Genomic DNA, 281,962 nt, shown 5'->3' on the forward strand with positions numbered 1-281,962 from the left:
AACTCTCCACCCCAAATCAACAGAATATACATTCTTCTCAGCACCACATCGCACTTACTCCAAAATTGACCACATAGTTGGAAGTAAAGCACTCCTCAGCAAATGTAAAAGGGTAGAAATTATAACAAACTGTCTTTCAGACCACAGTGCAATCAAACTAGAACTCAGGATTAATAAACTCACTCAAAACTGCTCAACTACATGGAAACTGAACAACCTGCTCCTGAATGACAACTGGGTATGTAATGAAATGAAGGCAGAAATAAAGATGTTCTTCGAAACCAATGAGAACAAAGACACAACATACCAGAATGTCTCGGACACATTTAAAGCAGTGGGTAGAGGGAAATTTATAGCACTAAATGCCCACAAGAGAAAGCAAGAAAGATCTAAAATTGACACCCTAACATCACAATTAAAAGAACTAGAGAAGCAAGAGCAAACTCATTCAAAAGCTAGCAGAAGGCAAGAAATAACAAAGATCAGAGCAGACATGAAGGAGATAGAGACAAGAAAAACCCTTCAAAAAATCAATGAAACCAGGAGCTGGGTTTCCTGAAAAGATCAACAAAATTGATAGACTGCTAGCAAGACTAATAAAGAAGAAAAGAGAGAAGAATCAAATAGATGCAATAAAAAATGATAAAGGGGATATCACCACTGACCCCACAGAAATACAAACTACCATCAGAGAATACTATAAATACCTCTATGCAAATAAACTAGAAAATCTAGAAGAAATGGATAAATTCCTGGACACATAGACCCTCCCAAGGCTAAACCAGGAAGAAGTTGAATCTCTGAATAGACCAATAACAGGCTCTGAAATTGAGGCAATAATTAATAGCTTACCCACAAAAAGAGTCCAGGACCAGATGGATTCACAGCCGAATTCTACCAGAGGTACAAGGAGGAGCTGGTACCATTCCTTCTGAAACTATTCCAATCAATAAAAAAAAGAGGGAGTCCTCCCTAACCCATTTTATGAGGCCAGCATCATCCTGATACCAAAGCCTGGCAGAAACACAACAGAAAAAGAGAATTTTAGACCAATATCCCTGATGAACATCGATGCAAAAATCCTCAATAAAATACTGGGAAATCGAATCCAGTAGCACATCAAAAAGCTTATCCAACATGATCAAGTGGGCTTCATCCCTGGGATGCAAGGCTGGTTCAACATACAAAAATCAGTAAACATAATCCAGCATGTAAACAGAACCCAAGACAAAAACCACATGATGATCTCAATAGATGCAGAAAAGGCCTTCAACAAAATTCAACAGTGTTTCATGCTAAAAACTCTCAATAAATTAGGTATTGATGGGACATATCTCAAAATAATAAGAGCTATTCATGACAAACCCACAGCCAATATCATACTGAATGGGCAAAAACTGGAAGCATTCCCTTTGAAAACGGACACAAGACAGTGATGCCCTCTCTCACCACTCCTATTCAACATAGTGTTGGAAGTTCTGACCAGGGCAATCAGGCAGGAGAAAGAAATAAAGGGTATTCAATTAGGAAAAGAGGACGTCAAATTTTCCCTGTTTGCAGGTGACATGATTGTATATCCAGAAAACCCCATCGTCTCAGCCCAAATTCTCCTTAAGCTGATAAGCAACTTCAGCAAAGTCTCAGGATACAAAATCAATGTGCAAAAATCACAAGCATTCTTATACACCAATAACAGACAAACAGAGAGCCAAATTATGAGTGAACTCACATTAACAATTGCTACAAAGAGAATAAAATACCTAGGAATCCAAATTACAAGGGATGTAAAGGACCTCTTCAAGGAGAACTACAAACCACTGCTCAACAAAATAAAAGAGAACACAAACAAATGGAAGAACTTTCCATACTCATGGATAGGAAGAATCAATATGGTGAAAACGGCCATACTGCCCAAGGTAATTCATAGATTCAATGCCATCCCCATCAAGCTGCTAATGAGTTTCTTCACAGAATTGGAAAAAACTACTTTAAAGTTCATATGGAACCAAAAAAGAGCCTGAATTGCCAAGTCAATCCTAAGCCAAAAGAACAAAGCTGGAAGCATCATGCTACCTGACCTCAAACTACACTACAAGGCTACAATAACCAATACAGCATGATACTGGTACCAAAACAGAGATATAGACCAATGGAACAGAACAGAGCCCTCAGAAATAATACCACACATCTACAACTATCTGAGCTTTGACAAACCTGACAAAAACAAGAAATGGGGAAAGGATTCCCTATTTAACAAATGGTGCTGGGAAAACTGGCTAGCCATATGTAGAAAGCTGAAACTGGATCCCTTCCTTACACCTTATACAAAAATTAATTCAAGATGGACTAAAGACTTAAATGTTAGACCTAAAACCATAAAAAACCCTAGAAGAAAACCTAGGCAATACCATTCAGGACATAGGCATGGGCAAGGACTTCATGTCTAAAACACCAAAAGCAATGGCAACAAAAGCCAAAATTGACAATGAGATCTAATTAAACTAAAGAGCTTCTGCACAGCAAAAGAAACTACCATCAGAGTGAACAGGCAACCTACAGAATGGGAGAAAATTTTTGCAATCTACTCATCTGACAAAGGGCTAATAACCAGAATCTACAAAGAACTCAAACAAATTTACAAGAAAAAAACAACCCCATCAAAAAGTGGGCAGACACTTCTCAAAAGAAGACATTTATGCAGGCAACAGACACATGAAAAAATGCTCAGCATCACTGGCCATCAGAGAAATGCAAATCAAAACCACAACGAGATATCACCTCATACCACTTAGAATAGCAATCATTAAAAAGTCAGGAAACAACAGGTGAGGGAGAGGATGTGGAGAAATAGGAACACTTTTACACTGTTGGTGGGACTGTAAACTAGTTCAACCATTGTGGAAGACAGTGTGGCAATTCCTCAGGGATCTAGAACTAGAAATACCATTTGACCCAGCCATCCCATTACTGGGTATATACCCAAAGGAATATAAATCTTGCTATAAAGGCCGGGCGCGGTGGCTCACGCCTGTAATCCCAGCACTTTGGGAGGCCGAGGCGGGCGGATCATGAGGTCAGGAGATCGAGACCACGGTGAAACCCCGTCTCTACTAAAAATACAAAAAATTAGCCGGGCGCAGTGGCGGGCACCTGTAGTCCCAGCTACTCGGGAGGCTGAGGCAGGAGAATGGCGTGAACCCGGAAGGCGGAGCTTGCAGTGAGCGGAGATCGCGCCACAGCACTCCCGCCTGGGTGACAGAACGAGACTCCGTCTCAAAAAAAGAAAAAAAAAAAAAATCTTGCTATAAAGACACATGCACACATATGTTTATTGTGGCACTATTCACAGTAGCAAAGACTTGGAACCAACCCAAATGTCCAACAATTATAGACTGGATTAAGAAAATGTGGCACATATACACCATGGAATACTATGCAGCCATAAAAAATGATGAGTTCATGTCCTTTGTAGGGACATAGATGAAGCTGGAAACCATCATTCTCAGCAAACTATCACAAGGACAAAAAACCAAACACCACATGTTCTCCCTCATAGATGGGAATTGAACAATGAGAACACTTGGACACAGGAAGGGGAACACAGGAAGGGTGGGGAGAGGGGGGAGGGATAGCATTAGGAGATATACCTAATGTAAATGATGAGTTAATGGGTGCTGCACACCAACATGGCACATGTATACATGTGTAACAAACCTGCACGTTGTGCACATGTATCCTAGAACTTAAAGTATAATAAAAATATATATATAAAAGAAAAAATAATAAAAACTCTCAATAAAGTAGGTATTGAAGGAACATACCTCAAAATAGTAAGAGTCATCTATGACAAACCCACAGCCAACATCATATTTAATGGGCAAAAGCTGGAAGCATTGCCCTTGAAAACCAGCACAAGACAAGAATGCCCTCTCTCACAATTCCTATTCAACATAGTATTGGAAGTCCTGGCCACAGCAATCAGGCAAGAGAAAGAAATAAAAGGCATCCATATAGGAAAAGAGGAAATCTAACTATCTCTGCTTGCAGACAACATGATTCTATATCTAGAAAACCCCTAGTCTCTGCCCAAAACCTCCGTAAGCTGGTAAACAATTTTAGCAAAGTTTCAGGATACAAAATCAATGTACAAAAATTACTAGCATTCCTATACAACAACAACAGCCAAGCCAAGAGCCAAATCATGAATTCAATTCCATTCACAATTGGTGCAGAAAGAATAAAATACCTAGGAATACAGCTAACCAGGGAGGTGAAGGATCTCTACATTGAGAATTACATAACACTGCTCAAAGAAATCAGAGATTACACAAACAAATGGAAAAACATTCCAAACTCATGTATAGAAAGAATCAATATTGTTAAATGCCATACTGCTCAAAGCAATTTACAAATTCAATTCCATTCCTATGAAACTACCAATGACATTCTTCACAGAACTAGAAAAAACTATTTTAACATCCATGTGAAACCAAAAAACAGTCCAAATAGTCAAGGTAATCCTAAGCAAAAAGAATAAAGCTGGAGGCATTATGCTACCTAACTTCAAACTATACTACAGGGCTATAGTAACCCAAACAGTATGGTACTGGTACAAAAATAGGCATATAGACCAATGGAACAGAATGGAGGGCCCAGAAATAAGGCCGTACACCTACAACCATCTGATCTTTGACAAAGCTGACAAAAAATAAGCAGCAGGGGAAGGACTTGCTATTCAATAAATGGTGCTGGTATAACTGGCTAGCCACATGCAGAAGATTGAAATGGGACCTCTTTCTTATACCATATACACCAAATACTCAAGATGGATTAAAAAATGTAAAACCCAAAACTATAAAAACCCTGGAAGACAGCATAGGCAATACCATTCTGGACATAGGAATTGGCAAAGATTTCATGACAAAAATGCCAAAAGCAATCACAAAAAGGCAAAAATTGACAAACTGGATCTAATTAAACTTAAGAGCTTCTTCACAGCAAAAGAAACTATCAACAGAGTAAACAGACAACCTACAGAATGGGAGAAAATCTTTGCAAAATATGCATTTGGCAAAGATCGAATATCGAGTATCTATAAGGAACTTAAGCAATTTACAAAAAAAAAAAACTGCATTAAAAAGTGGCCAAAGAACATGAACCAACACTTTTCAAAAGAACACATACATGTGCCAATAAGCATATGAAAAAAGTTCAATATCACTGATCATTAGAGAAATGCAAATCAAAACCACAATGAGATACCTTCTCACGTCAGTCAGAATGGCTATTATTAAGAAGTCAAAAAAAAATAACAAATGCTGGTGAGGTTGCAGAGAAAAGGGAACACTTAAACACTTTTGATGAGAGTGTAAATTAGTTAAAACATTTGATGAGACATTCTCAGTAAACTATCGCAAGAACAAAAAACCAAACACCGCATATTCTCACTCATAGGTGGGAATTGAACAATGAGATCACATGGACACAGGAAGGGGAATATCCCACTCTGGGGACTGTGGTGGGGTCGGGGGAGGGGGGAGGGATAGCATTGGGAGATATACCTAATGCTAGATGACACGTTAGTGGGTGCAGCGCACCAGCATGGCACATGTATACATATGTAACTAACCTGCACAATGTGCACATGTACCCTAAAACTTAGAGTATAATAAAAAAAATAAAAATAAAAAATAAAAAAAAAGAAAACATTTGATGAGAGTGTAAAATTAGTAAAAACATTGTGGAAAGCAGTGTGGCAATTCCTCAAAGGGCTGAAAACAGAACTACCATTCAACCCAGCAATCCCATTACTGGATATATACTCAAAGGAATATAAATCATTCTACCATAAAGACACATGCATGCAATGTTCATCGCAGCACTATTCACAATAGCGAAGACATGGAATCAACCTACCTGCCCATCAATAGTAGACTAAAGAAAATACAGTACATATACACGATGGAATACTATGCAGTCACGAAAAGGAACAAGACAATGTCCTTTGCAGGAACATGGATTATGCTGGAGGACATTATCCTTAGCAAACTAACACAGGAACAAAAAACCAAATACCACATATTCTCACTTATACATGGGAGTCAAATGATGAGAACATATGAACACAGAGAGGAGAAAAACAGACACTAGGGCCTACTTGAGGGTGGAGGGTGGGAAGCAGAGGAGGATCAGGAAAAAAATATATTGATTACTAGGCTTAGTACCCAGGTGATGAAATAATCCATATAACAAACTCCCATGACACAAGTTTACCTACAAAACAAAACTGCACATGTACCCCAGAACCTAAAATGAAAGTTTACTTTAAAGTTTTGTTTATGATATGAATGTGGCACCAGTTTAGTTCTGAATCTTCCCACTTCTTCTGGAGTCCAACAAGAACAACAAGGAGAGTGAAGAAGGAAAATCTCACACAATACACTTCAATGTAACTAGGACACAAAGGAAACCTGAATACTTAAAATTGTAGGTAAGTGTTTCAAAGAAGAGCCAAACAGCAAACCTATGCTGAAACAGCAAGCCCACCTTCAGGGGTGGCCCAGGTGAGAGCAGTAAGCATAGAGGAAGCAGAAGGGCACATAGATCTGGGAAATCTCTGCAAATATTCCCTTCCAGAAGGGTTCCTGCTGGGATAAACTCCAAATGAACCAAAGATTTGAATATAAAAAATGAAACCATGCAAGCTCTAGATAATAATACAAATTTCTTTATAAACCTGGAGTGGGGAAGATCTTCCTATGACTCAAAATCCAGAAGCCTTAAAATAAAAGTTTAACAATTATATTACACGAAATTTTTATAAAAGTTCAAAAGCAATGTGAAGAAACTCCTGATATATTGGAATGAATATTTATAACTTACATTGCAGACAAAGAGCTAATCTCCCAAATACATAAAAAGGTGTAGAAACATTAGAAGAAAAAGTCTTAACCCAACCCAAAAGAAAACACAGAACTTGAACAGATGGTTCACTGAAAAGAAATATTAAGCACATGAAAGGAAGTTCAATCTTACCGAAATAAAGAAATTCGAAGAAAGACCACATTGATCTACTATTGTCACCTACCAGAGTGGTGCAGAGAAAAAAGAGTTTGAGAATACACTTTGTTGTCAAGGCTGTGGATAAATAGGGCCTCTCATACTTTACTGGGGGTTGTCACAATGGAACAATGCCTAAGGGGTCAGGTGAAGAGGAATCTGGCAAGTTTATAAATGCATTTGCCTTTACACAGGCAATCCTACTTGTGGGACACCTACACATGTATGGAACAACATATGAACAAGGTTATTTATTGAGACACTGCATGTAGCTGCAAAATCCTGGAAAGAATCCCAGTGTTCACACAAAGGTTTCTATACTCTGCAGTTGAACATAAAGTTTGAAAGAGGTGCACACAATCAGCTCTCTTGAGCCAATGAGAGCTGGCTGCAGCCTTCCACTGAATATGAGTCTAATATAGGAATAAAACTACGTAATTGTTATTGATATGTATAAAATTGGGCATAACCCAAGACTGAATATATGGAGATTCACACCTGCTCCTCAGTACAAAATCTTAATATCATAAAACTGCTAGTTATTTAATATAATTAATTATAAATGAATATAAAATTCTAACTCCCATCGAAAATCTTATGTTTTTATTCAACAAAATGATTTTATGCTATTTTAAAGAATAAATATGGGCGAGGCCAAGATGGCTGACTAGAAACAGCAGCGTTCAGAGGCTCCCATTGAAAAAAAAAATCATAATAAGCGTGTGAATCCTTCACCAGCAACCAAGGTATCCAGATTCTCTTATCAAAATTGACTAGGAGGCTGGCATGACCCACAAAGAGGAGGAAGAACAATGTGGTGCGGTGGACCACCTGAGAGCCACACAGCGCGGGGGAGCCCACTCGCCCAGCAAAGGGAGGCAGTGAGTGAGCATGCTACCCAGCCAGGGAAACTGTGCTTTTTCCACAAAACTGTGCAACCCATGGATCGGAAGATCCCACTCATGAAACCATACCCCTGGGCCTAGCATCCCAACCCCAGAACATGTAGACTCTTAACACCCTCTCAGCTGGAATCCGCTTAAGTCTACCAAACTCCCAGGGGAAGGGGCAACCACCACCGCAGCTGCTGCTACCTGCTGTCTAAGCCATTTGAGGTCCTTGGGGAAGGGGCAACCACCACCGCAGCTGCTGCTACCTGCTGTCTAAGCCATTTGAGGTCCTTGGGGAAGGGGCAGTAGCCAGCACTGGGACTTGCAACTGCCTAACACACTAAGCTCCCTGGCAGGGGAAGAGGAGCACCCATCTCTATAGCCCAGGCTGTGCTTTTTCCCTGCTGGAGCCAGGGAGGGTGGACAGCTTGGTCCCAAGACTTCTCCCCAACAACCCAATACACTGGCTGTGGCAGTCTGTGGCCGGGTGCCTCTTCAGGCCTGACCCTGACCCATCCTTCCTCACTGGGTGGGGCTTCCCTGCAGGAACTCCAATAACTCCAGCCAGAGGCTCAGGGACAGAACCGGATCTCCCTGGTACTGAGCCCCTATGGGGGAAGGGTGGCCACAACCTCTGCAGACCAGCAGACTTAGCCTTTCCTCCTGGCAGTTCTGAGGAATCCGAGCAGCCCAGACGAGTGGGTTTCCCTTCAGTGAGGCACACCCCCTCCACAAAGAAAGTTCTTCACTAAAGAGGTCCTATTCCCCATGCCACCCAACAGGGGTTGTCAGACGCCCCGTACAAGAGCAATCCTATTGGCATCAGGTTGGTCCCCTCAAGGTCAAAGTTCCCAGAAGAAGGAGCAGGCACCCATCTTTGCTGTTCTCCAGCCTCCTTGAGTGATATTCCAGGTGCAGAAGCAAATCAGATGAATAGGGCCTGAAGTGAGCCCCCGACAAACTGCAGCAGCCCTACAGAAGAGGGACCTAATCATTGAAAGAAAAACAAACAAGCAGAAAGCAACAACAACAGCATCATCAACAACAACAAAAAGGCCCCCACAAAAACCCCATCCAAGTTTCAGCAGCCTCAAAGACAGAAACTAGACAAACTCATGAAGATGAGAAAGAATCAATGGAAAAATGCTGAAAACCCAAAAGGCCAGAGTGCCTCTTCTCCTCAGAATGATCACAATGTCTCTCCATCAAGGGCACAGAACAGCATGGAGGATCAGATGGACAAATTGACAGAAGTAGGCTTCAAAAGATGGGTAATAAAAAAACCCATTGAGCTAAAGGAGCATGTTCTAAACCAATGCAAAGAAGCTGAGAACTTTGATAAAAGGTTAGAGGAATTGCTAACTAGAAAAACCAGTTTAGAGAGGAACATAACTGACCTGATGGACCTGAAAAACACAGCACAAGAACTCTGTGAAGCATATACAAGTATCAATAGCCAAATTGACCAAGTGGAAGAAAGAATATCAGAGTTTGAAGACCACCTTGCTGAAATAAGGCATGAAGACAAGACCAGAGAAAATAGAATGAAAAGGAATGAGCAAAGCCTCCAAGAAATATAGGACTTCATAAAAAGACTGAACCTGCAATTGATTGGAGTACCAGAAGGAGACCGGGAAATGGAAACAAGCTGGAAAACACTCTTCAGGATATTATCCAGGAGAACTTCCCCAACCTAGCAAGACAGGCCAACAAGCAAATTCAGGAAATACAGAGAACACCATTAAGATACTCCACAAGAAAATCAATCCCAAGACACAAAATCATCAGATTCTCCAAGGTCGAAATGAAGGAAAAACTGTTAGGGGCAGCCAGAGAGAAAAGCCAGGTCACCTACAAAGGGAGGCCTATCAGACTAACAGCAGACCTCTCAGCAGAAACTCTACAAGCCAAAAGAGATTGGGGGCCAATATTAAACATTCTTAAAGAAAAAAATTTCAACCCCAAATTTCATATCCAGCCAAATTAAGCTTCATAAGTGAGGGAGAAATAAAATCCAGACAAGCAAATGCTAAGGGATTTCATTACCACAAGGCCTTCCCTGAAAGAAGCGCTAAATATGGAAAGGAAAAGGCAGTACCAGCCACTGCAAAAACACACGAAAATATAAAGACCAATGACACTATGAAGAAACTGCATCAGCTAGTGTGCAAAATAACCAAACAGCAGCATGATGACAGGATCAAATTCACACATAACAATACTAACACTAAAGGTAAATGGGCTAAAGGCCCAATTGAAAGACACAGACTGGCAAATTGGATAAAGAGTCAAGACCTATCCGTGTACTGTATTCAGAAGACCCATCTCAAGTGCAAGGACACATATAGGCTCAAAATAAAGGGATGGAGGAAAATTTACCAAGAAAATGGAAAGCAAAAAAAAGCGGGGGTTGCAATCCTAGTCTCTGACAAAACAGACTTCAAACCAACAAAGATCAAAAAAAAACAAAGAAGGGCATTACATAATGGTAAAGGGAACAATTTAACAAGAAGAGCTAATTATTCTAAATTATTCTAAATATATATGCACCCAATACAGGAGCACCCAGATTCATAAAACAAGTACTTAGAGACCTTCAAAGAGACTTAGACTCACACACAATAATAGTGGAAGAATTTAACACCCCACTGACTGATCAATGAGACAGAAAATTAACAAGGATATTCAGGACTTGAACTCAGCTCTGGATCAAGTGGACCTAGTAGACGTCTAGAGAACTCTGTACCTCAAATCAACAGAATATACATTTTTCTCAGTGCCACATGCCACTTATTCTAAAATTGACCACATAATTGGAAGTAAAACACTCCTCAGCAAATGCAAAATAAATGAAATCATAATGAACAGTCTCTCAGACCACAGTACAACCAAATTAGAACTCAGGATTAAAAAACTCACTCGAAACCACACAATTACATGGAAATTGAACAACTTGCTCCTGAATGACTCCTGGGTAATTAATGAAATTAAGGCAGAAATAAATAAGTTCTTTGAAACCAATGAGAACAAAGACACAACATACCAGAATCTCTGGAACACAGCTAAAGCAGGGTTAAGAAGGAAATTTATAGTACTAAATTCCCACATCAGACAGCTTGAAAGATCTCAAAATAATACTCTAACATCACAACTAAAAGAACTAGAGAGGCAAGAACAAATTAATCCAAAAGCTAGCAGAAGACAAGAAATAACTAAGATCAGACAAGAATTGATGGAGATAGAGACACGAAAATCCCTCCAAAAAATCAATGAATTTAGAAGATGGTTTTTCAAAAAAATTAAGAAAATAGATAGACCACTAGCTAGACTAATCTAGACTAATAAAGAAGAAAAGACAGAAGCATCAAATAGACAAAATAAAAATTGATAAAGGGGATATCACCACTGACCCCACAGAAATACAAACTACCATCAGACAATACTATAAACACCTCTATGCAAATAAACTAGAAAATCTAAAAGAAATTGGTAAATCCCTGGATGCATACACCCTCCCAATTCAAAACCAAGAAGAAGTTGAATCTCTAAATAGACCAATAACAAGTTCTGAAATTGATGCAGTAATTAGTAGCCTAACAACAAAAAAAATCCAGGACTAGAATAGATTCACAGCTGAATTCTAACAGAAATACTGAGAGAAGCTGGTACCATTCCTTCTGAAACTATTCCAAACAACTGAAAAGGAGGGGCTCCTCCCTCATTTTATGAATCCAGCATCATTCTGATACCAAAACCGGGAAGAGAAACAACAAAAAAAGTAAACTTCAGGTAAAATATCCTGAGCATCTATGCAAAAATCCTCCATAAAATACTGGCAAACTGAATCCAGCAGCACATAAAAACATTTATCCACCACGATCAAGTCAGCTTCATCCCTGGGATGCAAGGCTGGCTCAACAAACACAAATCAATAAACATAATCCATCACATAAACAGAACCAATGACAAAAACCACATGATTATCTCAATAGATGCAGAAAAGGACTTTGATAAAATGAAACATCTCTTCATGTTAAAAACTCTAAATAAACTAGGTATTGATGGAACATATCTCAAAATAATAAGAGCTATTTATGACAAACCCACAGCCAATATCATATTGAATGGGCAAAAGCTGGAAGCATTCCCTTTGAAAACCGGTACAAAACAAGGATACCCTCTCTCACCACTCCTATTCAACATAGTATTGGAAGTTCTATCAGGGCAATTGGGCAAGAGAAAGAAATAAAGCATATTCAAATAGGAAGCGAGGAAGTCAAATTGTCTCTGTTTGCAGACAACATGATTGTATATTTAGAAAACCCCATCATCTCAGCCCAAAAACTTCTTAAACTCATAAGCAATTTCACCAAAGTCTCAGGATACAAAATCAATGTGCAATAATCACAAGCATTCCTTTGCACCAACAATAGACAAGCAGAGAGCCAAATCATAAATGAAATCCCATTCGTAATTGCTACAAAGAGAATAAAATACCTAGGAATACAGCTAATAAGGGATATGAAGGATCTCTTCAAGGAGAACTACAAACCGCTGCCGAAGGAAATATGAGAGGAAGAAAACAAATGGAAAAACATTCCATCTTCATGGATAGGAAGAATCACTATCATGAAAATGGCCATACTGCCCAAAGTAATTCATAGATTCAATGCTATTCCCATCAAACTACCATTGACCTTCTTTACGGAAGTAGGAAAAAAACTATTTTAAATTTCATATGGAATCAAAGAAGACCCCATATAGCCAAGACAATCCTAAGCAAAGAGAACAAAGCTGGAGGCATCATGCTACCTGACTTTAAACTATACTATAAGGCTACAGTAACCAAAGCAGCATGGTACTGGTACCAAAATGGACACATAGAAGAAAGGAGCAGAACAGAGACCTCAGCAATAACACCACACATTTACAACCATCTAATCTTCGATAAACCTGACAAAAACAAGCAGTAGGGAAAGGATTCCCTGTTTAATAACTGGTGCTGGGAAAACTGGCTAGCCATATGCAGGAAACTGATACTGGACCCCTTCTTTATACCTTGAGAAATTAACTCAAGATATATTAAAGGCTTAAATATAAAACCCAAAACCATAAAAACCCTAGAAGAAAACCTAGGCAGTACCATTCAGGACATAGGCATGGGCAAAGACTTCATGACAAAAATGCCAAAAGCAATTGCAACGAAAGCCAAAATTGACAAATGGGACCTAATTAAACTGAAGACTTTCTGCACAGCAAAAGAAACTACCATCAGAGTGAACAGGCAACCTACAGAACGGGAGAAAATTTTTGCAATCTACCCATCTGACAAAGGCCTAATATACAGAATAAACAATGAACTTAAATTTACAAGAAAAAAGCAAACAATCCCATCAAAAAGTGGGCAAAGGATATGAACAGACACTTCTCAAAAGAAGACACTTATGCAACCAACAAATATATGAAAAAAAAGCTCAACATCACTGATCATCAGAGGAATGCAAATCAAAACCACGATGAGACACCACCTCACGCAGTCAGAATGGTGATTATTAAAAAGTCAAGAAACAATAGATGCTGGTGAGGCTGTGGAGAAATAAGAAGACTTTTACGCTGTTGGTGGGAGTGTAAATTAGTTCAACCATTGTGGAAGACAGTAAGGTGATTCCTCAAAGATCTAGAACCAGAAATACCATTTGACCCAGCAATCCCATTACTGGGTATATACCCAAAGGAATATAAATCATTCTACTATAAGGATACATACACACATATGTTTATTACAGCATTATTAACAATACCAAAGACATAGAACCAACCCAAATGCCCATCAATGATTGACTGGATAAAGAAAATGTGGTACATATACACCATGGAACACTATGTAGCCATAAAATGGAATGAATGAGATTATGTCCTTTGCAGGGACATGGATGAAGCTGGAAGCCATCATCCTCAGCAAACTAACAAAGGAACAGAAAACCAAACACCACATGTTCTCGCTTGTAAGTGGGAGTCGAACAATGAGAACACATGGACACAGAGAGGGGAACAATACACACTGCAGCCTGTTGGTGGGTTGGGGGTGAGGGGAGGGACCTTAAAGGATGAGTCAATAAGTGCAGCAAACCACCATGGCACACATATACCTATGTAACAAACCTGCACGTTCTGCACATGTATCCCGTTTTTTTTTTAGACAAAATTAAAAAAAAGAAAATGATGTTTTGGTATTCCATTCTGTTTTTAGAAAACTTTTAAGTATGTTTCGAACAGCTTGAGCATGTGATTCTACTGTTTTTGAGAATATATTTTATAAAATCTAAATATAGATAAAATATTTCTTATGAAAATTAGTTTCTAAATTAAGATGTGCTGTCAGTGCAAAATACTCACCAGATTTTGAGGATGTTGTATGATAAAAAAAAATGTGAACTGTCTTATTGGTAATTTTTTATATTGATTAGATGTTGAAATGGTTGTATTTGTATATATTGGGTTAAATAAAATACATTATGAACATTAAGAAAAAGAATAATAAAAAAGAATAATCAATGAAAATTATCAAAAATACTTTTTAAAGCATACAGAAAGGTGACTTATTCTAGCAGATATTAAAAATTACTACAAAGTCACTGTGGCTAAAATGATATTAACATAAAATGAGATAAATAGATCAATGGAATAGAGTACAAAATGTACAAAATTTAGTAGAAGATCTAATTATATACAAGATCTTATTTGATAAAGGTGGCATTTCAGTGGCGGGAAAGATGATTTAATAAATGCTGTTGACAGAATTAGCTTTTCATTTAATGTTTCTTATTGCAAAATATAACATACATACAGAATAATGCATAAAGTATATAGGTACAGAGTAGGAAATAATTATGGAGTGAACACGCACATATCACCACCCATGTCAAGAAGCTGGACGTTGCCCATCTTCCCATCCTGTTATGTTTCTCTTGGATGACAATCTCCTCCCTCTCCCCAAAAGGTAACTCTTAGCCTGACTTAGATGTTAATCAATTTCTTGCTTTTTAAACATAATTTTTCCATACACATATGCATCTCTAAACATTGTGAGATATCAGTTTCCATCTTTTTGAAACTTAGTAAGTCACACTGTATGTATTTTTTGCTTCTTTCACTTAAAATTATATTTGTGAGATTGCCCCATGATGCTTTGTGAAACTATGGTTCATTCATTTTTCTAAAGTCAGGTTTATTGAGGTATAATTTACATTTAAAAACTCACCTTTTTAAAAAGGATGCATAATTCTATGTGTTTTGACAAACATATGCAATCATGTATCCATCACCACAATCCAGATATAGAATATTTCTGTTACCCCAAAAAGTTTCTGTGTGCCCATTTGTAAGTCCCTTCTCCTACCTTCAGACCCTAGTAACCGCTAACCTGGTATCTGCCCTTACAGCTTTGCTTTTTCTAGAATCTTATATAAATAGAATTGCACAGAACATAGGACTTTGTTTGACTACTTTCACTTAGCATAACGCTTTTGGAATTCATTCGTGTTGCGTCTCTCAACAGTTCACTCATTTTTATTGCTAGTAACATTGGTTTGTATGGACACATCCCCGTGTGTTTGTGCAGTTCTGTCTATGCAGTGTGTTTATACCAGTGGATATCTGGGTTTCTTTCAGGTTTTGCTGATTATAAATAAAGCTGCAACAAATATTTGTATACAGGTCTTCATGTTTTCATTTCTCTTGGATAAATATACAGGAGTAGATAACTAGGTCACATAGTAAATGTACATTTGAATTTTATAAGGAACTGTCAAACTGTCTCCCAAAGAGCCTATGCCTTTTCCATTCCCATCAACAGTGTATGCTTAGTATCCTGAAAACTAGGTATTGCTGGCTATTTTTTATTTTTTTGTTTTTTTAAAACATGTTTAATAATAAATTTTAATAAAATATATTCAAAATATTATTTCAAAATATAACAGAATTTAAAAATTATCGATGTAATACTTTTTTTGAGATTGGCTCTTGCTCTGTCACTCAGGCTGGAGTGCAGTGGAGCAATCACAGATGACTGAAGCCTTGACCTCCTAGGCTCAAGCTATCCTCCTACCTCAGCCTCCTGAGCAGGTGTGCACCACCAGGGCCTGCTAATTTTTGTATTTTTTGTAGTGACAGGGTCTCACTATATTGCCCAGGCTGGTCTAAAACTCCTGTGTTCAAATGATCTTCCCGTCTTGGCCCCCCAAAGTGCTGGGATTACAGACTTGAGCCACCATGTCCAGCCTATATTTTGTTTTTTGTACTAATTGTTTGAAAATTATTGTGTATTTTATACTTATAGCTCAACTTAGCTCAACACATTCCCAGTGCTCAATAGCCACATGTGGCTAGTGGCTATCCTATCAGATAGTGAAGGTCTAGACATTACTAAATTACTTGCCTAAGTTTTGCTACCAATATATGAGCATTCCAATTATACATCTTTATCAACAGTTGGTATGTCAGATATTTTCAGTTTTTTGCTGGCTATTTTGAAAATTTCAGTTTAGTCATTCTAATAAGTGCCTAGAGGCATCTCATCATGTGTTTTTAAATTATTCATTCTTTCATTTACAGCAATATTCACTGTTTTTGGTGTACAGTTATTTGAGTTTTGGCAAATTCATATATTCTTTTATTATTATTATTATTATTATTATTATATTTTAAGTTCTGGGTTACATGTGCAGAACGTGCAGTTTTGTTACATAAGTATACACGTGCCCTGGTAGTTTGCTGCACCCATCAACTCATCACCTACATTAGGTATTTCTCCTAATGTTATCCCTCCCCTAGCCACCCAACCCCCAACAGGCCCTGGTGTGTGATATTCCCCTCCCTGTGTCCACATGATCTCCTTGTTCAACTCCCACTTACGAGTGAGAACATGCGGTGTTTGACTTTCTGATCTTGTGATAGTTTGCTGAGAATGATGGTTTCCAGCTTCATCCATCTCCCTGCAAAGCACATGAACTCATCCTTTTTTAAGGCTGCGTAGTATATTCCATAGTATATATGTGCCACATTTTTTAATCCAGTCTATCACTGATGGACATTGGGGTTGGTTCCAAGTCTTTGCTATTGTGAATAGTGCCTCAATAAACATACATGTGCATGTGTCTTTATTGTAGAATGATTTATAATCCTTTGGGTATATATCCAGTAATGGGATTACTGGGCCAAATGGTTATTTCCAGTTCTAGATCCTTGAGGAATCGCCACACTGTCTTCCACAATGGTTGAACTAATTTACACTCCCACCAACAGTGTAAAAGCATTCCTATTTTTCCACAACCTCTCCAGCATCTGTTGTTTCCTGACTTTTTAATGATCGCCATTCTAACTGGCATGAGATGGTATCTCATTGTGGTTTCGATTTGCATTTCTCTAATGACCACTGATGATGAGCAGTTTTTCATATATTTGTTGGCTGTAAAAATGTCTTCTTTTGAGAAGTGTCTGTTCATATCCTTTGCCCACTTTTTGATGGGGTTGTTTGCTTTTTTCTTGTAAATTTGTTTAAGTTATTTGTAGATTCTGGATATTAGCCCTTTGTCTGATGGATGGATTGCAAAAATTTTCTCCCATTCTGTAGGTTGCCTGTTCACTCTGATGATAGTTTCTTTTGCTGTGCAGAAGCTCTTTAATTTAATCAGATCCTGTTTGTTAATTTTGGCTTTTGTTGCCATTGCTTTTGGTGTTTTAGACATGAAGTGTTTGTCCACGCCTATGTCCTGAATGGTACTGCCCAGGTTTTCTTCTAGGATTTTTATGGTTTTAGGTCTTATGTTTAAGTCTTTAATCCATCTTGAGTTGATTTTCGTAAAAGGTGTAAGGAAGGGGTCCAGTTTCTAGGATTTTTATGGTTTTAGGTCTTATGTTTAAGTCTTTAATCCATCTTGAGTTGATTTTTGTAAAAGGCGTAAGGAAGGGGTCCAGTTTCAGTTTTCTGCTTATGGCTAGCCAGTTTTCCCAGCACCACTTATTAAAAGGGAATCTTTTCCCCATTGCTTGTGTGCATCAGGTTTGTCAAAGATCAGATGGTTGTAGCTGTGTGGAGTTATTTCTGATGCCTCTGTTCTGTTCCATTGGTCTATATATCTGTTTTGGTACCAGTACCATGCTGTTTTGGTTACTGTAGCCTTGTAGTATAGTTTGAAATCAGGTAGCGTGATGCCTCCAGTTTTGTTCTTCTTGCCCAGGATTGTCTTGGCTATGCGGCCTCTTTTCTGGTTCCAAATGAAGTTTAAAGTAGTTTTTTCCAATTCTGTGAAGAAAATTCATATATTCTTGTAACCACCACATGAAGATACACAATAGTTCAATCATCAAAAACATTCCTTTGCACTGTCCCTTTGTTTTCAACCCTTCTCTCCATCCCAAGTTCTGATCTGTTTTCTGTCTTTATAATTTTACCTTTTCCAGAATCTCACTGTGGATTTAATTAGCATATCCCTAATGAGCGATGCTATTGAGCATATTGTCTTTGTGAAGTAATTATTCAAACATTTCACCTATTCTTTAAAAGATTGGTTTTTTATTATCAATTTATAAGGTTTTTTTATATTCTGGATCTAAATCCTTCATCAGATATGTGTTTCACAAATATTTTCTCTCAGTCAGTGGCTTTTTATTTTGTTAACATTGTCTTTTGAATAGCATATGTTTTAATTTTGATGAAATCTAATTTATTGAATTTTTCTCTTATGATTCCTACTTTTTGTGTCCTATCTAAAAATTATTTGCCTAAACAAAGATCACAAAGAATTTCTCCTATATTTTCTTAGAAGTGGTATAGTTTTTGGTTTTACATTTAGGACTATAATTTAAGTATTATATATGGTGTGAAGTACAGGCTGAATTTTATGTTTTTACAAATGGATATTCAATTGTTCCAGCACTATTTGTTGGAAAACATTTCTTGATTTCATTGAGTCATCTTGGCCCCTTTGTTAAAAATCTATTGTGCTGTTTTTCCAACTGGGAGAAGGCAGAGATCTGCAAGCCAGGAAGAGGGCCCTCATCAGGAACAGAAGTGGCCCGCACTTGATCTTAGACTTCCCAGCCTCCAGAATGGGGAGAAATAAATGTCTCTTGTTTAAGCCACCCAGTCTCTGGCATTTTGTTATAGCAACCCAAGGTGACTAAAACAAATTTTGGTACCGAGAAGTGAAGTACAGCTATAACAAGTTCCTAAAAATGTGGAAGTGGCTTTGGAACTGAGTAATGAGTAGAGGCTGAAAAAAAATCCAAGGGTCCACACAAATGTATGTATACTCTGCAGTTGAACATAAAGCTTGGAAGAGGTGTGCACAATAAGCTTTCTTGAGCCCAAAATGGAAAGCTCATGTCAGCATAAAGAGCTCATCTTCTCCCTAAAAGCAGGCTCTAACTGGAGACCCGGTGATAATCAGAGTCTGCTTGAGCAGTGAAGACCCTTAAGGCAGTTATGTAGACAGATCAAATGGCCTCTCCCTCGTCGGGTACCAAAGGTCCCTTAACCAGTTAAACTAAGAGGGGGAGTATTTATAAGGAACTGCGGTATCTCTAAGGTAGATAGTACAGCCTGGCTTCATTAGGAATAAAACTGAAAAGCCTCAGGATCCCAAGCTCTGCCTCTACCATCTCTCTCCCAACCCTAGTGTCTCTACTTCTCATTTAATATCCCTTTTTCATCTTTCTCTTTCTTTCTGCTGAGTCATTTTTACTAATTAAGCATGCTCCTGACCAAACACAATCACCTCAAGGCTACTGAATTTTATATCCACAACTGAAGGGGTCAGTTGAGACTATCTAGAATCACCATCCAAATTTGCAGGAGCCAAATTCCAATGAGATGAACTTGGATCAGAGGTCCTATCTTGGTGCAATGAACTCTGGCCAAGCCCAGGCTTGTGAGTGGGTGAAACAGATTCTCAGAGAAGGGGATTTGCAAATGCTAAGACATTCTAAACAGTGGCTTTCACAAATGGCCCTAACGGATGTATGCTGATGCAGCCATTTCACAGTAAAAATTGTCTCTATCATTTGGCTACAATTTTTCTCCCACAGATGGGACTGGAATGAGAACACCTACTTTTGTTTCGGTGGTATTCTTTTTTCTCCACTCTTGTAGCTGATCACCGAATTGACACATTTAATGATCATTAATAAATAAACACACTGAACCAGGTTTAGTGTGACCTCAGAACCTACTCGTCTTTCTGGTTACCTTGCATATCTTTGTTCTTGTTCATCATATGTTAACTTTCCAATTTAACTCTCAGAGAGTGTTATTATTTCCATCACTTTCAAGTTTTGTGGAGAACCAACTATAGAACCAAGTCATTAACATTTTATTTTTTCAAATTAGTTTGTCGTGCATATAAATCTTAAAGAAGGGTCAGAGATTTTGGAGGAAGAGTCACAAAATGGTTAAGAAATATGAATACAGTTAACCTGAAAAACTCAGAACAGAGTTTTAGATATGTAATCCACGTTATCTTTAGAAGGTGAAAAACTGAGCAAAAAGATAAGACCGAAAATGGAAAACTCACTTTAAATAATCATGATAACCCATATGCTATCTGTGTTGCACATTCATGTATGTGATATATAGAAATAGATATGGAAACCACATTGGAATTGGAGGTAGAGATAGACATGGACATCACAGAGAACAGGCTCAGAAAGAGTGGGAGCCACTGCGTATGGGTACCTTCACAGCACCTAGACCACTCCACTTGGGGTAACTTGACAACTACAACAGCTACATTTCACAACAGAGCATTTGCCAGTCTGGAAAGAGCTAAAAACCCACTAAAACTCCTGCCTTGGTTTCTCATACTCTATCAGAGCCAACAGATTCATGCCCTCATTCAAGTGAAAGATAAAAGACAAGGCCTTTTCCTTGTCAGAGAATTAAATGGTAAATACAAGTGTTTAACTCTTCTTCAACCTAAAATGGGGGAGAAGGGGAGAAAAACTATTTTGTCCATAGACAAACAGGGAAGACATGGAGAAACTTCAAGATTTGGGAGCATTAAAAGTGATGCAAAGCCCATTTAATGGACACCCCCGGAGCTTTTTTTCCCCCAAGCACCGCAATTGATTGCCACGAGATTATGATGCCATTAAAATTCACTCTGCCCATAAACTAATGCTGCGGAAAATGCTGACGTTTATAGCAGTTCCTACAAGGGACATATTTCAGTGTGAAAGTAAGTCCTAATGTAAGAACTTTATCTCAGTAAAGCAACATCTAGGATGGGGGGAAGGAGGAGGAGGAAGAGAGGCTGTCCAGAGTGCTGTGAGTTTTATTTCTCTCAATAATGGGTGTATAGATGCTAAATTTCGAAGACTTTTTAAAATAAATCTATTGCCCTTTGACAAAATCAATCCAAACCCCATAAACCAAGAAGTCATCCACTTGATATTAATGAGCCCACATTTGCATTTATTTGTCTCTTACACTAGACAAACCATTAATTTCATGTTTATGTTTCCTTTGAAGTCTGAATGCTCATAGATAGATGGCCTCATCGAATCTCCTGCTGGTACATTAATATTTCGCTATAAATGATAAATTTTATCATTTTCCACAACACCCCTTTTTACTTTAAGAAAGCTGTGAAAATACAAGCAATAAGTCTTAAGGTCTGAAAGCACAGCTTTTTTTTTAATACTCTTCAGCAGAGATCATTAAAATAGTGATATCTTTAACATCAAGATACCTTTGATGGCCTCTAGGACTTAGAAACCAACATGATATATATCTCATCAACTCATCAACCTTTCTTGGGTAAAAGATGGTTCATTTGGCTAGGGCTGGCGTGCAGGTCCACTCTTGACCAAGACTCAGTGCCTAAAGTTTTTACAGAATTTATCTGACAATATTTTCATTTCAAATATGAGCCTAATTTATTGGTATTCAAAGGAAAAGTATTTTCAAAAGATCGAGGCAGAAATGTCCACCACCAGCCTTGTGTTCTCACTTGGTAGGGCATAGGAATGGCAAAGTACCAAGTAGAGGGTCAAGGAGTTCTAGATTAAATGTGTTAAATATTAATAATATACAATGCATTAAGCCATAAAGATGCTCACAGTTTGGTTCTTCTATTTGATGATGATGATGATGATGGCAATTGATAAATATTTATTGAGCTCTTTCTGCATGTCAGACACTGAGCTATAGGCTCTGGAACCATCCTCTCAATAATTCTGGGAAGTAGTTGCAACTGTTATTCCCAGTTTATAGATGAGAGAACTGAAGCTAAAAAGGGTGTAAATAATGTGTCAAAGGTGTAACTGTTATTTAGAATGGTAGATCCATTTGCCTCTTTGCCACTGTGCTGTTACATTCAGATCCACCAAGATCTCCTAAGGATGGTTCTATAAATGCCTGAAACCTTTCATTTAGGTCTATACCATCCCTTTTAATTCTGCTGTCATAGTAGAGTTAAGAAAGAGACCCTAGAAAGGAATTTCCAGGTGATTAACTTTGGTGACATCACCTGTAGTCAGCCTGAATCAGGAGCATGGAAGGACTGGAGCATCTCTCAACCTTTGGTCTGGAGCATCTTATGGGCACATTCTCTCCCTTCTCCTGTCCTTCAAGCAGCCTCTTTTCCATTACTGGCAGCTCCACAAGTCCAGTCTCACCCACAGACTGTCACTCAGCTTTCTCAGATGTGTTCTGTTTCTCTTCCTCAACCCCATCACCTAAGTGTACTTACCCTTTGCTTATATGTATAAAGTTTTTACTATATTTCATATTTTGCTTTGATGTTTCATTAAAATTAATGTGTAGCTTTTTTATATATCTTATAAATATGCATTCACACCCTTTTTTTAGATTAATATTACACATTTCTTTTGAGGGAGGATGGGCAGGAATTCTATCCTTGACCAGAATCCCCATGTTCAAACTGATTCCATAAAAGAGACTATTTGCATTAGCTAAAAAGTCATCATAATAAAACATTTATAAATTATTATGATGCCAGGTATTTATATATTTTATTTAGCTTTTTTTTTTAACTTCTGAGCCAAATCTGTGATTCAGGACTGTAGTGAAATGTTTAACATGCAAATGTAAGCTTTGTTATTAAAATAATGGATTGACCAGAAATTAGAAGGTAGCTTATTAGTAAAGTGACCAAGAAATCCTTCTCTGTTTGGAAAAAGTGGTCGCAGGAATAAGTAGCTCAGTTACTGGTGGACTAGAATTACCCCTCCTGCATCATCCACGAGCAAGGAAATAAAAGAAAGCAGCCAACCTTCCTGGCCACAGAAAAGGCTACAAGAGCGAACTATGTTGTCTTTTTGTAACTAACTGGTGATTTGGGGTGAAGGAAAATCATCAACAGCAAGAAGGAACATTAAGAAGACTTGTTTAGGCATCAAGTACACATGGACACAACAAAGAGAACAATAGACACCATGGCCTACCTGATGGTGCAGAGTAGGAGAAGGGTAAGGACTGAAAAACTATCTATTGGGTGTTATGCAGATTACCTGGATGAGAGTTATCTGTACACCAACCCTCCACAACATGCAATCGGCCCATGTAACAAACCTGCACATGTACCCCTTGAACTTAAATAAAAGTTGGAAAGTAAAAAAAGAAAAATTATCCAATAATTTTAGAATGAATGGATTACAAAATACTTACAAATATTAGTTAAATAAAATTTCAAAACAAAGAAACAAGAATGAAAGTAAAATATTTCAAGAGGAGAAAGTAAAACAAAATCACTTAAGAGAAGAGACCACACTGGGAGATAAAATAAAGGAAAACAGATACTGCTAAAAGAAGTCACTCATATATGTCAATGGCAGGCTTTTAAAGTGAATACAAGGAAGAGGAATAAGTTTTTTAAAAATTAAAAGGATTACAGAGAAATTGAAAGCTATAGAAGACTCAAAACCCAAATCCATAAAAATCTATATTACTCATAAATACAACAAAGGAAATTATATAAAACATAATTGTATGATTTAATTCACTAAAGAAATATTAAAACATATGAAAATGAAAAAAAAGACTTGTTTAGGGGCTTTTGATGCCTATCTGATCTGCATTCACAGCACTTAACATGTGTCGAAGCTTACTTACTAGGTTGCAGGCACCCTTTTAAGTGCTTCACATTTGATTCCACAACTACCCCTTACACTATCATTATCCCCATTTCAAAGATAGGAAATGTAAAACCCTGGATGTAAAGCCCTGATGATAGCTAATTTGCCTAAGGTCACATAGCTACTGGAGAGAGAACTGGGATTCAAATCCAGGAGCCCGCTCTTCACTCCAACACTATATTGCTTACTTAATGGTTACAGATTAAGCCCAGAAAGGAAGCCTGTCTCAATACACTAGATATAGTTACTGTGATTATATATTTTAACAAATGGTCCTTTTATTAAAAAAAAAAAAGATATCTAAAGAGAAAACCATAATAATCTCTCAGGTAATTATGGCCACAGCCAAAACCAGTCTTTCTAAACCTAAAGACTCTCATAAAGGCCCTATCACATAACTTCTCCACTTCCCAGTAAAGCATTGAGGAGGAAACAACAGGCTTTTGAGTGCTGGACATTCTATCTTATACTTGAGAATTATACCCAAAATAACCTAGGACTCTGTATGGGTCCTAGGTTATTTTGGGTACAACTAGTTGGAGCAACTAAATTTTTTTAAATTGTTTTGTGATTTTCCTTCTGAGAAAGCAGCTACACTAAGACAAATTAGCTTGTCTGTGATCAGAATTAATCAGATTGGATCTAGAGTTCTTATTAATATAAGTCTAAGGCTTTGGCAAATCTCCTCAGGGACAATAAGGAGGATAGGGAACTCTGGTACTGACTAAACAGTCTTTACTTTAATTCCTCTTTTCGTTATGTCTTCATGTTTCTTCACTTTAGGGAAAAACTTATGCCATCTTTAATTTCCTTTAAGGAGAACCCTCAAGAAGATGACAGTACACCATGGGGCTGGAGAAGTTAAAAAATGTCCCTTAGAGAAGGCAGGATATGAACTAGGGCTTGAAAGAAGGGTGGAATAACCAGTGGCCTTATTTTTCCATTGAACTGACCCACTAATTGACTGTAACTATGCTACATGAAACTACCGCATCAAAATCCGGAAGATTTTGATCAAAATGTTAGTTAGACTAGTTCTCAAGGTCTTGTTGCAATGCTTGGCTCCAAATAGTGTTTTCTTGATGCTGGTTAGGTGACCATAGATCGTTTTGTCTGGTAAACTAAAAACTACCCTAACCAAGCCAACTTCCAGAAAAACACTAATTCAAAACATAACAGGGGGCTTTGTACTGCTGCCTGATTGAAAACAAACTAAAAGAAAACAAATTATGAGAGTAAACATTTTTAAATAAGCAATACAATTTGAAAAAATAAATGTAAATAAGCCTAATGGCATTGGCATTTCCACAAGTACTGATCCTAACACAAAGTCAATTTGTCTCCATAGCAGGGGAGTATCTCCAGAAGGAGACAGTAAGGATTTCTGGGCTTAGGTTCTCAACTGTAGAGGAGCAACTCCCTCGGCGGGGCCCTGCCCTGAGCCATTAACCACTCATTAGTGTGGATCCAGAAGCCCAGGCCCTTATTGCTCCTCACTCCTCGTGGGTTCCAGGCCTCAGATGGCCACCTGCCCTATGGTTTCCCTTACCTCATTAATAATATCATTAAAGAGATGCAACAATTGAGAGCGTCTTTAATTTTTTTTACCTCCATCCACTCTCTTCTTTTCCCACCAACCATTTCAGGTTCTCCATTGGATTTCCTGATTCTGGAAGCAAGGCTGAAATTCACTGTAGTCTATTCACTTTGGACAGAGAAATAAAGAAAAGAACAGGAAAACAAAATTTATTTTTTTTAAAAAAAGAAATGTTAACACACAAGGCTCAGTGGATACACAGCAAACAAAGTTCTTTTTGTCCTGTAACAATCACCTCGAGAAGTAGGTGCCATTGTGTTGGGCAAGGTTGCAGCACAGGGCCCACTGTGTGGGATGTGAGTGAGTGTGTCAGCGCCTCTGCTGCCAGAGCCTGTTCTGTCCTCAGAATGGCGCCCATTGTGCCCATGTTCCTAGAAGCACTCCAGCTCACCAATGGAAAACACTCGCTCCCACCTTCCCCCAACCTCTGCTTTGCCATCCAAATCTACTGTTTTGGATATAATGCAGACCTCCAGCATTCGGGGTCCTTCTGCCCTGTACTTCTGAAACAAAAGCTATTATACTGCACCATGAAAGCATGGACACAGAGAAATAAAGCAGCCCAGAAGACTAGCCTAAGAGGGGGAGTGTGAGCTCCATTTAAAGTTAAAAACCCAAGGAAAACAAAACACTTCCAATTAAAAATGGGTTTTCATGCCTTTGTGTATACACATATGTGTATTCATCAGAACATTTCATCCAAATGCTCATGACAAAAGCGAGTGACCTGTCCTTGCTTTCAGAAACCAAGAGAGGTGTAGCAGGAGAAGAGGAGCAGAAAAGAAGGAATTCTAACCTTGCTAAATAAAGCTTATTCTAATTAATGGGCTCCAACACAGAGCTGGGAAGGAGGAAGGGTGTCTTCTTACTAAGAAATGGCAGATAAGAAATACAATGTGTTTCATGCATCCACAGAAATGAAGGATGCAACCAGAACATTTGTTTACAGGGTCCACCCTTTTAGGAGAGAAGCAGCAGAAAGCAGGTGGAGTTTTGCTTTCATTGTGGGAAATTCAGTGCTCATCAAAAATGCTGAAGTCACTACCCGCGGCCAAGTGGCTGATGTGTTGGATTTGTCATCTAACTTTCTGAGAAGCTCAAGGAGTTTAGAAAACTTAGGTGTCAGGGAAAAAATGCTGAGCATAATCTTCAGGTTTTACAGTGACCCTGAGAAATTATGTGAGACTTACTCCGGCTTTGGGCATCACACATTCCACACACATGTCCCAGGTAGGTCAGATACGATATTTTCTTAAAGCTGTCCAGAGCGGAACATCTCATGACTTCCCCCAGTCACCCATTCTTGTACCAAATTCACCTCTATTGCTTTGCCCATGCTGTTCCCTCTGCCCAGAATCCCTTCCTTCCTCTCTTCATCTAACTCTTACTCAATTCTTCTCAACTTGGTTTTGACCAACACCATGCCCTCCAACTCCAAGACTGGATGAGGTGCACCTTCTCCCTTAGGCCTCTACCTTAGTCCTATCCGATGATTTATCAGGTTATAGAGAAAGTATTTCCTACTCCACTGGGAGCTTTCTGCCTCATTGCACCTCACAGCACTAATGACATATACCATATCTGACAAAATGCCTATGCTAGGTAAACATTTGACAAGTGAACAACTAATGACTGGAAATTCTTTCTTATTCCAGTTCTAAGTCTCTTTATGCTACCACTTAAGGTCAAGATCATCAATTCAATCTCTCTTCTTCCTCAGGACCAGAGTGTCCCCTTCCATAGGCTGAAGAATGAAGCAGACTCTGAGGGTTGTTCTTTAGTGGCCACAAGCTAGGCTTGTCTGCTGGAAGCAGGGTGCAAATGGAAGGTCTATGAGGACACCCAGGTCCAGGGACAGATCTGCTTTCTAATCACAAGAGCAAAGCCAGAGGTCACCCATCCTGCTGCAAGCAGAGGGCACTTAAATCCAGAAATAATTGAAATAGGGTCAGCTCAAAGGAGTGAGCACTGTAAACTGAGGCCAAGCCAGAGTTCAGAACTTGAGTGCCAGTCTAACTGGGATGAGGACCAAACTTTAGCAGGCAGTAGGTGAACAGCAAGAAGCATCAAGGAGATTACAGACCTAGGCATGGCAAATGGTATTTTTTTCAAGCACAAGAAATCCAACCCCTTGGACACAGGATAACATAAGGCTGGATTTAGAGCTGGGGGTTAAGTGTGAATATTCAAAAACATTAGAGAAGTGTGAGACAGGCTGCGCCATATATCATAATCTCACTTAGTCCTGTGCTTTCCAAGACAGTCACACACATTCAGGCCTTTGGGGGTTTGAGATACCCAAATATATCCTCTTCCTGAGCACGGAGCACACACAGGACACTACTTGAAAGGGAAGAAGTACTGATTTTACTAATCAGTACCCATAATCTCCCAACACAGGGCTTTCTGGCCAAAACTGGAGTGGGGAACATAGCTTGTGGCATGAGACCAAGGTGACATTTCCCACTTTCAACCAAAGACCCGGACCTTGGGACCCATAGTCCCAGATATTCCTGTAGTGATATCTAAGAGCCCAGAACAAGTTGTAATTTCATTTCCCAGGAAACTGTATGGATTCTTCTAGCCAGCCTCTAGCTTGACACCACAGGAGAAGGACAAAGTGAGTCAGTTGCACTTGGGCAGTTAGGAAGAAACAGCAGGCCTTGTTCTGCTATTGAAATACAGTCATTCTACCCCCCAGTAAAATGTGGCTTATTAAATATCAGTCCCCCATGAGGCAGTTGAAGCAGATAAGGGAGTACAACACGCCTTTGGCCAAGGCAGGAATAGAGAAGCTATTGTTTCATGTTCCAGGTTTAAGAACAAAGAATTACATAGACCTATATGTTTCCTCTAGCTTCATGATATAAGTATTTACATCCCATACAGTCAAGCCATTAAGCCAGCACCAGAATCATAAATGAAGCATCAACACCAAGATAAGGTATCTTAAATACCTTATTACCTTAAATACCTTATTCCAAGATAAGGAATCATAAATGAAGCATCAACACCAAGATTTTACGCATGGAAGGTGATAACACACAAAAATATGTGTGAGACATATGGAAAGATTTGGTTCTTTCCAAATCAACCTAGAAGGCTTGGACATGGAGATAGTGTGTTTAGAAGCTTTTAAAAGAACAATGTCAAAGCATGTCCACTTTGGAGAAGAGTTGAGTTGGAGCACTTCCACCACAGAGGTGCCTAAGAAGTGACAACTCAACGAAACAAGCAATTTTGTATCAAAACTACTTTGGCAGCCACAGCAGATTGTCTTCAGAATTACCAGATTGTCTTCAAGCATTAAAATTTTTTAATGTAAGTAGAACCTGAAGACAATTCTATCTTTCTACAAATTCCAGAAATAACTCATCTTCCTCCCAAACTGTTCTTCATCTTGAGTTTCCTAATGGTACCACCATTCACCAGTCACTCAAGTCAGAAATCTGGGAGATTACTCTTGCTCTCTCAACCTTCATATCCAACCCACAATCTACATCCTGTAGATTTCATCTTCTAAACACGTTGTCCATTTATTCTCTCCCCTCCATCTCCATTGGCAATGTGTGATCCCAGAGCCTCATCTCTCTCTTGCCTCTCCCTGCCACAGGTATTGTCCCTCACACTTACTCCCGATCCCTTCTTCACGCTCCATCTTAAGTGAACTTTCTTGAATGCAAGCCAGAGTCATTCCCTTGCTCATGTTTGGGTTGTTTGAGGGTTTTTGTTTGTTTGTTTTTGTTTTTTGGGGGGTTTTTTTGTTTGTTTTTTTGCTTGTTTGTTTGCTTTGTTTTCCCACAGCTTTCACCTTTCCTTCTGGTTTTAATGAGAAGTCCATATCAGAATCAATTAAGGAGCTTTTACAGACCTACTGAATAAAAGTTTCCAAGGGCTATAGGAGATAGTTTTTAATGGGGAAATGGATAGTTTACTATGGGGAGCAGACTGACGGCACATAGAAGAGTTGCTAAGCAGCCTGAGATGGAAGACTGTGCATTTTTAGTCTTATCTGCAGAGTTATAAAAACTCCTCCAACAGGGATCACCATTCTGTTGCTGGAGTTGAAATGGTAACAGATTACATGAATCTGCATACCATCATCAAACTAATCTCTAAATCATAGCACCAACTGTGCCACTTAATGATTCACTCGCTGTCCACCCAATTCAGCACCTTACACAGTATAACCTCAACCTGCTTTTCCATCTTTATCTCCTACACCAAATCCTCCAAACAATTAAATTCTTCCCTGCGTCCTGTAAAGTCCCTGATTCACACCTTTGCTCACAGTCTTCCAGCCTTCCAGCCATCTGAAGTTCCCCCCAACCCCCAGTCACATCACACCTGAAGTCCCTGGTGGGTGGCAGTGAAAGGGGGCTGCCCAATTAAAAAAAATAGGTCTCCCCTCTGTTTTCCTTCTTGCCAAGCTGTACAAGGACTTTAGTAAAATGTTGTTTGTGATTATATTATGCTTTGGGAGATAAAGAGGCCCATTGTGTGGGCTAATTATCGTGAACAAACATAGGAGCAAATGTAGCACGCTTTCACTGGGCATCAAGTACTTACATGAGAATACTTTCAGTGTCTTACCAAACTTACTAAGGAATATAAAGAAGTGGAGCCAATAAAATTTAGACTCCTGCTTCTCCTAGGTAGGCCTTAGGTACAAATCAGCCAATGAGAAATAGTCACCAGCTTCTGGAATAACTACCCTAAGGAGAAAAACACTGTAAAGAGACACAGTGGTTCACACTTGTAATCCCAGCACTTTGGGAGGCCAAGGTGTGTGGATCACATGAGGCCAGGAGTTCCAGACAAGCCTGGCCAACATGGTGAAACCCCATCTCTACTGAAAATACAAAAACTAGCTGGGCCTGGTGGTGCTGGCTTGCAATCCCAGCTATTCTAGTGGCTCTGAGGCAGGAGAATCGCTTGAACCTGAGAGGTGGAGGTTGCAGTGAGCAGAGATGTGACCACTGCACTCCAGCCTGGGCAACACAGCAATTGTCATCTCAAATAAATAAATAAATAGTAAAAAGAAACAAAAAAGAAATGAGCTACACTCCTGTAGTCCCAGCTACTCTGGAGGCTGAGGTGAAAGAATCACCTGCACCCAGCAGGCGGAGGCTGCAGTGGGCTATGATCGCGCCACTGCACTCCAGCTTGGGTGACACAGCAAGACCCTGTCTCAAAAGAAAGAAAAGAAAAAGAAAAGAAGAAAGAGAAAGAAAGGAAGAAAGAAAGAAAGAAAGAAGAAAGAAAGAAAGAAAGAAAGAAAGAAAGAAAGAAAGAAAAAGGAGGGAGGGAGGGAAGGAAGGAAGAAAGAAAAGGAAGAAAAGAAAGAAGGACGGAAGGAAAGAAAAGAAAGAAAGAGAAGGAAGGAAGGAAGGAAGGAAAGAAAGAAAGAAAGAAAGAAAGAAAGAAAGAAAGAAAGAAAGAAAGAAAGAAAGAAAAAAGAAAGGAAGGAAGGAAGAAAGGAAGGAAAAGAGAAAGAAAGAGACAGAAAGCAGGAAGGGAGAAAGGAAAGAAAAGAAAGAGAGAAAGAAAGAGGAGGGAGGGAGAGAGGGAGGGCGGAAGGAAGGAAAAGAGAGAAAGGAAAGAAGGAAAGCCTTGGTCCTGTAGTATCCTTTCATACTGCATCCTGCTAATCAGAAGATGTGCTAAAGTCTCTGAAGAGGCAGAGTCCAGCAGCTGTCTGAAGGGTCATCACCATCATGTCTGTCAATAGTTGCATTCATCCTGGACAAGACCCAGGAAGATTAGAGATGGTGCAGCTAAGCATCTTTGCCACTTTCTTTATTTGCTGCTCTAACAAAGAGGACTTATTTTGGTTTGGTTGGTTTAAAGTTTCTGATGTTAAGAGTGATTGATTAGACTGGGCCATGTAGGTGAGTTAAGGAGGATTAGGGTAACAGATTTCCTCAGCCCTTAACTCTTCTAGATAACCCCAGCAAATAGCTTCATTGACCCTACCTTCTCCTTCTTCCAGGGAGCTTAGCACTTGGACTACAGTATATAAGAGCTACAAACATGCTAATTCAGTCCCCTCGAATCTGCCTTTCCACACACAGTCTGGATGCTTCTTAGGATGAGACATATTTGAAAGCACATTTGAAGAATAATGTTTTCCAGTTAGGATATAGAATGACATCTGCACATCACACCTAACTGCCCAGAGTTATGGAGGCTTAACCAGTCCACAGCCATCTGCTCTGCCTTTCACTATACAAGGGGCAACTGAAGTAGAGGAATATGGGCAACAGGGAGAGACAGGAGCCAGTGCAAGCAGTCGGAAAAAGTAGTGTGTTCCTACAGTGACAGAGGAAAGCAGTGACAGAGGAAAGCACCTGAACAGAGGAGGACAGGGAAGGCTTCTCCAAGAAGCAGGTGCCTCAGCTGAGCTCTGACGGAGAGACTGGGTCTCCTGGGGACATGCCTTCAGCCCAGATATGGGCAAGATATGGCTGGGTGTACTTTTTTTAAAGTATCTTCATGTCTTCCAGAGTGAATTCCTGCTGCCAACAATAATTTTTTTTTTTTTTTTGAGACGGAGTTGCGCTCTGTCACTTTTTTTGTTTTTTTTTTTTTTTTGAGACAGATTCTCACTGTGTCACCCAGGCTGGAGTGCAGTTGTGCAATCTTGGCTCACTGCAACCTCTGCCTCCTGGGTTCAAGTGATTCTTCTGCCTCAGCCTCCCAAGTAGCTGGGATTATAGGTGCTTGCCACCACATCCAGCTAATTTTTGTATTTTTGGTAAAGACAAGGGTTCACAATGTTGGCCAGGCTGGTCTCGAACTCCTGACCTCAAGTGATCTGCCCGCCTCGCCTCTCAAAGTGTTGGGATTACAGGCATAAGCCACCACGTCCAGCCAACAATAAATTATTTAATTAGGACACATGAAGATTCTATGACCTAGAACTGGGACAGACGAGTGGCTCTATATCTTAATAAAGTGATATTATCTTATGCTACAATTAGCTCTACTCACTATTGGAATGTCCGTCTAAATACTATTCTTATCACATTAATTTCCTGCTCAAGAATTTATCAGGCTTTTTAACGTCCTTTGAAACTAACCTAACCCAACCCAACTTTCAATGCCATCTCCATGTGTAATGCCCAAAATATCTCCCAGTCTTATCCTTTGGCTTCAGCCAAACCTGTTGCCTGATCAGCTTTGGTACAAAAATTCTTATTTCCTCCTATTTACCCTTGATTGGTCTGTTCCCATTATTTGGACAGGAAAGGAGGATGGAGGTGGGAGTACAAAGGGAGTGGGGAGGGAGAAGGAGGAAAAGATAATAGAGAGGGAGGGAATATTAAGAAATAAAGAGAAAGGGAATAAGATGTTTGCACTGAGCTACCTGATTCCATCCAACTCCCCAGCATGTATTTTGTGCTCTTCCTCCACGCAGCCCTTTTCAAGGAGGCAAATCAATTGTTTGAAAAACTTTCAGTAAGTACTGAGTGTTTACCTTCAAGGTATTATTCTGCTTTGTGATTTCTAAAGTCATCTCTACCCTGCAGAAAATGATATAAAAAGAAGACAAGTTAATTTTTAGCCACAGATGCAGAGAACAAGACAAGTCTTCTTATGGAGTCCTGGTCCTCTACACAATTTTGAGTTCTTTGTGCATCAATGTTTCATTTTGCTCATCCTTAGTCCTCAGAGAAACTACACATGTTAATAAGTTATAAACTGAAGCAGAGATGCAGGACACTGGGTTTCAGCAAAGTTCTCACCCACGCAGTCATTTCTTTTTTTTTTTTGAGACAGAGTCTTAGTCTGTCACCCAGGCTGGAGTGCAGTGTCCCGATATCAGCTCACTGCAACCTCCACCTCCTGGGTTCAAGCCATTATCCTGCCTCAGCCTCCCCAGTAGCTGTGATTATAGGTGTGTACCACCATGCCCAGCTAATTTTTGTATTTTTAGTAGAGGTGGGGTTTCACCATGTTGGCCAGGCTGGTCTGGAACTCCTGACCTTGTGATCCACCCACCTCGGCCTCCCAAAGTGCTGGGATTACAGGCATGAGCCACTGCACTCGGCCCTCTTTTTTTTTTTAAAGACAAGGTCTTCCTCTGTCACCCAGACTACAGTGCAATATGTGATCATAGCTCACTGAAGCCTTGAACTCCTGGGCTTAAGTTATCCTCCTGCTTCAGCCTCCTAAGTAGCTCGGACTGTAAGCATGCACCACCATGCCTGGCAAATTTTCTTATTTTTACAGAGATAGGGTCTTACTATGTTGCCCAGGCTCCTCTCAAACTCCTGGGCTCAAGCAATCCTCCTGCCTTGGCCTCCCAAAGTGCTGAGATTACAAGCATGAGCCACTTTGCCTGGCCCAGTCATTTCTTAAATAAGTGCAAAACATTGGCCCTATATCGATAGCCATTCTTCTTTCCTTCTTAGATTTGGCATCCCCCCAAAATCCTGCCCCTGAAGCCTCCTCACATGTGTACATCTAATGACAAAGCACCAAATGAACCCATAAATAATTCAATCTAAAGCCAAAGACAATTCTGAATGATTTGCCTCAACAGAATTAACTGAATTTGTCAAATGCTCTGATGTTCTATAAGCATAATTGCACTTCATAATTTGTTGCCACACAGTCACTAGGAGACAGAAGTGCTGAATTAATTGTACCATTTTGTGACCTCTTGACTTTTTACATTAAGACCAAGTTTATTTCTCAACATGGGAAGATTCATTTATTTGTATAGAATAATTTCAATAATAAACCCAGAGCATAAGTGAGCGGTGTGCACAAACAGCCGCTGTCAAATGGCTTTGTGATCACACCATAGTTCAGCTTAAAGGCAATTTGTGTCAAATGCATTAATGGAGGATGTGATGAGTGTTTGATTTGTTTTGGCTTTGTGGCCAAATAGCATCATTTCTCAAGGATTTGGATATGTGTTTGTGACTAGGTGAAACTAGTAAGTCATGTTCACCTGGAGGGTCATTTATGGGGTCTGGATGCACTCTGGGAAGAGACAGGCTTTGCTGTGGACACATCTAGGAAGATCACTCATGCAGGGTGCTCCAGATCCCAAAGAGGCCATAGAGCATGTGCTGTTTTTGAGTCCACAGGGTTGTATTATTTTCCAAAAGCTAATAGTAATGTGATTTATTTTCATGTAAGTGAGGAGTAAGGAATGTAAAAAATTGAACAAATCTAAATCATTCATGGCCTCTTCTAAGTCAGAAAAATTAGTTTTTCAGATGCTGTCTACTGTTTAGTTTTTTTTTCCATTGATGATCTTGAGTATGAATGCTAGTTAATCCTAAGACATTACACTGTGATAAAATTTATGTTATTTCTACTTATAAATTCTATTTAGCTAGTTTGTTCCAATGAATTATTAATTAAAATGATATATAAGTAGTAATATGGCTTTAAAAGTGATTAAAATATACATTACCAAGAAATTAATCATTTGAAAATTACTATATCAGACGTTCTTAAGAAACTTGGGACAGATTCGCAATCAGTACAGTGTTCTTTCTTATTTCCCCTGAAAAATGGGAAAATTAAGCTAAATATCTGGTACACGGAAAAGATCTGACATTACCATTACCCAGAGGTTTCTGGGAATGGTAGGGCAGCATCCAGCAACAGCAGCCTGGAGGGTGGAGAACACACAAATATTTAGGGGGAGGACAGGATGCTGGCACCAGGGAGCCTCAGAATAAGCAGCAAGCCGTTAAATCTCAGGCTTGAAAAACGGTGCCTTTTGATGAGCCATGCTCTGACCGAGAAATATCTTTCCTCTTTTAAAATGTAGAGTTTCATGTCTGATGAGCAAATTTGCATGTATGTACTCAGAAGCCAGAAGGAAATATGGAAACACTCAATATACTACTAAACTTCTTTGATTACCACAGCTCTTCTTGAGATTTTTAAAGTGATATAGTCCAAACCTAGGATGAAGTTGTTTTTTCTGCCACCTGTATATAAATGTTTTATAAGGCAAATTAACAGTGCAAAAATTTCAGATAGAAATTTCATATTGAAATCATTGTTTTCTTCTTTTTTTAATTTTACTTTCTGTTCCAGGACACATGTGCAGAATATGCAGGTTTCTTACACAGGTATACATGTGCCATGGTGGTTTGCTGCACCTATCAACCCATCATCTAAGTTTTATGCCCTGCATACATTAGGTATTTGTCCTAATGTTCTCCCTTCCCTTGTCCCCCACCCCCGACAGGCCCCAGTATGTGTTCTTCCCCTCCCTGTGTCCATGTGTTCTGATTATTCAGCTCCCACTTATGAGTGAAAACATGTGGTGTTTGGTTTTCTGTTCCTGTGTTAGTTTGCTGAGGATGATGGCTTCCAGCTTCATCCATGTCCCTGCAAAGGACATGATCTCACCCTTTTTTATGACTGCATAGTATTCCATGGTATATATGTACCACATTTTCTTTATCCAGTCTATCACTGATGGGCATTTGGGTTGGTTCTATGTCTTTGCTATTGTAAATTGTGTTGAAATAAACATACATGTGCATGTGTCTTTATAGTAGAATTATTTATATTCCTTTGGGTATATACCCAGTAATGGAATTGCTGAGTCAAATGGTATTTCTGGTTCTAGATCCTTGAGGAATCCCCACACTGTCTTCCACAATGGTTGAACTAGTTTACATTCCCACCAACAGTGTAAAAGCATTTCTATTTCTCCACAGCCTCACCAGCATCTATTGTTTCTTGACTTTTTAATACTTGCAATTCTGACTGGTATGGGATGGTATCCCACTGCGGTTTTGATTTGCATTTCTCTAGTGATCAGTGATGATGAGCTTTTTTTCATGCTGCATAAATGTCTTTTTTAAAGAAGTTTCTGTTTATATCCTTTGCCCACTTTTTGATGGGGTTGTTTGGTGTTTTCTTCTTGTAAATTTGTTTAAGTTCCTTGTAGATTCTGGATATTAGACCTTTGTCAGATGGATAGATTGCAAAAATTTTCTCCCATTCTGTAGGTTGCTTATTCACTCTGATGATAGTTTCTTTTGCTGTGCAGAAGCTCTTCAGTTTAATTAGATCCCATTTGTCAATTTTGGTTTTTGTTGCAATTGCTTTTGGTATTCTAGTCATGAAGACTTTCCCCACGGTCTATGTCCTGAATGGTATTGCCTAGGTTTTCTTCTAGGGTTTTTATGGTTTGGGGTTTTACATTTAAGTCTTTAATCCATCTCAAGTTAATTTTTGTATAAGGTATAAGGAAAGGGCCCAGTTTCTGTTTTCTTCTTATGGCTAGCCAGTTTTCCCAGCACTATTTACTAAATAGGGAATCCTTTCTCCATTGCTTGTTTTTGTCAGGTTTGTCAAAGATCAAATGGTTGTAGATGTGTGGTGTTATTTCTGAGGTCTCCATTCTGTTCCATTGGTCTATATGTCTGTTTTGGTACCAGTACCAGGCTGTTTTTGTTACTGTAGCCTTGTAGTATAGTTTGAATTCAAGTAGCATGATGCCTCCAGCTTTGTTCTTTTTGCTTAGGATTGTCTTGGCTATATGGGCTCTTTTTTTGGTTCCATGTGAAACTTAAAGTAGTTTTTTTCTAAATCTGTGAAGAATGTCAATGGTAGTTTGATGAGAATAGCACTGAATCTATAAATTACTTTGGGCTGCATAAGTTTCAAAAACATCAGAAACAGTCATTTATATAAAAGCAGTGGTATGTTAAGTACATTTGCATGTTGCTAATCTGAAGGATAAACTCTCCAAAACAAGCACATATGTAGCCAAGAATCCAGAAGCAAACATGACAACAATCTTCCCATTCTTCAGCACTCAGATTAAACCCCACCTCCTCCGAGAAGCTGCACACCTTGCTCCCAGGGAGTTGTTGGCTCATGCAGACACAGTACTGGGCACTCATTTGGAGATGATGTTCATTTCTGAATCCCTCACCCCCACCCCCTTGATCTGAGAGCTCTCAGAGAGCAGGAACCATGTCTTTTATCTCTTTGTTGAAGCATGTCCTCCTGCCATGAAGAAGGAGCCAATAATTGCAAGAAGAGAAGAGGGGGGAGGAAGAGAAAGGGGAAAAGAGGATGAGGCAGGAGAAGATGGAGGAAATTAAATAAAGAAGGACAGAAAAATCTTCTAAAAGGAAAAGTAGAACCACCCCAGATTATCATTTTTTTATGACAACAAAGTACTACATTATGAAAAATTATGTGCTAATGTAAAGAGTGATAGAAGAGAGCAGAGACAACCAGCAAAAGACCTCTATGAAGCATGTGCTGTTTTCTCTGTGCTCCAGTAATTTAACACAGCAGCCCAGAGCCACTAGGGGCAAACAAACCATACGGGGACAAGACTGAGTAGTTGCTGGATATAAAATACAGGGTAAAGTGGGAGCTTGGTCAGAGATGAAAAGCATGGGAACCGAGTTATAATACTTAGATCTGGCATTCAAGGACTTGCTTAAGGAGGACTGGGGCCAGAATCCTAACTGGGGCCAAGTGAATGGCACCGGTCGACAGGCTTAAAGAAGGGCAGGAGCAACAAGACAAGGTCATTATATTTACTCTTACCTTCTATTAATCTTCAATTATTTCCATTTTTGCTCAACTAATTTTCTGGAAATATCAGTAAGGCCTAGAATGGTAATACAGCCAGTATATCTAAAGATGGGAGGCAAAGTGTCACCAGTTGGGTTCTCTAGAAGCAGACACTTGAGATGGAGTTTGAGTTTCCAAGATTTATTGGGATTCCAAGGGAGGACGTAGGATTGAACAGAGGGAGAAGTCAAACTGCAGCACATCCCTGACAAAACCTTAGCCAATGTGAAGGGGAGCTCTGGAGGAAATATTGTTGATCATAATTGTTCATGTCAGGTCAAAGTGGCCAAGCTTCTATACCCCTGTCTTGCTCTGTCACCATATGCAGCCTATCCTATAAAGGTATGACCTCAGAAAACTTGGCTCTCTATAGATGAGCCCAACCCTTCAGGAGTTGATGGCAGGAAGTTTATGCTGACCACCTCACAACTGAAAGGGAAACTGAGTGGTGCATCTCTGTATTATTCATAGTCCACCCTTTGCACTGCTCAAATCCACTTCTCATATGCATTTAGGGAACATCTATTCAAGGATTCTATTGGGTCTCTCTACTTAAATGGAAGTTCATTAGAGAGTCTCATGGGATGAATTGTGTCCACCCAAAATTCATATGTTGAAGCTTTAAACCCCAATACCTCAGAAAATAACCATATATTTCTAGATAAGTTCTTTAAAGAGGCAAGTAAGCTAAAATGAGGTATTTAGGGTTTATCCTAATCCAGTATGACTTGGGTTCCTTTTTTTTTTTGGTCAGAGTTTCACTCTTGTGGCCCAGGCTGGAGTGCAATGGTGCAATCTCAGCTCACTGCAACCTCTGCCTCCCAGGTTCAAGAGATTCTCCTGCCTCAGCCTCCTGAGTAGCTGGGATTAATTTGGACACAGACATGCATGTTCACAGAGGAAAGACTATATGAGAACACAGCAAGAAGGTGACAATCTGCAAACCAAGAAGAGAGACCTCAGAAAAAAGCAAACATACTGACACCTTGATCTGGGACCTCTAGCCTACAGAAAAGTAAGAAAATAAATTTCTATTGTTTAGGCACCCAGTCTGTGGGACAGTCATCCCTCCATATCTGCAGGTTCCATATCCCTGGTTCCACACCGTAGATTCAACCAATCACGAATCGAAGATATTTGGGGGAAAAAATAAAATATAAAATAACACAACTATTAAAAGTAATACAAATAAAAACAATACAACAACTATTTACATAGAATATACATTGTATTAGGTACTATAAGGAGTCTAGAGATGATTTAAAGTATACAAGAGAATGTGCATAGGTTATATGCAAATATTGCGCCATTTTATATAAGGAATTTGAGCATCCACAGATGTTGGTATCCTTGGTTCTTCCTAAAACTAATCTCCTGGGTTTGGTTTCAGGGATGACTGTATTTTGTTATGGCAGGCCAAGTAAACTAATATAGACGGAGATAGTAGGATGAACTACAGCCCTGCCACTGCGGTTGGTCTCAGGACCACAGTGGATCCTCACTGTCTCCCTCCTCCACTTTCTATTCTAGATTCTTCTCATCTTCAGCTAGCACCTCTGCAGGTTTCAGTGGCTTCCTCTGGTGGATTGACCAAGACACTCATGCTCAAGTCCCTCAAGCCACTGGTTACCATACCCTTCCCAGGTTGGGCTTACTCTTCCTGTTCACTTTCAGTCACAATTGGTCAAGGGAGCACCAAAAGGAACCCAAGTGAATCAGCTGAGTTTCATGTAATGTCCTCTCTGATTACGTTAGTAACAACAGGCTACATCCTCTTGGTAATCAGGAAGTCACCATGCCAAGACAGTAACTCTTTTTCTGTACTGCTGATCCCCAGACACAAGGATGCCAAAGTGCCCAAGCAGCAGCCATAATAGCACAATAGCTTAAAATTAAATGGGACCCTTACTATGCCCTCCAGTGAAAGTGGGTACTCTGGAAACTAGGGCTTCTGACCTTAGAGAGCCCAGAGTCTCAAGGACTTGAATCACAAAGTCCCTCAGTAGATCCTTGGGAGTGATGGTAAGTGGGGTCATTCCTGCTTCTATTTATTTGTTCAAAGACCCATGTGTTCTTCCTACTGGAGACATAGCAACCTATTTTAAAAGTCTTTGATTCCATGCATACACTGTGTCTTGAAGGATGGCACTCTGTCCTCAAAGGATATTACCTAATAGTTGGAGTTTGGCTATTTCTTCAGCAGGCTGCTCCAATGCTTTATCAGGCCGTCAGCACATGAATGGCCCAATATGTGAAATGATCAGTGTGTTCCTTGGTCATGGGCCCACTCCTGTACTTTCTTTGTTGTAAAATGGATCCCCTGGTGTGACACAGTATGCGGGGCTTGAGTCAGTGGATCAAAATCTATAGACCGTCAGGTAGTGGTGCAGCTTGAAGCTCTACAGACAGGAAAGCCAAACCTATACACAGAATAAGTGTTTGTTCCTGTGAAAAACAACCTCTGGCTCTTCCTGGAAGGAAGGAACCCAATGGCCTCAACAGCCTGCCTTCAAGTAGCTAGTTGGCCTCCTCAAGGGATGGTGCCTTCAGGAGCTCAGAATTAGTGTCTGTTGGTGGCAGGTTGATTTTATGTTGTGCAATAACTATATCAGTCTTGACAAATAGGAGTCCCTGCTGTCGGGCCAATAGGTAGTCTCCACCTTGGCCATCATGGCCAGTTTGTTCACGTGCTCATCATGCAGGTGGCCGATGACAGAGAATGGCTCTTTTCAATGGACTGGGTCATTTGGCTTACCTGGGTTGTTTAGTGCTTCCTCTATAGCAAACACTTTCTGGTGAGTGATAAAATGTGATACAAAGATCTTCACACTTTTGCCCACTCCCATATGTCCTTTTACATGCCCTTCTTCCAGATGTTCTTATTCGCAGTCTTCTAATATTTTCCTTACAGTCCCTTGACCTGCTGGTCAGGCCATTCGCCACTGCTCATGAGTGGTAGTCTTACCTTAGACACTTATCTTTCCATGAAAAGTGGATTCCAGGTCTACCACCCAAAACTATGGCCATTGGGAAAATATTCTGTCACCACTGTCTTTCAAGGCAACACATAAGAAAGGTTAAAGTGCAGCTACTATCCCTTTTAGCCTGTGTGCATCTACCATGCCAACCTCTTCATACACAAAGATCAAGATTTTTCTCCTATTTCAGCTGGTTGGACATGATCCTCCATACAGGTCACAGTTCTAGTAAAACAGTGACGGGTGTGCTGGGGGTCAGTTTGCTTGCATCCTCTCGTCCTACTCATTCTGGTCCCAGATATACAAGTTCCATGTTACAAAAAATTATCGTTGAGACCACCCGACCTATGGCCTGGTGGGTCCGACAGGGCACAATTCATGAGGAGCAGTTCCAGCCTTGTAGTCATATGGTGGCTCATGGTCAAGCAGTCTGTCTTTACCAGAGCTTAGTGGCACAACAGAAGTTGCTTTTTGAAAGACATATAATTTTCTGCTATAGATGACATAGCTTTGCTCCAGAAATCCAGGGGCTGTGTTATGATTCTCCTACTGGAGCTTGTCACAAACTCCACAGAGCATCTTTTCCTATCACCAATATCTCCATCTCCAACATCATAGGGTCTGCTGAACTGTCGAGCTGAAAGGTGCAGCGCCCTTTTCAGCTCTGGGGCCTATTAAATCTAGCAGTCTTTTATGCTACTCAGTGTATATACCAGATAAGTATCTCTTGATGTGGAATATCCTGCCTCTAAAACCTAAAGAGTCCCACCAGGTGTTGTGTTTACTTCTTTTTGGTAGATGATGCAGGACGCAATAATCTTTTTACTTTGAATGGGATATCCCAGCAATCCCCTAATCATTAGACTCCTAAGTATTTTACAGATGTGGCAAGCTGTTGGATCTTCACAGGGCTTATCTCCCATTTCTGGAGCACCTGTGTTTACCAAACACTCCAACTTGTTGTCCAGGCTGATCAGCACAATGCCACTGAAGTAATGGACCAATGTGATGCTCTGCAGAATGCTTAAAAGGTCTAGATCTCTTCGGGCCATATTATGACAGAGAGTGGGAGAGTTAGAAAAACCCTGGGGGGAAGCTATCAAGTATATTGTTGGGTTTTTCCATGTGAATACAAACTGTTTCTGGTCCTCATTTCTGGTTGGGATAGAAAAGAATACATTGGCCAAATTCCTGTTCCGCATCATGTACCTGAGGTCATATCCATTTTTTCTAACAAAGATACCAGATCTGACACAGGGGCTGCAATCAGGTCCATCACTTGGTTGAGCTGAAGATAGTCCATTGTCATCATCCAACATTCATCCAGTTTCTCCAGGGGCCAAACTAGTGAATTAATTTGAGGCATTATGGAGACCACCTCTCATGACCCTATTAGATCAGGAGTCGGCAAACTAAGGCCGAAAGACCAAATCCAGCCTGCCCCCTATTTATGTAACTAAAGCTTTACTGGAACACAGTGGCACCCATTCCTTTACACATTTTATGGCTATTTTTATGCTGCAGCAGCAAAGTTGGATAGTTGTGACAGAACATATGGCCCACAAAGTCTACATTATTTACTATCTGTCACTTTACAGAAAAAAGAATTTGCCAACTCCTGCTATAGTTCCTTAAAGGTGACACTTATCTCCACAATTCACCCTGGGATGCAATATTGATTTTGGTTTATGACTTGGCCATGGTATAATTGGATGATTTCAGAGATTTCCATGTGGCATTCTCTACTATGATACCTTTTACCCTTTCCTACCATGATAGCTCTTTCCCCAAAGACCAAAAACCCAATATTGAGGTTGTACAAACTGTCAAGTGTGTCAGTCACAATTATACATTCAGGAACTGAGTAAACGACTACTGAGTGAGTTCTCAGACCCAATGGATCCAATGTAAGATCCCACATGACCCTACTCTAACAGAGGGTCAACAATGACATTTTAGGTCTCTAGGTATCAATGTCAACTCAGAGCTGGTGTTCAAAAGTCCTCAAACTATCAGAGTATTTCTCTTTCCCCACATTCAATTACCTGAGAAAGTGGCCGAAATCCCTTTGAGGAAAGAATCATTATAGTAAAAAATTGCCATAGTGTTGTAAGGACCTTCCTCCCAGAAACCTGGCCACTGCATCAGTCAATAGACTAGAAGTCTACAAACTGGCTGGTGTCTGGAAACTAGGAAGTGAACATAACTTTTTATTGGAGCAATCACCTTCAGCCTTCTAATTATCCATCTTTGATTTATGCTGCTAGTACAAGCTAAGTAGTACCTTTGTCAGATGTCCATTCGTTTAACCTCTTAGGACACCATATTCAATTCACCATCTCCATAACCCTCTGTGGAGCACGTCCTCTTGGCTTCCACTCTAACCTTACTGGTTGTTGCAATGACTGTAATTCCCCCATATTTTGGAGACTAAGCACCTCAACCTGACTACAGCTCTTTTACGGTCCTATCATCCCCATTGCCATCAGTGAGTCAAATTTTATAACATCTTTTATCATCGGCTCCAGCCTATAGGGGATAGCTACCACTGAACATCTTAGTGATGCCAAAGGCCCTCTCACCAATGCATTTCTTTTTTTTTTTTTTTAACTTTTGTTTTAGGTTCAGGGATACATGTGCAGGTTTGTTATACAGGTAAATCGTGTGTTGCAAGGGGTTGGTGTACAGATTATTTCATCACCCAGGTTAAAAGCATAGTACTTGACTGGTAGTTTTTTAATCCTCACCCTCCTCCCACCCTCCACCCTCAGGTAGGCCCCTCACCAGCACATTTCTTTTGCTGTTCTTAAATGATGTGGCCTCATTTAAGAAGACCAAAAAGAATATGCTGGAACATAGCCATTTGGCTAGCCTTCCAGCTGTGCAAAGTATACCTATTCTAGCATGCCCACTTTCCTGAGCTGTTTAATCCCTTTATCCACCATCTGCCAACGCAATTCTGGCATTTAAACTTTTCTAAGCATAGTGCATTGCTTCTTTCATGCTTCCAGGAGCCATCCTAGTAGCAAATTCTTACTTAGTCAGGGGTCCTTGCCAGGATGTTAAATCCTGAATGTCAGGAGAGTACTTCCAAGTCAACAAAGTCTTCCCTATTCAATTTATGTTCTGGGCCCCCTGATCAAACACTCTCAGAATGTAGTCCCAGGATACATTGACTACATCTTGCAGCCTTTTAAAAGTAGAATATTTTTGCTTCCTTATCAGGACCAGCACATTCTCAGCTGGGATGTACTGAGACCAACCCTGCTTATAGGCCTAATCCCCAAGAGGGGAAGTAGGAGTGGATTCTGAGGGGGTGGTACCCACTGCCTTTTGGAGAAGAGGTGTCTGCATCCTCTTCCAGCACAGAGGAGTGCTAGCACTTACCAGAGAGTGTTCAGCCACTTTTGCAGCCTCAGAAGTTTCAAGGCAGTCTAGGAAGCCAAAATGCTTAGAAGCATTGCCCAGATGTCTTTATCTCATGTGTCAGAGTCCTAGGATTTCCTAATCAGGGCCCTAACTCCGGCATAACAGATCTGCTTTAAGTGGACATTTAACTTTCTTTGATATTCAGCCACTGAACCTATAAGGTTCTAAGCTTGATCCTTGGCTTCCTCTTGTTCTTCAAGCAAGACAAGGGGGCTTCTTTGTATATAACCAAGGAGACTCTTTGGCTTTCACACCTGCCTTTCAATTGCCTGCTACTTGTCCTGCACTGTTCATTATCTTAGTGTAGGCTATCACTGGCACTTAGCAATAGCTATCCAATACTGTTACCCTTAGAGCTCCTGTTTCTTCATACCTTTCAAACAGCCTGACACATCTTGTCTGCTAGTATATTCCTTTCCACTGTACAATACCCCCAATTCACCACTGTTTAACAGTTGGACCTCCATCTTATACCAGATGCTGTCTGTGATCACCCACCAACAGTGATAAGCTCCTCACTACAGACAGGTGGTGAATAATCCTACTCCAAAACGGTATCTCATTGCCGACACTCTTTAACCAGCCATTACTGGTACCAACCATTCCAGCTTGGGTTCTCTGGAAGCAGATGGGGAGACAAAATTTAAGGTGTAAGGTGCTCATTGGGGACCAATACCTTTGAAAGGAAGGGGTGAAAGCAGGATTAGCTTACAATGCAGGTCTGATTGGGCTGGAAATGTTGGGCCTTTATACTGCCACCTTGTTAAATCACTGGATGTTGGCTGTTAGGGAAGTTGTAACCTCAGCTATTTACAGCTGAGGCCAACCCTTGAAGGTACTCACAACTGACAGTCACCTGCTAACCACACTTCCTGGTACACCCAGAAAGCAAGTCCTTCATTGAAGAGGAATCTGGGTGGTTCATGCCCAGGTCTACTGCACAAAGATTTTCAGTTACTACTCGTCAATATCCATGTTCCCTTTTTTTCATAATACTAAAACCATAATTTTTACTTGAGCAGAGTAATCGCTAAGAATAAACACTATGTTTTCCAGCCTCCCTTGCAGGAGTCATGGCCATGTGGCCAAGCTCTAATCAATGAATTGTGGGCAGATGTTTCACATAACATTCCCAGGAACCTAATCTTCCTAAATAGATGACTGCTACTTATCCTTTATCCTTTTCTTCATCCCTTCCTCATTAATGACCAGAATGCAACATGATGTCAGAGTCTGCTATAGCCCTCCTGGGACATGAGGTGATTGTGCAAATAAGGCCACATGTGTGACCAACAGGATGGAGGTGGCCAGGTCTCTGAGGACTTTGTGAAGCAGAGCTACATACCTTCCCTTGATTCCCTGTCTCTGGACCCTCAAGAGACACAAATAAATTCTGTCTTATTTGGATCATTGCTATTTTGGGTCTCTGGGTTTTTGTTGTTGTTGTTGTTGTTGTTGTTGTTCTTTTTTTTTTTTTTAGATGAAGTCTCACTTTGTCACCCAGGCTGGAGTGCAGTGGTGTGATCTCGGCTCACTGCAACCTCTGCCTCCTGGGTTCAAATGATTCTCCTGCCTCAGCCTCCCAAGTAGCTGGGATTACAGGTGCCTGCCACCACACCCGGCTAATTTTTATATTTTTATTAGATACAGGGGTTTTCACCATGTTGGCAGGCTGATCTCAAACTTCTGACCTCAGGTGATCCGCCCACTTCAGCCCCCAAAGTGCCGGGATTACAGGCGTGAGCCACCACACCAGGCCTTGGGTCTCTGTTTTTTAATAGCCAGATCTAATTCTAATTGATACAGATGGATCCTGGCTAAGCATTTCCCAGGTGTAGGTTGCTCATAGGGAAAAATTGTCCACTTTGGAGGAGACTCAGCTATGTTATACAATGACTGTATTGGATCTCTAGCTAAAACGATATTGCCTTAAAATCATATTCTCATCATAGCACTAAGATGGTCAGAGCTTTGGCTGGGGCATTAACTTGAACCTTTCTTGAATGTCCAGGGATGCCAGCCTGGAATGTAGGTGTGGGTTCCTTTATCCCTGATCATTCTAGGCCTGTGATAACCTATAACTACTAGGATGACTCCCTACCAAGTCTCCCCTCCAGAAGCCACCTTTCGCTTGCAATGTCCTGGCTTTCAGATGCTGCTCTGGTAACAGCCTCTTCCCCTAGATTGTTAAGATTTTCTTCACCAGTGGTGGAGTCCCAGGATGTCCTTTCTAGGCACGCATGAGAATAAGCAAAATATTTAGTCTTCACTTTCTTTTTTCTCTTTTGTTTGTTTCTTTTTTTTTTCCTTTTTTGCCAGCGATATGACTATTTTTCATCTACTACAAATTCTTTAAGTTCTGATGCCTAAATTTGATTTTCTGTTTTACGGTAGCATTTGTAATTAAGTTTCAAACTTTGAATCAGCTTCCAGATGCAAACCTACCACTCATCTTTTGTGTGATCTTGAAAAAACAATTTGCCCTCCCTGAGACTCAGTTTCCTCATCTGTTAAATGAGTGCCAGTTTTAGCCGATCATCTGCAACTTACCTTTGCGGGGGCGGGGCGAAGGGGGGATTGTTTGTCCTATTGCATCCGTAAGTTGCTACTGCCCTCTAGTGGTCATAAGATGATTTGATTTCCTCCAAGAAAGTAGCCCCGGGGCCTGAAGGCTTCCTGGAAACATGAAATGCAATCTTCAGAACTCAACCATGTAACAGGCGAGCTGTATTGTCACATCCTATTAGGATGCCACAGGGAAGGGCAAACTAAGAAAAATGCAAACATTAGGTGAACTGTGGGATAAATGTCTAATTTAAAACAGAGAATAAATAAATCTCACAACTACCATCACAAACTTGGCAATACCTTAAAGGTGTCAGTGACATAAAATAAGCCAAAACTGGTAGGCAAACTCTATGTTCTTTGTAAGATTTCAGAATCCTCTCTGGTATATCTTAGCATGTACCAAGATTGGGAATCAGAACTAAAACAGCTTTCAACTTATCCTTGCTATACAGTGGCTCCTTTGTTGTCCATTTTCATAGCCCTAACCACCTTGCACATGGTCTAATATTTAGGAGACATTTAGTCAACTTTATGCAGAAGGAAAATAAATCCACACAGTTGCATATGTCAAATTGCTCATCCCATAGGGAGAATATTAACAGCTGATATTTAATAAGGACTTAACTCTGTGCCAAGCATTTAATATGCAATCACTCATTGAATTCTTATGACACTCCTATGAAATAGATGTAATGATTACCATAACCTCTTTACTATAAGGAAACTGCCCAGGCTCATAGCAGAATTGCATTCACTCCCCTCTTGAAGTCAGGCATCACCACGTGATTCCAGTGAGCCAATGAAGTGTGAGTGGAAGTGGCCTCGGTTCAGGCCCCCATGATAGCATTTAAGAGTTACATGACCTTGGGCACATTTCTTGACTTTTCTGCACCTCAATTTCTAACTGTGTGATTTTGAGCAACTTACTTAATCCTCTGTGCTTCTGTTTCTTCATCTGTAAGCTGAGAGAAGCACTGTCTCACCTGGGTTTGTGAGGATTCAGTGAGATAGTGTGTAAAGGAGTTGGCAAGTGTAGACAGTCAATAAATGCAGTAATGTTTTTATAAAATTATCAGGATTTTTTTTCTTTTTTTTTTTTTTTTGAGATGGAGTCTTGCTTTGTCACCCAGGCTGGAGTGCAGTGGCGCAGTCTCGGCTCACTGCAACCTCTGCCTCCCGGGTTCAAGTGATTCTTCTGCCTCAGCCTCCCGAGTAGCTGGGACTACAGGCGTGCAGCACCACACCTGGCTAGTTTTTGTATTTTTTTTAGTAGAGACAGAATTTCACCATATTGGCCAGGCTGGTCTTGAACTCCTGACCTTGTGATCCACCCACCTCAGCCTCCCAAAGTGCTGGGATTACAGGCATGAAACACTGTGCCCAGCCAAATTGTCAGGATTTTAAGAAAAGCTATGCATTTATATTAGGAATATTTTTGAAGTTGTTTAAAGGTGAAAGAAGGAATTTCTATGGCACAAATGAAGAACATGGGAAAGACCCAATGCAGAGCACGTACTTATGTTAAAACAAGTTGTCAGCATGTTCTTCCCAATTTGACAGGACTCTTGATAGCAGCTCAGCTACACCTTTGGAAACCCTGAGGGCACCAGCTTGGTTTATAGGCTGCTTACTGGGCTCTGCTGACTCACATATTCCCCTTGTCAATGCTGCATCTACTCTGAGCCTGGCACTGATGGCCAACAACAAGCCTGAGAAGCAGTGTCCCATCCAGAGGAGACACATGCATTTGTAGAAAGCATAGCTGGTGGAGAAGTAGAGATGGGACAGGGAATCAAGCAGCCTCTGATGAGAGGCACCACTGTCAGAGAGCTCCAACCTCACAGACATCCACACCAGGTCAGATGAAGAGGAATTCCTGGGCTGGCTTCCCACAGAAATGGGGGAGTAGCACTATCCCCAGGCATCCCCCAGCGCTGTGCCATCTGTCAGAACCACAGACACTTCCACCATCAAGGAGAGCTAGAAAGAGGGAATGTGGTAGTGCGAGTCAACATCCGCCAGGCACATGCCTGTTTATTCCTGACACTTTAAGGCAATGTTCTGCAGAAGTAGCTCCAGCCTGCTTGGTGCAGCCCAGCCCAGCAAGTGCACAAGTAGTGAAGCCAAAAGTCACTCAATTTTAATCCTACTTGACCCTGGGACTCAAGTTTCACTATGTGCTTATTAATGCTGGAGAAGTACCTCACTGGCATCTGAAGACAGAAGGAACAAAGTGGCAACAAAATACTCAATGTTAAAGCAAGCACATTGACCCACAGAGGTCTTTACATGCAGCTGAGCCATCATCCTCATCTTCAAAGAAGGTGATTAGGGATCTCACACTGGGCAACTTGCACCTAAAAGGGTCTACTGCTGGCAAAGGCTATCTAGATCAACTTCCTGCTGTGAAATTCAGATGGCAATGGCTATCTGCAGGCTAAATGAAGAGGAACCCTGACAAGCTGTGTGTCCCTAGGAGGGAGATGGGTCCAGAGGCTATTCCCCTGCCCAAAAGTGGGTTCTTGGATACAGTGCCCCAGGGCTCAGCTTAGGGCAAAACTTAGAGTTAACCTCAAAAATTGTTCCTGGAAATGACACTAATAATCATATCTTCTACTTAAAATCATTGTACTAGGCACTTTACATTACTTCATTTAATTCTCACTGCATTTAATATCTTCAGCTTCCACATATGAAAACTAAGGTTCTGAAACGTTAACTTGTCCGAAATCAAACAGCCAGTGAGTAGTAAAGAAATTCCAAATTATGTTCCTAGCCACAGTATCTGAAATTATGCCTGTGCTGGAAATATGGTAATGGGTCCAGGAAAGAAACTATCTTTCTCCAGTCAGACATCAGAAAGCACTGAAAGTCTCTAAGGAACATCCTTAGCTTGCAGAAATGCAAACAGAGCATTTTTCAGAGAAGTTTGGAAAATTAATAAGTAGAAACTTGAGGAAGGTCTTCTCTCATGCTTCATGACTGAGGGCTTTGGAGTGGGACTCAAGATGAATAACTATAGAAGTCCTAGCAGTCGTAGTAGCAGCTATCAGTGAGGGCCTATTTAGATGTCATGCCGAGCATTCTTCTAAGCCCTTTACACGTACTGACTATTTAATCCTGTCTACAACTCAGTGAGGGTGGTGCTATTATTATCCTTATGTTACAAATGAAGAAACTAAGGTACAGATCATTTAAAAACTTGTCCAGATCATACCACTGTGCTGGATTTCCTGGATTTAAACCCAGGTGGTCTGGCTCTGAAGCCTGCAAACACAACCACTACACTGCATGTTGACATGGAATAGCAGTAGAGACCTGACCAGAGTGCCAGGATAGCAAAGGGCAGTTTGGAAGACTCATGAGGAATGGCTAGTGACACTTCTGGTTCAGGAGAATTACACCCTCTGCATCAGTTTCCTATTGCTGCTGTAACAAATTACACCAACTTAGTGGCTTAAAACAATACTCAATTATCATCTTACAGTTCCTATAGGTCAATCACAGTGTGGATGAATAGGTGGTTTCAATAGCTCCAGCACAGTATGGATGAATATGTGGTTTCTATAGCTCCAGCACAGTGTGGATGAATAGGTGGTTTCTATAGCTCCAGCACAGTGTGGATGAATAGGTGGTTTCTATAGCTCCAGCACAGTGTGGATGAATAGGTGGTTTCTATAGGTCCAACACAGTGTGGATGAATAGATGGTTTCTATAGGTCCAACACAGTGTGAATGGATAGATGGTTTCTACAGGTCCAACACAGTGTGGATGAATTCTCTACTCAGGGTCTCACCAGTCTAAAATCAGGGGGCTCTGATTCTCATCTGGAGCTCGAGGTCCTCTTCCAAGCTCACTGATGTTAGCAGAATTCAGTCCCTAGTGGTTGTAGGACTGAAGTCCCCATTTCCTTGTCACAGGGCCACGTTCGCCTTCAAACAGCAATAGCATATGCAATTCTTTTCATGCTTCAAATATCTGGCTCTGATTTCTCCTGCCACATTTCTCTGACTTCCATTTTGGCCTTCCTCTTGTGCCACCAGCCAAAGAAAGTTCTCTGCTTTTAGGGACTCATATGATTAAATTAGACTCAATTAGATAATCCAGGATAATCTCCCCTATTTTAAGGTCCATTGATTGATAACCTTAATTATGTTTCACCCCATGGCATAACACCAGAGTCTGAAAGCCAGGGGCCAACATTCTGCTCACCACACCCTTCCATGCCTGGATTCCTGTGACTCTTAGCCCAGGGAACCCAGGTTGAGCCTTATTTGCTAATAACCATTTCCTTCTTGACTTTCTCCATGAAAACAAGGACAATGTTTGTCTTGTGCATCACTATATCCCTGCACCAACACAATGCCCAGCACATAGTAGATACTCAACAAACACCTTCTGGCTGAATGGCTGACTGATCCTAACAATCATCATCAGTAATCTACCAACTGTCATTTGCTTTTGGTGACTGAGAGAAAAAAAATAATTTACCTCCATACATCAACTTTTGCATCTTCTCCCTTTCCCATAGTAGAATGAACAGATTTATTTCTTCAAAAAAATCAAGCATTGGCAAGAAAGTAAAATTATACGAGTGGCTGGAATACCCTAAATCACTCCTGGTAAATCTTTCTCCATGAGTTAATTCACCAGGTTTTTCTTGAAATGGCTTGCCTGCCTGCATCTGCAGATGGCAAAAAATAAACCCAAAATAAGATGGTGGAGTTAATGCCAATATATTAAGCATCATAATACATGTAAGCAGATTACATTTACCAATTAAAGTATAAAGATTATAAGAATTTTTTAAAGATCAACCTAAAATAAAACCAAAAGAAAGATGAAAAATAAAGGAATCCAAAAAGATATGTCATACAAATATTAGCTCACGCCTGCAATCCCAGCACTTTGGGAGGTCGAGGCAGGCGAATCACGAGGTCAGGAGACCAGCCTGGCCAACATGGTGAAACCTCGTCTCTACTAAAAATACAAAACTAGCCAGGTGTGGTGACACGCACCTGTAATCCCAGCTACACAGGAGGCTGAGACAAGAGAATTACTTGAACCCGGGAGGCGGAGGTTGCAGTGAGCCGAGGTCATGCCACCGCACTCCAGCCCTAGCAACAGAGTGAGACTCCGTCTCAAAAAAAAAAAAAGGAAGAAAAAAAAAGAAAACTAAGCAAGTAATATTAATTGCATCAAAAATGATGTTTAAGTTTTTCTTTTTAAGTTCCAGGGTACATGTGTACTATGTGTAGGTTTGTTACATACGTAAATGTGTGCCATGCTGGTTTGCTGCACCTATCAACCCATCACCTAGGTATTAAGCCCAGCATACATTAGCTATTTTTCTAATGCTCTCCCTCTCCCCGCCCCAACAACAACAGGCCCCAGAGTATGTTGTTTCCCTCCTTGTGTCTGCGTGTTCTCATTGTTTAGCTCCAACTTATAAGTGAGAACATGTGGTGTTTGGTTTTCTGTTCCTGTGTTAGTTTGCTGAATATAATGGCTTCCGGCTCCACCCATGTCCCTGCAAAGGACATGATTTTGTTCCCTTTTATGGCTGCATAGTATTCCATGGTGTATATCTACCACATTTCCTTTATCCAGTGTATCATTGATGGGTATTTGGGTTGATTCCATGTCTTTGCTATTGTGAATAGTGCTGCAGTGAACATACGTGTGCACGTATCTTTATAATAGAATGACTTATATTCCTCTGGGTATATACCCAGCAACGGGATTGCCGGGTCAAATGGTATTTCTGGTTCCAGGTTTTTGAGGAATCGCCACTGCCTTCCACAATGGTTGAACTAATTTACATTCCCACCAACAGTATAAAAAACATTCCTATTTCTCTGCAACCTTGCCAGCATCTATAGTTTCTTGACTTTTTAATAATTGACATTCTGACTAACATAAGATGGTATCTCGTTGTGGTTTTGATTTGCATTTCTCTAATAATCACTGATGTTGAGCATTTTTTCATATGTTTGTCGGCTGCATAAATATCTTCTTTTGAGAAGTGTCTGTTTATGTCATTTGTCCACTTTTTAATGGGTTTTTTCTTATAAATTTGTTTAAATTTCTTGTAGACTCTGGATATTAGACCTTTGTCAGATGGTCAGATTGCAAAAATTTTCTCCCTTTCGATAGGTTGCCTGTTCACTCTGATGATAGTTTCTTTTGCTGTGCAGAAGCTCTTTAGTTTAATTAGATCCCATTTGTCAATTTTTGCTTTGGTCAATTGCTTTTGGTGTTTTTGTTATGAGATCTGTGCCTGTGTCTATGTCCTGAATGGTATTGCCTAGATTTTCTTCTAGGGTTTCTATAGTTTTGGGTTTTACATTTAAATCTTTAGTCCATCTTGAGTTAATTTTTGTATAAGGTGTAAGGAAGTGGTCCAGTTTCAATTTTCTGCATATGGCTAGCCAAGTATCCCAGCAGCATTTAATTAATAGGGAATCCTTTCCCTATTGCTTGTTTTTGTCAGGTTTATCAAAGATCAGATTGTCGTAGATATGCCATCTTATTTCTCAGCTCTCTATTCTTCTGTTCCATTGGCCTATATGTCTGTTTTGGTACCAGTATCATGCTGTTTTTGTTACTGTAGCCTTGTAGTATAGTTTGAAGTCAGGTAGTATGATGCCTCCAGCTTTATTCTTTTTGCTTAGGATTGCCTTGGCTATATAGGCCATTTTTTGATTCCACATGATTTTTTAGATAGTTTTTTTTTAATTCTGTGAAGAATGTCAATGGTAGTTTAATGGGAATAGCATTGAATCTATACATTACTTTAAGCAGTATAGCCATTTTCACGATATTGATTCTTCCTATCCAGGAACATTGAATGTTTTTCCATTTGTTTGCATCCCATCTGATTTCCTTGCGCAGTGGTTTGTAGTTCTCCTTGAAAAGTTTCTTTACTTCCCTGTACTCCTAGGTATTTTATTCTCTTTGTAACGATTATGAATGGGAGTTCATTTATAATTTAGTTCTATGCTTGTCTGTTGTTGGTGTATAGGAATATAGGTGTATATCTTGTGATTTTCGCACATTGATTTTGTATCATTCGACTTTGTTGAAATTGCTTATCAGTTTAAGAAGCTTTGGGGCTGAGACGATGGGGCTTTCTAGATATAGGATTGTGTCATCTGCAAACAAAGACAATTGACTTCCTCTCTTCCTCTTTGAATACCCTTTATTTCTTTCTCTTTCCTGATTGCCCTGGCCAGAACTTCCAATACTATGTTGAATAGGAGTGGTGAGAGAGGGCATCCTTGTCTTGTGCCAGTTTTCAAGGGGAATGCTTCCAGCTGTTGCCCATTCAGTATGATGTTGCCTGTAGTTTGTCATAAATGGCTTATTATTTTGAGGTATGTTGCTTCAATATCTAGTTTACTGAGAGTTTTAAACCTGAACAGATGTTGAATTTTATTGAAGGCCTTTACTGCTTCTATTGAGATAATCATGTGGTTTTTGTCTTTAGTTCTGTTTCTGTGATGAATCATATTAATTGATGTGTATATGTTGAACCAATCTTGCATCCTGAGGATGAAGCCAGCTTGATCATGGTGGATAAGCTTTTTGATGTGCTGGTCGATTCAGTTTGCCAGTATTTTATTGGGGATTTTTGCATTGATATTAATCAGGGATATTGGCCAGAAGTTTTCTTTTTTTGTTGTATCTCCACCAGGTTTTGGTATCAGGATGATGCTGGCCTCATAAAATGAGTTAGGGAGGAGTCCCTCCTTTTCAATTGTTTGAATAGTTTCAGAATAAATCGTATCAGCTCCTCTTTGTATCTCTGGTAGAATTCAGCTATAAATCAATCTGGCCCTGGGCTTTTTTTTGGTAGGTAGGCTATTTATTACTGCCTCAATTTCAGAACTCATTATTGGTCTATTCAGGGATTCAACAACTTCTTGTTTCAGTCTTGGGAGAGTGTATACATCCAGGAATTTATTCATTTCTTCTAGATTTTCTAGATTATTTGCATAGAAGTGTTTATAGTATTCTATGATGGTTGTTTGTATTTCTGTGGGTCAGTGATGATATCCCCTTTATCATTTCTAATTGTGTTTATTTGATTCTTTTCTCTTTTCTTCTTTATTAGTCTAACTACTGGTCTATCTATTTTATTAATTTTTTTCAAAAAACCAGCCCCTGGATTCATTGATTTTTTGAAGGGTTTTCATGTCTTTATCTCCTTCAGTTCTGCTCTGATCTTGGTTATTTCTTGTCCTCTGCTAGCTTTGGGGTTTGTTTGCTCTTCATTCTATAGTTCTTTTAGTTATGATGTCAGGATGTCGATTTGAGATCTTTCTAGTTTTTTGATGTGGGCATTTAGTGCTATAAATTTCCCTCTTAACACTGCTTTAGCTGCATTCCAGATATTCTGATACATTGTCTCTTTGTTCTCATTAGTTTCAAAGAACTTCTTGACTTCTGCCTTAATTTTATTATTTCCCAGGAGTTATTCAGGAGCAGGTTGCTCAATTTCCATGTGGTTGTGCGGTTTTGAGTGAGTTTCTTAATTTTGAGTTCTAATTTGATTGTGCTGTAATCTGAGAGACTGTTTGTTATTATTTCAGTTCTTCTGCATTTTCTGAGGAGTGTTTTACTTCAATTATATGATCAATTTCAGACTAAGTGCCATGTGACACCAAGAAGAATGTATATTATGTTGTTTTTCTGTGGAAAGTTCTGTAGATATCTATCAGGTCCACTTGGTCCAGAGCTGAGTTCATGTCCTGTATATCTTTGTTAATTTTCTGTCTCAATGATCTGTCTAATATTGACAGTGGGGTGTTAAAGTCTCCTACTATTATTGTGTGGGAGTCTAAGTTTCTTTGTAAGTCTCTAAGAATTTGCTTTATGAATCTGGGTGCTCCTGTATTGTGTGCATATATATTTAGGATAGCTAAATGCCCCAATTAAAAGACACAGAATGGTAGGCTGGATAAAGAGTCAAGACCCATCAATGTGCTGTATTCAACAGACCCATCTCATGTGCAAAGATACACACAGGCTCAAAATAAAGGGATGGAGGAAAATTTAGCAAGCAAATGGAAAACAGAAAAAAGCAGAGGTTGCAGTCCTAGTCTCTGACAAAACAGACTTTAAACCAACAAAGATCAAAAAAGACAAAGAAAGACATTCCATAATGGTAAAGGGTTCAATTCAACAAGATGTTTAAGACTAATAGAAACAAAAAGGAGCACAACATAATAATAAAAGGCATATTCAAACAACATCCATATATAGAGGGGGAAAAAAAAGAGAGAAACAGAGACATAAAGAGAATAAGAGCTGCAAATATGCACCCAACGACATGGGCTCTGAGGCAGATTTTGTTTTCCAAACCAGTAAGATGCAGCAGCAGTAATACTAGGAAACTTCCAAGGGGCAAGGTCAGAAGAAACCTTACAACCTCTGCCTTGGTCTCTTGGAATTCTTCCCCTCCAGATACACCCTCTGGGGTGCTCCTTCAGAAGGCAGCTGCCACGTTGTGAGAAGGCCAAGACCTTGGTGAGGGGGGTGGCGTGTGGAGGTGCCCTGGACATCAGATTCAGCCTTTGAATCTCTCCAGGTAAGGTCCTAGACATGCAAGACATGCAAGTGAAGAAGTCTCCAGATGGTTCCAGTGTCCACCCACTAAGAACACCTCTAGCAATTTGCATCTTCCCAACTGAAGCCCCACACACGGTGGAGCAGAAAGAAACCATTTCTGCTGTTCTCTGCTCAAATTCTTGACTCAGAATCCATGAGCGTAACAAAAGTGGTGGTTGTGTTATGCCACACAGATATGCTACCTAGATAACCAGAACAGACTTAAGAAATAAAATGAAAACCAACTACATAGGCTCAATAAGCATAAAAAGTTATGAAATTGCAAACAAAGTTAAAGAATCTACAATCACACCTGGAAATGTTAACACAGCTCTATCAAAAACAATAGATCGAGCAAATTAAAATATTATAAGAATAAAGAAAAACAAAATTAGCAAGTTGATCTAATCAATATAAAGAAGGATTTTGAACCCACAAAATAAATAATACATATTTTTTCACAGATTTAAATGCAACATTTCCTTTAAAAATTTTTTTTAACTTGGCATTGACCTTATATTAGATAACAAAGGAAGTCTCAAGTAATTTCAAAATCAATGCAATGAATTGATTTAAATAAATGATTATTTATAATTTATATTGTATTTATATATAATATATTATATATAATTATATATTATATTATATAATATAATATATAATTATATATTATATATTATATAATTATATAATATAATATATAATTATATATTATATAATTGATATTATATAATTTGTATTATAATTTATATTGTATTTATATTATAATTTATTTATATTAAATAAATAAATAATGATTTTAATAAAATAAAATCAATGCAATGAAGATAATTTTTGATATAATACAATTAAATCAGAAATGAACAATCAGTTGATAACATTTAAAATATATAATATTAAAATATGTAAAGTGCGCATATATACAAATGCATCACTAAATTTATTGTTTAAAGAGGAAATTCAAGACGGAAATGAAAAAACTGTTTAGAACTAAACAACAATAAAAGTACTACCTGGAAAACTAGTAGGATACAGCTGAATTACTACTGAGAGGTTAATTTAAAACCTTAGATGTATTTTTTTAATTACAGGAAAATTCAAATATACACAAAAGTAGAGAAGGGAGTCTGATGAGCCTTTATGTACCTATCATCCAGCTTCAACCATTATCAGCATTTGATCATCCTGGAATATTTCGAAGCAAAATATATCATACATTTCATCTATAAATACTTTAGTATATATCTCTAAAAGATATGCATCTCTCTTTTTTAACCAAACAGCAATTCTATCATTGCAACTAAAACAACTAAAAATAATTCCTTTATAATTTTTATACAGTTTGTTTGAATCAGGATTCCAAACAAGCTCTGGTTATTGTATTTGGCTTGTATGTCTTTTACGTATCCTTCAATCTATAGATTTTACTCCCTTTTGTTTTTGTTTTTTTTCTCCTTGCTAATTATTTGTTGAAAAAGCCTGCTGTTCCTCATGTGGAATTTCCCACGGTCTGGATTTTACTGGTTCCATCCCCATGGGGTCATTTAACATGTTCCTTGGTTTCCAGTGCTTCCTATACACTGTTATTTAGATGCTGAAATCTGATTCAATAAAGTTTTAAATTTTTGGCTAGAATATTTCATAGGTGGTAGCGTGTACTTCCCAAGGCATCAAATCAGGAGGCTTTAGCAGACATTAAGGATTATTGCCTACCTTCGTATATTCGTTGAGGACTGCAAAGGGATGGCATCCTAAACATACCATTCTTTGTTTATTAACTAAACTTATTCTAAAGAGAGCTTTCCCTCAACTACTTAGTTACTCCTAGGAAAAGTTTATCTAGGAAAAACAGGAAAAATACTGACAATTTCCCTTCGTAATGGGTTTCTCAATAATGAGTTAATACCCTAATATCAAAGATTACCAAGAGGGATATTTTTAGTATCATTATGGGCTCATGGATTTTAATATACATGATGTATTTCAATTCTCTGCAGATATTATTCTTTTTGATGGTCGTATTGTCCCATTTTTGGGCAGTGAGAATGAACCTCTTTAATTAGGCTTCAGAGTCCTATTGTTATGACCCTGGTAGTCTTTGATGGCTCCTTTGTTATCTATTGTGACAGATGTTCTGGGCTCATCTTGTATATTTTCTGCCCCCGATCTCGACTAAGCCATTCTTTAAGAAGTCCTAGCTTCTTTCAATGGGAATAATAGAGAGATGTACTTTTTAATTGACAGATTGGAAATAAATTAATTATGTGATCATTTCAAAAAGCTGGAAACAGAAATCTTTAGAAAAGAAATATAAGAAAACAGTAAAGGGCAGAAATTAAGAGCTAAAAGATGGTTCCTTGCAAAAACTAATAAAATGAGTTTAACAATAACAAAATAGATAAGCCTTTAACAAGACTGAGCAAGTGAAAAGGTAGAAATAAGCAATGTTGTTGGGGGGAAGGACAAAGCTACATCTACAGTAGAGATTAAAAATCATAAATTAATATTATAAATAAATTTATCCCAATACATTAGTAAATATATATATTAGAAAAGTTCCTAGGAAAAATCTAAAAAAAAAAACAAAACTGAAGAAAAATAAAAGCCTGAATAAAACAAAAAACCATGAAAGAAATTAAATTGGAAATCAAAAGACTCTTCCACACTTCCAAAGACCCAGAGCCAGGAGACTCTTTTAAATGTTAATGGGACCATTGCCTGTCCATTGTTATATCCCAGTGACTAGAAGAGGGCCTGGCACATAGTCAGCACTCAATAAATGTGCACCAAATAAATGATCTTGATCACACACAAACTGCTCCAAAGAATGGGAAAAGATGAAAAGATAAAAATCAACTCATGGAGGGGGTAAGCATACCCTTAGTGGTAAGACATGGAAGGAAAGAAGGGAGAGAGGAAGGCAGGGAGGGCAGAAATTACATGTCGATCTCATTTATAAAACTGGATGGAAAAATCTTAGGTAAAATATTATCAAACTGAATTCAACAGTTTATCATGACAATGTAGGGCATATCCCAGGAATGCAAGGCAAGTAATATAATATACCACAGCACGAGACTGAATAAGGACTATGTGGTCATCTCAATAACTACAGAGAAAGATCTGATGAAGGTCAATCTTTTCAGAATTAAAAATAACTTCTAGCAAATTAGAAAGAGAAAATAATTTACTTAACCTGAGACAGGCATTTATCAAAACCTAAAGCAAATAATGTACTTAATAATGAAACATTAGAGCTTGTCCCTTTAAAACAAGAACAAGGAAAAAATGCCCACATCATTGCTTCTATTCACTGTTTTATTGAATACAAGCAATTCATTTCTAATACACATATAGAAATTGAAAAGAAGAAACAAAATTGTCTTTATTTGCGAATAAGATAATTTAGCAAGCTCACTAGAAACAAAATTTATATACAAAAATCAACTGAAGTTCTATACAACAGTAATAATCAATTGAAAAAGATAATAGAGAAAAATCCCATTCACAGTACAAAAATGTAAAAATCTGTAAGGAGCCTTGTAATAAATAGATGTGCTTTGTGGGAAAATATATTAAATATTATTAAAGTACATGAAAGAAGATCTGAATAAATAGAGATACTCCAGATTCACAGACAGAATGACTTAATCTCATAAAGATGTCAAGTCTTGCCCAAAGTAACCTATAAGTTTAATGTTTTTCCAATCAATATTCAATCATTACCCCAACAGGGGTCTTATTTATGGATTGTGACAAGCTCATCCTTAAATTCACAGAGAAGAGTAAAAAAAAAAAAAAACAAGAAAATGGAGAACTGATGTGAAGAAAAGGAACACATGCATGGGTGGGGAAAGAAAGAACCACAGGGCGGGACTGGGGAGGGAGGTCCTTGTCCTACCATGTATCCAGTTTTCTACGAAGTCATTATCATTAAGGTAGAGTGGTATTGATGCTAAGACAGACAAGGAAATCCAGCTCTGCCACATCTTAGGTATGTAAGCAGGGACAAAATTCTTAGCCTCTCTGAACAACTTCTCTAATCCCATCTGAAAACTTAGCTTGTAAAACATCTACATTGTAGGTCTGTTATACAAACTATAAAATAACTGATATAAACTGGTCAGTTCAGTAGGAAATAGTAGAGATATTTTTTAAAGGCAGATATACATCTGAAAATCAAAAGTAGTGATTAAGCTATAACAAGCTTTCTCAAAAATATTAACAGGGATAAATGCACTTCCAAATATTTCAGCTTCTCCCAGTCATCAGGGACTTATTTGCTCTGCTGCCAGCCCTGCATGGCCTATATATTAAGGAAAAAACTCAGAGTCTCTTGACCCAGCTCCCAGCTTGCTGCTAGGTGTTGACTACCATTCTTGTTTCTCATGCTGGTCTGCTTCAAGTACAATTCCTCACTCTCCTCTGAATCCAGAGGTTCTCATAGGTTTCTTTGTCCTGAGCACTCCCTACCTACCCAAACACATAGAATTCAGTAGAAACCTGGGTCCTTTCCCCTGACCCTGGCTACAATTCACACAAGAAGGATAACACACAGCTCATCTGTCCTGTGGCTATGGGCCAATCAGATGCTCAAGGGATCTAACTTTAATAAGAAATATAATAGTAGAAGGTATTACATGAAATCTTCAACACTGGTCATAGGTAATTTGATTTGATTTGATTTTTTGCTTAGGTTTATTTCCCAAATTTTCTATTCTTCTACAGTTAACATATTGTATAAGCATAAAAGTTAAAGGTACTTTGGAGAAATAAACAGTAACAGGGGACATATTTTATTTACTTTTTAAAAAAGGAAAAATATATTGCCATAGTACATCTCTTCCTTGCAAGGAGGGGCCGTAAGTTTTGTCTGAGTTACTTGGACAGGGTCTGGTCCATAGTACAGACTCAAGATTTCATTACTGCCATCGCCTTCCATTTCCTTAGACAGAATTTTCCTTCCTTGTGCTATAATTGGGTCAGAGAAACCAGGACTTCATTACTAAGGAACAAGAATTATAAACTATTTCTTTTTAATTGTGCGATTCTAAAGCTCATTACATTGCCACATGCATTCCTTCAACAGCACAGAACAACACTGACATCATTAACTGAGAATAACCAGTTAAAATAAGAGTCCGAAGTTGGCCAGTATCAGGATAACAACTAACACCTTCCACTGCTTCTCTGAACCCAAGAATCGCTTTCACAACCCTGGTGCTCACTAAAGTTGGTGAGCAGAGCTCCATAAAATAGTCCTGATTGGAACCTCTAGACCCTAAAAATTCCCAGCTCTTTTCTCCACCACCACACACACAATTGTCATGTCTCCATGAGGGTCATAGTCCCAAGAATCTGCTCTGATTATGGGTGGCAGCGAGATAAAATAAGCCATGGTTTATGCATCATTCCTAACAATTCCTTTCTCTACTCCTCAAGAAAGAACATTGAAGACACATAAGACAGATTTACAAGGAAAACCCTGAAACTGCTCTAGTTTTTAAACAAATCAAATTGCTCGAAATGTCACACTTTCCTTACAGTAACTCATTACTGTAACAAGACCACAGCTGAGGTTGCTGCTCTAAATATTGGGCCTCAGGCAGCAGCTTTTCTAGTAACACTACCTTACGATGACAAGGACACCTTTCTCTTCTCAGTAGTCACAAATTTCTCGAGCCTCCCCAAGAAGAGCTTGGAACTGTCTCTCTCCTCCGCACCCATGGTGGTGGTGATGGTGGTGATCACTTCCAGCAGGCACTGCAAATTTTATTGCTTGTTAACTTTCATCACAATGTCTAAATTTAATATAACGAATTCCAAAGGCTGGAAATCAAAATCCTATCTGGATTGAGTTTAGGGTTTCCTGGCAAGAGGCAACAGGAATCTTTTAGTTCAGTGGCACTTTTAAAAAGAAGTTTAATTGAAGTCTGAAATGTTGCATAAATGGAAGATATAAGTTTTAATTGAAAAATAATTATAACCACTTAATCATTTTTAAATGAGGGCTGTAATTGCAGTCAGCACACAATAGCCACATACAGACACTGAGATTTCCGCAATAAAGCAGGGATGGTACAGCTTGATTTGCTAATAGCACTTCCACTTCTCCTCCCTTTTGTCTCAAAGATTAATTCAGGCAAGGGCTATTAGTGCTGTTAATTGGTTCTGCAATTTAGACCTTGCGCCTGTGAATGAATGACTGATGCAGTCGCTCAGCCAATAAATGGGAGCACTTCGTCAATGCTCCCCATTGTCCAGCAGGGCATCATCCCGGCCTCTCAGGCTTCCTCCCACCAGTCCTTGGGGACAAAAGGCCCAGCGTCTCTTCTAGGTCACAGCTTCAGCAGGACCCACGATAGGTGAAGATGCCTTTGAAATGAGGTTGACTTATTGAATCTAATGGATATTCAACTAGCGCTCATCCCTTCTTACCAGAAGGAAGATTTTTTTGAACCCTCCTCTCACTGTTACAAGGCTGTGAAGGAATAGGAGGCCCAGTTGTTTTGAAACTTGGCAAAAGGAAGCACCAACTGTAACATTAGCTTGAAGATAAATATACCCCAGAGCTCAGGGAGAAAACCTTCTTTAATTGCTGCAGTGCCTTCTTGGCATGGGCACTGCACCCCAGGGAGGCCTTGGAGAGTTATCAGACCCAATGGGGGACCATACCGATTGTGCCTCCCCCTGAGGACTTTCAAGATAATTGCATGCTGACACACCACCAAAGAGGCATCCTGATTGAAGACTCACACTCACCAGCGGTCATTTGCAAAGCCACATTGGATTTCACTATTCAAAAAAATTTCCATTGCTCCAAGAGAGAGCACTTCCTCTACAATAGCAGGCCCCTCACTCTCTGCCACAGATATTCAGATCAATGCTTTTCAGAATTAAGATATTTAGAATCAGTGGCCTACTTGCCATTTTAGGTCCCTGGAGAAGCCTCGGGCCAGGAATTGTGAAAGATGAGGGTATGGAAGGCCCCAAACAAAAGCATTGTGAAGGGATTGAAAAAGACCTCTGTGACCCACTTGACAATGAACGTGGACATCCCCTGAATTCTGTGCAGACTGTGTACTGGGGCTACATATTCATGCCTCTGCCCAGGCAGCAGCCATGTTCAGTTTGGATCCCATTCACAGAGTGATTCTTCTCTCTAAAATAAGAGTTTAAAATCTCTTCTTTTCATGCAAGAAAAACTGCACCATACAGAAAGAAGACCCAGTGTTCAGATGACAGCAAGAAGGAAAGCCACAGTGATGCAGGGCAGACAAGCTCCCAAATCGGGGCTTATTCCAGGAGGGTTCTTGGCTTTGCCCAAGAAAGAATTCAAGGGTGAGCCAGTGGTATCAGACAGCAACTTTTATTGAAGCAGTAGTGTAAGCAGCAGCAGAGGTACTCCTCATTGTGGAGCAGGGCTACCCTGCAGGCAGTGTGCCCAGAGTAGCAAACAGCTCAAAGGCAGTTCTGCGGTCATATTTACATCCACCTTTAATTTCATGCAAATTACGGGGCAGATATGCAGACATTTCTAAGCAAAGGGTGGTAACTTCTGGGTTGTCACATCATTGCCAGGGAAAGAGGCAGTAACTTCTGGGTGTTGCCATGGCAATGGTAAACTGACATGCCACACTGGTAGGCGTGTCTTATGGAAAGCTGTTTCTACCCTATCCCTGTTTTAGCTAGTCCTCAATTTGGCCCAGCATCCGAGTCCTGCCTCCTACCTGCCTCAACAGCACCAAGAAGCAGTTTCTATAGTAACAAGTTACCAAGTACTAATCTCCAACTACAAACTCAGATGTTTAAGAAAATAACTCTTCATTTAATAACTGAGGATTATTTTTACCTTAAGCCCTTTTCACTCAATGACAGAAACTGGGCCTTCTGCTCATGTTTTTCTGAAGGTTGAATCCAAGCTCAGGAGCTTATATGGTACTAAGACATCAAGGATGAATCATCTGTGGAGAATTTAAAAGCAGTGATTAAATTCACTCAAAGTTAGTCTGCTTTTCAAGATCATTTTGCAGCATTTCTATATACTGCCAATGATAAATACTCCTCTCCAAAATATCTTTTGTTGGTTTAATGTCTAAACAATTGCTGTGGTAAGTTTCAAATTAGTACATTGCTACTATTCCCCTTTTAATAAATATTTTCTACATAGAAGTTAATTCAGAAAGTTCCCTGCTGTCCAGTTGGTCCCAACACACTGGGTCTTAGCTACACACATTTGTTTCAAGAACAAGTTCCTAAGGGTTGAGAATAATTCATGTTTGCTTCAGGCACAGTTTACTATCTCCAGCTCCTGTGGTACTACATATTTCTGCATTTAATCAAAAGATTTGAAATAAGCAATGATAGCATGGTTACTGTAAAGACACAGAACATGTGTTACTTCAATTCTGTCATTCTATGAGACAGCCTGGAGTTTTTCTTCTGTTTAAATTGTAAAAGAGTGCAGACTGCAGTGTAATTTTTCCTTTAAAAAATCCTAGTGTATGTACAAAGCATTAGTTCATTACTTTTCTCCTTTCTCTATGGTAATATTTTTATTTTTTATTTACAGGCATGATTGTATAGAGAAGTTTAATAAAAGAAAATTTTAACTGTATTTCTTTTTTGGCCATTATTATGATTTGCTTCATTTTATGATTATTACTGAAGATAATGTGGTCGTATAGAGAGAGGAAATATTAACAATCCTGTTAAATTGTCAAATATACCCAGGTACACCACAGTTAGATGGGACATGTTGAGGTGTGGCTGTTTTTTGGTTACTCCGACTTAAAGGACCTTTGCCATCTAAGAATGATTGGGAAAGATATTGGGCCTACTTGGAGTGTAATCATCCACAAGCAAGGAAAAAAATACCCCAAGGCTGGGCGAGGGTGGACCCTGGGCAAGGAGAGCTGCCTTGGGCTTGCACCTTATGGATTCAGTTCCTTCACTGCATTTTGCAAAACATACCAGAAGGAAGGAAAAAACCTGAACTTTATTCTGATTATGCTGAACTGAAACATGAGGAAAAATGCAGAAAATGGGTGTCAATGGCAAATGGTGGGCTTAGTGTAAGGACATGCTGCTGAGACACACAGAGAAGGTCCCCAGAAACCTGGCCACTGCAAACAGACCAGGAATCGGCATTCCAGACATCACTTCAGGTGAAGATTTTCAGAAGCTCCTCAGTGAGAAGAATTAAAATTGATCAGATGTATATGTTTATTGTTAATTGTATGGTAAAACAGTAAGTTGTCTCACTAACAAACTTCTTTGTAGTTTTTATAAACATCCCCCAAAATTATATCAGATAAGACTTGGACTGCCTGACTTTGAGAGTCAATGAGTGGGTACCCACAGAGTGCCCAACTAGGTTAGCAGCACCACCTTCCACCCCCCACCAAAGTCCACGTTAACAAGCTTATTTCTCTCTGAGTGAGCTTCATGCTACACTCACACTCTTAAAAAAATGAAAACACTATAAAACCTGGAGTTATACAGAAGATAAGAATCAGAAAAGTACTCTAATCTAAAACAGTAATTGGAAGCATTAATTTTATATATAATTGGGGGGTAGAGACCTCTGCCCACCAATTTGACATTAATTTCACCAAAAGAAGATATTAAAACATAACCTTGTAATGGAATTATTAATCTGATTAAAACTTTCTTCACCAACATGAACAATAAAATGAAAAGAGAAGAAATTTAAACTGCCCACAAATGCAGAAAAAGGTGCTTATCATCAGACAATAATCCAAGAACTTATAGTTTAAACTAAGACATTACTTCCACCCATTCTCTCTTGAAAATAATAAAAATATTGATGATCTTCAGTTTTCAAGGATATGGAAATTTGTCATTAAGCATAGTTTGTTAGCAAGAGTGTTAGCTGATCTAACTTTTTGAAAGACTAATATATAAAAATTTTTAACATTCTTTTTTAAATGTTCATACAAAATATTTCACTTTGAGGAATATATCCTAAGAAAATAATGAAAGAAGTGGGGAAATATTAAGGGTTTAAGATATCAATATCATTATTCTTTATAAGAAAAAAACATTGGAAATGACTAAACATACATTAATACGGAATTAACTGAATAAAGAAGAATAGAGTTACATGATGGAAAATCTTTTTTTTTTAATTTTTTTTATTTCAATAGGTTGTTGGGAAACAAGTGGTGTTTGGTTACATGAATAAGTTCTTTAGTGGTGATTTCTGAGATTTTGGTGCATCCAACACCTGAGCAGTGCACACTGTACCCAATGTGTAGTCTTTTATCCTTTGCCACCCCTCACCCTTTCCCCCATGTCCCCAAAGTCCAAAGTATCATTCTTATGCCTTTGCATCCTCATAGCTTAGCTCCCACATATGCGTGAGAACATACAGTGTTTGGTTTTCCATTCCTGAGTTACTTCACCTAGAATAACAGTCTCTAATTTCATCCAGGTTTCTGCAAATGTCATTATTTCGTTCCTTTTTGTGGCTGAGTAGTATTCCATGGTATATATATATACCATATTTTCCTTATCCATTCGTTGAATCATGGGCATTTGGGCTGGTTCCATATTTTTGCAATTGCAAATTGTGCTGCTGTAAACATGTGTGTGCAAGTATCTTTTTCATATAATGACTTCTTTTCCTCTGGGTAGATACCCAGTAGTGGGATTGCTAGATAAAACAGTAGATCTACTTTAAGTTATTTAAGGAATCAAAAGTTTGAGGTAAATCTTGATGTAGTTGAATTTTAAAAATTCTGTGGTATATTAAGTAAAAGATAAAAAGTTTACAGAATACTGGGTGTGACCAATACCTTGAATAGACACTACTGTTGACATAATAAAAATACAGTTTTATTTTGGGTCTTTTATTGTCATTTTAAAATTTGTTCAGTGGGTGTACATTTCTTCTGCAACTAGATGAAAACTCCAGCAGGTCCATGATTTTTCTGCTCACTCTTAGTTAGTAGACAATCCTATGGTCATTTTAAGTTACGATTACTGTCTCAATGCAAAAATCAGAATGGTTGTCCATGATATTAATAAAAACTCCAAACCCAATTTAATGTTATTTATATATAAGACCTATTAACATATTAACCGTTTGCCTATTTGCCCCAGTTTGTCATTTGTCTTTTGGCTTTGTTTTTGATGTTTTGCTATATAGCAAACCTGTTTCAGGCCAGAAGCCTATAATGGAAAAGGAGGGTAGAGTTGTTGTTGTTTTAGACGGAGTCTTGCTCTGTCACCAGGCTGGAGTACAGTGGCACGATCTCAACTCACTGCAACCTCCTCCTCCTGGGTTCAAGCGATTCTCCTGCCTCGGCCTTTGGAGTAGCTGGGACTACAGGCATGTGCCACCAAGCCACACTAATTTTTTTTTTTTCTCTTGACCGCATGATCCGCCCATCTTGGCCTCCGAAAGTGCTGGGATTACAGGTGTGAGCCACTGCACCCGGCCAGTGGAGATTTTTTCTTTTTATTTATTTATTTATTTATTTTTAATTTTATTATTATTATACTTTAAGTTTTAGGGTACATGTACACAATGTGCAGGTTAGTTACATATGTATACATGTGCCATGCTGGTGTGCTGCACCCATTAATTCGTCATTTAGCATTAGGTATATCTCCTAAAGCTATCCCTCCCCCCTCCCCCCTCCCCCCACCCCACAACAGTCCCCAGAGTGTGATGTTCCCCTTCCTGTGTCCATGTGTTCTCATTGTTCAATTCCCACCTATGAGTGAGAATATGCGGTGTTTGGTTTTTTGTTCTTGCGATAGTTTACTGAGAATGATGATTTCCAATTTCATCTATGTCCCTACAAAGGACATGAACTCATCATTTTTTATGGCTGCATAGTATTCCATGGTGTATATGTGCCACATTTTCTTAATCTGGTCTATCATTGTTGGACATTTGGGTTGGTTCCAAGTCTTTGCTATTGTGAATAGTGCCGCAATAAACATACGTGTGCGTGTCTTTATAGCAGCATGATTTATAGTCCTTTGGGTATATACCCAGTAATGGGATGGCTGGGTCAAATGGTATTTCTAGTTCTAGATCCCTGAGGAATCGCCACACTGACTTCCACAATGGTTGAACTAGTTTACAGCCACACCAACAGTGTAAAAGTGTTCCTATTTCTCCACATCCTCTCCAGTACCTGTTGTTTCCTGACTTTTTAATGATTGCCATTCTAACTGGTGTGAGATGGTATCTCATTGTGGTTTTGTTTTGCATTTCTCTGATGTCCAGTGATGCTGAGCATTTTTTCATGTGTTTTTTGACTGCATAAATGTCTTCTTTTGAGAAGTGTCTGTTCAAGTCCTTCGCCCACTTTTTGATGGGGTTGTTTGTTTTTTTCTTGTAAATTTGTTTGAGTTCATTGTAGATTCTGGATATTAGCCCTTTGTCAGATGAGTAGGTTGCAAAAATTGTCTCCCATTTTGTAGGTTGCCTGTTCACTCTGATGGTAGTTTCTTTTGCTGTGCAGAAGCTCTTTAGTTTAATTAGATCCCATTTGTCAATTTTGGCTTTTGTTGCCATTGCTTTTGGTGTTTTAGACATGAAGTCCTTGCCCATGCCTATGTCCTGAATGGTAATGCCTAGGTTTTCTTCTAGGGTTTTTATGGTTTTAGGTCTAACGTTTAAGTCTTTAACCCATCTTGAATTATTTTTTGTATAAGGTGTAAGGAAGGGATCCAGTTTCGGCTTTCTGCATATGGCTAGCCAGTTTTCCCAGCACCACTTATTAAATAGGGAATCCTTTCCCCATTGCTTGTTACCATGATCAAGTGGGCTCCATCCCTGGGATACAAGGCTGGTTCAATATATGCAAATCAATAAATGTAATCCAGCATATAAACAGAACCAAGGACAAAAACCACATGATTATCTCAATAGATGCAGAAAAGGCCTTTGACAAAATTCAACAACCCTTCATGCTAAAAACTCTCAATAAATTAGGTATTCACGGGACTTATCTCAAAATAATAAGAGCTATCTATGACAAACCCACAGCCAATATCATACTGAACGGGCAAAAACTGGAAGCATTCCCTTTGAAAACTGGCACAAGACAGGGATGCCCTCTCTCACCACTCCTATTCAACATAGTGTTGGAAGTTCTGGCCAGGGCAATCAGACAGGAGAAGGAAATAAAGGGTATTCAATTAGGAAAAGAGGAAGTCAAATTGTCCCTGTTTGCAGATGACATGATTGTATATCTAGAAAACCCCATTGTCTCAGCCCAAAATCTCCTTAAGCTGATAAGCAACTTCAGTAAAGTCTCAGGATACAAAATCAATGTACAAAAATCACAAGCATTCTTATACACCAATAACAGACAAACAGAGAGCCAGATCATGAGTGAACTCCCATTCAAAATTGCTTCAAAGAGAATAAAATACCTAGGAATCCAACTTACAATGGACGTGAAGGACCTCTTCAAGGAGAACTACAAACCACTGCTCAATGAAATAAAAGAGGATACAAACAAATGGAAGAACATTCCATGCTCATGGGTAGGAAGAATCAATATCATGAAAATGGCCATACTGCCCAAGGTAATTTATAGATTCAATGCCATCCCCATCAAGCTACCAATGACTTTCTTCACAGAAATGGCAAAAACTACCTTAAAGTTCATATGGAACCAAAAAAGAGCCCGCATCGCCAAGTCAATCCTAAGCGAAAAGAACAAAGCTGGAGGCATCAACGCTACCTGACTTCAAACTATACTACAAGGCTACAGTAACCAAAACAGCATGGTACTGGCACCAAAACAGAGATATAGATCAATGGAACAGAACAGAGCCCTCAGAAATAATGCTGCATATCTACAACTATCTAATCTTTGACAAACCTGAGATTTTTTCTTTATTTTTCTCCACATAGAACTTGGAGTTATCCCCTTCCCTAAGCAACCCATCCCTTCCCACAAAACCCTGCAGGACTTTCACTAGTGAGGGGGCAGGAAAGGCATTATATGAACTGGTCCAATGGGAAACTCCTTGGGGATCAAAGAACTTAAATCAGAAACCAGGAGTGAAACAATAGGACACCAAAGACAAAATCTAACCTGAAGTCAGAGGGAAGCCAGTGAGGCTGTTGGTTTAGCAGCCTAGCTCTGATAAATCAGGGAGAGAAGAAGGGAGAACACGTCAAGTGGAGGACAGTGATGAACAGTTGTGGGTAGGTGAGAAAGAATGACCTGTGCAAGAAACAATCAGCAACACAGGGAATTAGGAAAGAGGGAGAAGATAGGGAAAGGGAAGACCAGGGCTACCCAGCCCTTCCTCTGCCAGGTGCCTTGTATATATTACCACTTCCTGAGCAGAGGGTCTTATTAGTCTCCTTTAATAAATATCGTAACTGAGGCTCAGAGAAACTGAGTGAACAACAAAACAAGAAGTTAAACCCAGGACCCTGAATTCCAAATCCCCTGTTCCTTCCACTTTCAATGGTTTCCAAACAATACCCTACAAAAGCAGTATCAGGCTGGCTGCTCAGAATCACCTGGAGAACTTCTTTAAAATTCATGGTTCATAATCCTGGCCTCATCCTAGTCCTACTGGATCAGAATCTGTGGGAGAGAGGATCAGGAAACAGGATTTATTCATAAGCTCCTTAGGGGGTCCTGTGTTGCAGCCAGGTTTGGGACTAATATTTTAGGGGTATCACATCACCTTCAACGTATTTGTAGGAGAGGGGGAAAATGAACTGTTATTTTCCGAGCACCTACTTTGCTTTACTTTATTACAAACACCTCCTGGGCATGGTTCTAAGCATATTATCACACATTGCACTTCCTCAACATGGTTGTGAGATTGGCATCATCTTCACGCTAGTGAGGAAGCTGAGGACAGTTGTGTGACGCCCTGAAAGACTTTAGCTAGTAAGGATCAGAGCTGGAATCCAGGCCTCAACCTGTTGGACTCCCGGTTCCTAGTCTTTGTACCTTCCCACACTAGTAAAGGGGGAAGACCTTATGATAGTGGGAGGAGGAGGAAGGGATCAAGATACTGCAGGTAATAGGGATAATTGTGGAACAGTGTAACAGAAAGATCCACAGGAGTGGCCCAGACTGTGGAAAATGTTGGCTGGGAAAGCGAGTGTGAGGGAAGCTGAGGAATGGGTCCAGGCGCGGGGCATGTAAACTCGCCTAGTATTTCCTGATCCCTGTCTAGTGAGACTTTAGGCGACGTCGAGAAGGCGCTTGTATTCCAAGGGGCTGGCTCCCTCTTGTGGCGGCTGCCGCTCATCACCAAATGCTGTGACCAGGTAGCCCTGCCAAGCGGTGGTGGCAATCTGGCTGCACATTGGAATCGCCTAGGAGCTTTTAAAACGTTCGCATTGCCCAGGCCCATGAAAGCCAAATACCTGGGATGATCTAGACCTGTGCTGTTCAATGCACTAGGCACTAGCCACATGCAGCTCTTTAGCACATGAGTTGTGGCTACTTCGAATTGAGATGATGGAAGTGTAAAATACACACTAAATTTCAAAGACTTAGTATAAGAAAAGAATATAGAATACCTCACTAACAATTTGATATTAATTATATGTGGAAATAATATTTTTAATAAATAGGATTAAATACATTATTTAATTTATCTGTTTTTACTTTTTAAAATACAGACACTAGAAAACAGAATTACACATGTGGCTCACATTTATGACTGGGATTACATATGTAAGATTGCCAGATGTAGCAAATAAAAATACTGGATGTTCAGTTATATTTGAATTCCAGATAAACTCAAGTAATTTTTTGGTATATTTAGTAAATTTTCAGTATAAATGTGTCTCATGCGATACCTGGGATATGCTTATACTAAAAGCAAAATTCATGGTTTATCTAAATTTCAAATTTAACTGGGTGTCCTGTGTTTTTTCTGGCCACCCTAATATGTCTACCAGACAGCACCAATTACACTCTTGATACTCAGAGTGTGGTCTGAGGACTAGCAGCATAGGTCTTAACTGGGAGCTTGTCAGAAATGCAGAATCACAGGCCTCACCTGTAGCCACCAAACTAGAACCTGCAGTTTAACAAAATTCTTAGGTGATTCATGTGGACACCAAGTTTAAGAAGCCCTGAGCTTGAGAGCCACTAGCTGAGTGGAGGCATACAGGAGAAGAAATATGGAGGTCTCCAGCACCCTTGGCCAAGGCAGACAGCCCTGAACTCCAAACCCTGAACCTAACCGCCTCTCTCCTCATCCCCACAATGCCCAGCACAAAAGGTTGGTTGAGTAAACAAATTATTTGTAAATGGGTAAGTGAATGAATGGATAAATAAATAGATGAGTGGGTGGCCAAATTGATGAATGTTTGAGATGGTGAATAAATTCAAGAGCAAATAGCCTGAATGGAGAAATTCCCAGTGAACTCTGGGAACTCTGGCCTACTCAAGGGCCAGCAGAAGGAAGCAGATGGCTCAGATGGAAAAGCAAGCCAAAAAGCTGTCCCTTCCCTGGCTCAGGACAAGACCATGAAAAGAAATGCACTCCTTCTGGCCCAAGATCCACCATCTGCAGCCCAGGTAAGGTAGATAGGAAGGACTTTCCTTCCCTACCTATGCCAGCTTACCTGGAACTCGTGGGACCTGAATGCATATCCCCTTGCTCACCCAGCCCTGGTCCACTCTGCCCCCTGGAGTGGCCTACTACCAACTTGTTCTCTCTCAAACCATCTGAAGTTGCAGGAAATGTTTTGGATTATCCTTAATTATATAAAATGGGTCAGATTTTAGTTAATAAATGATCATTTCTTTCTCGATTGTTATTTGCATTACAAATGTAGTACATGTTCCTGTAGAAAGAAAGCCCCACTACTATCCTTCTAGACATTTTATACATTTATCTATCTATACATAAATATTCTTGTATAAATGATATCACACCAAACATTATTTTATGAACTCCTTATTTACTAAACAGTACATCTTTCATATCATCCAAAGTATACACATCTATCTCTTATAAATGGCTGCGCATTATTTTTCTTTTTTTTATTTTTTATTTTAATTTATTTTTTTGGGTGGGGGAGACAGAGTCTCACTCTGTTGCCCAGGCTAGAACCTCCACCTTCTCAGGTTCAAGCGATTCTCCAGCCTCAGCCCTCGCGAGTAGCTGGGATTACAGGTACATGCTACCATGTCCGGCTAATTTTTGTATTTTTAGTAGAGATGGGGTTTCTCCACGTTGGCCAGGCTGGTCTCGAACTCCTGACCTCAGGTGACCTGCCCATCTTGGCCTCCCAATGTGCTGGGATTATAGATGTGAGCCACCGCGCCTGGCCAGGCTGCACATTATTTCATCATGTGGATGCACCATAATTTATTGAAAAAAAAAATCCCCTGTTGTTGGACATTTTGGTATATCTAAAGTTCATTCTTATTATAGGCAATGCTATTTGCTCCTGGCCACCTACCCCTCTTTTCCTAGTGAATATCTGCTCATCTTTCACATCTCAGCTCTATTTCCACTTTCTCAGAGAAGCTTTCCCTGAACTCCCCAGACTAGCGCAAACCACCCTATTATATGCTATAATAGCACCATGAGCCTCTCCCTTGTGCCTCTTATCACTGTTATAATTTCAGGTTTATAATTGTGATGTGATTAATGTCTCTCTCCCTATTATTCTATCAGCTCAATGAAAACAGGTTATAGGTGTTTTATTCACCATTGTATCCTCTGCACCTAGCACAGAGTCTGGCTCAAAGAAAGTTATTTATAAATAAATGATGGGAGAAAGGAAAGAAAAGAGGAAGGAAGGGAGAGAGGGAGGGAGGGAGTAAGGAGCAAATAGAGAGCAAATAGAAGGATGATTAAATGAGGAAATGTATAGTGGATTCTGAACTCCTCAACAGCTTCAGGAGGCAGATGGCTCAGAGAGAAAATAAATTGAATGAATGAATAAAAATGAATAGTCTGTATGAATTTTCTGTTTGCCTAAACTCTGGCTTAACCCCATCTATTTTCTCAGGGACTTCAGTGTCTCAATTATCCCTCTGTTTTCTGAATCTGTCTCTTCTCTCCTAGTTTCCCATCACCATTTATACACTCTAGCCATGCCTTCCCCCCTTCATCCCCAATTTTCCTTCAACCCCATGCTCCTTTCCACCGTTGTTTCTCCTTTCATGGACAAACTTACGGGAAGACACATCTTCTGTGCTTCTCTTCCCTTTCCGACATCCTATTCACTCCTCCACTCCCTATATTCTGGCTTTCTTCCTTATCACACTATTAAAATTATCCCCTGAAGAGTCACCAATGACCCCCTTGTCATTCAATCTACTGGACACCCCTCAGTCCTCCGCCTGCTTGACCTCTACCGGCATTCAACAGTGTCACACTCACTTCTCCTCCAAGCATTCTTTTATCTTGCCTTCCATGATCCCACATCCTCAATCTCCTCCCAATTCTCTGGTCAACACTTGCCAGTCTCTTTGCTGATGCCTCTTGCTCTGTCTGTCCTCTAAGTGTTGGTAGTATTCCTAAAGGTTCTGTCCTTGACTCTCCATGCTACAGATTCTGCAGTCTCTTCCTACATGATTTTGTTTCTCTAACAACCATCTTGTCTCTCTCAACATATGTCATTCATACGTTGATGACTCAGAAACCTACACCTCCAAATCCCTAAATCTAACTATTTATGAGACATTTCTATATGCACAGACCAAGATACCTCATAGTCATCCCATACCCAACTGAGCTCATCCTCCCCTTTCTCCAAACTCCAAAGTGGTTTTCCTTCTGCCATGTTTTTTTATTTCAATATAATCTACCACAATCCCCTCAGATACCACACCAGAAGTTAGACATCTTTCTTAACACCCTCTTCTCTCTTACTCTCCTCAACCACGGAAATCTATTGACCCTGCCAGCTCTGAGACATGTACTGCAGGCTGGTTCATTCAACAACATTCCAGTTACTTTCTAGCATTCCTTCCTGTACAAAGGTTGTAGATATCTCTTGCTTCTTTGTCACTGGGGGTATGTATATGATTAAGGTTCTTCTAATTAGATGAACATGCATGAGGCTTTTATCATAACTGCATTAGGCAGAGCATGGGGCATTCATGTTGCTGGTATGGATAGTAGCAGAGGCCATGTGGTTCTGGGTTTTGTAGTCACAGGCCAGCTTTTTGACCATGATGAAAGTATTTCTCTACCATCCCCATTAGAGTATTTTTCCAAAAGCTCAGACTAGTGTCTATTGGGTGAGCCTTCCTAAATTTTCTGTGAGCTACCTAATATCCTATAATAAATCTCTTCCTGATTAAATGTCCTGGAATAGATTCTGTTGTTTGCAACTAAGAACCCTGATCAATACAACCTTCTGAGTATATTTCAAATCCATCTACTTCTCTCCATTGGCATTGAGACTCCTGGAGTCAAGGACACTGTAAGTTCTTGCCTGGCCCATTCAGAGCCTTCTGGGTTTCCTGCTGTTAGTCAGTTTCCCACTAGTCCATTTCATCCTCCATATGCAACCAAAGTAACCTTCTAAGATGTAAATATGATCATGTCCCTTTTCTGGCTAAACCCTTCGTTGGCTTGCCATTACCCTTGGGATGAAGTCTAAAATCTTTAACAGGCCTACAAGAGCCTCCCTGGCCTACAAGAACTCCATGTCCTTGCTTTTGCCCAATTCCCTCACCCCTCTCACCATTGACCCCCACCTCACTCTGCTGCAGCCACTCCAACCTCCTTTAGCACCTGGCCTCATCAAACTCACCCTTCATTCTCAGCCTTTGCACCCACTGCTCTCTGGTTCTTCTCCCATTTTCTGGCTCACTTCCAATCATCTCTCAGGTTTCCATTAGATAGCACTTCATTCAAGAAGTTTCCACAACTACAAAGATTAAATAAAATTCTCTGGAGTACCACTCTGTACCTCACCTAATTCATGTTTTTGGTAATTTCTTTTTTTAATTTTGTGTTTTAATTTTTGTGGATACATGTATCTATATATAGTAGATATATATATTTATGGGGTAAATGAGATGTTTTGATACAGGCATGCAATATGTAATAATTACATCATGTAAAATGCAGTATCCATCCCCTCAAGTATTTATCCTTTGTGTTACCAACAATCCAATTGTGGCATTTCAGTTACTTTGTAATATACAATCAAGTTATTATTGACTGTAGTCACTCTGTTGTGCTATCAAATAGTAGGTATTATTCATTCTTTCTGAGTATTTTTTTTTGTATGCATTAACTATCCCCACCTCCCCACTCCCACCTTCCCACTACCCTTCCCAGGCTCTGGTAACCATATTTCTGCCCTCTATCTTCATGAATTCAATTGTTCTGATTTTTAGATCCCAGAAATAAATGAGAACATGTGATGCTTGTCTTTTTGTGCCTGGCTTATTTCACTTTGCATAATGACCTCGAGTTCCACCCATGTTGTTGCAAATGACAGGATTTCATTCTTTTTTATGGCTGGATACTACTCCATTGTGTATATGTACCCATTCATCTGCTGATGGACACTGAGATTGCTTCCAAATTTTGGCTATTGTGAACAGTGCTGCAACAAACATGGAAGTGCATATAACTCTTCGATATACTGATCTCCTGTCTTCTGGGTATATACCCAGCAGTAGAATTGCTGGATCATATGATACCTCTATTTTCAGTTTTTTGAGGAACCTCCAAACTGTTCTCCATAGTGGTTGTACTAACATACATTCCCACCAACAGTGTATGAGGGTTCCCTTTTCTCTACGTCCTAACTAGCATTTGTTATTACCTATCTTGCGAATATAAGCCATTTTAACTGGGGTGAGATGCTATCTCATTGTAGTTTTGATTTGTATTTCTGTGATGATTAGTGATGTTGAGCACCTTTTCATATGCCTGTTGCCATTTGTATGTCTTCTTTTGAGAAATGTCTACTGAAATCTTTTGCCTAGTTTTTTATCAGATTCTTAGATTTTTTTTTTCCTACAGAGTTGTTTGAGCTCCTTATATATTCTGGTTATTAATCCCTTGTCATATGGGTAGTTTGCAAATATTTTCTCCCATTCTGTGAGTTGTCTCTTCACTTTGTTGATTATTTGCTTTGCTGTGCAGAAGCTTTTTAACTTGATGTGATTTCATTGTCCATTTTTGCTTTGGTTGCCTGTGTTTGTGGGGTACTACTCAGGAAACTTTTGCCCAGACCAGTGTCCTGGAGATTTTCCCAATGTTTTCTTGTAGTAGTTTCATTGTTTGAGGTCTTAGATTTAAGTCCTTAATCCATTTTGATTTGATTTTTGTATATGGCAGGAGTCTAGTTCCCTTCTTCTGCATGTGGATATTCAATTTTCCCAGCACCATTTATTGAAAAGACTGTCTTTTCCCAAGTGAATGTTCTTGGCACCTTTGTTGAAAATGAGTTCACTGTAGGTGTGCGGATTTGTTTCTGGGTTCTTTATTCTGTTCCATTGGCCTATGTGTCTGTTTTTGTGCCGGTACTATGCTGTTTGGTTACTATAGCTCTATAGTATAATTTGAAGTAAGATAGTGTGATTCCACTGGTTTTGTTCTTTTTGCTTAGGATCATTTTTGCTATTCTGAGTCTTTTGTGATTCCAAATAAATTTTAGGATTTTTTTTTCTATTTCTGTGAAAAATGTCGTTGTTTGTTTGTTTGTTTGTTTGTTTGTTTTTTGAAATGGAGTCTCACTCTGTTGCCCTGGCTGGAGTGCAGTGGCATGTTCTTGCCTCACTGCAACCTCTACCTCCCGGGTTCAAGCGATTCTTCTGCCTCAGCCTCCCAAGTAGCTGGGATTACAGGTGCAAGCCACCACGCCTGGCTAATTTTTGTATTTTTAGTAGAGATAGGGTTTCACTCTCTTGGCCAGGCTGGTCTCGAACTCCTAACCTCAAGTGATCCACCTGTCTAAGCCTCCCAAAGTGCTGAGATTACAAGCATAAGCCACTGTGCCTGGCCTGTCATTGATATTTTGATCGGGGTTGCATTGAATCTGTAGATTGCTTTGCATAGTATAAACATTTTAACAATATTGATTCTTCCAATCCATGAACATGGAATATCTTTTTATTTTTTGGCATCTTCAATTTCTTTCATCAGTGTTTTATAGTTTTTATTATAGAGATCTTTCACTTCTTTGATTAAGTTAATTCCTAGGTATGTAATTTTATTTGTGGCTATTGTAAATTGGATTTTTTTTAAATTTCTTTTTCTGCGGCCACCACCACTAGGACTTTACTGGGTCAGACATGAAGCCAGCACAACACTGGGTCTCACCCAAGGCCTGCTGTAACCACTCCCTGCCTATGACCTATGTTGACTCAAGACCCTGGGGCTCTACAATCAGCAGGTGGCAAAGCCAGCCAGACTTGTATCCTTCCCTTCAGGGTGGTGAGTTCCTCCAGGCCCCAGGCATGTCCAGATGTGCTGTCTGGGAGCCAGTGACTAGAGTCAAAAACCTTAGAAGTCTACCTGATGTTCTATTATACTGCAGCTGAGCTGGCACTCAGACCACAAGATGCAGTCCTTCACATTCTCCCCTTCCCTTTCCAAAGGCAGAGGAACCTCACCCCATGGCCACTGCCACCACAGGCCCACAGGGAGTACTGCCAGACTACCATCAATGTTCTCTTAAGGCCCAAGGACTCTTCAGTCAGTTTGTGATGAATGCTTCCTGGCCTGGGACTCGCCCTTCAGGGTAGTGGGCTCCCCTCTGGCCCAGGACAGGTCCGGAAATGTCATCTAAGAACCAAGTCCTGGAATCAGGGCCCCCAAGAGCCTGCTTTGTGCTCTACCCACCTGTGGCCAAGCTGGCACTTAAGGTGCAAGACAAGATCCCCTTGCATTTCCCTCCACTTTTCTCAAGTGGAAGGAGTCTCACCCCATAGCCACCACATCTGGGAATTGTGCTGAGCCTCACCTGAAACCAGCAAGTCTCATGAGATTCAACCAAGGTCCTCAAGGTAGTACCTGGGCATTGCTCCTGGTTATACAGTGCCCAAAGGCTCTTCAGTTAGCAGGTGATGAATCCTGCCAGGACTGGGTCCTTCCCTTTAAGATAGCAGGTTTCTTTCTGGTCCAACATGTGTCCAGAAATGTCTGAGGACTAAGGCCTGAAAAGGGGGTCTCACAACTCTGTCCAGTGCCCTAAACTGCTGTGGCTGAGCTGGTATCCAAGATGCAAGACAGTCCTCCCCAAGCTTCCCTTTTCTCTCCTCAAGCAGAGGGTAAAAGTCTCTTTTGAAGCTGTGAGCTGCTCAGCCTGGATGAGGGGAAAAATGATGCCAGCATTCCCTTAGCTGCCCCAGCTGGTGTCTCAGGAGGTCATACCCCTGCAACCCCAGTCCACTGGCTCTGGGTGCAGTTCAGCACTCAGACTCACCCAGGAGTTCCAGTCTGTGGGGCCTAGACTGCCTTTCAAGTTTATTCAGAGACCTGGAGTACTTTAGCCCTTGGAGGCGAGGCTTGGAGGAACTCAAGTCTGGACTACAGGGATCAACAATTGTCCTCTGGCAAGGACTGGTTTAAATGCTCCCTCCATGGGTGGGTGTCAGCTGAGTTTGGTCCAGTTTTGTTTTCTGTTATCAAAGGGCAGCACTGAGTTCAATGCCTCACAAATACTGTAGTCTCACTTCCCTGGAGTCCAGAGACACTCTTCACACCACACTGCCACTGCTGGGGGATAGAGGAGGGGTAGCATTGGTGATTCAAGACTGTTTTTCCAGGGGTGGTTCCAAGATGGCCAAATAGGAACAGTTCCAGTCTACAGCTCCCAGCGTGAGTGATGCAGAAGACCAGTGATTTCTGCATTTCCAACTGAGGTACTTGGTTCATCTCACTGCGGCTTGTCAGACAGTGGGTGCAGTGCACCGAGTGTGAGCCGAAGCAGGGCGAGGCATCGCCTCACCCGGGAAGCACAGGGGGCCAGGGAATTCCCTTTCATAGCCAAGCAAAGCTGTGACAGATGGCACCTGGAAAATCGGGTCACTCCCACCCTAATACTGCACTTTTCCAATGGTCTTAGCAAATGGCACACCAGGAGATTATATCCCGTACATGGCTTGGAAGGTGCCACACCCACGGAGCCTCGTTCATTGCTAGCACAGCAGTCTGAGATCGAACTGCAAGGTGGCAGTGAGGCTGGGGGAGGGGTGCCCACCATTGCTGAGGCTTGAGTAGGTAAACAAAGCGGCCAAGAGCTCTAACTGGGTGGAGCTCACTGCAGCTCAAGGAGGCCTACCTGCCTCTGTAGACTCCACCTCTGGGGGCAGGGCATAGGCAAACAAAAGGCAGCAGAAACCTCTGCAGACTTAAATGTCCCTGTCTGACAGCTTTGAAGAGAGTAGTGGTTCTCCTAGCACAGAGTTTGAGATCTGAGAACAGACAGACTGCCTCCTCAAGTGGGTCCCTGTCCCCTGAGTAGCCAATGTGGGAGGCACCCCCCAGTAGGGGCAAACTGACACCTCACAAAGCCAGGTAACCCTCTGAGACGAAACCTCCAGAGGAACGATCAGACAGCAACATTTGCTGTTCAGCAATACTTGCTGTTCTGCAGCCTCCACTGCGGATACCCAGGCAAACAGGGTCTGGAGTGGACCTCCAGTAAACTCCAACAGACCTGCAGCTGAGGGTCCTGACTGTTAAAAGGACAACTAACAAACAGAAAGGACATCCACACCAAAACCCCATCTGTACGTCACCATCATCAAAGACCAAAGGTAGATAAAACCACAAAGCTGGGGAAAAAACAGAGCAGAGAAACTGAAAATTCTAAAAATCAGAGCGCCTCTCTTTCTCCAAAGGAAGACAGCTCCTCACCAGCAACGGAACAAAGCTGGACGGAGAATGATTTTGACGAGTTGAGAGAAGAAGGCTTCAGATGATCAAACTCCTCTGAGCTAAAGGAGAAAGTTCAAACCTATCGCAAAGAAGTTAAAAACCTTGAAAAAAAATTAGACGAATGGCTAACTAGAATAACCAATGCAGAGAAGTCCTTAAAGGGCCTGATGGAGCTGAAAACCATGGCATGAGAACTACATGACAAATGCACAAGCTTCAGTAGCTGATTCGATCAACTGGAAGAAAGGGTATCAGTGATTGAAGATCAAATGAATGAAATGAAGTGAGAAGAGAAGTTTAGAGAAAAAAGAATAAAAAGAAATGAACAAAGCCTCCAAGGAATGTGGGACTACATGAAAAGACCAAATCTACATCTGATTGGTGTACCTGAAAGTGACAAGGAGAATGGAACCAAGTTGGAAAACACTCTGCAGGATATTATCCAGGAGAACTTCCCCAACCTAGCAAGGCAGGCCAACATTCAAATTCAGGAAATACAGAGAACGCCACAAAGATACTCCTCGAGAGGAGCAACTCCAAGACACATAACTGTCAGATTCACCAAAGATGAAATGAAGAAAAAAGTGTTAAGGGCAGCCAGAGAGAAAGGTCGGGTTACCCACAAAGGGAAGCCCATCAGACTAACAGCTGATCTCTCAGCAGAAACTCTACAAGCCAGAAGAGAGTGGGGGCCAATATTCAACATTCTTAAAGAAAAGAATTTTCTATCCAGAATTTCATATCCAGCCAAACTAAGCTTCATAAGTGAAGGAGAAATAAAATCCTTTACAAACAAGCAAATGCTGAGAGATTTTGTCACCACCAGGCCTGCCCTACAAGAGCTCCTGAAGGAAGCACTAAACATGGAAAGGAACAACCAGTACCAGCCACTGCAAAAACATGCCAAATTGTAAAGACCACTGAGGCTAGGAAGAAACTGCATCAACTAACGAACAAAATAACCAGCTAACATCATAATGACAGATCAAATTCACACATAACAATATCAACCTTAAATGTAAATGGGCTAAATGCTCCAATTAAAAGACACAGACTAGCAAATTGGATAAACAGTCAAGACCCATCAGTGTGCTGTATTCAGGAAACCCATCTCACATGCAGAGACACACGTAAGCTCAAAATAAAGGGATGGAGGAAGATCTACCAAGCAAATGGAAAACAAAAAAAGGCAGGGGTTGCAATCCTAGTCTCTGATAAAACAGACTTTAAACCAACAAAGATCAAAAGAGACAAAGAAGGCCATGACATAATGATAAAGGGATCAATTCAACAAGAAGAGCTAACTATCCTGAATATATATACACCCAATACAGGAGCACCCAGATTCATAAAGCAAATCCTTAGTGACCTACAAAGAGACTTAGACTCCCACACAATAATAATGGGAGACTTTAACACCCCACTGTCAACATTAGACAGATCAATGAGAGAAAGTTAACAAGGATATTCAGGAATTGAACTCAGCTCTGCACCAAGTGGACCTAACAGACATCTACAGAACTCTCCATCCCAAATCAACAGAATATACATTCTTCTCAGCACCACACCGCACCTATTCCAAAATTGACCACGTAGTTGGAAGTAAAGCACTCCTCAGCAAATGTAAAAGGACAGAAATTGTAACAAACTGTCTCTCAGACCACAGTGCAATCAAACTAGAACTCAGGATTAAGAAACACACTCAAAACCACTCAACTACGTGGAAACTGAACAACCTGCTCCTGAATGACTACTGGGTACATAACAAAATGAAGGCACAGATAAAGATGTTCTTTGAAACCAACGAGAACAAAGACACAACATACCAGAATCTCTGGGACACATTTAAAGCAGTGGGTAGAGGGAAATTTATGGCACTAAATGGCCACAAGAGAAAGCAGTAAAGATCTAAAATTGACACCCTAACATCACAATTAAAAGAACTAGAAAAGCAAGAGCAAATACATTCAAAAGCTAGCAGAAGGCAAGAAATAACTAAGATCAGAGCAGAACTGAAGGAGATAGAGACACAAAAAAACCTTCAAAAAATCAATGAATCCAGGAGCTGGTTTTTTGAAAAGATCAACAAAATTGATAGACCGCTAGCAAGACTAATAAAGAAGAAAAGAGAGAAGAATCAAATAGATGTAATAAAAAATGATAAAGGGGGTATCACCACCAATCCCACAGAAATACAAATTACCATCAGAGAATACTATAAACACCTCTATGCAAATAAACTAGAAAATCTAGAAGAAATGGATACATTCCTCGACACATACACCCACCCAAGACTAAACCAGGAAGAAGTTGAATCTCTTAATAGACCAACAACAGGCTCTGAAATTGAGACAATAATTAATACCTTACCAACCAAAAAGAGTCCAGGACCAGAAGGATTCACAGCCGAATTCTACCAGAGGTACAACGAGGAGCTGGTACCATTCCTTCTGAAACTATTCCAATCAATAGAAAAAGAGGGAATCCTCCCTAACTCATTTTATGAGGCCAGCATCATCCTGATACCAAAGCCTGGCAGAGACACAACAAAAAAAGAGAATTTTAGACCAATATCCCTGATGAACATCATGCAAAAATCCTCAATAAAATACTGTCAAACCCAATCCAGCAGCACATCAAAAAGCCTATCCACCATGATCAAGTGGGCTTCATCCCTAGGATGCAAGGCTGGTTCAACATATGCAAATCAATAAACGTAATCCAGCATATAAACAGAACCAAAGACAAAAACCACATGATTAGCTCAATAGATGCAGAAAAGGCCTTCAACAAAATTCAACAGCTTCATGCTAAAAACTCTCAATAAATTAGGTATTGGTGGGACATATCTCAAAATAATAAGAGCTATTTATGACAAACCCACAGCCAATATCATACTGAATGGGCAAAACTGGAAGTATTCCCTTTGAAAACTGGCACAAGACAGAGATGCCCTCTCTCACCACTCCTATTCAACATGGTGTTGGAAGTTCTGGCCAGGGCAATCAGGCAGGAGAAAGAAATAAAGGGTATTCAATTAGGAAAAGAGGAAGTCAAATTGTCCCTGTTTGCAGATGACATGATTGTATATCTAGAAAACCCCATCGTCTCAGCCCAAAATCTCCTTAAGCTGATAAGCAACTTCAGCAAAGTCTCAGGATACAAAATCAATGTGCAAACATCACAAGCATTCTTATACACCAATAACAGAAAAACAGAGAGCCAAATCATGAGAAAACTCCCATTCACAATTGCTTCAAAGAGAATAAAATACCCAGGAATCCAACTTACAAGGGATGTGAAGGACCTCTTCAAGGGGAACTACAAACCACTGCTCAACGAAATAAAAGAGAACACAAACAAATGGAAGAACATTCCATGTTCATGGATAGGAAGAATCAATATTGTGAAAATGGCCATACTGCCCAAGGTAATTTATAGATTCAATGCCATCCCCATCAAGCTACCAATGACTTTCTTCATAGAATTGGAAAAAACTACTTTAAAGTTCATATGGAACCAAGTCAATCCTAAGCCAAAAGAACAAAGCTGGAGACATCACGCTACCTGACTTCAAACTATACAAGGCTACAGTAACAAAAACAGCATGCTACTGGTACCAAAACAGAGATGTAGACCAATGGAACAGAACAGAGCCCTCAGAAATAATACCACACATCTACAACTATCTGAGCTTTGACAAACCTGACAAAAACAAGAAATGGGGAAAGGATTCCCTATTTAACAAATGGTGCTGGGAAAACTGGCTAGCCATATGTAGAAAGCTGAACCTGGATCCCTTCCTTACACCTTATACAAAAATTAATTCAAGATGGATTAAAGACTTACATGTTAGACCTAAAACCATAAAAACCCTAGAAGAAAACCTAGGCAATACCATTCAGGACATAGGCATGGGCAAGGACTTCATGTCTAAAACACCAAAAGCAATGGCAACAAAAGCCAAAATTGACAAATGGGATCTCATTAAACTAAAGAGCTTCTGCACAGCAAAAGAAACTACCATCAGAGTGAACAGGCAACCTACAGAATGAGAGAAAATTTTTGTAATCTAATCATCTGACAAAGGGCTAATATCCAGAATCTACAAAGAACTCAGACAAATTTACAAGAAAAAAACAAACAACCCCATCAAAAAGTGGGCGAAGGATATGAACAGACACTTCTCAAAAGAAGACATTTATGCAGCCAACAGACACATGAAAAAATGCTCATCATCACTGGACATCAGAGAAATGCAAATCAAAACCACAATGAGATATCATCTCACACCAGTTAGAATGGCAATCATTAAAAAGTCAGGAAACAACAGGTACTGGAGAGGATGTGGAGAAATAGGAACACTTTTACACTGTTGGTGGGACTGTAAACTCGTTCAACCATTGTGGAAGACAGTGTGGCAATTCCTCAGGGATCTAGAACTAGAAATACCATTTGACCCAGCCGTCCCATTACTGGGTATATACCCAAAGGAACATAAATCATGCTGCTATAAAGACACATGCACACGTATGTTTATTGCGGCACTACTCACAATAGCAAAGACTTGGAACCAACCCAAATGCCCAACAATGATAGACTGGATTAAGAAAATATGGCACATATACACCATGGAATACTATGCAGCCATAAAAAATGATGAGTTCATGTCCTTTGTAGGGACATGGATGAATCTGGAAACCATCATTCTCAGCAAACTATCGCAAGGACAAAAAACCAGACACCATATGTTCTCACTCATAGGTGGGAATTGAACAATGAGGACACAGGAAGGGGAACATCACACACCGGGGCCTGTTGTGGGGTTGGGGGAGTGGGGAGGGATAGCATTAGGAGATATACCTAATGTAAATGATGAGTTAATGGGTGCAGCACACCAACATGGCACATGTATACATATGTAACAAACCTGCATGTTGTGCACCTGTACCCTAGAACTTAAAGTATAATAAAATATGTATATATATACATATATATGTATATATATACACACATATATGTATATATATATACACACGTATATATATATACACATATATATGTATATATATATACACGTGTGTATATATATATATATATACACATATATATATATATGTATATATAGACTGTTTTTCCTACCTGTTCAATGCCTCTTTCAGTGATATAAAGTTAAAACCAGGTACTGGGGTGTTTGCCTTCCTTTTGGTTCTTATGAAGGTCATTTTTTTGTGTAGATAGTTGTTAAACTGGTGTCCTTGTGGGGTGGGGAGAGGATCGGTGGAGACTTCTATTCCACCATCTTGCTCTGCTCCCTCTAATAATTTAATTGTCTGTTTCCTGCCTCTCAACTGTGGGCTTCCTGAGAGCCAATACCATGTCTGTATTTTTCTCCATTGAATCCCCACCACTTTGCAAAATTATTACAATGCTTACTAATCTTTTGAATAAGTGAATGTTTTAGTAAACATACTTCCATATAAATTGTACCTAATCTCTCAGTACCTCACTTTCTTTACCTGTAAAGTTGGAATATTTAGAATGCCCATCTCATAGGGTTGTTATGAAGATTCAATCGAGCTATGCCTCTGAAGTTCTTGAATAATGTCTGGTACGGTGTAAGTACTCAATAAATGTCAGCGGCCGTTATTATTATTTCTTCACATTTAGATGATCTGTGTGAATTTGCATTGTGTAAATTGAGGAAGAAGCTGGATGTGAGATCTGGGTACACATGGTATGTAACAGGGACAGGTGCAAGGAAGCAGGATCTCAGAGGCAGAGATGATGAGAACCAAGCTGCTCAGGAAACTGCAGAAATCTTGAGTGGGACTTTGGAGATCCATGAGCTATAGAATGAGTGATAGAACTATCTTATCTAGATCTTAAGAGGCCAAGTGCTCTGGGTAACCAAGTATGTACATAGACATGCATAGCCACATTCAGGAGAACAAGTCTTTCTTTAGGCATAGAGCAGTTTCATTTCAAACTGAGAAAAAAAAATTTTTATACTCCATTTACTTCTTCTTACCAAACAAATAAACATATTCTGCAGAGATACAACTCTGACTCAAGCATACACCAAAAAAAAAAAGAGAGAGAGAGAGTTCCTTACACATCAGTACACTTGGATTATAAGTATACAAACATCTACGTTATGGTTGGGTATAACAATGCATTTTCTCCCCAAATAGCAAGTGGGTATGTATTTTATATATGTGTAATTATAGTGTGTTAGTTACGGTGGTGCCCAGAACAAAATTCAGCTTATGCTGAAGGACTATTACAGCATATATCTCTAGTGAAATTAAAAATTGCTTACAACTTAAATGCTAGGTTTTTTTCTACTTCTTCCCATCAAGATTTCAAAAATCAAAGATTCTAATTTTTCAAAAAGTAAACACTGGTAAAAACCTAAATAAACAGTGGGAGAAAGGTTAAATAAATATGATACATCTACATGATAACATATTAAAATTTATGCTTGCAATGGGTTTTAATGAAGAAAATATTTTTGACAAATATAAAGTTAAATGAAAAAACATAATAAAATGTGTATGTGCAGTCTGATCCCAAATATGTAAAATGTATGTATTCAGGGAAAGAAGACAAGAGGTAAATAAAGACAAAATGTTAACAATAGTATCTCTTACAGGAATCTATGCTTTGTTGGCTTGAGGAATATTTTTCCTTTTATTTATTTATTATTAGAACTTGCTTTTTTAGAACAGTTTTACGTTCACAGCAAAACTGAGAGGAAGGTAGACATATTTTCCATATACACTGTGCTCCTATATCCTACACATTAAGAGCCTCTCCCATTATCAACATCCCCCACAGAGTGGTACATTTCTTGCTATTGACAAACCTTCATTGACACATCATTATCATCCACAGTGCATAGTTTACTTTAGGGTTTACTCTTGGTGTTGTGCACTCTATGAGTCTGGACACATGTATAATGACAAATGTGTAATATATCCACCATCATAGCATCATACAGTGGTTTCACTGCCCTAAAAACCCCCTGTGCTCCACCTATTCATCCCTCCTTTGGGTTTTTTTGTAAATTTTTTATTCTCTCACTTTTATATTACCGTTTATATTACTTTTGTGAAAATAAAAAAATAAACATAGTAACTTAAAGAAAACCTTTGTGAAAGAAAATGCAGGTTGGAGTCTTAGTTGTCCTCATGACTCAAAAACCCTTTGAGTAAGTTTTTAGCTCCCCTGAATAAAAGCACCTAAAGGTGAACCTGCAGTTGATGTGTTGAACATTGGGAGGTGGCAGGAAGGCGAGCAGGCCTACAGCTAGTCAAACAGAAACCAGCCCTCCCTACCTTGTTTGCTCTCTTGTCTCACCCTCCTCGTGATTCCTGAGAGCAGGAAACAGAGTCCGCTCCTGATACTGAAAGCAGCTTAGATAAAGCATGTGTGGTGGGTAAATGAAAACCTCTATGGCCATCAGCCCTAACACTTCCCACACGGGGGATTTCCTCCCATCTTAGTGTCATCACAAAGTTATTATACACATTAACTAGAGGTGATTTAATTTTATATTTTAAAAAAAAATTTTGAGACAGGGTCTTGCTCTATTGACCTGGCTGGAGTGCAGTGGTGCCATATTCACAGTTCATTGCAGCCTCGACCTCCTGGGCTCAAGTGATCCTCCCACCTCAGCCACCCAAGTAGCTAGAACTACAGGCACACGCCACCATGCCCAGCTATTTTTGTATTCTTTTGTAGAGATGGGGTTTTGGCATGTTGTCCAGGCTGGTCTCAAACTCCTGAGCTCAAGCAATTAGCTCACTTTGGCCACCCAAAAAGCTGGGATTACAGGTGTGAGCTACCGCGCCTGGCCTAAAAAAAAATGTCTATGTACCCTAAGAAGTCAGAGGGGAAATGCCTCCTCCATTCATGCATTTAAACACTTTGGTTTGGAAAACACAGTCCCTCTATGGGACCTTTACTACGAATGTTTTGAAGCACCACTGCCTGAAACTCAGGGGTTTTCTGGGACCTGGGACTTTCAGTCACATAACCAGGACAGTCCTGAGCAAATCAGGATGACTGGTCACCCTAGTGCTGTTATCAAGTGACTCAAAAAGCTAACACTGAGCCACAGTGCCCTGTGACCTATAAGCCTATCAGAATCAGTGCAAGATTCTCCCTTGAGATTTACGGGTTTCCCTCTTTCCAATCTCACGTAAGCCCTTCCCACACTGTACTCTGCAATTGAGCACAAGCCGTCAGTCATCACTGTATGACTATGGGGTGTACCTCATATGAACAATAGGTAAATCACAAGCCAGCCTCATGCTGCTCACTTAGCTGGGTCCACATAAGCCAGATCCACTCCAACCAGAGTTTCTAGCTCCCTTTCTCTCCATAAGCTCCACCTCAATGAGCACTCACCAGTTCTTTTAATCACCCTACTTATTCCCCCAGCCCCAAGCTACACATCCTTTCTTCTCTTCTTTTTGCTCCGTTTCAGCTTACTGCATTCTTTTTCCCTCTTTTCTCTTTGGTCCTAAGAAACTCATGCCACTCTCTCTTTGAGCCCCATGTCTGTGCCTTAGCCTCATGGCGCTATTCCTTTCCCCAAAGCCATCAGCCCTCCTACTTGCCAGTCTCCCTCTCTCAAGTTGCTCACACCTCATTTGGCCAACAATCTCTAAACAGGGAGTGTACACAGCCCAGGAAAATAATCCACAGGAAGATAATCTCAAAACTTCTATTTATAATCATTTTTGTATTGTCCTCATTTAATTTTCATGTCAGGGTATGTTTTATAATGTATCTAATACATAAAATATATTAGCACATATACAGTCATGTGTCACTTAACGATGGGGATACATTCTAAGAAATGCATCATTAGGTGACTTTGTTGTTGTGTGAACATCACAGAGTCAACTTACACAAACCTGTATGGTATAACCTACTACACACCTAGGCCATATGGTATAGCCTATTGCTCCTAGGCTACAAACCTGTACAGTATGTTACTGTAATGAATACTGTAATCAGTGTAACACAATGGTAAGTATTTATGTGTCTAAACATATCTAAACATAAAAAGGTACAGTAAAAATATGATATAAAAGATTTTTTTTAATGCTGCACCTGGATAGGGCATTTACCATGGATAGAGCTTACAGGACTGTAAGTTGCCCCGGGTGAGTTAGTGAATGAGTGGGAAGTGAATGTGAAGGCCTAGGACATTACTGTAGACCACTATAGACTTTACAAACACCATACACTTAGGCTACACTAGATTTATTTTTTCAAATTTTTTCTTCAATAATAAATTAATCTGAGCTTACTGTAACATTTTTACTTTATAAGCTTTTTAATTATTTTTAACTTTTGGACTCTTGTAATACTACTTAGGTTAAGACACAAACACATTTTGTACAGCTGCATAAATTTTTTTTTATATATTAATTTTTCCTTTTTTTTTACTTTTTAAACATTTAAAAAAAGAATTAAGACACACACGCATTAGCATAGGCCTACATAGGGTCAGAATAATCAATATCATTGTCTTTCACTTCCACATCTTGTCCCACTGGAAGGTCTTCAGGAGCAATAACACTCATGGAGCTGTCATTTCCTGTGATAACAATATAGCCTTCTGGAATTCCTCCTGAAGTACCTGCCTGGGGCTGTTTTACAGTGAACTATTTGTAGTAAGTAGAAGGAGTACACCCCAACAATAAAAAGCATAGTATAGTAAATATGTAAGAGTAGTAACATAGTCATTTATTTTCACTATCAAGTAGTATGTATTGTTTGTATATAATCGTTATGTGCTGTATACTCTTATATGACTGGCAGTGCAGTAGCTTTGTTTACACCAGTATCACCATAAACACGCAAGTAATGCATTATGCTATGATGTTATGATGGCTGCAATGTCACTAGGCAATAAAAGTTTTTCAGCTCTATTATTATCTCTAGGGCCTACCATCATAAGTGCAGTTCATCATTAACCAAAACGTTGTTATTCAATGCATGACTGTATACCATTTATAAATAATTACACATATCTGAGGACAAAAATTGTACCTTAATAATTTCCATAGCCCCAGCCCTTAGTGCATTACCTGACTCAACAATTGCTTTTTAGACAAATACATTCATGAATTAATCAAACGAATCTCATGCAATCAATCAATCAACCAATGTTCCTTAGTCCTTGTCCACAGAACATTCTAAATGAGCCACTTGTGAGTTCATAGTCATGGTCCTTAGGGACTTTTCATTGCTTTTCTTCTCTTCTGTCCCTGATGTGAATGACTTTTCACCAGACACCCTGTCCCCACTTCTACCCACCTCAGTTCCTGCACCCTCAGTCAGATCATCTGGAGTCCTCAAGATCTTCTCTCTTTGCCTGTCTACATATTCTCCCAAATTCAGCATCTTTCCTCAAGATCACCTGGACCTCAAAAGTCACACTTCTGGCCCCCCTATCCTGGCATTGCTCCTCCTCAACAAACTTATTAGCAAGCATCTCACCAGCTGAAGGTCAGCTACTAACCCTGCAACTCCAAGCATCTGCACCCATGCTGGTTCATGGACTATGTTGGTCCATGATGATGGTTTCCTTATGTGAAAAGAAATTAGATAAAAAATGAGGACAATGTTAAACATAGATACAAATGATATATATCATTTATATATTATATATATCATCATACATATATCATTTGTACCTATGTTTAACATAGGTACAAATATATATATTATAATATATATTTTATATATATCTTACCTGTTGAAGACTGTCCTTTATTCTGAGATTGTGGTTTTCTATCATTTCACATTAAAATATTATTTATCTTATAAATGATGTGATATGGTCATTAGTTATTGTCCTTACTTAACAAAATAATGATTTGCCAGTCCTCTTTGAGTCCTGGAATCCTTTATATAAAATTTACTCATTTATAAAATCCAAAAGTCTAGGGATTGCCAAACCACCAGCAAACAGACAATGTTTTGTTTGATTTGTTTTTAAGGTGGAGAGAGAAGTTGATTCCCAGGGTAAAATATAAATAATTCAGAAGAGGTTGCAGACGAAGCCTTCCTGATCATGCCTTAGCACATCTCTTTCCTACTGGCATATTTTAGAGATGTGAGAGCACATGAGGACCTGGGGCAATGAGCATCCATGAGGAGGAAAGTTCTCAGAAAAAGACAGACAGATGAGGGTCGGGGAGCCTGAAGATCATGTGTGGTGTCATCACACCCTTGCCAAAGGCTGATTCTGTCTTAGAATTCTTGTCCTAGAAAGGCCTCCTGTATCTCAGGGTACATCTTAACATAGACATGTGCTGGCAACTGGGAAAACATGGTATTATGGATAATGTTCATAGTTTTGTTGCATCTTGCTTTATGTCAATGGAAGCAATGTTTGAGTTTACCAACCAAAACCCTGCTTGGCAAACAAACAGATCTATTTCGTGTCTAGCCTGAGAAAATACATATTGTTTAAATTCTTTCCAAATATGCCTGAATTTATGAACTGCTTTTAGGTGTATTTTTTATCGAAAATCCATATGCTATTAGTCACTCAAACTGGGGCTCAAAAATATAGCAAGAACTAGGAAGCCAGTGAATAATACTGGGCATATTTTGGTTTGCCATGCTTTCTGGCTTTAGAATGGAACCTTGAGTCTGCAAATTGGGGAGGGTGCTTGAGCCATTTATACCTCCTGTCTACAGTCAAGGGAGTGATGTCTTGTTACTCCCACAAGCCAAACCAAGTGGAAATGAGTCACTACTTAGCTGAATGCTGTCCTTAGAACGCCCACCTTAGGCTGAAACTCGGAGTTCAATGGTCGTTTTTCTGAGTTATATCTGACCCATGAGCTTATGACAAGAACATTCCGAGTTTCCCCTCAAGAATCTGGGATGGGCATTTTTTTCTGGAAAGAGCAGGTGGGCTCTCTCTTCTGGAAAATTGAATTTTTTTTCAGAGCCCACACTTAGTGCTAGAGACCTCTGAACATAGTGGTATTTAGACTGTTATTTTTCAAACTGTTCCTATACTGTAGGTGAGAAATATTCTCTATGTGCCTGGGAATAAGATCAGTAAAATGGGGCAAATAAAATCCCTCAACACCGTTAGAGTTAGCACAGACACTTAGATTGTTTCTGCATCTTGGCTATTATAAACAGTGCTGCAATGAACATGAGTGCACAGATATCTCTTTGAGGTTCTGATTTCATTTCCTTTGCGTATATATCCAGAAGAGGGACTTCTGGATCTTATGGTAGCTCTATTTTTAATTTTTTTGAGGAAACTCCAGAATGGGTTTCCGGGATGGGTGTAACAATTTACATTCCCACCAACAGCGTACAATAATTTCATTTTCTCCACATCCTCGCCAACACTTACTATCTTTTATCTTTTTGACAATAGTCTTCCTAACAAATGTGAGGTGATATTTTATTATTGCTTTGATTTGAATATCCCTGATGATAATGATGTTGAGCACTTTTTCATATATCTGTTGTCAGTTTGTATGTCTTCTTTAGGAAAATGTCTATTCAGGTCATTTGCCCATTTTTTAAATCCAGTTGTTTTTTTATTTGCTATTAAGTTGTGTGAGTCCCTATATATCTTTTATATTAACCCCTTATCAGCTATACTGTCTGCAAATATTTTCCCCTAATCTAGGTTGTCTTTTCATTTTGTTAATTGTTTGCGTTGCTGTGCAGAAGCAAATGTAGTCCCACTTGGCTATTTTTAGCTTGATGTAGTCCCACTTGGCTATTTTTCCTACTGTCGCCTGAGCTTTTGGTGTCATATAAAAAGAAAATTATCAAGATGAAAGTCAACAAGCTTTTTCCTGATGTTTTCTTTAAGGAGTTTTATGGCTTCAGGCCCTACATTTAAGTCTTTAATCCAATTTGAACTTATTTTTGTATATGGTATAAGGTAAGGGCCCAATTCTATTCTTTTGTATGTGAATATCCAGTTATCCCAACACAATTTACTACCCTTTCTTTTTTGTGTATTTTTGATGCCCTTGTCAAAAATTAGTTGACTGTATATTGCTTGGAATTATTTCTGTCCTCCATATTTTGTTCCACTGGTCTATGTGTCTGTTTTTATGTCTGTACCATACTGTTTTGATTACTATAGTTTTGTAATATAATTTGAAGTCAGGAAGTGTGATGTCTCCAACTGTGTTCTTCTTCCTCAAGATTGCTTTGGCTCTTTAGGGTCTTTTGTGGTTTCATACAAATTTTAGAATATTTTTTCATTTCTGTGAAAAATGGCACTGGAGTTTGATAGGGGTTATGCTGAATCTGTGTATCACTTTGAGTAGTACGGACATTTTAACAATATTAATTCTTCCAATCCATGAACAAGAGACATCTTTCCATTTATTTGTGTCTTCGATTTCTTTCATTGATGTTTTAGAGTTTTCAGGCTACAGATCTCTCACCTCCTTGGTTAAATTTACTCCAAAATATTTTATTCTTTTTGATGCTATTACAAACGGTATTTTTTTTCTTGATTTCCTTTTTGGATAGATCATGATTGGTGTAAAAATGCACAACTAACTTTTGTGTTTCTTTTGTATCCTGCAACATTACTGAATTCATTTGTTAGTTTTAACAGGTTTTTTGTGGAGTCTTAAGGAGTTTATATATGGGATCATATTATCTGAAAACAGATCATTTTACCTCTTTCTTTCCAAATTGGATGTATTTTGCTTCTTTTCCTTGTCTGATTGCTCATGCTAATTCTTCCATTTTAAAATCAGGTTGTATTTTTTTTATTGCTGAGTTTTAAGAGTTCTTAGTATATTTTAGATAAGAATCTTGTACCAGATGTCTTTTGCAAATATTTTATCTCAGTCTGTGGCTTGTCTTCTCAATGTTTTGAGTTAGTAATTATTTTTATTATCAGTCTTTAAAGATATAATTCTATTCTTCTGGCTTCAGTTGTTGCAATTGATAAAATAGCTGCAATTCCTTTCTCTCAGGATTTTACAGATGTAATTAAAGTTACTAATCAGCTGACCTTAAAGGTTTTAAAGGTTTTTCTCTTTGACTTTGGTGTTTTTCAATACTACAATACATCCAGGTGTGAATTTGTTTTTATTTACCATTCTTGGAACTCATTTAACAACATTAACATGGAATTTATGCTTTTCATTCATTCTTGAAAATCCTTAGCCAATAACTCATCAAATATTTTTTTCATTCTATTTATTGTCTTCTTATACTCCTATTAGATGTGTGTTGGAATTTCTCATTCATTTTTCCATTCTCTTACTACTGTTTCATGTTTTCCACCTCTTTATTTCTCTGTCTACATTTTGCATAATTTTTTCAGTTCTATTTTTTACTTTATGAGTATTACCTTCAGCTGTGTTTAATCTGTTAATTATCTGTTTTTAGTTTTCTACTGCTGTCATAACAAATTTCCAGAAACTTAGCAGCTTCAAATAACACCCATTTATTATCTCACAGTTTCTATAAATCAGATGTCTAGCATGATATTGATTTTTGCATATGGTGTAAGATAAGGGCCCAATTAGTTTTGGGATATTCTGTTTAAGGAATTGCTGAGCTTCAATTAAGGTATTTGCCATGCCTGTGGTTCTTATATGGGACTTGGAGGGTTCTTCCAAACTCACTGTTGGTTGGAAGAATTCAGTTCTTTGCAGTTGCAGGGCTGAAGTTCCTGCTTCCCTGTCATGTGATCTCCTTTCATCTTCAAGGTAAAAATTGTGCATCAAATCCTTCTCATTCTTGAGATCTCTCTAACTTAACTTTCTGCTACATCTCTCCCACTCCATGTTCTACCTTTTTCTGCTGCTTTTTAGGGTTTATATGATTACATTGGGCTTTCCTGGATAATCTAAAATAATCTCTTTATATTAAGGTCAGCTGATTAGTAACTTTAATTACATCTGTAAAATCCTTTTTGCCATGTAATATATTATAGCCATGGGAGTAACACAAAGGCCAGAGATCACTGGGAAAGAGGGCAAAATTGTGCCTACCACACTATCCATTGAAGTTTTGTTTCATTATCTATATCCTTAATTTCTAGAAATTCTAGTGGGGAAGTTGTCAGATCTTCCTGTTCTTTTTTTATGGTGACTTTTATTTACTTATGGTTTTAGTTCCTTCTTTTATGATTTAACTGTATTATCTGATTCAAGAAGGGGTTTCTTGTAAGCATTAAAGTCTTATGATAGTATTCATAAGTAATGTGCCAGAGTCAGCTTGCAAGAGTTGATTCCATGCATCTCTTCCCATCTTTGCATTTAGTGACTTTACATTCACATTAGTAGATTGAAATCAGCCATGGTAGGAGAATTGGCAAAGACTACAAATCAGAGTAATTCTTTTTTTCTTTTTAGAGTTGGTTTACTAGTATACCACTGGGTTTACTAGTACACCACTGTTTATAGCAGATTTTGAATTTTGGGTTTTGAGCTCAAGTTTGACAGGACTTTAAATGTCGAAATCTTATGCAACCTGCATTGAGGGTTTTGCAGTTGCCTCTGCAAATCATTCTAGATGTGTTATCAGCCTGGAATCACCTTTTAAAGCTACTTTCTTAGTGTAGGAGCTCCAGGGCCATGATGTTCAGGGTACAAATTCAAACCCCAGTCACATTACAGAAAGAGGCTTTTGGTAATATAGTCTCAGAAGATTTTTTTCAATTTTTTTCACACATGGACCAGCTCAGGCAAAGCCTAACAAGCTTCCTTGTTTTCTCTCTGGGCCAGTGAACTGATTTTTCTAGTTCGTTTCTTCACTGTATGAATTTTTTAATAGATTATTGAGGGAATCTAAGACAATAGTTTTCAAATTATGTTCCCTGGATCCCTGTGGGATTCTAATAAGTGATCTTAGAGGCTACTTCATGGAGCAAGAGAAAAGTTTCTTCATCCCATAAATCAGAGTAGCATGCCCTTCCTCCTGCCCTCCCACTGCCACACAAGCATATACATGCACACACACATGAATGCACACACACACACACTTTTAATCTAAACGATATATTTGTCTTCCTGACAATATCATAGTCAAAGAAAGAGGTACCTCTTTTTTACAATTATGAACTAACATATTCCAAAATCTTAACTTTAGAAATGGAAAGACTAGAACACAGAGATGTTAGCCAACAACATATAATATAGCTCTGTGAGTTGGTGAAAAAAGTTGAGACTTGAGTCCAGGTTCAAAATAAGTAGGAATAATATTTGGACAAAAAAAAACCTTTAAGCCTTTTTGTAACTAGAGACACTTTGTGTGAGTAGGCTGCAGTTTAATTTCTGGATCAATGTGAAGAAACACAATGTGAGAGTGATCATCAATTGCTACAGCTTTCAATTATATTATCAGTCTGCCCTAGTAATATTTCCTAGTATTTTCTGAGTACAGTGCTCCATATGTAATGCTCAACATTTCACATGTATTTTCACATTTAATGTACAAAACAATCCAGAGAGATAAGCACTATTATTACCTCATTTTACATATGAAGATAATGTGGCTCAAAGAGGTTAAGTATTTAGCTGCTACCCATCCACAGCTAGTAAGCAATGGAGTGGGGCTTGAACCCAAGCTGTGTAGTTCCAGAGCCCAAAGCCCTTCTTGCTTCTTACCTCTGCTATCTTCCTTCCTGCATGGTTTCTCCATTGATTAAGGCAGTCAGGTGCCACAGAAGCTGCAAACAGTTTAACCACATTAACTAGTCAATTCTATCAAATAACTACTACAGCTGATTCTCATTAACCATGTGTACCATATTTTCAAATTTGCCTACTTGCTAAAACTTATTTTAACTCCAAAATCAATACTCATGGCACTGCTGCAGTCATAACAGCATGTGCCGAGGGTGAAAATTTTGCATTGCCCAAGTTGCATGTTCCCAGCTGAGGTCCAGTAACGTGAAAATCTTCCTTCTTTTTTCAGCTCTCATACGGTAAACAAGTGTCCTCTTTGAAGTATGTGTACCGCCACGTTTTTCACATTTTTGTGCTTTTTGTTGATTTCACTGTTTAAAATGGCCCCCAAGCATAGTACAGAAGCACTGATTACTGTTTAGAAGCACAGGCAGGCTGTGCTGTGCCTTATGGAGAAAATATGTGTGTTAGATAAGCTTCATTCAGGCATGAATTTCACTGCTGTTGGCTGTGAGTCCAATGCTAATGAACCAACAATTTATATTAAATAAGCTGTTTTTAAACAGAAATACACATACAGTAAGTTTATCTACTGATGATGAAAATGTTGTGACCAGAGGCTTGCAGGAGCCTGACCCTGTACTTCCCCTATGGGCAATGATTCAGTATTCACTAATTCGGTGTTCTTTGTGACTTTATAGAACGTAACTACCATGATTAACTAGAATCAACTATACCTTATTATGCCTCATAACCGGCCTTGCCTAAGTTTTTTAACTAAGGTGGCAGCATGTATCTCAGTCCCCAGGGCCACATGGATGAAGCCCTTGTATCTCCAAGTATTTTGTGGCTTAACTACTGGAAGCCCTGCCTGACCAATCTGCAGTGCCTTCCGGGCAACCACCTCTGCACTTGCTTTACCCTCTACAGAGGGGAGCCTGGTTAATCAGGAAAGAAACTCCCTCAAAAGGTAAACAGTGAGTAGAGTGTACATATGGTGGAAAACAAATGACTCTTGGTACCCTATTGTGGGAATTATCTCACTTCAATAGATAAAGGAGTAGGGCAAGCCCAGGTGGCACTGGTGAGTAACCGCCTCCATTACATGGTCCGTTCCTGACGTGTACACCAGCCTCTCAGAGAAAACTCCATCCCTACACTCGGTAGTCTCAGAATTGCGCTGTCCACTTGTCGTGTGGCTCTGTGTCGACACTGTGCGCCACCATGGCCGTGACTGCCTGTCAGGGCTTGGGGTTCGTGGTTTCACTGATTGGGATTGCGGGCATCATTGCTGCCACCTGCATGGACCAGTGGAGCACCCAAGACTTGTACAACAACCCCGTAACAGCTGTTTTCAACTACCAGGGGCTGTGGCGCTCCTGTGTCCGAGAGAGCTCTGGCTTCACCGAGTGCCGGGGCTACTTCACCCTGCTGGGGCTGCCAGGTAAGGGCCAGGTGTCTGGCTGGCTGGAGGGAGAGATTGGAGGTGGAGAGGAAACTGCAGGCTCTGTCTGGGCACCACGACAGGGACTGCTGGGGAGGGAGGAACTGCGATTCGTGTTTGACAGGGGCAACAGCCACCTGCACCAGGGTGGAATAGGAGGACGGGAACCTTAGGGAGAGGAAGTTTCTGGAGCTGTCTGAGCTCCTGTTCCCCTAACTGGATGGTGCCCAATTCTCCCAGAGGAACTTATTTTTTCAATAACTCCTATGTGAGCAATGGCATAGTCTCAATCACCCATAGGAACAGGACTCAGGAGGCCCAGACTTCGGCCACTTTGTTCCTTCGGCCCCGGGATTCCCCCTCACTGAGTTGGGGACTGCCTATCTCCTGAACAGATTCCATCTTCAGGCCTCCTTGTGCCTGAACTCAGCTTCCAGGGACACCTAAGTAAGCAACAGCAATAGAAATCGGGCAGAGGAAAAAGGCAGAGAAAAAGAACTAGGTGGCTGTGTTTCCCTGGGACGTCAGATGGGCCCCTGCACTGGGGCTCCAGGTTCCCGATCTCCAGAAAATATTGGTGACAAGGAACCAGACTCAGGGCGCTCTCTGCACAGGGGATTCTGCTGTGGCAAATGGGCGCTGCCATGCAGGGAAAGGTATTGCAGGCTGCCGTGCCCCCTTCTAGGGATTGGCATATTCAATACACAAGGATTGTGTTTATTTGCTTAGTAGATTGGTCATTTTAACTAGAAGAAAAATTCAAGTCACAAGAGTAGAGAATGTTAAAAATGTCTTTCACTCAGATAAGAGAGTAAGACAATGAATAAATTTGTCGTTTTTATTTTTGCTTGTTTCTTTCATAAATACATATTGAAGTCTTGAGAGGGGCATTGATCTAAGGGGGGCAATGTAAACAGGATCAGAAATGGAAAATATGGGGCTTTCTCCTCCAGGAATTTGCCATTTGACTGCAGGGTCAAGACTTAGACACACAAAAAAGGTAACAACAGAAGACTTGAATCATACGGTGATTTATTCTTTTATACATTCAACACTTATTTACGGAGAGCTTCCTATAACCTTGGGAATCTGTGGGCCTACCATTCCCAAAAATATAAAAGAGTGCACCAGGCTGGATATGACAATATGCCAAGTGAGGGAGACAGAGGGCCAGTGTGGCAGGAGAAGAGGGTGAAACTGCAAGACTCCATCAAGGTAGAAAAACCACAAGTGTCTTGTGAAAAGGAGTTAAGATTTGGAGATGGCAGCAATACAGAAAGGAAAAACAGCATGGGCAAAGCCATGAGGGTGCCACCGCCCAAGTCTTACTCAGGGGCAATGAGAGAATGACCTTGGCGGGAGAAGAAGGTTTATGTGGGGATGATTATGGAGAGCAATGGGTGCCAGGCTAAGGTGTTTGGAAGCCATTGAGAGGTTGGTTGTTTGGTTGGTTGGTTGGTTGGTTGGTTTGGGATTGTGGTATTTCAAGGATATTAATCTGGCAAGAAGATGCTAAAGAGATTGAATCAGTAGGACAGTCAAAGGCAAAGGCAGTAGAACCAAAGTGAGAAGGAGGGACTGGGTATAAACAGCGGAACGTGAGCCAGATGGGTGGGTAACTGGCAGCTGGTCAGTGAGGTCTCCCTCCACTAAGGACCAGAAGGAAGATGAACCTCTTCCACGTTCCCATGTCCTGCTGACCCCTCCTTAGCTCTTGGTCTAACCATTTGCCACTGAGATTCTCCCTCACTGCAGATACGAAGTGCCCAAAACCTGCCCAGTGGCTAGGACCTCGGTCCATGCAGTTACAGGCCATAGTGGGGAGAATCAGCCTATGGCTGACCTCATGCCACACACAGCACCTGCAGTGATATCTGAGGGCTTCATTCTGCTTCACAAAGGGAAAATAACAATGACAAATCATGCACTAGCACTTGAGTAGGCAACTGCCTTACAATATTTTGTATAATCTCTACAGCCACCTTGTTAGTTTGGTACTACAATTATCATTTTTGAGACAAGAAAACTGATTCTGAGTAACTTGCCCAAGGACACTTGCAGATGTAGCCAGAGCTAAAACCCTGTCCTGTCCGCACCTAAGCCCTGGCTTGCAGCCCTAATAGGGAGCCCTAAACACAAAGCAGAAATCTCTCCTGACCCAAGTAGAAATTCCCAGTGCAGAAGCACCTTCCTGTCCTCATCTCTTGCCTAAGTCTGATGCTGCAGGCCCATACAGAATTCTCCTTGAATGGGGTCCTGGACTAACAACAGCTGTCAATATCCCCCCATTCTTTTTTTTTTTTTTTCGCATTTTTAGTAGAGACAGGGTTTCACTGTGTTAGCCAGGATGGTCTCGATCTCCTGACCTCATGATCCGCCTGCCTTGGCCTCCCAAAGTGCTGGGATTACAGGTGTGAGCCACCGCGCCCGGCAACATTCCCCCATTCTTATGCTGGAGAGATAGGGAGATGGAGGCTCAGAGGAGCAAGGTGATTCGCCCAGGCTCAAAGATCTAAAAACGAACCAGATTGAATCTACCTGTTATGCCTTCTCTTAAAACGTGTGTGCGCATGTGTGTGTGTAAAATAAAACTCTTTGACTATTTAATAGATAGTTTATAGAAGTATTTTTCAAAGAGAATATAGATTATAGAAGCCCTTTTAAAAGAAAAAATTCTTGCATACCATCAAGGTTGATCTAAAGTATACTTACTTTAATGTTATTTTAATATATACAAGTATAACAATAGACTTCAATTCCTTATGCATATGTCTTATACAAGTACAAAAACCACATTTGCAAATGTAAGATACATAAAACTAAAAAACTAATAAGCCCAAATTTAAAATGTAACTGAGTGTGAGAGATAGTGTTCATTTTCATTTGGGGTGAAACAGGACAAAGAAACAACCTCAAACAAGTGGATTTTTTTTTTATTTCACCTGTTTTAGTGTTCAACCTTGATATTAATGACATAGATTCTCTATTCACATAGAACTGTTTTACAAAATAATATTAACTTTAAGGTAATCATGCCTCACACTTAGCCACCACCCTCTCAGCGAAGCATTCTCTGATGTCTGGGGTAGTGAGGTGTCTACGACTTGGTAGTTCTCTGCAGTGGTCTTCCTTGTTTAAGGAAAGATTGTATTGTGGTGCTCCTGAAATCCAGTTTGAATGGCTATCTTAACCCACTTATTTCTAGAATTAGACGGAAAAAAAAAGTTGTTTGGTGTGTATTTACTGCCAATAATTGTTGCAATCAGGTCTGACCAAAGACAGGCCTGTGAAATGCTTGCAGGTGATGCTAATGTACTGACCGCCAGCGTGCAGGCATTTGAGTTTGGAGTTCCCCCAATTCTGTTTTCTGTTTAATCTACATGACTCTGTTCATTAGCAGTTGAGGATGTCATTTGGCTGTCCTCTGGTGCAAATACGATCATAAACACCAACATAAACATAATCCATAAGTAGCCAGCCAAAGGATCTGGAACATTCTTGTTTTAATTTGTTTCTCATTTCCATTGAAATGAAAGTATGGAATTTTTAAATTTCCATTGAGAAGTTAACATACCCTGAGGATGGAAACACAGACACTTAGGCTCAGAGGGAAGAAGACAGACAAAACCAAATCTTCCAGAGAAACCCTAGGCATAGAACTGGTGGTCACCTTCCTGGGCAAAGTCATTTCACTAGGCCCATAACCAGTAGTCAACCTTTTCTGGGCTGATTGGGTTTAGACAAAGTCCCTTCTTGGAGAGATCAAGGAACAAAAAGCAAAGGTCTTTGGTCCTTTCACACACATGGAAATAATAAGGAAATAAACAACAACATAGAAATTGTGGCATTAGAAGAAATATTTATTCATTCAACAAACATTTATTGAACACCTACTATGTCCCAGACTGTCTGCACATAGGGAATATAGGTGTCAAAGGGCTCATAAATCTAGGAAGACAGACATACAGTAAACAGTCTCAACGTCAGCCCTATTGACATTGTGGGCCATATAATTCTTTTCTGTGGGAGCCTCTCCTGTATACTGTAGAACATTTAAAGGCATCTCTGGCCTCTACCCACCAGACAAGAGTAGCATCAATACCCACCCACACCAGTTATGGCAACCAAAAGTGGCTCCTTCCATTGCCAAATGTCCTCTAAGGGGCAAATCATCCCTGGTTAAGAACCACAGCAATAAATTTTAGTAAGTGTCATGTCTGGTACAGGGTGCAGACCATGAAGAAAGGGAAGGCTTCCAAAAGGAATGACAGCTGCACTGAGTTAATAACAACAGATATGAATTACCCAAGAAGATAAAGAGGCAAAGGGTTTTCCAGAAAGAGAGACCATCATCTTGGAAAATCACAGTGGCACGAGAGAATGTACTATGTTAAGAAAATTAAAAGGACTTAGTTCTGCTTATATGTGATATGGGCTAGGGCAGGTGGAGTGCACAGTACAATGAGATACGTTAAACGCTTAAGAATAATATGCTTAAATATTTGGCAAAATCAAAATGAAAGAAGTTTTACTAACAAATTGTTTAAAGATTTCGTGGAAATATATAATACAGGCTTCTAGATGGGGCTATTATTAAAATGTAAATTTGTCCCTAATTAATGTGTAATGATAATAATAATAGAATTTATTAAGACCTTGCTATGTGCCAGGCATTGTTTTGAGAAATTAACATATGCCTGCTCTGATTTAGTTGGAGAGACAGGAATAATAAAAAAATTTTTTAAAGAAATTAATATATGCCTGTATTAATATACATAACTTATATAATTATAAAAGTTTAGGCCCGGCACGGTGACTCACACCTATAATCCCAGCACTTTGGGAGGCCAAGGCAGGGGAATCATTTGAAGTCAGGAGTTCGAGACCAGCCTGACCAACATGGTGAAACCCTGTCTCTACTAAAAATACAAAAAAATTAGCCAGGTGTGGTGGTGCACGCCTGTAGTCCCAGCTACTCAGGAGGCTGAGGCAAGAGAATCACTTGAACCCTGGAGGTGGAGGTTGCAGTGGGCCAAGATTGCACCACTGCAACACAGTGAGACTCCATCTCAAAAAAAAAATTTTAGATAAATTACCTATACATATTTTAATCTTTGCAACTACCCTATGAAGTAAGTAGTAGTATTATCTCCATTTTATAGGTGAGGAAACAGGCACAAAGAGGTTAAAATATTTGCCTAATGGCACTGTGGTAGTAAATGGCAGGATGAAGATTCAGACCATACAGGCGTTCTTCAGAGCCTCAGCTCTTCTCCTTTACAAGAATTCTTATCAAAATACCGGCAAGAGTTTCCCCATGGGAACTTGACAAAGTGTCTAGGTATAAGAAGAAGCAGACAAAAAAAACGAAAGTTTTTTTTTTTAAGTATAATAAAGTGATGGGCTAACGCTGCCAGATATTCAACCAAATTTTAAAGCTTTGAAAGTTAAAAGTATGCTTTGGCATAAGGATGGACAAACAGATTAATGGAATAAAATCTAAAATCAGAAAGACATATATGTGAGTTGAATACAAGATAGAGGAGGTTTTACAAAGCAATGAAGAAAAAGGAAGTTTATTTAGTTAATGTTGCAGAAGTCATTGACTAGCTTTTTTTGAAGGAAAAAGTAATTACAGTATAACTAACAAATATACCAAAATAAATCCTAGATTAATTAAATATTTAAAAATATAAGATAATTTTAAATATTTTAAAATTATAAAATAATTCTAGAATAACTATCTCCTAAATGGAAATTATTCTCTAAGCATAGAAATAGTGGAAGAAAACACAAAGAAAAAGTAAATTTATTTGACTACATCATTCAACAAATATTTATTGAGCATACTTTATGTACCAGGCACCAGGAAGCACATAAAATAAAATACATTATATGTTTTTTTCTAAATCATGTATGGAATTTAAAAGCAAATAATCAATGGGAAAAGATGTTTTTAGTAATTACAGCAATGTATTAAAATCCTTAATAAATACATAGCTCAGATAAACTGATAGAAAAAGTGCTAAAATTCTAGTAAATCAATGAGGAAGGAATACAAACTGACAATTCAAGAAAAGAACAAAAATCAAATGCTTCATACAAACTTGTTGGGTTTTTTGTTTTTTTTCTTTTCTATTTTTGATGATGAATATTTTTTATTATTATTATACTTTAAGTTCTGGGATACATGTGCAGAACGTGCAGGTTTGTTACATAGGTATACATGTGCCATAGTGGTTTGCTGCACCCATTAACCATCTACATTAGGTATTTCTCCTAATGCTATCCCTCCCCGTGCCACCCACCCCCCTAACAGGCCCAGGTGTGTGATGTTCCCCTCCCTGTGCCCATATGTTCTCATTGTTCAACTCCCACTTACGAGTGAGAACATGAGGTGTTTGGTTTTCTGCTCCTGTGTTAGTTTGCTGAGAATGGTTGTTTCTAGCTTCATCCATGTCCCTGCAAAGGACATGAACTCATATTCGTTTTTTTCAAAAAGGCTCAAACTCAGTAATTAAAGAGATGCAAGTTAAAACAAGTAATCATATACATATATAACTTACCAAATTCACAATGTAGACTAGGATGTAAAGAGATAAGAACTTTCAAACACTGCTGTTAGGATAAAATTCATAGAAAGCAATATGGTTGTGTATAAAAAAAGATTTTTTAAAACTTCACAGTTTTTGACAACTTAATTTCACTCCTAGGAATCTATCCTAAAAGAGTCATCAGAAATGCTGACAAAGAGTTATATGTAAGATGTTCATCATAACATTGCCTTTTATTCAAAAAAATGGGGGAAGGTACAATCTAACTATATAAAAATAAGTGAATAATAGCACTTCTATATAATGAAATACTAACACACTCATATTAAATGATGTTTACAAGAGCTTTGGTGAAACTAATACAATTAAGTGAAAAGAGCAAAACATCAAACTATATTATCCTTTAATTATGTAAAAAAATACATACAGATAATTGATAAGAAGGAAGTATGCCAAATATTTTGTCTAGGGCTTAAAATTGTGAGCAATTTGTTCAAATTCTCTCCAAATTTTCTATTATGAACACCAAAAGGTGAAATTAAAAATTAGGGATATATGTGGTAATATTTTTGAAGAAAAAATTAATAGATGTGTCAATTATTTTTCTCACTAGTATATTCATTTTATTTCTTCCTAATTCCTAGCTATAATATTTTCTATTGTTATTTATGCCACCATTTTTGCCTAATTACCATAGACAGTGTTATAAAAAGTGGTGGAAATGTTTTCTCCAATGGCAGTAAAATAATATAAGCTCTTGGAAACTTACAACCTGAAATGACACTGCCAGGGCCGTATTTAAACCTGAATGCAGGGATGATTTCCCCTAGGAAGTCAGCAAAAATTCAGCTCCATTTTAAAGGTGATTAAACAAAGTTTACCAACCCCATTATTGTTAAACAGAATCAGACCTGGACTTATCTGGTAGAGATACATTGATATGTTTCAATAAAGCCTATTGCCATAAATGAGAAAGTCATATTTTCCTCTGCAGACCCCCATTCATTTTTTGGCAGATACGGCTAAAATAGTAGTCTGCTCAGAGCCCAGAAAACTTACCAGGAAGTGAAAAATCCTATCTTCCAGGTGTTTTAAAACACATCAGTATTTATTTCACACAGAAGAAGTGTGTAGATTTACAATTTCACTCCTCTCATTCAGTATTCTGCCTAGGTAGAGATAGTCTTAGTTTATCCTTTAAAATTAACTTTTTCTATTTTCAAAAAAGTGTCACTGTCACCATTTCAGCCAAGAAAGAAAATTTAATTCCTTATTATCTGAATAACATTTTTCCCTATTTTGAAACTCTGCATGAAAACATTTGCATAGGGAAACTGGGGGGGGAATTGCCATAGATGAAAAATAGATAACTTTAATCAACAATTTTTTTATTTTTCCATCTTCAATCTATGTTTTTGGTGGTATTCTAACACATGTATATGTATTGTCGGGGGAAGGTTAGACAAATGTCATAAATTGAACATCTGAAAATCAAACCAATAGAGCTTTTTAAGAATAAAAGGATACAATTTGACCTAGCAATCCCATTACTGGGTATATACCCAAAGGAATATAAACCATTCTACTATAAAAGCACATGCACACATATGTTTATTGCAGCACGATTTATAATAGCAGAGATGTGGAACCAACCCAAATGCCCATCAATGATAGACTGGATAAAATGTGGTACATATACACCATAGAATACTATGCAGCCATAAAAAGGAATGAGATCATATCCTTTGCAGGAACATGGATGAAGCTAGAAGCCATCATCCTCAGCAAACTAACACAGAAACAGAAAACTATACACCACATGTTCTCACTCATAAGTGGGAGCTGAACAATGAGAACACATGGACACAGGGAGGGGAACAACATATACTGGGGCCTGTCGGGGGTCGGGGGGGTGAGGGGAGGGAACCTAGATGATGGGTCAATAGGTGCAGCAAACCACCATGGCACATGTATACCTATGTAACAAACCTGCACGTTCTGCACATGTATCCTAGAACTTAAAGTAAAATAAATTTTTTAAATGAAATAAATTTTTAAAATGAGGATTAAAAAGCCTGCCTGTTGGTTGAAATAAAAGTAAGATAGACTCTGTCTATGGAAACAGTGGTAGAATCATTCCTGAATTATTCCAACAACAGTTTTCAACCTAATTGGTCAATCTATGCCCACCAGCAGAAACCAGTGTCACTTCTAACTGTTCCCTTCCCTCCTTTTAGAATTGGCCTTGTAACAACTCAAGGGACACACTGCCATCAACATTCCTTCACTGTAGATCATGTAACTGTTGCTTACCCTCTTATTTTAGGCTTTCTGGCTCATGCTTCACTAGAAACACTGATCACAGAACCTAAAGTAAGGTGTGCAGTGAAGGGGAGTGTTGCCTCCATTCAAATTAGAGGTAGTTCTTCCCTATTTGCTTTCTGTGTTTGCTGGGAATAATGCAGTGGGAGCAGAGGCTGGGTGCACCCAAGATAACAAAATGTCCAGACACAGAGGCTCGTTTCCTGGAGAACCTGTAAAGACCTATAAAGGTTAAAGATTGGAGTATGTATGTGGGGGGGGAGTGTGGGGGTGTGTGGGGGTGTGTGTGGGTGTGTGTGTATGTTTCAGGGCCTTGAGGTCCAGATTTTGGAGAGTGTCATTAAAATGTCTCCGGAGGGCTGGGCACAGTGGCTCACGCCTGCAATCCTGGCACTTTGGGAGGCCGAGGCAGGCAGATCATTTGAGGTCAGGAGTTCGAGGCCAGCCTGACCAACATGGTGAAACCCCATCTCTACTAAAATACAAAAATTAGCTGGGTGTGGTGGCAGGCGCCTGTAATCTCAGCTAGTCAGGAGGCTGAGGCAGGAGAATCGCTTGAACCCAGGAGGTGGAGGTTGCAGTGAGCCAAGATTGCGCCACTGCACTCCAGCCTGGGCGACAGAGTGAGACTCCCTCTCAAAATAAATAAATAAATAAATAAAAACAAAATATATCTGGAAGCCAGGCACAGTGAGTCACGCCTGTAATCCCAGCACTTTGGGAAGCCAAGATAAGCAGATCACTTGAGCTCAGGAATTCGAGCCCAGCGTAAGCAACATGGTGAAACCCTGTCTCTACTAAAAACATAAAAATTAGCCGGGTGTGGTGGTATGCATGTATAGTTCCAAATACTCTGGAGGCTGAGGCATGAGAATTGCTTGAACCCAGGAGGCAGAATTTGCAGTGACCCCGATGACAACACTGCACTCCAGTCTGGGCAACAGAGCAAGACTCCATCTCAAAAAATTTTTAAAAAGTCTCTGGATTCAGAGGCCAGACATACCTGGCCCCCATATCCGTCAACCAATTCTCTAGCAAAATTTAGTTGTATAGACAAAACATAACACCTGATGTCTTCAGCCAAGTCTCTCTACTGTGATTATACAATTCCTAATATTTTGACCAATTCTAGTGAAAACTTTTCTGCAAAATGTAGAAGATAGTGTATGAGATCTGAAAAGGCTCTGGAGTGTTCTAGTTTAGATCTCACATGTTGTGGATGAAGAACCTGTGACCTACAAGGGCTTAGGAGTTTGCCCCCAACCTGCCCAGCACACGACAAGTTAGGGGCAGCATCAGGAGCAGATCCTAAGCCTCTCCGTGACCAGGCCAAGGACTTCAGCCCAGCTAACCCTGGTCCCTCCTCTGGCCTTTGTGGGACCTCCTGTGTCAGCCACAGAGTCCTCATGTGGTTCTTGTGGCACGAGTGAAAGCATGACATGGAAATCAACGGGGTCCCTGGCTTCCTCTCATCCCAGTTCCAATGCTTATGGACCAAGAGCATAGATCTAGGATTTGGCTTCGTGTTCTCAAAAGTGGGGACAATTTTGCCTGCCCCTGCTGCTCCATATGGAAACAGAGAAAGAGCGCTGGACTGGAAGCTGAGGTGGGAGCCCCACCCCTGCCGTTTTTAGAGTATCTGTGGTTCCAGGCACTGGGACAAGTCCCTTAACTTATCTGTACTTTTCTTGACTCACCCCCAAAAAATGGGGATAATAGTGCCTGCCCTACCCATTTCTGTAAGATCAAAATGGAAAGATGTAAGTGAAAAAAGTCGTTCATGAGTTGTGAGGAGAAAATGTGAAAAGTCTGGTTTAAGACAGAGCACGGTGGGTGCTTCCCAGGGGCCATCTTAAGCGAGGTCAGCCAAAGTGGTCTGCAGTCACGTTCCCCGTGGTGGGGACACGTCAGCCTTTTCTCCAGATGGCGGCGCTCTCCGGAGGAGCCGGAGCTGGAGGGAGGCCGGTCTGGCCCGGAGCAGGGAGTCCTTCTGCTCCCTGGCACGGCTCTGCGCTGAACCCACCCGGCCTGCGGAGAGCAGACAAGTGCCTCTTGGGCCCGCTTCTCTAACAAATGTAAAAATAATGCCCTTGAACCAGGAGCGAAACTGAGCTATCTAAGGAAAACACTGTGAGCAAATACTGAGAGCCTAGGGAAACCATCTGATTAGAAGAGCTCCCCTCAGGAGCGCGTTAGCTTCACACCTTCGGCAGCAGGAGGGCGGCAGCTTCTCGCAGGCGGCAGGGCGGGCGGCCAGGATCATGTCCACCACCACATGCCAAGTGGTGGCGTTCCTCCTGTCCATCCTGGGGCTGGCCGGCTGCATCGCGGCCACCGGGATGGACATGTGGAGCACCCAGGACCTGTACGACAACCCCGTCACCTCCGTGTTCCAGTACGAAGGGCTCTGGAGGAGCTGCGTGAGGCAGAGTTCAGGCTTCACCGAATGCAGGCCCTATTTCACCATCCTGGGACTTCCAGGTAGGCACCGTGCACCCCGGGGTAGAGCCAGGTGAACCAGGTGAGCAGGGAAGGGGGCGTTTGCGTTAAGCCCCACTCCCACCTCTGGGTGAGGACCCTGGCAGCTCTGGCTCAGAATGAAAGGTGTGAATAAAAGGAGAAGCTGGCTCGTGTCTAATAGGGCAACAGTCATGCAGGAGAAAATGGGAGGGTTAATACTCAAGGCGAAGGAATCGCTAGTGAGGAGGCAGGCCTCAAGAAGAATGGGTCTATTGTAAGGGTATGTTCATGATACCTGGAATAAACTCGTGTTTCTCAAGGAGAAAATAAATTGTGTGCATTACTTGCATGTGGCTTGCTCCTGCCTGCACATACATGGGAGCAGGGAAGCAGGATGCTGAGTATTTTGTTATATCTGGAAAAGTTTATTGAGAGCTAATTTAATTTTCTTTCCATTTCAATTAAATTTTTCAAAGTTGGAGTCTCTGTGGGTGCCAAAAAGAATATTGCCATTAAATTATAAATATCCTTTTGCTGCATTTGTATTAAGAATATCTTGTATACTGTCCTAAAAATCAATGTATATCAAAATATAATTACAGAATTATAATTATATTATGTCAGAATATAAATATAATTATAAATGTGACATCCTTTCACCCCTAAAGATGAAATAAATTAAACCCCTGCTTTTAATATAGATAATTACTTCAAATATGCATCATAGCAACTTTGCATTCTGAATAATATGGGAGCTCTATTTGTATTTTTAAAATGCAAACAAGAAAATAATAGCTCTAGCTAATTAGTGGCTCTAAGGGGTGGCCAAGATGTGAGTGTGATGGAGAAAGGAGAACAATGTCTCTGAAACAAATACCTTTTATAAACAAGTAGATGGAAATAAATTTGCAAGAAATTGTGAAGAGGCTGTAGAGCCCTTGAAACTGAATTGAATTGTGAAAAGCAATTCAACTAATCCAAGTTCATTTTCAGAAAGAAATAGAAGATGGGTGTCAGAGTAGAAGAATTTGATTATTTATTCCATTTTTTGGAAGCCACTTATTGCAGGACCAACAGGATGACTGACTCCGGGGAAAGACCTGCTTAGGGAAGCAAGGGAGGTAGAACCTGGCCAAAAGAAAGAGAACCAGACTGAGGAGGGATTATGCTGTAGTGGGAGGGGAGAGGTGAGATGCAGGAAATGCCACACAGAGTGTTGAGTTGCTAGTTATGTCTAATTTTAACTATCATATAAAGAAAAAATATTGTCCTCATATTCAAAATTAAGGCATGATGTCTTATGACTTCATGTTCAATAACCTCTCCCCAGGGCCCCACTACATATTATCAATCTCTTGCTCACTGTGTATCACAGTCTCCATACATGGGGCTCCTGAATATTCCCACTCTCCTAAATGGGCAAACCCCATTGCGTCCACTGTGACTTGTCACTCCTATTCTGTCAACGGATCTTATCTCCATGACACCCTCTCAGAATAGCTCCACCTCTCCCCCTTGATGGAACAAGATTATCTTCCCTGCTTTCCTGCTAAGGTCAACCTCTCCTGCTAAGGTCAACCTCCCCAGCAGGGCTCTGAAGGCCTCATGCCACCTGTCTGGGATCATGCCCTGTTGGTCAGCCCCTCTCCTCCTTGCCTCTTTCATCTCTTCTCCTCACTTATGCATATGGCCTCCTTCCTGGGGAAATCTGTTGATCCTGATCATTGTCAAGTTCTGTCTCTCTCCTGGGTCACTGACAAACCAAATTAAAAGACTAAGTTTTTCCACTACCTCTCACCCTTAACCTTTCTCAGTCTGGTTTCTATCCTTCATCTCTATAGAATGTTTGCTTTTTTGACCATAGCAGAGGATGAAGGGGAGTATTTCAGTCACCAACTCCTAGTTCTCAGTTCTCATCTCCTTAGACATTTCAAAACCCAAACAACTTCCACGGTTCCCCATTCCCAGCTTAACTAGGTGCACACATAACAGCCTGACACCAAGCCTTCCTAACCCCTCACCTACCTTCCTTGGCAGTCTCTTACTCCCCCATCCTGTTTCTTCTGTCCTTTCAGTATACCTTGGACTTGGTCCTGGACATCCATTGCTCCTGCTCCCCTGAATTCCCCCCTCCACCACCCCAACTGTCCTCTCACAAATCTTCCTCCAAACCTCCTCAAGCCCCCAAATTGAATAAAGATTCCACAAGTCTCTGTACCAAACCCAGAGCATTCTCATAGCATTGAGCATATTCACCCCGCGTGACACTGCTCTCAAATCTGAGAAGCATTTATTGCATACCTACAAAGAGTACACAACACAAAACTGGCCTTGTCGGCACCGTAAATTCCAGCAGAGGGGACAGGCATGTGTGTGAATATCAAAGCAAAGGCAACACATGTCATGGGGCTTTGACACAAGTGTTTGGAGCCCAGGAAGAAAGTGGTTATTCAGTAGGAAGAGTCAGGAGGGGAGGAAATCAGGACAGTTTTGCTAAGGGAGTTCTGTTTGAGTCTGAACTTTAGCTTACTAACTTGGTTATTTGTACATTTGTGTCATTCAGCTTCTATGTGGTGTTTCCCTTCAGCTGGATAAGAATTATTTCCCCATTTCCCAGAAAAGCGCCTGGTAGAGTGAGTATTTAGCAAAGGATTGATAAACTAAGTTGAATTAAATAGTACGAATAGTTCATTTTAAGTGTTTATGCAAGCCATTGAACTAAAAACAGGTTAAGGTCTTCCCCAAAAAGGACAGTAAATCATTTTTGTACTATAAATTTTTTGTTATTATGGCTCCATATATAGAAAAGGACCTGGTCCTCCTCCTGCCTGGAACAGATTCATTTGTTCATCCAATCATGTATTTAACAAATATCTCTTGCATGCCTACTGTGTTGCAGAGACTAGAGTTCAGGAACTCTATTAGTCAGAGTAGTTAATGTCTGCTGCTGCAACAAACAAACCTAAACATCTCAATGGCTTGACACAACAAAAGTTTACTTCCTGCCCACATAAAGTCCACTGTGGGAAGAGCAGCCTCCTTGTAGCTACACTCTTCAAAGTTGCTGGGGCAAGAGAAGAAAGGCTTGAAGGAGGCACAACAGTTCTTAACTGCTTCAATCTGAAAGGAACACATGTCACTCACAGTGCGTTGGCCACAACTAGCCATATGGCCCCAGGAGCTGGGAGATGTAGGAGCACATAGCTATTGGGTGAGCACCTACTGTCTCTACCACAGGGAGCATTTGAGTAGTAACTTCCTGGGCTGCAACACATCAACCACACTAATTTCAGTTCTGCCAGACAGATAATTCCCTGAACATCAAATAGTCAAAACCAATGAGATTGCAAAAGAAGATATACCATTAATTTATATTTAAACAAATATGATAGAATTATATGTGTAAACTATCATCTGACACAAGATAATATATAGCGTGTAATTTCAGAGCTAGACATTTTGGTGGGGATGGCCTGGAATCAGGAAAGAGGAGGGGTTTAAGGTAAATTTCTGCAATGTAAAAATTCCCTAACATTTAATAACAGAGGAATGTAAATATGGCCATGGGGGTGGGGGCGGAAAGCACATTTTTTTCAAAAAGTAAGGAGGAAGAAAGGAACAGTGGGTGAGGGAGAGAGGGAGGGAAGGTGAGAAGGAAGAAAGTAGAGAGGAAGAGAGGGAGGAAGAGAGGTGGGAGAATTGGTGATGCTAGGTACTTTTATTCCGTGTCAGGCCAGACAAAGAGCTCTTAGAGAGAGAAGCCAGTTGCCACTCATGGAACCCTGAGATGTTTCAGACCCACGAAAGGAGAGGTCCTTGGCTCTCTGAGAAGGATTTTAGGGAAGCTGGAAGAAATGACTTTCCTCAAATCCCAGCTGGAGGACAGCAAATGTGAATGTCAGGGCCAGTAGCCATGCACTGAGGGCTCTTGGAAACTGTTGGTCACAACACCATCTATTGGTAAGCTCTGTCGGTGGTAAGATTGTGGCCAGAGGACTCTGATGTGCCCGTCTTGCATCTCCTACAAAACCCAGCATGGCACACAACAAGCATAGGGGGCTGGGGGAGGGGGAAGTCGGTGCTGCTCTGTGTCCTGTCTCCCAATTGTGCTGTGAAAAACCAAGCTGGACTGAACCACCATGGGAACTGGGGGATAGTTCCCAGCAGCCACCACAGAAGTATACCCCAGTTCTGCCTATCTGAGTTGAGGGAAGAGGATTTCACCAAAAGCCAGAAAAAAACACTTCTTGGGATTGAGTTTGCAGAAAAGGAGGTACTTGAAATCACTGAAAATCTGTGGCCTTCAAGAAGACTGTGGACTTAAAAGCAGACAGTCCTCATGCAGCAGGAGTGGCTACACTACAAATTGGCACCCCAAAATACAAATATCTATTTGATGACTTAGATAAGGAATGGGCAGGAGCTGGGAGTGGTGACTTACCCCTGTAATCCCATCACTTTGGGAGGCTGAGGTGGGAGGATTGCTTGAGGCCAGGAGTTCAAGACCAGCCTGGGCAACAAAATGAGATCCCATCTCTACAGTAACAAAATTTTTTAAAACTAGCTGGGCACAGTGGTGTATGCCAGTAATCCCAGCTACTCAGGAGGCTGTGGCAGGAAAATCACTGGAGCTGGAGTTAGAAGCTGCAGTGAACTGTGATCATGCCACTGCACTCCATCCTGGGCAACAAAGTGAAACTCCATCCATCTCTAAAAATAAAATATTTTTAAAAAAATATTTAAAGAGTGTAAGAATGGGCAGGAAGATTACCAGGAGGAAAAGGCTTGAAAGAAACTCAAAAGCTAAAGGCAACAATGCAAGGAGATAAAACAGCCCGAGATGACACCTGTGGGGCTCCTAAAGGAGCTGGAAGGAGTAACAACGAGCCAGGACCTAATGCCTAACTTCTCATCAGAAACAGCTGTGTAAAGTATTTTCTTGTGCTTAACGAGGAAACTGGGGAAGAGAGACCTGAAGCAGAGGAGCTGGATGAAATGCCTGGAGGGAGAAATGTAAGTTTGCAATGATTCTCCCAGAGAGTTTAATTTTGACCTAGAACCCAGAAAAGTATCACTCTTTAGCAGAGAAGTAAGCCTTAAAGTGTTTACAGAAAGGCAAAAAGCAGATACCTATAATACTTTAGTTAATAATCATAATTATCACTGGGTACAGTGGCTTGCACCTGTAATCCTAGAAATGCAGGAGGCTGAGACAGAAGGATCATCACTTGAACCCAGAAATTCAAAGCCACGGTGATCATGCCACTGCACTCCAGCGTGGGCAACAGAGCAAGATCTCACCTCAAAATATATACATAAATAAATAATTATAATAATCATTGCCAGTTATTAAATTCTTCCTAAGTGCAATCTCTGTTCTTGCAAAATCTCACTTAACTTTTCATTCGTCTGACAAAAATGTATCATCATGTCTCTTTGGAACTTACAGCTATAGAAGAATGTAATTCAATGCAACAAGTTGTATTGTATAAACTACAGATAGATTAATGAGGTAAATGGTGGTGGTAGCAGGACTGTATACTTGTATATTACCAGCTCTGTATAACTGATACCTCAAGATTCAATCTCATTGTATTCTACACAGTCAATACAGCATGCAGTACTCTGAGGACAGTGCCAGAAATAAAAATAACTACTATTTATTGAGCTGCATATTGGCTCTTCAGCTTAATCTTTACAAAAATCAGGAAAATATGTATTAGCTTTAGGTTTAAAAAGTTGAAAACTGAGGCTGGGGGTGAGGGAAGGACATGCCCAAGGCCTCGTGGATAGAAGATGGCAGAAACAGGAAGTGAACACAAGGCAAAGCTTCTAAGTCTGCATCCTTTTCCCCTGCCCAGACCCTGTTTCTAAAGGCAGGAATGGGCTGCCTTTAGAATTGAAGAGCTTGGTCTAGGCTTGAGCACAATAAGCGCAGAGGGTATATGGGGGTTGACCCATTTGTAACAATATAATCAATGATGTGAAATTAGGAGTATGAATTAAGTTTAAAGCATGGATGACCTGCATCCCATTCACACATGCCTTCCCTGGAAACAGTAGAAGGGATGAGCAAAGGGCCAAAAATGAGCAGAGTGGAGAGGGGGCAAAGATATGGCAAACTCATGTCCCTGGCTCCATCATGTCCCTGGCTTGACATCACAGTCAAGTAATGCTTTTTCTAAAGTGTTTGCAAACATTTGGGCTAAATTTGGTAAAGTGGTAAGCCTTACAGTTAGAGGGAAGTGAGCTGGAATCAAGGGCACAATTTGGCCACCTACATATCTGGACCTCACTTTCCCCATTTGTGAAATGCCTCACAGTAAGACATTTATATGAAAGTGCTGGGCCGGGCTTGGTGGCTCACTCCTGTAATCCCAGCACTTTGGGAGGCCAAGGCGGGTGAATCACCTAAGGTCAGGATTTCGAGACCAGCCTGACCAATATGGTGAAACCCTGTCTCTACTAAAAATATGAACAAATTAGTCAGGCATGGTGGCATGCGCCTCTAGTCCCAGCTACTAGGGAAGCTGAGACAGGAGAATTGCTTGAACCCAGGAGGCAGAGGTTGCAGTGAGCTGAGATCGCGCCACTGCACTCCAGCCTGGGTGATAGAGTGAGACTCTGTCTCAAAAAAAAAAAACAAAGAAAGAAAGTGCCCTGTGACCCATTTACAAGATCTAGCTCTTGGTATCACTAAATCATCACTGCTGTGTCTACATCACTCGGGGCTCTCAGTTAGGACATTTGTTCTTCTAGCCTTTTTTTCCTCCAAACTCAAAAACATTTTATGAATTCAAATATCCAAAGTAAAGATCACTTAAGGTTCTGTGTTCTCCCTTCCCATCCCCATCCTACCCGTGTTCTGAGCACCTCACTATATCCCAGCCCCTTTGCAGGCACTGAGGGTCTTGATTTTTTTTTATATGACTATCTACATTTTCCCCTTTCTGCTTCAGTGTGTAAAAACAACAGCCACTGGAGAGTTACAGAGTTTCCTATCAACCTATAAATCATATTTACAGACACAGGAATGAAGTTTTAAACCAAACCACATTTAACCAGAGAACAGTTTCACAAAACCTTCACAAAATCTAAATCAAAAATCCATAAGGGAAAAAAATGAGACTTCTCATAAGTATCATTTTTAAAGGAGCTTGTCTGTTTATTTCTCGCTATTGGCTGAATGGTTTCACTGGTTGCGAAACCAGTTTGTCTTTCCCCATTTTCTGGTAGAGGAAACCAGCCCTAGAAGGTGAAGTGATTATAAGTTAGTTATAAAGTTGGGGAGTCTATTGGTTTTCAGTCAAGCTGCTTTCCCTCTCTTCAAAAGAGAAAAATATTTCAGCATCAGCATGCCTCTTCAAATATGTAGACAAACATCTAAATGTTTACACGTTATTGTACATATGAAGAAGACACCACAGGGAGCTGAGAATGGGCCTACACAGCTCAAGAGAACCTGCAACTTAGGTAAATGAGGCTGCTTGCCCTGATTTCTCAATGAGAAAAGCTAGGAACCAGAATGCCTGCTCAGCTTGTGGCTGTAGTGGTCCCCATTTAGATGGCAGAGGCAGCTACCACAAAGCATCATGCCCTAGGATGGCCTAGTCAGTGGTGCAGCATCATTTCATGGTGGGGAGACACATCATCAGAGTTGTAGTTGCATCTCACCTTAGAGGATGTCTTAGATGGTTCCTGCTGCTATAAGAAGATTATCTTAGGTTGGGTAATGTATAAACAACAGAAATTTATTCTCACAGTTCTGGAGGCTGGGAAGTCCAAGATCAAGGTGTCAGCAGATTCCATCTGGTAAGGGTTCACGCTCTTCAAAGATAGTGCCTTTTGTTGTGTCCTTATATGGCAGAAGGGACAGAAGGGCAAAAGAGACAAACAGGCTCCCTCAAGGCCTTTTTTTTTTTTTTTTTTTGAGACGGAGTCTCGCTCTGTCGCCCAGGCTGGAGTGCAGTGGCGGGATCTCGGCTCACTGCAAGCTCCGCCTCCCGGGTTCACGCCATTCTCCTGCCTCAGCCTCCCAAGTAGCTGGGACTACAGGCGCCCGCCACTACGCCCGGCTAATTTTTTGTATTTTTAGTAGAGACGGGGTTTCACCGTTTTAGCCGGGATGGTCTCGATCTCCTGACCTCGTGATCCGCCCGCCTCGGCCTCCCAAAGTGCTGGGATTACAGGCGTGAGCCACCGCACCCGGCCCTCAAGGCCTTTTATAAGGCCTCAACGTCATTCCTGAGGGTACCTCCTACAGACTTCACCTCGTAGTAGTATTGCATTGGGGATTACGTTTCAACATATAAATTTTGGAGGGAAACACACATTCAAATCATAGCAGAGGTGAAGAGGAAGGTCAATGAGGATAGAAACCCACCTATGCTGCCTCTCCCATCAGCTAGCTCCCTGCTCATTGAGGGTCTTCTGTCCATTTTTCCTGATCTTCTCCACTACTTAGATGCTGCTAGATTCAGGCCTTTCTTTTCTTCTTTTCAAATTTTCTTCCCCTCTTGCCCATAGCAATTCACACACCTGGCTGTTTCAAATCCTCAACCATATTTTATCATTATGTGAGAGGATTCACATTTGTATACAGTTAGTACAAGTCAAAGCTTTGTGGAGTTGCCAAGGGATACGTTGTTTTTAGGGAAGGAGAGGAAACTGATATTTATTGAGCCTGGCTTAGGTTTATGCCAAGTAGCATCTGATCCTCACAGATCTATGCAAGAGATATCTTTGACTACCTCCAGAATTGAGGACTTGTTTTCACTGAGCTTAAATGACTTACCTAATAACACTCACCTGGTATCACATTGTTCTGTAGAATTTTACAAGGTACAAACGACCTCTGTGTCGATTCCCTGGAATCTCCAGAGAATCTAGCCTCTCCCATATTATTCTCAAGAGCATTTCCTCTGGGGTCTGGCCTCAGACTACCATCTTCTGAGCTCCCCGACTTTGGGCTCCTCCATTAGCCCTCTTATCTCCAGTCTAGGACCAAGCTATGCCTGAAGGTATGGCTCCTCCCATCCGCCTACTCCACCAGGGCCCCAGTCCAGGCCTTTGGCTGCTGGTGAACTGCTGTCCCATCATCCTCACTCCCACTTCCACTTAGTGATGCCAGCTCCTGAGAACCCTCTTTCAGTCCAACTCTCCACTCTGAGTACCTCTGCTGAGCCCTTCTTGAAAGCTGTTGTCTCACATTATTCCTTGAAATTTTGCTTTGAATAATTAAATGAAAATCTCTGGGGATGAGAACAAACATTAGTATTTCTTTAAAAGCTCCCCCAGAAGATGCTCAGGTGCAGCCTGTGTTGAAAAAAAACCACACCTAAGGGCACCTCACCTGTCAGTTCACAGCTACTTGGGGAATTAAGGTATTTTGCAACAGGAAGGGAACACTGAGTTCCTATTTTTCTGTTTGCTTCTTTCAGCCCTGAATCCTGCCCACCCTTCAGGTCTGATAACACTTCATTGTTCATTGGGAAGAATGCTGTAGTCACACCTTTGGTGCAGGGAATCAGGCTTTAGAGCCTGTTGACTCACCTGTTATCAGCTGATAAGCCTCTTGATCAGAATATCAAGTAAGAGACAGAATGGCTAAAAGAGAAACCTACCTGCTACTTGCTTTGTGGCAGTTTTCTCTGTTTACTTATCGATAGAGAAGATTAGGATCCCAGAGGGTAGGACCATGCAGGTGCAGGGGAAGGTGAGTTTACCACCATGAATCTCCGTGGTCATTACTAGACATAGGGGGTTTCTGGCAATGAGCAGTGGAGCCAATTTCCTCCCACTTACTGGCACCTGCTCCCATGACAGTTGCCAGTGGGACCAAGACTGTTGATCGTTGTTTGTAGAATTCTCTTCCCAGCAAAGAAGCAAAGTTAAAATCAGAAGTTTCTTTAGGAGAAGAGAATCAGAATCAAGTATATGGAGATCAATGGGATAGAACTAGAATAGGTGGACACTGTCATTCATACTTCAGACAGATATCTGGTGAGAAGGCTGCTAGGGCCTCTGCTCCTCAGATATTGCAGGAGGCACTTTAACAAGTTCTACATTATCTAACTCTCCTTTTTCAAAATTTCTCATTGATTGCCGATTCTTCTGGCATGAAAAATTGCTTTATGATACATACACACCTTAGAGTGAATATGCTGGCAGCTCCACTGATGTTAGCTGTTGTAGGAGAGGGAAATCTTCCCAAGGTGACTGGAGAGAGTTCTCTCCCAGGACTGCTGGAGGAGATGGGAATGCTGTCATCTTGAGAGTTACATTTATAAATAATCTACCAGGCCAGCTTATTCCCTAAGAAGATTTGGAGAATGTTTTCTTCCACATTCTTAGCATCCATTTCGGAGGATGATAGTTTATGGTTGAGTCTCCAAATTTGGAGGATACATTCTGTAAGAGTATACAGATCCTTGTACCTTGATGGAAGCCAGGACTTTACCTGTTTTTCCAGAATAAGGTGCCTCAAAACAATGTGCTGTGATGGAAAAGTAATGATTTTGAGGCAATTTTGGATTTGACTCCCAGCTCTGCCTCCTTTCCCTTGGTGTGTGTCCTTAGGCAAGTTACCTCACGTGAGTCTCCATTTCTTCAACCATAAAATGGGTGATAATTTTATTACTTACATTGTAGGGGTTTTTTCCCCATGGATTACATTTTTGAATGTCTGAAAATTCCTTACTAGCTTTCACTAAAAAGTAGCAACTGCCTATGAAAACTAGGGCTGGACAGAACTCTGTTTTGTTTACAGTTTCCTCTGAGCCCTTTGCCTACAGCCCTATAGGCAGATTCCCTCAGTATCTCCTTCAAAGAGAAAAAAAAAAAGTGTTAAGCATTTCTCCTGTTTTTTTTCCATTCCCAAATTTTAATTTTGCCTGGATGTTATTAACTGGTCTCACTGAGGGTAGGAATGACACCTCCTTTGAATGTACCCCACAAGCCCCTTCTAGTTAAAACTTGGCAAGGTCTCCATCTGCATTTCTAGCTGGCTTCTGACTTGCTCCCTTGGGTCTAGGTAACAGGAGGAGCCTCATTAGGGTTTTGTTTCTCCTTTTTAAAAAATTCCTTCCTGGAAAACTACCCACCAGGATGCTAAAGGTGGCTATCTCCAAGAGTTGGAATAACAGGTTATTGTTTTTCATTTCCTGTTTATGGTTTTCTATACATCCTGAAATTTTTATATTGAACAGTTATTGCTTATATAACTAGGGAAAAAAAATCAGCAATTTCCCAAAAAAGAAAAATTATGCCCTTTACCTCTTCTCTGACACCACACTGTGGAATGCGATGTCTTTGCAGCCATAAGACTTGGCATGAGAGGTCCCCTCACATCTGCAAGGGGCTTCAGCAGCACTCTGGTAATGGCTTCGAACCTGGAGGGGTGGAAACTCTCCAAAAACAATAAGACTTTAAAGGTTAGCATGTCTAGACACTGATGAAACCATCTTCCATAAGTTAGAACCACTTGATTTCAAGTAACAGAACCCCAACCTGAATTAGTTCAAACAGGTAGGGATTTAAAAATAATAATAATAACAATGGTGCTGGGATAGCACCTGAAACCTAAGGAAGGAATGTATGTGGACCATAGGAAAAGCTGGAGTCAGGAGCTCAAACACTGTCAGGGCTCTCTACCTCACTGTTGGGTTTCATCTGCTTGCCATTATACAGCAGCTCACCACCTGAAGGAAACCACGGACTCCCAAGGACAGCATCTTACACTTTCAGCCCCTGGAGAGAGACTGGCCTGATGCTCTCTGTGTCCAGCACAAACATTCTGTATAAGGGTCTCATCTGCCCAGTTTGACTCAGATGCCCATGCTGGATTAATTTGCCATGGTCAAGGGCACCAGGTGTAAAGTCTGGGCCTGAGAGATCAAGGTCAATATTACTACTCAAAGTAGGGCCTGTGTACCAAGCTGGCCCACAAACTATGTGTTACCCACCTGAAGAGTTCTGGTACCGAAATCAAGAATAAATATTTCTAAACATTTATAACAATTTGACATGCCTGTGACACTCAAGCAGGTGATTTTGTATTTTGTCAGGATGTCAATTTGTGACAGATTAGAAATTTAAATTTTTAAGTAGTTTGAAAAGCACTGATGTAAGACACAGCAACTCCTTCAGAAATCACGGACTTAAGAGGAAAAAAGGGGATATACTGGAGGGATAAAACAATTGGTGTCTAGCACATAAGCATCTCCACACAGTTTTGCAGTTCAGCTCCACCAGACCAACCACACTAGGGGCCTTGCCTTCTGGAACACATGAAGGACTAATTTGTCTTCCTTGTTAAATTAATTATACTTGTAATAGACATGCTTAGTGACTGTCATTCGCCACTTTGGCATAAGCTCCATGACAACAGAGACCATGTCTGACCTGTTGTTAACTACTGTCATCCCATGGCCAGTCAGGAGGGCTCAGTAAACAATTGTTGCTATGAGTCACTGCAATTTAAGGATGCACTAGAAACAACTTTGGATATATCTGGAGGTGAAGGCACTGCAGAAGAGTCCCTGTAGGGCCTATAGCTATGACTGATTCCTAGAAAGGAAACTGCTGATAAACTGTAGTCTAGATGAAAGGCCTAATATTGTTATATTGTTTTATATACATCTGAAACCTACAGCTCACCATAATCTTAGTAGTTCCTTCTGGAAAGGGACAAAATTGAGTATCCTTGGTATATCACTTAGCAACCTTGACTTCATCATATGCAATAAATGAATTCCGGGTTTCCTAAAGTGGACACAACTATGTGAAACTTTTAGCGCATATGGAAACACAAGAGAAGAAAAATATTTAGGTTAGAAGTCACAGCTATAAGCTCTATCAGTAATTTGAACTCTTACCTTAGGCAAACTATTTTCCCCTTTCCAACCCCCAGATTATCAAGCTTTAAAAATGAGGAAGCTGAAATAGATACAATCCAAGGGCCCCCCCAAGTTCCAACCATCCATAATTCTCTGATTCTGAAGACATCTGAGTGCATGTCCTTCATCAGTCAGAGAATTGTAAGCAATGTATTTTGTATTTCCCACAATTCCACATCCTTTGACAATGGCAAGGTTCACAGTTTATGGACTTTGCTGTCTCTCAGAGGTTTGGTGCAGGTTAGTTGTGGTTGCTTTGTTTTATTAAACCACAGCCTAATCAAGTGTGCTGAGTTGGTCTTATTTGTCTGCTTGTGTCTTGCCCCTTGTCCCACAGCCATGCTGCAGGCAGTGCGAGCCCTGATGATCGTAGGCATCGTCCTGGGTGCCATTGGCCTCCTGGTATCCATCTTTGCCCTGAAATGCATCCGCATTGGCAGCATGGAGGACTCTGCCAAAGCCAACATGACACTGACCTCCGGGATCATGTTCATTGTCTCAGGTAAACACAGAGCCTGGAGTTCCCACTTCTGCGAATGTCAAAGCAAAATTATTCTGGTAGAGAAAACATGACTCCTCCCTACTGCTGAATGTGGTTCAGAACTTTTCATACTGAGATTCATGATCTGAGTGTGGAGGTCCAATTGTGTATCATGAGTACTAAGGTCCTTCTTAGCTGCCACTCCAACCCCAATATAAGAGGTTCTTAGCTGGGTGCAGTGGTTCACATCTATAATGTCAGCACTTTGAGAGTCCAAGACAGGAGGATCACTTGAGTCCGGGAGTTCAAGACCAGCCTAGGCAGCATTGTGACACCCTATGTCGATTAAAAGAAAATTTTTTTATTAAAAAAAAAAAACTTAGTTAGCTTTTGAATCTTAACTTAAGCTGAAAAAAAAGAGGTTCTCAACCCTAAAAGAGTCATGTGACTTGATCCCTAAAAGGCATTTTCTTGGCGAGGCTTTAGAAAACGATTTTAAGGGAAGATACTTTGACATTACCAAAGAACCAGACTGAAAATATTTGGAATATTGAGCCTTGGTCCCAAGATGCATGAAAAATTTCTTTCTGTACACACACATATCCTTCCACAATTAGCGATATAAAACATTCTAAGCACCTATCACAATATTTAGCACATAGCAAGAATTCAATAATCAATGCTTGGTTATAGGGATACAATATTCTGCAGCCTACTCATCTAAACTCATCTAGGCATAAACTGCCTCAGAAACATTGTAATCCCTTGAAACTAACTCTGGAGTTTTCTTTTTCTTTGCCCACAGGTCTTTGTGCAATTGCTGGAGTGTCTGTGTTTGCCAACATGCTGGTGACTAACTTCTGGATGTCCACAGCTAACATGTACACCGGCATGGGTGGGATGGTGCAGACTGTTCAGACCAGGTAACCTCCTAATCTAGGTCTCGGCATTCACCATGATGAATATTGTTATAAGAATCTGATTAAACACATGCACCTAATGTGACTGTCAGTGCCTGAAATAGCAAAAATTATCAGAGACAACCATGCCATATCATAAATCAACAATCACCTGTAAATTCATAAACTTCATTTCAGTGAAATATCCTTGGTGATATGACTTGAGGCTGATCTGACATTTGCATTGAAATACAGTGACAGTTCATAGTATTTATCTAACACTCTTACATAAGCCCCATTGTGGTGGCAATGAAACAGGCACTATTAACCCAGGCAAGTAAATGAACATCAACTTACATCTACAGTCCATAACTGGAACCTGGCTAGGAACAGGGAAACGTTTGAATAGAAATTAGCAAGGTGAAGTATGGGTGAGAAAAGTGATGTTCCTTCCTGGTATAGCTGCCTCTTTCTCTCATTCATTAATTCATTTATTCTACAAATGTATTGATCACCTGCTGTAAGCCAAGACATGTTCAGAGTGCTGGAGATACAAAGTCCCCACTCTCACAGGGGGTACAGTCTGGCAGAGGGAGATGAAACCCCACTACGATTTGGTGTCTGAAGGAGAGTAGAACTTTTAAAAGATGGAAAAGCAATACCAACGCCCATATTCATTTAGTCACTTTAAAGGGATAGATCTCATAGCAAGAAGCTGGAGCAAATTCCTGAAAAAGAAAGATCTTGTTCTTGAGAAGAAATATAAATATTAGACCTCAGTGACCTGTCATCTCTGGATCATGCACTTGGCATTTTTCCAGCCACACCAACATGGGGTACAGACGGAGAGGGAGGGTGTGATAAATCCATTACCCTCTGGCTCCCTGGAACTCCAATCCCCATTCATTTTTCTGCTTTATTTCAAGAATGTAAAGGAAATGATCCCCAAAAACTTCCCTGATCCTACTCATGGTCTCTTAGTTACAGGTGCAACTTAGAAGTAGGTTGACCAACTCATTCCAGTCTGCCTGGGACTTTCCCAGTTTTAGCATTATGGGTTCCACATTCTGGGAAACCCCTCTATCATGGGCAAACAAGAATGATTGCTCACCCTACTTAGAAAAGCCCACCTTTCCCAGAGTATTTGGGTGCCTGGGGTCATTGCCCTTGCCCAGAGGAGCCATCTACCAGCCACTTTGCAGTTAGCACTAATGCCTGCCATCACTCTCTCACATCATCTCCCTAGCACCAGCTCCTGTCCCACAGGCAGGCAGCTTCAGTCCTGGAATTAAGACTATAGAATTCTGAAAGGCCTCCTGAACTTCTCCCTCCATGGATGGGCAGCTGTCTTTCCCTTTCTTTTGTCTTCTCATTTTCTCCACCCAGAAGTCTTACAAGACAGCCCAGCTGCCAAGAAAGACCTTGGCAGTAACCTTGATGGAGCTTTGGTTCCAGTGCCCCACTTGGTCCTGGGACCCCCCTCCTTCTCCTGTTCCCCGACTCTGTTATTGCCGTGTTGTATGTAACAGTGGCAGAGCCTAAGCCCCTGACTAGAGCTGCAAACTGCCTGCCCTCACACTGTACACAGTCTGCAAGGTGTTTTGTATAAAACATTTCATTTTATAATCTGAACCAATTACCAACTTCTAAAAATTAGAAGGGTTAGGCTGGGCGCGGTGGCTCACGCCTGTAATCCCAGCACTTTGGGAGGCCAAGGTGGGTGGATCACAAGGTCAGGAGTTCGAGACCAGCCTGGTCAATATGGTGAAACCCCATCTCTACTGAAAATACAAAATTAGCTGGGCGTGGTGGCAGGCGCCTGTAGTCCCAGCTACTTGGGAGACTGAGGCAGGAGAATCACTTGAACCTGGAAGGCAGAGGTTGCAGTGAGCCGAGATCGCACCACTGCACTCCAGCCTGGGTGACAGAGCAAGACTCCATCTCAAAAAAACAAACAAAAAAAAATTAGAAGGGTTAAGGGCTGGTTTTCTCAGAAACAGATCCTGAGAAGAGGATCCCAGTGCCAGAGTTCTTTAAGAAAAGGGAGATGGTTAGTGGGTGAAGGAAACAGGGACGGGAAGGAAGGGAAGCCAAGCACGGGCGTGATTTCAGGTGAAGCCCTGAACTCAGCCTGATCCTGAGGAGAGCTGTGCAGTGTGAATTATACGCCAGAGTTGTCTCAACTCCAAACTAAAGAGCTGAGCTTTCATACCTCGGTGCCAGTCAGTCCCTGGGGGCAGAGTGGCTTCAGTGGCTAAACCAAAGCCAGAATTCCAGAGGCAGCCACAGGGGCCAGCAGGTAAAGGAAAAGGAATACACAAGCTGGAGAAGAGACCCACAGAAACGGTTAAAGGGTAGAGCACCACTAGTGCCTACTACAAGGAGACTTCACCCCACACACACATACACATACTCTGCTTTTCCAGCTTTGTGTAAAAAATCAGAAGATCTGGCAGCATTACACTGGGCCCTCATTCTCATATGACCTCCATCTCTGCAGCTGAGAGGCAGCTGCCCTTTTGGCTAGGACTCACTCTGTCCAGTTTACCACAATCCCCACTATGCCCAAATAGCCCAACTCATGCTTATAGGGATTTTTCCCATATATTACAGTTGAAAAAATGAAATATGTTCTTCTATCTAGCTCACTTCACATTTAAGTTTCTTGCCTGTCCCAGGTAAGTATTTAGGTTTGCTAACCTTGACCCAGAGTGTCTAAGTTGAGGAAAAGGACTTTGTCCCTCATGCTCAGAAGATGCATTAACAATGAGAGTTTTGAAGGCAAAGTGACCTGAATTTGAATCCTGATGATATCGTGTCCTTCCTGGGTCATTGGAGAAGTTACTTAACCTTGCTGAGCCTCAATCTCTTCATCTGTAAAATGCAAGTGACAAATACTATCACAGTGGCTATTGGGAGAATTAAACAAGATAGTGGTAAAAAAGTGCTTATCACAATATCAGTAAGGGCTTAATAAATGGTAGCAATTGTTGTTATCATCATTAGCATTAAGCAATCACTCAACCATCCATAGGGGTATCAAGGACAGGGGCTCTGTCTGTGTCAGGGCCCATGGACCAGAGCTGTCAGCAGGAAATCACCTAGGGACCCCCTAGGAGAAGCCCCAGGAAAAGATCCGCTGTTCAGCTCCCAGCCACACTGGGTAGGATGAGGGGGCAGGGCTCTTCATGCCAAGGCAGAAGCCCTTAAACCAAATTTCTGTCTTTTTCCCAGTCCAAGGAAATAAAAATAGCCTACAGGTAAATGTTCTCCCAGAACTTTTTCAAGGACTGAGCTCAGTCAACTATACTTGATCATGAAGCTTACATTGTTTACTTTAATCCTGCTAAAGTGTGTGTGCTTTCTTTTTTTTTTTTTTCTTGAGACGAAGTCTCACTCTGTTGCCCAGGCTGGAGTGCAATGGCGCAATCTCGGCTCACTGCAACCTCCGCCTCCTGGGTTCAAGCAATTCTCCTGCCTCAACTTCCCAAGTTGCTGGGATTACAGGCACCTGCCACCACACCTGGCTAATTTTTGTATTTTTAGTAGAGACGGGGCTTCACCATGCTGGCCAGGCTGGTCTCAAACTCCCTACCTCAGGCAATCTGCCTGCCTCGGCCTCCCAAAGTGCTGGGATTATAGGCGTGAGCCACCACACCCAGCCAATGTGTGTGCTTTTAAAGCACATCTAAAGTATTGTATTTTCTTAGGTTGCAGAGGTTTGCACACATATTACTTGTCTTCCTATTGTTGGTATAACGTTCTTAGCTTGTGTCGTAGACTTTAAACATATTAGTAATTCACAGAGTTCTACAAACAGTCCCCATGCTCTTTGAGGAACACAAAGGGAAACTTCCAAGAGAAGGCACTCCTTTTCCATGCTGAGCTCTCCTTTTCTGCAGAACTCATGGAGCCGGAAATCAAGTTATCAGCTGGCATTAAAATACGCACTGACATCCTAATAGTTTTTGGTCACTTGAAGAAGGATACTGCTCTCCACCATCCAAAAATATCCATTTGGGATCACAATTATTTTTTTCTCAGGAGATTTTGTTCCCAATCCTGATCTGATGTAATTGAGTCCCATTGGAGGCAGCCCCCCTAGGCAAAGGGCACCAGCTTTGGAGTCAGACCACCCCAAGTTAGAATTCTCTTGTGAGCTGGAACAGAAGCACCACGAGCACAGGGTCTCTGTCTACCTTGTTCGCCCTGTGTCCCAGTACCAGGGCAGGGCTCTGCACATAGTAGGAGCTCAATAAAGACTTGTTGAACAAATAAGTAAAGACATCAATAAAAGAATGAATAGTCACTTCAACTTAGTTCCTTCTGAAGGTAATAGCTCTACCTGCATGGAGGGTTGTAAGGATTATTTGAGATAAGTTAAGATGACTACTCGTTGGCCCATACTGAGAACTCAAAGAACTAAAATTCCTTCAGAAATAATAACTTGAGATTGATTTTTTTTTTCAGAGTCTCGCTCTGTTGCCCAGGCTAGAGTGCAATGGCACAATCTCAGCTCATTGCAACCTCCACCTCTCAGGTTCAAGGAATTCTCGTGCCTTAGCCTCCTGAGTAGCTGGGATTACAGGCGTGCACCACCACACCCAGCTAATTTTTGTATTTTCAGTAGAGACAGGGTTTCACCATGTTGGCCAGGCTGCTCTTGAACTCCAGACCTCAGTTGAAACTTGGCCTCCCAAAGTGCTAGGATTACAGGCATGAACCACTGTACCCAGTCGAGATTGATTTTATATCTTTCAAATTTCTCTTGCCAAACCTTCAAGACACTTTCTTTTGCCAGTAGAGAGGGGAGGGAGATTTCTTGAGATGTGTCACAGAGATAAGATTTATAATTTTATGGTTGAGTGATGCTAGAATCCCCCTGCTGTTTTGCCCCCTAACTTTAGTCCCAATTCTACTCTCCAGGGTACCTGATCAGTTGGCTGTGACCCACAGGAATGTGTGTTCAGGGGCATGGTCAGGGATGGATGTGGAATCCAAAAGTGGGGACAGAAAGAACAGGCACAGCCAGGTGCAGTGGGTGGAGCCTGGAGAGTTGAGTCAACCATATTGACAGCCACCATCTCCCTACCCAGGTACACATTTGGTGCGGCTCTGTTCGTGGGCTGGGTCGCTGGAGGCCTCACACTAATTGGGGGTGTGATGATGTGCATCGCCTGCCGGGGCCTGGCACCAGAAGAAACCAAGTGAGTCTCCCTGTTCCGCTGCAACCAGACGTTTTATTTGTTCAGGGTCTATTTTAATGTATAACTTGCAGCCAAAAAAAAAATCAGTCTAGGTATATGGATGAACTTTATTTGACTTAAGGATTATCGAAGCTTCTCTTTTAGGGGGAACCTAAAGAACAGAATGGGAATATTTCAGCCTAGACTGATTTAAATGTGATCCTATTTGAAAGAAAAATCCATCCTTCTTTGTTCCTTCTGAGATTGTTTTGTAACTCCATGGTTCTCAACTAGGAGCAATTTCCCCCCCAGGGGATATCTGGCAACACGTGAAGACATTTTTAACTGTTACAATTTTGGGAGGGTGGGGGAAAGTGATACTGGCCTCTGGCGGGTAGAGGCCAGGGATGCTGCTGAACACCCTACAGTGCACAGAACTGTGCCACAGCAAAGAAGCATCTGTTCCAAAACGTCAACAGTGCTGCTGCTGAGAAACTCTGCTGTAACTTCCTAAATTGAACTGGTGTGGGGACAGCTGGATTCCAGTGTGGTTCTGCTACTGACCAGCCCTGTGACCTCCAGCAGGTTGTTTGCCCTCTCTGTGCCTCTATCACCTCATCCATGAAATGAGCAGCTTGAGGCAATGGGCTGAACGTAGGTACCCTCCAGCTCACAAATTCTATGATCCTTTGACGTAACAATGTTCCCCTGGACATTGTTTCTGGTTCAGCTGTATTTTTATTGATTGAAAGAGGGAACTCATTAGTTACCGAGGATTTGGGGATACCTCTCTCCACCATCCAAAAATGTCCATTTGGAATCACAATTATTTTATTCTCAGGAGATTTTGTTCTCGGCTCAGCAAAGCTCTAAAACAGTGCAAGAACTTCTGTTCCACTGCAGAGGCAGTAAAACCAGTGTACCAAAAACTAAGGTTACTAACTATCCTGGTTTGCCCCGGACTGATGGGTTTCCAGGGACACTGGACTTTCAGTGCCAAGACTGAGACAGTTTATGGTAAATAGGAGGTTGGTCCTACTAACAAAGACATCTACAATCATGGAATGTTTATTTTTCTTTCAGCTACAAAGCCGTTTCTTATCATGCCTCAGGCCACAGTGTTGCCTACAAGCCTGGAGGCTTCAAGGCCAGCACTGGCTTTGGGTCCAACACCAAAAACAAGAAGATATACGATGGAGGTGCCCGCACAGAGGACGAGGTACAATCTTATCCTTCCAAGCACGACTATGTGTAATGCTCTAAGACCTCTCAGCACGGGCGGAAGAAACTCCCGGAGAGCTCACCCAAAAAACAAGGAGATCCCATCTAGATTTCTTCTTGCTTTTGACTCACAGCTGGAAGTTAGAAAAGCCTCGATTTCATCTTTGGAGAGGCCAAATGGTCTTAGCCTCAGTCTCTGTCTCTAAATATTCCACCATAAAACAGCTGAGTTATTTATGAATTAGAGGCTATAGCTCACATTTTCAATCCTCTATTTCTTTTTTTAAATATAACTTTCTACTCTGATGAGAGAATGTGGTTTTAATCTCTCTCTCACATTTTGATGATTTAGACAGACTCCCCCTCTTCCTCCTAGTCAATAAACCCATTGATGATCTATTTCCCAGCTTATCCCCAAGAAAACTTTTGAAAGGAAAGAGTAGACCCAAAGATGTTATTTTCTGCTGTTTGAATTTTGTCTCCCCACCCCCAACTTGGCTAGTAATAAACACTTACTGAAGAAGAAGCAATAAGAGAAAGATATTTGTAATCTCTCCAGCCCATGATCTCGGTTTTCTTACACTGTGATCTTAAAAGTTACCAAACCAAAGTCATTTTCAGTTTGAGGCAACCAAACCTTTCTACTGCTGTTGACATCTTCTTATTACAGCAACACCATTCTAGGAGTTTCCTGAGCTCTCCACTGGAGTCCTCTTTCTGTCGCGGGTCAGAAATTGTCCCTAGATGAATGAGAAAATTATTTTTTTTAATTTAAGTCCTAAATATAGTTAAAATAAATAATGTTTTAGTAAAATGATACACTATCTCTGTGAAATAGCCTCACCCCTACATGTGGATAGAAGGAAATGAAAAAATAATTGCTTTGACATTGTCTATATGGTACTTTGTAAAGTCATGCTTAAGTACAAATTCCATGAAAAGCTCACTGATCCTAATTCTTTCCCTTTGAGGTCTCTATGGCTCTGATTGTACATGATAGTAAGTGTAAGCCATGTAAAAAGTAAATAATGTCTGGGCACAGTGGCTCACGCCTGTAATCCTAGCACTTTGGGAGGCTGAGGAGGAAGGATCACTTGAGCCCAGAAGTTCGAGACTAGCCTGGGCAACATGGAGAAGCCCTGTCTCTACAAAATACAGAGAGAAAAAATCAGCCAGTCATGGTGGCCTACACCTGTAGTCCCAGCATTCCGGGAGGCTGAGGTGGGAGGATCACTTGAGCCCAGGGAGGTTGGGGCTGCAGTGAGCCATGATCACACCACTGCACTCCAGCCAGGTGACATAGCGAGATCCTGTCTAAAAAAATAAAAAATAAATAATGGAACACAGCAAGTCCTAGGAAGTAGGTTAAAACTAATTCTTTAAAAAAAAAAAAAAGTTGAGCCTGAATTAAATGTAATGTTTCCAAGTGACAGGTATCCACATTTGCATGGTTACAAGCCACTGCCAGTTAGCAGTAGCACTTTCCTGGCACTGTGGTCGGTTTTGTTTTGTTTTGCTTTGTTTAGAGACGGGGTCTCACTTTCCAGGCTGGCCTCAAACTCCTGCACTCAAGCAATTCTTCTACCCTGGCCTCCCAAGTAGCTGGAATTACAGGTGTGCGCCATCACAACTAGCTGGTGGTCAGTTTTGTTACTCTGAGAGCTGTTCACTTCTCTGAATTCACCTAGAGTGGTTGGACCATCAGATGTTTGGGCAAAACTGAAAGCTCTTTGCAACCACACACCTTCCCTGAGCTTACATCACTGCCCTTTTGAGCAGAAAGTCTAAATTCCTTCCAAGACAGTAGAATTCCATCCCAGTACCAAAGCCAGATAGGCCCCCTAGGAAACTGAGGTAAGAGCAGTCTCTAAAAACTACCCACAGCAGCATTGGTGCAGGGGAACTTGGCCATTAGGTTATTATTTGAGAGGAAAGTCCTCACATCAATAGTACATATGAAAGTGACCTCCAAGGGGATTGGTGAATACTCATAAGGATCTTCAGGCTGAACAGACTATGTCTGGGGAAAGAACGGATTATGCCCCATTAAATAACAAGTTGTGTTCAAGAGTCAGAGCAGTGAGCTCAGAGGCCCTTCTCACTGAGACAGCAACATTTAAACCAAACCAGAGGAAGTATTTGTGGAACTCACTGCCTCAGTTTGGGTAAAGGATGAGCAGACAAGTCAACTAAAGAAAAAAGAAAAGCAAGGAGGAGGGTTGAGCAATCTAGAGCATGGAGTTTGTTAAGTGCTCTCTGGATTTGAGTTGAAGAGCATCCATTTGAGTTGAAGGCCACAGGGCACAATGAGCTCTCCCTTCTACCACCAGAAAGTCCCTGGTCAGGTCTCAGGTAGTGCGGTGTGGCTCAGCTGGGTTTTTAATTAGCGCATTCTCTATCCAACATTTAATTGTTTGAAAGCCTCCATATAGTTAGATTGTGCTTTGTAATTTTGTTGTTGTTGCTCTATCTTATTGTATATGCATTGAGTATTAACCTGAATGTTTTGTTACTTAAATATTAAAAACACTGTTATCCTACAGTTGAATAGCTTCTGCTCTTTTTTCATATGTTTTGGGAAGTGGAGGTGGGAAGTCCCAGCACCTCAACGCTGGATGCTTCTTCATGGGAGTTTTTCTGCTTTCAGAATCCATTTCTGCTCAACAGCAGCCTAGCTACCTAGAGCTAGGTGTCGTTCCAGACCAGTTTGTGGTTTCTGCAAGTTGGGAAGCCTTAATGAAGAGGAGTTCCCAGAGCAACCAGGCATGCAGCATGGGGTCCAAGGATCCAGTTTAGCCTGTCTGACCCTAAGCGCACAAGCCCGAAGTGTCTAATGTCATTGTCCTGTTTGTGGGCCAGTAAAACAAGAGAGCCAATGCCTGCCCTCTTGATGCTGCCAAGGTTGGGTTGACCAGCTCAATAAACTGAGGCTGTATCCAAGCTACAAAAGCAGCATAAGCTATATAGTCAGAACAACCCAACCTCAAATCCAGGTCATACTACTTTGCAGCTATGTTAGCTTGAACAAAGCCCTTAAACTTTCTGAGTCTCCATTTCCTTATCTGTAAAATAGGGATGATAAGAATAATGGAATAATACAAGTAAAGGACCCACTTAAGTGACAGTAAACCAAGCTTCACAACTTTAAGACAAAGAGGGCAATGCTTATGTAACTGGGGTATCTGAGGTCAGGGTTGGCTTCAGACACAGCTGAATCAAGGGTTATGATTAAGACTCTATTTTTCTCTGCCCATATCTCAGTTCTGCTGTCTTCTCTGTTGGTTTGCTTCTCAAGAAGATTGTGAGTTGTTGTGTTGGCTGCTTATATTTCTAGCCATAAAGCCATGTTTCAGCTATGGGAAACCTAGCCAAAGGGAGGCATCTCTTTCCTTCTATGCATAGGAGAAAAACCCTAACAAAATACATTAGATTATTTGAGTAATGTACCCATCCCTAAACCTCTTCCTATAGCCAGAGCAGTGGTATCTAGTTTGATGAAGCCTGGGTCCCCCAGTCAAAACATGGAGATTTGTCATATGCCATGAAGACTTGTATTCTGAGGAGCCGGGGTCCTTAGAAATCAGGTAAACTCATTGCTTTGCCTCATTTTTTTCTTCTTTTGGATGAAACTGAACTCCAGAGAAAGCTTCAGAGATATAACTTCTGAGCTTCTCTGACTAGTTACCAAACAGTATGTAGTACAGAAAGGAAGGATCTGAGAGATTACTCTGGTTCTCAAAGAAAGCTGATAATTAAAACCTAAAAATTAAAAAAAAAGACAAAAACAAAACACTTTACATTCAGTTTTAAACAAGTGAGATTACAAAAGTCATCAGTAGAAAACTGTCCTTGGTTATGTAATTTTGAGCTATTCAAATTTAAATTTTCTAAAATTTAGGGGCATTTTGAAGTCTCCTTGTACAAAGACAGAAATGGACTAACCAAGCCATGGAATACAGGCTCAAAATATGACTCAGCATTGTTACTCATAAAAATCCCTGGGAGTCCCCAGTTCTCTTACCTTTTACTTAGGTAGTATTCAGCCCTCTCCTGCCTCCACGGGACATTATCCAGGGTTGACTACTGCAACAGCCACAATTTTTGCCAAAATGCCTGATATCTCTGAGTTGATGTGTTCCACTGGAGAGAGCACTGGGCTTGGAATCAAAAACCTGGATTTCTGGTTCTGACTGCATTGCCAACCAATTATGTGACCTTCAGGATTGATTACAATGATTCACTAACATATTTTCATTATCTAACTTCTGTACTGAGTCCTCATAATAATCAGTACTGTGCCTAGTGCTTTATATACTTTAACCCTCCAACAACGCTGATCTCGCCCCACTAGTGGCCCAACACTCTAAATACTCAAGGATCACACACACACTCACGCTCATATATACACATTTACCACACAGTCGGTTCAATTTTCAGAGCCTCATCAGGGACCAACACTTCTTTGACTTTTCTAGCCTCAGAATGGCTTTTGAACAATTCCATTCCTTCAGCTAAAGTCAGGCTGATTTTTCATACTTCCCAACCCACAGCTAGAAAGGGAAGGGGGTATTCTCTTCATAATAGCCCAAATAAACGTGAAATGCGCATGTGAGGCCCTTAAGAGATGATGATAAGCAAAAAGTTTCTTGTGGTTTAATATTCACTATGTAAGATATTATAATATATTGTAGAGACAAAATGTCACTAAAATGCTTTAAATATGTCCAAATTCTATTCTGGAGTAAGGGTATTTAATTTAGATACCCCAAAATCATCTATCAGCGATGGTTTCTAGTATCCACACCACCACAATATTCAACACTAAATGCAGCTACTCCCTAATAACCAAATAAAATGAAATCTCAGTCACCCCTGCCACAGTGGGTAGCTAAAAGAAAGCATAGACTTCTTCTTCTTCAGAGAAACTTCAAGGAGTGGGTGGGTCCTACTTGCAGACCAAGGATCATACCAATTCCTTACATAGAAAACATTATATTTTGTCCTATCTTTTAACTTAGATTTTTAGGGTAACATAAAGGTAGAATTATATGTAATACGGAAGAAAGCTGGAAATATTTCTTCTTTAATCCAGCAATGCTCCTTCTTTAAATTTCTCCTAAGGAAATAATCATAAATACTTATGCTCAAAGGTATGTATCAATTGTTTAAAATAATGTAACTGGATCAACTTAAAAACCTAATGAGGGAAAGGTTTCTAATAGTCTTTATATATAAGTAAACTATTATATAGTCACTAACATTATTATATTTTTCTAACATTAATTCTATTAAACGGTGCATTGAAAAACACCCTGGTAAGAAATATATTCCAAAATATTTTAAGTAGTTGCTTTTGATTGGAGATATAATGATGATACTTTTTTCATTTGTACTTTACAGTAGTTTGCAAATTTTCTTCAATGAGAATAGCTTTATTTTATATCTAGAGAAAAAAAAACTAAAAACTGAAGAATTAAAAAATAGAAAACAACACCCAGACATGAAGTCCACAGGAGCAGATATAGCTCATTACCTGGAGACATGACCATCTCAGGCAGCTTGGAAGGAGGAAGTTATTAAGTCATGGCTGAGTAGAGTTCTCTGTTCACTCTGAACCAATAAATTAAAACGGTCATGAGCCCAGAAACTGATCTCACACTATTTTGCTTTAGCTTTTCTTCCCCTTTAGAGACTCTTTGGCAATTGGCAATCATTTCACCATTTACTCACCTCTGAAGACAGGAAAGCCGAGGCCCATACCTCTGTTGTGAACAAGGACCAGAAAGGAGAAATGACATGCTCAAGGCCTTTGCACAGGCATATCAGGGGAGCCAGAACAAAGACGAGAGTCCATACCAGGTTAGCCTCTTGCTTGCTCCACAAGAACACACAGACCTCATCTCCTCCCAACCACTGGCCTTCTCAGTATCCAACTCCTTTTCCTGACTAGAAGGGCCATCCAGAAAGAGCAGGATGGGCTTGCTTCAGGATGGGTGGCCTAATGTTGGCAGGTGGTCTGAGCCAACCAGATCCACCTGTGTGGGGAAATGTCCAGAACAGACCCTGAGTCCCCAGATATTTAACACCTGGAACTCATCAGACCTGCATCTGATAAGGAAGGGGCTCTGTATGAGCTATGCACAGAGCAGCCTATCTCTAAAGAAGACTTTTGGGTCCTTGATGAATTTTTCAAGGTTTCTAAAAGATAATCTCAACCATGTGTTATCACTGGATTCTACTCAGAGATGTTAGACATCAGGGAAAATTCAGCAGCTATTGTTTTTTAGTTGGACACAGCAAAGCTTCAGAAACCCAGTTACTTAGTCATTTTCTGTTTCTTATCACAGAATACCTGAAACTGGGTAATTTATAAAGAAATGAAATATATTTTTTACAATTCTGAAGGCTGGGAAGTCCAGGGTCAAGGGGCTGCATCTGGTGAGGCCCTTCTTGCTGATGGGGAGGGATCTCTGCAGAGTCCCAAAGGAGTTCAGGGCATCATGTGGTGAGGGAGCTAAATGTGCTAGCTCAAGTCTCTCTTCTTCTTCTTATAAAGCTACCAGTACCACTTCTGTGATAACCCACTAATCCATTAACTCACTGATCTCTTAATCTATGAATGGATTAATCTATTCATGAGAGTGAAGTTCTCATGACCCAATCACCTCTTAAAGGCCCCACTCCTCATTATTTCCACATTGGGAATTAGGTTTCAACATGAGTTTTGGAGGGGACAAACATTCAAACCATAATACCCAGGCTTACGTAAAAATGAAGAAAACAAAATAAACTTTTTCTCCTTGAAAAGACATTAGGAAAAAAGAGAAAAGCATTTATGGCAGAAAAAAATCTCTCTGAGCCATTAAAAAATACAGATGATTATTAATGTTAATATTGCTGTCATTATCATTATCATTATCGAGAATCTACAATGTCACAGACATAGTTTCAGGCCCTTTTCTTACACTATTTCCAACCCTCAAAATAGCCCCCATGAGACAGGTATTATTATCCCCAGCTCACAGGTGAAGAAACCAAGGCTCAGGGAGGCTAAGTATCTTGTCCAAGTAAGGTGACCAACCATCCCAGTTTGTCCAGGACTGTCCCAGGTTCAGCACTGAAAGTCCTGTGTTCCAGAAAACCACTCAGCCTGAACAAACCGGGACAGCTATGCCAAGTCTACATAGCTAATAAATAGAAAAGCGTGGATTCCAACCAGGTTTGTCTGACTCCACACCTCACTTTGTTTCCAATATGCCATAGAAAATCCCATTAAATGGGCAAAATAAATTCATAACTACATTTTTTTAAATGGAAGGAAGAAAAAAAGGGAGAGAGAGAGACAGAAAAGGAAGAAGAAAAACACAAATGAGAAAAATAAAGAAAGATAGGGAGAAACTCATATAAATCTAGTTTAAAGAAAAAAATATTTGCCAATGAAGCCAAGAAGCGTAATACTTAATTTATTGTAAATTTTTAATTTTTAACACTCAAATTTTAAATAATGCCCAATAAGAGCCTGTCTCTGTAACTAGTGCATAGACAGATGGCAGAGATGGGGGAGGACATTGGGCTACCCAGTACCTCAGCCTCTGCAAAGCTCTCAGTGGGTTCTGTGATGTATGTGCACTCTTAAGGGCTTCCAGGCTAAAGAGGACTCTGGTGTGATGCCACCCAGAAGGGAAAGGAAAGCCCCAGCACTCCCAAGGTGGACTGTCCGTAGGAGAAATACCTGTTCCCTCCAGTGGTGGCAGCTACACAAACATTACAAGGTTGGGTGTGGACCAGGGCTCACTTCATCCCAGCAGCCATCTTAGGCTAGAGCTTCCCCAGCAGCATCTGGGATCTGAGTCAGTTTCCATCAGCACTGAGAGGTTTCCCATTCCTTTCTCATCTCAAGTGGAACTAGATGTGACCTGCTCACTCTGGTTTCGAGTTTTTGACCAGTCCAAGCTTTCCCTGTTATCAAAGCTGCCGCCCTTAGCCCTTGTTGACAATGAAAAGCTTATTTATTTTGTTCGACAGGCCAACTTGAATTTCCCCAAAGAATGTTTTAAAAGGTAAAATATCAAACATATTAAGCATGTAGGACTTTGCCACCCATACTTATTGCCCAGAGGAGGGAGGTTGCCATGGCAATGCCTCTGGTAAGGAGGATGAAGTCTGGCTGAAGGGTGAATAAAGTATCACAGTGGGGCACAGGCTGCCCCACCAGGCAGCAAGCCCCTTATGATACTGGAAGTGTTTGCCCAAGTCTTAAGAATTAAGTCATAATTAAGAGAGAGAAAGAAAAACAAAAATGTCCAGCTGCAAAAAAAAAAAAAAAAAAAAAAAATGTTGAGGGGTGGAGGAGTCAGAATGTAGATAGAGATATTTTAAAAGTCAGCAGTGAATGAATGTGACTATGTCTTCCTATGACAGCTGGCAGAGCCCACCCACCAGTAGCTTTTGTGCAGACAGGCCACACCCCATCCATCTGCAGAAAGGTACAGCCAATGGAGCAGAGAGAACCCAATAAGGAATTCACTGGAGGGTTGGCATCAAATGACCTTCATGGCCTCTTTGGTAACACACCAAAACTCCACAGAAATTAACACAAAAACTAGGCAGGAGGAACTCAGCTTCCAGTATGGCTTAGTAAGCTCCCACCAGGCTAACCCTCCTGCAGATAACAAATATAAACTCTGTACAAAATACAAAAAGTAACTACTTGAAGCCACTAGAGGGTGAACAAAGACAGACATATTCTGAAGGGTAGCTGACATTTAAAAGAGAGGAAAGGTATAAAGCAAATTTCCGTTTTTGAGGCTTCTGGCCCAAGGACAAGCCAAAGTCAGGTGGCATGAAGTACCTAAAATCTGTTAGAAAATCTGCAGTTTTTCTGGCCTGAAGAACCATGAGACAGAGTTCAGGGCAACTATAGCCACTATAAGGTGAGCAAAGAGTCTTAGAAAAAAGAGACTCAGAGGGAGAAGATCCAAGTTTTCTATAAAAACCCCTCCCTGGGTCTCTAGTTAAATCCTAAGCCATGCAAGTATAGGGCTGACTACAAACAGCTGACTTAGGATCCAAAGCTGAATGGAGACTTGAGATGTCCCCAAGACACAAAGTTTGCTGTATGAGTAGAAGCAAATTAATTGTCTTCTCCAGCAAACAAAAAAAAAATCAATACTCTTTGGAAGACTATAATAGCATCTAGAGTCTCTGAAACATAATACTCACAATATCCAGGACGCAATCCAAAACTATCTGACATGTGCATGACGTGACCTATTTTTAAGAGAAAAGGTGATCAATGGAGACCTGACCCCAAGATAACCCAGATACTGGAATTAGCAGATGAGGATTTGTAAAGCAACTATTGTAACTATGCTCAAATACATAAAAGAAAATATGCTAATAATGACTAAAAAGACAAGAAATCTCACAGAGAAATAGAAACTATTCTTGAAAACAGAACTTCTGAAACTAAAAATACAAAATCTGAAATTTAAAAATGTATGAACTTAGCAAAGTGGAGATTACAGAGGAAATCATCAGTTAACTTGAAGATAGGTCATTAGAATTTATCCAAAAATAGAGAAAAAAAGTTTTAGCAAAAACAGAACCTCAGGTACTTGCAGGATAATATCAAAAGAGAAATAATTGAGGCCAGAAGACAGTGGTATTTTTAGGGGCTGACCGAAAAAAAAAATGTACAAATACACTTCAAGAATGAAGGCAAAATACAGTTTGCAGATAAAAGGAAACCATGAAGATTCATTGCCAGAAAATCTTCACTATAAAAAAAATGCTAAAAGAGTTCTTCAATCTGAGGGAAAATGATACTAGATGAAAACTAGGATCTGCAGGAAGACATAAAGAGCATCAGAAATAGACCTTGTTGAATAGGACACTGGATATCACTAGATGTAATGCAAGACTCAAAGCCTGAGAATTTGAGGCAGTCAGGCACTGCACCTCACCTTCCACCATCACAGCGGCTCTGGGCAGCTGTCAGCGTTCCTACTGCCTCACATAACTGGGAGTATGAATCCACCTGTAGAAACACATATTGCCGTATGTACAAAGAGGAAAGACAGTAGAATTAAGTAGGTAACAGCAATAGGTAAGTCTTGGCAGTCTCTAAACCCAATACTAAAGCAGGAAAATCTTAACTTTGTAAACTGAATTGAAAAAATACTTTTGAAAATGTTACTTTGTACATATTTAACGTAGAGGTGAAAAGTTTCAGGATGAGAATTCCCTCACAAGCGCCAGATCTCAAAGGCATCTCTCAGCGGGTCTCCAAATAAGCAAAGCCAGTACCAATGACAAAGAATTCATCAATGGTCATTCTCTGAATGTCTTGCCTCATACTAGGAGGTAATATCATCTAAAAAAAAAAGATGACTTTCACTTCATATTTCTCACCAACCTATCAGTTTGTTAGAGATTTGTTTTTATGTTTTGATCTTTTGATGTGTGGTAACATTGAATATTTTGTGTGATATGTGTGTCTCTTTGCTGTGTGTTTATGGATGAATTGAGTATTGGTAAGAATAAAGGAAATTTCATAATCCTTGGTTCTCAATCAGAATGAGCTAAAAAGTGAGAAATTTCTAGACTCCTGGAAGAATAACAGCAAAAAATATAATTTTATGCCCAGTACATCAAGTTGATTGACTTAAATATCTGCTAAAATAACTTTTTCACACTAGGATGGTAACAGGGAAACTGTGTGTATATATGAAAGTTGTAAAGAGATAAGATTTTAAAAGAAATGAAATTAAGACTACTCTGTTTGCATTTAATCACCTAAAACCTATTTTTTAAAAGGATTACAGAGTTATCAATTAGTCATCATCATTGATGGCAAATAGTTCAACTCTAGTCTCCCTTCAGGCATATTTTCCTCCAGGATGTGAAAGAAAAATCTTTTCCAAAGCAGCTGTCTTTAGGCCAGATTCTCCCAAGGAAATTATTATGGCCCCTGCAGTGGACAATTTAATCCCAGAGCAGCTAGTGAGGGTACGGTTTGCAGAGTAGGATGGGATAGACAATGAGTGTAAAGACACTGTTGTGAGATCCTGTAGCTGACTGCCCTTCAGTTCTTCTGCTCTGCCCTGATTCATGTTTCAATGGAATGGAAGCTCCAAAAACAGGCTGAACATGAGTCACCTCCACTTACGTGCAACCCCTTAACATTCTTTTTTTCTTCATAGAAGCTAGCTTTTCTTTCTGTGACAGTAGAACTGGCACTTCAGTTATTGTTCTCCAAATTGGGTTTCATACATTTAATATATTTTCAAGATTCAGTTGTATTCACTTAGTCAACAGATATGTATTAAATATCTATTTTACAAAAACATGAAGAAACTTTGCTATTAAAATATAACATCTATGAACCATGTAGCAAATTTTTTAAAAATTAAAGAAATAAAGGAAAAAAACTAGCCTGCAGTAGGTGAAACTGTTGAGTCCCATAGTAGGCACTCCTTATGGATGCATCCACACCCCAGGACATGCACGAGCTCCCCATACAAAAACACCTCTCACTAAAGATAAGCTCACTATCAAGAATTAGAAAGCATGTGGAAAAAAACCATGATGAGAAAACCACCCAATGTAATAACCAAGAGAAATCTCATTTCAATATCTATAGCTAATAGAAAAATCTAACAGAGACTGTAAAATAAGCATATGTAAAATGTCCAAAAAAATAAAGAATGGTGTGGTGGGGGGATGGAGGAACATGTGGGATTTTAAAATAAACAAAATAAAAATGCTGGAAATCTAAAATACAGTCACTCATACAAGAAACACTGATAAGTTAAACAGTGGACTAGACATAGCAATAGTGACTGAGGAGAGCAAGTCAAAGACCCAATACGAGAAGGAAAGAGATACGATGACTGAAAAGGTTTTGGAGACACAACACACAGGATGGGGAACTTCACAACATGCATTTAATTCAGGTTCCAAGAAAGGAGAATAGTCAGAATAAGGAGAGGAAATGTCTCTAGACTTGAAGACATACGTTCTAGTATTGAAAACACTCTGTCTCCTGAGAAGTATTAAACCATGCTTAGCTACACTCTAGTGAAAATGGAGAATATCAACAATAAAAAGAACATCTTAAAATAAGAAAAAAATATGTATTACATATCCATGGCAATGAGACTGACATCAGTACCAAAAAAATGACAGAAGACTTTGTAATCATTTCTTCGAAGATCAGAAGGAAAACAACTGTCAAGCTAGAATTTTACACCAAGCTAAATCATCATTCCAAAGTAAGGGCAAGATAAAGAGTAGCAACAGCAACTATGATCAAAGCCTTCATGGGACCAGCATAGAAAATACTGGAAATTCCAGCTGTCATCATGCTCCAAATGTGTAAGCCACTCAGGATTCTCCTAGCAAAAAGGGGTCAGACCTAAGGAACTGGATATCCTGTTGACCTTATTAGGTGGGGAATCCCATACAAATGTCACTGAGGATTCTATCCAGACACTCAAGAGCAGGTGGGCCTTGAATAGCAGTCATCATCTTAGTTTTAGTGTTATTTACCCATCTGAAATGGCTTCATTAGTTTGAGAACTGCAAAGATACATACACTGGGTGGGAAGAGGGCCCAGATTAAATGTAAGCTGTGCTCACCCTAAGATGCATACATCTATGAATACCCTGGTCAAGTATTTTCATATGCAAGGAACAGAAAACCCACTCCAAGATTCTGGCTGTCCCTGCCAAATGCTTACTCATCAACTAACAATGGTTGCCCCACCCAGATCCAATTCTGTGTGAACTTCTAATTCAAGCTTCTACTACTGCCTAAGCAGAGTCTATGTTTCTCTTAGTTTAAATTCTCTCGAGAGAAAATCTGATTGACCACTAGCCAATGAAATGTCTGCCGCCCCTCTCTGAAGAGAGATCCCCTCTCTCAAGAGTCCACCTCTGATCCAATCAGCTCTTTCCCTGTGGAGCAAGAACTGTTGGCTTGCCTACTCAACATCCATTCCACCATCACTATCACTTTTTTCTTATTAATATTGTAAATCAACCCCTCCCTCCTATGGCACTATCCTCGGCTCAAGGGGTATATTCTGATTTGCCTAAGTCATGGTGTCCCATTCCCCTTACAAGTGAGTGGTTTAGGGGATGGAGCACATGACCCAGTTTCTTTTCATTTTTTAAGTCTTTATTTTTTTAAAGCAGTTTAAGCTTACAGCAAAATTGAAAGGAAGGTACAGAGATTCCTCACATACACACAGGTGCATAGACTCTCCCATTTTCAACATCCCCCACAGAGTGGTACCTTTGTTACAACTGATGAACCTACATTGACACATCATTATCACCCAGAGTTGACAGGATTCGCTCTTGTTGCTATACATTCTATGGGTTTCAACAAATGTGTGATGACACATATCCACCATTGTAGTATCATACAGAGTGGCTTCATTGCCATAAAAATCTTCTATGTTCTACCTTTCCCCCAACCCCTGGCAACCACTGATCTTTTTACTGTCTCCGTAGTTTTGCCTTTTCCAGAATGTCATATAGGTGGGATCATACCGTATGTAGCCTTTTCAGACTAGCTACTTCCAGTTCGTAATATGCATTTACGATTTCTTCATGTCTTTTCTTGGCTTGATAACTCATTTCTCTTTAGTACTGAATAGCATTCCATTGTCTGGATGTACTACAATTATTTATCCATTCACCTACTGAAGGACATCTTGGTTGCTTCCAAGTTTTGGCAGCTAAGAACAAATCTGCTATAAACATCTGTGTGTGGGATTTTGTGTGGAGGTAAGTTTTCAGTTCCTTTGTGTAAATACCAAGGAGCATGATGGCTACATCATATGGCAAGATTATGGTGAGTTTTGTAAGAGCACATGACCCAGTTTTGACTAGTGGTTCAAAAAGGAAAGATTCCAGCATTTCTTCATTGAAGGGAAAACTTCTTCGCTTTTAATGAAGAGACAACAAAAGAGGCAGCTCCATCCTTGGAAACATACATACACACATGTGCACACCTTCTTCCTCCATCTAAGCATTCGCATGACTACATGTGATACACTGGAATACTGCAGCCCAAAGATGAACCAACATGGATGAAGGCAGAACAAAAGGAGCCTGGGGAAATAGAGCCAGAGCTCTACTTTATGTTCCTCACCTGACAACACCCCGCCTCTGAACTTTTCATAATGTGTGGTTTCTTTTTTTTTTTTTTTTTTTTGAGTCAGAGTCTCGCTCTGCCACCCAGGCCGGAGTGCAGTGGCGTGATCTCGGCTCACTGCAACCTCCACCTTCCGGGTTCAAGCCATTCTTCTGCCTCAGCTTCCCAAGCAGCTGGGAATACAGGCACATGCCACCACATGCAGCTAATTTTTGTATTTTTAGTAGAGACGGGGTTTCGCCATGTTGGCCAGGCTGCTCTCAAACTCCTGACCTCAGGTGATCCACTCACCTCGGCCTCCCAAAGTGCTGGGATTACAGGCATGAGCCACTGCGCCCGGCCTTATGTGTGGTAAGTTTCTTTATTGCTTAAGTCAATTTCAGTTGGGATTTACTATTACTTAAAGCCAATGCATCTGAATCAAAACATGGACACCCAGGCCAGGCCTCTATTAAAGATCATGTGTAGGTCCAACTCCCACAGAAATATCCACTGTATCATGTGGGTTTTGTGGACTTGGAAAACATAAGGAATGAGCAACGTCCTGGGAAGTCCCATCTCGTGAGAAGAAAAGTGAAAAAGAACAAGTTTGAGTAGGGATGAGGGATACTTCTATTGTCCTCTAAGCTAGTGTGCATAGATTCATGTCTGAGTTCCAGGGCATACACATTGCAAAAAGTAGTTTAAAAAATTTATATATATATGTGGCTATTTCACTAAAATCTCTGTGGTGTAGTGAAAGGTGCTAGTAGCTTTGGTGCCATGACCTGGCCATGTCAGGAGACCAAAGGAAGCTTCCTGAGGAGGGAGTTTTTGAATATCAGGTACTAAATGCACACAAAAGTGTTCCTTTTTGGAGCCAGGGACAACAAATTGTTTGATCTTAAATGCCAACTCAGGCCAATCCCAACTGACTATGCTGAGAAGGACTCAGGAATGGAAGATTATCATGATCAAGTGGCAATGCCTGTCATAGGACTGACTGGGAACCAGCAGTACACATGCCACATGTTTGCCCTCTTGAATTCCTTTCTGAGATGGACCCCGGCCAAACACTCCCTGCATCAGTGAAGACGCATTCACTCTAACACCCCATGTTACATATTCAAAAATCTTACATTTTATTTTCTCTACTCTTAAGCAAGGATATACATACAAAAGTGCACTGTCTCTAACCAATCTAATCGTTGTTGAATAATCCCCCAAACCCAGGAGCTGTTCTTGTCACATTTATTGTCCCTTGTGCTTCAGGGTACTTGACAATCCTCAACTACTGCTGTTCCTTGAAGAGCAACAGCACTCCACCTAGTAAATTTTACTTCAGAATGTTAGTACTATTGTTATTTTTAGCATTATTTTTGTCTGTCTGCCTCATCCTAAAGATTGTAACCATGAGTAGCTTTGACATGCTTCAAAACTTCTTTTGTTCTTCCAGGGAGCTTTTGGAGAGGGTCCCACTTCATGATGTCCGTATGAAACAAGGTCATGGAGAATCCTTTGAATTTACTTCCACAAATATTTCTTTGAGTACCTATTTTGTGCCAGGTGCCACAACATGTATAAAGATGAATAAGGAAGAAAAGAGAAGGATCATTTGTCGAGATTCTGGTCTGCTATGCAATGTGCTGATGCCATTCTGGGGACTTGGAAGCATTCATCTCATTCCATTCCCATAACTACCTCCCAAAGCATCTTTATCACAGTTACAGCTGAGGAAACTGAGGCTTGGGGAGGTTACCTGACTTGCCCAGTCATTCATCTAGTAGTTACTGGTGCTAGGATCTGAATCATGTCTGTCTGACTCAAAGCCCATGTTTCAATTCTCCTGACATGAGACCAATTGAGAAGTATGGTTCACAAGCTGGGGAGGGTGTCTTGGGAAATTTTGAGGCGGGGCACTTCCTAGCCCAGCGTGTGAAAGCAGGCCAGTTACTAACCTGTCTTAGCCTCAGCAGCCCAGTCAACAGAGGCCAATACCTACCTTGCAAGGTTGTTGTGAGGATTAAAGATAATGGGTAAAGCATCCAGCACACAGTATGTGGTCTATGAAGAATAGCTATGTTATTCAGAGCTACGTAAAAAATTACCATTTCTCAAAGAGGCAGGAGCTATTTTCTGATACAGTGAATTCTTGGAACTTGCAACGGGTGTGTATTATGAAATTTAGGATCTAAGCTAGCAAGACTTTGCTATACGGCTTTGAGAAGGTATATGGTTGTCGCAAAAATCTCAGGAGACTCTGCAAGATAAGAAAATCTCAAAGCAGAGGCAAGTTCAGAGACTTGCTTTCCTACTCCTGAATCTTCATTCAGCTGAGCTAATGGCCAGGAATGACAAGAGGACTCACCATTGTTTGAGCCTGCCTGTGAATTTGCATAAAATGTGATTTAAAACAAAAACATAACCAAGGATCTGGCCCCCAGGAATAGTCAAGGTATCTGCAGTGAGTAGAAGACTATTATTTATACTGCCTGGAATCCCACCACAAATCTTTACAGAAACGCACAAACTCACATTGGATCAGGCTTTTGTTGGTCTCCAGGGAATGCTGACTTTGTTTATTAATGCCACAACAAACGTGTCTCTGAATAAGGGAACTGACAGGACACCCGTCTCTGCATTGAAACCTGATTAAAAGCAAGTCCAGCCCCTTCTAGTCTCTCAGGAGTCTTCACAGTTTCTAAGCTGTCCTTTGTGAGTCAGTGATGTCGATGGCAGGAAAACTCCATCCTTGTTTCTTTGGGTGATAATCCACACATCACAGCATGAATACTCAAGCTCTCACACGAAGCAATGGTCTGCCTCCCAAATAGAAAGAAGGAGAGTTGCCTAAGTGGAAGGACTTGATAGGAGCTGAAAATGCAGCCCCATGACACCCAGTCCTCCTCTAATAAAGGTTTTTCCCTATCTCCTGTCACTGATGCTGCAAATTCTACTCTGGAGGCAGAGTGGCATCGGCAGGCAGCACTTCCTGAACCTTTCCATGAAAGGGACCCTTAAACACAGGGGAACTGTGGGGATAGTTGCACATTATGAATATACTGAAAACTACTGAATTGTATACCTTAACGTGCTGAAGTTATATTATATTAATTATATGTTAATAATGATAATAAATTTTTTAAAAATACATAGAGGAAATAGCCTATGTCCTTGCAAGGCCAGCAGGACCAGGACTCAAGTGGACAGCTCTAAGTATGAAGTATTGTGCATGTTGCATTCTGCTTCAAAATACATCTATATCTGTTGTAACTGTTTAAAGATAAAGTTATTTCCCAGTTAAAATGCTTAATTTTATCCCCTCAGATATTCAAATAAAATTGATACCCCAGGTGGACGTGCCTTAGATGGAGAACCCTGTGGCAGCACCACTCACTTGTGGCTTGAGAAACACAAAGGGGAGGTGGGCTTACCAGGGTGAGATCCCAAGGTGTGGATCCCAGAGTACGAATCCCACGATGTGCATCCTAGGGTATGGGTGCCTAAAATGGTGCTGAAGGTCTGACTTAGGGTGACTCTCACTCACATTTTTCACAGAATAAGTTCAGAACTCTGGGCTATCAAAAGCCCATTGTCACATGTGTGGACCCATGCATCCACTCTCACCCTTCCATGTTCTGTTCACAGTGCTGCCTCAGGTCTATGACATCCAATGGCAGCAGGCATCGTTCACCTTGTGCGTGCCCAACTCTGACTCCCAGGGCAGTCTCCCCACACCTCACGGGCTTCATGCCACATATGAAGCAGGCCTCTGGGGGTGGTCTCAGCCATAGCCTCCGAGAGCCTTCGAGACTGTTGCTCTGCAACACCAGTGGTCCCTTCCAACCAATGTCCTTTCTTGCCTCCAGCTGACATGGTGACATCATGCTCTCCAGCTTCAGTTTTAAGCCATGGTGGAAAATGTTTGGGCATGCCTTGCACAATGGACATATCTTGCTCTTCTCACTCCATCCACAGGCCTTTTGCCTAGCCGGCCTGCAGATGGCTGTGTGTGGAAGGCAGGGGTATGTCAACATTGAAAGAAATCACATTCTAGGAATGTGGGGGTTAAGGCCTAAAAAGTCAAAGAGAAGACATGATTGGTAGATGTGTCATGCTACATTTACATTATGAAATTTCAAATGGCAAATTTAACAAGACCAGAACATTATCATTCAGATTCTCTGCATACTCTGGGTAGGATTTGTATTTGGTCTCAACAACAAAGCACAGCAACAAGATTAGAGGGAGTTGCTGGAAGCCAACATCCACAGGAGGCTGACATGTGACTCAACATCGCAAGTAAGCAATGATGTCACCAGCATGACATGTGAAGCCCAAATGCACCTAGATCTACTAATCTGGGGGTCCTAGGTAAGGTGACGTTCCCTGCCGAAGGGCCCAGAGTGCCCCACATAGCAACAGAGCTGTCACCTGCACCCTCCGCGCTCATCCTCCCTGTGCTCTGTGATCTACTGCCCCCTGCAGACCTCCCTGGACACACCTCATCCCTCTCCTCTCTCAAGTCCAGACTACCATTTTCTGGCTTCTTCCAGGCCACCCTCAAACCACCATCTACGCCCACTGCAGATCTGCAAACACCCCCTGCCTCCGTCTCCCAGAACAGGGCTGCCTTCTCCTTCTAAGACCCAGTTCTGTCGCAGAGCTGTGTGGGCCCCTAATGATATAGCAGCGAACCCCATAATTCCTGAAGGGCTTTTTCAAAAGTCATTTTGTTTCTGCTATACATTAGCCACAAAAGAACTAATTCTAAAGCAAAAAAAAAAAAAAAAAAAGACAATTATGTGAAAAACGGCTCGGAACCATGAAATAGATGCTGATTATAAATATAGGCTTCAGGCATTATGAAATGAGGCAGCTCTAAATTTTCAAAGAACAAAGAAAAAGCAAGAGGATTTTCTAAATATCAAAAAGACTTTCAGGTTATAATTAGTAAATTGACTAACCTTTTTAAAGGTACAAGTAAATTTCTAAAGCCTGCAGCATTCATGGAATTATATATGCTGTAAGTCTAGGGGACTGACTCTGCCAGCCTCCTCACTTCACAGATGAGAAAACAAAAGGTTCCATGACTTTCCCAAGGTCATAAAACAAGTTTGTGGCTGCTAGAATTTTAATTGGAGCTCCTGTCCTCCATCTTCAGTTTCTTTCACCCATTCTACAATGGAAGCTACTTTCACAAATAGGCAACAACGTTCAGATTACTTGCATAAATATATGGAGATGGTGTTTGTGGAGGTGGTGGTAGTGATGGTGGTGGTGGTAAGAGGGTGGTAATAATGGTAATAGGGGTAGTAGAGGTGGTGGTAATAGCTGTGGTGGTGGAGGTGGAAGTGGTTGTGGTGGAGGTGGTGGTAGAGGTAGTGATGGTGGTAATGGAGTGATGGTAGTGATGGTGGTAGATGTGGAGGTGTTAGTGGTAGTGGTGGAGGTGGTTGTGGTAGTGGTGGTGGTTGTGGTGGTGGTAGAGGTAGTGATGGTGATAATGGAGTGATGGTAGTGATGGTGGTAGATGTGGAGGTGGAAGTGGTTGTGGTGGAGGTGGTGGTTGTGGTGGTGGTAGAGGTGGTGATGGTGGTAATGGAGTGATGGTAGTGATGGTGGTAGATGTGGAGGTGTTAGTGGTAGTGGTGGAGGTGGTTGTGGTAGTGGTGGTGGTTGTGGTGGTGGTAGAGGTAGTGATGGTGATAATGGAGTGATGGTAGTGATGGTGGTAGATGTGGAGGTGGAAGTGGTTGTGGTGGAGGTGGTGGTTGTGGTGGTGGTAGAGGTAGTGATGGTGGTAATGGAGTGATGGTAGTGATGGTGGTAGATGTGGAGGTGTTAGTGGTAGTGGTGGAGGTGGTGGTTGTGGTGGTGGTGGTGGTAGTGAAATGATGGTAGTGATGGTGGAGGTGGAGGTGGTAGTGGAGGTGATGGTGGTGGTAGAGGTGGTGATCGTGGTAATGGAGTGATGGTAGTGATGGTGGTGGTGGAGGTGGAGGTGGTAGTGGTGGAGGTGGTGGTTGTGGTGGTGGTAGAGGTGGTGATGGTGGTAGTGGAGTGATGGTAGTGATGGTGGTGGATGTGGAGGTGGAGGAGGTAGTGGTGGTGATGATGGTGGTGGAGGTGGAGGTGGTAGTGATGATGGCAGAGATAATGAAAATTGCAGTGGGGCCAGGCACAGTGGTGCACACCTATAATCCTAGCACCTTGGGAAGCTCAGATGGGAGGATTACTTGACCCCAGGAGTTCAAGACCAGCCTGGGCAACATAGGGAGACCCCCATCTCTATAAAAAATAAAAAGTTATCTGGATCTGTGGTCCCTGCTACTCAGGAGGCTGGGGCAGGAGGAGGATCTCTTGAGCCTGGGAGGTTGAGGCTGCAGTGAGCTGTGATTGCACTACCGCACTCTAGCCTGGGTAACAGAGCAAGACCCTGTTTCAAAAAAAAAAGGAAAGAAAAGAAAAGAAAGAAAGAAAATAAATAGTGGTGGTATGCATATGTGCTGGGAAGTTGAGGAGTGAGGAATAGTTCAAGGGCAGTTCAAGGGCATGTCAGCCAAAGCTCAGATTCAGTTAAGAGTGAATATATATAAGAAACTGGCAGAATGAGGAAAAGGATTCAGCCGGTATAGACAAATCAATTAGATGTATCCACAAACAAAATGACAGAAATGGTACAGCAGCTGAGGAAGCAACAGGGTCATAAGGACCTTTCAGTGTGGGATTGCCATGCATGCTGGATATTTCCAGGCTGCGGAAAAGCTCCTAATAGTGAGGCTCCTTGAGTGCAGGTACAGGTTGTGAAACCCATCAATATTTGTTGATTGCCTTTTCTGTGCAAGGACCTCAGCTGGGCCGTGGCAACACAAGGGTATGCAGGAAAGCAAGAGAGGCCATACCCTGTCCTGCTCCATTTTCTATCTTTAAATGTTGGGGGTTTTGTGTTTTGTTTTGTTTTTTAATCACGGGAGAGTTGCCTGGATGAATAAGACAATTCATCAAGTCCTGCCAAACCATGAGTGGTGGTGCAGGCTGGAGGAGCCCCACTTATTTCTTACAGTGAAGTTAGCCTGTCATTAAAAAGTGCCTGTGTAGCCATTCACTTTGTGGCCCACAGTGCCACCGTGTGGAAGGCACCTGTTGGCTGGACATGCACAAAATAAAACCGAAGCAGTGGCAGCTTTTAAACCAGCCCATCACCTTCACTCGGGGAACCCAAAGCACTCCCTCCATGTGACTATTATGCTCAATTTACCAAAGAAAAGGCCGTTGGATCTGTGGGTTCAATGAACCCTTAGTGATCAGCTATGTGGTCTAAGTTCTCACTGATCTCCTCTCTAAGATCCCTGATTGAGGTCAGAATCGCAGAATCAATGGGCACTTCTCTATTCTTTCATACCAATCATTTGATCCATTGCACTGATAGTTTATTGAGTACAAAATGCAGCTTCCTCTTCCACAAAAGCCTAACAATGGTCAGCTATTGCCAATGGAAGAACAATTCAGCTCATCCCATCTTTTCTGGATCAGGTCCTTATATTACCCCCGCCGCCCCCAAGCTTTACTTAAAGTCCTCTCTATCCCTTTGAAACATTTTTCTTTCTGGCTCCCTGCTTAGGTTAGCTCTTCTCGCTTGTCTTGTCATTAGGTGGAATAATACATGAAGACACTCCTGGCACAATTACTGCCTTGGAATTGGCCCAGTTCAGCTTATCAGATGATGAGTGTCTGCTATGGGCAGATGCAAGTGATATAAGCATCAGAGACACCTCCTTCCCAAAGAACTTAACACATGTTAGTGTCTCCACTGGCAGCTCTGTTTTCTGTCGACTATGCTAAACGTTGAGCCTGCATCTTTACATCCAGCAGGGAGATAGGCTTGCAACCTTTTGTAACAGACACAAGCATGAACACAGATGTAGAGAAGGCCACACAGGTGCAGGACAATTCCTTCCACATCCTTTCCACCTAAGCCTGGAGAGGACTTAGCGGACCTTCGCAGCTCCCCTCAGAAACTGGCAGTGAGGCCAAGCACGGTGGCTCACACCTGTAATCCCAGCACTTTGGGAGGCCGAGGCAGGTGGATCACCTGAAGTCAGGAGTTCGAGACCAGCCTGGCCAGCATGGTAAAACCCCATCTCTACTAAAAATACAAAAATTAACTGGGCATGGTGGCGCATGCCTGTAATCCTAGCTACTCAGGAGGCTGAGGCAGGAGAATCACTTGAACACAGGAGGCAGAAGTTGCAGTCAGCCGAGATCAGGCCACTGCACTCCAGCCTGTGCAACAGAGTGAGACTCCATCTCAAAAAAAAAAAAAAAAGAAAGAAAGAAAGAAAGAAGAAACTGGCAATGAGAGACACGGGGAAGAGAAGAAAAGTGCAGAATCACACTTGATGCTCTGTTGATTTTAGAGGTTACTTTACTTAGATTCCCTAAAAGCCTAGAATTTGGTTATAGCATGTGAGTCAGCTTATTATAAATATGTAATTCACTTTGGATTTTCTAAAGCTGAAAATGGTCTTCATCTTTATCTCAGTTACACACCACTACTAGGTTCCAGCCACAAGACCAGAGCATCTTCTACTTCCTAAATTGTGGGCTCAGGTTTTCAGGTGATAAAAACCTTTTTCAGGTTGTCACTATAAACCTATTATATATTTCCAATCAATGTTATCCCTATATGTATAAGTTCAGGACATTCTTCAGTTTACCTCAGAAAATATAGCTAATTAAATTTTCCCTTTTTATATTGAACCATGCAGTCATGGAAGGGAAGAGCTGGTATGGTCCAAAGACACAAACCAGTGCAGCAGCTCCCAAGTGCTAGGCTGTGGGCCAGAGCTGGTCCATTGCTAAATTTTCATTTGTCTAAGACAAAGTATGAGGCCAATTGTCCATTCTTGGAGAGTCTTATCTTCTTACTCTTCTGGTATTAAAGTGTCCTTTATAAAATGATGGTGATTGTTGCATACTTTATTTTATGTGCTGACTTGGCAAAATAAAAGTTAGCAACCTTGGATCAACTGCAAAACTTTTTGTTAACAGCCTATAGCACAATGCTACCTCACACTACCAGGGACTATACTCCTGCATTACAGAGAACTAGCCTAATGAGAATCCAGAACAGGAAGAATTGCGAGAAATGAGACTTTCTGCTTAGAAGTATTCAGAAGATGCCCACAACTAAGGTTCAAGACTCAACTTCAAAGAAGATTTCTAATTAGAATTCATGAAGGCACCTACCCATCAGAGCATTCCATGCGTTCATCCATATGTGGAGATTGGGATGGCCTCACAAGAATGTGATGTGATTTCAAATTTGAAAAATAGCCAATATAAAATTCTAAAAGAGAAAAATAATCAGAGTATCTGTGTCTTGCAAGATGGTAAAACATATGATAAAATTTCCATGACTAAGAATAGCTCACTGTTAGAACCAATAAATGGATTCAGCAAAGTTAAAGGATACAAAATCAACACACAAAAATCAGTTGCATTTCTATACATTAATAATGAACAATCTGAAAAAGAAATTAAGAAAACAATCCCACTTATAATAACATCAAAAAGAATAAGATAATAATACACCAAATCAAGCAAACAAAAGATTTGTACACTAAAAACTTCAAAACATTGCTGGAAAAAATTAAAGAAGACACCAATAAATGGAAACACATCATGTGATCATGGATTGAAAGACTTAGTATTGTTAAGATGTAAATACTACCCAAAATAATCTACAAATGTGATGCAATCTCTATCAAAATCCCAACATTTTTTGCAGGAATAGCAAAATCTATCCTAAAATTCATATGGAATCTCAAGGGACCCTGAATAGCCAAAACAATCTTGAAAAAGGAAAACAAAAGTGAAGGTCTCATGCTTCCTGATTTCAAAATTTATGACAAAGCTATAATAATCAAAATAGTGTAGTACTAGTATAAAGACAGACATGTAGACCCATGGAGTAGAATAGAGACCCCAGAAATAAAAATTGCATATATGGTCACATGATTTTCAACAAGGGTGTTAAGACCATTCAATGGGAAAAGGACAGTCTCTTCAACACATGGTGTTAGGAACACTTGATATCCATGTCCGGAATAGCGAAATTTGACCTCCCCCCTCCCCACCTTATAACATATACAAAATTTAACTGGATCAAAGACCTAAATATAAGACCTAAAGCTATAAAACTCTTGGAAGAAAAGATAGGGAGAAATATTCACAACATTGGATTTGGCAAGGATTTCTTGGAGATGACACCAAAACACAGGCAATAAAAGTAAAAATAGATAAACGTGACTACATAAAAATTGAAAATTCTGCATCAAAACACAAAATGAACAGAGTAAAAGGCAACCTATAAAATGAGAGAAAACCATTTGCAAATCATATCTAACCCCACAATATATAAAGCTCCTATAACTCAACAACAAAAAACCCAAATAACCCAATTTTAAAATAAGCAAAGGACTTGGATAAACATCTCTTCAAAGAAGATACACAAATGGCCAACAAGCATATAAAAAGATGCTCAACATCACAAATCATTAGGGAAATGCAAATCAAAACTGCAATGAGATATTATTTCACATCCATTAGGATGGCTGATATTTTTTTAAAAACAGAAAATAACAAGTGTCAGCAAAGATGGGGAGAAATAGGAACATTTGTGCATTGTCAGTGGGAAAATAAAATGGAAAACAGTATACAGGTTCCTGAAAAATAAAAAAATAGACTATATGATTACTATATGATCCAGTAATTCCACTCTGGGTATATATCCAAAAAAGTTAAAAATAGGATCCTGGAGAAATATTTGCACAGCTGTGTTTATAGCAGCACTGTTCACAATAGTCAAGATGTGGGAGCAACCCAAGTGTCAACAGACAAATGGATTCTTTAATGATATATATTCATACAATGGAATATTATTTAATCTTAAAAAGGAAATTGTGACACACACTGCAACATGGATAAACCTTGATGACATTATGCTAAGTGAAATAAGATAGTCACAAAAAGACAAATACTGTATGATACTACCATACATGGTACTTAGAGTAGTCAAAATCATAGAAATAGAAAGTAGAATGGTGGTTGCCTGCAACTGGGTGGGGGGAGATAGGGAATTGTTTAATGGGTATAAAGTTTCTGTTGGGGAAGACGAAAAATTCTGGAAATTGGTTGCACAAGAGTGTTCATATACTCAACACCACCGAACAATACAGTTAGAGGTGGTTAAGATGATAAATTTTATGGGTTATTTTACCACAATTAAAAATGAATTTTTAAAAACAAAACTGTGCAATACCAGAATAGTAACAGAATAGTCAGATTAATGAAATATACAGAAAGTCCAGGAATAGACTAACCACATACAATAATTTACATTTGATGAAGCAGGTATTTTTTAAGTGAAGAAAGGATGAATTGTCAAGTAATGCTGCTGAGATGACTGGCTAATTGTAAAAATAAAATAGATTCCTAACTTACTGCTAACACCCCTCAAAAAATCCGGATATATTAAATATTCAAAATTTTAAAACTTTTTAAACTAGTAAAAGAAAATATAGATGAACATGTAGAAGTCTTAGAATGGAAAAGACCTTCCTAATTATGACACCAAAAGCAGAAATTACAAAGTAAAACACTGATTAATTAGACAGCTACAACTTAAAATCTCTTTATAGCAAAGAACTCCATGAACATAATTAAAAGACAAATGATTGACTAGAAAGGAGAAAAAGTAACATATATAATAAAGGACTAATATTTTCAATATATTAAAAACTCTTAAGAGCAATAAGACACAAATTACACAATAAAAATGCAGTCTAAAAATCAAAAGTAAAATAAGGCATTCAGTAGCATAACCACAGAAAAGAACTACAAGTGACTTTATAACACAGTAATTTAACTGGACATTCCAAGTAGGATCTACCTTAAGGACAAAAACAACTCCAAAAAAGTTAATAATAAATTTTAAATTGTTTTCAGTATTCATACAATAAGCAATAGGGTGGGTATTGTTATGTCTAAGACTATGATTGTGATGTTAACAGCCAGGATTTTTGGTATGGAAGAAAAGCGATACACATGTTAGGTCAACGAGATAAAGTAAAACTTCTGTAGTCAGGAATTTGAATAGGGAATATCAACATGAACTCACAATATTTTTATTGTATTTCCTATCTCTGTGCACTGAAAGATCTTAGAAACAGTAAGTCCAGTAGTGATAGGCACTCCTAGCACCCAGATGTCTATAAATATAACTTGCTTCTAAAAGAAACCAGGATTCCCCCAGATAAATTACTAATTTTAGGTCTGGGACAAGAAAGGTATGCAATGAGCCTGGAAGGAAGCTATCGGACTACTAAGGTCATATCAAAATCATTCGAGAACCAAATTAAAGAGGCACCCCAAGACAGTACAATCTCAGCGTTAATAAGGATAATAGTACAAAGGATTTAAACAAATCAAATATATTTAAATCTATAAGGTTGTATGACACCTATTGAAGATACTAGGAAGCTCATTCATTATTCTGAAAAAAGAAAGACTTGAGCCTTTAGCTGCTTTACCTGTATGAATTGCACCTCAGAGCAACCAGACAGTTTGATGTGGAGAATTCCTCTTTACAGAAGTTTTCCAGCTAGTAAATGTCAAAGGAATAACAAACAGACTATTAAACTTTTAGAGATTTCTAATTAATAGATTGGGCTGGGCGCAGTGGCTCACACCTGTATTCCCAGCACTTTGGGATGCCGAGGAGGGCGAATCACAAGGTCAGGAGTTCAAGACCAGCCTGGCCAATATGGTGAAACCCCGTCTCTACTAAAAATACAAAAAATTAGCTGGGCATAGTGGTGGGCGCCTATAATCCCAGCTACTGGGGAGGCTGAGGCAGAAGAATCACTTGAACCCGGGAGGCGGAGGTTGCAGTGAGCCGAGATCGCACCACTGCACTCCAGCCCAGGTGACAGTGCAAGACTCTGTCTCAAAAAAAAAAAAAAAAAAAAGATGGATTTAGGCAATGGTCATCAATGTCTATCACCAATGCCATCACCAACATCACAAGAAAGGAGAAAAAGATATTCTGTGTCTCCTGATGGAGATGCACAAAACCACCAATGAAGAGTCCTGCCAAAACACAAAAAAGTAGTCAAAGCTGAACCTGATCAAGTATTTAGCTCTAACTACAAATTTACAGATAGTTCAGGAGAAAGAGGAATACATTAAATACCACCACAGTAATCAATCAGCAAAACCCAGACTGTGGGGAATTCCACAAGATGAACAATCTGATTTATTCAGCAACAGTAAAAATAATAAAAATCATGGGGAAGGAAAAGGGAAAGGAAGAGAGGAAAGGAGGGAAGAAGGGAAGACAGGAAAGAGGGAAAAATGAAAGAGGAATCTATAGGTTAAAAAAGACAAATATGTGTAGTAAAATAGAGGAATTGTAGACAGAGAATTGATATTTGATGACATTTAGAAAAAAAGTACTGATTTTTGTTGTAGTGTGATGGTGGTACAATGGTTATTTTTGAAAAGGAAGTATCTTTTAGAGACACATACAGAAATGTTTGTAGACATAATGATATTATTTGGGATAATATGTAATATTACATGTATATTACTTGGAATAATATGCAGTATCATATTAAAACATACAATATTATTTGGCGAAAGATATACAGGAAACAAGATTCTCTATGGGTTGGTAATTGTTAAAACTGAGTAATAGGAACACCAAGGTCATTACACAATTCTATTTTTATATATGCTTGAAATTTTTCATAATAAAGAGATAAAGAAAACAGCAACAAGAAAAGTGAACTACGGGCAACTCATAAAAGAAGAAATAGCAACAACCAACATGAAAAAGAAATAAAAAATAATTTTACTTTAGAAGAAATCTTAAAAATGCAAGTTTCTTAAAAGGTGAGGTTTCATTTTTCACGTATCACGTGGCCAAAACATTGAAAGATTAATGATATCCCTGGTAGCAAGGGAATGCAAAAACTAGCTTTCTTGTGTGCTCCAAACACTAGTAGACTAAATTGGCTCCAGTTTTCTGGAAAGCATTTGGCAATATGTAACAAAAGTACATGGGGAAAGGAGCTAGAGTGCCAGGGCCAGGCTGCCAAAGTCAGATTGCAGTCACACCACTCACTGGTGGCAGGACCCAAAACAAGTTTCTTAGCTGCTGTGTACCTCAATTCCTAGCCCATGAAATGCATGTACTATAATAGTGGCATCCATCTCAAGGGCTGCTGTGAGGCTAAATCATAATATTGGTACCAAACTTGGACCAGTGCCTGGCATATGGTGCTGGCTTTCATTATTATGTTGGCCCAGCAACCTCACTTCTAAGAATTTATTTTAAGGAAATCTTAATCAAGTGCACAAAGACACATATACACATTTTTTTAATCACTTCATGATTTATAAAATGCAAAAAGTAGAAATGTCTGGTTAAAAAAACTTTTGTAATCTTTGCCTGGAATACGAGGTGGCCATTATATATAACTGTCTTATATTTATACGTACTGACATGTACATGTGTACTGATATAAAGACATTTGTAATCTGTTTTCCAGGAGAAAATCAAGCTAGAGAAGAATATAGTTGAACCCTAGGAAGGAGTTTTTTTTTTCACCAGTGCATGTACATCTAGATGTTAACAATAATTGACTGAATTTGTGGGTTATATTCTTTTTGATTATCTGTATTTTCTAATTTTTCTGTATCAACCTTATCATTTGTCTAATTTTTAAATGATCTGTTACATACGTTCCACAGTTCTGGCAAATCTTGTGCTGGTTAATTTTAGTTCAATTTAATGAGAGCAAGAGATACCTGGACAGCTGTGAAGCATTACTTCTGAGTAGGTCTGAGAAGGTGCTTCCAGAAGAGATTAGCATTTGAATCAGTAAACTGAGTGAGGAAAATCTGCCCTCTCCCATTGTGGGGGACACCATCCAATCTGCTGCCAGCCTATATAGAAAGGCTTTCTCTCTGGAGTTGGGACACCCAGCTTCTGTCCTTGGATGTCAGAACTCCAGGTTCTCAGGCCCCAGGACCTGCACCAACAGTCCCAGGTTCTCCGGCTTTCGGATTTAGACTGAGCCACTCTACCAGCTTCCTTCATTCTCCAGTTTGCAGACAGCCTATGCCGTGATCACATCAGCTAATTCCCTTAATAAATCCCCTGTCATTTATTAGGGAAACTGGCTAATAAATACCCATAAGTATCTATCTATCCATATATCCTACTAGTTCTGTTTCTATTGAGACCTAATACAACTTACTAAAGAATTTTAAAATATATTTGAAAATGGGAAGGGGTGAACACAGCATAGAAACACCAAAGTAATACGTTAGTCAAACCCTCCAAAGTAGATAGAAAAACCCATTTGGAAACATATAACGTAATGATGAACATTCAAGAACAGAGACATTCTCATTGATAATCATCACCAGTGTGTGCACACAAGTCCAAACACATTTACTGTTTACATTTGCATTCCCCCAAAAGTGGAGCTAGAAACAAGGACTTGGGTGCAGATTAATTTACCTCAGAGGTGCTCATAAGAGAAAGAAGTAAGGGAGTGAGAAAAATGAAACAGAAAAGAGGAAGGCCGATGAACTATGCATTAATAATAGTAACTGCATACTAGTGAGAACTAGCACTCAATCCCACAAGGGACTCTGAGAAACTGTGCAGAATAAAACTCAGAGGTGCCCCACAGAAGCACAGGAAGCCTGGAGCAATTACTCATCAACTCCCATCCCATCAAGATTGTGGGCTGATCTGGTAGCATCAGCTCTCCAGCTCTCCTGAGCTTCCTCATTGAGCAGCTTCCTTTGTACGACAACACCCCCAGCCTGCCCCCTCCCCCAGCTACCCTACTCCACCACCAGACCCCTTTTGCTCCCTGCAGTGTGTTTCCTCCATCACCTTCCTACGAGAACTTCAAGGCCTCTCCAGGTGTCAGGACCACCCAAAGGTCAAAGGAAGTCTGGGTGAGTTGGAGGTGGTAATAGATGAAACAAGATTGACCTTGAGTTGAGCTGATAATATTTGAAGCCCAGTGATGAGCACATGGGTTCATCACACTATTCCCTTTACTCATATATGTGTTTGAAACTTTCCATAACAAAAAGTTAAAAATAGATCTTTGCTGTGTCAGGGATGGAGGTTCTTTGCTAGGTCTCCCTTTCAGGAAAAAAAAAAAAAAATGCCACTCAACCAGGAGAAATGAAATTGACTGACAGGTTCACTCCAAGGTTCACTCCAGCTTTCAAGTCAAGGTCTCATTCAGTCTGGGCCACCCCAGCCAATGGCCAAGTGCAGTGCAGGCATGAGAGCCTGGCCATTTCTGCACAATGGGGACTCCCAAGTGGGCAGTTCTTGCTCAGGAGCTCCCCACTGGGTCAGTGGAGACCTTGTCAACACATCAATGCCCTGAGTTCTCCTGGCTCCTCCAGCTTCCTTCTCTCTTTCTGTTCACAGTGGTCAGGTGTGCATTGCAGTCTGCGGCCTTTCCCCACTGGATCCTACCTCCACCTCCTTTTCTTTCCCAAGTGCAGCTCCTCAATAACTCCATCTTGGCAACCATGTCCCAAAAGACCTAAACTGACACAATTAAGATGCAGTTGCTTCCTTCCCTCCCAACCCCCTGAAAGCTCCAAAAATAATGAAATACATACCAGAGTTAAAAACATTGTACTATATTTAAATGTTTGCATATAATATATTAATGTTTTTCACACTAAAAATATACAATGGCTATGTATAAAACCTGATTTTGGAAATAATATCAAAAATTACACGTGTGGTCCTTTGGGGATACAAGGTCCAGCCAAGTGGCCATCCTCCCTTCCCACCCATGAGTAGGCCTGCCACATATCACAACCCTGGGAAACTCTCCAGGATCACCCAGGCTGGGATAGATGGCCTCTCATATGCTCCCCATAACACCCTGTTCTCTGTCACTAGATTACTACCTTGTGCTGGCACTGGCTGTAAACATTCTGCCCCAGCCTCTGCCTGCACCCTAACTCAGTAGTGAGAGGCTAGAGAGCCTGGCGCAGAGTAGGTAGGCACTCAGTAAATAATTTTGGATCAATCACTGAATGACTGACTGAGGCATATGTCCCCAAAAGGACCCCAGATAGGAACCATCTCCACAGTGTTCCTGCAGTTTTATAAAAGGCTTGGGAAAAGAGAGTTAGTGACTCTTTTCAGTCTTGGGGGGATGTGGAGGTAGAGGAAGAAAACTACCTGGAGGTTCTATTTTAACCCTTTCTCAAGCCTGGGGACCTAGGGGCTCCTAGTCAGGCACCTGTGGCCATCTACAGCAGGGCCCCTCACAGGTCAGGAGGGATGAGATCATATCCATTCCCTGCACTGCTTCTCTCCAAGAGGATGATCTCTTGGTTGTTTGTGAAGACAAGAGGCCCAGCAGCCTCTTCTGTTGAAGTGGACCTGAGCTGGCCCCAGCCAGGCTAACCCTCTAGCCAGCTAGCTTCTGGGGTGAATCACCAGGCAGGGACCCTGGGTTGGCCAGAGCTCTGTGGACCAGTGCCAAACTTCTCTGGGAGCTTTGAGCGAGACAAGGGCTTGGGTTTCTCTCTCTGGTCCAGGTCCAGAGGAAGATCTTCCAAGGAGGAGATCTCCAAGTCACTCTCATCTTCAGAAAGCTGCAGGGGGTAAAGGGGAGAAGAAAATGCATTTTGATAAGGGAGGAGGGTGGCTGAGAGCTAAGCACATTGCAGGATGGGAATGCAGAATGGAAATGGGGACAAATGCAGACTGGGAAGAAAGCAATAGGGAGATGCTACTCCTCCTGACTTCTCAAGTCTTCCTGCCTTTGAGAACCTGCTTTAGTGACCTGGGATCAGGGTGATTTCAAATACCCCTGAAATTCTACTAACCAAACCCAGGCAAGTGCCTTGGAAAGGCCTATGTGCAGAGAAGGTTGCTCTCATTTTCACTTCAACTTTGGGCAGATTTTTAACTCCCTCTTGGACAGAGCCAGAAGCCCAGAAACTCGACTGTTCCAAGTTCGCGAGCTGAATGCACTGTGGGCTAATGACCCGCCTCCTCTCAGACAGGTTCCCTCAGGTCTGGTAAACATCCTGACTGAAGGAGCATGAGAGGAGCTTGGGAGCAACAGGAGTCCTTCAGCCTGGAAGGGTCTGCACTGCAGCCAGCAGGACAGCTCAGAGTCAGCCAAGGGACCAGGCCACCCCCTGACCACAGCCACCTGCGTAGCAGCCCAGGCTTTCCCCTCTGGAGTCCTCAGTGCCCCTGCTGGCCACCTGGGCTTTGATACAAGCCATCCTATGCATCTTCTCCAGGAATGTAAGACCGACCAATCAGAACCCATGCAGGGTGCAGGGCAGCAAGCATGCTCTGAGCGGCGCCTCAATCTGTTTGGGGCTGTTGGTGCTCTTTCACAATTTGGAAAAAGGAACAAGTTTTTTCTTTTCAATCATTTGGATGCATTACTCACAAACATACAGGAGCTGTGTGGTAAACCAAACACACTGTGGTAAAGAGCAGGGAGTGCTATCAAAAACCAAAGAATGGTTGCCCACCACTTGAAATTTTAAAGCAATAGCACTGATTATCCCAGGATGCACCTTTTTGATACAGAAAGGTGAGAAAGGAGTGTGAAGTAAAGGGAGCTCTAAAGTTTTCTGCTTGAAAAATAACAGCAGTGTGCAAGTTGTTCCCTGATGGAGGAGAGACGGGCAGTGAGGAGGGTCTGATGATGCTGGGGAAGCCCAACATCTGAGCTCTAAGTCTGAAAATCTGATGGTGGCTACAGTCTGAGGCAAGGAGGCTCAGGTTTCTAAAACAGAGGTATCTAAATATTCCCATCTTGTGCTGTTACCTACTCTGATGTGCTATGCGAGGCCACTCCAGTACCACCCTTGGGGGAGTCCGCTCCACACACATATTGTGTTAGGGTCCATGGCAGAGTGAGGGACTGGGGAGGAGCCCACTGTGGGATGAGACCGGGCTGGAAGAGCAGCTGCTGCAGGATGCCAGACACAGAGTCAGCTCCGAAGCTCTCCGAGAGGCAGGAGATGGGACAATCAAAACTTACTGAGCATTGCTTATATAATGAACCAAAAGGCTTTTTAATGTTAACTTGGATACAAGTATTCCAAACTGGCCATCTCTCCATGTGCACAGGGGCAGAGGGAGGTCACCCACAATGTCCCACTAGGGCAAAGGATGACACTTGCTGGGCCCTCCCCAACCTTCACCCCAGGCCCCCCAAACTCAGAGCTGGTTCTGTAGAGAATTCCAGAGTAAACTCTAAGCATCCTACATCCTACCTGAGGCTTCCTTCCTGGTGTGGCAGCCCTCTGTGGCCCAGCATTGGGCATAAAAAACAGACTGACCCCTCCAGCAGGCTTCTTTGCTGGAGCTTCTAGCTGCTTCTCCAGGTTTTTGACCATCGACTGCACCAGTGTTCCTGGAAGGTGAAAAAGTGGCTGTGTCAGTGGGAGAAGCCTAGAAAATGAACATCTCAGTTTTGTGGCTCATGTCCAGGCTCCAGTGTGGATAGAGGGAATGAGCAGAAGGGCCAGGAGGAAGAAGGCTGAGCAACCACAAAAAAGGAGACAGAGAAGGCCAGGCCAACAGGTACCCAGTGAACAGAGGCTTGGCATATTCTGAAAATGTGACTGTGCAAACTTAATGACATGGCTAGTGACAGAGGCTTAGGAAGCTGTGCTTCCCTCTAATGAGAGGCTGAGGCAGGACCTCTGCTCAGTGTGGGGAATGAACTGTATCACTAACATGCAGTTAGTTCCTCAACATCTTTATACAGAGACAAGAAGAAATATCATAAAGATTAGCACAGGAGGACCACAGGCAAGAATGACTTTCTGCAAAGTCCATGCAGGAAGCAGGAGCTAAGCAGTGACAGAGATCATCAAATAGATCCCTGATGCCTGGCACACCAAGGTAATGTATGAACCTCAGGAATGACCAGGAAGCAGGAAGCTAACTACAGCCTTCTACGATTCAAATGAAATCAAGGTCTGAGCAGACTTTTGGAGCTACAACAGCCCTTGGCTCATTGATTCATTCAAGAAATGTTTGTTAAGGGCCTACGATGTAGCAGGCACTGTTTCCTTGCCCTCTCATTAATCACCTTGTCCAAATACCTCATTTTATAACAAAGGATCAGAAACCACCTGCACAAGGACAAGCAGGTAGTAAGTGGCAGAGCCAAGACTTTCTCTGAAGATTCCTAACACCCAGTCCCAAGACCTTGCCACCCTATTGCCCTTGCCTGGTGGGCATCGATACTTCTCCAAAGATCTGTTTCTGGTGAATTCTGATGGACTGGCAGGCTTGGCTTATGCTGTAAACATGGCCAAGTACTGCAGAGTCTATTAAGAGCAAGAAATTTGCAGACCGCAAGCCTAGCCTGACATCCCAGGGTTTCTACTTACTGACCTTGGAAAGACAAAACTCTAAATTCCATATTCTTTAACACAGCCTTGGCTAGAAAATACAACTGAAGCCAGAAGCTACAGGCCTCAGTTGGCAGTTTTATAGGAAAATCTTGAAAGAATGGGAGTAGACAGTTGTTTTGAAAAGAAGGAGGCTCAACTAGTCATTGCAACCTGTTAGATAGAAAATAATACGTTTAACGAATATTTTCATTCCACTTACCATGACAGTTAGCTCAGGTCTCTACAATGCCCTTTCCACCAACAAGTTGAATTTCTAAGTCTCTTGGCTGAAAAGGGCAAAGAGCTTTCCTGTATGATGAAACAGGCTGCATGGCCCAAAGGCAGCCTGCTATAAAGGTTGACTGTGGCTGCCTCCTCTGTCTCAAGCTTTGCTGGGAAGCCACATTTTTCACAATTGAGTTGTTGCAAAAAGTTATGTGTGTTACACTCTATGTGTTCTTGAAAACTATATTTGTCAAAATGTTCATGGTAGGAAACTGTTTTCCCTTCAAGTTGTAACTGAGGTTTACCTTGGAGGCTACTTTGACCACTGTGATATTTAACTCTATGACCACCAACTCTTGATCTGGTGCTAATGAACTCAAACAGCATTAAAGACTATGGGGATATTCTTAACATTGGGAACACAGCTAAAGGCAGCTCTTTCTGGGGGGAAAAATGGTTTACAAGTAAATAAATAAACAGTGACTCTAACACATTAACTTCAAAAACATCATACAGAATCTCAACTTGCCATGACATCGTTCTGTGGTCTTGGGCCAGTCATAATGTCTATGAGGCTTAGTTTCAACTTCTGTCACGATGTGTGTGGCTCAGCCTTCCCTCATCAGTGCTGTGAGGAGTAAATGAGGAGACTTGTGCGAAGAGATCCACACAGAGCTGAGCACGCGGTGAGCACCCAGCAACACCAACATAGAGGGGAGAGCCTTCTCTCACACGCCTCGAGCTTCCACAGAAGAAGGAACTTCTGCTCTACTCACCGAGATGGACAAGGATAGGAGAAACACCCTCCCAGTTTCTTCCCCACATACTACCCTCTCTCACAGAAGAAGCCAAGCAGAGGGGTGGGCCTACAACACACCCTGGGCCACGGCGCACCTGAAGGAGGGCCGCTGATCCAGAAGACAGTGCCAGCTCTTTCTCTCGGACCCTCCCCGCCCCTGTGGCTGGGGTTGGAGCCTGGCTGGAGTGTACCCTACAGCTGCCTGTTTAAGGGCCTGCACACTCAGGGTCTTCTTTGCAAACCCAGCCCTGCACACAAGTAAGATTGGGATCTGGATTTGGGGAGGCTGGAGGGGCCCCCACTTTGGCCTCAAGTGCGGGTTGTTCCTCTAATCCAGCCCTAACAGGAAGCCTATGCCTCAGGCATTCCTGGGCCCTGTCACCACTACTAGAGCGAGGCTTTGATCTCCCGTAGCTGGCCACAGTGTTTACTCTCTACTGGAAAGAACATGGAGGAGAAAAGGGGTGAATGGCTCCCTTCAACCTCCCACAGTTAACAATTTAATGACAAAACAAGGGGTAAAACTAAACCTTGCTCAAACTCTAGCTTTCTCCTGATATCTCTGCTATCCCACAAAAAAATATCTGAGGCGAAGGAGGACCATCCTTTCCAAGCCAAATAGAGAAAGAGATGTCAAATAAGAAAGCCTAAAGGAAGCTAAAGGGTGTTTCTGGAGCCTTGAGAAATCTGGGCTGGAGAAGGGCTACACCGGTGGTCCCAGCCCACTCACCCAAAGGTGCCAGCTCACCTGAGCCCTGGCCAGGGGGCTGGGCATTCTCCTCCGAGGTCTCTGTGTCAGACCAGTCCCAGTCATCCTTGGGCCGGGGCACCATCCTGGAAGGAACTTTTGGGGGCTGTAGAGACACACGCTGCACACGGTCTCCCTCTGAGTCCTCTTCAGAACTGAACGGGGGCGTGCTGCCACGAGGAGGAGAAGAAATGAGGGATGCATGGGCCAGAAAGAAAACTTCAAAAGCCAAACTTCACCACGCTTCAAGCTGGTTTGGTTTGCTCAGGGCCAGCCCTGCTCCCTCCCTCAGGCCCAGAAGACAGCCAGGAGACCCCTGGAGTGCAGCAGCCACACCAGTATCTCCCTTAGTAGAGCCCTGCCCATCTGAGGATCCAGCCCCTCTGGAGGGGGAACGGGTTTGGGGGAGGACATGGGTAAGGGGAGGGTGGGTTTGTCTTGGCTGGGAGCACAGGTTCTCAAGTCCAGAGCTCAGACTGGACCCCACCTGAGGCACCTTCTATTCACATGTGTCTGCCCCCCTCCTATCTGCAGAAGCCTGGAGGGAGCCCAGAACAGGACTGCCTGAATCCAGGAGCCACCACTGCAGGTGGGGTGAGAGGGCAGAGTCTGGGGCTCACCTCATCCCGGGCCCCGAGGAAGGAGGGGTGCTGGAGGGTCCATGCAGTCCGGGGCGTGGAGCGGGGGCGGACACCTGGGTCAGGCTGGAGCCATGGCTGCCATGGCTCTGACGAGTTGGTGGGGGTGGCTCTGCCGGTGTGGATGGCAAGGCCACCTGCAGGGTCCTGGTCTTTGGCTGGGCCTCTCTGGTGACCAGTGTGCTCTGCTGGCTTTTGACTGGAAACACAGAAAGGAATGATTTTTGGAGTACACCCATGCTGGATCTCAAGCCTAAGAGGAGGGAGAAAGTGGCTCCAACACCCTGGAAATGAACAATTACTCCCTCTCCGTGCTGTAATAACCACAGCAGATTTCATGACTGTTGCCAAATCAGGTGTTCTGCTGGCCAGATTCGAGGCTAGGACCACAGTTCCACAGTTTCATCAGAGACCAGGAGAGCAGCTGGGTGCTCCAGGGTCGTGTTGTCATTACTGAAGACCAGCAGGAGTCCGCGGGCCTGAAGAGGGGCTCAGTAGTCCTAGATGGACTTCACCAAGGCTGCTACCCTCTCCCCAACCCACGCTACAGCCGCTGCACTGCAGGCAGTCCTGCAGGAAGACCCCACTGCCACCAGAGGTCGCCGCAGGACTGCATGAACCATCAAGATCCACTCAAACCTCCTCCCAAATGCAGTCTGGGGCAAGGCAGTACCAAGGCAGGCAATTGGACACAGCCCCTCTGTTTTCCAAATTGCATCAAGACCTATAGCCACAAGAGCGGTCCCGGATCAGCAAGTTTTTATGGGAAGAGAAGAGAGAGAGTGCATCACAGGGAGTCAGACATGTGTGGATTGGGTCACAATGTAAAATGAGTTTCTTACAGTAATTCAAGATCAGAAAATGTTTGAAATACAGTTGACCCCGAAACAACGTGGGGTTGAACAGCCATGGGTCCACTTATACGTGGATTTTCTTCCGACTCTGCCACCCGTGAGACAGCAAGAGCAACCCCTCCTCTTCCTCCTCCTCTTCAGCCTACTCAACACAAAGATAACAAGGATGAAGTCCTTTATGATGATCCACTTCCCCTTAATGAATAGTAAACATATTTGCTCTTCCTTGTGATTTTCTTAATAACATGTTCTTTTCTCTAGCTTACTTTATTGTAATAATACAGCTTATAATTCATATAACATACAAAATGTGTGTTAATAGTCCATATTGTCGGTAAGACTTCTGGTCAACAGTAGGCTATGAGTAGTTAAGTTTTGGGGCAGTCAAAAGTTACACGCAAATTTTCAACTGCATGGGGGGTTTGCGCCCCTGACCCCTGCATTGTTCAAGGGCCAGCTATGCACTGCTCTCAGTGAATGTGTCTACTCAGAAGTGGAGCTTCCAGGAAAGAGTGAACTGAAGAGAAGGGGAAGACAAAGACAAGCCTGCTGGGGGAAAATAACAATAGCTTCCCATGACTGTGTACCAGATACTAAGAAAAGCACTTTACATACAACCACTTGGCCCCCGAGCATCTTCAGAGGCTATCATTTTCCCTACAGAGGCTTGCCCTCAGCTCCACGGAAGAAAGTGGTGAATACAAACCCAGGTTGTCTGTCTGCCCTAATCTTGGGCCCTCACCGCTACTTCCCACAGCCTTGCCCAGGCCACAGAAGAGGCAGGGTCCAAGCAGAAATGGGAGGTGAGCATTAAGACAGCACTTGTGGGACCCAGGAAAAGAATAAAGGTGCAGAGCTGGAAGGAAAGGTCTACAAAATGCCACAAAAACACAGCGCTCATCTCACAACTCAGTAACATCTCCAGAGAAGGCAGAACCCCAGGGCCAGGGAAAGGGAAGGCTGCGAAGGGGGCTCTCCCTCCTGGCTTTTTTACTACAGGAACAAAGGTGTGTGGGAGTGGGTGGGGCGTAGCACCTAGAAGGAGCAAGATACCTTTGCTTTCTCTTGGAAGCCAGCATTCCGAGGGTTTTTCCATTCATCCTCCCCAAGTCCCTGTCCCCTCCCTCCTCTGAGCTCCCACCACCCCCATGCTTGGCTCCATCACATCACCTGGTCCTGGCTGATTTCCCAGGTGAGGTGGAAGGCCCTGGCACAGAGTCAACCTCAGCAAGTACTGTACTAAATGAATGAGTGGGCAAATGAATGAATGAACATTTGACTGAATGAGCAAAAGGATATACGTTTAAATTGGAGCATAAAAGGCAGATTGGCAACCAGGACAAATACCCTTCTGTCTGAGATTTCTATGCAAGATAAAAACCGTCCTTTCCTTAGAGATTTTAAGGCCAGAAGTTTAAACTAAATATTATAGTTTCCCAGGTCATCAATACATTTTTTTACCATATTTTCATGCCAAAATGACAATGCTTTTAAGCACAAAATACCTGCTTGATACTTGTCCAAGTAATAATTTCCATGAGCTCACAGGATTGCTATGTTAGTCTTATTTTCTTCTAATTCACATGAGGAAAAATAAAAATAAGTTATAAAATGATTGGTTGATGTAGCAACTAAAATCATCTCTCATATCCTCAGAGATACGTGGGCCATACTCTGCAAAATTTTTTTGCATGAAGAGCTCAAATCGGTTCTTCCTGGACACAGGAGATACAGAACTGGCCTCCTTCTGGCCACATGTGTCCCTGACTGAGGAGACGAAGTAAAAGGAGCAGGACAGCACCTGCATGAGCAGACCAGACCCACTGAAGCCCTCCCCAGAGCCTCTCACCACAGCAGCCCAGACCCTCTTGGAACCCTCTGGAAACAGGGGGCTCTCAAACCTGGGAACACAAATACACTTGCTCCGTAAGAACAGACTCAAGGGTCCTGGTCCACAGAATTTCGTGTTCCACCAGAACCACAGGGCCTTCTCTTGTCATGACCCCCAGAGCATGGACAAATGGTAAAGTGGCAGCTATGACCTGGCCCAAGGAACCAACTATGAGCTCTGAGAATTCATCTGCGTGCAGAACTGGCCCAGTCTCTCATGCTCTCCCATGGCCAGAGCAGGGGCTATCTGAGCTCTGCAGAAGTTTACATTCAATTGATATTTGCCTCCACCTGCAGCTTCAATGCTCCCGGGCCTCTGCCTGCCTCCCCAGGCTGGCATGCCTGGTGTGTAGAGCCAGAAACTGAATAGGCTGCTCTCTGTTGAAGAGACACTCAACTGTGGTCGCAACAAGCCAAACAGAATGAAGGTGCTAAGGGAGGCAGCATGTCTGCACAGGGACAGTTCAGGCTGACAACAGGCTCCAGCTCCGGCTCTCCTCCAACTTCCCCGAGTGACCCTGGACAAATGCCCCCACTCCACCCCAGATCCTATTTCCTCAACAGAGAACTTCTGGACTCAGTCCCCTGTAAGGACCCTACCAGCTCAGCCCTTCAGAGAAGTGCCCCTAATGGGGGACAGAGACTATACCCTCCTCATGTGCAAACAAGTTTTGGCAAGAATGGGACCCTTACAGGTCACAGCCCTGAGCAAGCCCTCTCCCCAGTGTACCTGAAGGCTGCCCGTCTGGCTGGGACACCACAGCGCCATTCTCCTGTCTCTCCTTCGCTCTGCTGGTGACTTCCTTGACAAGCTTTCCCCTCAGACTCAGAAATTCAGAAAACTTCCGGGCCTTCTGCTCCCGCTGGACTCTCAGCAGGGATTCCAGGTGTCTGAGAGTCTGAATCGAGATTCCCTTTGCATCCTAGAGGAGACAGGAGTTCACCTTTACAGAGAGAGGCTACCCTTCTTCTCCTTCCCCTAAGCCTCTCACACCTGCTGCTGCTGGCCTGGGAGTCTGTGATCAGTGCCTGGTGCTTTTCTTGCAGGACTGGGGGGCATGAAATGAGGATCAGAGAAGGGTAAGCAGCGGCTTCAAAGTTGCTGAAAGTGCAATGGTTCAGGGTTTGGGAGCCCCATCAAAATGTGCACAGCAGGATAATGCAAAGGACTGCGTCACAATTCTGACCACATCATAGCATAAGGGACTTCGTTGGAACATGCTTTTCTACCATCTGACTGAATCCTAGGATAAGAGACCACAGCTTGCTCATTTTTGTACTCCCAATTACTATTATTATGCCAAACACACTGTCCATGGCTAACAATGTTTAAAAAACTAAACTGCTGTAAACACAATCCAAGTACCCTTTCAAGACCTATTGGAAGTTGCTCGAGCTTTTGACATCCACCCAGAGCCCATGGGAGGGTCCAGGGAGGCATCTGAATCCAAGATGAGGATTCATGCAAGGTTAGAAAGGAATGTCTTAATCAAATCTGAATATAGGGCCAAAGTTAGAGTAGTCAGTAGTTGAAAACAATCAAAGTAGTGACCATTCTTCCTAAAATAACCCTAGTTGTCTATTTTTTTTTTCTAACTTACTCTACACAAACAGCATTCCAATAGTGTAATGCTTGGCTAATTTAATAATAGGTGTGTTTTTATTTAATAATAGATTTCATTGGTGCTTCTAATAATAACATACGTGTTCTGGTTAAGCACAATGGCATTCAAATACTAGTTGGAGAGAGAATCCATAGACCCTGTAAAGGAACTGGATCACTGCTGCAGACTCCCTGAGATGCCGAAAACCTGAGTCTGCTTGCTTTCTCAATGGGGAGGTTTGTGGTCTGGGGCAAGTTCCCAGCCCTGGTCACTGGCTGCTTGGAAATAGACTTGCTCCTGTTGGTGGGGCACAGTGCGAGTGAGACCGGACTTTAGGACCGCAGGCTGCGTGGAGATGGGCTGAGGCCTGTGACTGCCAGATTTCCCCCACTTCCCTGGCGACCTGTATGACTCAGCAGAGGCAGCCATAATCCCCCTGGGAATATAACTCCATTGGACTGGGAACACACCCTCATCCCCAACAGTAGCTGCAGCAAGCCACACCCAAGGAGAGGCTGAGCTCAGACACGTCTATCCCTGGCCCCACCTGGTGGTCTTCCTGCACCCGCCCTGGTAGCTGAAGACAAAGGTCATAATCCCTTAGGAGCTGTATGGCCCTGCCCACCGCCTGAGAAACCTGAATACTTAACCAGGTGTCCCTAGGGCAAGTAGGGAAGTATGCATCCTCCCTATAGGACCACAGTTTGAAAGCACCACCTCCTAGCTGGAGGCCAACAAACACAAAACCAATGCACTAAACAAACAAAAAGAAAAAACAAGGACCCTCAAGAGTCCACTTCACTCCCCTACTACCTCCACTGGAGCAGGTGCTGGAATAGTATCCACGGCTGCAAGACCTGAAGATGGATCACATCACAGGACTCTTTGCAGACACTCCCCAGTACCAGCCTGTAACTCTACTGGGTGGCTAGACCCAGAAGATCAAAAACAATCACTACAGTTCAGCTCTCAGGAAGCCCCATTCCTAGGGGAAGGGGGAGAGCACTACATCAAGGGAGCACCCCATGGGACAGAAGCATCTGAACAGCAGCTCTTGAATCCCAGATCTTCCCTCTAACATAGTCTACCCAAATGAGAAGGAGCCAGAAAAACAATTCTGGTAATATGACAAGACAAGGTTCTTTAACACCCACAAAAATCATACCAGCTCACCAGCAATGGATCCAAACCAAGACGAATCTCTGAATTGCCAGAAAAAGAATTCAGAAGGTCAATTATTAAGCTAATCAAGGAGGGACCAAAGAAAGGTGAAGCCCACCTTAAAGAAACAAAAAATGTTATACAAGAGATGAAAGGAAAATTTTTTAGTGAAATAGCATAAATAAAAAGTTATCACAACTTCTGGAAATCAAAAACACACTTAGAGAAATGCAAAATACACTGAAAAGTCTCAGCAATAGAATCAAACAAGCAGAAGAAAGAACTTCAGAGCTCAAAGACAAGGCTTTCGAATTAACACAATCCATAGAAGACAAAAAAGAATTTTAAAAAAATGAACAAAGTCTCCAAGAAGCTTGGGACCATGTTAAACATCCAAACCTAAGAATAATTGTTATTCCCAAGGAAGAAGAGAAATCTAAAAGCTTGAAAACATCTTCGAGGGAATAATTGAGGAAAACTTCCCCAGCCTTACTAGAGACCTAGGCATCCAAATACAAGAAGCTCAAAGAACACCTGAGAAATTCATTGCAAAAAGATCATCACCTAAGCACATAGTCAACCGGTTATCTAAAGTCAAGATGAAGGAAAGAATCATAAGAGCTGTGAGGCAAAAGCACCAGGTAACCTATAAAGGAACACCTCTCAGATTAACAGCAGATTTCTCAGCAGAAACCCTACAAGCTAGAAGGGATTGGGGTCCTATTCTTTAGCTTCCTTAAACAAAACAATTATCAGCCAAGAATTTTGTATCCAGTGAAACTAAGCTTCATAAATGAAAGAAAGATACAGTCTTTTCCAGACAAACAAATGCTGAGAGAATCCGCCACTACCAAGCCAGCACTACAAGAACTGCTAAAAGGATCTCTAAATCTTCTTTTTTAATTTATTTTTTTATTATACTTTAAGTTTTAGGGTACATGTGCACAACATGCAGGTTTGTTACACATGTATACAGAAACAAATCCATGAAATACAACAAAACAGAACCTCCTTAAAGCATAAATCTCATAGGACCTATACAACAATAATACACGAAAAAAAAAAAAGGCAAGGTATTCAGGCAACAAATAGCACAATGAATAGAATAGTACCTCACCTCTCAATACTAACATTGAATGTAAATGGCCTAAATATTCCACTTAAAAGATACAGAATGGCAGAATGGATATGAATTCACCAACCAAGTTTCTGCTGTCTTCAGAAGACTCACCTAAACTCACATTAGGACTCACACAAACTTAAGGTAAAGGGGCGGAAAAAAAACATTCCATGCAAATGGATACCAAAAGCGAGCAGGAGTAGCTATTCTTATAGCAGACAAAACAAACTTTAAAGCAACAGCAGTTAAAAAAGACAAACAGGGACATTACATAATGATAAAAGGACTAGTCTAACAGGAAAATATCATAATTCTAAATATATATGCACCTAACACTGGAGTTTCCAAATTTATAATACAATTGCTACTAGACCGAAGAAATGAGATAGACAGCAACACAATAATAGTGGGGGATTTCAAGACTGCACTGACAGTACTAGACAGGTCATCAAGACAGAAAGTCAACAAAGAAACAATAGACTTAAACTATAACCTAGAACAAATAGACTTAACAGATATTTACAGAACATTCTACCCAACAACTGCAGAATATATATTCTATTCATCAGCACATGGAACATTCTCCAAGATAGACCAGATGATAGGCCACAAAACAAGTCTCAGTAAACTTAAGAAAATCGAAATTATATCAAGCACTCTCTCAGATCACAGTGGAATAAAATTGGAAATCAACTCCAAAAGAAACCCTCAAAACCATGCAAATACATGGAAATTAAATAACCTGTTCCTGAATAATCGTTGGGTCAACAACGAAATCAAGATGGAAACTTAAAAGTTCTTTGACTGAACGATAATAGTGACACAACCTATCAAAACCTCTGGGATACAGCAAGAGCAGTGCTAAGAGGAAAGTTCATGGCATTAAATGCTTACATCAAAAAGTCTGCGGCCTGGCGCGGTGGCTCACGCCTGTAATCTCAGCACCTTGGGAGGCCGAGGTGGGTGGATCAGGAATTCGAGACCATCCTGGCAAACATGGTGAAACCCCGTCTCTACTGGGTGGGGTGGCACGTGCCTGTAATCCCAGCTACTCAGGAAGCTAAGGCAGGAAAATCCCTTGAACCAGGGAGTCGGAGGTTGCAGTGAGCCGAGATCGCACCACTGCACTCCAGCATGGTGACAGAGCGAGATTCGTCTCAAAAAAAAAGGCTGAAAGAGCACAAATAGATAATCTAAGGTCACACCTCATGGAACTGGAGAAACAAGAATAATCCAAACCCAAGGAGACAATGGATCAGGACGAGTGGCTGAGGAGTGGGCCCAGAAGCCTTGGGTAGCAGCACTGGAGGTCCTAAGGACTCCAGACTGTCCTTAAATGAGGAGGGAGCTTCCCAGAGTGGGGATGGTCAGCATCACTAATTACCAGGAAAATGCAAATCAAAACCACAATGTGATACCACCTCACCCCTACAAGAATGGCCATAATCAAAAAATCAAAAATTAATAGACGTTGACATGGATGTGGTGAAAAGGGAACACTTTTACACTGTTGGTGGGAATGTAAACTAGTACAACCACTATGGAAAAGTGTGGAGATTCCTTAAAGAGCTAAAAGGAGATCTACCATTTGATCCAGCAATCCCACTACTGCGTATCTACACTGAGGAAAAGAAGTCATTACATGAAAAAGATACTTACACATGCATGTTTATAGCAGCACAATTTGCAATTGCAAAAATGTGGAACCAGCCTAAATGCCCATCAATCAATGAGTGGATAAAGAAACTGATATATATACATACCATGGAATACTACTCAGCCCTAAAAAGGAACAAAATGATGGCATTTGCTGCAACCTGGATGGAATTGGAGACTATTATTCTAAGTGAACTCAGGAATGGAAAACCAAACATCGTATGTTCTCACTCCTATGTGGGAGCTAAGCTCTGAGGACACAAAGGCATAAGAATGGTACATTGGACTTTGGGGATTTGGGGGAAAGGGCATGGGGGTGGAGAGGGATAAAAGGCTACACACTGGGTACAGTGTATACTGTTCACGTGATGTGTGCACCAAAATCTCAGAAATCACCACCAAAGAACTTATTCATGTAACCAAACACCACCTGTTCCCCAAAAACCCACTGAAATAAAAAATTAAATTTCAGATATTTTATCTGAAAATAAAATATACATACATACATGTATATACATACATACATGTAACTGCTAAAAAACTATAGGAAAATATAAGTTATTACTTCTCAAAAAAAAAAACAAATAATTGGTGTCAGACACAGCTTTCAGTGATGCCCACACACAGCCACCTGCTGAGTGGACACAGCCACATGTACCACAGATGATGGGCTTGCAGATGGATACTTACCCAAGGGGGGACCTATCCACAGGCCAGATTGAGCCAATTAAATTCCCTCTAGCAAAAAATTTAGAGACACAGAGGGAAGTAACCAATGAGTGGAGAACACTGAGCAATCAGGACTCAGGGTAGTATCGCCAGCCAAATAGGGCCAGTCTTGAGAAGCTGCTGGAGAAACAGAGGAAAGATATCACACTGCCGCTGTGAAGTGAGAAAGGCGTGCAGATGCCAGAGGAGCCCGGGCTGCCACAAGTGAGATGAATGAGCTCACAATGCAAAGAACAATCGATCATTTGTCTGTCTGAGAACACTTAGTGTCTAAATCGTAGGTATCAGCCCTTAAAACGATGGCCCTGAAACTCACCTTCCTTATCCCCATGCTTTCGAGCTTCTCTTCCAGGGTGTCCTCCAGGATTGGTCTGAAGTGCTTCAGCAAAGTGGGGTTACGCCTCAGAGCTGCCAGCACCTTGTGCTGTTCATCCTGGGAGTCCTCCATCTCTGTAGCATGAGACATTCACCCAGATCAGCCTGGGCACCTGAGTTCTCCATTCCCAGAGCCCTACTGCACCTGCCGAGCCCTCACACTGCCAGGAATCCTGGTCGGTTAACTCAGGACTTGGAGATTGCACTTGAGCCCTTAAAGCAGCTTGCTCTCTGGGCTCCCTTCTGATCTCAGATTCCAGGCCCCACTGCTGTGGGTTCCAGCCTAATCCTAGCCCCACCTGATACCCTCATCTCGTTTCCATGCCAGGCTCAATTCTGGTCCAGGTGATAAACTGGTGGACAAGATAGACAGATCGCTGCTCCCTCAAGTTTACTGTCTAAACCGGAGATTCTCCCTCTAACTTTAGCATATATCAGAATCACCTGGGCATGGGTTAAAAATTAATAGTCCCTCACCTCACCCTCCAAAGAGTCTGATTCCATAAGTCTGGGGGAGGACCCTAGAATCTACATTTTAACATACTGAGATGATTCTGATGGAGGTAAGCCACAGACTATACTTTAAGAAATACTGACCTGAGGCTAGCAAAATAAGCAATTACAATTAAATGTGGTAAGTGCTACAAAGGAGCAGTCCAAGGTGAGTCAGGGAAGGCCTCCTACGGTGTTCTTCAGGTTCCATCTGGGGGCCTCTGTGGTAAGACCAGGACCAAGCCCTTTGACTCACTCAGTAGACATTAACTGAACAAGCAGCATGAGTGTAATCAGGCTAGGGCTGGATGCCAAGGACACAGAAGCCCATCTCTCGTCCCCCAAGGACCTCACTCACAATCAAGGGTGGTGAATTTCACTGCTGGCTGCGAGTTGGAATCACCCCAGGCTGATTCCATCAGAATCTCTCAAGGTGGACCCCAACGCTTGATATTTATATTTTAAATTCTCTAGATATTCTAATAAACAGCGAAGCCTGAGAAACAATGATTCTAGGACAATGGTCCTTAACTGTGAGCCAAAGCATCAGCATTACCTGGTAACTTGTGAGATGCAGATTCTCAGCTCCCACTCCAAATCTACTGCATCAAAAATTCTACAGGTGGAACCCAAAAATCTGGGTTATAATAACTCCTCCCCTACCACCCATTCACCTCTGACCCTGCGTGATTCTGCTCAATAAAGTTTACACCAGGACATGAGCCTCAACCTTGTCTGCACATTGGAATCACCTGCGGAGCTTTAAATGCTACTGGTGCCTGGAACCCACCCACTCCATGTTCTGCTTTAGGTAATGTGGGGGTGTAGCGTGGTCCTCCAGACAGTTCAAGCTTCCTGGGTGATTCTTAATGTTTAGCCAGTTGTAGACAGCCACTGGTCTCACAGTGGTTCTCAAACTTGAGCAAGAATCAGAATGCCCTGGAGAGTGTCTGAAAACAGATTGCTGGGTCCTGCCCCCAGAGTTTCTGCTTCAGTTTGTCTGGCATGGGGCCTGAGAATTACAACTTTGCATTTCTAAAAAATTCCCAAGTGATGCTCTTGCCTGCTGGTCTGGGACAGGAAGAGGTAGACAAACAGTGTAGTAAGCAAGTAAAACCTCCACTGTAACAGCAGGGGCATGGCCACAGGATCCCCTGACTCATCAGTCTCAGGCTCCTCCTCTCTAGAACCCTGCATCCACTGTTTGAAGATGTGATTCATCCTATCTGAGTTACTCAACAGATACCTTCCTCAAAAGTGATACGCAATTCTAATTTTTACAACTGTATCCCAAGGTTAAATGCACTGGGAGGGTAGGCGGAGGCAGTAGAGGACTAACTGGTTAAATAAATTTTAGTTCATCCATCTAAGGGAAGACTGCAAAGCCCTGAAAAAATAATGAAGCAGTTCTCTTTAAAGGGATATGAAACCATTTCCTAAGTAAGTTGTTAACAATATAACTAACTGCAGAACAATGTGTACAGTGTGTTCCCATTTGGGAAAAGGGAGAAGAATGGGTACACACATGTGCTTATATTTGCACATATTCCCATGTAGCATGGAACGATAAATGAGAAACCATTAACAGTGAAACTTCTGGAGAGGAAACTGGATAGCTGGGCAGAAGGGAGGCCTGCTTCTCACTGCATACCCTTTTATACCATTCCTTTTTTTTTCCAAAGTGCATAGATTACCATCTCAAAAATAAAGAAAAACATTACATTAAAAAATAAAATACCCCATGATGAGCTCTTTGATGGCACAATTAAAACTTGTCTGGGTGTGTCCATTGGGGAACTCTGAAATTGTCATATCATTGCCTTGCTCAAACAAACGGGACCTGGTCAGTAGCTTTTCCAGTCAGCACTCACTCATCTGTCCTGGGAGCTTCCTCTCCCTGACTATCCCTAAGATCTTCTTGCAGTCAGGGAGCATCTCTCTTTTCTTCACTTTTCTTTTGCATCCCTTGGCTACATCTGGTTGAGAGGTCTGCGAATCAGAGTCAATCACTGGATAGGGTGAATAAAAACAGCAGGTGCCCAATGCTCTGACAAGGGAGCCGAGGTGGATTCCTATGCATTAGTCAGGCCCTGTGGGACCTATCTGCAGCACACTCACAATGTAGAAAAAAACAGCAAAGGCCATTTTAAGTCAACTAGGCGAGTTATCTTCCACTGTTCTGCATAGTCGCAGGTGAGAGTCAGTAGGGCAGGCTGTGAATCAGACGTCCCTCCAAATCCTCACTCAGTTACCTGCTAGCTTTGTGACTCTGGACAAGCTAATGACCCTCTCTAGGCCTGGGCTTCCCCATCACTAAACCAGCAGATTGTATGTTAGTACCTGCATGTCACATGCCTGGCACACAGAAGGTGTTAAGAAATATTATTTCATGTCCTTAGATCCCTCCACTCCAGCTTCGGATGTCCAGATACAGTTAAGTAGAGACAAACTAAACAAGGAGGAGGGCAGCAAATCTGTTTCTGCACTGGACACCCAGGAAAGAAAGTAAGGTCCCACCTTCCTCTGGAGAGTCCTCCTCTGTGTCCACAGCCTTTGGCACCTTGTGGATCCCTGAAGAGAGGAGGAACAGTTAGTGGCACCAGTGCTCTGGACCCCATCCCTGACTAGAAGAAAAGTACAGAACCCCAGCTGAGTATGAGCCAGAAAGAGAAAACCCTCCAGTCAGTGCATCTTGACTGGAGAGAGGCAGGACAGAGCAGACACTGGCGGCAGAAAGATCAGAGTCCACACACTAGCTCTGCCCCTCGCTATCTGTGAAAGAGATGGCAAGTCCTTGAACCCCTCTAAGCCTGGGTTTCCCCATCTAGAAAACGAGGATAATTCAATAGTGAGCCATGTAATGAGATGATGCATCTGAAGTGGCTGGGGAAGGGTGTGGCACATGTCTATTATCAATGGCTCTGCTCTAGCTCCATCCCTCAAGAGGGTCTCCATCCCTCAAGAAGTTCAGGGCCACAGGGGTCGGGCCTGTCTGAACTGGCTACACGGCTGGGAAGGGGATGGGCAGAAGGCAAGGGATAGGAAGAAATGTGAGTTTGCAAGAAAAGGCAGAAGTGTAGCTAAAGCCATAGGACAGGGGAGCTGGGGGTGGAGGATGAAGGGCCAAGCTTCACAAGGGGCTGTCCAAGGTCCTCTAAACAGGAGCAGTCCCCTGTGGGTTGCCGTCTACCTTTAGATGCCAGCACCTGCACCCCATTACACACAGACACACGCATCCCCACACCAGAGTACCCAAGAGGAGGAGACTGTATATGCCAAACAGGACACATTCACATGGGGTTGGGGTCAACTTGCTGAACATTGGGAACAAGGTAAAAGTTGCTGGCAACCCTGAATCCTGATTTTACTCATTCGCTGCAGGCATGGTGAATTAGAAAAGCCTTCTCATGAGCCCCCACTCCACCCATAACCACCCTCCTCCCCACTGCCTCCATCCCTTTACAGACAGGAGCAAGCCAGGCAAGAAGCCCTGCCAGCTGCATGGGAAGCCTTCAGCACAAACAGAGCTGCAGCCTGTGTGGCCCAGAAGCCTGACACTACATGTCCACAGGCTGCTGTCACCAATCCACCACCCATGAATTGACTGGGGGAGAGGGAAAAGGAGGGAGAAAAGCCAGAGACAATAGTCAAGACTGCTACACACTGCCCTGTGTAGACACTTACCTTCCACCTTCCTGAGAGACAAGGACTGGATCTGCAAAGAGGTGGAATAGAGCGGGTTACAACCAGCAGAGAACATTGTGAGAACTCTGCTTTGAGCAGTGTCTGCCTAGCACAGTGAGGAAGGGATGGCTACAGATTCCATGACTCACGTTGGGAACTGGAAGGAGCTCAGATGCACCACCCCAGCCCCCTGACACATCTCTGGGGTCCGTGTGTGAAAGGGAATGGCAGCATGCTCCATTTTCCAAGGTGGGGAGGCAAGAATGTCCCCTCTTCAAAGAAGAATTATGCCTCGAGGGCAGGAGCCCCATAGAAACAGAGTGGGACAGGCACACAGTTGTTCCTATTGGTATAATTCATGGAAAACAGCCAGGGCAAGGGAGAGGCTCCCTCCCACAATGCGGGCGTCTGAGCAGAGCACTCCCTGGGAGGAAGGAGTCAGACACATTCCCGGACAGGAGGCCAGATGTAGACATTCACTGAACTGTCTGCTCAACCCCCCTGCTCCAAGAAGTTCCTGTTCCTTCCCCCTTCATGGCTGCAGGCAGGACAGCCACAGGTGAACAATGAGACTTCACACCACAGCCGGACCCAACACCCAAGTTAAGGCAAAGAGCTCTGGACTGGTAATGAATGATGTCAAAGCTGCTGGCAGCCAATTGTTTGTGGTTTTTCTTGGTTCGTATATTTGTTTTACCACATAAAACAGATAAGCAGCAGAAGCTGATCTTCAGGGTAAAAGGAAAAAATAAAGCAGTTATAGAGAAAGGAACAGAGACACACAGAAAAGGAAAACTGATGACCACATTCATGTCTCTGGTTTCAGTTTACTCCCAGACTCAGCTGCTCCCTGCCGTGAGCTCTGTGAGATGCTCCATCTACCCTTATGACAAACTCCCTCTTCTACTTAAGCTTCGGTTGCTTTTTATTACCTGCAGTGGCACATGCTGACATATGACTCATCCAGTATCCATTCCCCACTGCTGTCTCCTTTGCCTACCTCTACTCCAAACTGCAAAACTAGTTGTTTACTTTCCCAGCCTTTTTTGCAGCTGTAGTTTCCCATGTGACACAGCTTTGACCAATAATATAGATAAGCACAAGTCTTGGGAAGGGACCTTTTCATCAACTTCTTCTGCCAAATATGGTTGTATGGTTGGGGCTACAGTAGTCTGCTTGCAACATGAAAGTGAAGCGGTAAACAAAAGTCATCACACTGAAGATGGTAAAAAGAAAAACACAGTCTGGATTCACAATGGCATACTACTTCTGCTAACCAAGCCCAGCAACTGTCACCTCTCTTGCTGTGAAAATAAAAATAATAGCCCCTAATAGACTATTCTGTTATCTTTAGCCAATAGGTTCCTAACTGAATCATTTGCAAATAAGAGTTCTGAGTAACATACAGGACATTACAGCCAGCAGGGAACACTGTGGAAACTCTGCTGTGGTTTCCTCCTTAGGAAACCTCCAGACTAGAGCTTAGTGCAGAGCTGAGTGTTTTGGGGGGAAACTGAAAAGTAGCAAGACAGTGGGGTAGTTATGTCACCTGGGTGAAATGTGGCTGGGTGTGTGGGAAAGCACAAATAGCAAGGGGTGCAGGAACAAGAGGCCAGGACTAGACAGTAACAGTGGGTGCTCAGCCCAGGGAAGCTGTGTGGAGCCTGGTCCATGAGGTGGGTGGCAGCAGAGGAAGATACAGATTTTCCACAGACCTGGGGCTCTGGAGGGGGAACTCAGCCTCGACTGGGCAGAGAATTGTCAGCAACAGGTAAAGAGTCACAGGGGCCAGCTTTAGGAGAAAGGTGCTAACTAAGTGCCTTTTCATCACACTGCTTTATCTCTCACCTCATCAGAGGCTGTTCATTTGTGAAAAAGGTACTGGTTAAGGAATTCTGCCTAAGAATACTGTGTAAAAAACACACGCTTTGCGTTCTTCCTGCCTGGCCAGAGTTGAATCTCATCACTTACCGAGTGCCCCGTGAGGACTTGAGTGAGGCACTTCCCTTCTCCAGCTTATTTCACCATCTGTCGAATGAAGATGGGGAGAAGGGGGATGCCTACCTTGAAGGATAGTAGTGAGGCTTAAATGAGGTAATAAGCAAAGTATCAGTGAGGTGCTGAGCGTTTTATATGGTCTCTGCTGTTAGAGTGGCCCCATCTGCCAGCAGCCCCTAAGGAGATGGCACATCTTCAGCCTGGAAGGAGGCAGCTACAGCCTTATCATTTTGTGCCCTTCATGCCAGAGGACTCTTCTCTCTCCTTAAGGAGCCTGAGTGGTAAGACTAGCACTGATGAGCCCAAAAGAATCCAAGGAGATCCTCACAGGAAAGAGGCCCAGGGACACCAAGGCCTGGCTGAAAGGAAGGGCAGACCTACCATCTCCTCCTGGGAGGCAATGATCCTAGCTTGTTCCTGCAGCTGGGCACGGAGGGTGCTGATCTGGCACTGGGACTGGGCAGCTGCCTTCTTCTGATCCTGAGACAGGGAGGCCTGGAGCCTCTGGTTCTCCTCCTGTAGCTGGCAGGCACAAGATGGCTGGTCAGTCAAATGTCTGCAGGGACATCTTAGTGCCTGGTGTCTGCAGGCTCAGCACCTGTAGGCAAGTGCCAGGCAAGCACAGTAAAGGATTTTGAGACCTGGACAGGCTTTCTAACAAGACAACCTTCCAGTCTGGGGACATTTTTGTGCTGTGCCTGAGAAGAAGTAAGAATGGAATGCATGCCTTTAAGACCAGGAGAGAAAGGTGTAGCCACCCATTGAAGAACAGTCAGATAAATTAAAACCATTTGAAAATCATCAAATGGATGTTTTTAGGTGAAAACAAGAGGTGAAGAAAACAAGTTAACATGCTACTTCTGATGTAATAGCAGAAATAAAGTGAAAATATTTATTAATATTTGCATAAAGAAACTTTAGAAGAATACAAAAGAAAGCCATAAAAGTCACCTGAGCAGTAGGTGTTGGAGACAGGTAGATGGGGACAGGTGGGAGTGAGACTCTACTCAGTGTATCTTAATATATTTCTCCTGTTTTTGGAACAGGAAATGTGAATGTGAATGTGAATGTATTTCCCATTTGAAAATGCTTCAGTTTCAGCTTTCTACATATGGCTAGCCAGTTTTCCCAGCACCGTTTATTAAATAGGAAATCCTTTCCCCATTGCTTGTTTTTCTCAGGTTTGTCAAAGATCAGATAGTTGCAGATATGCGGCATTATTTCTGAGGGCTCTGTTCTGTTCCATTGATCTATATCTCTGTTTTGGTACCAGTACCAGTACCATGCTGTTTTGGTTACTGTAGCCTTGTAGTATAGTTTGAAGTCAGGTAGCGTGATGCCTCCACTTCCTTACACCTTATACAAAAATTAATTCAAGATGGATTAAAGTCTTAAACGTTAGACCTAAAACCATAAAAACCCTAGAAGAAAACCTAGACATTACCATTCAGGACATAGGCATGGGCAAGGACTTCATGTCTAAAACACCAAAAGCAATGGCAACAAAAGCCAAAATTGACAAATGGGATCTAATTAAACTCAAGAGCTTCTGCATAGCAAAAGAAACTACCATCAGAGTGAACAGGCAACCTACAAAATGGGAGAAAATTTTTGCAACCTACTCATCTGACAAAGGGCTAATATCTGGAATCTACAATGAACTCAAACAAATTTACAAGAAAAAAACAAACAACCCCATCAAAAAGTGGGCAAAGGATATGAACAGACACTTCTCAAAAGAAGACATTTATGCAACCAACAGACACATGAAAAAATGCTCAGCATCACTGGCCATCAGAGAAATGCAAATCAAAACCACAATGAGATACCATCTCACACCAGTTAGAATGGCGATCATTAAAAAGTCAGGAAACAACAGGTGCTGGAGAGGATGTGGAGAAATAGGAACACTTTTACACTGCTGGTGGGAATGTAAACTAGTTCAACCATTGTGAAAGTCAGTGTGGCGATTCCTCAGGGATCTAGAACTAGAAATACCATTTGACCCAGCCATCCCATTACTGGGTATATACCCAAAGGACTATAAATCATGCTGCTATAAAGACACACGCACACGTATGTTTATTGTGGCACTATTCACAATAGCAAAGACTTGGAACCAACCCAAATGTCCATCAATGATAGACTGGATTAAGAAAATGTGGCACATATACACCATGGAATACTATGCAGCCATAAAAAAGGATGAGTTCATGTCCTTTGTAGGGACATGGATGAAATTGGAAATCATCATTCTCAGTAAACTATCACAAGAACAAAAAACCAAACACCGCATGTTCTCACTCATAGTTGGGAATTGAACAATGAGAACACATGGACCCAGGAAGGGGAACATCACACTCTGGGGACTGTTGTGGGGTGGGGGGAGTGGGGAGGGATAGCATTAGGAGATATACCTAATGCTAAATGACAAGTTAATGGGTGCAGCACACCAGCATGGCACATGTATACATATGTAACTAACCTGCACATTGTGCACATGTACCCTAAAACTTAAAGTATAATAATAATAATTAAAAAAAAAAAAAAGAAAATGCTTCAGATAAAATAAAACCATCACATGTGAGTGATCATGCTTCCCTACACCAGAGTGAGGAGCTCTACCATGGACCAGACTGATCTAAGCCTTTTCATCTTCTGAGCTTTTTGCAGGCGGAACCTGGGGCTCTTATGAACCAGCTTCCTCCTCAACTTGCCTCCTGCTCAGGACATTTTTACAGAAGCTGTTTGCTCTGCCCTGAGGCCTGTTGCTCCCTGTTCACTGTTCTCAGTATCTAAGTCCTTCCCTTTGGACTCCTGCTGAACTATCACTGAGGCCCACAGCCGCCTGGTTCTCTCCTAGGGTGGGGGAATTTCAAAGAAGAGCCCAAACGTGAAACGACCAGGCGATTCATCTGAGGTTTATCGAACAACCCTCCCTGGAGGGCCTAAAGGGGTCACTGCAAAGAAGACCACAGAACAAAGGATGTGTTCGATTCAGAGGAGAAGGCCTGGAGGCCCCTGCTCCTGGACAGGGAAGCTGCTGGCTGGACAGCTCACCCCTTCTGTGTACTGATGGGGACAGTAGCCAGGAGCAATATCTGCAGCATCTGCCAACCAGTTCCAGGTGAGATAGGGGAGATGGTGGGTGAGGGGGCGTGGAGAATGCTGAATTCTGAGAGGAGGTCACAGGAAACCAAGCTCCCCGAGATCACCCAACAAAAGCTACCTCTTTCTTCTCAGCCATGTGCTCTTCATGCAGTTCCTTCACTTTTCTTTTCCACTCCGTTTTCTGAAAAAGATTAAAAGCTTATCAAATGGGCCCTTGCAGGTATTAAAACATGTTATAAAGCTACAGGAAGTTAAAAGTACTGGCTCATGGGTAGGCAGACAGAGTAGTGGAATAGAATAGAAAATCCAGACAAAGATGGAAATACATAGAAACTAAGTATGAGGAGAGGGAGATGGATTATTGACTAATGGTGTTGGAACAAATGGCTAGCTACCTGAAAAAAAATAGGAAGCTGGATCCTTATTACACATCTTAAAGCAAAATAAATTGTAGGTGGGTCAAAGATTTAACACAAAAAATAAGGCCAAAAAGTACTAAAAGAAAACACAGGAATGTTGTCTTTTTAAATCTCAGAGTGGGGAAGCCCATAAAGAAAATACGAATAATTGGATAATTTTGACTACATAAACATTAATTCTTTGTTATATGGCCAAACCATAATACACAAAATTGAAGGACCAACAGAATACTGGGGAAAATAACCACAACTAGAACAACAAAGGGCTGAGTTAATTTCCATACATTATACAAACTCACAAATTGATAGGGGAAACATCAATAATAGAAAAGCAGGCAAAGAATGTGAACAGAGTTCTCAGGAAAAGAATGGCCTCTTTATAATGTGAAACCTGTCAAACATCAATCGGCAGAAACACCTTACTGCTGATTGTTAGCTAGACTTTACATTTTTTCTCAAGAATCTTGGACAGCAGAAAGATAAGCACAACATGATTTAACACCTGTACCAACTACCCTTCTTTGCCATGGAATTATCAGTGATACAGACCATTTTATAACCAGACTGCAGTAAAATTCATCCAGGGGTGGCCAGAGCCACCTTCTACCAGCTGGTGAGAGCAGACTGTGCACAAGTCTTCCTGGCTCCATTCAGTGACCTCACATTGATAGCAGGAAATCGGCCATGCTGGGAGTATTTACACCACGGAAATTGGCAAATGCTACAAATTAAAGCTTTTTTAATTCCAGAGAGCTGGTTGCTAAACAACTACCATCACAACAATGGATGCATCCCAAATATCTTCAAACCCAAGAGACTGTCACAGTTTCTAAGAGTTGCTTCCAACTGGGTTAGAATCAGAATGGGGCAAAGGTGCCAAATAAGAGACAGAGTTGTATGTATTTTTTAAAAGATCTTAGGCAAATCTGACATTGCACACATACCACCAGCCTCACCTGAGAACCCTATTCTATGCTTTCATGTACTGGCAGAAGGTCTGAAAATATAGAACTTTGATGTCCTTCAACTTCTCTACATTCATAAATGAGAGAATATATTGGAAGAGAAGATGGCTCTTGGCTTCCTCTGGGAAGAAAGGCATGGAGCATCAGCTCACCTGAATTTCTGTCTTCTCTCTCAGGGCCTGAAGCTCCCGTGCCTGCCGAAGCCACTCCTCTGACTCCTCATCTCGCAGTGATCCCAGCTTGGACTCCATCACACTGTGGGACTGCAGTGCCCGCAGTTTCTGAAAAGGCCAGGGCATAGTTTTATTCAGATGAAGATCTCATCATGATGTTGTCTTTTATACCCAGAACAGTGTCAGAGGGGCACGCCTTACCCAACTCATCCTCCCAACTCATCCTCACTAGATACCTACTCACCTACAGATATTCACACAAATCAGCATTCCCTTCACAAGGGCTCTCCTGGGGGCTCAGCCCTTGCATAGAAAAAGCAATTCCATGGAAGAACAAATTAAAGAGTGTAGTTTCCATTTCACTTAAATTCTGCTATACTCAAAATCCCGAGCTCTCCTGACTGCTGCCCCATTTCTTCCTCAGTCTGGAATACACTGATGAGAATGAGACTCTTAGAGCCTATGGGAGGGTCTCACCCCAGGCCACTCCCTGAGGACTCCTGCCTCTCTCCCTACAAAACATCCTGGCTGTCTCCAGAAAGGGCTTTGCACAGCTTGAAGTAGAGTCATCAATACCTAGTGATTCCTGGGCTAGCAGTGTGTGTGACCTGAAGAAAAAGGTACAGAAAATTGGATCAAAGAGAGGATGCCTTTCCACCCACCTTTGATTATTTCTTATAATATATGACTGTCGTAGTAACAAAAGCAACATATTTCTATCTGTATGACTGTATAAAACTCATAAGCCCTATTAAGGCTTTAAGGATGTAACTCCAAGTGCCTAAGTTTAACTTGATATCATTCTTGCTAACACTTCTCAACTATTGCTAAACAATACTGGTTCCAAAGGTTAACAATTTCTAAACTCCCTGAATATTTTCAGAGTCAAATGCTTGATCAGATGTATGCACAACTCCCGGGTTCTAATGTGTCACTCCTGGTTTCCATATGCTGCTTATGACACACCACAGAGCTGACTTTCTTGGCATTACAAACCTTCGTGGTATTTCCATTTAGCTAGACACTCCCTTGGCATCTCAATTTACCCCAGGTCTAATCTAAAGTTCTCTCTTTAGTCAGGTAATGTAGCCAAAGTAAGCTCTCAGACTTCTGTATCAGGGAAAAAGTTTTGAGGAAAAAATATTTTCAATATACATATAGTTTTCATTGGCCTTCCTAACATCAGGAAGAATCATTTTTTGCATTTTGAAAATGGACATCTTACAGTGTTTTTTTTACAATCATTCTAAATGGAATCTTGCTGGTTTTTACCCTTAAAATTTTTTAAAAATACATTAACAAAATGACTACCCAACTGCACTGAGAATTTGGTATCCAGTTTGATTCCTATACTTTAATAAAAGTAAAACAATAAAATATTGAAAGGAGACAGGGTGAGACACACAAACATACAAACACAATATAAGTAATCCTATAGGGGAAAGGTTTTTAAAAAAGAGTAAGATGGGCCAAGCGCAGTGACTCAAGCCTGTAATCCCAGCACATTGGGAGGCTGGGGTGGACAGATCACTTGAGCCCAGGAGGCCAGCCTGGGTAACATGGCGAAACCCCATCTCTACAAAAAATACAAAAATTAGCTGGGTGTGGTGGCACATGCCTATAGTCACAGCTACTCAGGAGGCTGAAGGAGGATCACTTGAGCCTGGGAGGTCAAGGCTGCAGTGAACCGTGATTGTGCCACTGCACTCGAGCCTGGGCAACAGGGTGAGAACCCATCTTAAAAAAATAAATAAATAAATAAATAAATAAAATTAAAAATTAAAAAAAAGATAGCATGTTCCAGTTTAGGAGAACATGATCCAAGTTAAAAAGGATATCATGGATGGTAAGGATTATGTCCTCATTCACCAAAACTCATAATTTTCTGACCAAAAGTAACCCTTTGACCCTTGAAGAGGTGGTTTCTGAACAACAACTTCAAATTCCTGTCAATACCTATTTATCAAACGTCTAGTCAGCTAGCACTGCGTCGGGGAAGTGTGGGGGTCAGGAGATGTTTGCATGTGCTTGGGAAGGATGGGTGTGGAGCTGTATATTAGGAGCATGAGGTCAATAGTGGAGCAGCATCTTCTCTTCCACAATCATCCCTGGCCCAGCTGGGAAGCATTTTGGATGGAAGCGCTTGCGTCATTTTAGGGAGCCCCCATCCCCACCCCAGTGCACACAGAGTTCTCGTTTCAACCCCTCCACCTTCCACCTTTGGCTTTCCATCTCAGACAGGGATGATGGAGCACCCAAGACTCCAGGCATATGACAATTTCCTTTTGAAAAAAAATTTGCCTAGGTGCTTCTTTAGGTAAAACGTGGAATGACTGTGAAAAACGCTATTAGACAGTTCATTTTCAAAAACAAGATTCTCCTTGATCTAGGAGGACCAATGAGAGATAAATACATTTAAAAAATATTTTTCCTTGATACAGTTTTAGTCATGCAGGTTTATATGGGAAGATATGGTCAAGGGATAACTTTTTTTTTTTTTTTGAGAAGGAGTCTCACTCTGTCACCCAGGCAGGGGTGCAGTGGCGTGATCTCAGTTCACTGCAACCTCCACCTCCTGGGTTCAAGTGATTCTCCTACCTCAGCCTCCCAAGCAGCTGGGATTATAGGCACCTGCCACCACACCCAGCTAATTTTTGTATTTTCAGTACAGACAGGGTTTCGCCATGTTGGTCATGCTGAACCACCCACCTTGGCCTCCCAAAGTGCTGGGATTACAGGTGTGAGCCACTGCGCCCAGCCCAGGGATAACTTTAATAAGGTTATCCTGCATAAACTTGTTAGTATATCCAGTAGAAGAATAGGACCTTTGGAAATTATAGAGCTGGGTTCAAGTCCCAGCTCCATCTCTTCTTAGCTAAGTGACCTTGGGCAAGTTATATGGCCTCAATTTCTTTACCTATAAAGAAAGAATGACGGCCGGGCGCAGTGGCTCATGCCTGTAAATCCCAGCACTTTGGGAGGCTGAGGTGGGTGGATCACTTGAGGTCAGAAGTTCAAGACAAGCCTGATCAACATGGTGAAACCCCGTCTCTATGAAAAATACAAAAATTAGCCAGGAACGGTGGCACACGCCTGTAATCCCAGTTACTCCGGAGGCTGAGGCACGAGAATCACTTGAACCCAGGAGACGGAAGTTGCGGTGAGCCGACACCACGCCACTGCACTCCAGCCTGGGCGACACAGCGAGACAGTGAGAGCAAGAAAGGAAGGTGGGGGGAGGGAGGGAGGGAGGAAGGAAGGAAGGGAGGGAGAGAGGGAGGGAGGAAGGAAGGAAGGAGAGGGAGAGAGAAAGAGAGAGAGAAAGAAATAAAATAGCTTTTTTAAAAAAAAACTTTAAAAAGAAAGTACTAAACCAGTGATGCACCTATTCTGAGAATGTTATGGTTGATTGCTATGAAGATTAAAAGTTAGTATATATAAAGTATACTGCATGGGGGCTGGAAAATAGTAAATACAGTCATAAATGTGTGACCTCTGAAGACCCCAACAGAATGTCTGGCATGTAACCAGTATTCAGGGAATATTTGTTGGGAGAAAAATGCATTCAATTAAATTTTGCCCCATTTCTTGTCCAGTGATGAAAGCCCTTCGCAAAAATAAGAATAATACCTGGAGATATTACTATATACCAGATACACTACTGATACATTACTACATGCTGGATAATGTTACATACTGTATATGTACTAATTTAACCCTCTCAGTAGCCTATCTTACAGAAATAAAACTGAGGCATGAGGAGGTTAACTCATTCAAGGTCTCACAGCCAGAATGTTGACACAGCAGTGATTCAACCCCAAGGCGTCTGAAATCTGGGCCTCTAATATCAGGCCTCTGATAACTGGCCTCACAGTGTTTTAGCTTCCAACAGCAGATGAAATAAAACCAGTACAAACTAAGAAATTTTGAGAATAAGCAGATTTCCAACAAAGAAACTTTAAAAAGCCTTTTATGTTGGGTACCTCTTCTAGTGTAGAGTTCTGCTTGGCGACATTTTTAAATTCATCCCAAAATAATTTTTTTAGTTTATCTATTTCCCCATAAAGTTTGGTCCACTCTTGCTCTTTCCATTTATCAAATTCTTTCTTAGCTTCTATTTCCCTCTGATGAATGAGCTCTGCTTCCTAAAAAGAAGAGCAAGAACAATATGATGATTAATTCCACATTACAGCAAATATTTACTAAGAACCTACTTAGGCCTCCTTGTCTATGCAAGTCACTATGGAGACCCAAAGAGCATTCATCCCACAGTTCCCATTGTTTGGACTTGGGAGGACCAGTCTAAGCCTACTAAGTCTGCTACTTCTAAGCATCTTCAGAAGTAGTAGATTCCTTCTCAAGAAACTACTTTATTTGCTCATCCATAAGAAGCAACTACTGAACCATTAGTTTTATCATGAGGTTGCAGCAATTCAGTCCCATCTTCAGGCTCCACTTCTAAGTCTAGTTCTCTTGCTATTTCCACCACATCTGCAGTGGCTTCCTCCACTGAAGTCTTGAATCCCTCAAAGTCATCCACGATGGCTAGAATCAATTTCATCCAAACTCCTGTTAATGTTAATATTTTGACCTCCTCCAAAGAATCACACATTTTCTTAATGGCATCCAGAATGGCAAATCCTTTCCAAAAGGTTTTCAATTTACTTTGCTCAGATCCATCAGAGGAATCACTATCTATGACAGCTATAACCTTACAAAATGTATTTCTTAAATAATAAAACTTGGAAGTCAAAATTACTCCTTGATACATGGGCTGCAGAATGGATATTGTGTTAACAGGCTTGAAAACAACACAAATCTCCTTGTACATCTCCACCAGAGCTTTTAGGTGACCAGGAACATTGTCAATGAGCAGTAATTATTTTGAAAAGAATCTTTTTTTTAGCAGTAGATCTCAACAGTGGGCTTAAAATATTCAGTAAACCATAGCTGTGCTGTCATCCGGACTTTCTTGTTCCATTTTTAGAGCACAGGTAGAGTAGAGCTAGCATAATTCTTAAGGGCCCTAGAATTTTCACAGTGGCAAATGAGCATTGGCTTCAACTTAAAGCCACCAGCTGTATTAGACCCTAAAAAGAGAATCATCCTGTTCTTTGAAAGTGTGAAGCCAGGCTATAAAAGTTCTAGATGGCTTATTCCTATAGAAGGTTGTTTTTTCTACACTGAAAATCTGTTTAGTACAGTCACCTTCATCAATTATCTTAGCTAGATCTCCAAGATAACTTGCTGCAGCTTCTACATTAGCACTTGCTGCTTCACATTGCACTTTCATTGTTATGGAGATGGCTTCTTTCCTTAAACCTATGAACCAATCTCTTTTAGCTTTCAACTGTTCTTCTGCAGCTTCTTCACTTCTCTCAGCCTTCATAGAAGTGAAGAGAGTTAGGTCCTTGCTTTGGATTAGGCTTTGGCTTAAGGGAATTTTGTGGCCGGTTTGATCTTCTATCCAGACCACTAAAACTTTCTCCATCTCAGTAATAAGGCTGTTTCACTTTCTTATCATTTGTGTGGTCAGTGGAGTAGTGCTTTGAATTTCCTTCAAATTTCCTTTGTATTCATAACTTGGCTGTTTGGCACAAGAGGCCTGCCTCTCAGCCCATCTCAGCTTTCGACATGCCTTCATCACTAAACTTAATCATTTCTACCTTTTGATTTAAAGTGAGAGATGTTTAAGTTTGCCATCTTATATGAATAGTTTGTGGCACCCCAAAACAATTACAATAGTAACATCAAAGATCATTGATCACAGATCACCATAACAGATATAATAATAATGAAAAAGTTTGAAATATTGTGAGAATTACCAAAATGTGATACATAGACATGAAGTGAGCACATACTGTTGGAAAATGATGCTGATAAACTTGCTCAACACAGGGTTGACACAAACCTTCAATGTGCAAACAATACAATGTCTGTGAAGCACACAAAACACACAAAAAAAGAAGTATGCCTGTATTTGTCACAATACCAACTATGCAGCTGGTGCTCAATAAATGCATGCTGAGGGGATGAATAATGAAGGGATGAGCAGGGCAACTTCATGTATTTTCATTCTACAAACATATACTGAGCATTGTCTCTGGGCTGGGTTCTGGAGCTTTCAGAATCAAACCCAGTCTTTGTCCACAAAAAGTTAACTAACAGCATTGTGTACGAAGCTAAAATTCAGGTTCAAATGCCCTCAGAGGGTGCTGACTAATGCAGGAAACTGCATCTCTCTGCTCTACTTTCGTCCACATAAGTCTGGCAAAAACAATTCAATTTTCCTTTCCAGGCTACCTAAAATCATTTGCCATGTCCAAGAAGGCACTATCCCAGCTCTGACTCCCAGCTCTGGGAAACTAGCTGGAATTTTTGCCCTGTGGGATTCATGTGCATCAAGGGTCTCCTGGGTAGTCCATGACCCAAGTCTCCCTGATGTTTTCTCTCCCTGCCCACCTGGAGCTGCCGCTGCCTCTCCGCCTCCCTCTGGGCTTCCAGCTCCCCTTGGGTCCACTTTAGCTTGGCCCGTAGCTCTTCTAACACCTCTTCCACTGGCTGTTCCTGTTTCTTCTGTTTTCCTGTGGGGTCCACGCAAAGACAGGTGACCAGTTTAAGTCCAAAAATCAAGGGAGTGTAGTTTCTCACCTTGTCAATCAGCCATACCTCGGTCTCAAACCAGCTTCGCTACTTAGTACGTTGACATTGGGCAAAGAACATAACCTCCCTGTCCCTCTGTTTCCCCAAACTGGAAAATAGAGATAACAATAGCACCTAACTCAGAGGGCTGCTGTGAGGATGAAATGTGAGAATGCAAAGTGCTTAGCATAGTGTCTGGCACGACAGCTCAAAAAATGTGAATTACTATTGTACTGTCACTTAAAATAAGTATTTTGACAGTACTGACACGTGGAAATAGAAATTTAAAATTACTATAGTAACAGAACAGAATATCAAATAGCATGTACACCAATTATCAATACAAAGAACATATCCATGTATCCTGACAGTAATCAGAGAGAATTTTAAAGTAATAAAAATCTGTAGTTTTAAGTTCACTTTTTTCAATAATGTAAGTGTATAGTTGTAAATTTCAGGCCGGGCGCAGTGGCTCATGCCTGTAATCCCAGCACTTTGGGAGGCCAAGGCAGGCTGATCACTAGGTCAGGAGTTCGAGACCAACCTGACCAACATGGTGAAACCCCGTCTCTACTAAAAATACAAAAAAAATTAGCCGGGTGTGGTGGCGGGTGCCTATAATCCCAGCTACTCAGGAGGCTGAGGCAAAAGAATCGCTTGAACCCAGGAGGCGGAGGTTGCAGTGAGCCGAGATCGCACGACTGCACTCCAGCCTGGGAGACAGAGCGAGACTCTGTCTCAATAAATAAATAAATAAATTTCAAATGGAAAAAAAAAGCAGCATGTATTATAAAGAACCAAAGCTCCTTTAAGTGTATAATTTAAATTGTTTAAGTGAACAAAAAGATTCAGAATGAATTATAAAAAACATCCTAACTAAACCACATACTGACGATAAAGCAAGAGTTAAGGGTCAAAAAAGAATACAATTATTCTTGAACATTTGTTACTTTTTAAAGCATATTTAGTGATTACTAGATAAATCATACTGTTATTAAAATTCTAAGCCTTTTCCTTGAAAAGAGATGTGGCGTTTCTCAGGTTGGACATTTTACAAACAAACAATTTTTAGTTGCAGTAGAAATTAATTTGGTTTAATAACATGATTTGAGGCGACTGTGGAATAGGAGAGCTGGGCATCTGGGAAGTCAGCTGCCTGTGAATAAAGAGGCCATGACCATTAATATAGCAAAAGTGATCTTAAGAACACATTTCTCTCTCCTTACAGCACTTTACGTTAAGGAAATAAGAGATATGCTCAAAGATCTACATGCAAGAATATCAATCATCATGTGATTTATAATAAATAAATGTTGGGGTAAGCCATATATTCAACAGGAGGAAATTGTGAAATAAATTATGATAGCCACTTAATGAAATACTATTCAGCCATTAAAAAATCACATTTTCAAAGATAATTTAATGACATTGGAAAATAAGACATATTCTTAAATGAAAATAAGCAATAGTCAAAGCGCACATTATATGATTATATATGTCTACGGAAAAACAATGACAGAGAATACACCAAAATATTAACTGCTGGTGATACCATCCATGGTTTTTATTTTCTCTTTTCTACTTTCCTATATTTAAATTTTCTATACCAGAGACATATTTTTATTCAAAAAAAATTTAAGGCATGGAAAATTTATTTTTCCTTAGCCTCCAATGCAGAACTAAAAAGAATTAGATATACACTAAATACATAGTTTTAGGTAAGTGGTACTTTTTTTTTATGAAAAGAGAATTTGAATGATGGAAAATAGGAGGAAAAGTTTTACTTAATGGCATTTTTACATCTATATTTTGTGTTTTAACAAATATTTCTTGTTGAACCTCAAAAAGTGAATATAGGTTGGGTGCAGTGGCTCATGCCTGTAATCTCAGCACTTTGGGAGACCAAAGCAGGCAGATCACTTGAGCCCAGGAATTTGAGACCAGACTGGCCAACACAGTGAGACCTCATCTCTATGAAAAATTTTTAAAATTAGCCAGGTATGGTGGTGCGTGCCTGCAGTCCCAGCTACTCAGGAGGCTGAGGTACGGGGATTGCTTGAGCCCAGGAGGTGGAGGCTGCAATGGAGCCGAGATCAAGCCACTGCACTCCACCCTGGGTGACAGAGTGAGACCCTGTCTCAAAAAAAAAAAAAGAAAAGAAAAGAAAAGTGAATGTAAAATATGCAAATCTCTTTATGGGGAAAACATACAGCCTTGCTCCTCATTTTGGAATCTGAAATTGTAAAATTAAAGTGATTAGATCATGATAAGCTCAAGTATGTAGAAAAGTCAAAGAACTGGTCTGACTGCCCATTCACCCCATTTAGGCTTATTCGTGGCTGGCATCAGGGAACTGCAGATTCGCAGAAGGCTGGAAGGTAAGAGCCCTTCAAAGTCACTCCATCTGACTGCCCCATTCACAGTGAAGGCCACTGAGACACAAAGGGGAAAGCATGGACCGGGGTTACATAATAAATAGCGACAGAGCTAAGAGTGAAATCTACCTGTCTGACTCCCAGCCCTTCTTTACACGTGGGGTCAGAAACCCTTCCAACCCATGTGGGCTCCCCCGGTGGTGGATGGTGGGATCATCCCATCCCCAATTGGACAGTGAGGTTCTGAGAGCAGTTTTGGGTGCTATAGGTGGTCACCACCCACTGAATACCAGCCCCAGCCCTTTCCACAGTCCCAGAAGGGGCCCGGGCTGCTGTCTGGACTCACCACCTTCTGCCACGCCTGCATGCCTGCGCTGGATGTGGCCCCGGAGAAAGGTGGCATTCATGAATGTCTTGTCACACAGGTGGCACTATACAGAGAGGAAGCAATGGGGAGTACAAGATTAGGTCACCTGAGTCAGCCTGGGATTTTCCCTATATCAAAGCCCCCATCCCCTTGGGACCCCTGGGCTGCTTCAGAAATAAAGAATTTAATTTACTGAGCAAGGCAATGATGTCAGCCCATGCTGCCCACTAGGATCACCGGAGCTTTAAAATACTACCAGTGTCCCGGGAAACTGTCAACACTGGATATTTGATGATACTAAGGAATTTCTGTTGCTTTTTCAGAGTGTGATGATGGTGTTTGTCTATGTTTAAAAGTCAGAGTCTTTCTCTTTTAGAGATACAAATAGAGACATTGAAATACTACAAATAAAATCATAATACTAATATGCTTCAAAATAATCCAGAAGTGAGGGAAAGTGGGCAGGGGAAGAGATGCAACAACACTGCCCATGGGTTGATACTGTTAGTGTGTAGATAAAGGTTCATTATATTATTCTCTCTACTATTGTACATGTTTGAAATTTTCCATAATAAAAAGTTTTTAAAATATGCCAATGTCTAGGTCCCATCCCAGGGTGGAGAAACACCAGAGGCAGAGAGGTTAGCAAATAAACAGCATCTGTAATTCCACATCCCTCTCCTAAGACATTTTAGACATAAGCAATCTATCACATCGTCTTCTCACTGTAAAATTTCAGAATTCTTCTCAACACAGCTTTGGAGGCTGCCATTGTTAGTTAATCCATAGGCAGATTATTTGCTATCTTTGCAGACAATTGTGACAGGAATTGCCAGTTGTCCCCCAATACCCATTTTCCCTTTCTTCCTTGGTAATAGTAAGTCTGTGGCCAATGAGAATAAACACTCTATGTCCCAACCTTCCTAGCAACCAGGTGTGTCCACAGGACTTACTACTAAAAGGGTTCTGACCCTTTTAATCATAAACATCATATCAATTATATCAATTTGTTATCAATTAATAATATATCATAACGATTCCTTCTGTCCCACTGTGATATTGTGATACAATAAGAATGTAGGCTGGGCACAGTGGCTCACACTTAAAATCCTAGAACTTTGGGAGGCTGAGGTGGGCGGATCACTTGAGCCCAGGAGTTCGAGACCAGCCCGGGCAACCTGGAGAAACCCTGTCTCTAAAAAAATTAGACAAACATGGTGGTAGGTGACTGTAGTCCTAACTACTCAGGAGGCTGAGGTGGGAGGATCACCTGAGCCTGGGAGGTTAAGGCTGTGGTGAGCCATGATCAGACTGCAGCCTGGATGACAGAGTGAGACCCTGTCTCAAAAAATAAAAAAGAATGTATATTTGGTCTTTGTTCCTTCCTAGTTTCTGGCAAGGAGGTCCTAAAACACTTACAACAAGCTGGTTCAACCTGCAGCCAATAGGCCACATGTGGCCCAGAACAGCTCTGAATGCAGTCCAACACAAATTTGTAAACTTACATTATGAGATTTTTTTAGGAATTTTTTTTTTTAGCTCATCAGCTATCATTAATGTTAGTGTATTTTATGTGTGGCCCAAAACAATTCTTCTTCTTCCAATGTGGCCCAAGGAAGCCAAAAGATTGGACACACCTAACTTACAATCTTCAGAGTGATAAGGGCAGTAAAGCACCTTTTGTAATAATATTTGGTCTTAGAGATTCTGAGATCCTTGGAATCTCCAGAGTAATAAGAGTGTCTACTATTGTTTGAATGTTTGTCCCTTCCAAATCTCATGTTGAAATTTAATCTCCAGTGTGGCAGTGTTGAGAGGTGGGGCCCAGTGGGAGGTATCTGGGTCATGGGGCAGATCCCTCATATATAGATTAATGCCCTCCCTTGGGGGTGAGGGAGTTCTCATTCTTATTAGTTTGACAGAGCTGGTTGTTAGAAAGAGCCTGGCATTCCTCTCCCCTTACTTCCTCTCTTGCAATGAGCTCTGGACAGGCCAGCTCCCCTTCACCTTCCACCAGGAGTGAAAGCAGCCAGAGGCCCTCATCAGGTGCCCAGTCTTGAACCTTCCAGCCAGCAGAACTGTGAGTCAAATAACCTCTTTTCTTTATAAATTATCCAGCTTCGGTATTCCTTTATTGCAACACTAAACTTACTAAGACAGTGTTTTTTGTATGCTAATGAAAGGACTGTTGGCTGGGCACCTTCTGCCCCACCCCGCAAATGACTTTCTGGTGACCAACCCCCATCCTTTTTTTTTTTTTGGCTCATCAGCTCTCATTACGATTAAGATGCCGGGCTCAGGTAATCCCCCCAGGATGGGGGTTGGTCACCAGAAAGACCAAGGCATGGGTAGAGGGTTGGAACTTTCAGCCCCACCCTCCAGCCTCCAGGGAGGGAAGAGGGGCTGGACTACTAAGCAATGGCCAATGATTTAATCAATTATGCATGCTTGGTGGAATCTTATAAAACCCCTAAATGATGGGATTTAGAGAATTTCCAGATTGGTAAACACTAAGGTGCTAGGAGATGTCACACTCAGAAAGGGCAGGGAAGTTCCGAGTCCCTTCTCCCATACCTTGTCCTCTCTTGTCCTCAAGTGCATCTCTTCCATTTGACTGTTCTGACTTCTATCCTTATAATAAACTAGTAATAAAGTGTCTTCTTCCTGAGTTCTGTGAGCCATTCTAGCAAATTATTGAACCTCAAGATGGAGTTATGGGAACCCTCAATTTGTAGCCAGTTAGTCAGAAGTACAGGAGGCCCAGGTATCTGAAGTGGGGCCAGTCTTGTGGGACTGATCCCTTAACTCATGGGATCTGATGCTAACTCCAGGTAGATAGTGTCAGAATTGAATTGAAGGGCACCCAGGTGGCATTGGAGAATTGGTTGGTGTGAGGAAGAAAAACACACATTTGGTGTCAGAAGTGTTATAAGCAGAAATAGGTAACCCATCCATCCGTAAACTATGAATGTCTTAAAAACCTGAACCAGCATGATTTGTGCCCACATCCTCAGAGCCTGGCACAGGGCCTAGCCACCATGACAATTTTTATTAAAGGGCAAATGTCCCTAATCCATACTTCCATGGAGACACATGCAAACGCTCCATGTTGCTTTGGGAAATGAACTGTCACTTGGTTGAATAATGGAGTCAGTATTCCAGAATAGGCCTGGCTCCACCAATCCCTTGTCACACGTAGATTCAACACATGCACACACAAACCCCTCACACACACCTTTACACAACACACTCCTCTACATACACATACAAATCCTCCATCATATATAAATATGCACGCACTCACACCCTCTATAAATACACCCTTAGACACATATACATCCTTCTTCTACATACTCATCCTTACATACACTCTCCATAAGTACAAACACACACTCTTACACACATATATACCCTTCATTCATTCACACACACACAAACACTATTTTTTTTTTTTGGCAGAGATAGCTGAGGTTTTATTTTGGACCAAAAAAAAAAAGCAATTGAATTGTTTTGTAGCTGGAGGCATGGGCAAGGGGGGTCCCTAGGCAGTAAACTCCCCCGCAGGTGGGTTGAGGGCTAGGGCTGAGCCTCAGGTGGGTCTCCCGTTCCCTGTGCTACCCTGCACAGCAGCCTCCCCCGCTGGGCTCTGGGGCAGCCGCAGGAGGGGCAGGCTGGGAGGGGCTGCCACAGCTGTTCACTTGGGCAGGACGTCAGAGGACTCGGACACCAGCTTCCCATCGCAAGTCTCTATCTTCTTCACAACCACAGTGGCCCTGGTGGAGCTGGTGCGGCTGAAGGAGCTGGAGCCTGCGCCAGAGCCAAAGCTGGAGCCCAGGCCGTAGCTGAGGCCAGGGCTTGTGAGGCCCCCATAGGCCGAGCTCAGACCACCTGCATAGCCGCTGGTGGTCTTTGTATGGATACTTGTGTTCTGCATCTCAGACTCCAGCCGGCTTTCCTTGCCCTCCAGCAGCTTCCTATAGGTGGCGATCTTGATGTCCAGGGCCAGCTTGACATTCATCAGCTCCTGATACTCACGCAGCTGCCGCTCCATGTCCTGCTTGGCCCGCTGCAGGGCGCCCTCCAGCTCGGACAGCTTGGCGTTGGCATCCTTAATGGCCAGCTCCCCACGTTGCTCGGCATCTGCGATGCCCTCTGGCCTTTGAGGCCCTCAATCTCAGCCTGGAGCCGGCTGATGTTCTGGTTCATCTCAGAGATCTCAGTCTTTGTATGCTGCAGGTCATCTCCATGCTTCCCAGCCAGCATCTGCAGCTCCTCATACTTGATCTGGTACATGCTCTCAGCCTCAGCCCAGCTGCAGTTGGCGATCTCCTTGTACTGTGCCTTGACCTCAGCGATGATGCTGTCCATGTCCAGGGAGTGACTGTTGTCCATGGACAGCACCACAGGCGTGTCCGAGATCTGGGACTGCAGCTCCCGGATCTCCTCTTCATACAGCTGCCTGAGGAAGTTGATCTCGTCAGTCAGCCCTTCCAGGCGAGACTCCAGCTCTACCTTATTCATGTAAGCTTCATCCACATCTTTCTCGATGAAGGCAAATTTATTCTCCATCTTTGTATGCTTATTGATCTCATCCTCATACTTGTTCTCGAAGTCCTCCACCCAGCCCCTGCATGTTGCCAAGCTCTGCCTTCAGCTTCAGCTTCTCCTGGCCCAGAGTCTCCAGCTGCTGCCTAAGGTTGTTGATGTAGCTCTGAACATGTTGTCCATGTTAACTCTGAGCCGTCTTCTGCTGCTGCAGGAGGCTCCAGTTGGTCTCCAGCATCTTGTTCTGCTGCTCCAGGAACCATACCTTGTCTATGAAGGAGGCAAACTTGTTGTTGAGGGTCTTGATCTGCTCCTTCTCCTGGGTGCACATGGCCTGAATGTTGGGGTCCACCTCCAGGTTAAGGGGGCTCAGCAGGCTCTGGTTGACAGTGATGGCAGTGATGCCTCCCATGCCACTGGCCCCACCATAGCCTCCGCCCAGGTCACCCCGGAAGCTGCTGCTGCCCACTCAGGAGAAGCTCAAGGAGCTGATGCCAGCACTGGGCCCACTCATGTAGAAGCAGCTGCTGAAGACCTGGGGGCCAGAGGTGGGCACCTTGTAGGACTTCTGGGTCACCCTGATGAACATGGTGGAAGCAGGAGTGGAGGCAGGTGGGCTGAACCAGGCGGAGATTCCAGAAGGAGCAGAGAAGCTGCTTCTTGGTCACTAACACTATTAATACACCTTTTTATACATGCTCCAGAGTTGTATCCTTTATAACATAGTACAAGCACACATTACACACCACACACCCTACATACACACAGAGGTACCCTTCAAGTATTCACACACACACACACACATTAAACACACACACATGTTCACATCATTTACAAACACACACACTCGCCATACATTCATGCATATACATACACTAGACATGTACCCTCTCCATAAACACGCACACCTCCCACACATGTACAATCTACACACACATACACACACACACACACTGTAGAACCTAATGAGACACCCCCAGGCTCTCTGGCCATGAGCAGCATCTCTGAAATCTGCTCCTAACCAGTGAGAACAGCCCCCCAGCAGCCTTAAGGTCCCAGCAGTGCTGCCCAGTGGCAACAGTTGCCCCAGTGGCTGGGGCACACAGCCCTCCCACTCTCCCTGCCTGGTGGAGATTCCTCACCGTGTGGTAGCTGTGGGTGCCTGTCTGCATTAGCAGCTGCTGCAGGGTGCTGATCATCTTGCGACGCCGGCGGCTCTCCTCCCGCACACCCTTGAGCTCGTCAGCCTGGCGTCCCAGCTCCTGCTGACCACGCTGCTGCTGGCCCAGGCTGGTCTGCAGCCGTGCCTCCAGCTGGGCAACACTGGCACTCAGGCAATCCTGGCAGTGCAGCAGGTACTCAATGATGAGCTGCGCCAGGCGCAGCACCTTGAGCAGTGCCGGGTCCACAGGCTGCCCACAGCGGCTGCACACCTCCCGGTCCAAGTTGCAGAAGGTGATGCCAGCAATATTCTCCTGCAGAGTGGCCACATCCAGTTCCCGGGCCACGCGGTCTACATCCAGGGTGCTAATGCGTCTCCAGTCCATGCTATCATGGCGAGGCTGAAACTTGAAGGTGGGGAACGTGTAGGCCCCAAAGAGGGGGCCACTGAGGCCCTCAGCAGTGGCAGCTGGGGACTGCATGGGCAGAGGAAGCCCTGAGCTGACCACCAGAGGAGGGGGGCACCAAGGCCACGGCAGTAGGCCAAGGAGCTGAGAGAAGGCCTGGAAAATAAGAAGAGAGTCCAAGTTAGGTGAGGTGTGTGTGGCTGCACCTACTGTATATCTGGCCAGCAAGGGCCTAAGCGGGGCAAAGTGAGGTGTCTGTGCAGCAGCTGTAGCATTCATGGTGTGTGCTGACATGGCCAGAGCTGTGGAAAGAAAACATGGGCTTTGCAATCACACAGATGTGGATTCGAATGCTCTGCCTTGGGCAAGTCCCTGCACATCTTTAAGCCTCCTGTGTCTAAGGAGGAACATGGGTCCCACTGTGCAGGCCTGTGGTGAGGAATGAGGCAAGTGAAGCACCCAGCCTAGTGCCTGGCACATAGCAGGTCCTCAGTGAGCCCCCTCTGCAAAGCCCACCTCCACTGCAGGAATGCCTGGCAAAGGCCTTTGTCAGCAGGTGACTATCAAATTTACAAATGGGTCCTTCTGCAACCCTATTTTTATCTCAAGATAAAGTCCGACAACTTGCTGTGAGTGACCAAGGTTCCTAATGTCCACCCTGTCTTCTCTTTCTCATATAACTACAGGATTCTAATGGAACACGAGTGAACTACCTTTCCCAGCTTCTCCAGCAATAACGTGTGATCATATGACTAAGTTCTCTCTCCTGGAATGTGAGTGAAATGATGTCCACCCCTGTCAGGAGGGGCTTAAGAGAGTTACGGAGTCTCTGCCACATGGTGCTCAATCCATCATGGGCTTTTTTTTAACTTAATAGTTAAGTAAAAAGATCTCTAGTTTCTTTGCCAAGACTCAGATTCTACTCTCTAAACTCTTGGTGAGCATATGAACTGTTCTCTCTGAAAAGTAATTTGACAATATCAATGGGAATTTTGAACATTCCACTACTAAAAATTATAATTATGCTACAAACTCATATGTACAAAGGTACTTGTGAAAAAATTGTCATTGTAGCATCTTTTATAAAAGCAAAGTAAAAGAAAAAGTAGAAGAAAGCAAAGTACAATGTATCTCTATGCAATGGAATATTATGCAGCTATTGATTGGTATAAAGCAGACTTACATGTACTGATATGAAATGATAATCTCCAATATATATATATGTAAACACACACAAAATAGGCATATATACCTCTATTTCTGTTTTAATGACATATTAATATAATCATATTTAATAACTCACCAAAGTGAAAGATATATATCATATTAGAATGGTTGTCTATGAGAGGAGGGAGGGAAATGGGAGTGTGGAATGGGGATAAATAAATGGATGGATGGTGTGTGGGTGGTGATGGTCAGATAGACAGGTAAATAGGCCTTCACAGACCAATGATGATCATTTTATATAAATATATATATATATACATATTCAGTCGTCTGTCAGTGTCCATGAGGGATTGGTTCCAGGACCCTCCTCAGATACCAAAATCTACAGATGCTCAAATTGCTTATACAAAATGGTGTAGTATTTGCATATAACCTATACACATTCTCGCACACACTCTAAATCATCTCTAGATTATTTATAATACCTAATACAATGTAAATGCTATAAAAATAGCTGTTATACTTAATTATTTAGGAATAATGACAAGAAAAAAACTCTGTACATGTTCAGTACAGAAGAAACTATCCTTTTTTTTTCAAATATTTTTGATCCGCAGTTTGTTGAATCTGTGGATGCAGATCCACAGATATGGAGAGTCAACATATATATACACCCATACACACACATACATATGAAAGACTCATATTTGTTATAATTAGTTTTATAATGAATAAAATATGCTCATTTATAATTCATATGTATGATTCACTTATGTATATTATTTCATAAGCATAGACTGTTTCTGGAAAGATAGACAAGAAGCTATTAGCAATGGCTGCCTCTGGGAAGTGAAAATAGAGATTACAGGACTTTTATTTTTCACTTTCTACCTCTCTGTACTATTCAAACTTCTTATCATCATCTTCTATCACTTTTATTATTTTTTAAAATAAAACATAGAATTTCAGTTCTTGCAGAAGTGAGAATCTGACTAAGGCAACAAGAGGTACACTTTACCCTATTTAATCAAGTCTTTCGAGATTACATGATTCAGTCTTCTTTCTTTTTTTTTTTTTTTTTTTTTTTTTTTTTGAGACAGTGTCTCGCACTGTCGCCCAGGCTGAAATACAATGGCGCGATCTCGGCTTACTGCAACCTCCACCTCCCGGGTTCATGCAATTCTCCTGCCTCAGCCTCCAGAGTAGCCGGGATTACAGGCACACTCCACCACACCTGGCTAATTTTTTGTATTTTTAGTAGAGACAGGGTTTCACTATGTTGGCCACACTGGTCTCAAACTCCTGACCTCGTGATCCACCCGCCTCAGCCTCCCAAAGAGCTGGGGTTACAGGTATGAGCCACTGCACCCGGCCCATGATTCAGACTTTAAAAAGTGCAATAGAAAGTGCACTTTAAAAAGTGCAATAGAAAGTCAAAGAAGTCATCAGCTTCAGAAGGAAGAAGGCCTTTAAAAAATCGTAGGACTAGGCTGGGCGCAGTGGCTCACGCCTGTAATCCCAGCACTCTGGGAGGCCAAGGTGGGTGGATCACGAGGTCAAGAGATTGAGACCATCCTGGCCAACATGGTGAAACCCCGTCTCTACTAAAAATAGAAAAATTAGCCGGGCGTGGTGGCGTGCACCTGTAGTCCCAGCTACTCGGGAGGCTGAGGCAGGAGAATGGTGTGAACCTGGGAGGCGGAGCTTGCAGTGAGCCGAGATCGCGCCACGGCACTCCAGCCTGGGTGACAGAGCGAGACTCCGTCTCAAAAAAAAGTGGTAGGACTAGGTTGGCCAAAAAAAAAAGAGAGAGAGAGAGAGAAAGAGAGAGAGAGAAGGGCCTCCAGGAACAGCCCCTGACCCCACTGAGCCACTGTCTTCTTCTGTGAAAGGCAGTGACAGGCCAGCCCTGCCTACCTCACAGGGTGCTATGAGACTTGGAGAAGATGCAAGGGGAAGGTGCTCAGTGATAACAATGGCAGCTCTGCAGGGAGTGTCACCCTCTGTGCTAGATACAAACTCCTAATACAAACCTACAAACAGGTATTATTATTCTCATTTTACAAATAAGGAAACTGGTTTCTGGAGTGGTTCAGTGGCATCCCCCAAAGGTCATATGTTGAAAACTCAATCCCCAATGCAGCAGTGTTGAGAGATGGGACATTTAAGAGGTGATTAAGTCACGAAGACTCTGCCCTCATGAATGGATGAATGTCATTATTGTAGGAGTGGGTTAGTTATCACAGGAGTAGGTTCCTGATGAAAGGAGGAATTCAGTCCCCTTCCCTCTTGCTCTTATGCTTTCTTGACCTTCCACTCTCCACCAGGAGATGATGCAGCAGGAAGGCCCTTGCCCAATATTGGACTTCAAGCTTGATATTGGACTTGATATTGGACTTAAGCTTCCAGAACTGTGAGAAATACATTTCTTTTCTTTATAAATTACCCAGTCTGTGTCATTCTGTTGCAACAGTACAAAATGGATGAAAACAGGAGACCAGATTTGAAGTGTAATTGTAGGTTCATCTGGCACCAAAGCTTATGGACTCTGAACCACTCAACATTGATTCTTGGGGCTATTCCTCCTAAAATATTGCTTTGATCAGATTATCATCCTTTATCCCTTAAACCTCCAATTCATCCATTTACTCACTCCTCATTTATAGTATGCCTATGTGGGCCCAGCCCAAGCTCAGGTCCTGGGCTATGGAGCCATATTAACCACACAGCTGCTCCCCACCCTGGAGCTCAGCATGGCTCCCTATTCCCACTGTACCAAACGCAAACCTCTCAGCCTGGTCTTGAGACTGCCTACAGGATGCCACTGGCCCACCTTTTCAGTTTCAGATCCATCCTTCCCTTTCTCAGATACTCTTTCCCAACAAGTACTCCAAAAAGAAAACCAGCCTGACATAAGCACCCCCACCATGGCCATGAGAAGACTAGCACATTTCTGCCATGTTATGAAACAGTGCAGTGGCGCGATCTCGGCTCACTGCAAGCTCTGCCTCCCAGGTTCACGTCATTCTCCTGCCTCAGCCTCCCAAGTAGCTGGGACTACAGGTGCCCGCCACCATGCCTGGCTAATTTTTTGTATTTTGAGTAGAGATGGGTGACATGATACTCACCATGCTTAGCTCCAAAGCTGCAACTGTGCCACCAGAGCCTCAGAGACGACTACTCACAACAAGCTGTGCCTCGGAGCAACAGCAGGTTACCAGGCATGCTGTGGGCAAGGGTAATAAGACACCTGCTTCCTGATGTCCCAGCTCTCAGGTGAGCTCACCTGAGAACTGCACTGTTTAACTATTTAAGCTTTGGCGTCAGATGTTTGCCAACAGTCCTCTCTCTAATAATAAAGTCAAGAACTCTCCATCAGCCACTCTCTCTCTCATCTCTCCTCCTACCTTTTTGAATGCTCTTCCTTAAACAGTGGCTATTCTTTCCCCTTTCTTTTATGACAGGGTGTGCCACTGCCCCCTTGATATTCTGCTATCCACCTGCAACCCATTTCTCCCTGCACGCTATCCCTAGGAATGAGCTCACAGCTTCAGCTACTATAGGCTTGCTCTAGGCTGAGCCTCAGTCACCCCCAAATCTCTTTCTCTCTAGCCCCTCGGTCTCTTGTGATCTTATACCCAACCATTCCATACTGATAATGCCAGGAATTGCAAACCCAAGTTCCACCAGGGCCAGAAAAGTAACATTAAATGCACAAAATGTAGCAGATATGAAAGAAACCACAGTACATGTGTGATGATAAATGGCAACTCATTCTCCATCTTATTGTCCAAGGTACAATAAGGCAGTGGTTCTCAAAGTGTGGTCTCTGGACCAGCAGCATCAGCATCACCTGGGAATTTGTTAGAAATGCAGATCCCCAGACTTACTGATTTAGAACCACTAAATCTGTGGAGTGCTGGGCTAGGAAACATTAGGGATTGTGGCAAACCTGAGAGTGCAGGCCCTGTTTAAGGTGGGAAACCACTATTGAGCTCCAGCCACAGGGGAATGGATTTTGTGTTCCTTATTGGCTAATTCCAAATACACTGAGTGATATTCAAAGACTTTGATGAACTGCTTCCAAAAGTACCTCTCTAGCTGCATCTCCCATTTACCATATTACTTGCCTTCCACACTTTCACACTTCTGGGCTGTTTATTTTATGTATAGACACTGTTTTTAAATGCTTTACAAAGAAGCACTCATCTATTTCTCAGGACAAGCCCTTGAGGAGGTACTATTATCATCTAAGCCACAGAGAAATAAAGAAGCTTGCCCAAGATCCAGAGGCAAGATTCACACCCAGGCAGCCTGGCTCCAGTCTGGGCTAGCCTCTATTCTATGCTGCCTCTTGGTATAGATGGTCCTTTGCCACCTCCTTTTGTTCCAATTAAAGGTTGACACATGTTTCAAGGCCCTGCTTATAAATGATTACCACCATATGGGAGTGTAAATTAGTTCAACCATTATGGAAGACAGTGTGGCGATTCCTCAAGGATCTAGAACCAGAAATACAAATTGACCCAGCAATCCCATTACTGTGTAGGTACCCAAAGGATTATAAATCATTCTACTATAAAGATACATGCACACATATATTTATTGCAGCACTATTAACAATAGCCAAGACTTGGAACTAACCCAAATGCCCATTAATGATAGACTGGATGAAGAAAATGTGGCACATATACACCATGGAATACTCTGCAGCCATAAAAAATAATGAGTTCATGTACTTTGCAGAGACATGGATGAAGCTGGAAATCATCATTCTCAGCAAATTAACACAGGAACAGAAAACCAAACACAGCATGTTCTCACTCATAAGTGGGAGTTGAACAATGAGAACACACAGACACAGGGAGGGGAATATCACACACCGGGCTTCCTGATATCCCAGCTCTCAGGGCTTAAAACCTAGATGACGGGTTCATAGGTGCAGCAAAACACCATGCATGTATACCTATGTAACAAACATGCACGTTCTGCACATGTATCCCAGAACTTAAAGTAAAATTAAAAATAAAATAAATAGATCCCATTTGTCTATTTCGGCTTTTGTTACCATTGCTTTTGGTGTTTTAGTCATGAAGTCCTTGCTGGAAACCATCATTCTGAGCAAACTATCACAAGGACAGAAAATCAAACACGGCCTGTTCTCACTCATAGGTGGGAATTGAACAATGAGAACACTTGGACACAGGAAGGGGAACATCACACACCAGGGCCTGTTGGGGGATGGAGGGCTGGGGGAGGGATAGCATTAGGAGAAATACCTAATGTAAATGACGAGTTAATGGGTACAGTAAACCCACATGGCACATGTATACATAATGTAACAAACCTGCACGTTGTGCACAGGTACCCTAGAACTTAAAGTATAATAATAAAAAAAAACTTCCCACAATAAAATAAATAAATAAATAAATGATTATCACCATAAATCCCTGCTACGCTCACAGTCAAAGTTCCCTGCCCCTCCCCTGGGCTTCCAGAGCGCACAGCATACACTTTGTCTGTTAGGGTGTCTCTGCAACATTCATATCTCCATCCCATCAACAAATGATTCCTGAGGCCCTACTAAGTGCCAGGCATCATGACTGGCACTCGGGATCAATGTTGACCTGGGCAACTATCCCTGCCGTTGTTAATAAAAATAGTTCACATTTCTGGAATTCTATTATTTTCCATACACAGTGCTAAGGCTTTACATGTATTATCCCACTTAATTCTCACAACAACCTATTATGCAGATGAAGAAACAGAGTGTGATCAAAGAGAGGAAACAGAGAGAGGAAACAAACAGGGGAAATGACTTTCCCACAGTCACACAACTAGTAAGTGATAGTGTCTGGCTCCAAAGTTTTTTTCTCCAGAGAGACAGAAAAATACACAGAAATTAACCCACAGAGCGGCAAGTGCCAAGACAGGAGCTGGGAAAGGGTTCTCTGGGAACACCAAGGAAGGGCCCATACCAGGATGCTTCTGTCTCCTTCCTCCCCCACTCCCCTGGCTGTGAACTTTACAGGGGCTGAGACCATGGCTTATTCGTATCTGCTGTATCCCAGTCCCCAGCCCATTACCTGGCACCCAGATTGCTACTGAACGGAGCAAAATTGTTGAAATCTCAGCATATCTGACTTAAAAATTCTGTTATTCTTAGGGTCTTGAAGTAATGGGGCTATGGACTGCCAAGAGTTAGTACAAAGAGTAAAAGCTGAGTAGGAATCCTTCATTCGGACTCATTGGAGGGAAATGCCACTCAGACTTAGTAAATGCTTTATTTGTTGACCATCTGCATCCAGAGTTTAATCCCATGGGCAAGTAATAAGAGCTGAGAGTGCAGGAGTCCCGGCAGGTGGAATCAGGCATATCAATGAGAAGTCGCAGTGCCCACGCTGACTGTCAAGATATGGCCTCAGTGTTGGAGCTTGCTTCCTGAGCAGCCCTGAAACCTTCATACTTACACTCTGAGCATACTCCATAAACACAGAAGGTGGCTGCCCCACTCCCAACTACACAGAATTAGGGGTCTGAGTTCATGAGGTTTTAATGTACCTCAAAAGTATTACTCATGTCTTTTTCTAGAACCCTAAGGGTCCAATTCTTAGATGTCCTAGAGCTCTGGCATTATAAGACGGAGCAGGGCCAGGCATGGTGGCTCACACCTGTAATCCCAGCACTTTGGGAGGCTGAGACAGGCGGATCACCTGAGGTCAGGAGTTCAAGACCAGCCTGGCCAACATGGTGAAACCCCGTCTCTACTAAAAATACAAAAATTAGCTGGGCATGGTGGTGGGTGCCTGTAATCCCAGCTACTTGGAAGGCTGAAGCAGGAGAACTGCTTGAACCCAGGAGGTGGAAGTTGCAGTCAGCCGTGAGCAGAGACTGTGCCATTGCACTCCAGCCTGGGCAACAAGAATGAAATTCTGTCTCAAAAAAAAAAAAAAAGATGGAGCAGAACTGTGGAACTTGAAGATGATTATGATGATATGATGATAGTATAATAGGTAATATTTATCAAACATCTATATGTCAGGCACTGTGCCTGCCTTTAAAAGTAGTAATTCTAAACTCATATAGCCTTGTAGATGGCTATGGTTCGTCTCATCTCACAGATGTAGAAACTGAGGCTCAGAGAAGCTAAGATCCCTGCTCACTCAGCTACTAAATAATGAAGCCAAGATTCAAACCAAGTTCTATCTGACTCCAGAGCTTTTGAATTATGCCAAACTCTTAATAATTATGATAATTATAATGATATACAAATTATTTTCCATTATGGAAATTACAATACCTGAGTTTTCTTGACCAAAGTGCAAGCGCTGACAGAGTTTACAGCAAATCACCACAGGGTTAGTGTTGGGGATTCTAAATTCTCCCTGTATTTCAGCAGGGCTTGTCTGAACCCGACTCAGCTCCACAGCTTGCGTCCTGATTAGGATAGGCGGACAAAAAGCCAAATGAGAGTGTTGCATGTTACCTGGAAACCATACACCCCAGGGGCAAGGACATCGTGCTTTTTTCAGACGAATTGTGAGCAGACTGCTTTTCCCACATCTGGGAATAAAAACACAAGGAAGAAATGACTCACTGTCAACCAGGAGCAGTGGCTCTCGCCTGTAATCCCAGCACTTTGGGAGGCCAAGGAGGGCAGATCGCCTGAGGTCAGGAGTTCAAAATCAGCCTGGCCAACATGGCGAAATCCTGTCTCTACTAAAAATACAAAAATTAGCTGGGCGTGGTGGCTCATGCCTGTAGTCCCAGCTACTCGGGAGGCTGAGGCAGGAGAATCACTTCAACCTGGGAAGCAGAGGTTGCAGTGAGCCGAGATCGCACCATTGCACTCCAGCCTGGGCGACAGAGTGAGACTTCGTCTCAAAAAAAAAGAGAGAGAAGAAATGACTCACTGTCATTAGGAAAACTGAAGCTGTTTAATCACCTTTAGATATATTGACAGGGTTTTGGGAAACTTCCCATTCCTAGACCAATATTATGAATAAGGGACCCAAAAGAATATTTGTGCTAACATTCAAACTTGCTTCATTGTTAAGAGTTGGTTTCTGCCTGGGACAATCCCACACCCATCTAGAATATAGAAAACCCATCTACCACCCTTGCTTTGCACACTCCCAGTGACAAGTTGTTCACCACCTCACAAGACAGCCATCCCACTGTGAAACAATCCCTGGAGACTTTATGGTTCTTCTAAAACCGGCCCACCAATAATCTGTCAAAAATAACTCCCTCAAAATTGGCCAAACACCTTATTTTTTAACATAAACTGACAGCTAGACAACAACAACAACATCACCACTTTACTGTCTCTTCTGCTTCCTCAAGAATGCAGTCAAGAGGAGAACTTGAGGGAGCCAAGTTTCCAAGGTGGCTGCCAGGCAATCATTTACAAACCTGCCCTGGCTCCCAAGCTAACTTCAGCAGTGCCCACTGGGGGAGCTCAGGCGTGTCATTAATGCTAATTGTTGTGGCTGCCAAGGAAACCTTCACACAGTTTGCAAACAGGCTATGCACACACAGTATGCAAGGGAGCTCCAGAGACCTCAACAGAGATGACAGGGACCTGGGAGCTCTCCTGAAGTACTGCCACTGCAGAGCTTAGCCTTATTCTCAGATTCCATGGTGTTCTCCTTTTCCACTCTTCCCTGACCCTCATGGGGGCTGCAGCGACTCCTAGAACCTTCAAGCAGCGAGACAAAGGTCCCCTCAACCGGGCACAGCGCTCTCCTTACACCTGGCCTCCTATTCCCAGCAACTTTAAGGAGATATTTTTAAGTGGCCATGGTTTTATCAAAAGCCTATTAAGTTTTTGCCACAAACGGATTTTATTTAAAATAAAAATAGGGGTAGGTATTTGACTGATGTCTCTTGGGAGTGTTTTAGAGAAGAGGAATGAATACTGACATGTCCTATCTTCCCAGATGCAGAATTGTAAAACAAACAAACATAATTGCTTTTCACATGTAAAAGAAAACTGGCTTAGAACATACTAGCGTTTTCTTTGCCATGAAGGAGTTCACCTTCAGTGACTAAGCCAGAACTACTAGAGCTGCCAGGCCTAGGGACAGGAGACATTGCCAGTGCTTAGCCAGGCTGGCCAGGACTAACCATCTCTGCAAGGAGTCCACAAGAAGCCTCAGGGCAGCCTTTCCCTGCTCCTATCAATTTGAGTTGAGCAAAAAACCTTTGACCAAATATCAGCTCCATGGCACAACCCACAGTTATGGTGCCCACATGAACTCAGGTTTCTGTTCCCAACCTGAAGCATACAACTTCATGAGGTATTTTATCAAGTTAGATAGTATCAAAAAATATTCCCAGATGAGGGAGGTGTCTGACCAAGACAGTCAGAAGGCCCCTTATCAGCCACTAGACTGGAGGATCAGCCTTCCCTAAGCAGGATTGTTCTCACTGGCCAGTCCTCACATCCGGGAGGGGGAGGAGAGGTGCTAGGGGCTGCAACTGAGAAGGGAGAGATCACCCACCCTATCTGCAGATGAGGGTGTGAGAAGCCAAGTCAGAACACCCCATACTTCCCAGGCCTCTCTCCAAAGTCCTGTTAGAAATCGAATTCCAGGAGACCAGGCAGGGGCAGCCTAGGCCCTGGGCCCCTAGGAAGTGCTCCGTGAACTAGGCCCTGCCCAGGCAGCCTCGGACCCCCTCCTCTGCCCTGCCTCCTGATCCCTGTCCTGCACTGAGCAGGTCTTCGGTGGACTTTATGCGCAGCCACCTCAGGATGAAAATACCACGTCTGCCTCCTGCTGAGGTCCAGCCCAGGAAAGGAAGAAGGGGAACGAAAGATGCCAATGCGATTGCTTTTAAATCACCTCATTACTAAAAGAATCCTCCTTTACCTACGGCACTCAGATCATCAAGCCCTCCCAAATCACTTTTCTTTTTTCAAAAAGTAAAAACCCAAGGCCGTCTTCCCAGTGAAGCCGAGTCTTGGGGCATCCCGTCATTCGTCCCCCGCGCACGGGTCCTTCCCTCCCTGGGCGCCGCAGTTCGGAGCAGGCCGAGGGGGCCGGGCTGCAGGGCCGCGCCGGGCCAGAAGGGCGCGCCCTGGGCAGCGCGGACGCACGCAGCCGGCTCCTCCCGCGCCCCGCTGCACCCCGGCAGGGAGTTCGCCCCCGCTAATGTTTAACCTCCCGAATCGCTGATCCCTCGGACTGCAGCCAAGCTACCCACCCGCCCCGCTCCCGGGACGAATTCCTGGCATAGTTTTCCCGCGCGGCCCGCTCACCGTGGGGTCTCCTGGAGCCGGGGACGGCGGGAAGACGTCTCGAGGTGGCGGCTCCCATACTCGCCCCACGTCCCGCCTCCAGACTTGCTCCACCGCCCCAGACAGCCCAGAGATGGTTCCCGGAATGCTCACCGCCCGCCGTTCCCGGGATGCTTCCCCAGCCCCACGCAGTCCGGGCGCTCTCTGCGGCGGAGGCAGAGCCTGCCCGGCCCACTCCAGTGCCGCCAACCTGCGGGACCGCGGACAGAGAGCTCCTCGGTGCGTCGGTCAGCTCGTGGCTTGGGGTCTCTGGTGCCTCCAGCTCCTACTACAGCCGCCCCGCCCCACCTCAAGAAGAGGTGGAGCCTCTCCCGGCCCCTCTCGGACGAGCTATTTTTAGGTCTGTAACGGATGGGGGAAGGCGGGAATGCCACGTTTAATCCGTTAGTAAAATCCAGGATCCAAGTGAATGGCTTCCTGGCCTTGCTGAGAGGCTGGACTTGCCCCGGTTTCCCCACACCCTGCCTCCGGTACAATCGATAGCCTGCTGTGCAGGGGCGGCCGCACCCCCCGGGCAGATAGCCCTGCCCACCCTCCTAAAGGGACCGTCCTGGTTTCTTCCTGACCGGATCCCAAGCTAGGAGAGTTCTTTGGGTGTGCCCCAGGTCTGATCAGACAGACAGCAGCCACCTTCCCTCCGCAGCCCCCACCCACCACCCCCTACCCTCCCAACCTGCTGGTTTGCCCTGGGGATGCCAACTTGGAAACCCAGGACTGAAAAACTTATTTTTTCTCCTGATATTAGTCCCTGATCTCTTCCCATAGTAGTAGTTGCTTTGCTGAGATTCCGTTTTGTGGGCACCGTAACTGTGAGTTGTGCCATAGAGCTGATATTTGGTCAAAATGTTTGTTGCTCAACTCAAATTGATAGGAGCAGGGAAAGGCTGCCCTGAGGCTTCTTGTGGACTCCTTGCAGAGATGGTTAGTCCTGGCCAGCCTGGCTAAGCACTGGCAATGTCTCCTGTCCCTAGGCCCGGCAACTCTAGTAGTTCTGGCTTAGTCACTGAAGGTGAACTCCTTCATGGCAAAGAAAACGCTAGTATGTTCTAAGCCAGTTTTCTTTCACATGTGAAAAGCAGTTATGTTTGTTTTACAATTCTGCATCTGGGAAGATAGGACATGTCAGTATTCATTCCTCTTCTCTAGAGCACTCACAAGGGGCATCAGTCAAATACCTACCCCTATTTTTATTTTAAATAAAATCCTTTTGTGGCAAAAACTTAATAGGCATTTGATAAAACCATGGCCACTTAAAAATATCTCCTTAAAGTTGCTGGGAATAGGAGGCCAGGTGTAAGGAGAGCTCTGCGCCTGGTGGAGGGAACCTCTGTCTCGCTGCTTGAAGGTTCTAGGAGTCGCTGCAGCCCCCATGAGGGTCAGGGAAGAGTGGGAAAAAAGCTCCTTTTCACACACACTCTCTCTCTCTCCACTCCGCAACTCTTCTCCCTCCCTCTTTCTCTTTTTTCCATTTCAAAGGCTTTCGTCCCACCACAATCTCAATCTGCCAAGCTCTACATTTTGAGGCAGCCAAAGCAAATGTGTATGGGAACAAGCGTTGTCAAGGACTTGCAGGGAAACTGGAACTCCTGTGCATTGCTGGTGGGAATGTAAAATGGTACCATTACTGTGGATACAGAATGGTAGTTCCTCAAAAAATTAAACAAGAATTGCCAAAAGATCCAACAATTCCATTTCTGGGTATATACCCCAAAGAACTGAAAGCAGGGATTCAAACAGATATTTGTATACTCATGTTCATAATAGCATTATTCACAATAGCCAAAAAGTGGAAACAATTCAAATGTCTATCGACAGATTAATGGATAAGCAAAATGTGGTATATCCATACAATGTAATATTAACTTTAAAAGGGAAGGAAATTCTGACACATGAATGAACCTTGAAAACTGTCTTAGTCTATTCAGGCTGCTATAACAAAATACCATTGAGTGGGTAGCATATAAACAATAGAAGTTTTTTTCTTACAGTTCTGGAGGCTGGGAAGTCCAAAATCAAGACATTGGCAGATTCGGTGCCTGGTGAGGGCCTGTTTCCTGGTTGATAGGCTGTCATCTTCTCACTGCACCCTCACTTAGTAGAAGGGGGCTGGCTAGCTCTCTGGGGTTTCTTTCATAAGGGCACTAGTCCCAATTATGAGGACTCTACCTTCATGACCTAACCACCCCCCAAAGGCCCCACCTCCCAATACCGTCACCTTGGGGGTCAGGATTTCAACCCCATTTTGCAGGGACACAAACATTCAGATCAAGGCAAAAGCATTATGCTAAATGAAATAAGCTGGACACAAAAGGACAAATATTGTATTATTCCACTTATACCTGGAAATATTGTATGATTCCACTTGTACCTAGAATAGTCCATTCACAGAGACAGAAAGTAGAATAGTGGTTACCAGTGGCTGGAGGAGGGGGAATGAGTAGTTATTGATTCATGAGTACAGATTCTCAGTTTGGGAATGATGAAAAAGTTCCAGAGATAAATGGTAGTGATGGTTGCACAATAATGTGAATGTACTTAATGCCACTGAATTGTACACTTGAAAATGGTTACGATGGCAAATTTTACATTATGTACAGTTTATCACAATTTTTTAAACATTAAAAAAAAATAGTGGATGGAGCAGGGACCAGGACTAAGTTGGGATATCTGTGCACCATGTATTCGGATGGGGGATCTTGTTCCTGCCGTCTTCTCCTAGTCAGGGCACTTTTTTCACCCCAGGATTTTCTGCCACCCACAAGAGCAAAGAGAAGAGTCCAGGCCTTGGGAGTCAAAGACACATCTACATTCCACATTCCCAAGCTACATAACCCTGGGAAAGTCACGTAGCCTCTCTGACCTTTCATTTTTCTCCTCTGTAAAATGGGAAAAGTAAACTCTACCTAGAAGAGTTGTTAGAATCAAATTAGCTAAATTACATGTAGGCTCTGCCCTGGGCCTACAAGTCAGTGGTGTGCACTCCTGACTTGACACTGTGAAATCGCCAAGGACATTTGCTTCTCAGCTCTCTTCCCACTGTATCCCTGAAATTTGCAGAAAGTAGTTCTGAGGATACCTTTGTGCATGTTATTTCCACCAGCCTCAATTTCCCCATGTGTAAATAGGGTGCCCTCCTTTGCAGGGCTGGTGTAAGAAAGTAGACTTGACATGCACCCAGATCTACCTTAGCCAAAAACCAAATCCTGAATCTTGAGCTGACTAAGACCTCATGCATGGAACCCTCACACTCTTCCCTTACTGGGCCTTAGTTCAACACTCAACACAGGGAGGAGTTACTGCATGCCTATCATGTGCCAAGTTATTTTCTTAGTCCCAAGGATACCAACAACCTCTAGAGGACTAGATCACTTGGCACTGGAAAGCTGTCATTTCTGCTGCCCACCTCTACTGTAGCACACACAAGCTCTGGCATCAGCCGTGGGGACAGGTGCATAGACCAAGGGAGACTGGCCCTAGCTGGCTAGTCCAGGAGACATTCCTGTCACCCCGAGCAGCTGGCCCATAACTGCTGGGTGGGAGGACAGGAGGATGGATTTTCAATATCCCAATGGCCCCTCACTCCCTCCTCAGCCCAGTACTAGTCACCCGCCCTCTGACCCAGCTCAGCCCCTTTCACAGACGGTCTCCCTCCTACACCTCAGGAAATAGGACACAGCCTAGACAGCCTGTAATAGGAGTGCCCTCTGCTGCCAAATGCTGGCATCACACCTTAGAAACCTGCTCTGGATCCCATTCTCCTGAAGGGAAGTGTATCTGAGGTGTATGGGACAGGTCTCCCTGCGCTGGGATGCCGGCCACTAATGAGCCCTGAGGTGATTTTAGGTCAAAAGTGTATTGTTGGGTTTTCTGCGTTGATGTATAGATAGGCAGGCATACAGTCAGAGGAGGATTTTACATAAAATCTGGTTTGCTGGTTTCTGAAAAATCTAAGAATCTAGCAACAAAAGAAAGGCCTGCACTCTGACATGTCTAGAACTGGCAGGATCTGAGAGGAAACTTTCTTAGGCAGATCGTACATTCTAGCCCAATCCCTGAAAAGTTCACTTTGAAGGAAGTCTGAGCACTTACCGAAAAGACCTCCTTTCTCAGGAAAACATCCCTTCTGCAAAAATGAAAATGCAGAGCTGGATAAGCCTGGCCTAAGGCGTGGCTGTGATATGGCCCCTCATTGGCTGGCAGTGATGGGCGGGTGGGATCTAGAAGGAGCTGCCCCAGCTGCCTCCTGCCTGGGCTTTTGCCTTTTGGAGGAGGGATTCCTCTTTGGCAGTTTGATGAAGCCCACACCCTTTCCTCAGAATGGTTTTTATTTTTATTTTTTATTTATTTATTTATTTTTTGAGACGGAGTCTTGCTCTGTCTCCAGGCTGGAGTGCAGTGGCATGATCTCGGCTCACTGCAACCTCCACCTCCTGGGTTCAAGCGATTCTCCTGCCTCAGCCTCCCAAGTAGCTGGGACTACAGGCGCCTGCCACCACACCCAGCTAATTTTTGTATTTTTAGTAGAGACGGGGTTTCACCATGTTGGTTAGGATGGTCTCGATCTCTTGACCTTGTGATCCGCCCACCTCAGCCTCCCAAAGTGCTGAGATTACAGGTGTGAGCCACCACGCCCAGCCTAAGAATGGTTTTAAATGCACCAAGCAAAACATAGAATTACAGAGGACATCAAAATATTGAAAATATAGCTATGAAAACATAAGAAAATGTGTAAAATAATAGCATTTTTGTTTATTAATGCATTAAATGGCAAGATCTAGCATCTGACCTAAAAGTAGTAAGAGTGTAAACAATTATTTCAAGATATCCGTAATAACTTTAATGTGATAGGAAAAAACTAATATTTAATGACAAAGTCACAGGTTCTACTAATACTACTGTGGTTTGTGGCATACATTCATAATTGGAAGGAATGATACATTTTGATTAACAGCTAGTAAAAATAAAGAGTAAGTTCCCAGACCCCCAAAATCTCTTCACAGCCCCCTAAATTAAGAATCCCTGCCCCAATACCACCAAGGAGAGTGCACTAACCTTGTAACTTAGTTTAGAAGATACATCTGAGATTCAGGGTCCTGACAATTCCCTTGGGTGAGAGAGCTCTGCCTTTATTTCTTGAAGGGGAGCAGAGTGACAGAAGGGTAGGGAAGCATGGCATGAAACCCAAAAAACAAAAAAAAAGACAGGTTGGATTACATAAAAATTTTGAAACATATATGGTGAAAACATCCTAAATGAGGTTAAAAAACAAAGAACTAAAAAAAATGCAGTGTAATGATACAGTATTCATGACATTAATTTATAAAGAGTGCTTACAAATCAACAAGAAATAGAACAACTCAAAAGAAGAGTGGACAAAAGATGAGATGATTCATATAATAAAAAAAATTGCCAGTTAAACATGTAAACAACCTTACCAAAATGAACATAAAAATTACATGTTTTAAATTATTATACTGACCAAAATTAAATAGATGTTTTAAACTGGTGAAAAGTGGGAAAATGGGCAGTTTCAAACAGCCTTCTTGAAAAATAATTATCAAAATTTAAAGTCCTCAAAAATGCAGTAATCAGGATTTTTTGCTATAGTATTACATGTACTATTAAAATTAGAATAATGTAAATATCCACCAATCAAATAATGATTGAGTAGATTATCATGTATCCTACAATGAAACACTATGCAACCATTATAAAGAAAAAAGTATATTATATCTTGATGTGCTAATGAAAAAAGGTACCTACGACATACACATTTTTAAAGTGAAAAACAACATACAAATAACATGTATCTTTTTTTTTTTTTAAAGACAGAATTTGGCTCTTGTTGTCCAGGCTGGAGTGCAGTGGTACAGTCTCAGCTTACTGCAACCTCCACCTCCCGGGTTCAAGCAATTCTCCTGCCTCAGCCTCCCAAGTAGCTGGGATTACAGGTACGCGCCACCACGCCTGGCTAATGTTTGTATTTTTAGTAGAGACGGGGTTTCATCGTGTTGGCCAGGCTGGTGGTCTCGAACTCCTGACCTCAAGTGATCTGCCCCCCTCAGCCTCGCAAAGTGCTGGGATTACAGGCATAGGCCACCACGGATGGCCATAACATGTATCTTATGATTCCATTTGTATTTTTTTTAACTATTTATATGAGAAACTCAGGAATGGTATTCAAAATATTTAACGAGTCTGGCACAGATACCAACCAATCAGCACTGATGCTGGCTCTTACCCTAGAGAAGGAAAGAGACAGTCCTGTTGAATTGTGGGTGGGAGTCCTGGGGAAAAAGCAAGGGCAGACAAGGTGGCAGTGCAGGGTACTTGGAAGAGACTTCTTACCAATAAGCGTGAATATATATGCAGAGAAAGAGCGAGAGGTACCTACAAACATGACAGTAGTACCCAACACGCACTTTCACTTTTTGCCCCACACAATCCTATTTGAAATTCTAAGAATGAGTAGGATTTGAAAAAAAATTAATACAGGGAAAAACACCAGCATGAGCCTATTTGCAAAATGTAGCCTGATATAAATTCATGGCATAGATTCACAAAAGGCCAGAAGGAATCCAGGGTTATCTGGGGTCCCAGGAACCTCACATTTCTTACCACTTACTACTCTTGCCATCATCACCACCACCATGTTTTGAAATGTTCCTTTTCACTAAGCAAACTGGATTCATTAAGTAATACATTATTATTTTATTTGCTACATTTTTTATTAATCAAAAACATAATTTACTGCCAGGTAAAGCTCCCTATAAACATCAAATTATCATTAATGTCAAAATGAATTTGTGTATGTGTGTGTGCGTGTGTGTGTGTGTGTGTACATTTATTTACTTATTTATTTATTTAAGATATGGTCTCACTGTCTTGCCCAGGTTGGAGCACAGTGGTGTGATCATAGTTCACCATAACCTAGAACCCATGGGCTCAAGTGATCCTCCTTCCTTAGCCTCCCAAGTAGCTAGGACTACAGGTGAGCCACCTTGCCTGGCTATTTGTTTTTTGTAGGGACAGGGTCTTGCTGTGTTGCCCAGTCTGATCTCTAACTCCTGGGCTCAAGCAGTTCTCCCACCATGGCCTCCCAAAGTGCTGGCGTTATAGGCGTGAGCCAATGTGCGTGGCCAATTCACATATTTTTGAAATATCGAAAATATTTCTAATCAAACCCCTCAAAACCCTGTTGGTCAGGAATAGTTGAAGAACCATTTGTCATGCATTCTCCAAAAATAGAAGGGAGAGACAATGTATGTGTCCCTGCTTGTCTCTAAGACAGCTAGCCCTAGAAATCCTCATCTGTGGAGACAGTCAGGAGAGCTGAAAACCAGCAGTGGTTCCTAGGACACAACCCAAAAGACAGCCATGGGGTATGGCAGCAGGCCTCAGAGCCTGACGATGGTATCAGACATCTACAAGTCCAAAGCAAGTAGCTGTGAATAAATAAAGCTGGGACATGAGACTTGACTTGTAAATATTTTTTAACAAGATTGTCAAAGCAGTGATTTTTTTTTTTTTATCTGGCTTTGTCACCCAGACTGAGTGCAGTGGCACGATCTTGGCTCACTGTACCCTCAACCTCCCATGTTCAGGTGATCCTCCTAACTCAGTCTCCCAGCTAGCTTGGACTACAGGCATGCATCACCACACCCAGCTAATTCTTGTATTTTCTGTAGAGACAGGGTCTCACCATCTTGCCCAGGCTGGTCTTGAACTCCTGGGCTCAAGCAATCCACCTGCCTCAGCCTCCCAAAGTGCCAGGATTACAGGTGTGAACCACTGTGCCTGGCCAGCAGTGATTCCTAAAGGGGGAAATATTAGAATAAAAGAGGGATAGATGGATATAGTTTGAAAGGGTGTCATAATTTTACGTTTGGGGGCAAATATAAACTTTTTCCCATAAAGCAAACTATCAAAAGGAAAGTTCTAGAAAATCTTGGCTAAGTGTTTGCTGAAGAAATATTAATTTTCATACCTCCTGAAAAGAAATAATAAATTATTTATTTATTTATTTGTAATTGACAAATAAAAATTGTATATATTTATGGTGCTTTGAACATGACATTTTGAAATGCAGGAGGTAAATTTTTATGTGAATCTAAAAAGGGCAGCAGTTTTAAATAGTCTGAGTTGGTAAGTTGCTTCTGTGGGCCAATTATGACAGGGTTAATGTGTATATTGGAAAGAGGTAGGGTAGAGAACAGCAGACACCCTGGGGAGGGGAGGAGACTGTCCCAGGATCATGAGGCCAGGGATTAGGATATAAGTGCTGAGGATCTCATCTGCTTGATCCAGCTGTATCTGCAGCATCTAAATCAATGTTTGGCACATAGACCAGGCTCAGTTAATATTTATTGACTGAATGCATTAATGAATGTCAAAATCAGGACTAGAAATCAAGTCTCTTTTTACCTCAGTCAATGCTCTAACAGGTCCTGGAATTAATCTTACTGTATTAAATAGAACATGTAGCAAAACTGTTAGCTGCCTATCCCAGTACCCATTTTTTCTTCCTCCTTAAACTTCCCAGCCTCTCTTGCAGCTACATCTCAGTCAGTGCAATGTAAGAGAAAGTGTTATACGGTACTTGCAGGAAGTCTTCACAAAATAAAGCAAGTGCACCTTTCCTCTTTTCTTCATCCTACTGCCTGAAATGCAAACATGGTGGGTTGGAGGTCAAGCAGTCAAATGGACCATGGGTGTATGTTTTATAGCCAGTATCATTTGGGATTTTTCTATTACAGACAGAGAAAGCTAATCCTAACTGACATTTGAGAGGCAACCCTCTGCCCACCCCGCCAAGAGACAGTGGAGATCAAGTGAAAATGTGGCACTCCAGGAAATGTCCATTTCCACACTGCAGCAGCAGCAAACGAGTGTTAGCTTTATTTGTTACCTGGACCCAGCTCCCCAGTCACTGACCCCTCTGGGCCTTTAATCAGGTCCCTGTAAGTCCTGGGACAGTGCTTGCGATAGAGATTTTCCACCAGTGTGTTGCTTCCTCTAATCACAGCCCGCCCCTCCTGGTTCATGTGGTTCCACAAATGCAGGGCATAAGAGACATTGAAGCTTGGCTCTGTATCCCACACTTCATAGTAGCGCCTCCACTCTCGATAGGAGATGGGGTAAAATCTTTGGGGGTGTAAGAAGGATATGTTCAGACACCTGAGGTCGCTCACCTCCTGGAAGTCTTCAAGTTTACACCATACCCTCAACATCCTTGTCATCAACTCAGGGCCTTGGTTGCCCCAAATGGCTGAATTATAGTGTTCAACAAAGTTTTCCATGCATTCCCACAAAAAGGGGTGGTGGGGGAGGAACCCAAATATTCCATTACTAGAGTACCGAGAAGCCTGCGCAGCCAAAAAGTTCTCCTCAGGGATGGGCCTGATGGAGATGACATCGGTGTCCATGTAGATGCCACCGTATTTCCAGATGATGGCCAGGCGGGATGCATCCGAGCTGATGTGGAGCCAGTTTCTCTCTGCGCTGGCGTTGATCTGCAGGAGCAGGTGCAAATCAGCCCCAAGTAGCCAGGGGAAGAGGGAGGGGCATCACAGCAGGAGGCCAGGCCCAGAGAGGCTGGGGAGGGGTTAAAGAAGCCAGCTTCCCAAAATCCTATTTGCCACAGCCCGATTTTGCAAGTTTACCAAACTTACCTCACTCTAAAATTTTTCATTTAAGTAAAAAGTTTGCAGCAATCAGTATCAATGGGAAAGTTTTAGCAGCTTTTAAAGATTTCATGAAATGGTTTTTTTAAAAAAACATTAAAGCATTGGAAAGATAAAGAAGAAATCCAGAAAAGATTTCACTATGCACTGTATGAGTCATTCTTCAACGTGGGTGTACATAAACTACAAATATGTAACTGTAGAGGAAGAACCAAATAAAGCCCTTAAAATGCTAACAACTGACAATGAAAAAAATCAGTATGTCTGCTATTTGAAAAATTGATAAAAAAATCTTAAAATGCATACCTTTGCTCATGTATTAATTCCTTTATTATTAAAGGAATTAATTTATTGAGGGCCTATTTACTATGTGCCGAATTCTATTAAAACTGCTAAGGATACAGCAGTGAACAAACAAACAGAAATCCCTACTGGGAGGAGACAGATAATAAATAAACCTTCTGTGTTGGATGCTGACAACAACTATGAAGAAAAAAAGCTGGGTGAAGGGACTGTGAAGGGGCCAGGGTGGAGCGCTGTATTACGTTAGTTCCCCCAGAAACTGGAATGAAGTGGGTGGATGAACCATGCCCATAGCTGAGAAAAGAGAGTTCCAGGAGGAGGGAACTCCTAGAACTCTCTTCTCTTGCAGTAGAGATTGTCCACCAGTGTGTTGCTTCCTCTAACCACAGACCTCCCTTCCTGGTTCATATAGTTCCACAAATGCAGGGCATAAAAGTCACTGAAGCTCAGGTCTGTATCCCAGTGAATACAAGGGCCCTGAGGCAAAAGCACACATGCCATGTCTGGGAACAAGGAGGAGGCAGTGAGCTGAAGCAGAGCTGAGAAGGGAGTGGGGTAGGCAATGAGATCAGAATTGGAGAGGGGTGGGGAGGGAGGCCGGATCATGTAGGCTGGGGCCAAGACTGAAGTTATTTGAAAGGTTTAGAAGAAAGGAGGGAAGTGATCTCAATTACTCTTCAAAGGGTCACTCTGGCTGCTGTGTGGAAATCAGTCTGGGGTAGGGTTGGTAGATGGCAAGGGCAGAAGCAAACGCAAGTTGGGAGTCGGTTGACATAATCCAGACATGAGATGATGGTGCTAACAGTGGGGGTGAGGGAAGGGCACATAATGAAGATGAAGCTGGTCAGGATTTGCTAATGGGCTGGGTGTGGGTGGGAGAGAGAAGAGTCACAGATGACTGCAAAGGCTAAAATGTGGGTAAAACAGAAAATGACTTTAAAAAGAATAAAAATAAATCAGCATAAATGTCAATGTTCTCATATGGAATGCTAAGATTCTGAAGAGAAATAGAAAGCAAAATGTTTTGTTTGTTTGTTTTTTAATTTTAAATACATTGGTTAAAAGGTTAAACAACCACCCCTGGCTTTTGACAAAATAAACAGTCTTTAAAATTCTGCTATCGAGTCAAATGAAAGCAGGTCAACTAAAACTTGCAGAAATCTTCACAAGTTGTTAAAAATTGTCACATTGTGCTGGGCATGGTGGCTCACACCTGTAATCCCAGCACTTTGGGAGGCTGAAGTGGGTGGATTATCTGAAGTCAGGAGTTCGAGACCAGCCTGACCAACGTGATGAAGCCCCGTCTCCACTACAAATACAAAAATTAGCCAGGCGTGGTGACAGGCGCCTGTAATCCCAGCTACTAGGGAGGCTGAGACAGGAGAATCATTTGAACCTGGGAGGCGGAGGTTGCAGTGAGGAAAGATTGTACCATTGCACTCCAGCCTGGGCCACGAGAGTGAAACTCCATCTCAAAAAAAATAAAAATAAAAATAAGCCGGGCGTGGGTGGCTCATGCCTGTAATCCCAGCACTTTGGGAGGCCAAGGTGGGCAGATCACGAGGTCAGGAGTTGGAGACCAGCCTGGCCAACATAGTGAAACCCTATCTCTACTAAAAATCCAAAAAAAATAGCCAGGCATGGTGGTGGGCACCTGTAATCCCAGCTACTCTGGAGGCTGAGGCAGGAGAATCACTTGAACCTGGGAGGCGGAGGATGCAGTGAGCTGAGATTGCACCACTGGCGAGAGAGCAAGACTCCATCTCAAAAAAAAAAAAAAAAAAAAAACAATAATTGTGACATTGTATACAATTGCCAAAAACCTAATAATAATAGCTAACATTTATCAATAATTGTTCTAAGCTCTTTTTAATCTACGCGAGTCCTCAAAAATAGGTACTATGATCATTCCTATTTTTTAAGTTAAAAATTATGACCAGGGGCGGGGCACAGTGGCTTACACCTATAATCCCAGCACTTTGGGAGACCGAGGTGGGCGGATCACGAGGTCAAAAGATCGAGACCATCCTGGCCAACATGGTGAAACCCCATCTCTACTAAAAATACAAAAATTAGCTGGGCATGGTGGTGCGTGCTTGTAGTCCCAGCTACTTGGGAGGCTGAGGCAGGAGAATCGCTTGAACCCGGGAAGCGGAGGTTGTAGTGAGCCGAGATCACGCCACTGCACTCCAGCCTGTGCGACAGAGCAAGACTCCGTCTCAAAAAAAAAAAAAACAAAAAACATAAGCGCTCCAATAAGGATGACCAGCGGAAAGAGGTTTAAGGTTCTAGCTGCTCAGAGAACAGTTGCCCATCCCCACCCTATGCCCATAATTCTCATTCCTGGGCATCATCAAGGGCTACAATAGCCCAGATCAGTGCAGAAAACCCAGTGGTCACAAGGAAGTGATGGCACCTTAGATCTTTCCTAACAGGTGGTTCCCAGCTATCCTGTGGTGGCCTAACTGGGGAAGCACATGCCACAGCTCAGTATCCCTAGGGTATTGTGGTATGATCCCTATAGATGTACAGCCTACTGTAGTATTCTGCAGGCTCAGATGGAGCAAACACTTAGGAGCTCTCTAGCTCAGAGCCCATCTTGCTCCTAAAATCCAACATAGTAAAATTAAGGTGCAGCTCAGAGCAATCTAAACTGTGTTCCATGGAACATCAGTGCCAAGAGATTATTTGTCACACTGAAAGAGGGTTCCATGCTCAAATAAGTTTAGGAAGTGATGGGTTGAATCCAGTTAGATTTCTTCAGTTCAGAAAGATAAAGAGGCTTTAATATCCTCATGTGTGTGATTCATCTGTAAGAAAAGGATGTGGTATGCAGCTTCTCCCAAAATAATTTAATTACAGATTTTTTTCAAGGAGCAAAATACAATTTAGGCAGTGTGTTAGGCTGTTCTTGCATTCCTATAAGGAAATATCTGAGACTGGGTAATTTATAAAGAAAAGAGGTTTGATTGGCTCACGGTTCTGCAGGCTTTACAGCAAGCAAAGCAACAGCATTTGCTTGGCTTCTGAGGAGGCCTCAGGGAGCTTTTACTCACAGCTGAAGGTGAAGCAGGAGTAGGCGCATCACATGGCGAGAGCAGGAGCAAGAGAGAGAGTGGGGGTGGGGGGGTAGGTGCCACACACTTTTAAACAACCAGATCTCACGAGAACCCACTCACTATCCTGAGGACAGCACCAAGTCGTGAGTGATCCACCCCCATGACCCAATTACCTCCTACCAGGCCCCACCTCCAACAATGGAATTACAATTCCACATGAGATTTGGTGAGGATATATATTCAAACTATATCAGGTAGCGTTAGTCTAGCCCAGGCATCAGGAAACTTGTAGAGTCCCAGAGCACCCTCTAGCAAGTTAGCACTGAGAGCCACAAAGACCAAGCTGGGGTGTCCCCTCCACTCCCAGAAACTGCCTCCCTACCCCTCTGCCCGCCCTGCCACTGTGCAGGGCAGTGCCACCTGCTTGTTGGGAACTCTGCTGTTGGCAGCTGCCAACACAGTGAAAACTCAATCCATGAACTGCCCCACCTCCTCCTGATGGGTCCCAATTTGAGGACTTCAAGTTTCTTCAGAAGGAGAGATATGCACTTTGGGATGTAGAAGTCACTGGGGCCAAGAATAAACTGACCCCAGGAGCCATTCCCAGCCCCAGCCCCTACCTTTCTGGCCCACCAGATCCCTCCCCATCATGTCTGTCACTTAGTCCAAAAAATGTCTCCAGCTGACAGCAACTAGGTACAAGCATGCCCTCCACCCAGGACAGTCCACCCAGTTCCCAGGCAAATGAGGTGGGTCAGGGAGTAGGCTAAATAATGGCTACCCAAAGACCTCAGGTCCTAATTCCTGGAACCTGTTAATGTTACCTTATATGGGAAAAGTATCTTTGCAGGTGGTCATTAGGAACCTTAAGATGGGGAGAGTATCCTGGATGGGCCCTAAATGCAATCACAAGTGTCATTTAAATGGATAGACAGAGGGAGATTTTACACAAACAGAGGAAAAGAGATTTGAAGATGGAGACAGAGACTGGAGTGAGGGGCTATTGGCCAAGGAATGCCAGCAGCCACAGAAGCTTGTCAGAGGCAAGGGATCATCCTTCCCTAGGAACTCAGGAGGAAATGCAGCCCTGCCAGCAGTTTGATATTGGCCCAGTGAAAATAATCTGGGACTTCTGGCCTCCAGAACTGTGAGAGAATGAATTTCTGTTGTTTTATGCCACCAGGTTGGTGGTAATTTGTTACAACAGACGGAAGAAACTACCACAAGTACCTTCATAATATCCTCAATTTTACCACCTTAGCCCACAAGGCCGAAAATATTTACTATCTGGCCCTACACAGAAAAAAAAGTTTGGTAATATTTGCTACAGCCTATGATTAGAATTTAGACAGAACTTTATGTGGCAAGCAAATAGTATTATTTTTGCTTGTGTGTTTGTTTGAGACAGAGTCTCGCTATGTTGCCCAGGCTGGCCTTTGAACTCCTGGGCTCCAGCGATCCTCCTGCCTTGGTCTCTGGAGTAGCTGAGACTACAGGTGCATGCCAGCACACCCAGTGTGAATAGTATTATTTTTATGTCAATGTTTAGATTACTTTTTGTTTTCTAAAATAATGTTATTTATAAAATCAACACATTCTCATCACTAAATTCACTCCTAATCCAATTATACGAAAACACCTACTATTATTGTGTGTTGTAGAGTTCTTTCAGGTCTTTTTTTTTTTCAATAGATGTGTGTGGGTTTTTGCATAACTTAAATCGTTATAACTATTATAATTACATTATGACATAAGGTGGTTTTAATTCCATATTGTGTTATAGTCTTCATAGGATGTCAGTTTTAAAAAATTATAGTTAAAGCCTGCATAATGGAATCATTGAGTTGTTGTACTATAATTTCTTTAAGCAACCTGATTTCAGCTCCTCTATAAGAGAAATATTAGACTGGCACATTATTCCCTTATTCTGGTTCACTACAAACTTGGGGATTACAAAATTCCTCTAAGCTCCAGGAGTTTCTCAATCATATCTTAATACAACCCAATCTCATATCGCAGCATTTCATCCATCCTTCATGAATTTTCTACTTACATCATTTTCATGTTAAATATTGCCTGGTTTCCACTTTAGGTGAAAAAAAAAATAAAGTTTAACATAAGTGGATTTAAAACTGTAGTGAAAAATAAGTGTCCTATACACCTAGAAAAGATATAAAAACTCATTCAGTTAAGAATAGTCTCCAAAGTAACCAAGATCCTAAAAGAAATAAGGCTAGAAGCAAAAGACAGCAGAATAAAGATGCACCTAATGTAAGTCTTCCCTCTTTATTTGAATCAGTTCTCAACATGGTAAAAAGAGGGCCAAATGAGAGTCAACCCAAATGTGGGTTCTATTCCCATCTCCGACCTGAGTCCTTACCCTCAGTTTACCCATATATACAATTCGTTGACATTTTAAGTTTCCCTAAACACTTACTTGATTGTACCATGAAAACAATGGTGTGTCTTCAAGCAGCCTTTTCATATCCAAAGGGAAGAGGAAAACGTTGTCTATTGCTGACAGGAAGGAAAAAGCTGGGTATGTGGAGTTTGAGGGCATCGGTGTGGAATCAGTAAGACCCTTCATAAAGAACACCACAGGCCACTCAGGATAAATCTTGGCAGCAGACTCTACGGAACAGGAGACCAAATGGGGTGGCTCCATTCTCTCTGAGGTCTCTAGAAACACAATGCCACGTCTGTGGCTCAGGAGGGCTTCCAGCCCCTGGTGGGACTTGAAAGAAGGCAAACAGAAGAGGCAGCTGGACTTCAGGGTGAACTGGTAGAGGAAGCCACAGACAAGCAGCAAGGTGACTGACAGGGAGAGCTGGAGCTCCTTCCGCATGTCCTCTTCTCTGTGCCAGCCTGCTCCTTTAAATCAACACAATTAATTAAAAATCACAGCTGCAAAACCTGACAAAGATAGCACACAAGAAAATGATACATGAATATCATTTAAAAACTTAAATTTTAAATATCCTAAATAAAATATGATGAAATCAAGTCCAGCAATATTAAAAAAAAAATGCAGCCAGGCATGGTGGCATATGCCTGTAGTCCCAACTACTAGGGAGGCTGAGGCAGGAGGATCCCCTGAGTCCAAGAGTTCAAGACTAGCTTGGGCAGCATAGTGAAAATCATCACAAAAATTTAAAAAAAAAGAAAAAGAAAAAGACAAGAAATATGTGAGAAAGAAAAATGCATCATAACCAATCAGGATTTATCTTAGATTTTAAAATGATTTGACATTAAAAATAATTAGTTAATAGGGAAAACTATTGATAAAATGCATTATCTTAACAGTCTAAAGAAGAAAAGCCATATGATCATTTTGGCTCAAGAGATGCCAAGAATGTGACTAACTTTAAGATCCATTCACAATTTTTTTAAAGTACAAGGAAACTTTCTTAAGCTGATTTTAAACAATGTCTACCAGAACATATAGCAATTATCATACTTAATATGAAACATTTGAAACATCCCATTAAGATCAGGAATATGATATGAATGTCCATTGTCATTGTCACTGACATCATTGGTTACAATCTGATAATTGTAACCAATGCAATAAAACAAGAGAAATGAATTTCTACTACGAATATTAAAAGAGGCAAAAGTATCTCTAGGTTCAGAAAACATAACTGAAAAACTAATAGAACTAAGAAAAAAAATTAACAAAGGAAGCAAACTGAAGGCTAAAGAGTTAAATAAATTGCCAAGATCACACGATTAGCAAGTAGCAGAGCTGTGACTGTAACTTGCATCCACCTGCCACCAAAGTCCAGGCTCTGAACCGTTACCTGCAGTGCTTTCCTCACCAAAAATGTTAGCTCTAACCAAGGAGAACACAGATCTCACGTCTTGGCAGGTCTATCTTTCAAATTACATATAACCCTTTTAGAAAATACAAAACAGTGAATCAGAGCCTAACTTCTAGCTGCAAATGCAGTTAACCAGTATTTGAGGTCTTAGAAATGACAAGTTCTTCCTGCTACACTTTCTGATAAATCACCACCCAATCTTCCAACTCAACAACACAGGGGTAAGTAAATCATTGGCAGATTGAGACTAAACACAAAAAGTTCCCAGGAAGCTCCTCCCTTTACTAAGTTCTCCCAAACACAGCCACTTGGGAACAAGAGGGGTTTACCAGATTTTTAAGGTGACCCACACACTAATCCTGCCTGTTTGTGGATCTATTATGGGGGTTATAAAGGGATTATTTCACCTGGAGAAAACTGTATCCTGGCATAACCTTGGAGCCAACATATCCTGCACTTGATCAGTTTAGCTTGAATCAAAATTATGGACAGAGACCCTGTAAGGTGGTACAAACTCCCCTTTGCAAGCACAAAGTTTGATTAAAAGGAAAGAGAGCCCATCACCACAAATAAGCAATGAACAAAGCCCTGCAGTCCAAAGGCCCAGTGATCTAGAATGAGAAGTGATTCCCCAGTGTCAGTCACAGTGGCTGCAGGAAGGCTCCTTTTTCCCCAAGGTCCCCCTTATGGGGTATAAGCCTCGTCCCAGTCTCAGGAAGCCAGCTTTGTTGTCCTCCACTGATGTGGCAGTCCCCACATTTCCCAAGGTGTTAGCACTCACCTGTGGCCTATTCTCCACCGCCCCTGAAATGAGCTCTTAGCAATCTTCTTTGGAGCCATCCTCTGCTGAGAGTCACCTGTCTTGGCCATGAGCAGGTATTCACAGTTCCCCCTGGATGCTCTAGTGTGAGCAGGTAGGCCTGCTCCTGAGCAGACTTTAGATTCTAACATAGCAGGTCCTACATGAAGGGAGTTAAAGCTGCCCCACTCATTGATGGCTTCTGGTTTTCTATGTGTCCAAGGACCCCAGAAACAGCTTGTAGGTCTCCACAAACCTCTTCCTTTTGGAGCTGAATTTCTTCTCTGGACCTCATTAATTCTGGGCTCAGAGTGCCTTGGCATCTTTCCAAAGTTCTCTGTAATTGGACAGATTGGTTGTTCTTTCCTATGAAGGGGAGTGGAGATTAGTGCTCCTGCTCCTTGCCCAGGGGTAACTAGAGGACCCCATCTGTGGGAGTGATAACACATTCCTGGGCCTCAGGTGGGTCACATATCTTAGTGCCTCCCAACTGCTAGCCCAGTGGCTAAAACTATTGAACAAGTGGTCAAGGCAGAGATCAGTGATGTAGTTAATGGCCTTTGTCAGGTGAGGATGAATGTGAGCATCAGCAATGCAGTGAAATCCCAAGCACAAAAGTAGGACCTATCTGACCAAGAACCAAGTAGAAAGCATGATGGAAGTAGCACTGAGCTTGGAGTTATGCCTCCAGCCACCACAGGCTGAGGGCACTAGACAAGCCCCTAAACTGCCCAGAGCCTCAACTCCCTTGAAAAGTGCAGAAAATGACCGACCTCAGGCTCACTGTGAGAATGAAAGTTCTCTTTAAACCAAAGAAGTTATTGTCACTTTCTACCAAGGAAAATAGAAGAGAAAAATAGAATTATATCAATATGGATGGTATTTGTACTCCCTGATAACAAACATTAAGTTGTTTTGTTTTGTTCAGATGAGTGAAATCTATTCCCTATTCTAACCTTGTTTTTTTTTTTTTTGTTTTTTTTTGAGACAGAGTCTCCCTCTGTTGCACAGGCTGGAGTGCTGTGGTGTGATCTTGGCTCACTGCAACCTCTGCCTCCCTGGTTCAAGTGATTCTCCTTCCTTGGCCTCCCAAGTAGCTGGGACTACAGGCATGTGCCACCATTCCTAGATAATCTTTGTATTTTTAGTAGAGACAGGGTTTCACCATATTGGCCAGGCTGGTCTCGAACTCCTGACCTCAAGTGATCCGCCCACTTTGGCCTCCCAAAGTGCTGGGATTACAGGCATGAGCCACCGCGCCTGGTCCCCAGTGAACTTTTAAGAGGGAAATCTTCAACCCTGTATAAGAGTTGATGAGATGCGTTCAGAAGCCAGGTCACTGGTACTTGGAGCCTCTGTAGGTTCATAGCCCAAAGTCCTTCCTGTGTCTTTCTGAGAAGGCCTCCTGTCATCTGAGCCACTCTACCTGGAACTTCTCAGGGCCCCCAACATCCATCCTTCAGCATTCCCTTTGGTTTGAGAAACAGAACTACTTTCCCTTCCTTCTGCACCCCTTTCTGCCTTTCCTGGCCTATACCACACTAACTTCTGTCTGTTCAGGCAGGTGTCACAGCAGCAGCTCTTAACCTGGACTTTACAGATCCCTAGAAGCTCCAAGGATGGGCTTCAGGAGACCCTGAACCCTGGCACCATATTTTACATCAGTACCTTAACCCAGGATGTCACTTGTCCATACCTTTTCCTACATATCACCTTCCCTAAGAAATGTCCCTGCTCCCTGACCCTCCTTGACACTAACTCTGCTCAAAATTCTTCTGGATTTCTTCACTACACAATCTCAGGCCTTCTCCAACTAGCCAAGCAACCCCTAGGAACCCCAATGTAGATATCTGAGTAGAGATGTACAAAGAACTACTTGTCTTTGAGCAATGGATGTGTCTGAATACAGCGATGGCAGTCACATATGCATTCAGGTGTTGTCTACTTTCCTAGGAATTTCTGAGTCGTGTGAAGAGTTCTTGCTTCCTCCATTATAATGTAAGCCAGACTTGGTCAATCCAACAGACTATGGAGCCTGGGCAATTGTTGCTGACTGATGAGAACTTAGGAAATGTGAATTGATGTGGCCCCAAATAAATTAACAGGATAAGACAAAACCTCTGAATTCAGCGTTTTTCTATTATACTTGGATGTTTGGAACTAGTGTTAAAAAAAAAAAAAAAAAGGGCAGACCAGGGAGAAAAACCATAGAACTGGAGGAGAAGAGGAGACATTTCCCCAACTCTTCAGCCCTATGGATGACCTCTGATAACCTCAATTGAAAATAGTTCAGTGTTTGGCACTAAACTTCCTCCTTCTACAGGACCCACTGTATTAAGAAGGGGAAGTTAAAATAATTTTTTTAACAATAAATGTTTGTCGAATTGAATTTCACATGAAAAGCACAATGCTTAATTCTATAGCTTCTTTGAACTCAGATTTATTGCAAGAAGGAAATTTTCAACCCAGCAATATTTGTCCTCTTTACTTTGGAGCCTTTGGAACCACAGTTCCTGTTTTAACATATTTGTTAAGCAAGCGGGGCTGATAAACTTGTTAAAGCATTCAGTTATTAACAGGGAAAAACCAATACACAAAGTGATATCTTATCAACAATGCCAATTCCCTTCACCACTGTTCTGAAGTTGGAACAAAGACTGGAATGCTGGGTTTACATGAATGGAGAGGAGATGGCTGGACAGAGGCATTTCACTGCAGACTAAGAACAATCCATAGCATAACACTAGGAAACCCATAGAGGAATAATAAAATAATTGACATGCATTAAGGACTGACATTATCAACATTAAATCCTGAAAAAAGTAATTGTTAAAAAGTATTTTTCACTAAAAATCAATGAGTTAGCACCGGAGTAAAATCTCTTTGTCCCTTAGCAATATTTTAAACTGTTCTGCATTTCCAGGGAAATGAATCTAGCCTTGTGTATCTGGTGATAATGCTCTTTGTTCTCCACTCAGCCACAGCAGTCAAACATGCCCCTGTTTGCAACACTTTACATAGCTATCAATAATTGATTTCCGGGTTTGTTCTGGAAATTATTGTGTTCACACATGTAGTTTCCCCTCTTTGTTAAATTTACTTGCAGATAAAAGAGTAGGTGGGGGATAAGGTCAGGGAGATAAGGGGAAAAAAGTTAATAAATGTTCCCTATAAACCAGTTGTGCCCCAGACACCACTTTCAAAGACTGAAGAACAGGGTCTGCAAGAAGCCTATAGAAAAGAGTGGCACCTTTCTGAGAGCGAGGGGCTATTTGAAGCGACCTTGCTAAGTTCTGTAAGCCGGAGTTTAGTTCCTTTTTCCTGTAAGGAACAGAAATCAGCTTAGGGTCATCTATGCTAAGTGTCCACATGGCACAGGACTTTATAAAGCCTGAGTGTCTGAGAATGAGCACTTTCCAATATGGCTGAAAGAAACTGTTATGGATTGAATGTTTGTGCCCCTCTATATGTTGAAGCCCTAACCCACAATGTGATGGTGTTTGGAGGCAGGGCCTTTGGAGGTAAGTAGGTTTAGAATAGGTCCCTGAGAAGAAGGGGAAGATAGATCTCTCTCTCTCTCTCTCTCTTCATATACACCATGGAAAGGCTACGTGAGCAACATAGAGAGAAAGTGGCTACAATAAATGTCTGTTGTTTAAGCCACCCAAACTGTGGTATTTTGTTATAGCAGCCCATGCTAAGACAGAAACCCCAGGGTAGGTTTCTTCTGTCCAATCCCCTTACACATGTTTTTATGAGAATCTGTTTTTGAGCCATGAGTGAAATTAGAGCTGTTCTTAAGATATACAGAACTGGGACCAGGCTTCAGTGGGGAAGGAGTAACTTCATCTGCAACAGAAACCTGTAGCAAGTGGAACTGTCCTCCTAACCTGAGGCCTCTCTGCCTTTCCTTCCTTTTGTCCTTCCACACACCCCTACTCTGTCCTCTTGCTATGTCTTTTCTCTTTAAATGGAGATCCCTGGTCTTCCTTATCTCAGTGACTGACAATCACCATGCACTCAGTTGCCCAAGCCAGAAACCAGAGGCTAATTCTTAACTCTTCTTTCTTCTTACCCCTCACATCTAAGCTATAAAGTTCAGGTCCTCTGAGAAGCAGACACTATGATGAAATTAACTGTGCAAGGTTTTATTGGGGAAATGCATATTTCAGAAAAAGAGGAAGAAAGCCTTGTATGGCTGGGACAGTTGTGAAGCCACAATGAAGATCGGAGAAAAGTTGAGGGAAGCATTCTAGGCTGGCTTGTCTAAGGCTGTCCTTGTCTAAAGAAGGTTCAGCATAATCACTGGGGAGTTCTCAAGCCAAAGTCAGTCATATAGGCTGGGCGCGGTGGCTCACACCTGTAATCCCAGCACTTTGGGAGGCCGAGACAGGTGGATCACCTGAGATCAGAAGTTCAAGACCAGCCTGGCTAACATGGTGAAACCCCGTCTCTACTAAAAATACAAAAATTAGCCAGGAGTGGTGGTGGGCACTTGTAATCCCAGCTACTCGGGAGGCTGAGGCAGGAGAATGGCTTGAACCCAGGAGGTGGAGGTTGCAGTGGGCCGAGACCACGCCATTGCACTCCAGCCTGGGAGGCAGAGTGAGACTTCGTCTAAAAAAAAAAAAAACAGTCAGTCATAGAGTCGTTCTGCGTCACCCAAAAGTGGGTCTACCTTAATACTCTTGCCACATCCAGTCACTGGATGCCTGTGGAAGGAGTGGCCTCAGCATAAAATCAGTGATGTATTTTATAGTGCAGCAGCAGCAGCCAGGACCCCTGGTCTGTTGTGCTCTTTCTAGCTGGAGGTCTGTGAGGCACATTCTCACAACTGCCACAGTGCACCCCTTGAGCTTCACAGATTTACTTCTGCACATAGGTTCCAGAAGCCTTTCTTCCTGGGAGGAACTAACAAGAAGGAGGTTACTGATGTGAACTACAGCCCCTGTCACTCTAGTTGATCTCGAGCAGCAACTCATCTTGTCCCTTCTCAATATTCATTCTAAATTCCCTTCATCCTCAGAAGGTTCCTCATCAGAGGTTGGTGGCTCAGCTGGTTGTGCAACTCACCTCCCTGAGGTGCTAAATGCTTGATTGTCGTAACTTTCTCAGTTCAGGGTTGCTGCACATGTCTGTTCACAGTTACAGTGGGGCAAGGGAGTACCAAGAGGCCCAAAGTGGATCTCATAGGTACCATATCTATTCCTCCCTGCTGCTATTGTGTGAGAGCAGCCTTACCTCCTCTTGCCAATCAGGGTTAATTACTTCTACCAGTGTAACTATTTTTTACTTGCTGGTGCCAAAGCACAAGGAGTCCAAGATGCCCTGCAGTAGTTTGTAATACAGGGGGACTCTTGCAGTATCACCTGGCAAGAATCTTCTCTATTTGGGACAAGAACCTCCAACACTGAAGAGCTCAGAGTTTCAGGAATAAAAAACACAAAATCTCCTAGTAGATCATTAGGAGTGAGGATTAGTGGGGCCACTCCTATTTACACCTCCTTAATGCCTGTATCCTTCCTACTGGGAACAAGGCACCCAATACACAACTCTGGATAGACATAAATATGTTGTGTCCTGAAGGATGGCATCCCACTCTTTCAGAGTATTTCCTCCAAGCAAGCACTTCAGTTGCACTTTTAGAAGGCCATTCCAGAAAGTTGCCTCTGGGTGGTGTGATATGTGATACAACCAGTGGATCCCCTGGTCATGGGCCCACTCCTCACTGTAAAATGGTGGTCAAATTCTATGTTATATGAGATTCCATGCCTGTGTACCAGGCATTTCATAACCCTCAGATAGTGCTGTAGCTGAGGTGTTACAGGAAGGAAAGGAAAATTCATATCAGGAATTTTCATTCCTGTGGGGATGAACCATTGGCTCTTTCAAGGTGTGATGGTTAATTTTATGTGCCAACTTGACTAGGCTAAAGGATGCCCAGATAGCTGGTAAAACATTATTTCCAGGTGTGTCTGTGAGGGTGATTCCAGAAGAAATTAGCATTTGAATCAGTAGACTAAGAAGATCCACCCTCACCAATGTGGGTGGGCATCATCCAATCTGTTAAGAGCCTAAACAGAACAAAAAGGCTAAGGAAGGGTGACTTCCCTTTCTCTCTCTCTCTTTCTCTCTCTGTTTGTGAACTGGGACATCCATCTTCTCCTGCTCTCAGACATTGGAGCTCCTGGTTTTGGGCCTTCAGACTCTAGGACTTACTCCAGGCTCTCCCCTAACCATTCCCCAGTGCCGCCCCAACAGCCCCATAAACACACAGTTCTCAGGCCTTCAGACTTGGACTGAATTACACCACAAGCTTTCCTGGTCTTCAGCATGCAGATGGCAGATCATGGCACTTTTTGGTCTCCATAACTGGGTAAGCCAATTCCCATAATAAACCTCCTCTTATATATCTACATCTATCCCATTGGTTCTGTTTCTCTGGAGAATCTTGATTAATACACAATAGAAGGGGTGTGATGTGGTCAACCAATCTGGCACCAAGTAGCCACTTGGTCCCTTCAGTAAATAATGCCATATCAGAGACTTAATGTTGATCTCTGTTGCTGACAAGTTGGGCATTCAGAGACAGCAGTAGTTAGTTTGGTCCTGGTAAGTGGGAGTCTGTGCTGTTAGGCCAATACATGGCCTCTGTCTTTGCCATGATAGCCCTTCCATTTATGTTCCCATCATGCAAATTTTGGGGTAGTGACCAGTTGCTAGATTGTCAGCAGTACCCCAGTGTTCCTGTGAGACGTCTCACTGTTGTTCTATTGGCATTTCTCTGATAATTCATGAGTTGAAGTATCACTTCACAAAAAGTTAGCTTTTTGGTTTCCTCTTGTGTAAATTGCCTTTTCATGTAATTTGCTCATCTTTCTGTTGGATTCTCTTCCTTTTTATTGTAAATCTACAACTTCCCTATAAAATATAGATATTAGTCTAGTGTTGGTTTTAAATATTGCAACTATTTTCTCCCAACATGTCGCCTGGTTTGTCTTTCTATTTAACAGATATTCTTATTTTGATGTAATAAATACAGGAGTTATTTTGTTGAATAACTTGTGTCTTGGAGATCTTTTTGAAAAAGACCTTCCTCACTCCTAAATTACAAAAATATTCTCCTACATTTTTTCTTTTTCCTGTATAATTTTTTTTTTTAAATGGAGTCTTACTCCATCACCAAGGCTGGAGTGCAGTGGCACAATCTCAGCTCACTGCAATGTCTACCTCCTGGGTTCAAGCAATTCTCCTGTCTCAGCCTCCCAAGTAGCTGGGATTACAGGCACACATCACCATACCCAGCTAATTTTTGTTTTATTAATAGAGACAGGGTTTCACTATGTTGGCCAAGCTGGTCTCAAACTCCTGATTTCAAGTGATCTTCCTGGCTCAGCCTCCCAAAGTGCTGGAATTACAGGCATGAGCCACTGCACCCGGCCATTCTGTATAATTTTATAGATTAAATTAAGTTTATTCATTCATCTGGAGTCCACGTTTGTACATGATAAGATACGGAGATTGGCTTTTCCTTTTCTCCCTATAGAGAAACTGTTTCCACAACATTATCTACAAAACATTTCATGTTTTCTCTGTTGGGTTGTGATGCCAGTGCTATCACACAGCAAGTCTCCATATGCATGTCATATATATGTACGTATTTGAATCTGTCTCTGAGTTTTTTCTTCTGTTCCACTGGTCTAATTGTTCTGTACCTGTACTTCTTTGCCTGTACTTTTAAAATTCCACTGGCTTTGTCTGGTAGTCTTAATCCATGGTAGGTATTGAAGGACTGCATCCTTTTCTGATTTCCCCACATGTCCTTGGAGCAGCTGCCTCAGCATAACAAAATGGCTGCAAAAGGCAGAAGCAATAGTGAGACGCTTGTCCTTAGAATAAATTGATAGAAATGAATGAAGATTAAGGAACAGGTTAAAAAAAAAACTGTGACTGGATAGAACATTTTCTTGGAAGAAATGAAGAAAAAAGAAGTAGGAGAGGAAGAGGAGAAGGACTAAAAGAAAAAGAAACAGGTATCAGCAATAACAGCTTTTGAGAGGAAAGAATTTGAAGAATTTGAAACTGTTTAGAAGCAAAAAAACCACAAACTATTAGTGAAAATGATAGCCCAAAATAAGTGCAGGATGTGGTACAAACATAAATTTTATCTCAAGAGATCTCAGCAGAGTTTTAGGAAAATAATAACAGCAGCCATATAATTTTTTAATCTCTCCAAATCCCCATATAAAAATGAGTAGAGCAACTATATTTTAAAACCAGAATACCACAGGCAAAATTTACTACAAAACTAGGTGACAAGGTATCCCCATAAATCCCAAAATATATGTGGATGAGGACAGACCACCAATAGCCCCAAGAATTGCAGGGTATCAGCTCTGTGCTGAAAAAAGCAGAGAGAGATGATCAGACCTGAAAGCAGAAGAAACTCAAAGCATCCAAAAGATACTCACCAGAAAGCATGGCAAGGCAATGTGGGAACAGCACCGAAACTGGGGGAGGTTTTGTCCAGTATAATAGTGCATGAAGGCAAGGAGGCCAAAGAAAATATGAAGGGGCTAGAATAGTCTGGACCTCTGTGAACTTGGAAAATTGAGCAACCAGGCCTCCTCTCCAATACGGAGCCCCACACTGAAGAGAAACTGATAGGAATAGAATGAAAATTGTAAAAGACAGGGAATTTCACTTCCAAAAAGATGAAACAAAGGGACCAGGTTGACCCTGTCACGTGAAACAAACAAAAAATAGACAACATATACAAAATAATGGTTTTTAAGACCCTGAACATCAGGCAATGGACAGTAATCCCTGAAAGATGGGAAACAAAGGTGAGCCCTGTGATTGTCCTAGCTTACTGCCTCAGGACAATTTCTAGGCCACAGTACAGGGAGGGGAAACCCAGGCAGAGCTCATAGACTCTGCATTGAAAAGACAAAGCTATCCTCATCTCTCACCTTATACAAAAACCAACTCAAGGTAGAAGACTTAAATCTAAAACCTGAAGCCATAAAAATTCTTTGCCCAAGCCAATGTCTAGAAGAGTTTTTCTGAAGATAACATCAGAAAAACTCCTCTAGACCTTCTAGACATAGGCTTAGGCAAAGAATTCATGACTAAGACCCCAAAAGCAAATGCAACAAAAACAGAAATAAATAAATGGGACCTAATTAAACTAAAAAGCTTCTGCAGAGCAAAAGAAATAAATCAGCAGAGTAAACAGACAACCCACAGAGTGGGAGAAAAAAATTGCAAACTATGTATCCAATAAAGGAGTAGTATACAGAATCTACAAGGAATGCAAACAAATCAACAAGAAAAAAATAATCCCATCAAAAAGTGGGCAAAGAACATGAATACACATTTCGCAAAAGAAGATATACAAACAGCCAAGAAACATATGAAGAAATGCTTGGCCGGGCGCAGTGGCTCATTCCTGTAATCCCAGCTCTTTGGGAGGCTGGGGCAGGTGGATCACTTGAGGCCAGGAGTTCAAGACAAGCCTGGCTAACATGGTGAAACTCTGTCTCTACTAAAAATACAAAAATTAGCCGGGGGTGGTGGTGCATGCCTGTACTCCCAGCTACTCGGGACGTTGAGGCAGGAGAATCACTTGAATCCAGCAGGCGGAGGTTGCAGTGAGCCAAGATCATGCCACTGCACTCCAGCCTGGGCTACAGAGTGAGACTCTGTCTCAAAAAAAAAAAAAGAAAATAAAAAAGAAATGTTCAACATCACTAATCATCAGAAAAATGCAAATTAAAACCACAATGAAATACCACCTTACTCCTGCAAGAATGGCCATAATTAAAAAGTCAAAAAACAATAGATGGATGGCCAGGCGCAGTGGTTCATGCCTGTAATCCCAGCACTTTGGGAGGCCAAGGCAGGTAGATCACCTGAGGTCAGGAGTTTGACACCAGCCTGGCCAACATGATGAAACCCCATCTCTACTAAAAATACAAAAAATTAGCTGGGTGTGATGGTGGGTGCCTGTAATCCCAGCTACTCGGGAGACTGAGACAGGAGAATCGCTTGCACCCAGGAGGCGGAGGTTGCAGTGAGCCAAGATCGTGCCATTACATTCCAGCCTGGGCAACAAAGCAAGACTCTGTCTCAAAAAAAAAAAAAAAAAAAAAAACACCAGTTACACCAGTTAGGATTAAAGACAGATTTGACATTGCAGAAGAAAATAGTGGTGAACTGGAAGGTACGACAATAGAAACTATCCACAGTGAAACACAGAGAGAAAAAAAAGAATTTCAAAAATGAACAAAAGATCACTGTGCTATGAGACTTCAAGTCACCTAGTATATGTGTAACTGATATCCCCAAAGAAGAGGAAAGAGAGTGAAGACAGAAAAAATAACTTCTAAAAATAATACCCAGCTGGGCAGTGGCTGCTGCCTGTAATCCCAGCACTTTGGGAGGCTGAGCTGGACAGACCACCTGAGGTCGGGAGATCGAAACCAGCCTGACCAACATGGAGAAACCCCGTCTCTACTAAAAAATCCAAAATTAGCTGGGCGTGGTGGCACATGCCTGTAATCCCAGCTACTCGGGAGGCTGAGGCAGGAGAATTGGTTGAACCTGGGAGGCGGAGGTTGCAATGAGCTGAGATTACGCCATTGCACTCTAGCCTGGGCAACAAGAGCGAAATTCCATCTCAAAAATAAATAAATAAATAAATAAAATAATACCCAAAATGTTTTCAAATTTGATGGAAATTATAAAAGCACGGACCCAAGAAGCTCAACTAACCCAAGTGTAAGAAATATGAATTAAACTATATCGACACATCATAATCAACTTGCTCAAACCCAGAGTAGAGAGAAGATATTAAAAGCAGTCAAAGATAGCAGCAATTAACAAGTAGAATTTGAATTAAAAATACAATGCCATTTACATTAGCAACCCCCAAAAATTAAATACTTAGGTGTAAATCTAACAATTATGTATAAGATCTATGTAAGGAAAACTACAAATCTCTGATGAAAAAAATAAAATAACTAAATAATTGGAAAGATATTCCATGTTCATGGATAGGAAGACTCAACATTGTCAAGATGTCAGTTTTTCCCAATTTGGTCTATAGATTCAATGCAATACCAATCAAAATCCCAGTAAGTTGTTTTCTAAATATTGTTTAAATGATTTCAGAGTTTACATAGAGAGGCAAAAGGCCCACAATAGCCAACATAATATTGAAGGGGAAAAACAGTTAAAAGACTAACACCACCTGACTTCAAGACTTATTATAAAGCTAAAATAATCAAGACAGTGTGTTATTGGCAACATAATAGACAAATAGATTAATGAAACAGAATAGACAGCCCAGAAATAGATCCTTATAAATACCGTCAACTGATCTTTGACAAAGAAGCAAAGGCAATACAATGGAGAAAAGATAGTTTTTCAACAAATGGTGCTGAAACAACTGAACATCCACATGCAAAAAAAAAGAATCTAGACACAGACCTTACAACCTTCATAAAAATTAACCTAAAATGGATCACAGACCTAAATGTAAAACACAAAACTATAAAACTCCTAAAAGATAGCTCAAAAGAAAATCTAGATGACCTTGGGTTTGGCAATGACTTTTTAGATACAACAGTAAAGGCATGATCTACAAAAAAAAAGAATTGATAAGTTTGACTTCGTTAAAATTATTATTTCTCCTTCATGAAAGACACTGTCAAGAATTTTTTAAAGCAACAAACTTATAGAAAATATTTGTAAAAGACATATCTGATAAATGACCGTTATCCAAAATATACAAAAACTCTTAAAACTCAACAATAAGAACATAAATAATCTGATTTAAAAATGGACCAGGCCAGGCATGGTGGCTCATGCCTGTAATCCCAGCACTTTGGGAAGCCAAGGCGGGTGGATCATTTGAGGTCAGAAGCTTGAGACCAGCCTGGCCAACATAGCGAAACTCTGTCCCTGCTAAAAATACAAAAATTAGCCAGGCATGGTGGCATGTGCCTGTAATCCCAGCTATTAGGCGGGCTGAGGCAGGAGGATCACTTGAACCTGGGAGGTGGAGGTTGCAGTGAGCCGAGATCGTGCCACTGCACTCCAGCCTGGGCAACAGAGCAAGACTCCATCTCAAAAAATAAATAAATAAAATAAAATAAATAAATAAAAATAAAAATGGACCAAAGCCCTTAATAGATACCTCACCAAAGAAAATATGCAGATAGTGAATAAGCATATGAAAAGATGCTCCACATCACATGTAATTAGGGAATTGCAAATTAAAACTGTAGTGAGATCCACTACACACCAATTAGAATGACTAAAATCCGAAACACTGACAACAAATGTTTAGCAAGGATGTGGGGCAACGAGAACTATTATTCCTTGCTATGGGAATGCAGAACGATGTAGCCACTTTGGAAGACAGTTTGGTAGTTTCCTACAAAACTAAACATACTCTTAACATGCGATTCAGCAGTCACAGTCCTGCGTATTTACCCAAGGGTGCTAAAAGCTTGTGTCCACACAAAAACCTGCACATGGATATTTATAGCAGTTTTATTCACAACTGCCAAAACTTGAAAGCGACCAAATGTCCTTCAGGAGGTGAATGGATAAACTGTGGTACTTCCAAGCAATGAAATATTGTTCAATGCTAAAAATAAATGAGTTATCAAGCCATGCAAAGACATGTAGACACAAATGCATATTGCAAAGTAAAATGGCTGGTCTGAAAATGCTACATGCTTTATGTTTCCAACTATATGACATTCTGGAAAATGCAAAACTATGGAGCTAGTAAAAAGATCAGTGGCTACCAGGGTTACAAGGAAGAAGAGATGAATAGACAGGGCATACAGGATTTTTAGGGCAATGAAACTACTCTGTATGATACCATAATGGTGGGTACATGTCACTATACATTTATCCAAACCCCTGGAATACACAACACCAAGACTGAACCCCAGTGTAAACTAGGGACTTTGAGTGATAATGATGTAGCAATGTAGGTTTGTCAATCATAACAAATGTACTACTCTGGTGGAGGATGTTGATAATAGGAAAGATTGTGCATGCGTGAAGGTAGGAGGTATATAGGAAATCTCTATACCTTCCTTTTAATTTTGTTGTAAATCTAAAACTGCTCTAAAAATACTGTCTTTTTTAAAAAGCAGTTAGAGGTGGAGAAATGCATGTTACATACAAGGAGCAAAGACATGGATGACAGCAGATTTCCCATCAGAAACTATACAAAAAAGAAGGCAGTGAGGCAACATTTGAAAGTGAAAAACAACAAGAAGAACTATCAACATAGAATTCTACCCCCTGTGAAAATATCTTTCAAGCCAGGCACGGTGGCTCACGCCTGTAATCCCAACACTTTGGGAGGCCGAGGCGGGCAGATCAAGAGGTCAGGAGATGGAGACCATCCTGGCTAACACGGTGAAATCCTGTCTCTACTGAAAATACAAAAAATTAGCCGGGCGTGGTGGTGGGCGCCTGTAGTCCCAGCTACTCGGGAGGCTGAGGCAGGAGAATGGCGTGAGCCTGGGAGGCGGAGCTTGCAGTGAGCCAAGATCGAGCCACTGCACCCTAGCCTGGGCAACAGAGCCAGACTCTGTCTCAAAAAAAAAAAAAGAAAAGAAAATATCTTTCAAATTTGAAGGCAAAATAAAGACTTCTTTAAGTTATACAAAGGGTGAAAGAATTTATCACAAATAGATTTGCAGTACAAGAAATATTAAAATAAGTCCTTCAGGCAGTAGAAAAATTATATGAGGAAATATGGATTTACACAAGGGAATGAAGAACACCAGAAATGAGTATATATGAGTAAATATGCAAAGGTTTAAAAATAACTTTAAAATTTTTCAAATATAAGTCATTGTTTAAATAAAAATCAAAACAATGTAGTGTGGAGGTTATAACACACATAAAAGTAAAATATATGACTAAATAGCATAAACGCTGTGAGGGAAGCAATGGTAGTATATGATTATAAGGTCCTTACACTATATGCAAAGTAGGATATCACTTGAAGGCAAAAAGTCATAACTTAAAGATATGTATTATAACACTAAAGTATCCACCAAAATGACACAACTGAGCTTATATCTAATAAGACAACAAAGGAGGTAAAAATTGAATCATAAAAATAGCAGATTATTCTACAAGAAGTCAGAAAAGGAAGAAATGGGGAACAAAAAACTGATGAGAAAAATAGAAAAAAGAAAGCAATATCAGTGACTTAAAATTGACCATATCAACAAGCAAAAACCAAAATGGGGAGAAAATGGAGAGCAGATAGGCAAAACAAACAAACAGACAAAAAAAAAAAAACACCCCCCCCAAAAAACAAAAAAGCTCTCAGTAATTGTATTATCCTGAGACTTTTGTGTGAATAATGTAGTCAAAATAAATGAGTGATTATAGAGTACTCTAATTCTATCATAACCTAGCTCCTTGAAAATCAGGATTTCCAATGTGGTGGATAGAAATATATCCAATATAGAAAAGGTTAAGCAAAACACCCTATAGTCCAGAATTTGAATTATAAGTATCAGTATGAACTTGGGATATTTTGCCGTGTGTGTGTGTGTGTGTGTGTGTGTGTGTGTGTGTGTACATTTCCTAGCTATCATTGAAGACCATTGTAAACAATGGTCAATACAGTAGCAATTAGCCATCCTTTAACCCAAACAGATTGTGGTTTTGAAATATGCCTAAGAAAAATTAAGGCTTTTAGGGCAGGGCGCGGTGGCTCACACCTGTAATCCCAGCACTTTGGGAGACCGAGGTGGGCAGATCACGATGTCAGGAGACCGAGACCATCCTGGCTAACACGGTGAAACCCCGTCTTTACTGAAAATACAAAAAATTAGCCGGGCGTGGTGGTGGCTCCTGTAGTCCCAGCTGCTGGGGAGGCTGAGGCAGGAGACTGGCGTGAACCAGGAGGCAGAGCTTGCAGTGAGCCGAGTTCACGCCACTGCACTCCAGCCTGAGCGACAGAGTGAGAATCGTCTCAAAAAAAAAAAAAGAAAGAAAGAAAAAAGAAAAATTAAGGCTTTGAGAGGGAAATACTTCATTCAAGGCCTGAGGCAGGAAAAGTACATGTTTAATCTAGAATATATTTTCACACCAGATAGCAAGAAAGCTACTAGGGTCATGTCAAATGATTCAGGAACCAACTTGAGGAGGCTTCTACTGAACAAAAACAGGATACTCTTAGCTTTATAAGGCATAATCATTGCAATTGATCAAAACTCTTCAAATATATTTAAAATCCTAGACTCATGATATTTTTTAAAAACCTAATTGACCAGTTTTGGATCATGATAGATACCCAAATCACTATCTTGAAAATTCGTAAGAGAGAGAACCAAAGATTCATTTTATATTTTCTATATAAAATTGTCCTTGTGGTTACTGACAGTAAAAAGAGTAGTTATAAAAATATTTCAACTTATAGATGTATGTAAAAGCATTCCAACTAATACATGGCAAATAAATTATTGAGTTAGAATATTACAATTTTGCAACTCCCCGTAAATTAATGGATCTAGGCATTGGGCATCAACAGCTGCTAATATCAAAAAACGAGTGAAAACCAGGCATTATTTGCCTCCTGATGAATGAATACAGCACCACCTATGGACTTTTCAAAGGGATTATACCTAAATCCAATAAAGCCTCTGGCTCCAGCTGCCAATTTGCGGTAATACAGCCAATAGAGAAATGTGTTAAACTGTATCAAGAGCAAAATCCAGACTGTGAGAAACCACACATCAGAGGTTCCGATGTCTTAATCTGAAAAAATTGTAAAGCAAACAAAGAATGGAGGGGATTCCTGAAGATTAAAAGATACTTTAAGGCTGGGCGCAGTGGCTCATGCCTATAATACCAGCACTTTGGGAGGCCGAGGTAGGCAGATCACCTGAGATCAAGAGTTCAAGATCAGCATGGCCAACATGGTGAAACCCCATTTCTACTAAAAATACAAAAAATTAGCCAGTCGTAGTGGTGTATGCCTGTAGTATCAGCTATTCAAGAAGCTGAGGCAGGAGAATCCAGGAGGCAGAGGTTGCAGCGAGCGAAGATCGCGCCACTGCACTCCAGCCTAGGCCACGGAGTGAAACTCCATCTCAAAAAAAAAAAATGCTTTAAAGACATAGCAATTTTTGAATATACAATACTAAACTGTAGTGATTAGGATTGTACATGGATGGAAAACTGAAGAAACACAAAGAAGTGATTACTGTAGAAGACAGGATAATGGATAATGAAGGAAGGGAGGGAGTTGAGATCAGAATGGGGCATATGGAGGGTCTTCTGAGATGATTGGCAAAGTTCTAGCCACCCAGGTAACCTGGGTGGTAATTACAGGAGTATTCACCTTATAATAATTCAATAAGCCATATACTTGTGTTGTAGAATCTGATTCTGTGTTTTATTTTATTTTATTATTTTATTATATAAAAAGGCCTGCCAGGCACGACGGCTCACATCTGCAATCCCAACACTTTGGGAGGCCAAGGCAGGTGGATCACTTGAGGTCAGGAGTTCAAAACCAGCCTGGCCAACATGGTGAAACCCTATCCCTACTAAAAATACAAAAATTAGCCAGGCACAGTGGCACATGCCTGTAATCCCAGCTACTCAGGAGGCTGAGGCAGGAGAACTGCTTGAACCCGGGAGGCGGAGGTTGCAGTGAGCTGAGATCGTGCCACTGCACTACAGCCTGGGCGACAGAGCCAGACTCCATCTCAAAAAAGAAAGAAAAAAGGCCTAATGATTACAGAATCTTTAAGGGTAAGTCAGAGACAATGAAAAGCAAAGTTATAAATTCCCTATTATATAAAAACTTCTACAAATCAATAAGAAATTAAGATTTAATTCAATAAAAAAACAGGTAAAAATTGGCCAGGTACAGTGGTTCACACCTGTAATCCCAGCACTTTGGAAGGTTGAGGAGGGAGGATCCCTTGAGTCCAGGAATTTGAGACCAGCAGGGGTTACATATCGAGATTCCATCTCTACAAAAATTTTTTAAAAATTAGCCAGGTGTGGTGGTGTGCACGTGTAGTCTCAGCTACTTGGGAGGCTGAAGCAGGAGCATCACTTGAGCCCAGGAGTTCAAGGCTACAGTGATTTATGATGACACCACTGTACTCCAGCAGTCTAGGTGGCAAAGCGAGACCCCATCTCTAAAAAGAAAAAAAAATTATGACTAGACAGTTAACAGTAAAAGATAAGCAAAGGCTTATAAAATTTAATAATATAAGGTGTTGGGGAAGATGTGGAGAAACATACATTCCTGGAGGCGTAAATCTGTATCAACTTCTGTAGAGGGGAGTTGAGCTATACATATCAAAATTATAAACCAACATATCCTTTTTTTTTTTTTTTGAGACAGGATCTCACTCTGTCACCCAGGCTAAAGTGCAGTGGCATGATCTCAGCTCACTGCAACCTCCACCTCCTGAATTCAAGTAATTCTCGTGCCTCAGCCTCCCCAGTAGCTGGGATTACAAGTGCACGCCACCACACCCAGCTAATTTTTGTACTTTTAATAGAGGTGGGGTTTTGCCATGTCGGCCATGCTGGTCTTGAACTCCTGGGCTCAAGTTATCTGCCCATCTCACCCTCCCAAAGTACTAGGATTACAGGTGTAAGCCAGGCCTGACTAGCAATTCCATTACTAGGAATTTATCCTAGAGATCCAGTTACACATGGGTAAAATGACATACATATTCATTTTCATTGTTTTTATTATCAAAGGGTTAGAAACAACCTAATGTATATCAGTAGGAACTGGTTTAATAAGATACATTTATATAATGCACCCATAAAAAAACAAAAAAGACTTGTGTATGGACATGGAATCATCTCCAAGATATATTGATTGTTAAAGTGGAAAAGAGTAAAGTAACAAATAGAATATAGATTACCACCATATTCCTCAAAAGAGAGGAGAAAAAGATAAATTCAACTTATAATGTTGATTGACTCTAGAGAGAGGAACTGGGTGACTGGAAGACAGAGATAAAACAGATATGTTTTATTGTGTGAATATATGAGTAATTCAAAAAAAGAAAATTTAAAGAAAACCAAATGAGTATCCCAACAATGATGAACACAAGCTTATGATGAGAGTTCATAATTTTGATACAGGTATTACTGAAAAATTCAGGAAATCACCAGCAGTTTCCCACTTTGGACTCAGTAAGTCAGTAGGTGGAGAAGCTCAAAATGGACAAAGAAAAGCAACTGAAGGGCTGGGCATGGTGCCTTAGGTCTGTAATCCCAGCACTTTGGGAGGCTGAAGTGGACGGATCTCGAGGTCAGGAGCTCCAGACCAGCCTGGCCAACATGGTGAAACTCCATCCCTACTAAAAACACAAAAATTAGCTCAGCTTGGTGGCGGGCACCTGTAATCTCCAGAGGCTGAGACAGGAGAATCACTTGAACCCAGAAGGCTGAGGTTGCCATGAGCCAAGATTGCGCCACTGCACTTCAGCCTGGGCAACAGAGCAAGGCTCCGTCTTGAAAAAAAAGAAAAGAAAAGAAAAGAAAAGCAACTGAAATGCTTTGGAATCCTTTGATAATCTCACCTAGCCTTCCTTCTCCACATTTTATTTGTTAATAATAAATATAGTGGTCATATCAACATTTCACAGCGTTCTTTCTTGTATCAGTACTTTTATATACTTGATGTTGAGGCCGGGTGTGGTGGCTCATGCCTGTAATCCCAGCACTTTGGGAGGCCAAGGCGGGCAGATCACGAGGTCAGGAGTTTGAGACCTGCCTGGCCAACATGGTGAAACCCCTGTCTCTACTAAAAATACAAAAATTAGCTGGGCATGATGGTGGGTGCCTGTAATCCCGGCTACTTGGAAGGCTGAGGCAGGAGAATCGTGAACCCCAGAGGCGGAGGTTGCAGTGAGCTGAGATCGCACCATTGCACTCCAGCCTGGGCGACAGGGCGAGACTCAGTCTCAAGAGAAAAAAAAAAAGAAATGATGTTGAATGTCCTATGTAATTTCACTTCTATAATTCATGTTAAAATTTTACTTTTCCAATTTGTTAAATTACCAGAATGGCATCAACACTTTCAGGTGGTTTGGGATCACTGGCAGTTGTTAATTGACAACTTTATAATGTTATTCTATCACATCCAGAACCATGGACAATTTCTTCATTTATTTAAATATTAATGTATTATTTTTAATATAACTTAAAATTTTTCTTTATTGATGTCTACTCATTTTTTGAACCATTAATTTCCAGAAATGTTATCATATTTGTTCTTGCTATTTCATTTGCTATCATTTTTTCTTACTGGTTATTGCTGATGTAGAAAAATGCCACAGTTTTTTTTTTTTCTTTTTTTTTGAGACAGAGTCTTCCTCTGTTGCCAGGCTAGAGTGCTGTGGCGCGATCTCGGCTCACTGCAACCTCCGCCTCCCAGCCAACGCTTATATTTCTTATTTTCTTTTATTATTTTATACTTTTGACCAAGACCTCCAATAAGAATATTAAACAATACCTGTAAACCAAATGTCCACCTATATTCCTCTCATTTGTCACACTACTATAATTAGAATTTCACTATTATTGGTGTGATTATTTTATTAACATTAATTTATCTCGTTGTACTATAAGCTCCATGAAGACAGGAGTTATACCTGGTTTTTCTCATCCATTATGTCCCTGGTATAGTGCCTGAGACCTATTTATCTCAGTAAATATTTCTCGAATGAATAAATGAGTGGTCTAGGGTGATAACGAAAAATTGAAGAAAATAACAGGTGAAGGCCTTCTATTTCTTCCCTTGCACTTTCCCCCCACTCCAATACAAGCTCATTAACACTCAGAAGTATATGTATAAGTCAGGACATTTTGGTTGCAAATACCAAAACTTACTGACTAAATTAAACAACTGGGAAATTTACTGGAAGGAGGTAAGGGAATAGGGGATTGGTAATTAGAAGATGAAAGGAAGACTGGAAAACTAGGCTAAGAAAAGAGAAATTCTGAGAATGTAGAATAGATAGTAGAAATTACTCAATAGTTTTGTCAAGCTACTGCCACTGGAACTAATGAGCACCAACAATTTTCATCTCTTTATCTCTCTGATCGAGATTTGTATTCCAAGGAAGGAGCATCCAACTGGTACAACTTGAATCACGTGACTTCCCATGAACGGTCAAGAGCTGGACACCAGTGCAGTAAAGGTGACTCTCAAAAAAATAAGATGTGGTACTAGTACCAGAAAGAGGAATGCAGGCCAAAAATAAATGACTTCCACAACTTCTGCCACTTTAAAGGTTCACCTGAGATATTGCCAATTCCAATACTTGGATAAACTAGAAACTAAAAAAAAAAAAAAAAAAAAAAGAGTTGGGGAGGGATAAGAGGATAAAGGGGTTCAGAACGAAAGCAAGACATCTCTGAGTATACCTTTCCATATAGTTTTGACTTTTGAAACATGCAAATGCTTTAAAATTCAAAATTAAAAGAAAAAAGACAGAATAAGAAGGTGAACTTTCTTAGGCAGAAAATATATTGTATTAGTCAATTTTCACACTGCTATAAAGAATACCCGAGACCGGGTAATTTATGTAGGAAAGAGTTTTAATTGACTCACAGTTCCCCAAGACTGGGGAGGCCTCAGGAAACTTACAATCATGGCAGAAGGAGAAGCAGGCACATCTTACATGGTGGCAGGCAAGAGAGAGAGAAAGAGAGAGAGAGAGAGAGAGAGAAAGAAAGAGAAGGAGGAACTGTCAAACACTTATAAAAACATCAGATCTCGTGAGAACTCACTATCACAAGAACAGCTTGGGGGAAGCCATCCCCATGATTCAATCGCCTCCCACCAGGTCCCTCCCTCTATGCGTGGGGATTATGGGGATTACAATTTAAGATGAGATTTGGGTAGGGATGCAGAGCCAAACCATATTATATATACTGTTCTGCATCTGGCTTTTTTCACTTATAACCTAGAACTTACTCCATAACAGTTTATGAGAGTCTCTCACATTCTTCTTTCTTTAAGTGTACAATTCAATATTTTCTTTCTTTTTTTTTTTTTTTTTTTTTGAGATGGAGTCTTGCTCTGTCACCGGGCTGGAGTGCAGTGGCTTGATCTCAGCTCACTGCAACCTCCACCTCCTGGGTTCAAGCAATTCTTCTGCTTCAGCCTCCTGAGTAGCTGGGACTACAGGCACGTGCCACCACACCCAGTTAATTTTTGTATTTTTTTTTTTTGAGTAGAGATGGGGTTTCACCATGTTGGCCAGGATGGTCTCAATCTCTTGACCTAGTGATCCGCCCACCTCGGCCTCCCAAAGTACTGGGGTAACAGGTGTGAGCCACCGTGCCTGGCCACAATTCAATGTTTTCAATATTTTCAGAGTTGTGTAACCATCACCATAATCTAATTTGAGATCATATTCATCACCCCAAAAAGAAACCCTGTATTCATTAGCAGTTATTCCTCATTATCTCCTACTCCCTTCCTTCAGCCTTAGGCAACCAATAATCTACTTTCTGTCTCTAATTTGAACATTTCATATAAATGGAGTCTTACATGTGGATTTTTGTGTCTGGCTTTTTTCACTTAGCATAGTGTTTTCAAGGTTCATCCACATAGCATGTATCAGTACTTCATTCCTTTTTACTGCTGTGTAATATTTCATTGTATAGATATACCACATTTTATCCAATCATTGGTTGATAGACATTTGGGTTATTTCTACTTTTTGGCTAACATGAATAATGCAGCTATAAATATTCATGTATAAAATTTCATGTTCCACATTCTTCTTTTTTTTAAGGCTTCATCTTACTCCTTTGGGTGTTTGTTCAACTAGTCCTCTCCTGGTGAACTTTTAGGTTATTTCCAATCTTATGCTACTACAAATAATGCTATGATGAATAACCTTGTGCTTATGCTTTTTTTAATTTGGGGACATATATCATTAGGTCATATTCCTAGAACTGGGATTACTGGGTCTATATAGTTTATATTTTGGGAAGATAAGAACTTTGTTGGTGATGAGTTGCAAGTATGTATCACCAGTTTGTCATTTACCTTTTAACTTTGTTTATGGTATGTTTTCTTTGCCATGCAAAAGTTATCTACTTTTATATATAGTCAAAATGTATCAGTCTTTTCCTGTGTTTGCATTTTAAGATACAGTTACAAAGGCTTTCCTCCGTTCCATGTTATAAGGAAATTTACCTGTGTTTTCATCTGGTATTATAGGATTTCATTTTTCACATGTAGATCTCTGATCTTTTTGGAGTTTATTATGGTATATAAAGTATAAACCCAAGTTTCTTTCCAAATAAATATCCATATATCCAACTCTATTTATTAAAAACATCATCTTAGCAGGTGCAGTGGCTCATGCCTGTAATCCCAGTACTTTGGGAGGCCAAGATGGGAAGATTGCTTGAGGCCAGGAATCAAGATCAACGTGGGCAACATAATGAAACCCACCTCTACAGAAAAAGTTTTAAAAATTAGACAAGAGTGGTGGTACATGCCTGTAGTCTTAGCTACTCAGGAGGCTGAGGTGGGAGGACTGCTTGAGCTTAGGGATTTGAGGCTGCAGTGAGCTATGATCACCTGCACTCCTGGGTAACAGAGCAATATTCTGTCTCTGAAAAAACAAACAAAAACATTCTTTTTCCTCAGTAATTTGAGATGCCACTTAATACTAAAACTTTATATATGTTTGGGCCTATTTCCAGTCTTTCTGGTCCATTGATCTCTCCAATGCACCAATACTACACAGTACTACATTGTTTTAATTACACAGGATTTTTTTTTTCTTTAGTCAGTTTTGCTCTGTCGCCCAGGCTGGAGTTCAGTAGTGTGATCTCAGCTTACTGCAACCTCCACCTCCTGGGCTCAAGCGATCCTGCCACCTCAGCCTCCCAAGTAGCTGGGACTACAGGTGTGCTCCACCACACGCTAATTTTTGTACTTTTTGTAGAGATGGGGTTTTGCCATATTGGCCATGCTGGTCTCGAACTCCTGGCCTCAAGTGATCCTCCCACTTCAGCCTCCCAAACTGCTGGGATTACAGGCGTGAGTCACCGCACCCGGCCCATACAGGTTTTATAGTATGTTTTAATATATAATATGCCCAGTATCCCTCCATTGCCCTTTTTTGGAAATTTTCCTGTCCTTATTTCTCCAAGTAAACTTTAAAATCAACTTGTCTAGCTTTAGAAAAACAAACAAAACAAAAAAAACTACTGGTATCATGACTAGGATCATTTTAAATTTGTATAACTTGAGAAGAATTGATATGTTTAAAATTGTCTATCTATCCAAGAATAAGAGATATTTTACCATAAAGTCTACTTTTGTATTTTTCAGGTATATTTTATGGTTTTCCTCATTATATGTTTTGCCTACTTCTTAAGTATTCTTGTTGGTGTTATGTCACTGGTAATTGTGTGTAAACTGATTTCTATGTTAATTTTATCTTATCACTTTACTGAGGTATAGGATTGTTTGAATTACTTTTAATCGTAATTTTTTTTTTTTTTTTTTTTTTTGAGACAGAGTCTTGCTCTGTCGCCCAGGCTGGAGTGCAGTGGCGCAATCTCGGCTCAATGCAACCTCTGCCTCCTGGGTTCACACCATTCTCCTTCGTCAGCCTCCCAAGTAGCTGGGATTACAGGCACCGCCCCACCACACCCAGCTAATTTATTGTATTTTTAGTAGAGACGGGGTTTCACCATGTTAGCCAGGATGGTCTCCATCTCATGACCTCGTGATCCGCTCACCTCGGCCTCGCAAAGTGCTGGGATTACAGGCGTGAGCCACCGTGCCTGGCCTAATTGTAATTTTCTTGTTTTCCACCTAAACTATGAGATCACCTGTATATGGATGCCTCTTCTTTTGCAATTCTGATTCCCCTCATTGTGTTCTCTTTTGTGATTGTTTTGTTCTTTCCAATACAATGTTAAAACGTAATGGAGGTAGTGGGTATCCTGTTTTGTTCCTTTGCTTTGATGGGAATACTTAGTGCTTCCCCATTAAGTAAGATGCTACTTATTTTTTTTACAAAATCAGAAATGGGTGTTGAATTTTGTCAAAGACCTTTTCATCACCCATGATGATAATCATGATGTTTGGCCTTAGGTATATTAATGTGTGGATTATATAAACAGACTTCCTAATATTGAACCATCTTTTTTTATCAGTCATGCCATATCATTTTAAAGTGTGCTATAGGTTGCTTTCTAATATTTTATTTAGGATTTTTGCATCAATATGTATATGTGAGATTTACAGGGTTTTTTGTGTAATTTTTTTCAGATTTAGACTTCAATGTGATACTTTCATAAAAAGAAACTGTAAATTTTATTTAATTTTATATATTTTAAAACAATTTATCTAACATTATAAATTATCTGGCCTTCTTTTTTTTTTTTTTTTTTGAGACGGAGTTTTGCTCTTGTTGCCCAGGCTGGAGTGCAATGGCATGATCTCAGCTCGCCACAAGCTCCGTCTCCCAGGTTCAAGCGATTCTCCTGCCTCAGCCTCCCGAGTAGCTGGAATTATAGGCATGCGCCACCATGCCTGGCTAATACTGTATTTTTAGTAGAGATGGGGGTTTCTCCACGTTGGTCAGGCTGGTCTCGAAATCCTGGCCTCAGGTGATACACCCACCTCGGGTGTTGGGGTTACAGGCGTGAGCCACCGCGCCCGGCCAGAAATTATCTGGGCTTTGGGTAGTTTCCTCCTGAAACCATCTGGGTCAGGAGGTTCTTTAGTATGGCAATCTTTCTTGCTTTTCTTTTTTTTTCTTTCTTTCTTTCTCTTTCTTTCTTTCTTTCCTTCCTTTCTTTCCTTTCTTTCTCTCTCTCTCTCTCCCTCCCCTCCCCTCCCTTCCCTTCCTTTCCTTCTTCTTTCCTTTTCCTTCCTTCCTTCTTTTCTTTCTTTTTTTCTTCCTTCCTTCCTTTCTATATTTGTGCCCTCTCTCTCTTTCTTTTCTTTTCTTTCTTTCTTCCTTTCTATATCTGTGCTTTATTTCTTGATTAGGTAAGCTAGAGGATTATCTAGGTTTTTTTGAGAAACATCATTTATTAACTCTAATATTTGTTTCTGCTTTTTTCTTTAATAAAAATTTCTGGGAAAAAAACAATAAATGGCAGAATTTTTACAATTCAATTAAATCAGCAATCGGGGGCAATTCATAGCTTTTTCTTTCTTTCTTTTGAGACAGTCTCACTCTGTCGCCCAGGCTGAGTGCAGTTGCAAGATCACAGCTCCCTACAGCCTCAACCTCCTAGTCTCAAGCAATCCTCCCTTCTCAGCTGCTCAAGTATCTGGGACCACAGGCATGTGAAACCACACCCAGCTAATTTTTTTTTATTAATTTGTAGAGACGAGGTCTCACTTCAGCCCAGGCTGGTCTCGAACTCCTGAGCTCAAGCAATCCTCTTGTCTCAGCCTCTCAAAATGTTGGGATTACAGGCATGAGCCATTGTGCCTGGTCATAGCTTTAAATACTTTATGTAAATAATGAGAATAAAAATAAGTGGGCCGGGCTGGGCGTGGTGGCTCAGGCCTGTAATCCCAGCACTTTGAGAGGCCAAAGCGGGTGGATCGTTTGAAGCCAGGAGTTTTGAGACCAGCCTGGCCAACATGATGAAACCCTATTTCTACTAAAAATTCAAAAATTAGCTGGTCATGGTGGCGGACACCTGTAGTTCCAGCTATTCAGGAGGCTGAGGCAGGAGAATCGCTTGAAGCCAGGGGGCAGAGGTTGAAGTGAACTGAGATCGCACCACTGCACTCCAGCCTGGGGGACAGAGCGAGACTCTGTCTCAAAAATAAATAAATAAGGGCGGGGCGCAGTGGCTCATGCCTGTAATCCCAGCACTTTGGAAGGCCGAGGCAGGCGGATCACGAGGTCAGGAGATCGAGACCATCCTGGCTAACACGGTGAAACCCCGTCTCTACTAAAAGTACAAAAAAATTAGCCGGGCATGGTGGTGGGTGCCTGTAGTTCCAGCTACTCGGGAGGCTGAGGCAGGAGAATGGCGTGAACCCGGGAGGCGGAGCTTGCAGTGAGCTGAGATCACGCCACTGCACTCCAGCCTGGGCAACAGAGCAAAACTCCATCTCAAAAAAAATAAAAATAAAATAAATAAATAAATAAATAAAGCAAGCCGGGACCGTGGCTCACGCTTGTAATCCCAGCACTTTGAGAGGCCGAGGTGGGCGGATCACGAGGTCAAGAGATTGAGACCATCCTGGCCAACATGGTGAAACCCTGTCTCTACTAAAAATACACAAATTAGCCGGGTGTGGTGGCATGGGCCTGTAGTCCCAGCTACTTGGGAGGCTGAGGCAGGAGAATCGCTTGAACTCAGGAGGCGGAGGTTGCAGTGAGCCGAGATCATGCCACTGCACTCCAGCCTGAGTGACAGAATGAGACTATCTCAAATAAATAAATTAATTAAATTAAATAAGTGGGCCAGGCGAGGTGGTTCATGGCTGTGGTCCCAGCACTTTGGGAGGCCAAGGCAGGTGGATCACCTGAAGCCAGGAGTTCGAGACCAGCCTGGCCAACATGGCAAAACCCTATTTCAACTAAAAATACAAAAATTAGGCCGGGTGTGGTGGCTCAAGCCTTTAATCCCAGCACTTTGGGAGGCCGAGGTGGGCGGATCACCTCAGGTCAGGAGTTCGAGACCAGCCTGACCAACATGGAGAAACCACATCTCTACTAAAAATACAAAAAATTAGCCAGACGTGGTGGCACATGCCTGTAATCCCACCTACTCGGGAGGCTAAGGCAGGAGAATTGCTTGAACCCGGGAGGCGGAAGTTGTGGTGAGCTGAGATGATGCCATTGCACTCCAGCCTGGGCAACAAGAGCAAAACTCTGCCTGAAAAAAAAAAAAATTAGCTGGACATGGTGGCAGGCGCCTGTAGTCCCAGCTACTTGGGAGGCTGAGGCATGAGATTCACCTTGAAATACCAGAATTGCCTTGAACCTGGGAGGTGGAGGTTGCAGTAATGAGCCAAGATTGTGCCACTGCACTCCCACCTGGGTGACAGAGTGAGACTTTGTCTCAAAAAAAAAAAAAAAAAAAAAAAAAAGTAAAATGAGTGAATTATTCAACTCAAAAAAGAAAGTAAACCAAAAAATGGAAGGAAATAAAAATAAAATCCCCCAAATCCTAGACCGTTATTAAGTCAAATGTTGACAAGGTAGAAGCCAAGTGCTACATTATTATTCTCCTAGATTAACTCCTGGATTTAGACTGCCATGGGATGATGAGATCCTGGAACAATCTTGGATTCCACGACTTCTGATATGAAGTACGGAGTGACAATCTCTTCAGGTGGCCCAGGTATTTTAACCAGAGATAGCACAGAGGTGTAGTTTTTCTATATGGATCTTCAAAAATACTTTAATTTAGCAATCCATCACGCAGCATGAGGGGCAGTTATTTGTGCAGCTTGATCCTTGCTAGTAATTAAAACTATGGGGTGAACTATGCCAAAAATGACCTACATAGTTACTATAGTTACATGAAAATTAAAGCTAAAGTTAAAACACAATATGCTGGCCGGGCACAGTGGCTCACGCCTGTAATCCCAGCACTTTGGGAGGCCGAGGCGGGCAGATCACGAGGTCAGGAGATAGAGACCATCCTGGCTAACACGGTGAAACCCCGTCTCTACTAAACAAAATACAAACAATTAGCCAGGCATGGTTGCGGGAGCCTGTAGTCCCAGCTACTCAGGAGGCTGAGGCAGGAGAATGGCGTGAACCCAGGAGGCGGAGCTTGTAGTGAGCCGATATCTCCCCACTGCACTCCTGAACGACAGAGTGAGATTGCATCTCAAAAAAAAAAAACAAAAAAAACTCAATATGCAAAAGTCAGCAGGGTTATACTAATCTCAGCAAATTAAGATTGTACGTTTACCAATGTTTAGTATTCAGAGTAGTTTATTTCCTGAAATCTTATATACCATCTTCAATTTCAATTTTTATTTGACAGATATTAAAAGCTGATCAGGAAAAATATTTATAATAAATGAAAAGAAAGCATACATCATAATATATACAATGACTTGATTTTATAAAACAAAATATAATATAGCCATATTGTATACATCAAAATGTTTACAGTGATAACAAGTCCTTGGAGGCAAAAATCCTTGTCTTACTCATCTTTATGGTCCCATATTATAGCAGAGTGCTTGGCACAGAGTAGATGTTAAGTAAGTGTTTATTGTAAAAATGGAAGTGAATAATGTATGTCTTCAAAAAAAAAGATACCCAGTCAAGTAAATATATGAAACTTTAATATGTTTGCATCTGAAACATACAAAAGCCTAAAGATAAAGTCAATATCTAACTAAAATTCTCTAATGTATCTTCATTATTATAAAGTTAAGTCTTTAGTCAAAAATTCAGCTCTAAAAATACAGTCTCAAAAAATCACATATCTACATATAATACTAAGACAAGTAAATTGTCGGCCAGGCACAGTGGCTCACGCCTGTAATCCCAGCACTTTAGAAGGCCAAGACAGGTGGATCGCCTGAGGTCAGGAGTTGGAGACCAGCCTGGCCAACACGGTGAAACCCTGTCATTACTAAAAATGCAAAAATTAGCCGGGTGTGGTGGCGGGCACCTGTAGTCCCACCTACTTGGGAGGCTGAGGCAGGAGAATTGCTTGAACCTGGGAGGCGGAGGTTGCGGTGAGCCGAGATCACGCCATTGCACTCCAGTCTAGGTGACAAGAGTGAAACTCCATCTCAAAAAAACAAAACAAACACAAAAACAAAACAAGTAAATCATCTTAAGCTGCATCGTCATCATCATCATCCACTGCAGCGTAAATGGCTTGATTCCTCCTCTTAATTTTCTTTCTTTGTTCAGGTTCATGTTCATCACTCAGCCTCTTCAATGGCACCTTGGTTAAGTCCTCTCCATTCCCTGACTCCACAGTCCCACCAGGTTTCCCCTCTCTATCAATTGTGGAATCCACCGTATCATCAGAAGATACAATCATAGAGCCTGGCAAGATCCTGACATCAGAGAAACTTGCAGAAAACTCAGAAGCTTGATCAGAAGGTTCTACCGATGGTGTATTCATGCCACTATGTGCACTTACAATACTATCTTCATCTTCTTCTTCATCTAACATTATTTCATCTGGATTAATAGAAGACAGAGCAGATGTGTCTGTATTATATTCACTCTGGTCTTCTCCAGAGTCATTACTCTCCACATCATCCTGTTCTTCATATTCACCACACACATGATGTTCTTCCTTGGACTTCTGAAGCCTAACATTGATGTCTATGATGCCAAGTTGGGCACAAAATTCAGTTGTCTGAGGATTGATCCTATGAATCAGCTGCATTTGTGTCTGTGGCTTGCTAGGATCATAACAAGCAGCTGTTACACTAAAGTTACATGGAACCTTGAGATCATGATTCAATTTTTCCAATACTTCTTTCATACCTTCTTCTGTTGCACTATAATCCCACCTATAAAAGTACAAAACAATAGCTTTTTACATTTTATCAGCTCTAAACAATAAATGATGAAATCTAATTACAGACTTCAGGTGCAAGGATAAAAAATAAGCCATCTATCAAAATTCCATTTTTAAAGTTAGAGTTAATTTAGCAAAGGACCATTTAGAAAAAAAAATAATTCTTAGAAAAAGCCATCTTTAACTCATACTCCAAAACAATTTTAATGTGTGGACTATATCTTCACCATATCATGGTTTTATGTACACTTATTCACTTATAAATTTATTTGAGGTAATGCTCAACAGTCCATTTTCCTGTCTCTTTTAGATGGAAAACCTGCAAACTTTGAATTGTTCTGACATTCATTCAACAATAATTCCCTTGATTAAAAACAAAGGTGGAGGCCAGATACAGCAGCTCACGCCTGTAATCCCAGTACTTTGGGAGGCCGAGGGAGGTGGATAGCTTGAGCTCAGGAGTTCAAGACCAACCTAGGCAACATGGGAAAGCCCCATCTCTACCAAAAATACCAAAAAATTAGCTGGGCATGGTGGTGCATGCCTGTGGTCCCAGCTACTCTGGGGGCAGAGGTGGGAGGATCCCTTTAGCCCAGGAGGCAGAGGATGCAGTGAGCCAAGATCCAAGATCACACCACTGCAGTCCAGTTTGGATAACAGAGCTAGACCCTGTTTCAAAACAAAACAAAACAAAGGTGGGAGATATAAAAATTATGCATGCAATGGAAAAAGCAGGTCCTAAATAAAGTCTGACTTACCTTGCATGCAGGCCATTATTTTCTGGCATATTCCACAGGCGCCCAGTCACATTAATAAGATCATCCGTAGCCCTGAGAATAGTGAGCCATTCAATATCATATTCCAAGTAATCAGGAGCACTGGGGTCATGTTCTATCTCTAATATCTACAGGATGAAATCAATGTTAAGAAATACATATATATTTGTAACAGTCTAATCACTTTAATATAATTTAATAAAATAAAAAGGAATTTAATTTAAATTTAATTTCAATTATTTAATTTTAAATCAATCCATTTAATTTTAAATTAATAAGTAAGATACCCCCAAAGAATTCTCAGAATACATAAATTACAAACAGAACAAAAAAATTCCGAAAGGAAAATTATATTTTTTTAAGTCTCTGGAAGAGTACAACTATATTATAAAGCCACTTCACTCTTCTTACCTGAAGAAAATCTCTATGTGGTAAGCATTTGTCCAAGGCTAAAAATTTGGTTGCTCTGGCTGTCTGTCCTTTATCCTTTGCCTGGACAATATGAATCATGATTTAAGAAAGAATGTTAAAACAACCACAGGTAATTCTTCATACACGGAATAGGATGAAAATAATCTTTATCACACATACCCCTAAGTTGTGTGTCAAAGGAATGACTGTTACTTTTCCAAAATTAAGTTAATTCTATACCCACTTGTGTGATAAAAGAGAAGGCATTTAACTTCTCAGACCTTCAATTTCCATACAAAATTCAAGGCAAAAACTAATGATGATGATGATGTTAACTCAAAGCATTGAACACACATAAATCAAAGCATATAACCCAAGGATTAAAGATAAACAAAAGAGCTTAAAAGTAAACTGGCAGAACTTAAACTATACAATTTTTAGAAGAACCCACAGGAGAAAATCTTTGTAACTCTGGGTTAGGCAAAGATTTCTTAGCTACAACACCAAAAATAGATGTGATATATCCATAGAATGAACTATTACTCAGCAGTAAAAAGGAATGCAATATTTATACATGCTACAACATGAGTGAATCTCAAAATCAAGCAAACGAAAGAAATCAGTTGCCAAAGACTATATATTTTACGATTCCATTTAAATGAATGTTCAGGAAAGGCAAATCTATAGAAACACAAAGCAAGTTAGTGCTCCCCTGGGGCTGAGGGCAGGAACAAGGATTGCCTTCAAGCAGGCACAAAGGATCTTTGGGGGTGATGGACAAGTTCTAAAACTAGATGATGTGATATTAGCACAACTCTGGAAATTTACTAAAAATCACTGAATTGTTCACTTAAAATGTGGTTTTTTTCTTTTCTTTTCTTTGTTTTGAGACAGAGTCTTACTCTGTCGTCCAGGTTGGAGTGCAGTGGCACGATCTTGACTCACGGCAACCTCTGCCTCCCGGGCTCAAGTGATTCTCATGTCTCAGCCTCCCGAATAGCTGGGATTACAAGCATGTGCTAACATGCCCAGCTAATTTTTGTATTTTTAGTAGAGATGGAGTTTCGCCATGTTGGCCAGACTGGCCTCGAACTCCTGGCCTCAAGTGATCCACCCGCCTTGGCCTCCCAAAGTGCTGGGATTACAGGCATGAGCCACCATGCCAAAACATATTAATTTTATGCTATGTAAATTATACTCCAATAAAGGTTTTTTTTTTTCAAAAGTGAATTGACAGAAAGAAACGTGGAAAGAATCACAAACATGTAGGTCATTTTGGAAAAGGTTAAAAAAACTTTCCCCAGCATCTCTAGTTAAAACCTGAACTCCAGAGCATGGCCTCTAAAAGGCAGTTGTGATCTTGTTCCAGCTTCATCATGGAGGAAAAAACACAAGGAAGCAAACTATGGTATCTCCTGCTGAGGACCAAGCAACAGTTCAGTTCTGGTGAGGTACAAGTTGAGTATGCCTTATCTAAAATGCTTGGGACTAGAAGTGTTTTAAATTTCAGATTTTTTCAGATTTTGGAATATTTACAGAATACATACTGGTTTAATATCCTTAATCCAAAAATCTGAAAATTGTGTGTCATGTCAAAAATTTCAGATTCTAGAGCATTTCAGATTTCAGATTAGAGATGCTCAATCTGTATTAAGAAAAATGGAAGGCATGGCCAGGCGCGGTGGCTCATGCCTGTAATCCCAGCACTTTGGGAGGCCGAGGCGGGTGGATCACGAGATCAGGAGATCGAGACCATCCTGGCTAACACAGTGAAACGCCGTCTCTACTAAAAATAGAAAAAATTAGCCAGGCGTGGTGGCGGGCGCCTGTAGTCCCAGCTACTCTGGACACTGAGGCAGGAGAATGGTGTGAACCCGGAAGGTGGAGCTTGCAGTGAGTGGAGATCGCGCCACTGCACTCCAGCCTGGGCAACAGAGCAAGACTCTGTCTCAAAAAAAAAAGAAAAATGGAAGGCATGGAGATTATAGGCAGATATTGGCAGCAAAGCAGTCCAAGGAAAAGTGATCTCTGGTGTTGGTAAAGGGGATAAAATAGAAAGTGGCAGTCAGAGGAAGTTGAGGAGACAATTACAAAGAGGTCAAACATATTATTAATGCAGAGATACAATGAAAAGAGTAACCTCTCCTTCTCCCAGTGAAACTGGGAAGTGAGAAGAATAAATCCACAACAGAAAGGGCGTATAGGTATATTTTCAGACAAAACCTTCCAAACCGTGTTTGAGGAACATTTTTAAAGTATACCTCTAACACAGAAGTGTTTGGTTAAGTAAGTCTGGGAAGCGTCACATTCTACTCTTGAGAAAGGCAATGCCCATTAGTGCAATAAAGACTCTCAGAAATTCTCTACATGTCTCCAAGAAGAAATCTGTAACTCTGTTAACCCAGCATTTTCTACACAGTTTTCCTATGGACTACTTTATGGGAAAGTCAGAGTTCAGCCAGAATCAGAGGTGAAAGGAAGAAATGCATACTTCCATAGAAGTTTCATTATAAGTATATATTTATTTTCTACCTTCCATCAAGTACATCATCCATGCAGTTAAGCAAAGAAAACTGGGGGTCATCCTGGACTTCTTTCCTCCCTCAGTCACCAAATCGCAATGATTCTCCTTCTAAAATCTCTCTAGAATCTGCTTCATTCTCTGTATTCTCTCTTTGCCTTAGGTTAAAACCTTTTCTTTTACATAAATAGCCTGCTCTGCCTCCCATTTTACATTACTCCAATCCATACACAACAATGCTGTCAAACTAATCGTTCTGAAATGAAAATCTGATTTCATCACTCCCCAAATTTCCCCATCATCTTTGGTTAAAATCATAACTCCAGAGCATGGCCCCTAGAAGGCAGTTATGATCTTGTTCAAGCTTCATCAGTCCCTATGCCTTAGTCCCACAGGAACTACCTACAAGTCCCCAAACACCCCATGCTCTCAGACCTCGAGCCTCTGCACATGCCAGTCCCTCTAAATAAAATACCCTTACAATGTGTTTCTTCCTGGCACTTCAAGACTCAGTTCAGCTATCACCTTTTGAAAACCTTCTCTATCTTCATCTCCCATGTTCCCATCCCACCACAGTCTGGCTTAGGTGCTCCCACTGCCTACGTTTTCTCTCAAACTTATTATACTGTTTTGTAATTGCTTGTCTTTCCCAGAATCATATATTGAGCTACTCACAAGAGGTAAGTTATCTTTTACTTCTTTCTCTAACTTTACAACTGTGTCTGGTCCATAGATGTTCAATAGTGTGTGTTAAATGAAAGAATAAACATTTTGTTTTCTACCTGATGCTGCATCAAGGCGGCAAACTTCACATGAAGGTGGGCAGAAAACCAATAAGTAGGTTTGAGATGCTCTAAAAGCTCTGAGGCAGCTGGACTTCCTAATGTGTTATTTTCCACTTCTTGTCGGAAAAAAGATTTAGTCTTAAGAAGTTGCTTCTTATTTCCATAATGATATATACTTCTTGGCCAATCATGAGACAAGAATATATCTATAGGCTGCTTCAGCTTTCAAAAGAGAAAAAGAGAAAGAAAGAAAACTCTTAAAACAGATTAACCAAAACAATCCCCTCCCTTCTCTCTACCACCATACAACCATTCACCCACTGAGATCTCTAGAATTCTGTATAATTCATTCTAAGGACACTTTAAGAGAGTGATAAAAATACTAGGCAACTCATTCATCTAGGCAAAGAGAAGCTGCATTTTCTCTGCTCATAAATCATTCTTATTTTCAGTGGCAAGGCAAGGCAATGGAGACAGACTCTGATTAGACTGCCAGTCATCTAAGATCTTTAGCACTTAGCTTCTAAAATACACGATAACCATAGTTCTTTTCCTCTTTGGTAAAGAAATTATTATTTTGGGCCGGGCGCGGTGGCTCACGCCTATAATCCCAGCACTTTGGGAGGCTGAGGCAGGTGGATCACCTGAGGTTAGGAGTTCGAAACGAGCCTCACCAACATGGTGAAACCCCATCTCTACTAAAAATACAAAAATTTAGCTGGACGTTGTGGCATCTGTCTGTAATCCCAGCTACTAGGGAGACTGAGGCAGGAGAATCGCTTGAACCCAGGAGGTGGAGGTTGCAATAAGCCGAGATCATGCAATTGCACTCCAGCCTGGGCCACAAGAGTGAAACTCCATCTCAAAAAGAAAAAAAAGAAAAAAGAAATTACTGTTTTGAAGATCCAGAGACACTAGATTTCACGAGACCTCTAACATGACTGATTCAGTAAACCCAAAGATTTACCAGGAAAAAAAAAATTCTAATAGGCTCACATAGTATACACTAAAAAACTGTGTTTACTACATAAATTAGTATTTCATTAAACAACTTAAGGAAACAAAATATACTCCAGACTTTACTTATCCCCAGAACCTTCAAGTAATCTGAAACGAATACTTGAAAAATGAAATTAAAACAACTTAAATACCGGCTGGGCACAGTGGCTCACGCCTGTAATCCCAGCACTTTAGGAGGCCGAGGTGGGTGGATCGCCTGAAGGTCAGGAGTTCGAGACCAGCCTGGCCAACATGGTGAAACCCCATCTTTATTTAAAATACAAAAAATTAGCCGGGCGTGGTGGTGGGCGCCTGTAATCCCAGCTACTCAGGAGGCTGAGGCAGGAGAATCGCTTGAACCCAGGAGGCAGAGGTTGCAGTGAGCCAAGATCGCACTGTTGCACTCCAGCTTGGGCAACAGAAGTGAAACTTTGTCTCAAAAAAAAAAAAAAAAACTTAAATAACTGCTCAAGACAATACAAAATATTAGATATTAGATAGATATGACTAACCACTGAATAACTGGTATGGCCAACAGATGCAACAAAAATTCAAACTAGGGTAATGACTCTAAACTAGAGAAGTCATGGCTGGCTGGGCATGGTGGCTCATGCCTGTAATCCCAGCACTTTCGGAGGCCAAGGCAGAAGGATCGCTTGAGTTCAAGAGTTTGAGACCAGCCTGGGCAACATGGCGAAACTCTGTCTCTAAAAAATATGAAAAAAATTAGCTGGGCGAGGTGATGCATGCCTATAGTCCAAGCTATTCGGGAGGCTGAAGTGGGAGGATCACCCAAGCCTGGCAGATTGAGGCTGCAGTGAGTCAAGCCATGATCATACTACTGCACTCCAGCCTGGGTGACAGAGTGAGACCTTGTCTCAAAAAAAAAAAAGAAGAAAACTCATGGTTGGGAAATGGCATCTAAGTTGGGTCTTAAAGGACTGGTAGGATTTAGATAGGTGAAAGAGAAAATCTATTTAAGGGAACTGTATGCACAGGGCATAAAAGAAACACTTGCAAGAATTGTTAGACTCCTGCAGAGGCTCTAGAGACAGTGTGATGGGCATGAGTGCAGTCAGGCAGGCTCTACCACTAAACTTTGGGAAGTCCTGGGCAGGTTACTTACCTGTCTGAGCCTTGGCTTCTCATCCTTAAAGGGATGAAGTTAAGAGTTACATCTATTTCATAGGGTTTGAGTGGAGATTATATGAAATACCAAGTGTGAAGTCTGTTTAGCCCAGTGTCAGCCATGTAATGGGTTCTCAAACAACCTAGTTTCACCTACTCTGCAATTAAGCAGTGTTTCCATACCACCTTCACAATTTTCCCATTTCCTCTATCATCTTTACTATTACTTATTTTCTATTTAATACCATTACTTAATTACTATTACATAAAATAAAATGTTTATTTCAATATTTTCTTTAAAATATCACTTTAACATTTTATTTTAAATATCACTTTAATAGGTATTCTTTAGCCTTAACCTAAGTAATATTTGAAATCATGAATTAAATCTTTCATTCTTACTAAAATAAACTCGTAATTATTGAAGTAAAAAAAATTTTGCCGGGCACAGTGGCTCACACCTATAATCCCAGCACTTTGGGAGGCCAAGGCAGGCGGATCACCTGAGGTCAGGAATTTGAGACCAGCCTGGCAAACATGGTGAAACCCCATCCCTACTACAAATACAAAAAATTAGGCAGGTGTGGTGGTGTGCGCCCATAGTTCCAGCTACTCAGAAGGTTGAGGCACAAGACTTGCTTGAACCCAGGAGGCGGAGGTTGCAGTGAGCCGAGATCGCGCCACTGCACTTCAGCCTGGGTGACATAGTGAGACTCTGTCTCAAAAAAAGAAAAAAAAAAGGTTCATCTGTGAACCTCCTAAAAACTCAAGATCCACATTTTAAAAATACAGAATTGCTCTTCTTGAAAGTAGTATACCAATATGACCAAAATACATTTTGGCACAGAATTACTTTAAAATGTTTTCAAGTCTGCTGTAATGCGCTTTTTACGTACCTGTTTTAATTTATAGACTTCAATATTTCTCACATGATATATACTCCTGATTGTAGATGAATTATAAGGGGGGCACTCAAAATGACCTTAGATTGAAGCAGAAAAATAAGCTATATTTAATTTCCTTAAATACTGCAAATACAAAGACATATACACAGGTCTCCAAAATATCATGTACACCTTCAATATATACGATTTTAAAAAGTTATCTAGGGAAATTTTTTAAAAAGATGGTGGACTGCAGTCTCCTTCCTTTGCAGGCTCAAATAAGGGTGTATCTGCTTTCTAAGGTCCCACACATGGTTGCTGGCACACTTCAGTTACTTTCTAACTGTTGACTAGAGACTAGTTCCTTATGCTCCCAATATTAATAAAATAACAAATTATTGTTGTTTTAAGCCGAAAAAGAAATATGTGTATTATATGCATAAATGATATCCCTGAGATAAAATAGAAAAACCTGATAAACAGCTTCCCAAAAGTGGTTCCAATTTGTACCCACACCTGCCACAGAGAAGACAGCCTATTTTGTACCTCCATTCCAACAGTTTAGAATAAGAAAGAGCCAAGTGGCAGGGAACAGACTTGTAACAGTTACATTCAGGATGTAAGTTTTAGCTGTCAATGTAATTCATGAAATTTGTGAAATCGATGTGAATCCAAGCTATTCCTTTAACTTTGAAATCAAAGTATAATTCATTCAGACACAATGAAATTAATATGCAGTTGTGATATACTTATATAATGGAATACTATTCACAAATGAACAGATTAGATTACATGTATCAACACAGACTTCAAAGCATGTTAAACAAAGAAGCAAGTTTGAGAAAGATACAAGCAATACGATACATTTATATGAAGCTTAAAACAAGTACATTGTTTAAAGTTCTTACATATGTGGTAATGATGTAAAATAATCAAGTAAATTATAATCACCAAATTCAACACAGTGACTGCCTGGCAAAGACAGGGAGGGAAGAAAAGAAGGGAACGGGATTGAGGACAGATAAACAATGAACTTTAATTGTATCTATACTGTTTTATTTCTTAAAAATAAAAATAAAAAAATAGCAAAATACAGGCCGGGCGTGGTAGCTTACGCCTGTAATCCCAGCACTTTGGGAGGCAGAGGTGGGTGGGATCACTTGAGGTCAGGTATTCGAGACTAGCCTGACCAACATGGTGAAACCCCGTCTCTACTAAAAATACAAAAAAATTAGCCGGGCGTGGTGGTGGGCGCCTGTAATCCCAGCTACTCAGGAGGCTGAGGCAGGAGAATGGCTTGAACCTGGGAGGTGGAGGTTGTAGTGAGCCGAGATCGCACCACTGCACTCCATCATGGACACCAAGAACGAAACTCTGTCTCAAAAAAAAAAAAAAAAAAAAAAAAAGCAAAATACTAAGACTTGATAAAACTATATCGAGGATACAAAGATATATGAAAGAGTCAAAGTACATATCATGCTTAACTTACTCTGGGGCATGCAAGTTCTAAAGTTTAAAAATAATTCTCAAAACAATACCTTTTCGATAGTCATGAGATTTAAAGATACCAGAGATTCCACCGATCCTTACACCTCGGTATTTTACCACACCAGCCAAACCTAAACAATACAGTTAAATAAAATTACTGTAGGCAAAAGGAATCTCTACACCGACTGAATAAACCATTCCATTTAGATGGAATTCCACACAGTTCTAAAATTATTTGAAAATTAAGCACCATGATGAGGTTATGCTTTTTACATAATAATATGCCAACAGTGTATTAGGGATATATTATAACAGTATATAAAGGTAAGGTCTGGAATTAGATGAGCCAAAACACTAAGTAGATTCTGGAAGGGACAAATGAGATAGGGTACTGAAAGTGAAACAGACATAATTTGGTACCTAACTGAATACACGGGTGAGGTAGTGGGAGGTGGAAAATGTCCTATGATGGATTTACATGTATAAACCTGAAAATCAACAGGTATAAGGTATAAAGAACCTACAGCTTCTAGTTTCATTTCTGATTGATCATCTTCTGACAATTTCACTTCTTCACAATATTGTAATATAGGATGAATACATCAAAAGATGATCAGTAAGTAGCAAAGTAGGGAAACTAAATTTCTGAAATATGATCTCATCATTGGTAAAATCTATAAACTGTTCTAGAAAGAATATACATTTAAATAAAGGGATGAAGCTGGGTGCGGTGGCTCATCCCTGTAATCCCACCACTTTGGAGGCCCAGGTGGGCGGATCACTTTGAGCTCATGAGTTCGAGACCAGCCTGGACAACATGGCCAAACTCAGTCTCCACAAAAAAATACAAAAAAACAAAAAAATTAGCCGGGCGTGGTGGTACACGCTTGCAGTCACAGCTACTTGGGAGGCTGTGGTGGGAGGATGGCTTGAGCCTGGAAGGCGAAGGTTGCAATGAGCTGAGATCAGGCCACTGCACTCCAGCCTGGGCAACAGAACCAGACCTTGTCTCGAAAAATAAAGGGATGAAAAGGCTATATAGTTTATAGGGGCCAATATTGAGACAATCTAATCAAATCTGAAAATCTAAAAGCAGATTATAGGAAATGCAAAGGATAAAAGGAATCCAATCAGCTAAATCCTGAATGCAGGAAATGCTGCAAGACAAATTTCCTGTTTTCTTCAGCAAGTAAATGGCATGAAAAAGCGAGACAGGGAGACTATTTTAGTCTAATAGACTTCAGAGTCATGACAACCAAATGAAATGGGCTGGCCTTGTCTGGGTCCTATTTAAACCAATTGTAAAGCAGACATCTTTACATTAAGCAGGGAAATCTGACCACGAACATGGCAATAGATAATGATTACTTCAGTTAAGTATAATAACAGTACTGTAGTAGTATTTTTAAAGATCCTTATCACTTAAAAACATGTACTGAAATATGTATAAGTGAAATAATCTAACGGTTGGACTTGCTTTAAATACTCTAGTCATCTCTTCCCACAAAAAAAAAAAAAAAAATCCAGGAGATTGCAATATAATAGTCGTTGAAGCTGGTTAACAGGTACTGAGATTCATCATACTATTCTCTACTTTTGTGTATGCTTAAGAATTTCTATTAATAAAAGTTTAAGGTCTTTAATTCAATAAAAATTGTAAGAAAAAATGAAGGGACTACAAATAGTGTGTGAGGTCTTTGCAATTATATTAGCTAGTGCTTAAAACACTAGATGAAGGGCATATTTTCATGATCAACCATTTAATAATTAACTATCTTAATTAAATTTTCACGATTAAGTATTTAAATTAATGACATTCTCCAAACACCATACATGTCAAGACACAGTCCAACTAACGCAAATCCTGATAAGCTCTTCCATCCCAGGAAAAAAAAGTATCCACAAACACAATCACATACCTAAATAATAAATGTTTGGTGCCACCCAGCCACCATAGGGTAACTCTTGCAAATGATTTGAGGCTTCATGGTTTCCCCCAATGAAGAGCGTGAGAACTGGAGCCTTTTTCTCTCCAGAGTAATACCTAGAACATAAGAGCAAAGTCAGTTACCACAATTAGGCATAGCAGAAAAGCAAATAAGTTCCGAAAAAAAAAAAGAAACTGAGTTCATCATAAAAAGTTAAAAAGCTCTTTCAAAAGGAATTGCCTGGGGCTGGGCGCGGTGGCTCCCTCCTGTAATCCCAGCACTTTTGATGGCCGACACAGGCGGATCCCCTGAGGTCAGGAGTTCGAGACCAACCTGGCCAATGTGGTGAAACCCCGTCTCTACTAAAAATGCAAAAATTAGCTGGGTGTAATCCCAGCTACTCGGGAGGCTGAGGTGGGAGAATCGCTTGAACCCAGGAGACGGAGGTTGCAGTGGGTCAATATCGCGGTACTGCACTCCAGCCTGGGCAACAAAGCGAAACTCTGTCTCAAGAAAAAAAAAAAAAAAAAAAAAAGGAATTGCCCAGTATCCATCCTTGCCCTTAGGAATGAAGAGCTTCCACCTTGAGCCTCAAGTCAGTGCCCGTTCAATTAAGTCAAGAACTGTTTCGAGTTCATTGCCATAACCTCATCTTCTAGAACCACAACAAGCACATAGCAGGGGCCCAGTAAAAACTTCAGGATCATTGAATGAACTAATTCCAGAGTCCTATCAAGTACAAGGTAGCTATCTAAACCTGTCAGCTTCTTCCTCCAGGTTATCCCCTCCCAGGCTTCGACACCCTTTGAAATGGATAAGATGTGTATGGAAAGAAGGAAAGTGACATTTCCTAAGCACCTAATGAGATAGGGTGCTAGTGAAACTGACATAATTTGGTACCTAACTGAATACAGTACCGAACTGAATACATTTCCCGCCTCCCACTACCTCACCCCTGTATTCAGTTAGGCACCAATTAGAGATACAGAGAGAACAAAGACAGGATCTAAGGGAAACAGGCAGCCAGTGGCAGAGGGAACCCAGTCCCACCCCCCCACCGCCAAGTCCGGGCCCGGCCGCGTCCTCACCTGTAGAAGGTTTGCATGTGACGATACTTGGGCGGCACGGCCATGCAGCGTAGATCCGCCTCGTTGCGCACCGCCTGGAAGTCGCCGCAGCACAGCAAGAGGTCGACAGGCCCCGGGCCGCGCCGCTCTGCCAGCGCCAGCGTCTCATAGATCTTATCCAGCTCGCCGTGGCAGCAGCCAGCCACAGCCACCCGCATTCTGCCGGCCTGAGGAGGTGAGCGCTGCCTGCAACGCCCTACACCACAGCCAGCCCAGGACCGACTGATCGCTCAGCTCCCGCCAACTTTAATAAGTATAGCCACCGCCTGGGTGTAGACTCCTGCAAAATAATTCACTTCCGGTTTCCAGATCTCGCGAGAGAGGGACCGGGAAGGTCAAACCTAATTCTGGGATCCCAGGGAACTTATTTTCTTTTTTTCCTTTTTTCTTTTTTTTTAATTATTGTTTTATGCAGTCAATATTTTTTTGTATATACATCCACAAATGTACTCTTTCCATCCTTACTCTTTTCTTCCTGGATTTCCATTTTTCTCTTTGGAATCATTTTTCTTCTGTCTGAAGAGCTCAGTTTAAGTTTTCCTGTTTGTTTAGTGTAGGCCGACGACAGATTAATTTTTTTCTAGATATTTGTTTGTTTAAAAATTTCTTTCCACTCTGGGGAAAATGGTGAAACCCTGTCTCTACTAAAAATACAAAAATTAGCTGGGCGCAGTAGCGCACGTCTGTAATCACAGCTACTTCAGAGGCTGAGGCAGGAGAATCCCTCAAACCCAGGAGACGGAGGTTGCAGTGACCTGAGATCGCGCCCCTGCACTCCAGCTTGGGCGACAGAGCGAGACTCCGTCTAAAAAAAAAAAAAAGAGACAAAAGAGAAAGAGAGAGAGAAGAAAAGAAAAGAAGCCAGTGTGCTGGCTCACACCTGTAATCCCAGCACTTTGGGAGGCAGAGGCGGGCGGCTCACGAGGTCAGGAGTTTGAGACCAGCATGGCCAACATGGTGAAACCCTGTCTCTACTAAAGATACAAAAAATTAGCTGGGCGTGGTGGCGCACACCTGTAATCCCAGCTACTTGGGAGGCTGGGGCAGGAGAATCGCTTGAACCCAGGAGGCAGAGGTTGCAGTGATCTGAGATCGTGCCATTGCACTCCAGCCTGGGTGACAGGGTGAGACTCCGTCTAAAAAAAAAAAAAAGAAAAAGAAAGAAAGAGATGTCTTTGTTTCACCTTAATTCATAAAGGGTGTGTTTACTGAGTACCGAATACCAGTTAAGCAGTGTGTGTGTGTGTGTGTGTGTGTGTGTGTGTGTGTGGTTTTTTTTTTACAAAGCATTTCAAAAATAGCATTCTATTATCTTCTGGCTTGCATTATCTTCTACTGAGAAGTCACCTATAAACTTAAGGTTTTTTTTCACTGAAAGTAATGTGGGTTTTTTGTTTGTTTGTTTGTTTTTTGTTTTTTTGAGACGGTCTCTCACTCTGTTGCCCAGGCTGGAGGCAGTGGCACGATCTCGGCTCACTGCAACCTCCGCCTCCCCAGTTCAAGCGATTCTCCTGCCTCAGCCTCCCAAGTAGCTGGGATTACAGGTGCACACCACCATGCCCAGCTAATTTTTTGCATTTTTAGTAGAGACAGGGTTTCACCATGGTGGCCAAGCTGGTTTCGAACTCCTGACCTCAAGTGATACGCCCACCTCGGCTTCCCGAAGTGCTAGGATTACAGGCGTTAGCCACCGCGCCCAGCCAGTAATGTGTCTTTTTCTTTGCTATTTACTGTTTTCTCTTTCTCTACTTTCTCTCCCTACTCCTTAAAGCTATTTTAATAAAATATATCTAGGTGGTTTTTTTTTTGAACTTTACTCATTTATGCTTTCTGAATCTATAGCTTGGTATCTTTTTTCAGTTTTGGAATATTCTTGGTCAGTATCTACTTAAATGTTGCTTTTTTTTCTGTCTTTTCCTACTCCTTTGGAATTTTTCCATGGTATTTTACCTATCTTTTATTTCTATTCCATAGTTCTCATTTTTATCAGTGTTTTATTTTGGATAGTTTCTAATAACCTCTCTTCTAGTTTACTAATCCTATTTTGTTCTATGTCCAATGTACAAACTCATTTATTAATGTTTTAACATTATAGTCCTTTTCAATTTTAGGATTTATATTGGATTCTTTTCCAGTGAAGCCAATAGTTTAAAGAGATTCTTTATCTTTTAATTTATTTCCTTCATCTTTTCCTCTCTTTCTCTCATATATTAATCATTGTTATTTTAGGTTGCCTGTCTTCTAAGCCCAATATCTTACTTATCTGCAGAGCTGATTCTATTGTCTGTTTCTGTTTCATTGGATTCTTAGTTTAAAAATCTCGTTTTTTGGCCGCGGTGACTCCCACCTGTTGTCCCAGCACTTTGGGAGGCCAAGGTGGATGGATCTCTTGAAGCCAGGAGTTCGAGAGCAGCCTGGCCAACATGGTGAAACCCTGTCTCTACTAAAAATAAAGAACTTAGCTGGGGGTGGTGGCGCATGCCTGTAATCCCAGCTACTTGGGAGGCTGAGGCGGGAGAATCGTTTGAACTCGGGAGGCGGAGGTTGCAGTGAGCCGAGATTGCGCTGCTGCACTCCAGCCTGGGCTACAGAGTGAGACCCTGTCTCAAAAAGAATAAATAAATAAATAAATATCTCGTTTGTGTGTGTGTGTGTATATATATATATATATATATATTCCAGGATACATGTGCAGGTTATGCAGATTTGTTACACAGGTAAACGTGTGCCATGATGATTTACTGCGCCTATCAACCTATCACCTAGGTATTAAACCCAGCATACATTAGCTATTTTTCCTGATGCTCTCCGTACCTTGCAGATCACTTGAGGCCAGGAGTTCGAGACCAGCCTGGCCAACATGTATCTCTCCAAAAATACAAAAATTAGCAGGGCGTTGTGGCACATGCCTGTAGTACCAGCTACTGGGGAGGCTGAGGCAGGAGAATTGCTTGAACCTGGAAGACAGAGGCTGCAGTGAGCGGAGATTGCACCACTGCACTCCAGCCTGGGGGACAGAGCAAGACCCTGTCTCAAAAAAAAAAAAAAAAAAGAGAGAAGAAAAGAGGATTCTTGGGCTTGGTCTGTCTTCACCTATCTTTACAGGTCCTTGAGTCCTAGCAGTCTCACGGATGATAAAATTCTAAATTAGGATAGTAAATAGAATCCCCAATAGTAGGAATTTAGTTTGATAAAATTAAACTAAGATAAACGAGCAAGCAGGCGCAAATGGCGAATTCCTTAGGACGAACTTCTCAAGGCAAAGACAATTGCCTGAAAGTGAATCAGAATTTAAAAAAATTTTGACACCCCAAAATAATTATTTTTAAATAAAACTTTAAAACCCACCAAGGATTTAAAAACTATCTCCCTCCGCCGGGTGCGGTGGCTCACGCCTGTAATCCCAGCACTTTGGGAGGCCAAGGTGGGCGGATCATGAGGTCAAGAGTTTAAGACCAGCCTGGCCAATAGGGTGAAACCCCGTCTCTACTAAAAATACAAAAATTAGCCGGGCGTGGTGGCGCACGCCTACTACTACTCCTCCTCCCAGCTATTGGGGAGGCTGAGGCAGGAGAATTGCTTGAACCCAGGAGGGAGAGGTTGCAGTGAGCCGAGATCACGCCACTGCACTCCAGCCTGGGAAAGACAGAGCGAGACTCCGTCTCAAAACAAACAAACAAAAACAAAACAAAACAAACAAACAAACAAAAAAACGACCTCCCTCTAAGAGTTTCTAAAATTATCAGTTTTTTTTTTCTTTAAGTGGCCAAGGACTTTTTATTTTCCTGACAAATAGTTTTCCTAACTAGAATGCAAGCTAAATGAAAGTAGGTGAATATTTCTAAAACTTTCAGAAAGGAAGATGACCAAACTGGTAAATAAAGAATGAGTGGGCTAGGCGGAGTGGCTCACACCTGTAAGCTCAGCACTTTGGGAGGCCGAGGCAGGCGGATCACTTGAGGTCAGGAGTTCCAGACCAGCCTGGCCAACATGGTGAAACCCTGTCTCTACTAAAAATACAAAAAATTAGCTGCGCGTGGTGGTGAGTGCCTGTAATCCCAGCTACTCGGGAGGCTGAGGCAGAAGAATCGCTTGAACTTGGGAGGCAGAGGTTGCAGACACTATACTCCAGCCTGGGCAACAGAGCTAGACTCTGTCTCAAAAAAAAAGAAAAAAAGAAAGAAAGAAAGAAAGAAAAAGTGACCAAGACAAAAACAAGCAAAGAAAACACCTCTGGAAAACTTAATCAAGAAAAGATAATCTAATCAAGGCAGTACACAGAACAATAAATCCATCTCTTCCCATTTAAAAAAACTAATTAAAATGAATATTATAGGAAAAAACACCAAAATTAATTAAAAATGAAGCAGTACATGTAAACAGAACAATGATAATAGGAGACACTGTAAAGATTATCAAAGATACGAAGACATTGTGTCCAGAGTGATGTTGGAGCAATTTATTTCAAATTTACAAGGAAGATATGATTTTCATGATATTTAAATTGATCAGGAAGGTAGAAAAATATGGAAATCTAATATTTCTGATTAGTTTTAAATATTTTATTTTCCTTCTGTATAGATTTTGTTGAAATATAATAGAACAATGGATGCTTTTTACATTGTTAAATTTAACTTTTGCATTTTATTTTTAATCTATGGGAATTGTTTTCCTCTAGATCTTTTTTCTCCATGTAAAAAATTTTAATTAAGGTATAGCTTACTTAAAGTAACATAAATAACATTTTAAGTGCACAGTGTGATGATGCACATATGACAACCACCCATATCAAGATATAAAATATTTCCAGGCCAGCCATGGTGGCTCATGCCTATAAACTCAGCATTTTAGGAGGTCAAGGCAGGAGAATTGCTTGAGGCCAGGAGTTTGAGAACACCCTGGCAACATAATGAGAACCCTTTACAAAAAAATTAGAAAGAAAACATTAGCTAGGTGTGATGGTGGGTGCCTGTGTCCCTAGCTATTCAGGAGGCTGAGGTAGGAGAATCACTTGAGCCGGGGAGGTCAAGACTGTAGTGAGCCATGATCATGCCACTGCACTCCAACCTGGGTGACAGAACGAGACCCTGTCTTAAAAAAAAAAAAAGAGAGATTTACCAGAAAAAAAAAAAAACATTATTAGGGCAATTGACAAAATCTGAATAAGATCTGCAAATTAGATAGAAGGATATTAGCATTAATTTCCCAATTTTGATCATTTCACTGGTGTTATATAAAGGAATTCCTTGTTTTCAGGAAACACACACTGAAATATTTAGGTGTAAATGGACATCATTTCTGAAACTTATTCTCAAATTACATATATATATATAAGTAAAGATATATATATATCTTTACTTCTCTGCTCATACCTGTATTGCAGGGGCTAGAAGCTAAGGAACCACATTTTTTGGATTCCCTTGCCACCTTAGTTCTGGATTAGGTTTTACAAGTGGGAGGCACTTGTGTGAGATTAGGAGGTAGAGGAAAGGTAAAAGCTGTTTCTTTTCTGTCTCTGGCAACTGTGGTAGCAGCAGACAAGCCTGACCTTCTCAGTGGCAGCCAGCACCCTAAGCTCCTTCAGTGGTGATGAACGTTCTGCAGCTCCTGATCTCAAGTAAAATAAACCCTGCCTGTTTGCAACTTTAGGTCTTCCAATAACTTGTCATCTTTTTGTTTAAAAAACTTAGAAGGGATTCTGTTTTCCTGTATGATATGCCAGTCAAGATGTTATTCATGTAAAAGGCAGCAAGCAGATGTTTTTGACCACTGAAAAGAACTCCAGGGAGACAACACTCATGGACCCTTCCTAAAAAAAAAGACTATAATGAAATCCAGCCAAATAAGAGGTGAATAAAAATAAGAATTCAGGAAGGAAGAATTGTGTTTAAAAGATGGATGATTAAAAATGGAGCAGTGTAAAGGGACAGGAAATGTTGCAGAGTAGTTAATACAAGGTAGTTCAGGAAGGCCTTGCTGTTAGGGTGACATATTGAGCAGAAACCTGCATGAAATAAGGGAGTGCACTATGGTGTATTTGGGCAATGGGTTTTCAAATTCGCTTATAAGTAAAGTGTTAACAAACATCAGGAAAAACATTCATCATTGCTATCCATATCTTATAATTGAACTAAGTGATTATGGCACCTATTACCACCTGATGGCAGCACGCTACAAGAAAGCTGAGAGACAGAGACCTATGCCTGATGCAGTAAAACTGTAGTCAGTAATTGTACAGAAAAGCAAACATCACAGACAGATAAAAGAGTCCTGTGGTGTCTCTAATCTCTGAACTTATCAGAAATTTGGTAGACTTTCTGATTTTAGCAGGAAAAAAACAAGGAATATCTCCTGTGTATAGGTTTTATGGCTTCCAAATTATGTTCCTGTATTGTTAAGTGGTAAAAAGATCAGATCTGTTTTGTGTAATTTGTTATTATTGCTTCCCCATTTGAAATGCATCTGCCTAATGTGGTCACCCTTGCTTGAGGGAAGTAGGGGAGCCTTTCTATTACCTGGGCAATCCAGAAGGTCATATAACCATCAAAGATGGGCTGATAGTATATAGAGTGTTTCTTCTTCA

General features: G+C 41.5%; 4 protein-coding genes, 2 long non-coding RNA genes and 1 pseudogene across 26 annotated transcripts, besides 13 other annotated features; 1 reads left to right on the plus strand and 6 right to left on the minus strand.

The window, feature by feature from the left end:
- Positions 20,811–22,008: an enhancer, noted in NCBI's record as "VISTA enhancer hs843". NCBI's record gives its function as "enhancer in: branchial arch[3/4] | nose[3/4]" and the evidence as "EXISTENCE:transgenic organism evidence [ECO:0001131][PMID:17130149]".
- Positions 46,942–47,443: an enhancer, noted in NCBI's record as "NANOG hESC enhancer chr3:137665042-137665543 (GRCh37/hg19 assembly coordinates)". NCBI's record gives its function as "activates a minimal SCP1, AML or CMV promoter by ChIP-STARR-seq in naive H9 embryonic stem cells {active_cell/tissue: H9 hESC(naive)}" and the evidence as "EXISTENCE:reporter gene assay evidence [ECO:0000049][PMID:30033119]".
- Positions 49,251–49,919: an enhancer, noted in NCBI's record as "OCT4-NANOG hESC enhancer chr3:137667351-137668019 (GRCh37/hg19 assembly coordinates)". NCBI's record gives its function as "activates a minimal SCP1, AML or CMV promoter by ChIP-STARR-seq in naive H9 embryonic stem cells {active_cell/tissue: H9 hESC(naive)}" and the evidence as "EXISTENCE:reporter gene assay evidence [ECO:0000049][PMID:30033119]".
- Positions 89,630–89,759: an enhancer, noted in NCBI's record as "active region_20599". NCBI's record gives its function as "activates an Ori minimal core promoter by ATAC-STARR-seq in GM12878 lymphoblastoid cells {active_cell/tissue: GM12878}" and the evidence as "EXISTENCE:reporter gene assay evidence [ECO:0000049][PMID:35858748]".
- CLDN18 (claudin 18) lies at positions 99,558–134,391 on the plus strand. Of its 2 annotated transcripts, none has more exons than NM_001002026.3 (5): positions 99,558–99,830; positions 124,400–124,564; positions 125,349–125,466; positions 130,539–130,649; positions 131,712–134,391. In NM_001002026.3, exons 1-5 carry the CDS (start codon positions 99,611–99,613, stop codon positions 131,881–131,883), a joined length of 786 nt encoding a protein of 261 aa, NP_001002026.1. In that variant the 5' UTR covers positions 99,558–99,610; the 3' UTR covers positions 131,884–134,391. The 2 variants fall into 2 exon arrangements, with proteins under 2 accessions (NP_001002026.1, NP_057453.1); NM_016369.4 differs by lacking the exon at positions 99,558–99,830 and adding an exon at positions 110,907–111,187.
- Positions 118,308–124,401, minus strand: LOC105374127 (uncharacterized). Of its 2 annotated transcripts, XR_007096112.1 has the most exons (3): positions 122,441–124,401; positions 121,315–121,410; positions 118,308–119,021 (listed from the first exon to the last, which is right to left on the minus strand). It is a non-coding gene; the product is annotated as an uncharacterized LOC105374127 (long non-coding RNA). The 2 variants fall into 2 exon arrangements; XR_924534.3 differs by having other exon boundaries at positions 121,315–124,401.
- Positions 122,737–122,945: a silencer, noted in NCBI's record as "fragment chr3:137740837-137741045 (GRCh37/hg19 assembly coordinates)". NCBI's record gives its function as "represses an EF-1alpha promoter that drives an FKBP-Casp9 reporter gene in an ReSE screen in phorbol 12-myristate 13-acetate-treated (for megakaryocytic differentiation) K562 erythroleukemia cells {active_cell/tissue: K562(+PMA)}" and the evidence as "EXISTENCE:reporter gene assay evidence [ECO:0000049][PMID:32094911]".
- Positions 134,392–145,014: 10,623 nt separating the features above from the next.
- On the minus strand, positions 145,015–156,502 carry LOC105374128 (uncharacterized). Its single transcript, XR_001740930.2, has 2 exons — positions 155,248–156,502; positions 145,015–150,070 (listed from the first exon to the last, which is right to left on the minus strand). It is a non-coding gene; the product is annotated as an uncharacterized LOC105374128 (long non-coding RNA).
- Positions 147,765–148,418: an enhancer, noted in NCBI's record as "NANOG hESC enhancer chr3:137765865-137766518 (GRCh37/hg19 assembly coordinates)". NCBI's record gives its function as "activates a minimal SCP1, AML or CMV promoter by ChIP-STARR-seq in naive H9 embryonic stem cells {active_cell/tissue: H9 hESC(naive)}" and the evidence as "EXISTENCE:reporter gene assay evidence [ECO:0000049][PMID:30033119]".
- A 6,229-nt stretch (positions 156,503–162,731) lies between the features above and the next one.
- DZIP1L (DAZ interacting zinc finger protein 1 like) lies at positions 162,732–216,350 on the minus strand. Of its 17 annotated transcripts, none has more exons than NM_173543.3 (16): positions 216,070–216,350; positions 204,213–204,794; positions 198,505–198,589; positions 195,604–195,725; positions 193,125–193,286; positions 189,121–189,249; positions 187,703–187,765; positions 184,855–184,995; positions 182,476–182,506; positions 181,309–181,362; positions 178,241–178,374; positions 172,385–172,577; positions 168,893–169,109; positions 168,273–168,442; positions 165,370–165,509; positions 162,732–163,719 (listed from the first exon to the last, which is right to left on the minus strand). In NM_173543.3, the coding sequence occupies exons 2-16, from the start codon at positions 204,711–204,713 to the stop codon at positions 163,558–163,560; spliced, it is 2,304 nt and encodes a 767-aa protein (NP_775814.2). In that variant the 5' UTR covers positions 204,714–204,794; positions 216,070–216,350; the 3' UTR covers positions 162,732–163,557. The 17 variants fall into 17 exon arrangements, 15 of the variants coding, with proteins under 15 accessions (NP_775814.2, XP_005247255.1, XP_047303598.1 ...); XM_005247198.4 differs by lacking the exon at positions 216,070–216,350 and adding an exon at positions 208,934–208,993; XM_047447642.1 differs by lacking the exons at positions 184,855–184,995; positions 216,070–216,350 and adding an exon at positions 208,934–208,993.
- Positions 167,461–167,510: an enhancer, noted in NCBI's record as "active region_20600". NCBI's record gives its function as "activates an Ori minimal core promoter by ATAC-STARR-seq in GM12878 lymphoblastoid cells {active_cell/tissue: GM12878}" and the evidence as "EXISTENCE:reporter gene assay evidence [ECO:0000049][PMID:35858748]".
- Positions 171,469–171,970: an enhancer, noted in NCBI's record as "H3K27ac hESC enhancer chr3:137789569-137790070 (GRCh37/hg19 assembly coordinates)". NCBI's record gives its function as "activates a minimal SCP1, AML or CMV promoter by ChIP-STARR-seq in naive H9 embryonic stem cells {active_cell/tissue: H9 hESC(naive)}" and the evidence as "EXISTENCE:reporter gene assay evidence [ECO:0000049][PMID:30033119]".
- KRT8P36 (keratin 8 pseudogene 36) lies at positions 201,978–203,735 on the minus strand (annotated as a pseudogene).
- Positions 215,661–216,162: an enhancer, noted in NCBI's record as "H3K27ac hESC enhancer chr3:137833761-137834262 (GRCh37/hg19 assembly coordinates)". NCBI's record gives its function as "activates a minimal SCP1, AML or CMV promoter by ChIP-STARR-seq in primed H9 embryonic stem cells {active_cell/tissue: H9 hESC(primed)}" and the evidence as "EXISTENCE:reporter gene assay evidence [ECO:0000049][PMID:30033119]".
- Positions 215,785–216,004: a silencer, noted in NCBI's record as "silent region_14763". NCBI's record gives its function as "represses an Ori minimal core promoter by ATAC-STARR-seq in GM12878 lymphoblastoid cells {active_cell/tissue: GM12878}" and the evidence as "EXISTENCE:reporter gene assay evidence [ECO:0000049][PMID:35858748]".
- Positions 216,163–216,662: an enhancer, noted in NCBI's record as "H3K27ac hESC enhancer chr3:137834263-137834762 (GRCh37/hg19 assembly coordinates)". NCBI's record gives its function as "activates a minimal SCP1, AML or CMV promoter by ChIP-STARR-seq in naive H9 embryonic stem cells {active_cell/tissue: H9 hESC(naive)}" and the evidence as "EXISTENCE:reporter gene assay evidence [ECO:0000049][PMID:30033119]".
- Positions 224,455–234,044, minus strand: A4GNT (alpha-1,4-N-acetylglucosaminyltransferase). 3 transcript variants are annotated; one of them, XM_017006544.2, is made up of 3 exons: positions 233,756–234,044; positions 231,591–232,024; positions 224,455–225,620 (listed from the first exon to the last, which is right to left on the minus strand). In XM_017006544.2, exons 2-3 carry the CDS (start codon positions 231,996–231,998, stop codon positions 225,006–225,008), a joined length of 1,023 nt encoding a protein of 340 aa, XP_016862033.1. In that variant the 5' UTR covers positions 231,999–232,024; positions 233,756–234,044; the 3' UTR covers positions 224,455–225,005. The 3 variants fall into 3 exon arrangements, with proteins under 3 accessions (XP_016862033.1, XP_016862032.1, NP_057245.1); XM_017006543.3 differs by lacking the exon at positions 233,756–234,044 and adding an exon at positions 232,972–233,132; NM_016161.3 differs by lacking the exon at positions 233,756–234,044 and adding an exon at positions 232,954–233,132.
- Positions 261,191–261,692: an enhancer, noted in NCBI's record as "OCT4 hESC enhancer chr3:137879291-137879792 (GRCh37/hg19 assembly coordinates)". NCBI's record gives its function as "activates a minimal SCP1, AML or CMV promoter by ChIP-STARR-seq in primed H9 embryonic stem cells {active_cell/tissue: H9 hESC(primed)}" and the evidence as "EXISTENCE:reporter gene assay evidence [ECO:0000049][PMID:30033119]".
- On the minus strand, positions 261,730–275,663 carry DBR1 (debranching RNA lariats 1). Its single transcript, NM_016216.4, has 8 exons — positions 275,341–275,663; positions 274,244–274,368; positions 272,375–272,455; positions 270,849–270,934; positions 267,823–268,047; positions 264,520–264,600; positions 264,091–264,236; positions 261,730–263,324 (listed from the first exon to the last, which is right to left on the minus strand). Exons 1-8 carry the CDS (start codon positions 275,535–275,537, stop codon positions 262,631–262,633), a joined length of 1,635 nt encoding a protein of 544 aa, NP_057300.2. The 5' UTR covers positions 275,538–275,663; the 3' UTR covers positions 261,730–262,630.
- Positions 275,369–275,578: an enhancer, noted in NCBI's record as "active region_20601". NCBI's record gives its function as "activates an Ori minimal core promoter by ATAC-STARR-seq in GM12878 lymphoblastoid cells {active_cell/tissue: GM12878}" and the evidence as "EXISTENCE:reporter gene assay evidence [ECO:0000049][PMID:35858748]".

This window comes from Homo sapiens, chromosome 3, assembly GCF_000001405.40.
Source record: "Homo sapiens chromosome 3, GRCh38.p14 Primary Assembly".
Taxonomy (NCBI): Eukaryota; Metazoa; Chordata; class Mammalia; order Primates; family Hominidae; genus Homo; species Homo sapiens.

Bases quoted from the DNA above. Each gene is read 5' to 3' on its own strand.
- A4GNT (XM_017006544.2), bottom strand. From the start codon at position 231,998: ATGCGGAAGGAGCTCCAGCTCTCCCTGTCAGTCACCTTGCTGCTTGTC. The intron at 225,621-231,590 runs GTAAGTGTTTAG...CTGCTCCTGCAG, and splicing joins TGTTTTCATGGTACAATCAA to ATCAACGCCAGCGCAGAGAG.
- DZIP1L (XM_011512518.3), bottom strand. The intron at 193,287-195,603 runs GTGGGCAGGGAG...TCTTCTTTTTAG, and splicing joins AGAGGCAGCGGCAGCTCCAG to GAAGCAGAGCTCATTCATCA. The intron at 168,443-168,892 runs GTGAGCCCCAGA...TCCTCGTGGCAG, and splicing joins TCCTCGGGGCCCGGGATGAG to CACGCCCCCGTTCAGTTCTG.
- DBR1 (NM_016216.4), bottom strand. From the start codon at position 275,537: ATGCGGGTGGCTGTGGCTGGCTGCTGCCACGGCGAGCTGGATAAGATC. The intron at 274,369-275,340 runs GTGAGGACGCGG...CTTATGTTCTAG, and splicing joins CACATGCAAACCTTCTACAG to GTATTACTCTGGAGAGAAAA. The intron at 268,048-270,848 runs GTACGTAAAAAG...CTCTTTTGAAAG, and splicing joins AAGTCTATAAATTAAAACAG to CTGAAGCAGCCTATAGATAT.
- CLDN18 (NM_001002026.3), top strand. From the start codon at position 99,611: ATGGCCGTGACTGCCTGTCAGGGCTTGGGGTTCGTGGTTTCACTGATT. The intron at 99,831-124,399 runs GTAAGGGCCAGG...CTTGTCCCACAG, and splicing joins CACCCTGCTGGGGCTGCCAG to CCATGCTGCAGGCAGTGCGA. The intron at 125,467-130,538 runs GTAACCTCCTAA...CTCCCTACCCAG, and splicing joins GTGCAGACTGTTCAGACCAG to GTACACATTTGGTGCGGCTC.